This window comes from Gorilla gorilla, chromosome 18 (assembly GCF_029281585.2).
Source record: "Gorilla gorilla gorilla isolate KB3781 chromosome 18, NHGRI_mGorGor1-v2.1_pri, whole genome shotgun sequence".
NCBI lineage: Eukaryota > Metazoa > Chordata > Mammalia > Primates > Hominidae > Gorilla > Gorilla gorilla.
In genome coordinates this window covers 118470346-118757233 of record NC_073242.2, presented here as the reverse complement: position 1 = coordinate 118757233, position 286888 = coordinate 118470346, and the positions used below count along the sequence as shown (strand labels likewise).

At 51.9% G+C, this 286888-nt stretch overlaps 3 protein-coding genes and 1 pseudogene across 21 annotated transcripts; 3 read left to right on the top strand and 1 right to left on the bottom strand.

Moving 5' to 3' along the window:
• Positions 1 to 75514: 75514 nt before the first annotated feature.
• On the top strand, positions 75515 to 80277 carry LOC109023602 (uncharacterized). Its single transcript, XM_063700386.1, has 2 exons — positions 75515 to 77226; positions 78669 to 80277. The coding sequence occupies exon 2, from the start codon at positions 79315 to 79317 to the stop codon at positions 79981 to 79983; it is 669 nt and encodes a 222-aa protein (XP_063556456.1). The 5' UTR covers positions 75515 to 77226; positions 78669 to 79314; the 3' UTR covers positions 79984 to 80277.
• Positions 80278 to 92937: 12660 nt separating this feature from the next.
• On the bottom strand, positions 92938 to 216384 carry BANP (BTG3 associated nuclear protein). 18 transcript variants are annotated; one of them, XM_055364478.2, is made up of 14 exons: positions 216266 to 216384; positions 192470 to 192626; positions 186534 to 186625; positions 183426 to 183625; positions 166290 to 166406; positions 164437 to 164612; positions 152090 to 152329; positions 142935 to 143102; positions 137295 to 137431; positions 135144 to 135215; positions 132536 to 132574; positions 105970 to 106035; positions 98602 to 98745; positions 92938 to 93622 (listed from the first exon to the last, which is right to left on the bottom strand). In XM_055364478.2, exons 2-14 carry the CDS (start codon positions 192555 to 192557, stop codon positions 93551 to 93553), a joined length of 1611 nt encoding a protein of 536 aa, XP_055220453.1. In that variant the 5' UTR covers positions 192558 to 192626; positions 216266 to 216384; the 3' UTR covers positions 92938 to 93550. The 18 variants fall into 18 exon arrangements, with proteins under 18 accessions (XP_055220453.1, XP_055220454.1, XP_055220456.1 ...); XM_055364479.2 differs by having other exon boundaries at positions 135144 to 135206; XM_055364481.2 differs by having other exon boundaries at positions 192488 to 192626.
• Positions 216385 to 222220: 5836 nt separating this feature from the next.
• LOC134757467 (small EDRK-rich factor 1-like) lies at positions 222221 to 222710 on the top strand (annotated as a pseudogene).
• A 9075-nt stretch (positions 222711 to 231785) lies between these two features.
• On the top strand, positions 231786 to 286622 carry CA5A (carbonic anhydrase 5A). Of its 2 annotated transcripts, none has more exons than XM_031003044.3 (7): positions 231786 to 232022; positions 241749 to 241946; positions 262571 to 262689; positions 264966 to 265061; positions 265511 to 265573; positions 275947 to 276102; positions 286216 to 286622. In XM_031003044.3, the coding sequence occupies exons 1-7, from the start codon at positions 231884 to 231886 to the stop codon at positions 286486 to 286488; spliced, it is 1044 nt and encodes a 347-aa protein (XP_030858904.1). In that variant the 5' UTR covers positions 231786 to 231883; the 3' UTR covers positions 286489 to 286622. The 2 variants fall into 2 exon arrangements, with proteins under 2 accessions (XP_030858904.1, XP_030858903.1); XM_031003043.3 differs by lacking the exon at positions 286216 to 286622 and adding an exon at positions 279905 to 280461.
• The last annotated feature ends 266 nt before the right edge of the window (positions 286623 to 286888 follow it).

The window sequence follows — 286888 nt, the reverse complement described above, 5'->3', positions numbered from 1 at the left end:
AGATAAAGGTGGAAAAGAAACACAGTGATAGGAAGTGAGGCTGAGAGAGGTTAAGTGACTCACCCACAGTCACACAGTAAGTCAGCAGCCACAAGCAGGACTCGGGTGCTCTGTCCTCCTCAAGCCTGTGCTCCTGCACCATGCCCCCCATAAATGCATCCTAAAAACAGCAGCTGAAGTCCATGTAAGGCACACAACATCACTAGTCACTAGGGAAATGCATCTCAAAACCCCAGCCAGGTGCCACTGCACCCCACTGGCAGGGCCGACCCCAGAGAGACTGGTGGGCCCACGTGCCAGAGGCGGAGGATCCACAGGAACCCTCATGCGCCGCTGGTGGGAATGTGGCATGGCCGCTCTGGAGAAGGGTTTGTTCAACATGCACACGCCAAAGCCCTTACAAACATTCCTGGAGCACTGGCTGGGTGCTGGGACGGAGGGGCAGACGGCCAATGTAAGCATGCAGGCCGACCTGGGCACAAAGGCTCACAGCAGCTCTGTGTCCAGTTGGCAGACCCGGAATCGGCCCAAACGTCCTTCGGCAGGTGGATGGACCACCACAGCTGGTGCCTCTAAACCCCAGACTCAGCTTAGGACTAAGAAGGATGGAGACAGGCTGCAACCTGGATCGCCAAACGCACTCTGGTAGGTGAAAGGTTGTGTTCTGGAGAACTCCACCTCGATGACGTCCTGGAACAGGCCAAATCATCTCCAGGACAGCAATCAGAGGGGGCTGCCAGGGGCTGGCGCAGGGGAGGGGCTGACTCCCAGGGCACAAGGGAGTCTGGGGGAGTGACAGAGCATCCTGCACCTCCGTTTCCATGTTGGTCACACAACTGTACACATTCGCCGAAACTCAGAGAGCAGGAATTGAAAGTGTGGATTTTACTGACATAGATTACATCCCAGCAAACCTGACTTCAGCAACAACAGGTACATCCTCCTGTACCAACATCACCTCATCCCTCTGCCTCATGGCAGTCATGCATGAGCTGGGCCCTGTCCTCAACCCCACCCTCTTCACAGCCGACCCTCCCACCCACAGCTGCACACACTTCCGGACTGTCCCCTGGTGTCCCAGGGACCCTAACACTCTGTCTCCCAACCTGAACGTTCGTCCTGTCCTCCTCCCCACATCCTTCCAGATGGCGTCCTCCCTACCACACATGAGGAGGCCCCCCTCCTGCCCTTTCAGATTCTAATTCTTATTTTTTGTAGAGGGGGGGTCTCACGATGTTGTCCAGGCTGGTCTCAAACTCCTAGGCTCAAGCCATCCTAACACCTTGGCTTCCCAAAGCTCTGGGATTACAGGCACAGCCACCACAAAGCCCAGCCTCAGAGTCTTATTTTTCTACTTAGCTGTCAGCTCCCAGTTTGCTCTGCAGAAGGCCTCCCACGGTGCCGTTTGCTAATCCTCAAAGCCCAGCCCTCGTCCCAGTGCTTGCCAAACGGCAGGTGTGCAATACAAATGATTAAAGAAGCCGGTGGATGAATGGACAGATAAACAAACTGTTCTGGAGAGGAGATGGGGACAAAATGACTTATCTAAGCCCCATTCTTTGGCAAGAGAAAAGGGACTATTAAAAAGAAAGAAGTTACCTGGACCCCTCTTGAACCTGCACAAGGTCACAATCACACACGAGCAACCCCACACAAGGTCACAATCACACATGAGCGACCCCACACAAGGTCACAATCACTCATGAGCCAGCCCAGGCCCACAGCGGGCAGGTGACAGGGAGGCCACGGAATTCCCAGCTCAAGGTCGTTGTCAGCCTAGAAAATATGTGGGGAAAAAAACCAGTTCACTTTGCCTGGATTCCAGCATCTTTCCCAACAGCCTGGCTCTGCTCAGCCTAAAATCAGTAGAAAATGTTCGGCCAAGTTCAGTACCCCTCAGACACCCACACTCTGAGTTTCAGACCAAACTTCAGTCTTTTGAAGTTGAGGTTCTGTTAACACTTGGCTGAAAACCAGAGAGATGGTAAGAGGCTTATAAAAAAGATTTGAAAGGCTACCCCGGTGCCAATTAGCTCTTACAAAACTGTGTTTTGATGAAAGAAGTGTAAATGAATAAGGGACACATGGCTCACGTCTCCCTGGAAACGCACATGGGGTTCATCGCGAACCGCCCGCCAAACTGCATGACAGGTCGTGCCAGATTCCAAATGTCTGGGGGGGGGCAGTGTTCAAGACGCCTGGCTGACATCAAAACACTGCTGGATTCTTCCGTCCTCGAAGCCAGCATTATTCTCATTAAAACCTAATCAGATCATCCGCTGTAAGGAGCGGTCCGTCCTGGGGAGCGGTGCAGAGAATCCCTCTGTTACACAACAGCTGCTCTTCCGGGAACCAGGGGAGGGGGCTTGGTGGCCACACCCACCCCCCATTTGCAGCTCTGCCCGGGATGGGTGCCCCCATGACTGGAGAGATGAGGAAACGCAGCGGAGTGGCTCCTGAGATGGAATCAGGACTTCCCCCGGGGCTGGGTCTCTGGGTCCTGCCCCCCACCTTGGAAACCTCCCTACCACATTCCTAACCAGGGCCAGGGCAGGAGGTGGCAACTTGCAGGCGTCCAGTGCAGGAGGGAAATCTAATGTGTCGCTTAGCGGGCTGGGGGCAGTGGCGGTCAAGCAGCAGCCTGGACACTGCAGTGCAGGTGCCAGGTGGACGTGGTCGGTGTCAGCAACCAGCTGCCGGAGTCAAGGAGATTCTTCTTGCAATGCAGGGACCCGTCTGGTCAATGGCAGGCCTGAAGAACAAATCTGCGAGCCGGGCATGGTGGCTCATGCCTGTAATCCCAGCAATTTGAGAGGCCGAGGCGGGCGGATCACCTGAGGTCAGGAGTTCAAGACCATTCTGGCCAACATGGTGAAACCCCATCTCTACTAAAAATACAAAAATTAGCCGGGCATGGTGGCGGGTACTTGTAATCCCAGCTACTTGGGAGGCTGAGGCAGGAGAATCGCTTGAACCCGGGAGGCGGAGGTTACAGTGAGCCAAGATCACACCACTGCACTCCAGCCTGGAGGACAGATGGGATTTCCCTCTCAAAAAAAAAAAAAAAAAAAAAAAAAAGAATAAGCCTGCAGTTTTCCAGAAAAGAGGGAATTGCACCTGAAGACCACAGCATGGATTCCGCCCAAGAATTCTGCCTGCCGGCACCTGCACACCATGAGCTCGCCAGCCCCTACAGTTGCAAGAGAAAACTCCTAAAAATCACACATATAGAAATGATTTTACAGATATAATGCTATCTGTTATCAATGTGGTGGGTTTAGATATAACATTTTTATATATTTACATATTTTATATACATTTATATGTATTTTGTGTGTGTGTGTGTGTGTGTGCGTTTATGATTCTGATTCTCTGGAGCGCCATGATCCACGGAGGAGGAAAGGCATATCGGTTCTGAAACCCAGCCCTTGAAAAACGCCTCACCCAGTGGCGCTATCGATGGGTGGTTTCCAATGCTGACTCTGGCTTATATGAAGTTCTGGGACTAAAAAAAACTATTTTTGATGAAACAGTCAGGACAATGGTTGCCTCAAGGGGTGGAGGAGGGACACGGATGGCTGGGAAGAGCGGGGAGGGAACTTCCTGGGGTTCCATGTCTTGATCAGGGAGGGTGCCGAGGGGCGCTCACATTTGCCAAAAGAGCGAACCATACATCTAAGACTTGTGCATTTCACCGCATGGAAATTTCACTTAAAACGTAAACAACGATTGCACTCTAGCTAATGAAATTGAGCTAAAACCATTTAGAGTGAATCATGCTTGCGTCCACAGTTGTTTTCTGAAATGGATCCAAAAATAAGATGGATGGAGGGAGGGAAAGAGGGAGGGAGGGAGGAATGGAGATTTGATCAAAGTGAGTGTAGTTCACTGTTAATGGAATTTAGGTGGTGGATGTGTGGGTGTTGACTGCAAAATTATTTCAACTTTACTGTATGTTTGAACTTCTTCACAAGAAAATGCTGGAAAAGAGAATGAACGCAGGCTCTGGGCCAGCCTGTCTGTCATGAATCTCACTCCACACGCAGTGACCGTGGGACAAGGGTCGGCCTCCTCACTGGCGTGGTCCTCAGTGGCCCCTGGGTGCGTGACAATAGTGCCCGCTTCTGGGGTTGTGCAAGGTTTTAAAAGTTTAAAAACACCACTCAGCCTTAAAAGGGAAGGAGATTCTGACACACCCCATGTGGATGAGTCTCGGGGGCTTTGTGCTGACTGAAATAAGCCAGGCACCAAAAGACAAATGCCGCAGGATCCCACTTACGCGAGGTTCCTGGAGGCATCAGACTCAGAGACGGAAAGGAGGCGGCAGGGCCGGGCTCGGGCAGGGAAAGTGGGGAGTCGGGGTGTAGTGGGGACACAGTTTCAGTTTGGAATCAAATAAGTTCTGGAGATGGATGCTGGTGAGGGTTGCACAGCATAAAGAAAGTACTGAGTCCCAGAGCACTGTACCTTAAAAGTGGTTAAGATAGTACGTCTTATGTTATGTTACCACAATTTAAAAATTGGAAAAAAATTAGCGTGCTGAAGCCCTGGCCCGCAGAGAGGCTCGAGCAGTCCCCAGAGATTCTCGCCAGCTGCTTCACGTCCGAGAATCCAGGAGCCCAGAGGCTGAGCAAGGCCTCAGACAGCAGAGCCCTGCATTCCCAGTTTCTGGAAGTTGAGCCCGAGTGAGCCCTCCTGAAATGGTGCCTAGCAGAGAGCAGCAGACCCCGCAGCAATGTCCTCCCTCAATGGCCTTTCACAGCCATCGGGGACACCAGGTTGAAGGCACAGGGACTGGGAGGCACCAGAGAAGCCTCAGCTACCCGGGGTGGCGTGAGCTGGGCATTGGGAGCCAGGGCAGGCAGCACGTGCTTCTCCATGGGGAGGTGACAGGCAGCCTTTTGGGGAGATGACTCCAGTGAAATGCACATGATGCCAGACAGGCCTGGCTGGGTGCCCTGAGCCCACTCACAGGAGCCCTGCTGCCTCTACCTTCAGGCTGAGGCCACTGTGGTTTGAGCACAACTGAAAGCCACGAAGGGGATGAAAGGCACACTCGCCCACAATGGCCCTCCCCTCCCTCAGGATCATCGGCATGGCGGGGCACACCACCTGCAGCGGGATAAAAGACACACGAGCCCACGATGGCCCTGCCTTCCCTCGGCACCGTAGCATGGTGGGGCACACCACCTGCCGCCTGGCCCTGAGCCGATCTGGAAAGCACGCTCAGTGTAGACTGTGATCCAACCCCACGGGAAGTGTCCCGTGCTGGTCCTGCCTCCAATGGACTCATGCACTGTTCAGTCACAGGGGATACTGCAGACCCACCACCCAGAAACCCAAGGCCCAGCTGCTTCCCTGTGAAGATTTAAGGGCTTTATTCTGACCTCATCCTGCTTTCTCACCCACTGCCCTGATGGCCAGGCCCTGTGATCCCCACTGGCAGAGCCATAAAGCACTGTGAAATCATCTGGCCAGTGAAGGCATTGTGCTGTCATGAACCAGAATCCACGCCAAACATAGAAAGGGAAAAATCTCAGAGTATCAACAGTGCCCTCATCAACAACGAGGTTCAGGCCACATACCCACCCCGTCTGTCCATCTACCCACACATTCATCTGCCCATCCAAACATCCATCTACTCATTCATGCATCTGGCCACCCATCTATCCATCCATCCGTGCATCCATTCATCCACTTACCTACCTATCCATCCACCCATCCATCTGTACATCTACCGTTCCTGCATCCGTCCACCCATCCATTCATCCACTTACCCACTTATACATCCACCCATCCATCTGTACATCTATCATCCCTGCATCCATCCACCCATCCATTCATCCATCTACCCATCCACATATCTGCCCACCCATCTACCCAACTATTCATCCACTTATCCCACCCATCCACTCACCCACCCATCCATTCATCCATCCACCCACTCATCCATCCATCCATCCATTCATCTATGTACACATCCATTCATCCATCTACCCATCCATCTACCCAACTGTTCACCCACTTACCCTGTTCATCCACCCACCCACCAACCCATCTATTCATCCATCCACCCACTTATCCATTCATCCATCTACCCATCCACATATCCACCCACCCATCTACCCAACCATTCATCCACTTACCCCGTTCATCCAGCCACCCACCCAGCCATTCATCCATCCACCCACTCATACATCCATCCATCCATGCATTCATCTACCCATCCATTCATCCACTTACCTACCTATCCATCCACCCATCCATCTGTACATCTACCATTCCTGCATCCGTCCACCCATCCATTCATCCACTTACCCACTTATACATCCACCCATCCATCTGTACATCTATCATCCCTGCATCCATCCACCCATCCATTCATCCATCTACCCATCCACATATCTGCCCACCCATCTACCCAACTATTCATCCACTTATCCCACCCATCCACTCACCCACCCATCCATTCATCCATCCACCCACTCATCCATCCATCCATCCATTCATCTATGTACACATCCATTCATCCATCTACCCATCCATCTACCCAACTGTTCACCCACTTACCCTGTTCATCCACCCACCCACCAACCCATCTATTCATCCATCCACCCACTTATCCATTCATCCATCTACCCATCCACATATCCACCCACCCATCTACCCAACCATTCATCCACTTACCCCGTTCATCCAGCCACCCACCCAGCCATTCATCCATCCACCCACTCATACATCCATCCATCCATGCATTCATCTACCCATCCATTCATCCACTTACCTACCTATCCATCCACTCATCTGTCTGTACATCTACCATCCCTGCATCCAGCCACCCATCCACTCATCAACTTACCCACCCTTTCATGCATCTATCCACCCATCCATTCATCCACTTACCCATCCTCTCATGCATCTATCCACCCATCCATTCACTCACCCATCCATCATACATCCACCCACCCATTCATCCATCTACCCACCCATGTATCTGCCCACCCATCTACCCAACTATTCATCCATCCATCCACCCATCCATCCATCCATCCATCCATCCATCCATCTACCAATCCACATATTTGCCCATCCATCTACCCTACTATTCATCCACTTACCCACTCATCTGCCCACTTACCAATCCATCCATCCATCCATCCATCCATCCATCCATCCATCCATCTCTGTCCATCCTTCTATCTATCCATCCATCCATCCATCCACCCATCCACACAACTGCCCACCTATCTACCCATCTATTCATCCACTTATGCCACTCATACATCCACCCACCCACCCAGTCATGCATCCATCAACCCATCCATCCTTCTATCTATCCATCCATCCATCTATCCATCTACCCATCCACACAACTGCCCACCTATCTACCCATCTATTCATCCACTTATGCCACTCATACATCCACCCACCCACCCAGTCATGCATTCATCAACCCATCCATCCATCCATCTACCCACCCACACATCCATTCATCCAGCCACCCATCAACCCACACATCCATCTACCCATTCATCCACCCACCCATCCATCCAACACCTACTCCCTCCCCCACCATCCATCCATCCAACTTTAAAGGGCCTTGTGTTGCTGTACTCTTGCCACATGCTGAGTTTACAAAGTTCTAACACCCAGCTTGGAGTAGGCACTAAGTATTTTCTGGACAGCTGAATTGAGTGAATCATTAACACAAAAATAATTAAGATATCACTTGTACCTTTATATAAAGGGCAAGAAAAGTGAACAAAATAATCATTCCACAAATGTGATGTATGACACACTGCCAGGGTGGCAAGAGAACCTGCCAAGCAAACCAAGACACGGAGAATAAAAGGGGGGGGGCACTAAAAAGAATTGTTAAGATAAATGCTTTTTTGAAATGCCTATTTATTTCCTGACATTTGTGTGTATTTATTTTTATTGGCAGACTTATAAAACAGTTCTATCTAAAATCTATTATCAAAAATAAATTATTTCAATAGATCTGTATATTAAAGCAAAATGTTTTTTATAAAATCCTTTGTATTGATTACACTTAAAAAACAAGCAGAATAATTATTCTTGGTACATACTTACAAACTTCATTTCAGTCTTCAAGCATTTCTGGCTCTAACACTATGTCATTGATGTGGTTTTTTTTTGAAGAATGTCTTTTTTCATTATTTGTAACTTTTATTTTTCATAAAATATCCTCCAATTTTTTTCAGTGTTGAATTTTGTGATGGATAAATTAAAAATTGTTGACAGCTTTGACTCTACTCTGTAGTATGAAATATTTTATTGAAAAAATACCCTTCCTACGAGTCTAAGAGACCCAGGAAGCTCAGGGCAAGTTGGCTAAATGGAGGATTTTCTCAACTCTCATGTTTCCATGTGAAGATGTGTGGCTCTTTCAGCCTGGCTATTTGTGTACGTACCATATTTTTGTCTCCATTCAGAGAACTTTTCATAAACAAAAAAATTGGACAAATCTTCATGCAAAACTCTTCCAAAAAGTTGTCTCTATTTGTGATTCTTTCCAATGTTTCACTAAATTTAAATGCTCTAAAATCATAGGCTGTCTCAACGGCATTCCATTTGGGTCCAGAATATAAATATATCCAACTTAAAAATGTGGACTCCATCAGAAGACTCTTGCCCAAGTGCAGGACATTCCACAGTAAAACTGTAACACTGCACGCCAAGTCCACGAGCCACGCAAGCTCACGTCATCTGGCTTCCTCGGCTGTCCCTCGGTTTTTCAGGGAAACATTTATTTCAGCTTCTTTTCTTTCCTTGAGCTAGCTTTTTTTTTCCCCCTTACAAAACTGATGTTTTCTGGCGCAACATTCATTGAATAACTGGAAGTTTCTAGTGAAGTCTGAATAAAATGCAACCAAAATTTATAGAGCACTCACATACGAAAAGTTTCGATACCCCCGTGAGCCACTTTGATTTACAGAGGCAAGGACGTTTTCTCTAAACACTGAGTGGTGACAGGCAACAAACAGAAAGCACTGACTGAGATGAAGTTTGTTTTGTGTTTTCATTCAGTGTCGGTTTTCTCACACACGTGCTGTGGTCTAGTCACTCTGCACCTCCTGAAACCTCCGCTTCTACTGTGTTGGGAATAGATTCTGACGAGCACACACCCGCAGGCAGTACCGTCAGTTCCAAGCATATTTCCGCCCCGTAGATAGTCGTCGTTTAGGGAGAACGTTGTTTTAACCATGCTATTATGCTCCACCAGAATTGGCATTTGTAAAGATAAATCAGTGTACCTTTAAGGCTGGATTTTCAGTGGAATTAATAAAACCCTTTTTTTTTTTTTTTGAGATGGAGTCTTGCTCCGTCACCCAGGCTGGAGTGCGATGGCACGATCTCGGCTCACTGCAAGCTCTGCCCCCTGGGTTCAAGCGATTCTCCTGCCTCAGCCTCCTGAGTAGCTGGGATTACAGGTACCTGCCACTAAATTTTATATTTTTAGCACCCAGCTAATTTTGGTATTTTTAATATAGAGACAGTGTTTTGCCATGTTGGCCAGGCTGGTCTTGAACTCCTGATGTCAAATGATCCGCCCACCTCGGCCTCCCAAAGTGCTGGGATTACAGGTGTGAGCCATCGCACCTGGCCTTTAAAATCCTTTTGATTTCCTGTGCTGCTCACTGTTCCTGCCTGCTGGCGGCTGGGTGGCTCAGTGTATCTCGCAGGCTGCTGGGTGGGAAAAGGTGCAATGTCAGAGCCGGGCAGCAGGTGCCACGCCTCTCCCACCACCAACGGGAGGCACAGCGGTGCCTCAACCCTACCAGCAGCGGGAGGCACAGTGGTGCCCCAACCCCTTGTTCTGGACCCACCTGATCCCCAGAGGGAAGATTTTAGCTAAGTTGTTGTGAAAAGAGTTGAGAAAAGCAAAAGGGCTGGTGGCTCCTCTCAGGCCTCGCCAGGCCTCTGCCCACGGCCCACATGCCTCCCGCACCCGCAGAAAAGACCGCAATGGAGCCAGGAGCACGAGGTCAGAGTGCAAAGTGCGCAGGCAGCACCCCTTGCTCCCCAAGCACGTTCCAGTGCAGTGATCAACAGCAACACCTCGTTAAAAATGCCGGTCTCGGACAGATGCCGGCCCTAACAAGGAAACTGGCATCTCTTGCTGCCAATGGGAGGTCACCTCAAAAATAAAATCGTTTAAAAATCTGTTACATTCTAGAGAGGTAATCTTGCCCACCAAAGTCTCCAGGCCTGATATTTGCTGTCTCTTTGCTCCAAAGGGAGATTGGCAAGCGACAGCCGTGGCTCCTTAGTCCCAGACCGAGTCTCCTTCCTTGTGGCAATCACGGGATTTGGAAAAAAGGCACAGGGGTCAGCACCCTTCCGTGGGTTCTGTGTGAATGATGAAAGCTGCGTAGGTAGGATCATCCATATGGGATAGGAGAAAAGCCCGCAGAACTCACACTTCAGGAAACTGAGTCAGAAAGGGGGAAAACAAGCTACCTGAGGTGATCCAGGCAGCCTTGGGCCCAAATACCTGCTGCCTCCCTCTGCCATCAGACAGGCTGCCAGTTCAGACGGGGGAGGCAGCTCTTCTGCAGGATCCTCCCCTGAGCCTGTGCTGACTCCTCACAAACCTCACTCTCTTATCCCTCAGGGACCATCCTTGCTTTGTGGGATGACAGCCTCACCGCCCACCGCTGGTGACAAGGGACAGAGATGGCTGCCCATGTGTCTGTGAAGACAAGAAAGCCGTTGCACAACGGGAGGTGAGAAACAGCCCCGAGAATGCGGCAAATAATTTTAAATTATAGGAAAAGTGTTAATATACACTTAGAGGCTTTGATGAAAGGCAGCTCTGTTTCAAAGTCAGAAAAGGAGGCTCAGCTGTTGTTTTTGCTTCAAGAAGCTGATTTAGAGACGAGAACGCGGGGAAGGGCTGCTCCTTCCCACCCCTCTCCATACGCCACGCTCCGCACTCATCCATCCGGCCTTCCCTTCCCAGATGCCTGAAGCGCTTCCATGCACCACATGGACACGAGATCCACAGAGCCATGGCCTGTCCCCCAGGACTCTGAGAAGATGGGATCAGATGGACCCGTGAGCCATGGCACGGTACAGACGGCTCCTCGGGGGTGCTGCACGCTGCATGGGACACACACAGGCACAATCGCTCCTGATCTTTTCCACAATCTGCAGTGCCCTGAGACCATATGGGCAATCTTGAGGAAACCAAGGGTGCAGGGGAAAGAGCTCACACAGACAGACGCTGCCCAGCAGGACGGTGAGAGTGGTCCGCACGGCCCTGTGAGCATCCGTGACCAGGACGGTGAGAGGGGTCCACACAGCCATATGAGCATCCGTGACCAGGACGGTGAGAGTGGTCCGCACGGCCCTGTGAGCATCCGTGACCAGGACGGTGAGAGGGGTCCACACAGCCATATGAGCATCCGTGACCAGGACGGTGAGAGTGGTCCGCACGGCCCTGTGAGCATCCGTGACCAGGACGGTGAGTGGTCCACACAGCCATATGAGCATCCGTGACCAGGACGATGAGAATGGTCTGCACAGCCCTGTGAGCATCGGTGACCAGGACGGTGAGAGTGGTCCACACAGCCATATGAGCATCCGTGACCAGGACGGTGAGAATGGTCCACACAGCCATATGAGCATCCGTGACCAGGATGGTGAGAATGGTCTGCACAGCCCTGTGAACATCCGTGACCAGGACGGTGAGAGTGGTCCACACAGCCATATGAGCATCCGTGACCAGGACGGTGAGAATGGTCCACACAGCCATATGAGCATCCGTGACCAGGACGGTGAGAGTGGTCCACACAGCCATATGAGCATCCGTGACCGGTGCACTGATAAGACATCACCTCGTAGGCCACAAGTTCTGTACAAACTGACCCACCCCATGGGAAGCCCCACTGGACCAGCACGTGCGCACCTGGGGAGCTGAGGTCCCTGCCCCAGCGAGGTCTGGGGAAGGAGGATGGCGGAAGGCCCCAGTAGGTTCGGAACCACAACTTGATTCTGGGCCCCAGGAGCTGGAAAGGAGTCTTCCTGCAGAGCTCTGCCCCCCTGCACTGCCCGGTGCTCCCAGACCCCAGTCCTGTCTGCACTCTGACTCGGCCTGGCTTCCTGCCAGGGAGGGCAGGAGCTGCTGTCCACAGGCCACAGATCCACTTTAGAAGAGAGTAGCAGAGCTCCCCAGCAGAGGGGCAGCGGTGGCCACGTTCTCCCATCTCTTCCCCTCTGTTTTCCAGGCTCATGGTCCTCTCCTGCTGACAGTGGGCTTCAGCCAGGTTGTCCAGCCCTGAGTCCTGACCAAGAGGCTGCCGGGGACAGCAGAGATGAGGCCAGGCTTCTGCACAGAGGCAGGCATGTGCCCAAGTTCAAGGTGTGGCAGGTGGTGCTTCCACTGTCGGAGTCCGAGGCCCCCAGCCTGAGCTCTCCCACCCTCCCCATGGGGTCCACAGCACCCCCAGATGGCAGGATGTGGCGTTGCAGCTCGGGGTGGGTGGGGCTGCAACCCAGACACCCTTGCCTGCCCCGGGGGCTTCCCGTGCCCCCACCCCACTCTGTAGCAGCGAGAGCACCGAGCCTCGGCTTTGTTACAGCTGCCCCCACTCCCTGGCCTCCCAGCCCCCACCTCCCATCTCCCACCTCCCTGCTGTGTGGTCCAGAGGCTGCCTCTAACAGGGGTTCTCAAGGTGGGGCCCCAGCAGCAGCACCCCCAGGGGACTTGCCAGAAATGCACATTCTCAGGTCCCACCCTGGACCCTGAGTCTATAGGGCTCAGGCAAGCAATAAGGCATCCCCTGGGGGTGGCAGACACCCCAAGAGCAGACCCCCAGAGCATCCCCGCAGCAGGACCTGACCACGTTGCCAGCCCAGGTGGCCTTGGCCTTGAGCAAAGCACTCAGAGCCTCGTGTGTCATCCAGGTCTTAGAGCTGCCTCTCCGGGACAGGAGAGGATGAGGGGCCCGTGAACCCCAACGCAGGATCCCTGGTCATTCAGCAGAGACCCAGGCATCCTCACCAGGTGCCAGCACTTTGTATGGGCATGGCACCCAGCAGTGGCGAGGATGGCACGGTCATATAACAATGACACACAGGCAGCCCCCACCTGGAGCCCTGGACCCAGACTCGGGATGGGGGCTGAGGGAAGGCATCTGGGGCCCAGGAGGCCACCAGGAGCGGGGAGCTGGGCATTTCTTCACCAGCCCCACATCCAACCAAATAAACTTTCCTGAGAGAGTCCATCCGCTATGGCACTTCCAGCCCCTGAGAGGGTCTGTCATGGTGCTGTGGAGAAGAGCAGGTTTGGGGGCCTTGGGAGGGGGTGGCGGAGGGTGGAGGAGAGATGGGTGCTGTCCCACCCTCACCATGGCTGGCAGACAAGGCTTGCTGCCCTCTGAGCCACAGTGACACAGAGGAGAGCCCTCACCAGGACATGGCTCGAACTGTCCACATGCAATTTTGCACAGGAGGTGGAATTGGTGCAAATGGATTCCTGGAGTAGGAGACAGGCTCAGAGCCCAGGCCTCCCTGTGGTGCAACATCTTGTGTGGAAGAAAGTGGGTCCCACGCCTGAGGCACCAAGTGTTCAGGGAGAAAGAGCACTGAGACAGCAGGCCTTCCTGAGAGAGCCTGTGAGGTGGGGGTGTCGGCTTCAGCCCCGAGAGAGCAACAAGCGCATGTCCCTCGGTGGCACCGGCTGCCTGTGTGCCCTGGTGCTCATGAGTGATGGTTGCAGAGCCTCCGGGACACAGGAGCCCTGCAGAGGGGAGGGGCATCCCTGCATCGGCTGCATGGGCCGTGGAGGCCCAGCAAGGAAACCCAGGCACCGAGGCCCATCTAGAGATGACTGTTGGGGCTGTGTTTTCTTCGAGGCTTTGTTACCAAGGACATTTTGCGCCAAATCCCTGCCCCTCACCTGAGATCATCGTCCATCTCTGTGAAAAGACAGAGTAATTATTTCCATCCCTGCTGGCCAGGTTGGGTGTTCGTGGGCCAGGCTGTTGTTGGCATGGCAACAAGACAGGGCTGGGAGTGGTGAAGCCTCTGCCTGCACAGCCAGCTGGGTCATGCTGCTTGCTTCCCACCAGCCAGCCCCCAGCAGCACCTCAAGTCCCTCCAGGAGAGAACATCCCTGTCCTTCCTCCTCACTTTGTCATCACCTGGTGCTCCAGGGGTCTGTAGGATGCCAGGGCATGGATAAGACATCCCTCCTGTGAATTATTTCATTCAACCCTTGCAATAGCAATATGATGCAGGTATTAATTTTTATCCTGATTGCAAAGATATAAATCTAACGCTTCAACTTCTCACATGTAGGTTCAATTGATTTTCAACAAAGGCATCAAAACTATTTGATGCAGAAAGAATAGTCTTCAACAAACAGTGCCGGGACACCTGGATATCCATGTGCAATAGGATGGAGCTGAACCCCTACCTCACACCATACACAGAAAGGGACTCACAAGGGTAAATGTAAGAGGTAAGACTATAAAAGCCTTAGAAGAAAGCAAAGGTATTAATCTTTATCACCCTGGGTCAGGCAATGGTTTCTTATATATGACACCAAAAGCACCATAAGAAAAGAACAAATAAATAAATTGCATCAAGATGAAAACTTCTGTGCAAAAGATATCATCAAGAAAGTGAAAAGACACACAATGGGAGAAACTACTTGCAAATCACACATCTGATAAGGAACATGTATCTGGACTATATAAAGCACCTCTACAACTCAATAATAAAAAGACAGATAACCTGATTAATATATGGGCAAAAGAACTAAATAGGCATTTTTCCAAAGCAGATACACAATGGCCAGCAAGCACATGGAAAGGTGCTCAGTGTCATCAGCCACCAGGGAAGTACAAGTCACAATCATGCAAGAGGCACCTCACACCTATAAGCACGGCTGTAAGAAGAAGGCAGACAGCAGTGAGTGCTGATGAGAACGTGGCGATGACGAGGCCCTCATTTGGTGCTGGCTGCACACCTCTATGTCTATAACCGGTCATCACTGACTTGTACACTTTAAAAAGCTGAATTGTATGGTAGGAAAATTATGCCTCAATAAAGCCATCATTCAAAACAGTGGAGGCTCAGCAGGGTCAGCAGGGGGCTGCACACACACCAATGGCAGAAGCAGGACTTGAACTCAGCCCTGTGGGCCGGCACTTGCAGCTGCGCTCCATGGCCCACTCTGGACTTGGAGGCTCTGTGTCTGTGTCCTCATCTGTGCTAGCCTAGCCCTGTACCCCATGGAATGTGGTCTGTGAACCAGCAGCATTGTGGTGCCCGGGTCTGCTGGTGATGCAGAATCTCCAGCCCCACCTGGACCTGCAGACGGGATCTGCATTTTGTCTGCCGTACAGGTGGCTCATGTCCACATTAAAGCACGGGTTGAACCCTGCCACCCACACCCCACTGCCCAGAAGCGCTTGCCAGCTGTTCCTAGATGTAGATGAGTCACATCAGAAGCCAGGTTAGTGAGGAAAAAAGCCCACGATCTGGAGCGAGAAGACCCAGGCTTAAATCCCGTCCGTGCCACTCCTGTGCACATCCCTGCCTGCCTTCACCATCCCCTCGATGGCACGGGCAGCTGCCTGTGATGTGGCAGATGCTGCTCTAGGGACACAGACAGTGATAGACAAATGAGCAGAATCCTCCCCATGCAGCTCACAAAATAGCGAGTCTAAGCAGCCCTTACAAACAGGAAAGTGAGCAGCCAGCCCTTCTCTCTGAGCCTCAGCTCCTCCTCAGCAAATGGTGATGGGGATATGCTGGCCTTGGAGGCCAGCAAGGCTTCAATCAGGAAACACAGTGGCCTGGAAATGGCAGAGCTTTCTACGATGGTACCGTGGTTCTTCCCAAAGTGTTTTTTGACAGAAGCAATGGGGCAGACTGGGTGCGGTGGCTCACACCTGTAATCCCAGCACTTTGGGAGGCCAAAGTGGGTGGATCTCTTGAGGTCAGGAGTTTGAGACCAGCCTGGCCAACATGGCGAAACCCCATCTCTACATCTCTACTAAAAATACAAAAATTAGCTGGGCGTGGTGGCGCATGCCTGTAATTCCAGCTACTTGGGAGGCTGAGGCGGGAGAATCACTTGAACCCGGGAGGCAGAAGTTGCAGTGAGCCGAGATCACGCCACTGCACTCCAGCCTGGGCGACAGAGCTAGAATCCATCTCAAAAAACAAAACAAAAACAAACCAACAAACAAAAAAGACGCTTAGAAAAGCATGAAGGCTGGGCAAGGTGCCATTACGCACCGTGATGGAGACTGACCAGATAATTCACACCTCCTGTGGATTGAGCTGTGTCCCCAAATTCATACCTTGAGGCCTTAATTAGGCCCCAGTGTGGCTGTATTTGAAGATGGGGCCTTTAAGGAGGGGGCTTAGGGTAAATAAGGCTTTGAGAGTGGGGCCCTGATCCACTGGGGCCGGTGCCCCCTAGGGAGAGGAGGAGACACCAGGGATTTCTGTCTCCCCTTCTCTTTCTCACTCTCATTCTCCCCCGATGTATGTACAGAGGAAAGGCCCTGTGAGGACATGGGGGAGGAGATGCCATCCGCAGGCCATGGAGAAAGGCCTCGGGGAAGCCAACTCTGTAGGGCCCTTGACCTTGGACTTGCAGCCTCCAGAACTCTCAGCAGCAAGCGCCTGCCTCAGGCACCCAGGGCTGTGTGCCTTGCAGGCGGCCTGGGCTAACACGAGGCCTCCCGCAGTCCACAGTCAGCGACCCTGCTGAGGGCTGCTATGACCTTCTCGCCTGCACGTGCCATTTGTGTCCCCATAAGCAAAGGTCAACCTCACCCTGTGACGGGCAGGTGCACCCCTTCTACCCACTCGGGAAAAATCCTCAGGGCAATGGGTAAATTCTACCTTATTTTCCCAGCCACTGTTTTGCTTCCAAAACACCAGGTAGCATCACCGACGCCAAGGTGTTAGCATCGGAAGACACAACGGAGACTCTTCTAGACCGGCCCATTGCTTTACATGTGAAGGGATACAGGGAATAGCTGGGGTTAGGGTGCTCAGTGTGGAGCCTGGCACCACCGCAGGCCCCCCATGAAGGTGAGGGGACACCCCAGAACACCCTGGTTGGAGGCTCCGCTGTGGTGCAGCCACTCGGCCCCTTCGCCTGGGTTCCAGGAGTGCAGAGAGAACGAGATTGGGCTGGAAATGGGATACCCTGTCCAGCCTGTGCTGGGCACTGTCCACACCCCCGGCCCCACCAACCTGCCCAGGGCAGCAGGAGTTCAGAAAGAAATATCCTGTCGTGGGAGGGAACCCTCACGCCATCCCCCCATACAGCGCAGAACGTCACCACAGCAGCAGACGCCAGCCGGAGCCAGGGTGCTGGGGGCGTGCCCCGCCAGAGCCCTTCACGGCCAGTGAGGTGGAGGAGACGGCATTTGGAGCTGATCCCCTTGACAGCAACTTGCCCCGGCTCCAAAACCATTAATGAAAACGCAAATGGTTTAAGTCTGGGAAATCATTAGACGGCGGCTTGTGTCAGAAACACAAAGCAAACCCCCCCGGCTGCGGCCTCCCTGGCAACTCTGCAGTCCTTCCGACCCTCGCCTTCCCAGAAAGGGACAGTTTCTCTGGAAATGAAGAGAGGGAAGTGATTTACCAACTGCTAAGTAATTCTTACATTTAAAAAAAAATCCATCCAGAGGCCCAGGTAGGGACAAATGGTTTTTTCCAATTAGCACAGAGGTAGCTACAAAGCACCACAGAGCCCGCCTGTGGATGCCGGGACTCCGTCAGGGCTGGCACAGGGGGGCTCAACAGAAGACCCAGCCAGGGACAGATTCCACAGAGAGGCATCCAGCAGGCCAAGCAGACATCAGCAGCACAGATCTGGGATCGCGGGGGCAGCCAAAATCCACAGCTGCCGAGGCCCCGGCCCCAGCCTCGGCCAGCACCATAGACGGAAAAGCAGCTGCGCTCCCCCAGCCCCAGAAGAAACCCTGCAGAGGAGTGTTGGAGAGCTATGGAAACCAGAGCGTGTCTGTAGGCTGCTCATGGCTGCCCACTACTTTTCCAACGCCAAAGCCCATCTCAGAGGGCTACGCGTTAGGGCCAGAGCAAGGTGGGGCCTGGTGCAGAATCTTAGCCAAATGGTGATTTTTTCAACACATTTAAAATGAAATCTTCCTTTCGCTACAGTTCTCAGAATTGTTTTTGCATCCACAGCCTGAGACGCCTGCCCTCCTCCGCCCATGGCCTCACCTCCAGGCCATCGTCTCCAAAGCCAGCTCTCTCTGTGGGGCTTTCCCCACACCCTGCCCCCAAGAGCTGAGATGCAGGCGTTTCCATCTCTTCTGTTTAAGAAGGGAGTATCTACTGCTGGTGTGGGAACATCAGCTCCTCGGCAGAAACATCTTTTACACAAGTATTTATTTATCAGAAAAGGGTTTTCTGAGTTTCTGGGTTCCCATGACTTTGTTGCTTAGAGCAATTCTGCACTTTTGCTGTGATGAATGTGGGGACGTCTTTACTAAGGTGCCTTAAAAATTGATGGAGGCTTCCTGCCAAAGCCTGGGCTCAGGTTCTTAGGAGCTGTAGCTTGCGATTCAGAAGTGGCTGAACGAGGATCCTTCTCGACCAGCAGGTTGGGTTGTGGGGAACATTTACAGCAGCAGCCAACTGAGGGCACACGCAAGTATTGTTTGGTTTTAAAAGAATGATTACGATACTAATGGTGCCTACCAATCCACACGGAAGACACTAGAAGCAGTGGTGTGAGGCACACAATTATATTCACAGCAAAGGACTGCAGCAGACGCCACCCTGGCAGAGGTCTCACCCAGAGCCCTGCGCATCTGTGGACTTTTGGACAGTCGCTTACAGGTGAGCACCGCAAAGCGAAATTGGTTGGAAGCAGGGAGAGTCTGCGGCCATTTCTGTCCTGCCGTTCCATCGGGAAACACTCATTCTCTGACACGCAGCCGCCCAGCACTCCCCGGCTTCCGTGTTTTAAGCTTTGGCTGAGTCACCGAACACATCAGGCTGGCTGACCACGTGGACGCTCCCGGCTGACCACGGCCCGCGCCCGTGTGATCTGGGGTCGTCCCAGCTGACAGTCGAGGCCTGGATGAAGCCCGTCTGCTGGGTTTGACAGTCGGCACCAGTCCCCAGGCAGCCCCTGAGGGTTCCTGTTTCAAAGGAATAAGACTTTGTTTGCAGAGGGGCTGCCTTTGGGCTGAGTCGGCGGAGGAGCTCGCTGAGGTCCCAGAAAACTGCCACCTGTGGGGCTTCACCTGCACGGGTGCTGGCTCTGGAGTCACGTGTCACTTCTGTGCCACTTTCATTAGTGAGTCGTAAATTACACGTAAGCACTTTCTTCCTGGACTTCTTTGGAAGATACTTTCAAACTCCATGGCTCCAAACCCCTTCCCGGGGCCTGAGGAATTCAAACCCCTGCCTCTACCCTCAGTTTCCCCACCGTGGCGAGAGATGAATGACGTGGCGCAGAATTCCGCAGCCTGCCTACCGGAACCCCACGGCGCTTCTACGGCCGGGCCAGTTTCATGTTCTTCCTTAGAGGCTGCTTCCTCAAAATTAGCGCCCTCCCACCCCCCGTCCTGAGTGTCGCCTCCCAAAGTCCGGAAACTCGAACCTGGAAAGCTCAAAGCTCCCGAATCGGCCCCACCCAGTCCTGGTGCTTCCTGTTCACGGCACTTTTCCCAGGCTGGCAGGATTTTCACCATGGGGTCCAAAGACTACCTGCAGCCAGTCGCCTGAAGGGCTGATTCACAATGCAGCTTCCTGGGCACTGTTCCAGGCACTGAGAGTCCACCCACAAAGGGGGGGCAGCTATTTGCTGTCAGCAACCCCTCCGGATGACCCTAACACCCACCTGAACGTGGAGGCAGCTCAGAGGGCAAGTCTAGATTTTACCCAGATGCTACGGCTTGCCCTTTGAAATATTTATACAAAAACCAAAAAACAGCTGTAACTGAATCCAGAGAGCAAAATGGCTCTAAATTGATTTTTGCAGCACATTTTTTAGTTTATTTGTTTGGTTTTTTTGTTTGTGTTTTGAGATGGAGTCTCGCCCTGTCACCCAGGCTGGAGTGCAGTGGTGTGATCTCGGTTCACTGCAACCTCCGCCTCTCAGGTTCAAGCGGTTCTTCTGCCTCAGCTTCCCAAGTAGCTGGGATTACAGACATTTACCACTACACCCAACTAATTTTTGTATTTTTTAAGTAGAGACGGGGTTTCACCATGTTGGCCAGGCTGGTCACGAACTCCTGACCTCAGGTGATCCACCCGCCTCGGCCTCCCAAAGTGCTGGGATTATAGGCATGAACCACTGCTCCTAACCAACAAATGTTTTTTGAACCCAGTGATGTGCTGGGGGGCTGTGCCCCTGCCTGACAGAGGTAGGCAACACCTGGAAAGTTCTATGGGGAGCACAGCAAAGCCGGAGGATGGCAATGCCTGTCCACCTGGAGAGGAGGGGCATGTGAGCAGGGCTTTGAAGGATAAGTAGGAGTTCACTGGGGGCAAAGGAGTTTATAGACCAGTTCCTCAGCCTGTTTTCTGAGGAGAAACCTGAGACTGAAAGAGGGAAAGAGAGCCTGCCCAGCACGTGTCAGGGGTAAAGCTGCAGCCAGGAGCTGAGGCCCAATGCCCCGGCATCATCCATGTCTCCAGGAGCTGCTAGGGGTGCGGGGGGTTCTTCAGTGGTGAGACCATGGTACAAATCAGTCCCCTTGCTACTTTTGGACTGAGTGCAAGACTCGCCCACTGCTTGCTAAACTCCACTCCCCAAGCCGCAGCCCTGCAAAGGGTGTCAGGAGAAGCAGAAAGGATTATTCAGGGATGCGCCCATCTCTGCACTCAGGCTGCGGGTGCACGGAGACAGGGCGGGAGAGGCGGGGGCCAACAAATGGCCTCTGTCAGGACACAGACACCGGCCCGACAGATAAGGGGCGGCTGGACGGCTTTGGTCTTTTCCATGAAAATGAATCCCTGGAAATCTCTCCCACCCAGCACTCACCAGGGGAATTATCTCTGGCTGAGTGAAGGCCAGAGAGCCCACGGAGGTCTCCCATGTGGCCTGTGCACATCTCTTTCCAGGAATAGCACAAAGAAGCGGGTCTGGCTGCTGTCCCTCAAGGAGAATGTTCCACAATATCAGCTGATGTGGTACCAGGAGACCTTGTGTGACCTTGGAGGAAAGACTGTGAGCTCAGCTTCTGACTCTGAACAATGACAAATGAACCAGGCCCAGCCCCTCCTGACCCCAGGGAACACAGGTGGCTTTGATTTAATAAATGGAGCAGGCACAAACACAGCCAGAAGGGCCTGACCTCACCCTTGAGGACGTGCTACGGTGGCCCGCAGCGAGGGTCCCTGCCGCCAGCCACGGCCAGAGCACCTGCCATGTGCCAGGCACTGTCTGAGTCCTGAGGACCCTGCAGCGTGTCCCACACATGAACCCCCCTGGCACAAGAGGTCATGGCCACACAAGGGGATACTCAGCTCCACGCCGGACTCAGGCCAACGGCCCAGTGAGAACAGAGTTGGCCCCAGCACGACGCCTCCCACCAGCCCAGCCCCAGAATGATGACAGTCTCACCGCCACCAAGGCAGGGTGGTGGCAGACGCCCGAGACAGGGTTGCCAAGCCCAGAGGGAGGAGCCCATCCAAGGCCCAGATCCGCTGACAGCTTCTGGAAGGGTGTTTGCCTCAAGGACACCAGTGACCTGGGAGCTCAGGGACCCTGGAGAAAGGGTCCCATGAGCTCAAAGGAGCTGCAATTCACAGAGACATTGGTGCCGCAGCCAGGCTTCCACATTGCTCCTCTGGCCAGGTGTGCCCCACAGGAGACCTCCTCCCTTAGGATGCATGATTAAAGAAAGACCTCGCAGAGTGGGACGCTGGTGGGAGGCACAGCGCCGGGGCCAACTCTGCTCTCCTTGGGCCATTGGTGTGTGTCCGGCATGGAGCAGGGCATCCTCTTGTGTGGCTGGACCTCCTGTGCTGGGGCATTCATGTGCAGAACATGCTGCAGGCCCCATGGGGGTGGTGGAGCTGGGAACGAGGCCCCGAGGGAGTCTCTGAAGGAGCAAAACACCACCCGCCTCTGCCTCTCAGAGGGGCAAGTTGGTGAGTGAACACACATTGATGCATGGGAGGAACTGGGGGAAAGCCTCATTGCAGGCTACAGAGCAGGGTGCAAAGACAGGTGACCACTGGCGTACACATGACGACGAAGGAAGCTGCAATTGCTGCCCCCTGGAGGCTGCAGAGTAGGGTGCAAAGACAGGTGACCGCCGGCGTACACACGACAAAGGAAGCCACAATCGCTGCCGCCTGTGATTTCTCTTCGACACTCAGGGGTCCCTTCCATAGGCTGTGGTTTCTCTTCGACACTCAGATTGCCTCCACATGGGATATTCTCTGAGCTCAGCCGTCTGGTCAGCTGCACGTGGGCTGTGGAGGGCAGGAAGCCCCTGTGATGACCGGGAGGCCAGTGTGCATCCAACATACTCACAGTCTAAGGGGTATGTTGGAATGGCCCAGGGTTGAGCAAGCAGCTGCCCGGGGACTCCCTAGCTGGCAGGGGGCACAGCATCCCATGAGCACACCGCACCCAGCAGGTGCTCTGCGCACTGGCCTGGAGGTCCCCACCTCCTCCAACTCCCAGGCCCCTCCCTGAGAGTGAAAGCAGCCTGGCCTCTCCTCCCAGCACCGACCAGAACCTCTCCTGGCTCCCACCCACACCTCTGGGGGCTGGGATTCCATTGGCCTGAATTCGCAGCCCTGGACCCCAGTAGGTGCTCCCCACCCGAGAGCTTCCTGTGTCTCCCACTGCTGCCAGAATAATGGCCACAGTCTCTGTGGCTAAAACAACATGGACCGACTTTGGCTCTGAAGGTCAGAGGTCGACGTGGGACTCCAGTCTCCCTGGGCTACGGTGAGGGCATGGGCAGGCTGGCTGCTCCCGGAGGCTCCAGGGGAGAATCTTCCCCACCTTTCCAGCTTCCCAGGCCCCTGCATCCCTTGGCTCGTGGCCCCTCCTCCGCCATCAGAGCCAGCTGCGTGGCAGCTCCAGTCTCTCCGTGGCCTCGTCCTTCTGCCTTCCTCTTCCAAGGACTTGAGATGACAGGGAATCCAGGGTCCTCTCCCTGGAAAGGGAACCTCAGTCACATCTGCAAAGTCCCTTTTGCCACGTGAGGGCACATGTTTGCAGGATCCAGGGATCAGGACATGGATGCCTCTGGGGCTGTTATTCAGCAGACCCCTCCTGACGTGTGGACAGTTTCTCTGAGCTTGAGACACCCCCAGAAGGCCACCCACGCTGTACCATGCTGGAAGCCCCACTGCCCTCTCTTCCAGCGTGCTCTTCCGGCCCCTTCAGCCTTAGTCCACTCGTTGGTCACGTTCAGCCCCAGGGGTCCCTTCCATCCTGGCAGCCCCGTGAGTGCCCTGGAGTCCCTCCCACAGGCCCTTCAGACAGCAGCCCCTTCTCTCAGGTGCAAATGGATCTCATGGGCTGGAAACCACCCTTGTGCTGTGTGGAGGGCCAGGGAGAGGTGTAAGGAATGCCCCCCACAAATGCACAGCACACGGGAGCAGCCGTCCCCAGGGCAGAGACTGGAGACGGTGGGAGAGAAGAGCTGTCCCCATCCCTGGGGCTTCTGCTTCGGGCCCTGGCCACCAGATTCTTTCCCAGGAGCCCAGAAAACCCCATGGGGGCTGAGACTGGGGGGAGGGTGCCGCTCTCCCCGGGCCTCACCTTAGCTCTGTGCTGCACCTGGGGGCGTGAGACCCGGGTCCACAGGGAAGAAGATTCCAGCCACGGCTGCCACTGCAGGTGGCATGGCTCCTTCTGACCCCAGGGAACACAGGTGGCTTTGATTTAATAAATGGAGCTGGCACAAAGACAGCCAGAAGGGCCTGATGTCACCCTTGAGGACGTGCTACGGTGGCCCGCAGCGAGGGTCCCTGCCACCCAGCCACGGCCAGAGCACCTGCCACGTGCCAGGCACTGTCTGAGTCCTGAGTCAAGTCACCCGGGCCCAGGTGGGTCGTGGTGCCGCTGGTGCATGGATGCCTGAGCAGCCTGGACTGTGCCCAAGGAGCTGGTGGTTCCAGGATTACAGGCAGCAAGGAGGGGTGCACAGCCAGGGCGAGCAGGCAGGCCCTGCACCGGGCACCGTGTGGAGGGAGGCGGTGCTGGATGAAGCTGCTGTTCCTGTTCTCAAGCCCAGAAAACACAAAGTGGCCCAGTCTCCCAACATGGGACTGCGAGGCCGGCTGGGAAAATTCCAGCTTCTTGGCCGCCTCCCAGAGGCCAGACCGCTGGGCCCTGGTCTGAAGGCCCCATCAGGACACTCACCACTCATCACCCCATATCTGCCACCCACTGCCCTCATGGCCTCGGGCCACAGGAGGCTCCGGCGGCAGGGGGAGCCCGTCCATCTCCCAAGCATCCTTCTGCAGAGCAGTTGCCCGGCACTGGGGGCTGGGGCAGCACCCTAAGCCTGCAGCGAGGGGGCAAGAGGCCCCCTGGGATCGGGAATAAGGAGGACGTGAAAGCCCAGCCAGGACACAACATCCAGCTCTGGTCTTCACTGGGCCCCTAGGGGAGCCATAGAGGGGAGCTCTTGCCAGAAGCAATTAGAAGCCATTTGGAAGACCAGACCTGGCAGCAGAACCGCCGCCCTGGGCCCATCGCAGGCGCCTCTGCACCAACAGCGGCAAACCCAAGAGGGCAGCTCAGCCCGGTGAACAGTGGCCAAGCACGAGGCTTGCAGGGGCTGGATGGCAAAGCTAGTGCTGTGGGATTCCAATGCGTGAGTTTGAGAAAGGCATCTGGGATTTGCCACCAATAGCCCAACAGGAGGGGAGGTGGGGGGAGCAGAGATAGCACGAGGGGCCGTGGTGTTGTGGCCCAGCCCCAGGTGGCGTGCATTCATTATGTGTGTGTGTTTGAAATGCTCCAAAATAATTGCTTTTAAAATGCTAGTCGGTTGACTGCAAAGCTGTTTCCCTGAACATGACGCATCACCCTTCCCTGGGACTTAAGGTCACTTAAGTTTAAAGATTTTTTTTTTTTTTTTTTGTAATCGTTAAATAGGCAACAATGGGCCGGGTGCAGTGGCTCATGCCTGTTTGGGAAGCTGAGGTGGGCGGATCCCTTGAGGTCAGGAGTTCGAGACCAGCCTGGCCAACATGGTGAAACCCTGTCTCTACTAAAAATATAAGAATTAGCTGGGCGTCATGGTGGGAGCCTGTAATCCCAGCTACTCAGGAGGCTGAGGCTTGAGAATTGCATGGGCCTGGGAGGCGGAGGTTGCAGTGAGCCGAGATCACACCATTGCACTCCAGCCTGGGCTACAGAGGGAGACCCCGCCTCAAAAAAAGAAAAAAAAAAAAAAAAGGCAAAAACAGAGCATGTAACTTCCCAAGATAAGAGACTCTAGAATATGGACACGTCTAGAAAACAAGGAGAAAACAGCTACAAAGCCCAACAAGTTGAACTTCTCACTTCACTGTCTGAGGCTGAAAAGCAAGGATAGAGCTTTGCCTTCTCCTTAGTGTTCAGGATTTCGCTGGGCCACATGGGTGATGACAGAGAGAACATATGTCTTAAAGCGGCTTTGGAATCAAAGGCCAAAAATTAGCCTAAAACATTTCAAATGCAGCACACACTGCGTCTGTGACCTCATCTGTCCTTGAAAATAGAAAAATGTGCCTCAAAGAGCAAGAAAAATCTTTAAATGTCACGTGTCACAGGCTGGGGTGGCTGGAGGGACGTGATGTCCTCCGTCCTCTCCACCAGGGCAGAGGTAGCTGGCGTTAATCACACCAGCCCCTTATCTCTGCCCTACCTCCTGACAGGACATGAGACAGCTACGTTGACGCCAGGCAGAGTCCTGTTTTATTCTGGTTATGGCATCTCGTGGCCAACACTGTGCATGGTTCTCGAAGTTAAACGTGACCCAATCAACAAACAGACGTAGTAGGGACTGGCAGCTCCGCTGGGACCAGAGAGATGCCCCCCGCCCTCCCTACCACGCCTTTGGCCTTGCTGTGGCCTCTGTCCCACCGGCTGCTCACTGCTACAGGCTGGACCAAGCCTCTGCCCTGCTCTGGGACGGCCCCGGGCGTACCTCCTCCATCCCCTCCTCTGGGGTGTGAGGCCACTCCCCACTCCTGTCTCCCCAGCAGGCGGGTTCTGCCTCTGACCCTGCGCCATTTCCCCTGCGCCTGGCACGTGGCAGACCCTCGTAAATGCTGACGATGGGCAGGAGGAAGGGCAGATGGGAGGTCCAGAGCCAGGGGCTCTCGGTGTCCTTGCGAAGAGGAAGGCAGCGAACACAGGGAAATAGCGGCGGGTCCTTGGTCTGGTGCCGCTGGCCGCCAGCCAGGCAGACAAGTGAAGATGCAGGAGACACAGAGCCAGTGCATGGCCTGGGAGGCCACAGGGAGGACACAGGCAGGGGCCGCTCAGAGGACACATCCAGCTGGGACAGCTCCCCCCCAAGGCTGCGACTTGTTCACAACGTTCCCTTAATTAGAGCAAACGTGTGTGATGTTTCTGACAAGCTGTCATCGTTTAACAGCAAGAGACAGACGTCAGACACAAAGGCAGCATTTTCACCCGTGTCTGACACATGTCAGCCCTGGGCCTGGGCTACCTCCTGGCTTTCTTCTCCCGCTGCAGGGAGACGCATGGCCATGGGCCACGCGTGGGGGGAGCAGAGGCCCGAAGGTGGGGGTGATCCCAACTTCCAGTTCCAGGCTGGTGGTTGCGTCTCAGGGGGAAGGAGTGGGGGGGCATCTGTATCCCCCCAGCAACAAGGAACACAGCCTCGGTGCCCCACCCTGCTCAGCGCCCCAGCCCGCTCTGCACCCCACCCCGCTAGGCGCCCCAGCCTGCTCTGCACCCCACCCTGCTCAGCGCCCCAGCCCGCTCTGCACCCCACCCTGCTCGGCGCCCCAGCCCGCTCTGCACCCCACCCTGCTCGGCGCCCCAGCCCGCTCTGCACCCCACCCCGCTAGGCGCACCAGCCCGCTCTGCACCCCACCCTGCTAGGCGCTCCACCCCGCTCTGGGCGGTGTCTCCTTAAGGCTGGAGATGGCCCTGAGTGCGTTAAGCACGCTAACCTACTCCATCTTCATGGTGTTGAACAGGTTGGAACTGCTGAAATCTCCACTGACACAGGGGGAAACTGAGGCACAAAACGATCAAGCACTTGCCCCTGATGCCATGACTGAAGAAACCCCAGGTGGGCATTCCGTGGGCAGGGCCGCTGAGCCCCCCACCCCCCCAGGGCTTCTCCAGGTGAGGATTCGGTGAGCGCTCACTGGGTGTCGGTGAAGTGCCTGGGGCCCCATCTCAGCCTGTCTCCTCCCATCCTAATCACAGGCCGGTGAGGTGGGGATTGCCACCCCCAGTTTTCAGGCAAAGAAACTGAGACCTCTGCTTGTCTTTATTCCTGAGACTCTGATTCTGCCGCAGGGGCTCTCCCTGTGGGGCCCTGTGCTCTCAGGCCCCTGTGCGTGGAGGGTGACGATGCCATCCGTCCCACCCTTGTGGGCCATGCTGGTCCCAGGCTGCACGTCCAGGTGGGGCTGGGGATTAAAGCCAGCACACAGGTGTGACCCACATCAGGGACCCTCGGGTGGGATCCACAGCGACGCAGCTGCTGCTGGATGACTCCCCGCAGGGTGAGCTGATGAGCCTCCCCAAGCCTCAGTTTCCTCCTCTGTAAAACGGGGTGGTGACAACATGTGCTTTATAGACCAGGCAATAGAGTTCGAGCCCCAGGGCCACACCTGGCACATCACGCGTGCTCAGTAAACAGAAGCAGTTCTTCAAGCTCCTGAGACTTGAGGCTCACGCTGAGGTCTGTGCTGTTGATAAGGACCTTCTCAGTCCTGAGGCTGGAGTTCAGTGCTTGAGGCTCACACTGGGCTGTTGATAAGGACCCGCTTAGGCATCACTCTGAGCTTTTCAAGGTCCCTCCCATCTATTTCCACCTTCGAGCCTCAGGATAACCCTCGCAGGATTCTGGCCCACCAACATCATCTGCCCAGCCTGGATGGCAGGGCCAGGGCCAGGAGGCGAAGGTCAGGTGCCTTCGCCTGACCTAGCAAAGTAGGGCAGGGCTGTGGCTGAGAGCCCAGGGAACCTGCTCACCCTCCCAGGGCAGCCTTTCCCAGACCCCCTGCCCAGCCGGGTCTCGTAGGAAGGACAGCTGATTTATTCTCACCTTTCCCTGCTTCCTTGTGCTGAACGTGGCCCTGCAGTTTCACCCTGGACGCACCCTTGGACATCGCTGTGTTGTTCCCCTGGAAGCCTGTTGAGATCCTGGCCGCTGTGGACTATTTCCTATCGTCTGCATCAGGCATCTCGAGCTCAGCTCAGATTTGCACACATGAGCCTGTCTGCGTAGCCTCCTGCGGCTGCAGTCACAAATGGCCCACAGACTTATGGCTGAAACAACACGAATGCATTCTCCCACAGCTCTGGCGGTCAGAAGCCCAAACGGCTCTCACGGAGCTGAAATCAAGGTGTCGGCAGGGCTGGTCCCTTCTGGAGGCGCAGGGAAGAACCCATTTCCCGCCTTTTCTGGCTTCCAGAGGCTTCTGTGTTCCTGGGCTCATGGTGCCTCTGACGTCACCACGACCTCTGCTTCCGTTGCCACTGCCTGCTGCTGACCCTCCTGCCCCTGACCTCCCGCCTCCCTCCTACAAGGATGCCCGTGATGACCTTGGGCCACCCAGATGACCAGGATGGTCCCCACCTGGAGGCCCCTCGCTCAGTCCCATCTGCACAGGCCCTACTGCCATGGGAGAGGCACATAGCAGGCTCCGGGGACCAGGACGGGGGTGCCTCCCAGGACCTCTTTCCCAGGCCGAGCGTTTCATAGCAGGCTCCGGGGACCAGGACGGGGGTACCTCCCAGGGCCTCTTTCCCGGGCTGCATGTTTCTTTCCTAGTCCGACTCTTGTCTTCTAACACTGGTTTTGGTGTCTTTTGTTACACAACTGCTTTAACTTCTTATGTAACTGAAAATGTCCATCTTGTCCTTTTTGGGATTAGAATTTGGGGTAGAAAGTCTTTTCCTCCACCAGAATTATACAACTATTCTATTTTTCTTCTAATACTTTTATACTTTTTTTGCAATTTAGCGGATTTATCTGCACAGAATTTATTGTGTCCATAAGGTGGGGTTCTAACTTTGTTTTTCCAGATGGTGGATTCATTGGCCCAACGATGCCTTTGAATGATTCTTTCCTCTCTTTCAAACGTGACCAATTTCCTACATTAAATTCTCTTGTAAAGGGCCATACATTAGACTTGATTTTTTTGTTTGTTTGTTTGTTTGTTTGTTTTTTTGAGACAGAGTCTCCCTCTGTCACCCAGGCTGCAGTGCAATGGCGTGATCTCAGCTCACTGCAACCTCCACCTCCTGGGTTCAAGCGACTCTCCTGCCTCAGCCTCCCAGGTAGCAGGGATTATAGGCGCCCGCCACCACGCCCGGCTAACTTTTGTATTTTTTAGTAGAGGTGGGGTTTCGCCATGTTGGCCAGGCTGGTCTCGAACTCCTGACCTCAAATGATCCACCCACCTCGGCTTCCCAAAGTGCTGGGATTACAGGCCTGAGCCACTGCGCCTGGCCTCAATTTAAAATCCACTTCTCTGTTTCTATACTGAAATTCCTCCTGGATTAACACAGTTTTAGAGTATATTTTGGTAACTAGAAGGGCAAGGCCCCCGGCTTTTCTGCAGGATCTTTGAACATCGCGTCTCTCACGTTCTGCCTGCTCATTTGTAAATCAGTGTTGTCACTGACTTTCCATACACGGCTCCGTCCTCCTTTCCTCCGTGCTACCCCCCGATTTCTACACAGCTCCGTCCTCCTTTCCTCCGTGCTACCCTCCGATTTCTACGTGGCTCCATCCTCCTTTCCTCCGTGCTACCCCCCGATTTCTACACGGCTCCATCCTCCTTTCCTCCGTGCTACCCCCCGATTTCTACACGACTCTGTCCTCCTTTCCTCCGTGCTACCCCCCGATTTCTACACGGCTCCGTCCTCCTTTCCTCCGTGCTACCCCTAGATTTCTATGTGGCTCCGTACTCCTTTCCTCCGTGCTACCCTCCGATTTCTAAATGGCTCTGTCTTCCTTTCCAAATATTAATTCCTCCGTATTGTATTTCCCCGGCCACTTTTCTTACCAGCTCTCTTACAGCTTCCATTTAATATAGCCAAAGTTTTTTTTTTATGACTATATTTTTCATTTAAATCGGTTCTGCCACTTCAATGCCAAATGCATTTCTCTTGCTCTGGCCTTTCATTATGACTCCCTCTTTTGTATTAAATAATTTTAGATAAACACATGTATTTCCTGCTGTTCAATTATTCCCTGTCTGCACAGTGCTGATTCTGTGTTCACTGCACTTGATCCTGACAGTTCGTTTCTTCCTGTGGCTGTTTATTTGAGCTCAAACTCGGTAGGAGTTGTTTTGTGTATCTTTTGTTGTTGATGCTGTTGTTTGGAGACTGTCTCATGAATGCTGGGCTGGGGAAATGTCCTCATTTACCAGATCCTCTGGCCTGGGGTTCTGTGAATTTCTGTCTTAGGGATTCTGTGCTGTGCCAACCATGCAGTCACCAGACTCAGGTGTCGAGAAGGTCTGGAGATTCTATTTCTTACGGGAAACTTCTTTCCTCTACTCAAAGCCTGGACAGACAGCAACTTTCCTCATCATGTCCCCAGGCCAGGGGACAAAAAGGTTTCAGATCCACTTTTCACAGCAATTTTCTTCATCATGTCCCCAGGCCAGGGGGCAAAAAGGTTTTGGATCCACTTTTCACAGCAATTTTCCTCATCACATCCCCAGGCCAGGGAACAAAAAGGTTTTGGATCCACTTTTCACAGCAATTTTCCTCATCACATCCCCAGGCCAGGGGGCAAAAAGGTTTCGGGTCCACTTTTCACAGCAATTTTCCTCATCACATCCCCAGGCCAGGGGACAAAAAGGTTTCGGATCCACTTTTCACAGCAATTTTCCTCATCACATCCCCAGGCCAAGGGGCAAAAAGGTTTCAGATCCATTTTTCACAGCATGCGCAGTTCCTTGGGGCTCTGAGCCTCCTGGCTGGGCTCATCCCAGCTTCCAGCATGTGGGATGCAGAGCAGTCTCCGCTCTGATGCTCGTCACAATTCTCAGGGTCTCCGAAACACCCTCTCATTTCACTCTTCATTTCTAGTCCTGAAAGCTTTCCCGGTCTTTCTTTCAAGCTTGTCTATGGACTTAAAATGTTGCAGGTTACATTTCACCCAGAATGTCTGTGTGTTTACAATGGGACAGGGTCCCCCCTGTCAGCACAGCCTAGCATTTCACCAGAGGCCTCCCTCTAGCATTTTCCAGGCAGCCGAATGGTGAATAGCCGAATAGCTGTGCTTACGCTGCTTATTTCTTTTTCTTGTCTTATTCCTTTGGCGATGACCTCAGATACAACATAGAAAAGTAGCAGCAAGGCCAACACCCTTGTTTTGCTACTGACTTTAGTGGAAATGCTTTAAATGTGTTTCCGTTAGGAATAATATCCTATGCAAGTTTATGAAGTTAAGAAGGCTGCTTTTTATGTCTAGTTTACTGAAATCAGGAAGAGGTGAATTTGGTCACATGGCATTTTGAATGGATTTAGAGGTTAATCTGGTGATGGCTTGTTATGTTCCTTTGCAGAACCAACCTTGCATGACTCTAAATGTCCCTTTTATTCAGACACTGCCGCATAAAGTTTACTAATATTGTGTCTAGGGGCAGATTCCTTTTAAAAAGATGACTTTTCTACTATTCAATCAGGCTTATGTAGAATGAAGATGAAAATTAGGAGGTTTATGTGTTATGTTATTCCAAGAAGTAAGGAAGCTGGGGCTAGGACTCTGTGTAATCATCCCTTGACAACCCGCTGGGCGCTCCCAGGCAGGCACATCCCCTGCCAAGACTTTGGTGTGGCATTTGGGAAAGTGGGGTGAGGGCAGGGGAGGGGCCGATCCCAGCACTAGGACATGGTTTAAACAGGATTGTGATTAGAAGACAAACAACAGTGAACTCTTGCCAGTGAGTAATGATTCACCAAGTACTACAAAATTATGGCTGAGTTTGGAATAGTAAAGTCCCTGCTCTTGGATGCCAAAAGAGTCCATGGAACGTTCTAGAATGTGATAGTTTCAACACACCTTGATAGTTTGTGTGTCTGATTCCACAGTTCTGCTGTCCAGTGTCACAGACACTGAGTGAGATGGGCACTCCCTTGGACCGGGAGTGGTGGAATGCTCCGTGATGGGGTGAAGGCCACACCAGCAACTCTCCAGGCTCTGTTGTTGCTTTAACCCTGCTCTATCGTCTTGGGCAAGACAGCACCCCTAGAGCTTTCCAATCCCATCTTCCTCTTCCCACCCTCTGTCTCCCTGGGCTAGCCATGGTCTCCCAGCCAAATCTGCAAACCCAGGGCTCTGCACCTCACATTGCTCCCTGAGCCTTGACCATGCCTCGTATCAAACATCTTTCTCCTCCTCAGTTGTAAAGAAGCTCTTCCTCTAAAGACTACAATAACCCCTTGGCTGTCTTTCCCTTCCCTCTTGCAATGAGTTACCATGGCTCATAGCATAGTTATACACACACAGTTACATGCACACATGGTGGTATGCGTACATAGCTGTGCACACACCGTGGTGGTATGCACGCATAGCTGTATTCATGCACAGTTGTATGCATGTATAGCTGTATACATGCATGGCGGTATGCACATATAGCTGACACATGTGGTTGCATGCATGTGTGGAGTATGCACACATGGTCATATGTGCACATAATTGTATACATGCATGATTGCATGCATGCATAGCTGCACACACACGGTTGCATGCACATATAGCTGTCACACACTTGGTTGTATGTACACAACCGCACACATGGTGGTATGCACATACGACTGTTTACAGTTACACACGGCTGCATGCATGCATAGCTGTACACAGGCTTGGTGGTATGTACGCACAGCTGTATGCACACATGGTCATACACACACATGGTTTTACACATACATGGCTCTATGCATGTGTGGTGGTATACACGCATAGCTGTATGCATATGTAGTTGTATGCTCACATAGCTGTATGCACACATGGTTGTATGCACACATGGTTATTGCATGCATGGTTGTATGTGCACATGGCTGTATGCACACGTGACTTGCACACGCATGGTTGCACATGCATGGTGCTTGTGTGGTGGTATGCTCACATAGCCATATGCACACACGGTTGTATGCACACATGGCTATATGCACACACAGCTGTACATGCACATGGCTGTATGCATCCATAGTTACATACATGCATGTCTGTCCAAGGATGCTGAGATCTTTGAGTGTGGAGGACAGAACTTATCTTTGCATCCTCCCCTCCCAGTGGCCAGGCTCAGGATAAAGCCCTCCACAGTCATCACTCAGGTACAAACTGCACTGACCTGAGCACTCACCCAGGCCCTGCCCTGTACTGGGCACGCTCGGTACATGAGAATCGTCTAATCTTCTCCACAAAGAAGGCAGAGCTGGCAGGATGGCAGCTGGGGACAGACTCGTAACAGGCACGAGGCAATCTCTGGATGAGATGAGCCATCAGACGTCCATCGTTCAGGCTCCAGGCCTCCTCTTTGAGTAATTAGCAAAATGTCAACGGGCCCCCACGAGCAGGGCCCACGCTACATCCGCTAGCTAGGTTTATTTGTGAAGGGCACACGATACAGCAAGTGCTGCTGACCAGGAGCGCACAACTCATTCATCTAAATGTTCAACCTGGCCTGGGGTTACGAAGAGCCAGAAATAGAGCCTGCTGCCGCCATCTGGACCCAGCCTCCTGGCCAAGCCGGAGATGGCTGCAACACGCCATCCTCAAAGCTCGAGACAGCTGCATGCCTTGAACATGTCTCTGCTTTATCCCAGCAATCTGAGTTAACAAAATGAAAATCAGAGTTGTGAGAAGGACATCTGTACCTGTAGGGCGGGCCAGATGGGATGAGGAGGAGGAGGGCAGGGGTCAGGCTGGAAGACAACGCTGGAGGTGGCTCTATCCTCGCAGCCTCCCCCACGCAGAGGAACCTGACTCAACAGCAGTGGCTTGAATTTCACAACGCCTCTGGCACTGCTGTCCAGCTGCACGTTCATAGGTCCAGGGACTCGGACGTGGACAACTGGGGGACCTTTGTCCAGCTGAACACATAGAATAAAACATGGCTGGCTGGGCGCGGCAGCTCATGTCTGTAATCCCAGCACTTTGGGAGGCCAAGGTGGGTGGATCACGAGGTCAGGAGATCAAGACCATCCTGGCTAACACGGTGAAACCCCGTCTCTACTAAAATACAAAAAATTAGCCGGGCGTGGTGGCGGGCGCCTGTAGTCCCAGCTACTTGGGAGGCTGAGGCAGGAGAATGGCGTGAACCCGGGAGGCGGAGCTTGCAGTGAGCTGAGATCAAACCACTGCACTCCAGCCTGGGCGACAGAGCGAGACTCCATCTCAAAAAAAAAAAAAAAAAAAAAAGAATAAAACATGGCCAGCTTCACAGTGAGATCCCTGAAGACAGATCTGTGCCTGTGGATCACGGGTCCCAGCACCAAGCCAGTGTTGCTGAGGAACTGAATGCCCAGGAAAGAGGGGCCCCGGGTGTGGGTGCTCCTCCAGGTGTGAGTGCTCCCCTGGGTGTGGGTGCTTCTCACCAACAGCTAACGTGTGGGGCCTTCCTGTCCCTCAGCCAAGGTGACACGAACACCCCAAGTTTTCACCCCTCAGGCACCCATGAGATGGCCCCTGCCCGGGAAGCAGCCACGGGCTGGCACTGTTGGCCCAGATCGACCCTGGCCAACCCCGTCCATCTGGAGTCAGCCCCATCTGGCGGTGTCACTGACAACAGAGTCAACAAGCCCCAAATTCTCCCCAACAGATGACTTCTCAGTGAGCCTGGAATTCCAAACATTGAGCAGCAGAACAAAGCAGATGACAAATGATGTGTGCCAGAGAGGATTCCTCGGGGGAGACTGGGCTCGGCCAAGAGGCCTTGTGAGATAAAGGAGGGGAGAAATGAGGACACTGAAGATTTACAGAGACGATTCCCTTATAACCCTGCCCCACGGAATGCTCAGGTCCCCAGGCCAATAGGCTTCTGTTCCAGACACCAGCAGGGAGTGCCGATTCTTCCCAGGTGGTCAGGAGACCCTGCTGCCCGGGGCCTCGCCCTGGCTTCATCGGTGAGGCAGGCACATGGGGGGTACTGACCCCTGTCCAGGAGCTGCCTGCAGGGAGGAGCGGCCTGGGGACTTTCTTTTGAAACAAGATGAAAACTCTGATGAAATGAATCAGTTAACAGAGAGAAAAATGGCAATGGGTATATGGCAAGGAGTAAATATCCTCCATATAGAAAGAGCTCTTATAAATCAATGAGGAAAAGACAAATCCATTTAAAATTTTAAAACAATATACACTGGCAATCAGCCAAAGAAAAAATGCAAACAGCTGTCCATCCTAACTCACAATCAATGACACCAGCTTGCTCGAGGCACAGGCCACCTGCCAGGCGGTAGGGATTTACAAGCGTGGCAACACCCTGCTGTCAGGGTGAGGAGGCGGGCACACCCACACGGGGTCGGCAGATGAAAATGGATGCAGCTTTTTAGGAGCTACTTGGACATCTGCCTGGCTTTTAAATGTGCTTATTCTTGATTCTGTAATTCCACTTCCAGGAACTTATTCTAAATAACTAATAGATACATATGCAAAGAGGGATAAGTGAAGACGTGCATTGCAACATGGCTCATTGCAGAAAGTAACCACACGGAATGATCTAGACCCATCCATAAGGGGTTTGTGAAATGGATGGTGGTGCATCCACGCAGACCTCTCTGTCCTCCTCACTGTGTCCCCAGCTCCCAGCACATGGTTCCAGCACACAGCACGTGGTTCGCAAACGTTTGCCCAAAGACTGAGTACAAGAGCGCACCGTGCAGCCATGAAAAGGAACAAAGCAGTGTGTCCCGATGCAGAAGGATGGCCACAAAATACCACCGGGTGGAAAAAGTGGTCATAAAGCTAAATGCCAAGGGCAGCCCATTTCGATGACAATACATTCAGAAAGATGATACTCTAAACCTAAGTACTGGGATCACTGTGATGATTCCATTCATTCATTCATTCATTCATTGAGACAGAGCCTCGCTCTGTCGCCCAGGCTGGAGTGCAATGGCGCGATCTCAGCTCGCAGCAACCTCCACCTCCGGGGGGGTTCCAGTGATTGTCCTGCCTCAGCCTCTCGAGTAGCTGGAATGACAGGCGCCCACCACCACGCTCAACTAATTTTTTGTATTTTTAGCAGAGACGGGGTTTCACCATGTTGGCCAGGCTGGTCTCGAACTCCTGACCTCAGGTGATCCACCCGCCTCGGCCTCCCACAGTGCTGGGATTACAGACGTGAGCCACTGTGTCCGGCTGATGTTTCCGTTTTTATGCATAATGTACAATCAGAAAGCCAGGTCGAGGTATTTCCAATATTCAAAACACAAGAATTTTATAACTTTAATATCCTATGAATGTTAAGTTAGTTAATTAATTTAATAACTATTTAATTTTATTTATATTTATTATGTTCTTTATAATTTATTATTTTATTAATTTATTGATTTATTAAAAATTATTGAATGATTTGATTTATTGCTTGAATGATTGAACTTATTGGTTAAATCTGTTGGTTTTATTTATTTTTAATAATAAATTTAATACATACATTATTAAATTAAATCTTCCTGTGAGAATCCACGTCCGGCCTGGACTCAGAGCCCCAGGCGGCGTCTGCCATTCCCACCATCTGTGTGAGCTGCGGTTTCCTCAGCCCTTCCCTGACAGGCCCCAGGGGCTGCTTGACAAGGAGGGTTGCAGAGCAAAGATGCAATCCTGTGTGCAAAAGACGTTCTCGAGCTGCCAAGCGCTGGGAACGTGCGGGATCGCCAGCAGTAATAATTTGACCACAGGAATCATCAGAAGTAACCCTTTATTCTTAGGCCGTCAGAAACAATACCAAGGACAAGGGCGGAAGGAGCCCTGGCAGGGCCCTGTCTCAGTGCCCGCCTTCCCGAGTGAGCTGCTGTGGCTGGTACGCTGCGGCACAGCTGGTGGGTGATGTTGATCGCAGGCAGTGCTCTCCCGCAAAGCTAAGGTGCACAAGAAGGGCAGCCCCCTGGCCCCCACCCCGTGTGTGGTGACCCTCCCATGGGAGCTGCCCACGGGTCTCCTGGCATCTCTCCCAGCGTGCCCACCACACCTGTGCCTATCTGGAGTGGCATGCCTTGGCTCTGTGAGCCCTTCACCTGTGGCAGTCAGCTCGGGGGTCCACAGTGCTGCCCAAGGCAGCTGCTCTGTGCAGGGCCCTCAGCTGACCTGTTTATGTCCAAATTCGCTTCACCCTCCTGTAACTGATGCTGCGCGGAGGCCTCCACCTCTGACTTCACTAAAGAGGAAGCGTGGGCTGACATGGCAGACGCCACTGCCCCAGGACACTCAGCCAGGTGCACAGCCACCAGGCCCAGGAGAGCCGCACTTATGTCTCCGTTTAGTTTGAAAACTTGAATCTGCTCTCGTAAGATGAAAGTTTGTCACCACCGAGAGCACAGGAAAAAATGTGATATGGATTCTTTAGACAATTCTGAAAATGTTTTGCTGACGGTAGCAGAGCTGGGGCCAGCGTGTGTATCCAAGACCCCGGGTTGTGTGAATTCAGATGAGTTTGTGACACTGGACGGCCACGTGTTGTTGGGAAAGGCTCAGTCTCTCGAGCCCCATGGTGCTGGAGAGATGGGGCCAGTCACAGATCCAGCCCCACCGGCTACGCGGCGCGCCCTGGGTGGGATGAGCACCCAGGAGGGAGCGATGGGGACGATGGAGCTGCAGCCTCTCTTCTGGGCAGCCAGTCACCGCAGGGAGCCAAAGGCCAGGGCATGGGGAGGACAGAGAGAGCGTCCGTCCCCGAGCACCGAGTGACTGGGATCACTTCCTGGGTGCAGGAAGGCAGGGGTCGGAGGCCGAAAGCAACCTCCCCGTCCTGGGCAGGGGCGGGGGCCTGGCGCTGTGGCATGACCCCAAGTGCAGCCTGAGGCAGCTGAAGCCATCAGTATAGCTGGGGCCACAGACGGCGATGCCAACACATGGAGAGGAGAGTGGCCACGAAGCATCGGAACTCCAGGCCGCGATTCAAAGCCGATGGAGAGGCTGGGAGTGCCGTCCCGCCGCTGCCCAGATTCCCACGGGCGGAGCATCGCTGCCCTGTCTTCAGCAGCCCCGGAGATGCGCGGGCCGGGCAGGAGCCATTAGAGGCTGGCAAGGCAGCATCCCACCCAGAGCGGGCAGGTGGGCACCCCAAGCCACCCACCAGGAAGGGAATTCCCCACCAGGAGGTCACAGAGCTGACCCCAAAGCACAGCTGTGTCCCAGGGCAGCATCTAGGCAACAGCCAAACCCGTCCCTGACCCCATCCCTGGACAGAGTGTCCACCAAAGGCATGCAGTGGATGCCGTGTGGCCAGGTCAGCCCCTGCCTTCTGTGAGCGGCCCCTCCCTGCACTGGCACATGGGGTCCAGGAGCGCCCCAGCCTGCCTCGCCTCACAGGACGCCCAAGCCCAAGGGGCATTCGGTGTTGTTTTCAGAAATGGGAAAACATAAGACCTTCTCTGCCTGACTATGAGAAACCCGGTGAAGGGGTGGTTTAGGAGAAGGCCTGGGCCCCTGGGAAGGCAGCGCCGAGAGGTTCTAACAACAGGCCCCGGGAAGGCAGCGCCGAGAGGTTCTAACAACAGGCCCCGGGAAGGGAAAGCCGAGAGGTTCTAACAGGCCGGCCTCTCTGCATCCATGCCTGAGAGGTTCTAACAACAGGCCCCGGGAAGGCAGCGCCGAGAGGTTCTAACAGGCCGTCCCATCTGCATCCAGACAGGGGTCACAAGGGCTTAGGCGACACGCCAGCCTTGGTATTGTTTTGACTTCTTTTGTTTTGTTTTTCATTTTTTTCAACAGTCCCTGGCTGAGAAAAGCAGTCACTTTTGAAATTTATTCAATGGGGTGTGATTCTGCGCCTTACTCAACACGGAATGGCCCAGACAGCCGGTTCTGCCGCAGTTTGTTTTGAAAATGCCAACTGGTTCCAAAGCAATTGATTTGTAGGAGACGATCTGAACACGATGCAAATTTGTGCTTGCCTTTGTGCAATTTCACCCGCCAGAAATGCCAGGCGAACGCTGTGCTGCCCGCCGTGGAACCGAGCCATGCAGGAACAGGAGAAGCACACGCCCCTCGCACCCCCGTCCCCGGCTGCCCGGGCACCTCGTCCTCACCGGGACGCCACTTCCGCCTGTCTCTGCCGACACCCCACGGCCACTTCACACCCGCCCTCTGCGGGGCCTTCCCACGCGCCCGCCATCCCAGGCAGCGTCGTTTCCCAGCACCGGTGCTGCGTTGAGACCAGCCTAGGTAACATCTGTATTGCTGTCTTCATGTGTCTGAACCACTGAGTGTGTGGGAGGCTGTGCTGCCATTTTTATTAGACGCCTCTCCTTTTTTTTTTTTTTTTTTTTTGACACAGAGTTTCACTCTTGTGGCCCAAGCTGCAGTGCAATGGTGCAATCTCGGCTCACTGCAACCTCTGCCTCCCGGGTTCAAGTGATTCTCCTACCTCAGCCTCCCGAGTAGCTGGGAATACAGGCACCTGCCACCACGCCCAGCTAATTTTTGTATTGTTAGTAGAGACGGGGTTTCACCATATTGGCCAGGCTGGTCTCGAACTCCTGACCTCAGGTGATCCGCCCGCCTCGGCCTCCACTCCCTTTGTAACCTGGTGCCGGTGAAGTCCTTGAGTGCTGCACCCGTGGCTTCCTTTCCCCACACGCCCTGTGGTTTTTAACTGCGCCATTCTGCCTGCGTGGTGGTTTCTAGGGACGCCGATATCACGTTTTGGCAGAACTGACTATACCGGCTGTGTGCGGCGTGCGGTTTGTCCAGAGCATACAGCGAGACCTCTCTGAAGACCCCCAAATAGCCTCGACCCCGGCTTTTGAGGGAGGGCTGGACAGCTCGGCCTCCCGTTTCCTGTGCACGCACCCCGATCCTGCAAGCTACCATCTGGGAGGCTTGGCATTCGGGTGAGAGACAAACAGCGCCCGACGGTAATGGTCCTCGAGCCTAACTCTGCCGACCCACGCATTCGGTTTAGTCCTCTTAATGCAGATCTAGAAATGGTTTTTCACTGAAGAGAAAACTACAGAAACTTCTGCCACCACAGGACCAGGACTTGATCACACGCAAGAAAAGCTGAGTCTGAAACTGGTAACTTTTCCAAACCAAAGACCAAAGCACGCCAGGACTCCCTCGGAGGGGCTTCGGTGGCTGGTGTGGCAATAGCCTTCTTTTTCTTTTTTTCTCTTTTAGACAGAGTCTCGCTCTGTGGCCCAGGCTGCTGAAGTGCAATGGCACAATCTTGGCTCATTACAGCCTTGATCTGGACTCAAGTGATCCTCCCAACTCAGCCCTCCTGAGTAGCTGAGACTGCAGGCGTGCGCCAGCACATCTGGCTTTTTGTATTTTTTTGTATTCTTAGTAGGGATGGGGTCTCCCATGTTGCCTAGGCTGGTCTCAAAATCTTGGGCTCAAGTAATCCTCCTGCCTCAGCCTCCCAAAGTGCTGGGATTATAGGCATGAACCACCACTCCCAGGCAGCTTCAATTTAACAAAAATATATTTATCACCTATTGAATTCCAAGCACTGTGTTGAAAGAGGGTAGGACCCCAGATTAAGAAACAGATATTTGCATAAATCAATGCAATGCAATATAGAACTTGTAGCAAAAAAAACTGTATATGCAAAGTACAGAAGCAGAAGACAATGAGTTCTGTCTTCTCGGCTCCACAGATTCCAAGGAAGAACAGAGGCAGTGGCAAGACTCACCGAGGACCTCCTGCCCGCCAGACCCCGCTGAGAGGCTGCCGTGATGGCTCACCAGAGGCTGAAACGACCCTAAGGCTAACCCCACTTTAAGATGAGGAGCCTGAGGCTCGTGTTAGTTTGGTTCCTGGCATGACGCTGTGGCAGGGCTGGGGCGCTCATCTCTCTGACCCAGAGCTCACGGGGATGAGCTCCAGTTGGAATGAATGAGCCAGGTACTTTTTGATAGTTGGAGTTTAACGCTTTATCACTGCATTACCGATTGTTTCTCTTAACTCATTTTACGTATTCTTCTCCACTTAATGCTGTATCTGTAAGCACAGCGCCATCATTCAACGCAAACACGCGTATTTCACACATTCCCAGTGTGCTGCATTTTCCAGTCATCGAAGGTTCTCTCCATTCTTGGTCATTCCTGTGAGCCAGGAGCTTTCTCAGCAGCGGCAGATGCTGGCGAGGGGAGTTCCTGCCCTGCACTCTGCTCTGCCCACCTGCCTGCCTGTCAGATCCTCCCGGCCCAGGTGAGCAGAGCCCCCAGGATGCTCTGTCTGGACTATCCCAGGAAGCTTAGCAGAGGCCTGGAGGGGCTGGGAGGGCCCCAGCTCTTGCCCAGGCAGCTTGGGGAACCCACAGCCTAGAGGGGTTTACGTGACCAACGCGTCATGGGGAGCAGGCTCAGGGGCAAAGGGAGACCTGGGTCGGGGGAGAGAAGCCCCTGCCTCTGCTGGAGGGGTCTCTTGTCTGGGCTGTGGGCTTTCACACCCACAAAGGGAGTGCCCACACCTTTGCTTAGGAGCTCAGGCCCTTCCAGGTGGAGCACCCTCTAAGCAAAGTGTAAAGTGTTCTGAACCACAATGGTGCCACTTCATGGAGGATCGATTGTATTTGAGGGTTGGAGGGCGAGAACAGCAAAAAATAATAATTCAACCAGTTGGTTATTATGAACATCATTTTCATATTTTTAAAAATATGCTATATCATGGAATTCAATGTAAAACCTCAAGAGACGCCATCCTTGGAGAGGGCTGCACCAGCCTGTGCCCCAAGTTACCCAGGATCACCCCCTACTTCTCCTGACAGCCCCCCGAGAAAGGCCTGCATTCTGGGTGACGTGGCCTTCAGGGGCTCAACCCTTGGCCTCGAGAGGGGCCACCCATCCTCAGCGGCTCAGGCATCTGTGCTGGTGCGTCTCGCCATCTGGGTCACCCAACAGCTGCCATCCTCTCTGCCCTTCTCCCAGGGCCCAGGGAGTAATTCCCACAGAATTCACACAGACTAGAGGCCGGTGGGCTGAGACCTAAACGGGGGCACAGCCCCTCCTGTGCAGAACCCTTGGCCTACACTCACTGCTGTGGCCGCCGGCACAGGCAAGCCTCGTGCCTGTGTGTCCTGGAGCTTGGTTCTGGGGAGGCGTTTTGGGAATAAACTCTTTGATCTTCAGTGTTGGGCTGGTCCTTCACAGTCTCCCTCATTTAACTGAGGTGAGGAGACAGCAAAACCTTCTGGAAATTTGGAGTAGGTGTTGCTTCAAGAAACGGAGTTTTCCTTCTAAACACAGTTCCTGTTGTCACCAAATCCAACCTTCTTCATCTCAAATACAGAATTCACATGGAAAGGAGGCCACCCCACCCTCAGCCCAGTGCTCAACTCACACAGCGGCTCCCAAGGTAGAGGTGAGACAGGGCAGCCCCAGGCCCTCCCTGCCGCCTCCAGCACTGACGGCGCTCATCACACCAGCCTTTCCACTCTCAACAAACGGTTTCGCTGTATCTGAATACCGCCCTTCTCCTCCCGCCCAGGAATGCTGTTCCCTTATCTTTCTTTAAACAAATTTTCTCATAAGCTGCAATGCAAGTATTGAGAAATCAAACGATATTACTACTGTAAAGGAAAAATCAGAGTCGACGGACCAAATAGAAAGTCGCCATAAAAATGAAAGCAGTGAAATCAAGGCGATAATATTCTATTCTAGCGAGATCCTGGAAGCCAGGGATTCGTTGCTGAATTCTATAAGACATTTAAGGAAGAGAATGACATCAAACTCATACAAACTTCTTCAGAAAGTGAAGGAGGAGGGACTGTTTTCCCATCTGTGTTATGAGGCCTGCGACGCGGACAATGCTGGAAAGAAGCTGCAGGCAACAGCAGAGCAAGGCCCTCGTGAGCACGGCAACATTCCTCGACAAAAATGAGCAAATCCATCCCAGAAAACATGAAACTGGGCCAGGCGTGGTGGCTCACACCTGTAATCCCAGCACTGTGGGAGGCCAAGGTGGGCTGATCACCTGAGGTCAGGAGTTTGAGACCAGCCTGGCCAACATGGTGAATGAAACCTCATCTCTACTAAAAATACAAAAATAGCCGGGCATGGTGGCATGTGACTGTAATCCCAGCTACTCGGGAGGCTGAGGCAGGAGAATCACTTGAACCCCGGGGACAGAGGTTGCAGTAAGCCGAGATCGCCCCACTGCACTCCAGCCTGGCCAATATGGCAAAACCCCATCTCTACTAAAAAGACAAAAATTAGCTGGGTATGGTGGTGCGTGCCTATAATCCGAGCTACTCAGGAGGCTGAGGCAAGAGAATTGCTTGAACCCGGGGGGCAGAGGTTGCAGTGAGCTGAGATAGTGCCACTGCACTCCAGCCTGGGTGACAGAGCAAGACTTTGTCTCAAAAAAAACAAAAAACATATTATCACCAAGTGAGATTCATCCCAAAAATGCAGAGTTGGCATTCAAAAATCAATCAACACAATTCATTATATAAGCAGAATAAGGAGAAAAACAATAAGATCATTGTGGAAGATGCAATAAAGGCTTTGGCAAAACTCAACATCCAGTTATGATTAAAATCTCCAAGCACAACTGGGATAGGAAATAACTTCCTCAACTGATAAAGAACATCTCTGTAAAGTCTAGAGCTAACATCATCCTTAATGGTGAAATACGAGACGTTCCCCCCAAGGCCAGGATGTCTCCACACATCACTTCTACCTCACATTGCACTAGGTTCCAGCCAGTACAGTAAAGACAGAACAAACAATAAAAAGCATGCAGGAGAGGAAGAAGTAAAACTGTATTATCTACAGACAATGCAAACATCTACTTGGATAATCCCAAAGAATTTTTTTTTTTTTTTTTTTTTTGGTGATGGAGTCTCACTCTGTCACCCAGGCTGGAGTGCAACAGTGCGATCTCGGCTCACTGTAACCTCTGCCTCCCAGGTTCAAGCAATTCTCCTGTCTCAGCCTCTTGAGTAGCTGGGATTACAGGCACCCACCACCACTCCCAGCTAATTTTTTATATTTTAGTAAAGACGGGGTTTCACCATGTTGCCCAGGCTTGTCTCAAACTCCTGAGCTCAGGCAATCCACCCGCATTGGCCTCCCAAAGTGCTAGGATTACAGGCGTGAGCCACTGCGCCCAACCGGAACTTTTAAAAAAGTTACTAGAACTAGAACTAAGCAGGGTCTGAGGATAAAGGCCAGTATGCAAATATTAACCGTATTTCTGTCTATAAGCACAAGCAATTGGAAATTTAAATTTTTAAAAAATACCATTTGCAAAAAAATAAAATACCATTGGCAAGTGAATCATAAAATTCTTAGGGATAAATTTAACAAAATATGAGCTACTATACTCTGATTTCTCTTCAGATCATATAAATCCTTCACCTTTTACGAAGTATGAGCTAGACCTGACAGTGAAAACTATAAAATGCTACTGAGAGAAGTTAAAGGAGATGTAAGTAAAAAGAGAGGCAAACTGTGTTCATGGATGGATTACTCGGTAGAGTTAAGATGGCAACCCTTCCCAGATTGGCCAATAGATTTAACTCATTCCAGTCCAAGCCATGCAGGCTATTTTTGTAGAAACCGACATGCTGATTCTAAAAGTTATATGGCTTCATAGAATGACTTAGGGAGGATTCCCTCTTTCTCCGTCTTTTGGAATAGTTTCAATAGGATTGGTACCAATTCTTCTTTGAATTTCTGAAATGCGAAGGATCTATAATAGCTAAAATAATTTTGAAAAGAACAAATTTAGAAGACATACTATCTTAAGATATAGTATAAAACCACAAGACAGCATGCCAGTGTAAAGATAGATGTGTAGATCAATGAAAGAAGTCCAGAAATAGACCCACACACAAATGGTCAATTTTCAACAAAGTGCTAAAGCAATTCTGTGAGGAAAGAACATTCTTCTCAACAAATGGTGCTGGCACAACTGCAAATCCATATGGAAAAATACGAACCCCACCTCACAGCACACACAAAGTATCTTGAAGTGGAGCATAGATCTAATTATAAAAGCTTAATCTAGAAAACTTCTGGAAGAAAACATAGGAAAAATTATTCATGACCCTGGGATAGACAATTTTTTTTGCATAGGACACAAAAAGTATTTTAAAAAGATTGATAAATTAAACATGGAAAACTTCTATTCTTGGCCGGGCGCAGTGGCTCATGCCTGTAATCCCAGCACTTTGGAACACTGAGACGGGTGGATCACCTGAGGTCGGGAGATCAAGACCAACCTGGCCAATATGGAGAAACCCCGTCTCTACTAAAAATACAAAATTAGCCAGGTGTGGTGGTGCATGCCTGTAATCCCGCCTACTCGGGAGGCTGAGGCAGGAGAATCGCTTGAACCCGGGAGGCAGAGGTTGCAGTGAGCCTAGATCACGCCATTGCACTCCAGCCTGGGTAACAAGAGCAAAACTCCATCTCAAAAAACAAACAAACAAACAAACAAACAAAAAACACTTCTATTATTCCAAACACATGATTAAGAAATTAAAAAGCAAATCAGCCTGGGCACGGTGGCTCATTCCTGTGATCCCAGCACTTTGGGAAGCTGAGGCTGGTGGATTGCTTGAGCCCAGTTCAAAACCAGCATGGGCAACATGGTGAGGCCCTGTCTCCACAAAAAATACAAAAATTAGCAGGGTGTGATGGCATGTGCCTGAAGTCCCAGCTACTCAGGAGGCTGAGGTGGGAGGAGCCCAGAAGGTGGAGGCTGCAGTGAGCCATGATTGCACCACTGCACTCCAGCCTGGGTGACAGAGTGAGACCTTGTCTCAAAAAAATAAATAAAATAAAAAAAAAATAGAAAACAAGTCACAGACTGGGAGAAAATTCTGGCCAAACAGATACCTGATAAAGGACTTGCATCCAGACCACAATCAAAAGCTTTTGAAACTCAACACAAACATCCCCATAAAAATGAGTGAAACTGGCTGGGTGCGTTGGCTCACGCCTGTGATCCCAGCACTTTGGGAGGCCGAGGCAGGTGGTTCACCTGAGGTCAGGAGTTCGAGACCAGCCTGACCAAGATGGAGAAACCCCGTCTCTACTAAAAATATAAAATTAGCTGGGCGTGGTGTCACATGCCTGTAATCCCAGCTACTTGGGAGGCTGAGACAGGAGAATCGCTTGAACCTGGGAGGCAGAGGTTGCAGTGAGCCGAGAGTGCGCCATTGCACTCCAGCCTGGGCAACAAGAGTGAAACTCCATCTCGAAATGTAAAAAAGAGTCAAATATCTGAATAGACACTTCATCAAACATTGCAAAGAGCTATAGGGAAAGATTCTCAAAATCATTAGTCACTAGAAAATGAAAAAACTAAAAACTAAAAAATAAAATTATAATATGCAACCCACCCCTACATCTATCGGGGGGAAGGACCCCTGTGGCAAGGGTTTGGCGCTGCTGATAAAGTCACACATATACTCACCACGTGGCCCCGCAATTCCCCTCCTAGGCCCTCACCCAAGAGAAATGCAAACCCAGGCACACACCAAGACGTGCTGTTAATACCCACGGCAGTTCACTCCTAACAACAGCCCAAAATGGAAAACAGCCCAAATCTTCATCGACAGGTGCACATGCAAACAAACCGTAGAACATCCAAAAATGAAGCACTACTCAACAATGAAAGGAATGACCTTCTGAGAGGCAACACGGCATGGATAAACCTCGATACTCCGCTGGGTGAAAGAACAGACACACAGCCAGTGCGTGCTGCCCGACTCCATGGACACGAAACCCTGGAAAACCCTGTCTCATCCAACCAAGGGAAAGCAGACGGGTTGGGGCATACAAGGGGTGGAGCAGGGCCTTTCCAGGTGATGGGTAGTCTCGGGGTGTGCTGGCTATGTGGGTGCAAAAATGTGTCCATACTCGCCAGCATATGCCATTCAAACCACTAAAATCATTTAGCAAAAAGAAATAAATAAAAGTGATAGCCAACAAAGAGGCAATTTGAGCATCAAAAATATAACAATTGCAGCTGGACCCAATGGCGGGCACCTGTAGTCCCAGCTATTCGGGAGGCTGAGGCAGGAGGATCACTTGAACCCAGGAGGACAAGGCTGCAGTAAGCTATGATTGCACCACTGCACTCTAGCCTGGGGGACAGAGTGAGATGCCATCTCTAAAATATATATTTATATACACACACACATATATACACAGAGTTAAGCATATATACACATATATACACAGAGTTAAGCATATATACACATATATACACACATATATATACACACAGAGCTAAGAATATATACCTAAAGTTTATTTATGTACACACACATAAAACTGTGGCAGACTAAACCATACAAATATGTGTACAAATCCTCCAGCTCCTGACCAAACTGACTGTGTTTGCCTTTTGGAGGTTGCCGGCTCACACAGGGTAAATGTTTGACCTTCTTATTTTATTGACGAAGTATCCAAGTGGCTGCCGTGGTCGTAGTGAGTGACAGAGTGCCATCTGAGTGGCTGCCGTGGCCATAGCAAGTGATGGAGTGTGATCTGAGTGGCTGCCGTGGCCATAGCGAGTGACGAGAATGCAATCAGAGTGGCTGCCATGGCTGTAGTGATTGACGGGATGTGATCCGAGTGACTGCTGTGGCCGTAGTGGGTGATGGAGTGTGATCCGAGTGGCCGCCGTGGCCACAGTGAGTGACAGAGTGTGATCCAAGGGGCCATCGTGGCCGTAGCAAGTGATGGGGTGTGATCAGAGTGGCTGCCGTTGCTGTAGCGAGTGACAGGTTGCGATCAGAGTGGCTGCTGTGGCCCTATTGAGTGATGGGATGCAATCCGAGTGGTCGCCGTGGCCATACCGAGTGACAGGGTGTGATCTGAGTGGCCACTGTGGCCACAGCGAGTGACGGAGTGTGATCCGAGGGGCCGCTGAGGCCGCAGCAAGTGACAGGGTGCAATCAGAGTGGCCGCCATGGCCATAGCGAGTGACGGAGTGTGATCCAAGTGGCTGCCGTGGCCATAGCGAGTGACGGAGTGCGATCAGAGTGGCCGCCATGGCCGTAGCGAGTGACGGAGTGTGATCCGAGTGGCCACCATGGCCGTAGCGAGTGACGGAGTGTCTACACTGTTTATTTGGCTTCTGTGGAAGTTTGGCAAAAGGGAGAGGAATCACTTTGATGAGAGGACAGGGATGCACCATCTCTGTACGCGTTACCACGAGCCTCTGTTCTAGTGGCCAGTGAGTAAAAAAGAAGCATATTTTGACAAATAAATTCCTAATCATAAACAGTAAACTTCAGCAAACCCAGGACCTAGTGGGCGAGTATTTGCACAGTTACATCAGAACTCTGCAGTGCGGCCTGCAACCGCCTGGCCAATTTAGGATTAGGAAGGCAGGGCTTAAAAGTTACTGAACAACAGACAAAATGCTATATGATTCCTTAGGTCATTGGAATAAATTATAGATAAGCTTAAATATGTATGGAATTTTGCCTACTCAACTCTCACAGCGGCCCAGGGCCGGATTTCAGCCTGTGAGCCGGGGTTGTGACGTGACAGCCAGACTTCAAGGGCCCATCTGGCCAAGGCTGAGCTCTCTTCAAGGTCAATTTTGTTTCTTTGTGAACAATTCATTCTGGAAGTTCACTGAGCCAGCCCCTCCGATGGCCAGAATCGATACTGAAATGTTCGGCTCATGACACGGCGCTGGCGACAGCGGCTTAGTTTCTCTCTCTTTAACTCTGTGAGTATGTTTTTATGTTTGGTTGGTTTTTGTTTCGAGTTTTAATAATAGGGTGAACTCCTCGGAGGGTTTGGACAAGGACCAAAGTCAGTGTAAGGAGAGCACCAAGTACAGCGCCCCCACCCCCCCAACCTCCCCCGCCTCACCGTGCATGGTACACAGCGGGTGCCAAGTGCAGCGCCCCCCCAACCCCCACCCCACCATCCATGGTACATAGCAGGTGCCTCATGCAGCGCCCCCCTCCCGACCCCCCCATCCCACCATGCATGGTACACAACGGGTGCCTCATGCAGCGCCCTCCACCCCCCCACCCCACTGTGCACGGTACATAGCGGGTGCCTCGTGCCACCCCAGTGAAGGAGAGGGTGCAAAACACCCCACACCTATGGTGAGGCCTTTCTAGAACCTCACCCAACGCCTGCAGCCAAGAAAGGCCGCATGGCTGAGGACCAAGAAACCACACGGCCTCCCACCCTCGGGTGAGGTCAGGCGGCTCCAGTGGACGCAGCCAGCCAGGGTTCACGCCTGGATTCTAACTGCCCTCGACACGGGCGTCTCCTCCGGGATTCATACGAGACGCCGTCGACAAGCTCTGTCCTCCGAGTTCCCAGCCAGTGTTCCCAGGGCTCAGGCCCTCCACCGCGCTGGGAGCTGCCACGTGTCCTGACGTGTCCCAGCGTGGTGAGGCCCGCCCGGGAGCCGCGGTGACCCAGGCGTTCTGGTGGGTCTGGAGGCTCCGTGGACAGGGCGGCTCCGTCCCTGGTTGAGGGCTCTCGCCTCCCTGCTGCAGCCGTGGAGCTCACGCTGCGGGTCCAGCATCCGGCCGCCTGCAACCGCCCAGTCCAGGTGACTGTCACAGTAACACCGCCCACGTCCTCCAGCTGCCTGTGTTCTCCGAGGTGGGGCGCGCCATCTCCGCTGTTTCCCAGCCCTCTGGCTAATGCGTCCCGCCGGCCCGATGACATCACTCCGGGAAATGAGCACCAAGCTCCAATGGAGGAATTAGTTTATCATCTGCCATTTCTGTAACACACACATGCAGCAGAAGGCGGGGACCTGGGCCTCCTGCACGGACCCCAGAGAAAGCAAGTGTCGCGAGGCTCTGCTGAGGCAGGCAGTGGCTCCCCTGGGCCCAGGGCTGCCCCTGAAGATTGCTCTCCTCCTCGGCAACCACGGGGCAGTTCTGCGCTCCCTGGAAGCAGGGAAGCTGGAGAATGGCTCAGGGGCGATGCCTCCCCCTCCACGGGACACGTGCACCCACCCTGGCCCCAGCACACTCTCCCCGGTGCAGCCTCCACCCTCCCAGGCGGACTTGGGGGCCTCTTGGTTGTGTATGGTCCCCCATCCCATTCTCCTCAGAAGAGAGTGCTCTCCTCACAGCGCGCACGGCGGCGGCAGACAGACCCAACACCAGGACCCCACGGGCCAGGACTCCACAGACGGCTCTCGCTTTGCAAATGTGGTCTGACTGAACCATCCTGTCCAAAACAGTGAGCAGGACAAAAACCAGATGTCCCCATCTCTTCCCTAACCCCACTCCCTACAACACGCTCCCAGTTAACCAAGACCAGGCTTCAGGGAGCTGGGCAAAACCTTATCAGTCAGCCATTGACTTCCCAGCGGAGAACCAGGAGAGGCAGCCACCTGGGAACAGCCCAGTCCCACACATCCAGAGCTGGGCCGGCCAGCATCCACCCAAACGGCTGGACCCGGTGGGGGACAGTTTCCGTCACCTGTATCTCCACCCCACCCTCTGTGTAAAACACATCCAGGCTGCCGGCCCCGTGACCCAGGAGCAGGTGTTGTTCATCAGTGCACGTGGAGCGAGGCATTCTGATGAAAACTTTGGTATTTGGTTGCTTTGAGCAATTGGCTTGGAAAGAAAATTGGTGACCAAGAAGAATGCTGAGTTGCTCCCAGCCGTGCAAGGTTATTCTCATCAGGGTCACTTAATAATGACAAACACCCGGCACAGATGGGCCCCGAAGGTGCACCACAGGCTGCGGACGGCCAGGCTTCTGCACTGAGGGATGTGGCTTTAAGGAAGACTGTGAGGATGAAGCGAGGGAGGAAGATAAACCTGTAGGAGATCACGAAATAGTGAATTTCAGACCCGCTTCCCAGGGTGCCCAGAGCTAACCGTGAGACTGCCTCGGCTGATACAAAGAAGCCTCTAGAAGACATTTCTTCACTTACTATCTTTCTTTTCAAGCTCACAACTCCTCAAGGACTGGACAAACTTTATTTTCATTCCACAGATGGCAAAACAAGCCCAAGAGTTACGAGTTGTCAGGGAAAATTGCAAAAGACTTTGAAACGAGCAAAAACAAACAGTGACTCAGTTCCTGCCTAGCGCCCTGCCTCTCATTGTCTTGGGGCTATTTTACAACTTTGTAAATCCTAGAAAAGTGAGAGCAGTGGAAACACAAGTGAACTGCATCTCCGTGGAACACAGCCGATGACCACCTGGGGATAAAGCAGCTCCACATCTATTTGTAAACTCATCTCAGCATTCCCTGTTGCTTATCCGTGTGCTTCTGTGAATTCTCTCCCAAATGCCGGAAACATCTTACTGGTGCCTGCATTAGTTAATGAGTTAAATAAAGTCTTTGACATGTATGTATTCTGTATTTGTGAGTCAGAATTGTATCTTCTTTTAAAAGCAGTCCTTTGACACCAGGGCCCCTCTGCTAAGGAAGCCGTAGAGTTGGGAATATGAGCCTGGATCAGCGCACTCTGAAGGGAAGAAAAGAGGAAGATGAGACTCCAGGAGCGCCCGGGGCGTGCCTGACCCCTGCGCACCATCACCCTCCTTCTGCAGAGGCGGAGGTGACAGGTGAGCTGACACAGAAAGCAGAGAGTCAGCCCAAATGGTAGACGTTGCTCCCGCGGTTCTCTGGGCCCACGGCGGGCAGGACCAGGTCGAGCGGCTGAGACTCTTGTGCCTCCTTTGCTGACACCGGCCCCATCCAAAGGGCTCCCGTCCTCAGTGTGGGGCTGTGGAGAGCCCGTGAAGACACTCAAAAGGCTCCACCAAAACACTGCTAAGAATTCTAAAAAGAACTTAGAAGAAATGTACAGTCTTTAAAAGCTGCGAGGCAAGATTTCAATGAAAAGATAGGAGCCGGGTGCGGTGGTTCACACCTGGGTAATCCCAGCACTTTGGGAGGCTGAGACGGGCAGATCACCTGAGGTCAGGAGTTTGAGAGCAGCCTGGCCAACATGGCAAAACCCCGTCTCTACTAAAAATACAAAAATTAGCCGGGTGTGGTGGCGGGAGCCTGTAGTCCCAGCTACTGGGGAGGCTGAGTCAGGGGAATGGTGTGAATCCGGGAGGCGGAGGTTGCGGTGAGCTGAGATCGCGCCACTGCACTCCAGCCTGGGCGACAGAGCGAGACTCCGTCTCAAAAAAACAAAGAAATAAAATCACAGTATGGTGCCTCCCCTCGTGCTCCTCCTCCTGCTCTGCTGACGGGCGCTGTGTGCAGAGCCTCCCTTTGCCATAGCTGCCTCTGACGACACGGCGGCCTCCCACCTTCACACAGCTTCCCTCACAGTCACTCCGACAGGTCCACCTCCCAGTCCGTCCACTCACACACGACCGGGGTCCAAGAAGCTGGGTCCCAGCAACAGTGCAGCAGCATCAAGCCCTTCCCCAGGAAAAGCCCCTCTTCCACGGTCCCTGAAGACATGTGGCACTTCCACAGTCCGTGAAGACACGTGGCACCTCCACGGTCCCCGAAGACACGTGGCACCTCCACGGTCCTTGAAGACATGTGGCACCTCCACAAGTATGAACTGGCCTGAGCCTCAGAGGCCCAGCCCTCCCCAGGGCCTTCTGGGCAGTCAGTGGCTGAGTATCCAGAGACCTGAATCGTCTCTCCAAGTAAAAAAAGATCAAAGGGACAAAACAGGAATTTGCGGTGATTTTTTCTTCATTTTTTTCTTTTTGTAAAAAAACTTTTATTTTTGAAATAATTATAGATGCACAGGAAATTGCAGAGAAAGGCAGAGAGAGCCGCACGCATCTGTCCTGGCTCTCACGCATCCCCAGCCCTCACATGCCCCCAGCTCTCACACGTCCCCAGCTCTCACACGACCCCAGCTCTCATGCGTCCCTGGCTCTCACATGTCCCCGGCTCTCACACGTCCCCGGCTCTCACACACCCCCAGCTCTCACACATCCCTGGCCCTCACATGCCCCCAGTTCTCACACGTCCCCAGCTCTCACATATCCCCGGCCCTCACGCATCCCTGACTCTCACTCCCACCCAGCCACACCCTTCAGAGCATCAGGCGTGCCAACACAGCAGCACACCAAGCCATCAGCCTGGCATGACCCACAGGGCCCGTTCAGATTCTCGTAGCTCTGCATGCCCTGGTGTGTGTGTGTGTGTGTGTGTGCGCACGCACTTCAGGCAAGGCCATTTTATCACACGTGCAGATTCGTGTAACTGCTACCATCACCAAAGCACTAACTGTTCCCCTCATCACAGGCTGCCTCCAGCTGCCCCCCTGCGGCCCCTACTCCCCCCACCCACCGTCCTCAGCCCTGGCAAACCACCAACCTGTTCTCGGTCTCTGGTTTGATGATGCCAGTTCCATAAACAGCGACATGGCATGTACAGGCTTTTTGAGGTCGGCTTTTCCCACTTGGCAGAATTCTCTGGAGATGGTCCAAGTTGCTGTGTGCAGCTGGTCTGTTTGTTTTCACGGCTGAGTAGCATTCCGCGGTGCGGCCGTTCGTGTGTCCACTGAAGGACGCTCGGGTTGTCTCCACGTTCTGCCTGTTACAAATGCAGCTGCACAGTTTTTGGCATGAAGATACGTCTTCATTTCTTTGGAATAAACACCCCAAGAGTGTCATTGTGGGGTTGTACGTTAGTCGGGTGTTTAGTTTTGTGTGAAACTGTCAAGCTGGTGTTTAGAGTGGCCATGCCATTTGCATTCCTGCCAGCAATGGAGGTCCAGGCCCTGTGTCTACACCACGACATCGCTGGTTCTGGAGGTCCAGGCCGTGTCTACACCACGACATCGCCGGTTCTGGAGTTCCAGGCCCTGTGTCTACACCACGACATCGCCGGTTCTGTGCTGGCCGTCCTGATGGGGGTGTGGCGATCCCTGCCTGTGGTCTCAGTGCGTTTCCCGACGGCTGCTGGCAAGGAGCACCTGCCACGCCCTGACTGGCCGTCTGCATCCTCTTCAGGGAAGAGCCCCCCCACGTCTTGCCCATTCTCACATCGGCTTGTTTTTTCACGGTTGAGTTTTGAGAGTTCTCTATACAGTCTGGACCCCAGGGCTCTAGTCGGGCGTGTGTGTTTGTGAATATTTTCCCCGCTCTGCAGTTTCTCTTTCCATCCTCATCAAAGAGCCTTTCCCAGAGCGCACGCTTTTCATCTGAGATGGGGAGGCCACCCTGGATGACCAGGTATCCTTACACGAGGGAGTTGGGGGGGCGGGGTTTGCCCCCAAAGATGAAGAGGCCACGTGAGGATAAAGGCAGAGATGGGAGCAATGTGGCCATAAGCCCAGGAATACCTGGAGTGCCCAGGAGCTGGGAGAGGCTGGAAGGGCCCAGAGCCTCTGGAAGGAGTACGGCTAGAAGGACCCAGAGCCTCCGCAGGGAGTACGGCTGGAAGGACCCAGAGCCCCCAGGAGGAGTACGGCTGGAAGGACCCAGAGCCCCCAGAAGGAGTACGGCTGGAAGGACCCAGAGCCCCCAGGGGGAGTACGGCTGGAAGGACCCAGAGCCCCTGGAGGGAGTATGGCTGGAAGGGCCCAGAGCCTCTGGAGGGAGTACGGCTGGAAGGGCCCAGAGCCTCTGGAGGGAGTACGGCTCGGTGGGCCTCTTGATTTCCCTTCTGGTCTCCAGAACTAGAGTTAGGAAGTCCAGGAACACACAGGGCCCTGGCACCTTTCTCTTTCCACACCACCGTCCTGGACGGTGCATATTTTTAGTGGAGCCCGTGGCCATTCCAGATAAACCAGGGTCAACTCAGGAGGGAAAGCGGGAGGGGACGGGGTCGTGTGCACCGTACAAGGCTGACATGAGCTGGAGGGGTGCACAGCGGTGACCCCCGAGCTTCTCCAGAGGAGCAACCTTGGCTGATCAACTGGGATATATGAGCATCACACATGTACTTGTCTTCCTAAAGCTTTTTATAATGTATTTTTCTGATTATGAAAATAACATATATCTATTGTAGATCAGAAATGGCAGCAATGGATAAAATAATCCAGCCCCTTGAAAATAAACACAGTGGCTGTTTTTGGTGTGCTTCCTGCCACGTTTCCCCTTTGTGCACTAAGGTTTAGTTTAAGTATTAATTAAATGGAATCACACCCTGAACGCGCAGAGCCCGGCACAGAAGACCAGGCGGCATGGTCAAGACAGGCTGGGCAGGGGCAGAACCAGCTGCGTTTCCCTGCGGAGCCACCGTTCACTGCCCTGCGACCTGGAGGGTTGGTGGTTGTTTTTTAAGTCACCTCTGGGTTCTGCTTCCCCGGCCCCAGAAGCATCATTTCCATGAGAGGCCATGGCAAGAGAAAGGCGGCTGAAATTTTTTACAGACTGATAAGACATTTTCCCCCTGGCCTGTTTCCAGTACCCACTTCCTCCCAAAGCAATGGCGTCCAAGAATTCCCAGTGCGGCAGCCACAAGGAACCAGGTTTGCTGGGCTTGTAGGCGGAGAAGGGGAGGCACCTCTTCCCCAACAGCCCCTCTGAGCTCCCTGCCCCTCTGTGGGCCCAGCAAGCCGACTCACCGCACATACAGCTGCATCTGGGGGCCAGGCCCACCTTCACCAGGCTGCAGAGAGGCTCAGACAGGGTCCCGGATGCCCAGGGCAACACTTGCAGAAGCTGGAGGCACGGAGGAGAATGCAGTACCAGAACCACGGCTCCATCTTCCCCAGCTCATGGGCTGGGAAGTCAGCTGGGCACCGCGCATTCCCTGATCCAATCTCACCTCAGACTCCGCAGTGAGTGTGGTCCCTGTCATTCCCCACCCCGGAGACCCCTGCAGTCAGTGAGTGTGGCCCTTATCATTCTCCCCATTCACAGGTGGGCAGACTTGGGCACAGAGAGGTGGAGGGACTTGCAAAGGCCATGAAGCTGGGGGTGGGGGACAGGACTGGCTGTGGGGTGGGGGAGACCCTTCCTTAGCCACCCATGGTGCTCACCGGACATCATGGGACCACAGGACCTCCCATCGCACGGCCCACAGCCCTGCCCAGTGCGGCCCTGGCAGGAGCCAGGTGTCCAGTCCCACAGCACTCTCAGTGCGGCAAGAACTTTCCTCACACCCGGGAGCTTCTCCACGCACTAGACCACAGGGTGAGCTTTCCAAAGCGAGAGGCTGCACGTGTATCTGATCTCCCTGCAGTCTGCAATGGGGGGGTGTCAAACCAGCCGTGTCGGTGAAATTAAGTAGAAGGGACGCACGCCTCACAGCTGGGGCCCTGCACCGCCTGTCCCAGAGGGGCCACTTGTTACCCGTTTAAGACAGGCCAGACTTGACCTATGATAGGCCCTTCAGCTGCGAGAGCCTTTGTGCCTTCACCACAGTCTGCAGAGGTAACTGAGACCCAAAAAGCATGGCCTTGCCCAGGGCTGCAGGTAAACTGTTCCTCCCCGAGCAGGGCTTCAGCCACAGATCCTCACGTCCTGTGTCCACAGGGCTGGATCCCTGCTCACCAGGCTCTCCTGTCACCAGGTGTCAAAGCGCCAGAAGCCATGGAAACTCACCGGCTGGAAGAGCCACCCATTACCCACGCACCTACAGTGAACTCAATTTCAACAAAGGTGGCAAGAACGTACACTGGGGAAAGGACAGTCTGTTCCATAAACGGTGCTGGGAAAACTGGCTACACATCCGCAGAAGAGTGAAACGAGACCCCTAGCTCTCGCCACATACAAACATCAAGCCAAAATGGATTAAAATCTGGAATCCAAGACCTCCAATGATGAAACTACTACAAGAAAACACTGGGGACAATCTCCAGGACATTGACCTGGGCAAACATTTCTCAAGCAATGCCCCCACGCACAGGCAACCGAGGCAAACACAGGCAAATGGGGCCACCTCGAGCTAAAAAGCTTTTGCACAGCAGGCCGGGTGCGGTGGCTCATGCCTGTAATCCCAGCACTTTGGGAGGCCGAGGCGGGTGGATCACGAGGTCAGGAGATCGAGACCATCCTGGCTAACACGGTGAAACCCCGTCTCTACTAAAAATACAAAAAAATTAGCCAGGTGTGGTGGCGGGCACCTGTAGTCCCAGCTACTGGGGAGGCCGAGGCAGGAGAATAGCGTGAACCCGGGAGGCGGAGCTTGCAGTGAGCTGAGATCGTGGCACTGCACTCCAGCCTGGGCAACAGAGCAAGACTCCATCTCAAAAAAAAAAAAAAAAAAAAAAGCTTCTGCACAGCAAAGAGAGCAATCCAGAGTGAAGAGACACCCCACAGAATGGGAGGAAATATTTTCAGACTACTCATCTGACAAGGGATTCATAACCAGAGCATATAATGAGCTCAGACAACTCTATAGGAAAGAATCTAATCATCTGATTAAAAATGGGCAAAACATCTGAATAGACGTTTCTCAAAGGAGACACACAAATGGCCAACAGGCATCTGAAGAGGAGCCCAACATCATTGATCGTCAGAGAAATGCAACTCAAAGCTACCATGAGACATCACCTCACCCCGGTTAAAATGGCCTTTATCCAAAAGACAGACAATCACAAATGCTCGCGAGGATGTGGGAAAAGGGAACCCTCGTACCCCGTTGGTGGGAATGTAAATTAATACAGCCGTTATGGAGAACAGTTTGGCGGTTCCTCAAAAAGCTACAAATTGAGCTACCATAGGATCCAGCAATCCCACTGCTTGGTATAGACCCAAAAGAAAGGAATCCATCTATCAAAGAGATGTCTGCAGTCCTGTGTTTACTGGAACTCCTGACCTCAAGGGATCCGCCCACCTCAGCCTCCCAAAGTGCTGGGATTCAGGCGTCAGCCAACGCGCCTGGCCGGCACGCCTGTGTTTACTGCAGCACTGTTCACAGTAGCAAGATTTGGAAGCAACCTAAGTGCCTATCAATAGACAAACAGATAAAGAAAATGTGGCACGTACACAACGTAGTACTATTCAGCCACAAAAAAGAATGAGATCGTGTCATTGGAACAACGCGGATGGAACCGGAGGTCATGATGTTAAGTGAAATAATCAAGGGATGGAAAGAAAAACAACACGTTTTCAGCCGGGCGCGGTGGCTCACGCCTGTAATCCCAGCACTTTGGGAGGCCAAGGCAGGCGGATCACAAGGTCAGTAGATCGAGACCAGCCTGGCCAACATGGTGAAACCCCATCTCTACTAAAAATACAGAAATTAGCTGGGTGTGGTGGTGGGCGCCTGTAGTCTCAGCTACACAAGAGGCTGAAGCAGGAGGATCGCTTGAACCCGGGAATCGGAGGTTGCAGTGAGCTGAGATGGCACCACTGCACTCCACCCTGGTGACAGAGTGAGACTCCGTCTCAACAAACAAACAAACGAACAAAACAAACAAACAAAAACAAGTCTTCACTTATTCGTGGGAGCTAAAAATCAAAACGATTGAACTCATGGACATAGAGAGTAGAAGGAGGGTTACCAGAGGCTGGGAAGGGAAGTGGGGGATGGTTAATGGGTACAAAAAAATAAAAGAAATAAATAAGACCTATTATTTGATAGTACAACGGGGTGAGCATAGTCAACAATAATTTGATTGTACATCTTAAAATAACTAAAATAAAATCACTGGCTTGTTTGTAACAGAAAGGATAAATGCTTGAGGGGATGGAGACCCCATTCTCTCTGATGAGATTGTTATGCCTTGCATGCTTGTGTCAAAACATCTCATGTACCCCATGAATATATACATCTACGACGTACCCACAAAAAAAAGTCTTTAGAAAAACAGCCCATTGCAGACTGGCCACCGCAGGGAGTGGTTTTAGTTCAAAAGCCCTTCCTCACGCTGGCCTCTTCGGCAGTGGTGTCACAGCCCCATCGCTGCAGGAAATGGTTTGACATGGGGCGGTGCGGGAGGGGCCCTGACAGTGGGGTTTGGGAAGCCGCACCCGGCCCAGGTGCCTGGGGGCTGAAGAAAAGCAAGGGGCCTTCGACACTGACTGCAAGTGCCACGAGTGCCCGTCTGGGCCGCAGCGTCTTCATCTGTGAAGGGGGCCTGAGCTTCCCTGCCACGGACACTGTGCCATTGCTGGCCCGGGTCTGCAGTTTCTAAGGCTTCCCAGTGCCTGTCCCGAGGCCCCACAGAGCCCGGCTACAGACGCATGTCTCCAGCGAGGCTACACCCAGCCAAGCTGCACCTGCTGCCCTGGGCCCCTCGTGGAAATCCATTTGTTAGAGCCCACAAGCACCTGCCCAACCCGCACAGCACTCCCTGGGTTGGAGGCCATTTTTCTCCCCTCCCCACCTTCGATGGAAAAGGCATTTTTTGTCTAGAGAAGGCACTTTAAGACGAGTGGTTCTGAATGACCACGTTATGATTCTCACCTGCAGGACGGCAGCCTACGCTGGGAGGACATCTCTCCGATACAGTTCACACCAAGGCAGAGACGGGCCTGAAGTCAGGAGGCTGCACCAGGGCTGGGGAAGCTGCTCACGCCACGTGGGTGTGGAGGAGCAGGAGGGGAGCCTTGGGTATTACTCACAGACACTGTAAGCAAACTGAATTGGAACAACCAGGCACTCAGCGACACCTGGGAGAGCCAGCCCCTGCCAGAGAAGACGGACGGAGACCGTGGTAGGCTGGGCAGCAGCCAGTTCAGTCCGGCGTGAGCCGGAGCAGAGTTCTCCAAGTGGGCTGGCAGCGGACCACCTGCAACTTGTCAGCAATGTGGAGCCTCAGGGCCCACCCCAGCCTCCTGAATCAGAAGCCCAGGAGGCGGCCCCCCGGGGGTCTGAACTCACCCTCCAGGGGGTTCTGATGGGTACTGGGGTGGGGCGGCCTCGGCCTGGGTGATTTGGGGAGGGGCAGTTGGACGTGTGTGTGACTCTGAAGAAGTGTTAATGATTTCATGCCTTTGTCTTCCTCATAGTATTTGCATTCTATATGTGAGGAGGGAGGGAAGAAGGAGTCACCAATGGTGAGGCCCAGGCATTCTGGTGCTAGGTTCCGGGAGGCTGTTTGCAGGAAGAGTTTTCTTGAATCGCCCACACAGATGGCCACCTAGCCTGACTCCTCCCATGCCACCCACTCACATTTACTCAACCAACATTTGGTAAGAGTCCATCATGTGCCCAGGGGCCAAAGGTGAGCAAGCTGGCAAAGCCCCTGATCCCAGGGAGGAGACAGCGTAGATATAGATGCCCAGCATTGCCTGATCCCAGGGAGGAGACAGCGTGGACACAGACGCTCAGCACCTCCTGATCCTGGAGAGAAGACAGCGTGGACACAGACGCTCAGCACCTCCTGATCCTGGAGAGGAGACAGCATGGACACAGATGCCCAGCATTGCCTGATCCCGGAGAGGAGACAGCGTGGACACAGATGCTCAGCACCTCCTGATCCTGGAGAGGAGACAGCGTGGACACAGATGCCCAGCATTGCCTGATCCCAGGGAGGAGATAGCGTGGACACAGACGCTCAGCACCTCCTGATCCTGGAGAGGAGACAGCGTGGACACAGACGCCCAGCATTGCCTGATCCACGTGACATCGGAGGCTGCCGAGGAGAAGCCTCATGCCTGGGTCCCAGGAAACAGATCTGAGTCTGGGAGGAGGTCCAGAGGCTCCTTGGAGCAACACCTGCAGGGGTGTGGGAAGCGGGCCTGGGCAGGGGGAGCCACTGGGCTGCAATGTGGTTGCAGTAGAGGCCTCGGCTGAGTCTCACTGTTGAGGTCTCACTGTTGAGGCCTCACCCACAAAGAAGAGAGACCCTCTGTGGGTGTCCTGAATGGAAACATGAGGACCAGTCCTTCCATGCAGCTGCTCCCAGGAGAAGGCATTACGTGGGGTGACACGGCAGCCATTTCCAGAGGGACCCAGCTATGAGCCGTCGACAACCCTGGCAGCTGGCACATTTGTTCTCTGCTTTCACCTCTGAACTTGGTGGCTAAAAAGGACAACAGTCATTGATTATGTTGGTTTCTCTGGGTCATGAACGTGGTGTGACTTGGCTGGGCAGCTGTGGCACAGGCTCACTCATGAGGCTGCCGTCGAGATGTCCTTGCTGGAGTCATCTGAAGTCCCGACCGGGGCAGGTGGCTCGAGGCCTCAGCACTCCCCTGTTGAGCCTCCCCACAGAGCTGCTGGCACATGGCACTGGCCTCCCCTGGAGCAGGTGGTCTTGGGGAGTGAGGGTAAGAAGCTATGGTGCCCATGATGACCTAGCCTCAGCAAACACATGCGTGGCCCCCCCATACAGTGGGCAAGGCCCTGAAAGAGGGTGAGGCCAGGAAAGGAGGCCAACACCCCACAGTGTCACCACCACCTGCTTTCAGGGAAGTCAGGCTGAAGTGGGGACCCTTGAGCCGAGAGTTCTCTGGGGAAACAAAGGTGGGGAGAAGATCCTAGGACATCAGCAACTCAACCCCCAAAGATCCTCACCCCCAGAAGTCCCCTTCACCACAGTTTTGTGCAACTTGACAGCCTGTTTCTTCAGGGTGGAAAGAGCAATTGAATTCTGGGCAGCAACCCCAGAGCCCTGTCTTCTGCCTGCACCCAGGAGACGTCGGGTGTGACCATTGAATCTCAGTCCAGAATTGAGATGGGCTGCACCAGCAGCCAGACCCAGAAGCGCTGGCCCACAGGGATAGCCAGGGCCACAGTGTGACGGTGCAGGGCTCACTGGAAGGCGTCCTCTGTGCACCTCCATCCCCGCATCCCCACAGACGTGGACCCCCGTCCCCACATCCCCACAGACGTGCAAATGGCCTTATTTCTTCAAAGAGAAGGGGACAAAAATCTTCAAGAAAGTCTTCTCTTCTCTACCCTGCATCCACCTCCAAATGACATACAGATCGCACGGAGGAGTTGACTCTGGGGTCAGCGAGACTTGTGTGCAGGGCATGGGAGCGCAGCTCAGACCTCAGCCATTACCAGGCGCCTGGGCTGCCATGACGTCACAAACCGAGGGCCTTAAAATGTGGTGTGGAGGCCAGAGCCCAACATGGGCCCTGTGGGGACAAAGCCAAGGGCTGCCGTGCTGTGCTCTCCTGAGGGTCCTTCCTGCCTCTGCAGCATCTGCAAGCCAGGCGTGCCCTGACTTGTGGCCGCTTCGCTGTAATCTCTGCCTCCGCGTCTGTGTCCCAGGGCCATTGCCTCTGTGTGGGCCGAATCTTCCTCTGCCTCTTCCTTAAAAGGACCCTGCCATTATGTTGGGCCCAGCCGGATCACCTGGGAAGACCTTGCCTCGTGACCCTCAGCCACCGGCAGTGCTGTGCACGGCAGTGGCAGGGTCAGTTTCTGTGTCTCCACCCAGATCTCACCTCGAATTTAATCCCCTGATCCTCACGCGTGGAGGGAGAGCCCAGGGGGCGGTGACTGAATCACGGGGCGGTTCCTCCATGCTGTTCTCATGATAGTGAGTGAGTTCTTGCGAGAGCTGATGGTTTTATAAGAGGCTCTTCCCACCTTTGCTCTGCATTTCTCCTTCCTGCTGCCTTGTGAAGAAGGTTCTTGCTTCTTCTTCGCCTTCCGCCATGATTGTCAGTTTCCTGAGGCCTCCCCAGCCATGCTGAACTGTGAGTCAATTAAACCTCTTTCCTTTATAAATTACCCGGTCTTGGGAAGTTCTTTATAGCAGTGTGAAAATGGGCTAATCCAGGCATCAAGCACAGGTTCTGGGGATCAGGGCATTTGGGGGCACCTTTTCCAGCTGGCCACAGTCAGCTTGTCTGAAGCCTGGGACAGTCACGGCACCTCCCGCGCGGGCCTGAGAGAGCCGAGGCACACAGACCCCCGCCCGCCTGCCAGCACGCCCCAAAGGCAGAACTCGTGACCCTCGCTGCTGTTACTTGGATATTACAATGGCTCTTCACCCCATGAGGCTGAGCTGGCCATGGTGAGGGCCCAGTTTCTGGGATCTAGAGGGGTCTGTTTCTACCGAAAATCACCCTGGAGAGGCTGGCGTTGCTGCCACCCCTCCTGAAGGCAGACAGTGGGATACCCGCCTGGGGGCGATGGCTTCAGCTAAATTCACCTCCTGGCCTGTGCGGCAATGGCAGTGGCTGAGCTGAGCTCCGTCCCACGGCATCCCAGGCTGGTGGCCAGCAGGCATCCACGCCCACCCCAGCCTGCACCTGAATGTCCGTTGCTGGGACCAAGAGCAGCCACAGCCCACCCAACCTGCCTTGGCTCACGTGGTGCAGAATGAACAAGGGAGTGTCTGCCAAGGCCACAGACAGTGGGGGCTGCTCCGGGTGCAGCATTGCAGAAATTCGCTGGTTGGCCTAGACACGTGGGCACAGGCAGCCTACTCCTTTCTCTGTTCACATTTGCTCTCTGAATCGGTTTTTAAAGTGAAAAAACATTTCAAAAGAAAATTAGGCAGGAGGTTGCAAAAATAAATAAGGTGACGCCAAAAGAAAGCTCTAGAACACAAGAGTACACAGGGCTCTCCTCTGCTAGACAGCCAGTCTCATCTGTGGGAGTTTATCGTACTGCCTCTCGGATGGAGAAAAATCCCTTCAGGAATCCCTGTGCTGAGCCCCGTAGGTGAATCACGAGCAGGGAGAGGCGGGCACAGGAGCCGCATGGAGGAAGAGGAGGGGCCGTCACAGCTCTGCAGTGCGCTGACTCCAGGGTGTAGGGGCGCAGGTGGAGGCTGGAGCACGGCCTGCTGGCGCCCGCCACACTGTCTCCCTCTGCAGGGACCCGGCTACCCAAGAAGGACACACACTGTGCTGGGCCAGATGTTGCAGGTGTGGCAGGGCAATGGGGTCTGGTTTTTAAATCCTCTGCTACTCAGAGGTGGCTGACCCGAGAGGCAGCTCCTCACAGACTCCCTGAAAGCAGCTTACTGGGCCCGTGCCAAGACCCAGTTGGCCTGCAGCTTGCAACCGTGATGGAGCCTCCTAGGCCAGGCCAGCCAGGCCCTGCTGTCCACACACGAGGTGGTGTGAGTGCTTGCTTCCTGGGTGTGCCCACTCTGACTTCTGGGATCCAGGGACTTCTCCCACCCAACTAAATCTGCACCAGATGCCACCACATAGCACACATGCCGTTAACCCCCTACCCAGTCATGGCAGACATCATCAATCAACTACCGAGCTCCCACCAGGGCTTCCAAATCTTTACAACTTAGCACTCAGGCTTTCAGCTCTTCATCCGTTCCCAGTTATGCTTATTTGCTAATCCTGCCTGGGGTTGCTGGGTTCACTGTGTCCCCCTGGGCCCTTTGAAAATGCTGTATGTAGTCAAGCATGGTGGCTCACGCCATAATCCCAGCACTTTGGGAGGCCGAGGCAGGTGGATTGCCTGAGGTCAGGAGTTCAAGACCAGCCTGGCCAACACAGTGAAACTCCATCTCTACTAAAAATACGAAAATTAGCTGGGCGTGGTCACAGGTGCCTGTAGTCCCAGCTACCTGGGAGACTGAGACAGGAGAATCCCTTGAACCTGGGAGGCAGAGGTTGCAGTGAGCCAAGATTGCCCCGTTACACTCCAGCCTGGGCAACAAGAGCGAAACTCTGTCTCAAAAAAAAAAAAAAAAAAAAAAAAAAGAAAGAAAGAAAGAAAAAAGAAAATGCTGTATGTGTTATAGAGGCCTTTATAGTGTTGAGGATCAAAACTCCTCTTTCCTTTTTTGTGACAGGGTCTCACTGTGTTGCGCCGGCTGGAGTGCAGTGGCACCATCCTAGCTCTCACTGCAGCCTTGACCTTCCCAGCTCAACTGTTCCTCCCGTCTCAGCTTCCTAACTGGCTGGGACTATACACATGCACCACCACCCCTGGCTAATTTTTTTAAATTGTTTCTTGTAGAGATAGGGTCTCACTGTATTGCCCAAGCTGGTCTCAAACTCCTGGACTCAAGTGGTCCTCCTGCCTCAGCCTCTCAAAGTGCTGGGATTACAGACATGAGCCACTGCTGCACCCGGCCAAAATTCCCCTTAATACCCAAGTAGTGAGCTCTCCAGGAAAAAAATAACCAGAGGTCCACACACTGATAGTGAAACGCAGGCCTGAAGGAAGTCTAGCTGGAGGCCTCCAGGTGTAGGAGAAAGGGAGGGGTGGGGAGCACGTTTTGTCAGGCTGTGGGGACAGGCAGAAAACAGGATCACAGAAGGACAGGAGTGTCCACACTGGCTGGAGCCAATGAAGCTGAAGTTTCTAACCTTTCTTTAGGAATCTTTGTAGGCTCAGACAAGAACATCTGGGGTGGTGCTGGCTGTGTGGACAGGCCCCCGGAATGTGACGCTGAGCGAGGGAGACACTCCCAAAGGGCCACACGTTGTGTGACCCGTGCATGGGATAGGACCAGAGCTGACGACTCCTGGACTGAAGCAGAGTGTGGCTGGCGGGGTCAGCGAGAGGCTGGGGACTTAACGTCCGGGGTAATGAAAGGGGCCGGCAAGAGGCTGGGGGGCTTCAGTCCAGGGTAATGAAAGGGGCCGGCGAGAGGCTGGGGGCTTCTGTCTGCGGTAATGAAAATTTCCAAGTTGATAGTGGTTGTGTGTGCACATCTCTCTGCAGTCTAAACAGAATTGCACTTTGATGGGTGAACTCTATGGTATGTGAAGTGTATCTCAATAAATCCCTTGTCTTTTTTTTTTTTTTTTTTAAGATACCGTCTGGGAGGCAGATGACGTCCCCATCGGACAGTCCTGGGGCAGGCAAGGCCCGGAAGCTTCCCTGCCAGGTGGCCCTGGCCAGTGTCTTAACCTCTCTGATGTCCCAATTTTTCAGCCATGAAAAGAGTTGAACACTGTTTGCCTTGCGGGGCTGTGTGGGCTTTGGCGAGGAGTAAAAACCACCCTACGAACCACCTGGGGCAGAGCAGATGCAGGCAACCCCGGTTCCTCAAACAGCAGCCCTGGTGACTGTCGCACGCACTGCAGCTAAGAGTGACGAATGAGGTGACTGTCCTCGTGCCACGGAGGATTATTCCACCGCCCCCTCGTGCCACGGAGGATTATTCCACCGCCCCCTCATGCCACGGAGGATTATCCCCCCCCCGTGCCATGGAGGATTATTCCACCGCTTCCTCGTGCCACGGAGGATTATCCCACCGCCCCCACCCAGCCTCGGCGTCCCAGGGCTCCCGTGGGGTGAGAAGATGATCTGATTCATGCAGGAGAAATGAAACTAGGAACCCCCACTCTCCCGATCCCCCCCAAGGGATTAGGGAGGGGAGATTCGGGGGGGGACAAGGAGGGCAGGCCCCCAAACTCAGGCAGTGACAGCCCCACCCAGGAGCCCCAGCACCGGGTCTTCACGCCGGTCCCGAGGGCGGGTGGCTGGAAGCATTTCTGAGTTTCTGAGCTGGGTCTCTGGCAAGGGGCACTGGGCAGCCCCAGCAGGTGGAGAGCTCAGACCAGCTTGGTGTGAAGGATAGAGAGCAAAGCGTCCAGTGCCCAGCCTTTGAGATCTCACGGCCTGTGGACTGCTGTGGGGACAAACAGGACCAGAGCCGAAGGGCGGCCAGGAAGCTTTGCGTCCCTAAGAGCCACCACACTGGGCGAGAGGCCCTGCCAGTGTTTTTAACCAAAAAGCCACCGACACCATCTGTCCTGTTCCTGCTCTACCCAGGGGAGGGGGGAGGGGCCGGAAGGGACGTCCACCAGAAACCGGCCACTGCAGTGGACACATGAGAACAGCTTTAGCGACTGATGACGGTCCCATTCTTGGTGTTAAAGAATCGCATCACCATCAGGCACCACGTAAAACACGAGAACAAAACTATCCACGTCTGAAGAGTTGGAGGAGAGCGATTCCTGTCCTTGAAGAGTCTTTGAACACCCTCATCTTGGGACACCCTTTCCAGAGAAACCAAAGCCATGAGCACATGCATTCTGCCACGTGTCACCACAGAGGCTGCACAGACACGAGGCCAAGGGGCCAGGTCCCGGCGGATGGAGGCGGGGAGGCGGCGATCAGGGGCCCCACGGCGGACGCCTTGGTAGCAAGCGACCCACCACCCCCACCTACGCCAGGGAGGGTTTCTCCTCTTTCACAGCCCAATCCAAGTACTGGGTCTGCAAAGAAACGCTCCTTGAAGTCTGGGAGGACGATGAGGGCTGTCGGTACCTTGTGATTTAGCCCCTGGAACTGCTGTGAGGACGGATGGGACCAGAGCCGAAGGGTGGCCAGGAAGCTCTGCATCCCTAAGCCATCACACTGGGCAAGAAGCCCTGCCCGTGTTCTTTTGTTTGTTTGTTTGTTTTTGTTTTGTTTTGTTTTTTGAGACGAAGTCTCACTCTTGTCCCCCAGGCTGGAGTGCGATGGCGCGATCTCGGCTCACTGCAACCTCCACCTCCCAGGTTCAGTCTCCTGAGTAGCTGGGATTACAGGTGCCTGCTACCACATCCAGCTAATTTTTGTATTTTTTTAGTAGAGATGGGGTTTCACCATGTTGGCCAGGCTGCTCTACGAACTTCTGACCTCAGGTGATCCACCCGCCTTGGCCTCCCAAAATGCTGGGATTACAGGCGTGAGCTACCAAGCCTGGCCTGGCATGGCCCTGCCTGTTTTTAACCAAAAAGCCACCAACGCCCTCTGTCCTGTTCCTGCTCAGGACACTGGAAGGTGTGATAAATCACCAGCACATGGGAATTCTGCACCAATATCTTAGATCACGCCAGATTTCTGCACAAAGCGTAAGGACACTGGGCGGGGGGCGGGGGGGGGGGGTGGGAAATGTCACTTCTGAGGCTGGCCTGTCGCTAGGCTCAGCCACTTTTCTTCCCTGTTCCGTTGCTTAAGTCCCCTCCTGGAGTTTACAATCCTGACCTGCCACCCTCACCAGGATCATGACGGAGCCAAGACGCACCTGCGGCCGACCTCCCAGCGTGACGGCTTTCTGCTTATGTCTACACGTCATGGAGGAACCTTCTAAAGGAGTTTCAGGAAGTTTATGTTTGGAAGCTGCGATTGTCACTTTCGTTCATGGCCCAGCTTTATAATGGGAAACAGACACCTCACCGAAGTGCCAGGAAGGGGTCTGCTTTGAAACGTGTTCAAATAAAAGGATTGAGGAGAGCCTAGTTCTTATAAACATCGTAAAGTCACTTTGTTATTGACGGCGCCTGCCTCAGATTCGCTGTGGACTTGCAAGCCCCAAACTCGTCCTGCCCCTGGGTGGCCGGGGAACCCGGGCCTTCTGCCTCCACACTTTGTTTTTCTTTTTCTTAAAAAAAAAAAAAAAAAGCATAATGAGCTGCACGTTTAACAACATGTTTAGCTAATTGAGTCTGTCCACGGCATATCCCAACCCGGGCGCTGTGAGATAAGACGATCACCTGGAGCGTGCCACAAAAAGGAGAGAAGACAAAGCCAGCAGCTAATAGAAATCATTAATTGGGGAGGATGCCCCTAACCACATCAGATCAAAGATGCAGGCGGACTCTTCCCACCAAACGAATTCACCTTTGAGCTCTTGGCATTGGGTTCAGCACTCCCTATTATCAACTGGAAAGCAAAATGCTTTGTTTTGCCTGAAAGACGCTCCCGGATGGCACGTTCCCCTGCGTGCACCCCCTCGGCTGCGAGCCTGAAGGCATCGCGATCGTCACCATCGTCAGTCCGGATGGCCCAATCGCATCGAATCCAGCCTGCGTGAAAACACTTCACTTCTGACCTCCTTAACACCAGAGCCACCCCAGACGCCACATGCTGCACTTACCCTGGAGCGAGCAGGCGTGTCTGCCGGCGCCCATCCCCTGTGGCGTGTGGCTGCAGAGGGACAGCTGCCCCGTGCCCCGGCTCCACGCCCCAGGTGTCCGCAGCAGCAGCAGCGCGTTGGGGCTGCGTCTCCACGCACTGGCTGGCTCTGGGCTGGGAAGTTTCAAGTTCCAGGCGGTCTGCATTCCCTTCTCCCCCTTCACACACTTAACCCTACCTTGTCTGGTCAAGAGAGATCCAGACAAAATCAACCTTCTGCGTCAAGAGCTGCGTCCGGCTGCCTCAGAGGCACAGAGTCTGTTCCTGGATCCATCTGGTTTTTGCCATAAACTAGAACGAGCGGCCAAGACCCTGGATGCTTCTGCGGCTTTGTAAGGGTGAGCGGGTGTTTCCTAACCCACTGGGCTTTCTTCCTCCTAGGCAGCAGAGGGGTGCACCTGCTCCAAGGAATTCGGGATGTCCAGCCATCCGGCCTCTGCGGGGGTCACCCTTGGTGGGGGTTCCCCTGGAGAGTTTAACACTCAGACCCCACTCCAGGCTCAGCAAGGGGCACTGGTTGGGGGGGAATTCCAGCCCACTCCTCAATTCCCTGTGGGGACCCTTAGCCAGCCTTGGTGCTTTCAGAGCCCTGGTTTCCTCGTTCGTAGGAGATAAACAGCACCCAAAACTGAGCTGCTGCCACTGAGGCAGGCTACTGCCAGGAGGAGTGCTGGTGCATCAGTGATTCTGCCTGCCTTCCCCTGAGCCCCGAGTCGCCATTCCATCCACTTAAGGCGTCCTGGGCTCTTATGAGCTTCCAGGGAAGCCAAGTCACAGGAATTTAATCATGGCCAAAATTTAGCCCATAAATAGCTACTGAGAGGCTTCATGCCGGATGGGGAGATGTGAGGGTGGGCGCAGGAGGAGGCGTGGGCCCAGGAGGAAACATCGGCACATGCCCTGAGGGCGGCAACACGCCATGCCTTCTCAGTTAGGTCTGGACGGCAGATTCGCAGCACCTTTTCCCACTTTCTACTTTCCTGTATTTTTGAAGTTTGCTACAATGAGCATACATTGCCTTTATAATCAGAAAACAGACATTTAAAAACTGTTTCAGAAGCCCTTCCTGACTGCCCCCTCATTTTCCCCACACCCCCCTTCCATTGCTTCCACACACACTGCTGTTTTCACACTCGCCTTCTGACGGGCACCTCCCACAGCCCGAGCACCCCAGCAGCCCCCTTTGCTCCCCTGAAGCAGGTGCGGCCAGTGAGTCTCCGAGAGGGAGATGTGCCCGTCCTTACGGGGCCTCCGGCCTGCGTTCCCCACGCCTACACAAAAACTGGCTCTCGCTTCCAGGAAGCTTCTAGAAAGGGCCCCAGCACTGTGGTTGGAACACAGAGACCCAGCCTGCCAGTTGGTGCACCCTCGGCCACCCCTAAGTGAGGGGTCTGACCTCGAGAACATGTGGGTGGGTCAGGGTCCACCTGGGCGACGCCCTCCCCCCTCGAAGCCCCAGGCTGTCGGGACACCATCCCATTCTTTTGGGGGCTTTGTACAGGTCGTCAACCCCAGAAGGGCAGGAACGGCACCCGGCTGGGAGTCTGCAAGTGTGTGTGGAGTGTGACATTCATCTCACATGCACAGAGCACACAGGGAGTAAACAATTCTCATCCTCTGGTACTTCTCTTCCTGTTTTTTAAATTGAGGTGAAACTCACTGCACATAAAATTAATGTTTTAAAGTATGACACTGTAGGTGGCATGAGGCGCATGCTGTACTATGCCCTCTGTTTACTTCCAAAGCGTTTTCATCATCCCCAAAGGCCACCCAATGACTGCCCATCCCCTCCAGCCCCGGACAACCACCCATGGGCCCCCGTCTCCGCAGACCCACCTGCTCTGCCATGTCACAGGGATGCAGCTGGCCATGTGTGGTCCTCCCATCTGGCTCCTTCCGCTTCCATGACGTTCTCCAGGCTGGCCCACACCGCAGCATGGGTGAGGCCCTCATTCCTCTATGGCTGAGTCGTACTCCTCGGTGGGGAGAGACCCCATGTTGGGTAAGCAGGCATCAGTCCACCCAAGGACATCTGGGTTGAGTCCACCTTTTGGCCACTGGGGGAACTCTAGAGATAGAAGTGCCATTTTCACTCCGACCCGCGGTGCGCCCCCTGAAGTTTGAGCTGGAACCACCCACCTCTCGACGTGTCCAGACGGCCCTATTCCTCCAGCATTTCCGAGAACGCGCCTGGCGCACATCGTCACCTGGTCTCGATCCCATGGAGGGACCCTGGGGTTGCTTCTAATCATTGTTCAATGTCTACCCTCTCTGTGCATGGCTCAGGAAGACGGTGGGGTGGGGAAGAGAGATCTCTGGGTGATCAGGTTGTCTCGGGGCTCAGGACGCTGCTCCCAGTGTTGGTCAACATTGGTAGATTCCAATTTCTAGAGCCTCTGGCGGCTCAGATGAAATATCGAAAGTTGGCACAAATGCAGCCGTCCTCGGGCAGGGCCCCATCACCCTCAGGAAAGCCAGGGCATCTAGCGGGGAGCTGGGCAGCTCCATCACCCTCAGGAAAGCTGGGGGGGTCTTTGGGCAGCAGGGAGCTGGGCAGCTCCATCACCCTCAGGAAAGCTGGAGGGTCTAGGCAGTGGAGAGCTGGGTGGGTCCATCACCCTCAGGAAAGCCAGGATGTCTTTGGGCAGCAGGGAGAGTCCCCTGTCATCCTTTGGACATCCTGTGGACATCTGTCATTTGTGCAGAAGTGTCTACATAAGATAGAAGCAACGTTTCCTGGAAGTTTCTTACAAACTTACGCCAAGGACAGAGGGTCCTAGAGGAATTGAGGGGCTTGCTGTCCACTTTAAGTGGAGGGAATTCTTTTTCTTTCCTTTATTGTCACTAAAGGTTGGATTTCAGAGCAAGCACTCAAGCGATGGAGGAAGATGAGGGAGGGAAGGTGGGAGGAGAGTGAGGAAATGTGGGCATCCGGTTCCCTGGCTGTGCTCTCAGGGGACCCCGGGGGACCACCTGCTTAACAGGCAGATGCCTCTATGTGTCACCATCAAAGTGAGGACATGGCTGAGCCCAGTTAACACTCAGGGCGCCCATGCGCAGCTGGAGCCTGTGCAGTCTCTTGGTGACAGCAGTGACCACATGGCGTCCTCCTGTAGGGACCACGTGGCTGGCTTTTATTCTCTCTGTCCTTGGGCAGAAAGAGGAGGCAGAAGTGATGAGTCCTGCCCTTCTACCTTCGAGTAGGTCAGAAATGTTTTCATAAGATAAAAGTTACAACTGAAAGAAACAGCAGGTCTGGGCATAAAAATCCTGCGTTTTCAGCCTCGAGTGTGTGTGGGAGAGTGGGAGCTCAGGGTGTCTCTCCTGGGGGCCATGAAGCAGGAACAAAGGGCTGTGGGGCTGATGCCGGCCTCACTTTACATCCGTGTGCTGGGGCTGCTGCAGCAAAGTGCCACAAACCGGGGGCTCCATGTGACAGAGATTCACCCTCTCCCTCGCTGGAGGCCGAGTCTGAGAGCCAGTTGTTCCAGGGCTGTGCACCCTCTGAGGGCCCCGGGGAGGCCCCTTCCCGCCTCCTCCGGCTCCCAGCGGCTCCCGGGGTGGGGTGGGGTGGACAGCTGCATGTTCAGAGCTCCCAGGTGTCTCCAGGGCTCAGCCAAGGCTGACTCCCTGGTTTGGCGCTCAGACTCTGATTAGGCATTTTGAACGAAGCATTTCCTCCACGGGGCAGACACGGAGCACACCCCTGGGTAACGGCATGTCCAACTTTTTAGAAGAGTCACTGGTCAAACACTGGCCACCCAAGTGAGAATCAGTGAGATTGCAAAGTGGTTGTCATTAGTGAGGGTGTCAGATGGCCTGGCACGTTTAAGTAACCAAAAGCAAGTCCTTCTCATACCTCGCATGTTGGAGGGGACATGCCAGTGCTGGTTAGAATTAAAACCCAAAGCAAGTCATTGATTCTGATAGGAGTGCCCTGACTCCAGGATCATTAAGAAGGGTTTCAGGGAGGAAAAACAGATGATATTGTCTGTCCCTGGTCCAAATCCATGGTGCATCCCCACTTCCATAGGAATTCTATGCAGGTCTTTTATATGCTGCTATATTTTATATCTGTTGCTCTGTTGCTACACAACCAAAACTTAATGGCTTAAAGAGCAAAAATCACTTTTTATCTCTCACAGACTGTTAGCCAGGAAAGTGGGAAGTGCTCAGCAGGGTGGTTTTCCTCAGGGTCTCTCATGTGGTCTTATGTCAGCTTGGGGTGCATCACCTGAAGGTTAGACTGGGGCTGGTGGCTCCCTCACGAGGCGGGTGGGCTGGTGCTGGCTATTGGCTGAGGGCCCCAGTTACTCTCCAGGGCCTGCCTGATGTCCTCACAGCATGGTGGCCAGCTTCTTCTAGAGTGAGTGAGCCAACAGGCCAAGTGGAGGCTGCCATGCCATTATAATCCAGCCTCAAGGGGAAGTCACATGTTGCCCACCACCGTACTCTATGCTGACCACACAGACCAGCCCTGCTGTGTGGGAGGGGAGCACACACAGACAAATACAGGAGTTGGGGGGGTCACTGGAGCCATCTGGGAGGCTTGCCACCATCACCTGTCCTGTTCCCTAAATGACCTGCATCCCTGGGTTTCCTATTCTCAGCATTGTGTGCCACCTTGAGGGGCCGGGAATGAGAAAAAGTATTGTTTTCAGACAGAAAGCATCTCTTCTATATTTAGCAGCCCTTCCTTTAGTTTATCTCTTCCCTCTCTTATTTTATTTAAAAGTAGCAAGAGGCCAGGTGTAGTGGCTTATGCCTGTAATCCCAACACTTTGGGAGGCTGAGGCAGGTGGATTGCTTGAACCTAGAAGTTTGAGACCAGCCTGGGCAACATGGCAAAACCCCATCTCTATTTTATAATATTACTATTTAAAATAAATAAATAAAATAAAGTACAAGATATGCCACCCTCAGTGCCCTCCTTACAAAGCTTGCTAGCTTGATCATTCAGCTCATTGGGCCACTTTCCACATTACTGCAGGCCATGGTCTTGCTGATAGAATAAAAGCCCCTATTTCTGGAGGGGTTTGACTAAGCATTCTTGCCTGAAAGTCTCCTGAAGCTGTAGTCTTGCATCAGCTGGAGTTGCAGTCTCATTTGAAGGCCTGACTGGGGCTGGCCTTCCCAGGTCACTCCTAGGTCACTCCATCACACACTGGCCAGTGGTGCTGCTGGCCAGAACTCAGTTCTCTCCAAATGGACCCTGCCATGAGGCCACTTGAATATCACAGCATGGGGGCTGGCTTCCCTCAGAGTGGATGGCCTGAGAGACCAAGACAGAAGCTGTGGTGCCTTGTACAGCTCAGTCATGGAAGTTACACACTGTCAGCTCTGCCGTGTTCCACGGGCCACACGCATCAGCCCTGAGTCAATGTAGGAAGATGATAAACCCCAGGAGGCGTGGGTCAGTGGGTTCATCTTGGAGGCCACAGAGCTGTCTCAGCATTGTCCCACAGGGGGATTCGGTGACAGGGCCAAAGGGATTCCAATGATTCAACCCAAGAATGACCAGTTTAGACAGGACTGATCAGGCTAAGATGACGAAAGGCCAGCTGACATGAAAACATGGGGCAGGCCCTGGGCAGAGTCCCTGGATTGAAGTCTCCACCCCAGCACTTCCCACCTGGGGTTTGGGCTTCATCCATTGGCAAGGCAGAGATGATAGTGAAACCCAGCCTTCTCCCACCCGTATGCTGGATGATCAAAGGAGCAAACAGAAAAAAAAAAAAAAAACAGGAAAGTGCCAAAGAGTCACACTATTATAATTTATTTTTGTTATTAGAATGATAAATCCCTTTAGAAATAAACAGCTTTCTTGGGTATAATTAACATACTATACATTTCACCTATGTGAAGTGCACAATTCACTAGTCTTTAGTCTATTCAGAATTGTGTGACCATCATCATTATAGAATAAGGTCTTATTGATGCTTGAGAGATGATGATGATGATGGTGATGATGGAGACAGAGTCTGCTCTGTCCACCAGGCTGGAGTGCAATGTTGCTATCGTAGCTTACTGCAGTGTCCACTCCCTGAGCTCAAGTGATCCTCCTGCCTTAGCTTTCTGAGGACTCCAGGCGTGAGCCACCACACACAGCTGAATTTTTTTTTTTTTTTTTTTTTTTTTTTTTAGTAGAGGTGAGGTTTTGCTACGTGGCCGGGCTGGACTCGAACTTCTGACCTCAAGCGATCCTCCTGCCTTGGCCTCCCAAAGTGCTGGGATTATTTTTAGACCACAATGAAAAGTTCCAGTTGATGTTACAGGAAGCGAGCCAGGGAACACTTGACCCCCAGCCTCTAGGAACCATCAAGATCAGGCTAGAAAAGGGCATCAGCAAGAAGGGGTGTCTGGAGGCATCAGGGCTGCGCTGTCTGTGTGGACAGAGTTCCGTCGTGAGGAGCAGCTACGCTCCCTTAGGGGTGGCTGGGTATGAGGGCTACAGCCTGTCCTCGAGGGTCCCACCTCTTCCCCAACTCCCAAGATTCAGGGGGTGGGACTTCCCCTGGAACCCTGGAAAGCAGGGAGCACCGACCGCCCTGGATGCCAGGAAGGAGGGAGTGTTGCTGCCTTTGGACCCTGAGAAGGAAGGAGCATTGCTGCCTGTGGACGCCGGGAAGGAAAAAGCACCAGCCGCCCGTGGACCCTGGGAAGGAGGGAGCATTGCCGCCCGTGGACGCGGGGAAGGAGGGAGCATTGCGGCCCGTTCCCTGGCTGCGTGCCCTCCCCTTGTCTCCTCCACCCAAGAGCGAAGTCGAAGCTCTTTTTCCAAAGCTCTGTCTCCCCCACCTCCTCCAGCTTCCCTCTAAGAGTTCCTGTTGATGTCCTCCGCCCCCAGTCCACAGTCCAGGAGCCAAGAATTCATGGCAGACCCCGAGCCACAGCTCGCCAGATCACTCGCTCATTGTTACTCATCCGGGGTTTTCGACTTTCTGTTTTCATGAAGGACACGGTAAGTGCCCCTGGGCAGCGGCTCCTCTGGAGCTCCAGTCCGAGAACCTCGGGGGTGAAATTCTTCTCTCAGCTCCGCCCCCGCCCAGGCCGCTCTACCATCCCATGAGAGGCTGGAGTTGGAAGCCCCTTGACATCCCGGCCTCCATGGGCATGAGCAACCCGAGCACCCAGACCTCGGCTTCTCAGTACCGTGTTCCATTCAAAGTGGCCACGACTCCTGGGAGAATTGGCCAGCTCCAGCCTGGGCAGGGTAAACACCAGAGGCTTGTAAGAGATCGCGACCCTCCAGGGCTACGAGGCCGTGCCCCAGCACTCAGGAGCCTGCTTGATGGTGGGGCGGGGGGGGCGGGTGGGAGCTGACAGTGCCAAGAGATGGCCTGGGGCACAAGCGGCCCCACAGCTCAGGCTCAGACAAGCAGCTGGAAGCCTGGTGCGCGTGGATGTCCCCATGGCTTTAAAGGACGCCCCACAGAACACGGATTAATCATAATAGAGAGAAAGGACAGCGTTGCAGGGGAGGCTGCAGATACGGCATCAATTAAACCGTCAGCGTTCACGTCACCAGAGACCGCCCAGGGTGAGATTTTACACCCGCCGCCAGGACACCTGCAAGAAGCGCAGCCTCACCCCCTGTTGTCCCCGCCCACCCAGGATCTCATCACCAGGAATCCAGAGGCAAAGCAGTCCGAGTGCCCACAGCACGGAGGGGCCAGGAGCCTGCACAGGCTGACAGAGATGGAGGAGAGATGGCGGCTTGGGGAAGGGCGTGACACCATCAGACTCCGCTCTCAGAACCTCGTGGGGACAGTGGTCAGGCTGCAGTGGGACCTTGCAGGGACCTGTCCATTCTGACGATGCTGCTGGCTTGTGAATGTCCTTGTGTGCAGGAAACACACCAAAGAGCCTGGCTGTGTGGACCACGGTGCAGCCCAGCTGCGCATACTGCGTTTCCTGTACCATACTCGGCACTCCGGCCTTGCCTGCGCACTGCCTGAGTCTGCATTATCTCTGTGTGTAACTCGGCCCCACCCTGGGATCCGGGGAGGCTGATCCCCCACGGGCCTCCCCCAACCTGAGCAGCACCCTCCTGGCCACTGTCCACTGCTGCCTGAGGCCCTGCCCCAGCAGAAGGCACAGGCTGGGGCAGGCCTGCAAGAATGGCCAGGAGGGGGCTCCCAGGGTCGAGGCATCTGAGCAGCACCCTGCAGGACGGGCAGGCCCCTCATGCCCCGGGCACCCGCACAGGGCCTGCGATCTCATGCATTCGAATGGTGCCGAATGGGCCAGGGTGTCCTGGGGGATCCTGTCGGGCACCCTCCTCAGCTCTTCCACCTTCCACAGTAAGTACTTTGAAAGTACGGCACATGGTCACCTCAAGTCCCCGAGAAGGAAAGAGAGTGACGCCATGGAGATGGGAGGTCGGCCCTGCAAAGGGCACCATAGTCCTGGGCACTACCTCTCCTGGGGAATGGGGGCTTGGGCACCTTCTTCTCCTCCTTCCTCCCTCCCTCCCTCCTCCCTCTCTCCCTTCTTTCTCCCTCCCTCCCTCCTCCCTCTGACTTACACCCCCTAATTTCCAGTATCGCCCCCTCCCCAGCTGCAACAACCCCAAACATTCAGATATTGATTTGTGTTTCCTGCTTGGGGGCAGAATCACTCCTGTTCCAGCACCGCTGGGCCCCCACATTCCCCCAGGGGCAGGGACCCACCTCACTCCTCCCACGCCCATGAGCCCACAAGGCTCTGCCCCCCACCCCCATGGCTGCTTGGTGAAATGACAGCCCTGCTCTGCTGGGAGCCAGGGAAGAGGAAGGGGCTGGGGCAGGGAGTCCAGCTTGGGAGCCCTGTGAGCCCCTCTAGGAGCCTGGCCCTGGCTGGAGAGAGCAGCACTGGGATGAAACCCACTTAATTCATGGCGGCACAGCATTGCCATCTGCAGCGCTCGTGCTAAACTCCAGCAAAAAGCAGACGCAGGCTTTCCTTCCTGGCTCAGCAGCCCGGGGCCTGGAATCAGCTACGCCCACTGTACCGAGATCAGCTTTGAAAAGTCCCCATTGCAGACGTGCGGCAAAGGCTGGGGGAAGCTGGAAGCTTTGCTAAGGCCGCTCTGCTGTGATCAGCCTGGCCTGGGGCGCCCTGAGGGATTCCTGAGCCGCCTCCTGCACCCCTCCCCATCCTCCAGGATGAGGCCCTCACTCAGGCACGCCTGGCCCCTGGAGGCGGAGAGCCTGGGACTCCACGGAGAAGCCGTGCCCTGCGCCCACTCGGCCTGGATGGGAGCCCGGGCCCTGTGTGGTCACACCCGGAGGTCCTCGCCGGCAGCGGCGGGGGCAGACTCTGTGGGGGCACCCCCTCCTCCAGCAGGGCTGGCCCCAGTGGGGTGGGAGGATGTGGTGGAGTGCGTGACCTCTGGAGAAGCTTGGCCGGAGCAGCCCTGGGGGACAGCCAACTGCTGGGCAGGGGCTCCGGTGGCCCATTTCCCATGACAGGCGGCCTGGCCGGGAGGCAAGCACAGTTCCCACCACCTGGTCCCAGCTCCCCAGCTCCGGGCATTCAGATGGGCTCGTGGCCACCAGGCCGTTGGGTCCAAGGCGAGTTCCGGGCATTCAGATGGGCTCGTGGCCACCAGGCTGTTGGGTCCAAGGCGCCCTGTTGCTTATTCCAAGGGTTGGCAGCCAGCAGGGTCTGAGGCCACCAAATGGGAAACGTGCCCCAACTCAGACCCCTGGCCATGGGCAGGTGGCCTCGGCTCACTCCTCTCCTCTGGGTCCTTCACCCGCAGTGAGGACTCGGCGCCCAGCACCTTCCTGTGCAAGAAGTCAGGGAGTTCGAGACGAGATCAAGGCTGATCCAGGCCTTGCGCGGCTCCTGCTCACAGGATCCTGGGGACCGTTTCAAGAAGAGCCTCAGGACACGGAGAATGCTCACTTTCCCGGCTGTCCCCGCCAGGCAAGAGGGCCCGGGGGTGGAGGGAATCCAGGGGACACGGTCCTCACCCCACTGTCAGCGCCGGCAGACCCCAACACTCATCCCCCAGCCCCAGGAACACAACCCGCCCTGCCGCCCCTCGCCAGGCCCTGCTGGGTGTCCACCCTCTGCAGCAGCAGTTGGGGGAGGAGACGTGCTGGGGAGGGGCCCAGGCCTGGGAGGGCGCTGCCCTTCCTTTCACTCCCCTGCCAGGCAGTGCCTGCGCCCACCCTCATCCCCACCCCCGCTGACCCCCCGCGGGCTGGGAGGAAATGTAATGAGCGCAGGGCAGTGTCTTTGGTGCTGCTGGGGTGGAGTCAGGGGCCAGATCCCATCGTGAATTTGACAGAAAAGGAAATGGGCTCCGAGCGCAGGTGAGGCTCAGCCAGGGCTCCGCGGCTCTCACCCAAGAGCTGAGCTCCAACCTTCCTGGCCCGGCTCCGTTTCCCGAGCTGTGGAAAATGCCTGTCCACCCGGCATGGCTAGGTAGTGCCTGCCTCCCCCACGCCAGCCACGGGCCGGCTCCCCAGTCCTCTGTGGGAGGGTTGCTGGTCTCTGTTAAAAGCCCCCCGGGTGACGTGCATGCCGCCAGGGCCTGTGCCCCCGGGAGACACTCTGGGGAGGGGCCACCACAAGGAAACCTCAGTCCAAGCTGTCCAGCGGAGGCTGGGCATGGCTGTGCCAGCACAGAAAGGCAGGTAGGGGTCTCCGGGGCAGGCAGCTCTCCCCCTGGCCCAGCCCCCTGTGTGAAGTGCTCAGCCTGGGTAGGAACGTGCTTCCCACTCAGCCTCCTCCAAGCCGCTGGAGGTCCCACTGGTTCCCCAAATGGCTTCTGTCCTGAGCCGTGGGCTCCTGACCACGCACCTACCTTGCACGGTCTGAACAAGAGTCTGCGCCAGGGACCCCGCTCAGGAGGGGCACAGAGGAAGCCAAGGGCCCACACAGGTGAGGGGGTCTCGGGTCTGAACCTCACCCAGCCCAGGCTCAGCAGCAGCCTCAGAATTTCCTGGCATCTACTTGCCTGTGTTGCAACCCAAGTGGGGTGTGCACGCCGCCTGAGAGAGAAAACACTCGGGGAGGATTATGTAAGCGCTTTCCTCCCCAGCACAGGGCCGTCTTGGGCGCATTGAGACCAGACCATGTGCAAAAGCACTCGGGAGAGTGGCAGGAGCTGAGCCACCAGAGGGGGATTAACCCCTTCCGGGATGCTGGCGGCTTGTCCTGGGGAACGTGGGGCTGGTCAGGACTGCAGGACACGGAGGGGCGGAGTGTGAATGTGGAGGCACCTGTGCTGCGTGATTTTCCACAAGTTGTCTAACCTCTCTGTGCCTTCATTGCCTGACTCGGCTGTTTCCAATGCAGCTGATTTTAACAGCACCTGTTTCATGAGGCCACAGCCAGGATTCTGGGAGGCAAAGCACAGAAAGCCCTTAATGCGGTTTGAGGCTCCAGGCCAGGCTCAGCTGACAGTAGCTGAAAACAGCAATTTCAGCCGCAGAGTTGCCCGCCCTGTGCACCACAGAACGAACAAGGGTTTCCAGCTTTGCTCAGATTTGTGGGGACCACTGGGTTTGGACTTTAGGAAAAGCTCATTTGCCTTTGGGCAGAAGTGACCGGAGCTGGGGTCACCTGAGGTCTGGGCAGGAACTTCTCGCCGGCTGACGCAGGACCTGGGGAGGGGCCATCTGTGTGGGGCAGCTCTGGACTCAGACCCGTGGATACCTGTGAAACCTGTCAGGCTGAGCCACCGTCCAGCAAGTGAAGAGACTGCAACTGGGCCACTGTGGAGTCACTTGGCCACCACCCCCGGGTCCTCATAGCCCTCATGTGTGTCCCAACCGCGAGCAGGCGGCCGACAGTGCACCCTGACAAGGCACGCATGTACCATCGGGGACACCTGCTTCTTTAAAGTGACCGGATGGTGCCCAGGACCATAAGAACCAGCCTCGTGGCAGGGTGCCCAGCCTCCTTCCCCCTCCACTGTTAACTTTTTTTGCCAAGATTCCAAAAACGAAGCTGCAGCTGAAAATAATTTCTTTTTCTTCTATAGCCCAAATGACCGATGGTGTAGAGATTTTCCCATCATAGAACTGCAGTCTCCATCTGTAGTAGGCCCAGGCGGTGACATGTCTGAGGTTGGGGTGCCTTGGGGCCAGAGCCCAGAGGAGAACCCACATTGGCATCCTAGTAATGTGAACCCTCATAACAGCTTCAGGACAGCAGAGGCAGTGGAGATGCCAGCGGGCAGGGAGAGCCGGCCCGGCCAGCCCCTCAGGAATGAGCTTCAGTCCTATTCTAGCTCAAAATGATAAACCTCATCTCAGGCGGCTGCTTGTGACTCCAAGAGACCACCAGGCCCCGGTGATAGCCAGCACAGTACCTGGCACATAAATCCCGTCCACCTGCCTGGCATGGCTGGGAGACCCGCCCGGGTGCTCTCTGTCTCTCCCTCTCTCTTTCACTGCTCCGTGAAGGCAGCATCTAAAGAGGCTGAGGCTGTCCTGTCGCTGCCCCGACCTCTGGAGAGAAGCCCGCGGCTGTCCTGTCGCTGCCCCGACCTCTGCGGAGAAGCCCGCAGTTCTGATCACGGACCTCAGACGGGGAAGCGCACAGGAGGCCTCGGGTGGCCGGGCTGTGCTGCTTCTCCCTGGACGGGCAGAGCTGGCACATAGGAGGTGCTTCACAGGTGACTAAGGAGGCAAAGACCTGAGGCCTGGGAGACTGCAGTGTCCGGTGGATCCCAGCTGTGGCCATCAGGCCCATGGGTGGGAGAGCCAAAGGAGGGGCTCAGCTGGGCAATAGGATGCGAGTGGGCAGGGAACACTGCTGGGAACTCCCTTCACTGCATGGCCAAGAATGTGCGTAAGCGAACAGGGCGGGAGAGCTGCGTGTGGCCTCGGGCAGTCACTCGGCCTCTCCGCCCGTTTTCCTGGTCTGTAAAATGGGCCGAAACGCCCGCCCTGCGCTGCTCTTTGGGCAGTTTCTATAAATGCTTGGCCCAGCCTCCCCGGCACACGGTTGCTACCTGGGTCACTGTTCTGTTATTTTCATCCTGCCCCTGCTCTTTGCTTCGACTGACTTCCCCTGACTCCGGTGAAATCAGCCTCCACAGGCATTTCGTCAGCCCTTGTTGGTCCACAACACGACTAGGCAGGTGTGCTCAGGGGGTCTGAGGCTTTCACGGACGTTAAATGTATGTCCCTGCAGGAAACAGGTTTCTGTACAGCCCCAGAGACCAGCAAGGTTACGGGCTGGAGAGGCAAAGATCCCAAGGATGCTGGTGCCAGGGATGGGGCTGTAGTCACAGGGGTGTAGGGGAAGCGGGGAAGGAGCACCCGCCCTGCCAGGACCTCCCACAGCCGAGTCCACTGGGAAGCCAGCCTGCAGGGCCTGGGATGGGGGCACAGGGAGCCCACCCAGCAACACGGGGACGACCCAGAAGTGGACAGAGAACCCCAGAGGCTCTATCACAAGGCCACACACATGACACGCATCTCTCGGGACTGGGACTTCGGCTCTTGGAGGGCCACTTATAGAAAAGAGTCCTCTCCTCACACAGAGTTCACTACCCTCGGTTTCACGGCTGTGCCAAAGTTTAAAATCAGGACGGATTTCCTTCCCCCGCTGTGTAGAAACGCCTGGTGTTCTTTAAATGTGAGATGTCGTTTCCCCACTAGGTGACTGGCCTCGGTTCATCCATCACACTCACGGCTGCTGGATCCTGATGGTCTCAGATCCGACCCCCCGGGGAAGATGGGCCGGGCAATCCATCATCCATCCGAGCCTTCGAGCCGGATGCGGCGAAGGTCTAGTCTGACTCCAGGGACCAGAGATGGAGGGGAGCTTGCCACAGCCCCAATGCCATTCTGCTGAGGGCCACCCCTGCCCGGTGCCAGGCTGACGTCCACACCATCCTGCTGTTCCCACCAGCTGAGCTGACCGCCTGCCGCCAAGCACTCAGAGAGCTGACTCTCACCCATCTTCCCGCAGCCCGGCTGCTCGGGGAGCCAGGCAGGCACCCGCCTATGTGGGGGAGCAGAGGCAGGTGAGTGCGGGGTGGGTGGGGCCTGGCTGCTGGGGGAGCCAGGCGGGCACCCGCCCATGTGGGGGAGCAGAGGGAGGCGAGCGTGGGGCGGGTGGGGCCCAGCTGCTGGGGGAGCCAGGCGGGCACCCGCCCATGTCGGGGAGCAGAGGGAGGCGAGCGCGGGGCGGGTGGGTGAGTGGGTGTGGCTGGGGTGCCTGTGGGGTTTCTTTTGATTGCTTTGGCTGATGAACAGGGAGGCATCCCCAGTAGTGGAGTGGAGGTGGGGAGGAGGTGTGCAGGTTCAAGGCAAAGGGAAGGGACGTGGGGCTGCCGGGCGGTATGAAGAGGCTGCCTGGAGGCCTGTGGTTTCACAGCAAAAATGCAACCAGGAGTGCGCTGCTTCTCCCGCTCTCAGGTACAGGGCAGGCGAAGGTTCATATATCTCAGCCTGGGGCTTTGTCTAGGTGAGTCCTACGAGGTGAGTCCTCGGAGGTGTGAAGGGGTTGAGGGTGTGTCCACGCAGAGGGGAGCGCGGGTCTGGGCTCCTGGCCCGGCTGAAGAAGGGGCCAGGGCAGCCAGCCACAGGGGAGACGGCAGAACAGGGGTCGGCACAATGTGCTCTGCAATCCACGGATGCGGGACGGGGCTCCCTTAATTTAGGTCTTCTTTAACCTCTTTCGGGAAAGTTTTATGATTTTTTTCCCATAAACATCTTTTGCATCTTTAATTGGAGTTATTTCTTGACATTTCTATATCTTAAAGCTTTTTGAACGGTGGCTTTTTAAAGTTTCCTTTTCGCATGACTGCTGATGACAGAAACGCAATGACACCTTGTATACTGACTTTGATCGCCAAAAACGTGCTGACATCTCTTAATATTTCTGATATTTATCCCTGGGAAATATTTTAGGTTATCTTTGGCAATTGTTTGGAGTTTTCCAGAACACAGTGACATCACCTGCGAATAGTGGGTTTTGTTTTGTCTCTTCGTTTCCACAGTGTACCTCTGGCTTGTTTTCTTTCTCTGCTCCCAAGACCTCCACACGGCTGGACAGAAGCTGTGAGAATGGCACCCAGTCCTGCTCCTGACCATGGGGACGCATGCTGTGGCTGCAAGGCTTCTGTGGAAACTCTTGACCAAGTCAAGGGAATTCCTTTTATTTTCTAGAATGCTTTTTTTTTATTTTTTAAGAGTTGGCCAGGCGCAGTGGCTCACGCCTGTAATCCCAGCACTTTGGGAGGCCGAGGTGGGCAGATCACGAGGTCAAGAGATTGAGATCATCTTGGCTAACACGGTCAAACCCCGTCTCTACTAAAAATACAAAAAAACAGCCTTGCGTGGTGGTGGGCGCCTGTAATTCCAGCTACTGGGGAGGCTGAGGCAGGAGAATCACTTGAACCTGGGAGGTAGAGGTTGCAGTGAGCCGAGATAGCGCCACTGCAGTCCAGCCTGGCCGAAAGAGCGAGACTCTATCTCAAAAAAAAAAAAAAAAAAAAAAAAAGAGAGACAGAGTCTCGCCCTGTCACCCAGGCTGGAGTGCAATGGCGCGATCTCAGCTCACCACAACCTCTACCTCCCGGGTTCAAGCGATTCTCCTGCCTCAGCCTCCCCAGTAGCTGGAATTACAGGTGCCCACCACCACGCAAGGCTGTTTTTTTATATCTTTAGTAGAGACGGGGTTTCACCGTGTTGGCCAGGCTGGTCTTGAACTCCTGACTTTCAAAGTGCTGGGATGACAGGCGTGAGCCACCATGCCTGGCCTTTTTTTTTTTTTTTAAGCATTTTTCTTGGATGCTGAATTTTCTCAAAAGCTGTGTCTGCCTTGGCCGTGAGGATCACATGAATTTCTCCTCCTTTAATCTGTCAGTGTGTCGAGTCACACTGAGTGATATTCTAAGGTCAAGCCAAGCTGCAGTCACAGTCCAAACATGTGTCATGTTGAAAATCTAAAGGACTGAGATTGTTATATTATTGGAAACTGTTATGATTAATTAGAGAGCTTAACAAGGGTACAGAATACAAGATATGACACCTGATTGAATCCAGCCACAGTTAGTTACCAAATGAGATTGTTCACTGCTACATTTGGTTTGCTAAAATTTTGCTTAGAATTTATCTGAGTAGGAGGCTGAGGCAGGAGAATCGCTTGAGCCTGGGAGGCAGAGGTTGCAGTGAGCTGAGATTGCACCACTGCACTCCAGCTTGGGCAACAGAGCAAGACTCCGTCTCAAAAAAAAAAAAAAAAGAAAGAATGTGAATGTGTAAGCATAAGATTGGGCTGTAATTTTTTTCTCTCTGCTGTTGTCTTCAGATTTTGATGCCAAAGAAATGCTAGCCTCAAAACATGAGTTGGGGGATGTCCACCTCTTTCTGCTTCCTGGAAGAGCTTGTGAAGGAATGGAGTCCTTTCCTCCTTCGGTGTCTGGTGCAACACACATCATTTGGGATCTCTTCCTCCCTGTTTTCCAGTTCACCTCCTCCCTCCTCAGATGTGTCTCATCTGCTATTATACCTACATACTGAATTCTTAATTTTGATAATTCTATTTTCTAGTGGTAGAGCTACTGTTTGGTACTTTTTTTTTTTTTTTTTTTTTTTTGAGACGGAGTCTCCCTCTGTCGCCCAGGCTGGAGTACGGTGGTGCCATCTTGGCTCACTGCAACCTCTGCCTCCCGGGTTCACGCCATTCTCCTGCCTCAGCCTCCAGAGTAGCTGGGACTACAGGCACCCGCCACCACACCCGGCTAATTTTTTTGTATTTTTTAGTAGAGATGGGGTTTCCCTGTGTTAGCCAGGATGGTCTTGATCTCCAGACGTCGTGATCCGCCCGCCTCAGCCTCCCAAAGTGCTGGGATTACAGGCGTGAGCCACCGCGCCCGGCCAGTTTGGTACTTTTTAAAAGTGTCCAGTTCATCGCTGTGGGTCTGTTTCTATTCTCTGTTATTTCCATAGGTTTTTATTTACATTGTTTTCTCTCCTTTGCCTGATTGTTTCTGTGTGCTGGATACCGTATTTGCAAAACTGCTCACAGACATAATTTAGCATTATCTTCCTCCCAGAAGGATTAGTGTTTGCTTCTGCCTGGCAGCTGGGGACACCAGCCGTGCAAGACCACGTCAGTCCAGGGTCATGACTGGGATGATGTGAGGCTGAGTGGCAGCCCCGGGAGACTCAGGGTGCAGCCCTCCCAGGATTCGGCCCAATGGGAAGGGGTACACTGGGGCCCTCGTCCTTGGCAGCCCCAGGTCCCAGTGCCCATCCCTCCGGCTGCGAGGCTAGCCAAGGCCCCACACACCCACCCAGGCAGCACTTGCCAGGGCAGCCACCAGCCCAGCAGAAAAGTGACTCTGGGGCTGCCCCGATGCCCAGGCACTCTCCTTGCCCAGACCCTTGACTAGGAGGGCTGCACTCCCCTGAGACTCTCAGCACATTTGTACATTTCAGTCAGCTTTCCTGTTGACCCCGAGGAGGGCCAGCAGCACTGCCAAGTGGACACCCCCCAGGCCAGGCCCCCGTCCTTTCCTGCCTTCTTTTGGACAGACCATGTATTTTTCTATTTGTAGCTTTCACCTCTACTAGCATGGAAGTTACATATTCTGGATGTAGCCTTTAATGGATAAGGGATCCTGAAGTTTCTTTTACATATGCTAATTCTTATCTTTTTCTCTTTTTAAGCCCAAGACCTCTTCTTTTATAAATCCAGTTTTTGGCCTGCCCACATATTTACCATTCTCTCTGCTCTTCCTCCCTTCCCCATCTCAGATCTTCCGTCTGGAACCGCGGTCTTCCCGCTTCGTGTAGTCTTACAGCATCTCATAGTGCTGGTCTACCCGTGGCCAGCTCTGGCCCTTTGTGTTTTAATTTTTTTTTTTTAATTGAAGAATGACATTGTGAAGTGTGCAGATCATAGCACACCATCTCACAAAGTGAATACACGCAGACTGGGAAACGATGCCAGCCTCCTGGAAGCCCCCTGCCTCGCTCCTTCATCCCTGCCTCCTCTCCCTCTGCAGAGAATGCCTCACCCACTGATGATTTCTTTGGTTTCTGAAAGGGGCAGACAGGATCACGCTGCATGTCTGTGTCCCACGTCACGCACACGTGCAACTCGCTGGTGTGACTGTGGGAGCCGCGAGCCCCTCCTTTATGTTGCCACAAAGTCTTCCATGGGACGAGCAGCAACTCTGCGTTGGTGATGGGTGTCTGAGGCTCTCCGGGATCGGGCTGACCATGGCTGCCAAGGCCATCCTGGCGGTGTCTCCTGAAGCCCACTTGCTGTTTCTGATGGGCACACCCAATATGGGCTGCTGCAGCCTCGGTGGCCTCAGCTGACTTGGCAGAAGGCACCACACCGTCTTCCACCCCACCAGGGTGCGGGGAGGCCCAATTGCTCACACCATCCACGGTGCTGGCCTTTTACACCTTAGGGATTCTGGCGGTTTTCATTTGACCAATGAAGCTGAGCACTTTTTCACATTTACTGGCCATTTGGAGGCCTTCTCTTAGGTGACTCTTCATGTCTTTGGCCTTTTTTCTTTTTTTGGTAGAGGGGAAAATTCACTGTCAGATAACCCAGCAGCAATGAAGGCAGGCAGGCTTCCGAGGAGGATGAGGAAACCCTGGTGTCTGCTCCTGGCAGAACAGAGTCCATAAATTGACCAATTTATTTATTTATTTTTTATTTTTATTTTTTGAGACAGAGTCTCACTCTGTCACCCAGGCTGGAGTGCAGTGGCGTGATCTTGGCTGATTGCAACCTCCACCTCCCAGGTTCAAGTGATTCTCCTGCCTCAGCCTTCCAAGTGGCTGCGATTACAGGCACGCACCACCATGCTTGGCTAATTTTTATATTTTTAGTAGAGATGGTGTTTTGCCATATTGGCTAGGATGGTCTCGAACTCCTGACCTCAAGCGATCCGCCCACCTCGGCCACATTTTCTTTATCCAGTCTATCACTGATGGGCATTTGGGTTGATTCCATGTCTTTGCTATTGTGAACAGTGCTGCAATGGACATATGCGTGCATGCAAATTAGTTCAGCCATCGTGGAAGACACATGTGGCAGTTCCTCAAAGACCCAGAGCCAGAAATACCATTCGACCCACCAATCCCATTACTGGGTATATACCCAAAGGAATATAAATCATTCTACTATAAACATGGCAATTTCCACAAAAATCTCTGCTTGGATTTTCACTGAAATTGCACTGAATGTACCATTTAGAGAAAATCATCATCTTTACGATACTGAGGCTTCCATTCACCAACAGGCTACATCCCTCCTTTTCTTTTTTTTTTTTTTTAGGTTTTCTTCACTTTCCTAATATTTTATAGCTTTCTGTCCCAGACATCTTTTGTTAGATTTGTTTCTACATAGTTTACATTTCTTAGTGTCTATAATAACATTTGTGATTATTACTGTTCGTTTCTGGAATTTAGAAATATAATCAGTTTTTTGTATGTTGGCCTTGTGGGCAGGAATCTTGTAAATTCACTTATTAACAGTTTGCTTGTGAGTTCCTTTGGATTTTCTTCACATATAACCATATCCACCTGTAAATACTGACAGCTTCATTTCTGGTTTTAAAGCCTTTTAAGCTTTTTTTTTTTTTTTTTTTTTTTAACAGTTTCACTCTTGTAGCCCAGGCTGGAGTGCAATGGCATGATCTCAGTCAGCTCACTACAACCTCCGCCTCCCGGGTTCAAGCGATTCTCCTGCTTCAGCCTCCCGAGTAGCTGGGATTACAGGCATGCCCAGCTAATTTTGCATTTTTAGCAGAGATGGGGTTTCTCCATATTGTTCAGGCTGGTCTTGAACTCCCAACCTCAGGTGATCCACCTGCCTCAGCCTCCCAAAGTGCCGGGATTACAGGCGTGAGCCACCACACCCGGCCCTTTTAAGCCTCTTTTCTTGCCTTGGTGTGCTAGTGCATCGCAGTGAGGGGCAGCCATCTCAGGGAATGGGAGAGGGGGGTGGGGGCGGCTCTCCATTTTCCACCCTTGAGTGGGCTGCTTGTTGTAGATTTCTTATAGATACCTTTGATCAAATTAAGGAAGGTCCTTTCTATTCCTGGTTTGCTAAAGGTTCTCTTAACCCATTTATGCCTGAAGTCACCTACTGCTTGGCAATAAGCTCGAGCAGTAGGATATAAAGAACTCCCACATGCTTGGCATTCCAATAATGGAACACTAGGCATAGTTCATCATGAATGGGTGTTGAAGTTTACAAATTACTTTCCTGCATTTATTAAGATAACCATACAGTTTACCTCTTTTGTTAGTGTGATGGATTACATTGACTTTTAAAATATTATACCAACCTTGCATTCCTGAGCCCAACTTGATCATGACATATCATCCCTCAATGTCACTGGATCAGGGTTATTCATATTTTGTTTAGGGTTGCTTAGGATGTTCAAGAGAGACACTGGCCTTGATTTTCTGTTTTTTTTTTGAAACATCCTTGTCAGGGTTATGCTGCCTCATAAAACAAGATGGGAAATGAGAGTCTCGTGTTTGTTTTTGTTTTTTTTTTGGTTGTTTTTTTTGGTTCTGTGGAAGACTTTTAAAAGACCGTTATTCTTTCTTAAACATTTGGAAACACATAACATTGAAATGCTGAGCCTGGAGTTTTTCTTTGTGACAAGATATAGGTAAGATTTCTGAAAGACAGGAGCTAGTAAGATGTTCTATTTCTTCTGATAGCAGTTTTTTCCTAGTAATTTGTCAATTGCATTTAACGTTTCCCACTGACTTCTGAGACAGCCTCAAGTTTTTATGTCTGAAGGGTTTGTAGATTCTGACATTGTAATTTGTCCCTGCTCTCTTTTCTCTGACTAGTGTACCAGGGCTTTCTCAAGTGTACTAATCTTCTCAAAGAATCCAATTTGGTTTTGTTGGTTGTATGTACTCTACGTTTTGTGCCTCATTTCCTTAATTTTTCCTTGTCTTTAAGCTTTTCTCTAATACAACTGTCGATGTATTCCCCGAGTTTTGATCAATTTGCATTTGTCATTCAATTACAAATACCTTCACATGTCCAGTTTTCTTTCTTATCTGACCTAGGGGTTATTTAAATGTTTGTTATTTAACTCCCAATCATTCAGGGATTTTTCTACTTTTCTTCTCATTAATTTTTGCCTTAATTCCATTTGGTCGCAAAACACATTCTGCAAGCCCCCATCCTGTGGCATTGAGGTGGCTTCACAGTCTAATGGGTGGCAATTTGGAGAAGAGCGCGTTCCCTGAGGTTGCTGGGCATGACATTCCTCACACGTGACTTGGGTCAAGGTGCTCGTCACCTTGCTGCAGTACCTTGCATCTCTACCAACGTTTTCTATGCCTTGTTTCTGAAGTGTTTGTCATAGTGAATTCCAGGACTTAAAATTGCACGACCCTTGGCCGGGCATAGTGGCACATGCCTATAATCCCAGCTACTCGGGAGGCTGAGGCGGGAGAATCACTTGAACCCAGGAGGCAGAGGTTGCAGTGAGCCGAGATCATGCCACTGCACTCCAGCCTGGGTAACAAAAGCGAAATTCCATCTCAAAAAAAAAAAAAAAAAAAACCAAGGCTGGGCGCGGTGGCTCACACCTGTTATCCCAGCACTTTGGGAGGCCGAGGCAGGCGGATCACAAGGTCAAGAGATTGAGACCATCCTGGCCAACATGGTGAAACCCCATCTCTACTAAAAATACAAAAATTAGCTGGGTGTGGTGGTGTGTGCCTGTAATCCCAGCTACTCGGGAGGCTGAGGTAGGAGAATCACTTGAACCCGGGAGGCAGAGGTTCCAGTGAGCCAAGATCACACCACTGCATTCCAGCCTGGGCGACAAGAGTGAAACTCCATCTCAAAAAAAAAAAAAAAAAAAAATTGCATGGCCCTTCCAGCCTTTTTCTGCAGGGCAATACAGGGGCTTTAAAACAATTCACCTCCCTTCATCCATGGCCCAAGTTACACAGTAATGTTTTCCAGTATTTTGTTTTTAAAGTTCCAATGAAATGATTTATGTATGTTTATTATTCTCTTTGTCCATCGCTCCATCTTACTCTAGGCACCTCCCCTGGATTCATACTCCTGCTCTTCAAGAAAAATTCCTAACAATTACCTGTAAAGGAGGTGTCATCAGAAATGACAGCTTTTTTTTTTTTTTGTGAGACAGGGTCTTGCCCTGTCACCCAGGCTGGAGGACAGTGGTATAATCATAGCTCACTTCAGCTCAACCTCTTGGGCTCAAGTGATACTCTCACTTCAGGAACTCAAGTAGCTGGGACCACAGGTGCGTGCCACCACACCCAGCTCATTGTTTTGTATTTTTTTGTAGAGATGGGGTCTCACTATATTGCCCAGTCTGGTCTCTAACTCCTGGGCTCAAGCAATCCTCCCACCTCAGCCTCCCAAAGCGCTGGGAATTATAGGCGTGAGCCACCGCACCCGGCCTCAATTTTTGTTTATGCATTTTTTTAAGTATCACCTAATTCTTTATTTTTGTAATTTTGAGATAATTTATATGCCAACAAATTCGCCCTTTTAAGTGAAGGATTCAGCGACTTTCAATTCCACAACATTCTAATCACCCAAAAAGAAACCCCATGCCCATTTGCAGTCACTCCCAATCCTGCCTCACTCCAGTCCTTGGCAACCACGAACCGGTCTCTCTGCAGTTGTCTTTTCTGGACATTTCGTATCAATGGAATCAAACATAAATGGTCCTCTGCACGTGGCTTCACTTGGCACAGCTCCTCTGAGTGCTGGCCGGACTGCAGCATGCAGCCATGTTCTGTTCCTTCACGTGGCTGGATGACGTCCCATTCTTTGGACAGTCAGCTTTGTTTCTCCCTTCATCTGCTGATGGAAACCCAGGTTGCATCTACCCTGTGGCTGGTATGAGCCGTGCTGCTGGGCACAGCCAAGCACAAGTGCATGTGTGAGCAGCTGTCTTCAGAGCTCCGGGGTGGATCCCCACAAGTGAAACTGCTGGGTCAATTGGTGGCGTGTCACCAGCATCCTGAACAACAGGTTCACTGAAGACCCAGCCCCACACCGAGAGCTCCCTCCTCTGCACCAGTGGCTCCCCCTCCACCCAGCGGCCAGTGGGTGCCCACGCCTGCTGCCTTGCTTTCATCCCATCGCAGGCATCTGTCCTTTCTCTCTGGCTGCTGTCAAAATTATCTCTGCCTGTGATACTTGCGTGTGTCGAGGCAGAGACTGATGTTCGTTTCTCCTTGGGGTTCTGTTCTACTTCCTGAATCCTTGAAATGCATCTTCCTTCTGTTCTCTCCATTCTCTCCTGGGATTCCAGTCATACACGTGTGGATTTGACTTTCTACACCCTGCCTCCCAGCTGGTCCTTTCTGTCTCCTGGAGAGTGGCCAAGCTCCGGTGACCTCCTGGGAGGCCTCTTCAGAGGCGGCCCCACCACGATAGAGACGCAGAACCCATGAGCGCCATCCCCCTTTCGAGAGCAGCTCATCCCAGACCCTCACCCCCAAGGGGACCCAGCCCAGGATCCTGACGGGGTGGAGCAGGCTGGAGCTACGACCGTCTGGATGGCAACGCGGATCTCCTCCCAGAGAAAGCCCAGAGAGGCCCCGCTCTAAGTCAGCAAACACAACTCCACGTACGCCCTTCCCAAGCCCCTAACGCAACTGCCACAACGGTGTGGGTGAGGCAGGCCAGGCCCGGCTGGTCACCAGGGATTCAAACTGCCTCTGGTACTTCTATTTGCAGATATTATCTCTGCCTTAAAAAAATCTGTAAATAGTAGGGCCTGCCCCTGTGGCTGCAACTTTCTCTAAGGACCCCAGGACTGTGCCTTCTGGAGCTGGCAGAACTCTGTGGTTTATGAGAACAAGAAGTTCCACAGCTGTGTCCTAAACCAGGTTTCCCCTCGGCAGTGCCTACGACACGGAAACAGAACTGACTGTCCCGGGGTGCCCACACCTACTGTCTGCACAGTGGAGAGGGCAGCAGCGTGGCCTGAAGGCCAGCGAGCCCAACCCCCCAGGGACAGGCACTCTCTGGCAAACCGTCTCGCAGGAGGAAAAGCGTAAGGCTGCTGTGGTCATAAATACATTTTATTTCATTAGAAATGCATAATTACAGTGTTTAAGAGCATTTCCCCTAGAAAAGTAGGTCAGCAATACCCCATCGGAACCGAGAGCTGGCTTTGCAAACACCTGCCTCATGACACTGGACAGAGCACACAGCAAAGGCCTCCCGTCTCATGACACTGGATAGAGCACATAGCAAAGGGCTCCCGTCTCATGACACTGGACAGAGCACACAGCAAAGGGCTCCTGCTACTCCCCTGGGATTTTTTTTTTCAAATTTTCTTTTTTGTTATAAACACCATAGCAAATTAAAAAAAGCTGTTTAAACAGAAAAATATCATAGTTCTTGATTTCCCGCGCATATGCGACGCTCTCCACACTGTGCCTCCCCTTGTCCTCCGACACCAACAGCACGACTCAAACGAAAGGGGTCTCCGGCTGGGGGCGGCGGCTGCTCTTTCAGTTGATAGGATGCTCTTCCCCGCGAGGCAGCGGCCTTCAGACGCACTTCAGCGGAACACGTGCAGCCGCTGCCTGTGCCGAGGCCGTGAGAGCAGGGCGCGTGGGGGCCGGGCCGTAGGCGGAGCCGGAGAGGGGCTCCTGGTGCCATGGGCACCGCTCACTGGATCTGGATGGCCCCGTGCTCGAGCTGCATCTCCGGCTGTAGCGTGGGCTGCAGGGCTTCGGCCGTCTGCAAAAGGGAGAAAGGAGGGACTTTCTAGAAAAATACCCAGCACCACATGGCCAGGGGGTGTCATGAACAGCCAGTGACTTTAAGGCAGAATGAGAAACACGCACACAGGAGCACGAAGGAGCCCTGACGGCCCCAAGGCTCACCCGACTTGGTACACAACGCCTGGCTCCCAGCGGAATGATGCGCCCATGACCCTGGCGCCCAGGGCGGCTCCGGCACACCCAGGCCCCGGCCCGCCCCCGACATGGACTCGGTCACCCGGGCCGGCGTGGCAGCTGCTCCTGCCTCTCCACCCCCAACCCGCTGCCTCACTGGGAAGTAACCTGGAAGTGGAGAACATCCTGGCCCTCCCGAAGATATTTCCCTGAAGCTTCAGGTACCATTTTGCCTTCCTATAAACACTGTCCCAATGTTTCAACAAAGGATTTTCGGGGCAGCTATGTTTCTTCCCTCAAAGATACAAGTTCTGGTCAACGAGTTCCAGATATTAAAAGGACTTCAAGTACGAAATCACAGCTTTATCTTAAAATGAGTTAAAGGAGGTTGGGCGCAGTGGCTCGTGCCTATAATCCCAGGGCTTTGGGAGGCTGAGGCGGGTGAATCACTTGAGGTCAGGAGTTCAAGCCTAGGCTGGCCAAAATGGTGAAACCTCGTCTCTACAATAAATACAAAAATTAGCCGGGTGTGGTGGTGCACACCTGTAGTCCCAGCTGCTAGGGAAGCTGAGGTAGGAGAATCGCTTGAACCCAAGAGGCAGAGGTTGCAGTGAGTCGAGATTGCACCACTGCACTCCAGCCTGGGCAACAGAGCCAGACTCCATCTCAAAAAAAAAAAAAAAAAAAAAAAAGTAAAGGAAAAACATACAGTCTTGGAATAAGTCACTCATCCTCCAGCTCAGCCACACGGAACATGCCCCAGGTGGAGGAGCCCACTCTAGGGCTGCCGTGCACCCTCCCAGAAGCTTCAGCTGGAGGGCACAGGAAGCACAAAGGAAGAGCCAGAAGCCACGAGCCCACGGCCGAGCCCACAGGAGGAAAAGGCCTGGCAATTTCTACTATAGTTAAGGTCCTGCTTCATTTTATTTTTTTAGAGATAGGGTCTTGCTCTGTTGCCCAGGTTGGAGTGCAGTAGTGCAAGCACACCTCACAGCTGCCTCGACCTCATGGGCCCAAATGATCCTCCCACCTCAGCCTCCCAAGTAGCTGGGACCACCAGTGCACACCACCACGCCCGGCTAAATTTTTTTGAGATGGAGTCTCGCTCTGTCACCCAGGCTGGAGCACAGTGGTGCAATCTCGGCTCATTGCAACCTCCGCCTCCCGGGTTCAAGCAATTCTCCTGCCTCAGCCTCCCGAGCAGCTGGGATTACAGGCACCTGCCACCATGCCTGGCTAATTTTTGTATTTTTAGTAGAGATGGGGTTTCACCAGGTTGAGCAGGCTGGTCTCGAACTCCTGACCTCAGGTGATTGGCCTGCCTCAGCCTCCCAAAATGCTGGGATTACAGGCATGAGCCACCGTGCCCGGCCCCAGCTAATTTTTTTACGTTTTGTAGAGATGGGGGTCTCGCTACGTTGCCCAGGCTGGTCTTGAAGTCCTGGGCTCAAGCAACGCCCCTGCCTCGGCCTCACAAAGCACTGGGATTACAGGCATGAAACACTGCACCTGGTCCAGGTTGTGCTTTTTCAAGAAAAATGTCAAATGACACTCAATATACTGTTCCCTGGATGGAGGAGGGGCCTTCCAGGGTAGGATGAGGGGTCAGTATGGGGACTGTCTCCTGAGAGCCCGGCCACAGCTGGGAAGGCCTAACGGGAAGGGGTGAACCTCAGCTGGAATGGAGGAGCCACACCAGGGCCCTGGGGTGGGTGGCTGCAGGCCATGGGAGGTTGGGTAGGAGGGCCACTGCCTGGGATACAAAGCCCCTTCCCCCAGACAGCTGGAAAGGCAGCTGGGGACTTGGGTGGGTGGGGACAGTGGGGCACAGGTCTGGGCTGGCTGGGACTCACTTGCCCTCCAAGGACAGTGGCCAGACCTGTGTTCTGGGCAGAGGCTGGTGGAGGTGCTGCCTCTGCTACAGATGGTTCAGGGAGCCTATGACACCCACAGGCCACCCCGCATTAAGACAAGTGTCTTCCCCTGCAAATGGCACCCCCCTACCCTCCCAACCCACTGCTCCAGGGAACAGGCCCCACTCTCCACTTTGAGGATTGGCCACCCCCCCAGGCCAGCCACCTGCCTTCCCTCCTAAGGGAACCGATCTTCTCAGAGCCAGGCCCTCACAGCCGAGCCACAGGTTTTCCTAGAACGAGCTCAAGCGCGTGACCCTGCTCTGACCCATGCAAGATGCAAGACCATTCCCAAGCATGACTGGGGTGGGGGCTTCATGTGGACAAGGAGGCTCAACCAGAAACCCATCTCTATTGGGTGCAGTCACACCTGCAGAGTCACCATGAAGGCCTTCGGTCACTTCCCAGTGGGGCAGAGCTAGCCTGAGGACAAGCTGAGATGGTAAGGCAGAGAGCTGGGCCCTTGGTGACAAGCTAACGCACCCTGCAGTTGTCTGGCCTCAGATGGGCAAACCCGCTCACCACCAAGTCCAACCACGCTGGGGTTTTCTGCAGGGAAAGCGGCCCGTTAAGCACGCCGTCTTCCTTGGCTGTTACGATGGATCCTAATTAAATCGTTCACCTGGGGCCTGCCAGGGAGGGCATGGTAATAGAGAAAGCTTACGGGAAGCTAGGGGTGTAAACACCAGCCATGGGACACAGGTTTCTTCAATTCTGAAATCTGAAAATGACCAGAAACTTATAATGCAGCAGGACGCCCTCAGGCATGGCCCCCACATCTAGTTTCCTGGGCGCAGACCTCACTGCCCTCCTGCAGCGCTCCTATCTGAAACGGCACGAGGGGCTGCCACGCGTCCTTGGCAGGGGCTGAGGCAGCCACGCCTGACTGTTCTTCACGGACAGGCCAAGGTTCACACCACATAAAATAAGCGCTGCGGAACGAGTTTGCCTTCACCATCCCACCCACCCCCTCCTCACTGCCTGTGCGTTCTGCGCCCATGGCCCTCACGTGCTTCCAGCGCATCTCCAGTGATGTCGGCGACAATGTGGAACCAAACACCACGCAGAGTACAGGGCGCGCCTCCGCGGGGGCCACCGCGCCCGTGGGCACGAGTACAGGGCACGCCTCCGCGGGGGCCACCGCGCCCGTGGGCACAGAGGACAGGGCGCGCCTCCGCGGGGGCCACCGCGCCCGTGGGCACAGAGGACAGGGCGCGCCTCCGCGGGGGCCACCGCGCCCGTGGGCACAGAGGACAGGGCGCGCCTCCGCGGGGGCCACCGCGCCCGTGGGCACAGAGGACAGGGCGCGCCTCCGCGGGGGCCACCGAGCCCGTGGGCACAGAGGACAGGGCGCGCCTCCGCGGGGGCCACCGCGCCCGTGGGCACAGAGGACAGGGCGCGCCTCCGCGGGGGCCACCGCGCCCGTGGGCACAGAGGACAGGGCGCGCCTCCGCGGGGGCCACCGCGCCCGTGGGCACAGAGGACAGGGCGCGCCTCCGCGGGGGCCACCGCGCCCGTGGGCACAGAGGACAGGGCGCGCCTCCGCGGGGGCCACCGCGCCCGTGGGCACAGAGGACAGGGCGCGCCTCCGCGGGGGCCACCGCGCCCGTGGGCACAGAGTACAGGGCGTGCCTCCGCGGGGGCCACCGCGCCCGTGGGCACAGAGTACAGGGCGTGCCTCCGCGGGGGCCACCGCGTCCATGAGCACAGAGTACAGGGCGTGCCTCTGCGGGGGCCACCGTGCCCATGGGCACAGCAGGAATGCTCAGGCCAGAGGAGGGGCCAGGCCTTCTGCAGGACACGGGTCCTTAAACTCTGGGCCCGCAGCTGCCCCGCTGTGAAGACGTGAGCGTCAGTTGGGCACTGACATCATCACACAGCTGTCGCGGCTGAGGGACTGCAGAATCGCCCAGCCTGGCGACCTGCACACCCTGGTGAGCGTGAGCTCTACTGAGCCCACTTCTTCAGCAAGCGCCTCCTGAGGAGGACCCCTCTCTTCCCGAGGGCTGAGGGGCACACCTGCCCTCAGCAGTGCCCAGGGAGCAGGGAAAGGCTGCTCAGACATCTAGGATTTTAATTCTAAGCATTGAAGGTGGATGACATCAAGACACAGGCGGATCACCAGCGCTGGGTCCACAGAAAGGAGCGGAACAGACCCAAAGACAGCAGCCAGAATGTTCCAGAAGGGCTGGGCAGCAGCCAACCACCAGGCTAGAGGTAGAACAAGGACAAGGTCCCCGCTGGGAACGTTCCCAAAGCAGGTGGCTCGGAGGCTGCGGGGCCAAGACTGCTCCCAGATGCAGGGCCACCTTCTGCCTCCAGTGTTCAGAGCAAACAGCCCACGGCATCACGGGGCTCTTGTCTGGGCCTCGGCCACGCTGGAGATTTCAGCACAGCCTCACCCTCAGGGGCTTCCGCCTGTGAGGTATGGAGATGCTGGCCATGAGCCCATCGGGCCATCCACAGAGCACAGCAGCCCTGCGCTTTGTTTTGGTGGACGCTAGGGTCACAACAGCCCAAGGTACTGGCTCTGCCCCAAGCTGAGACCTTCAACAAGGGGCAGGGAGCTGTCGGGCTAAAGGGGCCCCCATGCTCCCCAGCCCACAGGAAAGGGCTATGTGGAGGGAGGACAGGGCAGAGCTTCACTTCTGCCCCTGAATTTACAAACATTTCCACAAGACAGTCTCAACAATCAGTTGGAATTTGGAACTGGGGCAGGATCTACCTTCTCACCTTCACGTTCACGGTGAGTGTGAGACGTAGAACCCTCAGATGGGCATCTGTGTCCAATCACGTGCCCTCCGCACAGGAAGAGTCACGAGAAAGCCCCAGGGCCACGTGTGCCCGGTGGCAGCAGCAGGCGGCCATGCCATCATTTCAGTGTCCCGGCGCGGGGCCCCAGACTCACCTGTGCCCCGGCCGTGTGGTCACTCACTGGCGCCAGCTGCACATACTGAACCTGGATGTCACTGCCCTGGAGTGGCGACCCATCCACGCCCGCTGCCGCGGGGTCCGAGGAGGCCACGGCGATCAGCTGTGCACCCTGCAGCACCTGGAGGGAGACACACGGGGGCCCGTCAGCGGCGTGGCCCACAACCCACAACCCACATGGCTCCACAGACCGCAGACCCCAGCCCACAGGTGCTGTCCCCTGAGCGGCAGGGACACGGCCTCAGGGCCACACCCAGGACTCTGCGGCACATCCTTTCTCCCCATCACTCTCGAGTCACGTCAGATCCAGTGAGAGAGTGCCATCGAGTCTCTGCTGGATCTGCAACTCCCCGCTCAAGTACCTACAGAGCGGACAAAAGGGGAAAAAAAAAAAGCAAGGCAGAGCTTCCACAGAGAGAGAGAGCAACAGCAAATGCCACAGAGCCTCCTGGAAAATACCAGTGGCAACCATGAAGAGCACAAGCGCTCCCAGAGTGCCACTGAGGGCTAAAATCCAAGCCAGGACCATGAGCGTGCGGCTGAGACCCAAACCCTCCCCATTCCCAAGGCAGAGTGACCTCAAGGGCTCAGGGAGAGCAAAAGAGCTGCTGGTGGGCACTGAGAACCCAGCAGAAGCTCGCAGGAAAGTGAGGCCCAGTTCCAAGAGGGGCGGAAGTGAGTCCTGGTGGCAGAGAGCCCCGCTGGCCCTCCCGACCTTGTACCGCCTCCCAGAGTATGGAATGAGAATGGGGGACAGGCGAGGCCCCTGGGTGGGCTCTGGTGACCCCATCGCCTGTAAGCACCCAGGCCCACTTCCCACTCAATCCACTGGGCGCTCCAACATCCAGGCAGGCAGCTCTGGTGTCAAGACGGCCCAGGCAGGTGGGTGGGCAGCCCCAGCCCTGAGGGCACTTGACACGAGCCATGGGGTCTTCACTTGGGGTTGCATCTCACTACGGGAGGGCCAGGAGATGCATCCCACACCTCCACACAGAACCGCACTCTGTGCACTGAGAGTCTCACCGGTGGCCCTGGGAAGAGGAGCAGCCCGTCGCAGGGTGCCCCACCCCACGGGGCCTGGCCGCAGCGTCCCCTCCGTGGGACCTGCCCTGGACAACAGCAGCACTGCACAGAGCAAACTTGGCCCCCGCAAACACACTGCAGAGACAGCGCCGGACCAGGGCTTTCACCTGCAAGTGCTTTTAAGGACTAGACTTCACCTACAAGCGCTTTTAAAAATAGTTCTGTTTCTAAGCAAAGTTCACCTGCAATGCTAGAAGACAAGCCTTTTAAAGACACGAAGTATAATTCACTCTACATTGAGGTTAGCAAAGTACGGCGCCCAGAGCAAACCTGCTGGCTGCTTTTGTACAGCTGTGAACTGAGAATGGCTTTTAAATGATTTTTAATGACAGAAAAAAATGCAAAAAAGTATTTTGTGCCACATGACAATTCTAGGAACCTCCATCTTCAGTGAGCATCTACAGGCCTGCAGGCCCCCCACGTGCTGGCCTGTCATGACCCAAGGGCCGTGGTGAGCAGCTGTGATGAGACCAGGTGTGCCCCCCAAAGCTGAAAACCCATCCCCCCTGGCCCTTTACAGACAAGCCTGGCAACCCTGCCAGCCACCACTTGCGAGCACACCAGCCTCGGGGGAATAGCTGAGCCATCAGAATGAACCTAAGGAGCGGTCGACCTTCTGCCTCGAGATTTTGTTGTCTCAAACAGATGCTATACAAAAAGGAATATGGCCAGAGTCAGATGTTCTGCTGAACTCTGGGGTTTCTTTACCCGACAGCCCCCACTGCAGAGGCCCTCTGAGTCCAGGTGTCAGATGCCAACCCGACATGGTCCCAGGGATTAATTCATTGTGCAGCTGGCCCTTGAACACCACAAGGGTTAGAGGCACTGAACCCTTGTGCAGCTGAAGTCATGTACAGCCTTTGACTCCCCAAAACTTTACCAATAGCCTGTTTACCAATGGCCCTACTGATAGCGGTCAATGAGCAGGTATTTTGTGTGCTGTGTGTACCATCACCTGTATTCCTCTAATAGAGTGAGTGAGGGAAAATGTGGTATTCAGAAAGGCACAGGTGAGAGGAAATATGGCTGCTATTCATGAAGCGGAAGTGGATCTTTATTAAGCGGAAGTGGATCGTCATCCAGGCCTTCGTCCTCACCGTCCGCATGCTGACTGGGGCTGGGGGGAAGAGGAGGAACAGGAGAGGCTGGCCTTGCTGTCTCAGGGCAGCAGAGGCAGAAGAGACAGAGGAGGTGGAAGAGGAGGCAGGCACACTCAGTATAATTTTTACCGAAAAAAAAATCCATGTATAAGTGGATCCTCATAGTTCAAACCTGTGTTGTTCAAGGGTCAACTGTAGTCTTCTTTCAAGGAACAAACGTTCGTTTTTTGGTGATGGACAGAAAGAGCAGAGCGTTGTGAAGTGCGTGCATTGACATCAGAGTGCTGACAAAGGGGCTGCTGGCCCTGGGGTCCAGGTGCCATTTACAGATGAGGAAGTGAGACCTGGGCGGGGTTAGGAGCAGTTTAGGGGCTGGGCTTCCATCACACAGCAGGTGGGGGCAGCGTCCATACAGGAAGCACCTGGGTCCCCGAGGCACTCTCCTGGGCCACCACCGTCCATAGCGGAGCAGCACGATTACCCTCCGGCTCCCTCCAGCCTGCGGTTCTTCGAGAGGGAGCGGAGAGAGAAGGCAGGGACTCTGTGAGGGGAGGGCTCGGGCATGGGTCTCTCAAGGTCCTTAGAAAATACAGCCTGTGGTTTTAAAACAGCATTCTAGTTTTTGATGAGCAAATGCCTTATATTTTTTTAACAATGAATTTGTCAGTGGAAAAGTAAAAAGAAAAAGGCAGGTCAATGAGCTGAATGTCTGGCTGGCAAGAATTCCATCTTTCTGCTGACATGAAATAAACTCGGAGAATAGCTGCTGCACCGAGGAGGAGAAGCCGCCGGCACAGCTGCCCCTTCCCATGATCTTTACAAGCCCGGAGGTCCCGCAGCAACAGCACGCCATTCAGAACCCAGCCTGACGATGAGAACACTGAGGTTTCTGGACTCAGCTCCATCTGGGCCTGGGGCTGGAGCTGGGCTGGGTGCAGGGACAGGGGGCTGGGCTGGGCTGGGTGCAGGGGCAGGGGTCTGGGCTGGGTGCAGGGACAGCGGGCTGGGCTGGGTGCAGGGACAGGGGGCTGGGCTGGGCTGGGTGCAGGGACAGGGGGCTGGGCTGGGCTGGGTGCAGGGACAGGGGGCTGGGCTGGGCTGGGTGCAGGGACAGGGGGCTGGGCTGGGTGCAGGGACAGGGGGCTGGGCTGGGTGCAGGGACGGGGCTTGGCTGGGTGCAGGGACAGGGGGCTGGGCTGGGTGCAGGGACAGGGGGCTGGGCTGGGCTGGGTGCAGGGACAGGGGGCTGGGCTGGGTGCAGGGGCAGGGGGCTGGGCTGGGTGCAGGGACAGGGGGCTGGGCTGGGTGCAGGGACAGGGGGCTGGGCTGGGTGCAGGGACAGGGGGCTGGGCTGGGCTGGGTGCAGGGACAGGGGGCTGGGCTGGGTGCAGGGACAGGGGGCTGGGCTGGGCTGGGTGCAGGGACAGGGGGCTGGGCTGGGTGCAGGGACAGGGGGCTGGGCTGGGCTGGGTGCAGGGACAGGGGGCTGGGCTGGGTGCAGGGACAGGGGGCTAGGCTGGGTGCAGGGACAGGGGCAGGAAAGAGAGAGCAAGTCCCTGTCAGCCGCAGAGACTCTGGCTCAGACCACAAGGCTGGGGACGAGAGCGCCCAGGGAGGTGGAGCCCCTGGAGAGAGAACCTTCTTCCCGAGGAAGGAAGAGAGAGCAGACATTCCTGCCGATGTGCAAACCCACCAGTAACTTTTCAGTGATGCCTGGGAACAGACCGGGCAAGGCTGCACTTGGAAAGGGGGCTGGGGAGGAGTTCCGCACTCAGTTCCACCACGTGCCCAGGCAGTCACTCTGTCCTGGGTGGATCCACAGCCACCCACGTTCCTGCCACAGACCCCGAGCTGGCGCCCACTGGAGGAGGCAGCCAGCACCCGCACCGGTGGGCTCTTCTGTGAGGCCCTGCACAAACTGCGTTTCCCACTCATCACAGCACAGGCACACTCCTGGCCCCGAGAAAGTTCCGGGAAAAATATCCTCAGGGGCTGTCCCAGAGGTGTCTCAGGGCTGTGAATAAAGCAAGCTGCCTGAACCAGCGTTTCTCAACTATTCCCACCAGGCCAAGGCCTTGAAAACTCCTGACCACCAGGAAATGGTCTGCGCGGCGCAGGGACTTGACTGGTAACTCCCAAGCGCCTGCCCACCTGCCTGCACTCCACGACAGCACGGGGACCCTGGCGCACGCCCAAGGTTCACGCCAACCAGGTGACCGCCAGGAAACCCAAGCCTGGGGCGAGCAGCAGGGGAGCACACGGCAAGCCCGCACCTTCTCCATCCCCAGCTCTCAGGAGCCTGTGCCACACAGCCGGAGCTCTGCAGGGGCCACAGGTGGGACGAGTGCACGACGCTTTCCACCTCGGGCACCTCTGTCGGACACCCAGCTCTAAACTACGTGTGAAAATGGAAACGAAGTGCGTGGCCACACGCAGAGCAGTGCCACTCCAAGCACCTCCTCATCACACACGTGGCGTGTCACGGACTGACGACACAAGGAGGCAGACAGTGGGGGGAGGGCGGGTCTGTTGGGGACGGAGGGGGCATTGACACAGTGGATGCTACGGGGAGGCCCCATGCAACGTGTAACTGCGGGAAGGCAAGGCTCAGCCGGGAGCATTGTCAGGGTTCCCTCATCTCAGGGTGTAACCATGCATGAACAATGGAGTGGGGAGATTGACAGGTTGGGTGGAGACCTGGGGTTTACCCTGGGGTGGAGCAGGGCGAGGTCAGTGAAAGGGTGGAGGACCACGACTGGGGCAGCCGGCCGTCCAGGGCAGGGGTGGCCAGAGCATGGCAGGGTGAGCGCCGTGGGGTGCAGGGGGGGCCGGACACTGGGGAGTGGCTCTGAATGGGAGTGGCAGCAGCTGACCCCCTTAGATTTGGAAATAGTGCCAAGGAGAAAAAAGGACTCTGAAACTCTGGCATAAAATACCCACAAAGTATCTCAAATCAGGTTTGAGCGGTAGCAGTGCAGCAGGTGAGGTGGGGCCTGCCTAGAGCCCCTCAGGACACAGCCCCTGGGTCCCGTCTGGGGTGGGGGGGGCACGCAGCAGGGTGCAGGGTCACAGCCTGGTTCCAGCTTGAGTCTCCTCCCTGAGGGAGGCCCCGGCGCAGATGTGGTGTAGGTGGGAACCATGCAGCATGGGGCATGGGGCAAGACACCTGGGTGACACTGGCTGGGGGCCGAGAGGCCAAACAACTGTGGCGCTCCACACCCAGACCAGCGGCTCTGACCCCCTCGGCCCCATGAGACCAGCCACACAAGCCAGTCGGCCACTCCACTGGCACCAAAGCAAAGAACACACTGAGTGGCAGGCGGCACAGAGCTGCAAAGAGTCAAAGGTCAGCGGCTTCACCTTCCCCCACACACCTGGGCCCTAGGACCCCGCCACGTGCTGTGTGTCCAACACCAATTAATAAAAAAGAGAGCGAGTGTGCATTCCTATAAGTGGGTTTCTAGGTGAGTTCAAAACTCAGTAAAATAATTTGCCTGGTACCTCCATTCAAAAATATCTAGGCCGCTGTGGCAATGTGCCCCGGCCGATGGCTCTGACCTCTGCCTAGCAGAGTCACCCAGCCTCGCACAGCCACTGACAGCGCCACTGCCTCCCCTCCGCCCTGTGAGACCCTCAAGTCTCCCAAGGGAGCATGAGAGGGAGCGCCCGCACCGCTGGGAGCGGCGTTTTGAAGGCTGATGGCAAAGACACACACAGGCAGTGTAGGCAAGGTTTGGCACCTTTCTGGGGGAAAAAAAAAAAACTGAACAAAATGATTCAATGTTTTGAGTTTTTCAAGAATCTATCAACAGAAACTTCTAGTTTCCTCCTTGATTTATGGGTTAGGATTTTCTCATTTCTGCCTCAAAACTACATTTTTCCAGGCAATGTGGTTTTACTTTTTGTGAACAACACAGCTCAGCTGAAAATAAACAGAATTTTAGGCAAAAGGAGCAGGAGGCACTTGTTTTTGGGAACAGAGGGCACAGTGTCAGACACCGAGTCGAAGCTGGGTTCCTTCGAGCTCCTTCTGGCTGTGGGCAAGGCCGAGGCCCTTCACCAGGTGGCCAGGCCCACAGTACCCAGCAATCCATAAGGCAGCAGCAGCGCCACAGAGAGAAACGACACCAAACTCCCAAGTTCCACTCAAAGTAAAATTACTGCCTGCTGGTAATGTCAGCCTCAGGGGTGAGGAATTTTCCCTGGACATTCACTTCCCGTTAATACATTTATTGGGCAGTTCAGTTCCACGTTGGTGAACCTCATCTCAGAGTCTTAAAAGTTGTGTACCTGAGGGATCCCCTGGCAGGGGACCCCTTCATGAGGAAAGGCTCTTTCGAGCCCTCGGTGCTCTAAGGAACGTGTCTGGGAGAAGCCCCGTCTGCCCTGAGGCCGCCTCACATGGTCACAGCTCGCCCTGCACCTGCCGCAGTAGTGGGACGGCAGAGGCTGCTCGGACGCTATCCCAGGCTCGTAAAAGCCACAGGCGCAGGTGCACACCCTCTCCCGCACTCCCATCCCCACCAATAATCCTAAGCTGGGCAGTGGGCCCAGGAGGGACAGGAAGGAGGTGGAAGGCAAGCATGGCTGGGGTCCTCCCAGAGGGGAGCTGCTCTGCTGGGGACACTGTGGGGCTGGGATCCTGTGGGCCTCCCGGGATCAGGGTGCCCTTCCATACTCGCTTTCTTTGTGCTCTACCTGAGCAAGCATGCAACCTGGTCCTGCCACCAGCCCAGTTCCCCTGAATAAAAACAAAAGCAGAGCCGGTCCCTGCTCTCCTCCCTCCTAGGTTGACCAGTTCAGGCTGAGGGAACCATCACCACTTGTGCCATCAGTTTTCTGAATAAAAGATGGCGAGAAATTCTTCCCCCGTTCCTGTTGTGTCTTCAGAAAGCACCTGCAAGCGCGTCTCACCCCAGCTCGCTGTGCTGGGCAGAGCTACCCACCCCACAAAGACACCCAGGTCCCAATCCCTGGGCCCTGTTTAGGTGTTACTTCACACAGGCAAAGGGATCTCACAGATGTGGCTCGACTGATCACCCTCACGTGGTGAGATGACCCTGGATGGCCAGGTGGGCCCAGTGTCATCGCGGGGGTCTTTAAAAGCACAGACTCCTCCCAGCCACAGAGGGTGGGAGAGATGGGATGTACAAAGGACTCACCTGGCCACTGCTGGCTTTGAAGACGGATGGGGCCAGGAGGCAGGGGATGCGGGTGGCCTCTAGAAGCTGGAAAAGGCAAGAAAACGAATTTTCCCCTGGAGCCTCCAGAAGGACCAACCCTGCCTTGCTTTCAGCCCACTGAGACCCAGGATGGGCTTCTGCCCTCCGGTAAAGCCACGGGGTCTGTGGTCGTTTGTTATGGCAGCCACAGGAGCCTCCAGCCAGGTCCCCAAAGGGCTCTTTATTAAAACATCAAATTCCCAAACAGCAAAAACAACAGAAACAAAAGGCCTGGCAGTCTGTGCCTTCAGGGCGGGCTGGCAGCTGCAGGGAGAGCAACCGCTTTTTTCCATTAGAAAGAGTTTGCACTGTAGGAGTTTTTAAAAGCCAAAACAAAATTGGAGGAGAAAAAAAATGAAATGTCCTCTATGACTCGTGTTCCCCTGGTGGCCACTGGGCTCTAGCCACCTCCCAGGGCCTCCTGACAGCCTGAAGGCCACGGCCCTCAGAAGCTGAGGGGTCCTGGCTGTCTCCTATCCCAGCCGGAGGAGTGCCCTGCCGGCAAGAGAGGCAGCAACCCCAACCGCATGAAGGCACCAGGCTCCCATCTGGCACTGCCAGCCATGAGAGCTCCACAGGAGCCTCTTGTGTCTGGCAAAAGCGTTGTTGTTTTTTAAGGGAGGAAGGCATGTCCAGGAGGGGTCCCCCCAGGCCTCCTCGGTGAGTGCCACGTGGTGCCACACAGGCGCCCAGCCTGGCGATGCCCTCTCCTCGGCAAACCCTCGGCCAACCCGATTCTGGCCTGGACGCCTGGCCGCATCCTGGGAGCATCTGTCCGTGGGAGGCAGGTGGGTTGTTTTGCTCATTCAAGGCCCACTTGTTTCTTGGACCCTAAGTGAATGCGCACATCTGTCCTCCAAATAAAAGCCACTCTCCCAGCTCCATGATGCCACCACTGCTTCCAAGGGTGCTAAGGGAGATGAACCCACTGTCCCTGACCACAGGGCAAGGGTGCAAGGGACGCACAGGGTGCTGGGAGCGCTGCCACGGAGGCAGGCCCCGCCGTGGACGCACAACTGCCTCACCATCCACCGCCTCGCTGTCCACCCCCCTCCACTCTCCCCCTGCTCCCCTGCGCCTCTCAAGCCCCTGACACCTCCTGCCCCAGCCTCGTGCTCTGCCGTCTCTGAAGAGAGCCCCCTGACCCTGGTCCCCCAGCGCCGGTGCCTGCTTGTGGTTGGCCCCCACACCTTGTTCCAAGGCAGCAACAAGGTCTGTGCCTTTGTTCCCCACAAAAGCCCTGGTACCTCTTTCTTCGAATCTTAAGTGTACCTTAAGTGTTTCGCTCATTTCTAAAAAACTTATCAAAACAAAATCAATGTAGAAACATGTGAGAGTCATGACTTTTCAAATGCATTCCCAGTTGAGTACATTTTCTACTTTTATTTTCATTCACCACTTGGGTATGCCTACCTTCATGGTTATTGTAAAGCTGCAAAGTTAGATTCTGAGGTTTCTGACACTGTAATTCTTCCAGTGTAATGAGCTGCACAGATCATGCGAGAAGTCTTGTCACTGGCAATGCCGGCAGGAACAACATCACGGTCGCGATGCCATGACGTGCCTTCCACAGCCAGAGGAGGGCAGAACCCTCTTGGAAATCAGCGACACGGCTTCCCAAGTCTCATTAAGAACAGCTGTGATCGGATCTGAAACTCGTCTATCAAGGGATCTTTTAAAATGTGAAGTGGTTACAAAATCATCACAGGAGCTTGTGCACAGAAGGCGAGATCAGAAATGACCAGCGGTCACCCCACAGACGGGCTGAGAGTCCAGGCTGGGAGGGGACTCACTTTCTCTATGGACCTGGTGGATTGGTTCGTATGTTTGCCATATGTGGATTTCATAATGAAACACTGAATTCCTATTAACTAAGCAAGGGCGCTGAGCCGGGCCACGTGGAAGGGCAGGGAGGACCACAACGACAACACAGCTCCTCCTTCTGGGACCAGCTCCCAGGCCAGGGCAGAAAGCATCCACACCGGGGAGAGGAGGGCCGAGAGGCGAAAGCCGAGGCACTGGGCCTAGAAATAAGGGAACCGGGGTCAGCAGATACCACAAGGGCAACGCCGTGAAACACGCAAAAATGAAGGCACAGCGTGCTCTGAGAACAGTCACACAGAAGGCCACGGTGCGCCCTCCGCTTGGCTGCGCTGCTGCAGGCTGAGGGCACCTCCATGCACTGCGCAGCCTCTTAAAACACGGGAGGCTGAGATATAGTTTGTGGATTTGGGCTTGATTTGAAATTGGTGATGAGTACAACTCAGCGGTCAGATCTTAAACGTAAAGCAGCAAAAATGAGGTCATGCCAGGGTCCCTACAGAGCGCTGCATGCCCCAAGATGAGCGCCCTGGGATCTGCGCAGTTGATGCTGCTGCCGGTAGGATGGGGCCCTGTGATGAAAGGAACCCCAAGTCTGATGCAGGCCTTCAGGGGTAGAGCAGGCTGGGCCGAATTCCGACTTAGTGCCCAACAATGAATGTTCAATCCCTTCTTTCCTCTCCCTGCCGGCTTTATGTCTGGAGCAGGGCCCCAGTCTGAGGCATTTCCAAACCAGCTCTGGAATGCAGAAGCCGCTCACTGGAACGGACGGTGTCCTGGCTTCCAGGCTCCAGGGACGCTGGCCTGCGGCTGAACTTGAAGCAGACTTCCCAAAGGGCAGCACCTCATCATCTCAAGAGAGGCTTGGTTGGGGACAGGGCTGGAGACACGTGCTACTTTCCCAGCTCTATTCAGAGGGTTTTCCCCTGAACATTTTTGAAACAGAGCCAGTTGTTTTCAGATAAAAGAAAGCGGCAGAAGGTAGAAATGGGAGCAGCCTACTGAGGGAACCCCGGCCTAAAGGCACTGCATTTTGAGCACACACATCTGGTTTCCTCTATCTACTGAGAATGCAGAAATTCTGTGTAATGTCCAACTGAGATCATGCTAAACTGCTGTAAATCTAAGGTCAATGCAAGAAGCCCAAGGACTTCTCAGTACTATTTAGATACAAAATCCTGAATCTAACCAAGAATCCACTCAGGTGCAACGCAAAACCAAACAAAAGAACCCCACCCCCCCATGCCTTTAAAAGATACACTCTGAACACTGCTGAAGTGTGTGGACAGAAACGAGGATGAAACCACTAATCCACAGGTGTGCTGGAAAAGCCAAGAAGTCCTTTGTTTTTGTCATTCAGCTTTGAATCCAACTTGTTAAGGTATGAGGGCTGAGACTGTAACCAAGGTGCCTTTTTCAAATCTAGATGTTCACTTCAAAGAAGCTTCCTCATACTAGAAAAATGAGGTGCTCAGGCTGGGCGTGGTGGCTCATGCCTGTAATCCTAGCACTTTGGGAGGCCGAGGCGGGCTGGTCACCTGAGGTTGGGAGACCAGCCTGACCAACATGAAGAAATCCCGTCTCCACTAAAAATACAAAATTAGCCGGGCGTGGTGGCGCATGCCTGTAATCCTAGCTACTCAGGAGGCTGAGGCAGGAGAATTGCTTGAACCCGGGAGGCAGAGGTTGCGGTGAGCCGAGATCGTGCCATTGCACTCCAGCCTGGGCAACAAGAGCAAAAACTCCGTCTCAAAAAAAAAAAAAAGAAAGAAAAATGAGGTGCTCAGAGAAAGAGGCTCATCCCAGTGATGCCCCCAACTGGCCTAAAATCTTTCTCCTACGTTCCTACAAGAAATGCCAAAAGGCCACATCATCATTCTTAAGCCTTTAAACCCACTGATGGGAATACTAATACGTGTCCTTAAATTCCATCTCTAATGCTTTTCACAAACCAAATCACCCATTAGTGGATGGTCAGAAACAGAGCACACACAGCAGGCCAGCGCAGGCAAATGCAGAAACCTGCTTCTCCTGGAGAAAAAGAAACAGCACACAGAAGCTTCTTGCAGACATCAGGGTTTAAGTCAACTGATCCAACGTTTTAGAAAATCGTCCTTCAGGCCAAAAAAGGCTAAGTTGCAAAGCTAACAGGCTAAGAGCTATAAGGCAGATTTATAGCCCAGAGCGATGGCAAGATGCCCCAGGAGACCCCACATTCACACAAAGGTGCCTTGTGGCAAGCGGTAGGCACAGCAGTCTCCACAGTGCTCTGCAGCTGGCTCCAGCGTTTCAGCATGAACTTCAATCAAGCACAGCCTTGGGAGAAGGCAAAACAAAGGCTAAAAACTCGAAGGAAGGGAAGTGGAGGCCTGCGGGGGCTTGCCGCCCACCCCACCCTTCCAGCAGGGCGGCGCTCCTGGGAGTGACCTTAACCATGTGTGTGCCTTGGGGTCTTCTGACTGACTGGGGCAGGGTGGGGGACGTTTAAGAACACAATCAAAGTCACCCCGAGGCCTGTGGCGCTCCCCCATGGACCACGGGCCTCTGGCTTCTGGATGGTGAGAGGGAGGGTGGGCGGGCAGGGGACGAGGAAGAGTGGGAAGAAAATAAGGATGTATCTGCATGACGCGTGCACAAGCCTGCCATCACCGTGGCGCTGCTCAGGTGTCCCCAGGAAAGGGAGAAGGGCAGGTCGGGGAGCCCGGCCGGGCTTCCATCCAATTTCACACCTCGAGGGGCTGAGATGCCAGCCCAGAGCTGACGGTGAGAAGAGCCTCTCGCTCCCCACAGAAAGATGCCACCTCCACGTGCCTCCACGCACCCTCCAGATGGCACCGTTCTCGTGGCTCTGGTCATTTCTTCAACTTGGAAAACTTACTGTATGGCACAAAAATAAGTTTGAGCCCCCTGTGACAGGGCAAAAGAACGAACTTCTAAAAGCATGTGATCCAACGTTCCCACTAAGCTCACTTCAGTCGGAAGCCTCCGCACAGGATCACTGGCGTGTCCAATGTCAGCTGATCTCCCTCCTAATCGTGATGCGAAAACGTGGCTTTTAAACAGAGGGTGGGCCAGCCTTCCCAATCTCAGCCACACACTGACCATCCGAGTGGAGGAGTGACCAGCAGGCCAGGCCAGGCTGGGGAGACCCAGAGAGACCCCTCGTCAGGTGGGCTCTGCCCGGAGGGCAACGCACGGCGGTCTCTGCACACACTTCAAACTATGTTATGCTTAGAAACATACGGCCTTGCCACTCGTGCCGACAGGTGTTGCTATCTGCTGGTGGCTAAGAGCACCTTTGCACACTTCTCACACAAGCCGCTCACACTTCGGCACCTTCGGCCACAGCAGAGCACCCCCAACGTGGGTAAGTCAGAGCACCTGCCATCTTCAGAGGAAGGCCCAGAGATGGACAGCTGTGCCAAGCCAGTCTCACCACACACTACACGGAGAACCCCACCATGTGCCAACCTCAGCCCTCCTGGGGTGTGTGTGTGCAGGTCTGGGGCCTGAATGTGACCCTTCCCCACCAGGCTGTGGCTCCAGGTGACTCCACCCCAATGCCGGGTCTCAAGTGCATCTGACCTAGGCGCACTCAGCGGGATGTCCATGACCATGCGGTCTCACACAGGGAGCAGAGGAGGGGGCCTGGCATGCGTCATATCCGACAGTGCAGCTGGTAGGGCCCTGACAGGACGCCAGGAGTAGCACACGTCTCTGTCGGGAAGCCCCAAAGCACCCAGAACCCCACCAAACTCACATCTTCCTGCAAAAAGCTTCATCTGTGGTGTTGAGCCAGGGCTCAGCACATGCCTGCAGGAACGTGGGGCCGAGGCGAGGTGGTGGCCATCATTCTGCCGAAGATGGTATGGGGATGGGGAGGGTCCTGTGGCCTGAACCGTGTCCCTTAAAAAGCAACTCTCAATAACCTCTGGTACCTGTGAACTTGGGCTTAATTGAAAACAGGGTCTTTGCAAATTTAAGTTAAAGTGAGGCCACACTGGGCTCAGGTGGGCCCTAACCCAGTGACAGGGGCCTTAGGAAAAGAAGCAGATTTGAACACAGAGAAGCAGAGGAGAGGCAGAGATTGGAACAGTGTGGCATCAAGCCCAGGAACAGCAAGCACTACCGAGAGGGAAGGCAGTGCCCCCTCTCCACACCTTCACACACTTCCGCCCGCCCCACCCCACCCCCCACCTGCCCTTACAGCAAAGCCTCCAGGAGCATCCCTACTCTCCTCAAGGTCATGCCCCGCCACCAGCAGGAGCACGGACCTCAGCACACCAGCAGGAGCACGGACCTCAGCACACCAGCAGGAGCACGGACCTCAGCACACCAGCAGGAGCACGGACCTCAGCACACCAGCAGGAGCACGGACCTCAGCACACCAGCAGGAGCACGGACCACAGCACACCAGCAGGAGCACGGACCTCAGCACACCAGCAGGAGCATGGTCCTCAGCACTGCAGTATAGGGGTTCCGACCAGGCAACATCCCTGATACACACCGGGCGTGAGGGACACCAATGGAGGAGCAGCTGCTGAAAGCAGGAGCAGCGGCTCAGGGGCCCACCAGGAGGCAGAAGGAAAAGCCGGCAGGGGCCACTTCATGGGCTTTTCGTTGATCTCACTTTGGGAGTCAACGTAAACAATGCCCTGAACATTATAAATAAGAGATTGTCTACACATGAAAATAATTCTAGGTTACTTTTCTACCCTTGATGCATATTTTATGTCCAGAGCCAATTACACAATGCAGCCAAGAGCAGCCATGGGTCCGAGTTGCTTCTTAATTACAACCTCCCAGTCCCATGGTCTCAGATACCACAGGCTTCCTACAAACCCCGGGGCAAGACACACACGTTTCATCTGGGGCTGCGACTCCTTAGAGAAAATGGAAAGAACAATGGTGGTGGGTTTTATTAAACCTTGGCCACGTTCCCCTGTACTGCCTGTGTGAGAGGAAACAGCCTGTCCGGTGGTCAGAGTGAAGAGGAATCCCCCGAAGCTCTGGTCTGTGGATCAGAAATGGCCCCTGTGCTTGAGTCACTTAGGAAGCCACAGCACTGCCGTGGAGCTGGGCCCTGCTGCGGACCAAGCCCCATTTTTACACCTAAGGCCTTACAGGGCCCAGGAAGGAGCTCAGTCGACGAAGGCGCCTGACATCAGCACGTCCCGGCCCTGCCCGCCGTCCTCCTCGGGCCCATCTGCGTGAAACCCCACAAATCCCAAGCTCCCATTTGAGGAAGAAAGGGATCTTTGTTCGCACTGTCCTTCAGTTTCCCAAAGGCCAGTGAGTCAAAAAACATAAGCTTCTCTTTCAGGCACCTCAGCACACTTTAGCACCAGCTTCAACGTTTTAACCAGGCACTGGCACAGTCCTGCATCTACAGTCTCTAGATGAAAGATTCCTCGTAAATACACAATGAATTTAACAGCCACTCAGCGGTTCACTCTCAGAGCGAAAAAAAGGTAGGAAATTATATTACGCTTGAACCCTTTCTTCCCGTGTAACTCTGCCGTTTCACAGTTTAAGGGGGCAGGAGTGTGACTTCAATCTGGCCCACACCGAGCCTCGGCGCCTGGCTTGTCGGAACACAGGCGGCCACTCGTTGCCCCGCACCGCACTGTCCGGAAAGTGCTCGCTGCGAGCCCCGCACCTCCTCACTGTGGGCATCCGGCCAGCACCACTTGCCCTGGAGTCCAGGGTGCGGGGACAGGGCCAGCGCAAGTCACTGCACGCCCCCCCCTCCCCACCCAGATGGCCCCGCCATCTCTCTTACTTGTCAGAAGTCAGACTGTCTCGCACAGTGCCGCAACTTCCCTTCTGGGATGTAAGAACCAGGACCCAAACACTGCCAACATGAAGGGTGTGAAGAACATTCTTCCAATTTTACACAACGTGGGCCAGTCAGAGTGCCTGCATTTTGCATGAGGGAAAGCCGGGGCCTAAACAGAATCAGCATGAAGCGACCTGAGGGGTGTTTTTCACTCCTCGTTTCTTGACTCTGACGAGGTGAACACGTGGAGGGGACCGCAAGAGTCTCCAGGGCATCCCCCTGGAGAAGGCTCACCTTCAGCTACCATCCTTCCTCTGGAGGCCAGGAATCCTGGTGCAGCAGTAACGCCCAGGTTTCCTTTCGCAGGCAGCTCCTCTGGTAGCCTTCCAGAAGATAATTCTTGGGGCAAAAGAGTCTACACATCCATTAGCTGCTCCGCACAGAGGCACCCAAAGCAACAGGCGCGCTGGGTGAGCTCCTGGCGGCTGGCCTGTACCCCACTTCGAAGCATCCCATGCCAGCCGTGTGAAGTCGCTCCCCCCAACAACGCGGCAGGCCCGCCCACCAGAAAAGGCAGACACAGCTCAACAACGGCAACAGAAAAGTCTCAGAACACCCAAAGAATCACCAAAACTCCCTTATTCAGAAAAAGTTCTCACATTTGGATCCTACCGAAAGGATATGTAAAGTTATTCAGAAGTCACACTTTTTCTGCTTACTGAGTTACAGAGTTTTAAATCAGTACTGTTCTATATGTTTTCATGATTAAAGATCTGGTGAACATAAGCCGTAGTTTTAAATGGCTCAAACAAGAGTATTTCCAAATGTTTTCAATGTGTGCATCACATAACTAACTGCTAACTTGCAACAGTTGCCATTGTATTCATTCACTCAATGATCACTCAGTGTTGCTAAGTATACTACACTGGGTATGACAGGTAATAGAAATGAATAACCTTTTAAATATATATTTGAAAATGGTAAAATTGATCAAAAACAATCTTTGAATCATCAGGCCTGCCACCACTGTCTGACATCACAGAGTCTGACGCAGGGCTAAACAAAAGGGCCAGGAGTGCAGGGGCCAGCGTGAAGCGTGACCAGAGCAGTGGGAGCATCTCAGGGGTTGTGATAAAGACACTTCAGCTTCAGCTAACAGCGAGCCCTTCGAAGGCACCATTGTTTCAACTGAGTAAAACACTGAAAGTGTACATTTCAGTCATCATTTCATCTAAGTTCTCTCTCTAAAAAAAAAAAAAAAGAGAGAGAGAGAGAGAATACGCTTCCCAGCCAAACACTTTGTCCAGCCTGTCCTGGGCCCTTGCCTGACTTAAAAGATTCTTCTATGCTGCAACCACAGACAGTGTCCCAAGAAATTCAACAGGACAAAAATGAACAGTCCTCAAAGTAGTACACCTATTTTACTGACTAGTCATCACTCAAGCCTGAAACTACCTTCCTTGCTGCTTGCCAAAACAGACCAACAAGCAAAGAAGCAGAGAGTCCTTGGAGTTCCACAGCCACTCCACACTCTCAGAACACTCTGCTGCATACGGCAAGCCTGTTAGGGGCCACAAAGACCCCTCCAGTGTCAGAGCCACAGGCAGGAGACACCATGGCCTCCCTTTGTAAGTCAGGGCCCCACCTCCCCAGACAGGGCAAGGAAGCTGAAGAGCCAGCTGTCCAGATGGGCCTGAGCCCCCCAACAAGACAGCAGGAGGCATGCGGGCAGCTCCACACCTTTCCCAGGGGGTTTCTTGGGACTAGTCAACACCAAACTCACTCCACTTCTGACCTTTTATGGTTTAAATTACATTTTCCACCATTTCTGGTAGAGAAGGCTTTTCCATAAGAGATTAATTCCCTGAACCACTGAGAGTCTCCAAGATTTCTGCTTGTGTTTTGGCATGTAATGCAGGAATATATTTTCCTGATGGGAGCATTTTTATTAAAAGTGACACAGGGTGTGTGTCTAGGAAGGCGAGATGATCCTCCCTCTGTGACAAACCATTTAGAGTGGCCTAAAGCCTCCTGGAAATACAAGAGGCCATTTTTCAGCTATAGATAAAGACACCCTGCACACACACACTCCTTCTCCTCGCTCTCTCCAAAAAAATCCTACACGTAAAATGTTGGACATTTCCCATGTCTTCTAATCTTTTTCCCAGCTGGGTCTAGAAGGCCTTATTTCATGGAAAAAGATTCTGAAGCCTTCTGAAACTTACTCTTAAGCAAAGTATCAGGAGGAATACAAATGCCAAAGATGGGAGAGAAGCTGAAAAGCTTCAAGGTCACCAAGCCTGCCGTCAGCTGAACCCTGGTCAAGTCATTGCGCAGGTGCACAGTGGGAAAGCCCTGGATCCGTCACTGCTTTGCTTAACTTTACTAAATGTACACGTGTCATGTGTATGTACACATATTCAATCATTCAGGGGTGTGTGTGGGGAGGGGGTGGGTGGGTGTATGGATTACAGATGGGTTTACCAGAACATACAGAAAATACCTCCTAGCTTTTCCAGTGATTTCACATTGTTTAGCCTATAAACGTATATAAGCTTTGTTCGTGCACATCTTAGGTAACATTAGCTACATCTGTTAAAAAAAAAAAGGGACAAAAAAAGTATTAAAATACACACGTACTAGAAACAGTACTAAATAATTTCATGATTCATGATCTAAGCAGCATGATTAATACTCAAGCCTTGAAAAGTTTCCCATGTGACTGAAAATCTTCCAAATATAGTGAAAGAACTGACCCAGATTTGAACATCTCAATAGATATAATATCCCCTAGGAACAGAGTTTGGTACTAACTGTTCAAAATATACTGCACATTGGATTCAATCTGCAGAATCCAAATTCAACACTGTGAAGGCTTTATCCTGAAGCAACACTGAGGACCTCCCATTTCTATCACACCTAAGCTACTACTCAAGGCCTACATAGTAAGGACAGAAGCCATGCCCACTGACCCTCCATAAACATTCCTATGAGCTGGGCAAAGGAACCACTGTCATTTCAGTCTCGACAGGAAGAGGGTGAGAGGCCAATAAGTAGATAGACTAGGAAACAACTCAGGATAATCAGGAAATTCACTTGACCCCTTAACGGTGCTGGTGCTGTTGATGGCTGTGATAGCACTGGGAGTGGTGGTGGTGGCAGAGGTAAGGGCAACGGAGAGGGTGACAGGGACAATGGTGGTAGAGGTCATGCTGTGATAGATGTGTTGTTGGTAGTGGTGGTGAGGATGAGGGACATAATAGTGGTGGAGGTGGTGGTGGTAGTGTTTATTAAGGTGGTTGTGTTGGTGATGATGGAGATAGTAGAGGTGGTGGTGGTAGTGGTTGTTAGGGTGGCTGTGTTGGTGATGATGATGATGACGGAGATGGTGGTGGTGGTAGTGTTTAAGGTGGTTGTGGTTGGGCTGGTGATGATGATGGAGATGACAGTAGAGGTGGTGAAGGTGGTTGTGTTGGTGATGATGATGATGGAGATGACAGTGGTAGAGGTGGTGGTGGTGGTAAAGGTGGTTGTGTTGGTGATGGTGATGATAGTGAAGGAGGTGGGAGTGGCTGTTAGGGTGGTTGTGTTGGTGATGGTGATGATAGTGAAGGAGGTGGGAGTGGCTGTTAGGGTGGTCGTGTTGGTGATGATAATGATGGAGATGATAGTGGTAGAGGCGGTGGTGGTAGTGTTTGTTAAGGTGGTTGTGGTTGTGCTGGTCATGATGATGATGGAGATGATAGTGGTGGAGGTGGGGGTGGTAGTGGTTGTTAGGGTGGTTGGGTTGGTGATAATGATGGAGATGACAGTGGTGATGGTGATGGTAGTGTTTGTTAGGGTGACTGTTGGTGATAATGATGGAGATGGTAGTGGTAGAAGTGGTTGTGGTGGTATGATGATGGAGATGACAGTGGTGAAGGTGGTGATGGTAGTGGTTAAGGTGATTGTGTTGGTGATGATGATGGAGATGATAGTGAAGAAGGTGGTGGTGGTAGTGATTGTTAGGGTGGTTGTGTTGGTGATAATGATAGAGATGACAGTGGTGAAGGCGGTAGTGGTAGTGGTTGTTAAGGTGGTTATGTTAGTGATGATGATGGAGATGATAATGGTAAAGGTGGTGGTGGTAGTGGTTAGGGTGGTTGGGTTGGTGATGATGATGGAGATGATAGTGGTCGAGGTGGTGGTGATAGCAGTTGTTAGGGTGGTTGTGATGATGGTGGCAATTATGATAATGGTGAGGATGATGGAGATGACAGTGGCGGAGGTGGTAGAGGTGGTTGTGTTGGCAGTGGTAGTAGGTGGAGGTGATGATGATGGTGGAGCTCTGGGGGATCTGCAGGCAATGTTCAGGAATCATGAGAGTTGAGTTCTGGATGTATCCCTGACTTTAACTCCTTGAACCGTCCTAGAAAAGCTCCTGTCTACTGTCTTCATCTCCAAAATGAGAACAGCACTCAACCTAGTCACCAAACTTAATCTCATTTCTCTTCAGAAATGCAAGACAAGTGAAGACATAGGAGAAAGCAAGTCTCTAACTTCAGAGAGGGGCCCCTGAGTTAATGCAGGCAGAGGGCTAGCTTGCCACAATGCTTTAGAAGGTGTATTTCAGCTTTCTAAGGATGACTTGGATATGCCAGGGAATGTCCATATGCTACATTTGAGCTGAAGTGACCTCTTATGTATCTTTCTTGTGTTTTGTTTTGATTTTCTTTAGTAACAATTTAGTAGTAATTAGAACAACAAATACAACAGCATCTGTCCAGGAATGGGTGCCTGTCCTTGGCTGTTAAGAGTGCCCAATGAGAGAAACTCCAGATACAGTGCTCCAAGAGGTATCTGAGGGCAGCTAGTAGCAGCTACCAATTCCAGAAACATACTGATTTGGAGTACTATTTCTTGGTCATGTGAGGAAATGTTTAGGTCTTCACTTTATTTTCTTAAACTCCTCAAACAAATGAGATGAATGGAATGCAAACGATACCACAGAAATTGCATAAATCTGGATTTTTTAAATCTAGATTTTTTAATATAGGAAAGAAAACTCTAAGTCTATTTAATAATTACTATTGAATGATGCATAATTATAAAAATGTACTTATCATCAGCCGAGCTGCCCCCAACAAAGCACACAGTTAATAAATCAAGAGAAATCCTGAATTTCTCTATGTGGATTTTTATGTCAGGTGGGTGGGCTGCTATCTTCCTGAGATCACAACACTGAAGGTGACAGACCAGCCCCACAACCTGCAACTGTGGCAGGGAAAGGCACCCCTGAGAGAGGGAAGCGTGGCTCACCAAATCCGTGTCTACGTGGGAACACATCGCGCTCAGCACTGCAGCGGTGCCTGGGAATGGCCGCACTTCCCATGTGCCTACTGTGCGTGAGGCACCGAGGCTGAGCCCGAAGGAGGCATGGGCTCCTGCAAACCCCATGCTTTCTACAAGCTCAATGTGTGCTGGGCACGGGTCCTGCCCTTAAGGGGCTCCACATCTACACATGCAGGGCAGCGACAGGCCCTGAAAGGTGCCGTACCCCACCCACACCCTGCAGGCCGCCCCACACCTCAATCTTTCCAAATTCAAGATTCTGGCATGGACATTTTGCCCCATCCCTCAAGGGAAGCACAGTTTCCACAGAGGTTCGAGGGGGTCTCCGGCCTCAGCCCTAAACCACTGGGGAGCCCCCATCCTGGAGCCTTGATCTCATGCTGCGAGGCCCGCCACTACACAGGAGGGACCCGGGTGCTGCGGTCAACAGCTTGGCTGTGGCAGCAAGAGATCACGGGAGAAGAGTGACTGCTCAGCTGGCTATGCAGGTTAGCGTTCTACAGAGTTCTGGGATCTCTGCAACCTACCAGCAAGCAGATGAGAAACAAGCAGGCTGGGTGTGGTGGCTCACATCCATAATCCTAGCACTTTGGGAGGCTGAGGCAGGCGGATCGCTTGAGCGCAGGAGTTTGAGACCAGTCTGTGCAACAGGGCAAAACCCCGTCTCTATAAAAATCAAAAAATTAACAGGTCGTGGTGGTGCGCACCTGTAGTCCCAGCTACTCGGGAGGCTGAGGTGGGAGGATCGCTTGAACCTGGAGGCAGAGGTTGCAGTGAGCCGTGATTGCGCCACTGCACTCCAGCCTCGACAACAGAGTGAGACTGTCTCTAAAAACAAAAAATTAAAATGAAAAACCAGCAAATACACACCCCTCACACTTATCCAAATGATGGGTTTCTGAGTGCAGATGGTCTTACACAATCACAGCTCACTCGTGCCTGGTCCTAATTCTGCCAGGTCTGGACGAGACTCTTGTGGGCTACAACGCCACTTAGGCCGCTGGCAGTTCAAGATGCTCAACACAACCATTAACAAGTGCGTGTCTTAAAGAGGCACAGCTATTAGTTTAAAACCATCTTGTTGGCTGGGCATGGTGGCTCATGCCTGTAACCCGAGCACCCTGGGAGGCCGAGGCAGGTGGACTCCTTAAGCCATGGAGTTCAAGACCAGCCTGGCAACATGGCAAAATCCTGTCTCTACAAAAAAATACAAAAATCACCTGGGTGTGGTAGCCCGAGCTGTGGTCCCAGCCACTGGGGAGGCTGAGGTGGGAGGATTGCCTGAGCCCGGGAGGCAGAGGCTGCAGTAAGCCAAGATCACACCACTGCACTCCAGCCCGAGCAACAGGGCGAGGCTGTGTCTCATCGATTAGCTAGCTAGCTAGCTAGATAGCATCTTGGCTATGTTTAGCTGGATCTGTCCCTGTTAATCTTCACTGACACATCAGGAATAAGACCGGAGGACAAGGATTCCCATCCCTGTGAACATGACTGAGAAGCTCACCAGCCGGCCACGCCCACACACCAGCTCTTTCCTGAAGAGGGTTCTTAATTGAAAGAATATCATATTATACTCCAATTAGAACAACACATTTCCTATGCTGTATGTAATCTAAATCCCCAAGAAAACAATTGTCTGTAAAGAAATCAGAGGGAGGAGGAAACATGTTTTCCTTCTGGCACACTGAAACGCATTAGAGATGTCTGGTGTTCATCGGATGCCGTGTGGCTGGGGCGTCGTGTCACTGAGCGTGTGGCCACAGCACTCTCCATTCCTGCAGTGCCTGAGTCCAGCCATCTCCCCCGTGACTCCACCTGAAAAACCCTCTGAAGAGCTGTGGTGTTTACGAGAGATACTGGTTTTGTCCCTGGTTCCTGGCCCCTAACTCCCACAGCCCTGGTTCGTCTCTTGTTATGATGCCAGGTGTGTGGGCCTCAGGGGCGGGCTCTCACCCTCCTTTCACTCTAATGATCCCCCCGCTTGCTGACTGTGGGTCTTAAGACCCTCCCATGAGAGGGTCCTGCCCTAGACCCTGGGGAAGGAATGCTGATGTCACGAAGTTTCCATAAAAACCCAAGAGGGCAGGTTCGGTGAGCTTCCAGGCAGCTGGTCCAGCAGGTCCTGGAGGATGGTGCCCAGGGAAGGCCTGGAAGCTCTGTGCCCCTTCCCCCGTACCTCGCCGGGATGTGTCTCCACACCTGTAGCCTATGTAGTATTCTTTATGATAATAAACACAGTAAACAAAAGTACTTCCCTGAGCTCTGCAAGCCACTCCAGCAAATTAATCAAACCCAAAGACGGGTCGTGAGAAGCCCAACCTGAAGCCGGTTGGCCAGAAGTTCTGAGGCCCGAACTTGCGACTGGTGTGGTTGAGGGGCAGTCCCCGAGCCCTCAACCCATGGGATCCGACGCTGTCTCCGTGTCAGAACTGAATTAGAGGACACCCAGCTGGTGTCCACTGCTTGCTGTGTCCAGAAAAAAACCCACGTTTGGTCCCAGCAGTCTTTTTGTGTGTTGATGATGGTCACGATGTGAGAGCAGAGGAAACATGTGGTCTGCAGAGCTTTGCCAACACGAGAGTCCAGTGCACCGTGCAGTCTCAAAGACCCCGCACCCCACACCTGACGAAGACACTGACTTCAGCACCTTCAACTTTGAGGTCAGAATCTGTGGTGAGCGCCAATTCGATACCGAGAACACTGTTAGAATCGATGTCCTTTCTTTAATCTGTGGTGAGCTCCTATTCGATACCAAGAACACTGTTAGAATCCACCTCCTTTCTTTAATCCGTGGTGAGTGCCGACTCGATACCGAGAACACTGTTAGAATCAATGCCCTTTCTTTAATCTGTGGTGAGTGCCGATTCGATACCGAGAACACTGTTAGAATTGATGTCCTTTCTTTAATCCGTGGTGAGTGCCGACTCGATACCGAGAACACTGTTAGAATCGATGTCCTTTCTTTAATCCGTGGTGAGTGCCGACTCGATACCGAGAATACTGTTAGAATCGATGTCCTTTCTTTAATCTGTGGTGAGCGCCGATTCAATACCGAGAACACTGTTAGAATGGACGTCCTTTCTTCTGGCCCCTTCTTTCTCCTCCATTACTGAAATCCAACCTCCCATATTGTGTCTGCGCTTTATTTAGTTCTACAGTTGTGCTGCAATCTCCTCAATGAGGCAGATTAGTTATTTCTCCAAATGATTAGATACTTCCGGAAAATTATTTTTAGTTGGCTAAGTCTTCAATCACATCAAATTAATCAGAACCATAGCAAATGTACCTCTTGCTATTTTAAACTCTGATAACTGACTATCCCCTATATGATATACCAAAATTCTACTCATATTTCACTGTCCAAATTGAAAAACTGGTATGACAAAGTCATGGCCAGCTGCTGAAGCCACACAAGTCAGAGGACCCAGCAGGCCTTGGTGGTCTTTGAGCAGGCCCTGCACGTCCCATCACCCATCAGCTTTCCTGCCCTCCCCAGGGGACAGCCCCCTAAGTCCCAATGTTTGCTTCGGCCAAGCCCTTGCGGACCCTGCTAATCGGGGTTAAATTTAGATAGAATCTTCAAAATGTTTAAATGACAGGACATAGTCATAGCAGTGTAAAAAGAAAGCACAGTCAAACCCAACATTTGGGTGCATTATTGCCAAGTACACCAAACACAGGAAGGAGTTCACTATGTACCACATTCCTAGCTCACTGGTATTTTAAATCCTCTGAGGACCTGAACGTGGTCTGCAGGAGTGCTCTGCGCCCTGTGGGGAGAACAGCTGTTCTGGGTGACTATTAGGAGTACACTAGGGCTGTTCCCACTAAGAACATCAGACTCCAGTGAGGCCCGGCACCCTGAATTACTGCCCTTCTGGACATGTTCAGGAAGAGTCTGGATTTGAATAAGGATGCCACCTACAGCCTTCCCAGCTCACACCCATGGGCACTGATCTTTGAGCTCCAATGAGGGCTGAAAGAACAAACATGCACCATGTTCCATTCTACCAAGCCTGACTGATGCACACCCAAGTAGGGGGCCAAACTCAGCTTCCTGGTTTGGGGGAAGGAACAAGGCCCATTCACTGACGTGCATGAAAACACTGCCTTGACTAACACTCTCACTACCTAACGGAGATGTGGGGAGAAACTGGCAGTTTTCGCCAAGGAACTGGGGCAAGCATTCTTGGCCCTTCCCCACCCTGGTGGTACCTTACTTTGGGCCCTTCCCCACCCTGGTGTCCTGCGTTATGTGACCCGCATCAAGCCCAAACTCCTGGCAGCCCCGGGAGCTCTGGCTTGGGATTTTAAACAACGCAAACAATGCCACCTCCCACACAGGACCGCACGAGTTCATGTCTCCCTAAGATCACCAAAACACGTTCACATGATAAGGATTTTTTTTTTGTTTTGTTTTTTGAGACGAAGTCTCGCTCTGTCGCCCAGGCTGGAATGCAGTGGCGCAATCTCAGCTCACTGCAAGCTCCACCTCCCGGGTCCACACCATTCTCTTGCCTCAGCCTCCCGAGTAGCTGGGACTACAGGCGCCCACCCCCATGTCCAGCTAATTTTTTGTATTTTTAGTAGAGACAGGGTTTCACTGTGTTAGCCAGGACGGTCTCGATCTCCTGACTTCGTGATCCGCCCGCCTCGGCCTCCTAAAGTGCTGGGATTACAGGTGTGAGCCACCGCGCCCGGCCAACATGATATGGATTTTGAAGAACACAAACACAACATGGTGAAACCCCGTGTCTACTAAAAATACAAAAATTAGCCGGGTGCGGTGGCAGGTGCCTATATAATCCCAGCGACTCAGGAGGCTGAGGCAGGAGAATCGCCTGAACCTGGGAGACAGAGGTTGCAGTGAGCCAAGATGGCATCACTGCACTCCAGCCTGGGCAACAGAGCAAGACTCTGTCTCAAAAAAAATAAAAATTAAAAACATTTTTAAAAAATTAAAAAAAGAACATAAACAATGCCAACTCCCACCCAAGACTGCACGAGCTCACAGCTCCTTAAGATCACTAGAGCACGTCCACGTTACGCTGAGTATTTCTTTACCAAACCGTTTAATTCATGTGAAAGAATGAACTTTGTAGTCAGATTGCTTTACAGCGATGAGGCTCAGATGACCTGCTTTAAAAGGTTCCGTCCTGGTCATCATTTTCACAAGAGGACACTTCCTAGTTAATTAACTAACGCTTTGAGTATGCAGTTTTAAAACAGTATCTCTAAAATCACACACACACACACACACACACACACACACACATTCACACATGCAAAAGGCAGAAGTGAAAGGCCCACCTCCACATCAGGAGGCTCTAAGGGCCGCAGTCCAGGGACGTCACTCAAATGAGCAGCCGTTACTCCTCGTACGTGCACAGGGTAAAGCTTCTGCCTGCAGACCACAGCCCGCCTACTCACCACCTGGGCGCCAGTGCCTGTGTGGTCAGTTTTGGAGGATTTGCACCGCCCCTCCCTGAGTGCTGGAGTGTGGATGGCACCTGCCAAGGGCAGCCCAGAGGCTGGTGAGTGCCAGGTGGGCCGTGTGCGCCTAGCGAAGCCCACCAACTTCCTGAGCAGGTGCTGCTGCCACCCCACTGCAGTGAAGAGGGCACGGAAGCACGAGGAAGCGACACTGCCGCATCCCAAGACGACAGACACTGAGGGAGCAGCCGCCCTGAGACTGGGACACATGGCAACTCTCCCACCCCCCACCCATCCAGTTCTCTCCCAAGAGATCTGCCAACCACAGCCGGGCCCTCATCTGTGGCCAAGAAGAGTATTTGAGGAGGTGGCCTCAGGGAGAAGAAAGGTGCTGTGGTCAGGGGGGCACCACAACTCCAATTCTCCACTTTACTTACAGGCTCCCCCACCTCTGGCTGGTCTGAGTGCCCGGCATAGCAAGGCTCTGTGGGGAGTGAGGGGAGCGCTTCTCTGCTGGGAATGAACGAGGGAGTCCAGCATGTTATGTTCGACAGGTGCTGCACAGGGAAGAAAGGTCCTTCCTGTTGCTGGAAGAGCCTGGGCTCTGGCCCCCAAGGGCTGCTCCTGCTGAGGCCCCTTAGCACAGCCCAGCTGCAACTGAAGCGTTCCTTTGGCCCCGGCCTCTCCGGCAAGAAACGCTCAAGTGCATGCACGGACAACTCGGTCAGACGCTTGTGGATGGCGTAGAGGGGCACGGACAGCCGCGGCAAATATCGAGCCATCTTCCGTCCCATGCCCACCATATGGCCAACAGAAGGCCAGCCATTCCAAAAACCTGACTGCAGTTCTCAGGAAAACTTCATTCTAATGCCCAAGTGACACGGATAATCCTAATTTTCCTGATCTAGATGAAAAGCAGGGAAACTTCATTCTAATGCCCAAGTGACACGGATAATCCTAATTTTCCTGATCTAGATGAAAAGCCCTGAGAAGAAGGCTAAACATTTTTTTAACTAGCACATTTATAATCATTTTTCTTAGATTGAATGTGATTTTTTAAAAAGCTTCCCAATTCAAGAACAATTATCTTTTGATTTATCAAAATATGAGGAAGAATATTAATATTTGCAGTGTAAACTTTATATAATTGTAAATTTTTTTTTTTTTTCGAGATGGAGTCTCGCTCTGTTGCCCAGGCTGGAGTGCAGTGCCGCAATCTCGGCTCACTGCAAGCTCCGCCTCCCGGGTTCAAGCCATTCTCCTGCCTCAGCCTCCCGAGTAGCTGGGACTACAGGCGCCTGCCACCGCACCGGCTAATTTTTTGCATTTTTAGTAGAGAAGGGGTTTCACCGTGTTAGCCAGCATGGTCTCAATCTCCTGACCTCGTGATCCACCCACCTCAGCCTCCCAAAGTGCTCGGATTACAAGCGTGAGCCACCGTGCCCGGCCTATATAGTTGTAAATTTTTAAAAATTACTTAATTACACAGATGCAGTGGTGCACACCTATAGTCCCAGCTACTCAATTACAACTTTTAGAACTACAAACTCTTAAGAAAGAGACATTAGCAATCATCTATTCCAGTATTTTTCAAAGTGTGGGTTGCAAAATCAATGCAATGTGTCACAGCCAGTTTTCAAAGAGACAAAAAGGAAGAGAAACAGAAAAGCAGAACAGAAAACAGAATAAAAAATATTAGTGCAATCAGCACACAGTAATACCATTCTGTGGACCTGTTCGGACCGTGTAAGTGCACACACGTGAGCGAGGGAGGAGGGCTCTGGAACCACAATGGAAAGCTGCCTTCTCGCTGTGGCCTGTTGTCCTGTGGACCTGTTCCGACAGTGTGTGTGCACGCGCATGAGTGAGAGAGGAGGGTTCTAGAACCGCGATGGAAAGCTGCTTCCTGCTGTGGCTTGCGCAGATGCTGGTAGAGTCCAGCCATGCAGCTCGCGTGCACTCATCACTCCAGAGGCAGCATCGCCGCAGAATGCGAGTTCGCCTTTATAGGGAGTCTGCCCAGGTCACGCAGCACTGGCTCAGGGTACCCACGGCAGCAAAGCAGCTGCACCAAGATGCAGGTATGACCAACCAGCGGTTCCCCTGCCAGCCCCCTGAAGTGGCCAACTGGTCTATCCACCTTATGCAAAAGTTCCCATGACCTCATAAAAAACCCATCAATTTTCATTTAAAATGCACTCAAAAATAAAGTCATCCACCTCCCTGCAAATTTCAATCCTTACAACTCTTAATTTTTAAGGGTTTTTTTTGTTTTTCAGAATCTTCTGAAAATCTGCACCAAATTAAAGATTCTATTATCCTTACCACTAACTGAAAATTGAAATTCCTTAGACAATAAATTATTTTACACTCCTGGCACCATCTGTTTGAACGTACTCTCTCGCTCTGTGAATCGCTGGCACACCAGACTGCCTCTCCCTGCTCCAGGGAATTTCAGGGAATTCCAGATGCCCCTGATTCTGGTCTAATTTACCACACAAGGCCTGTCCTCTACTCAAACCAATTCTGCAATCCCTTAAGTTAACCATATGGGCAATACAATAACACCTCTACTTAAATCATTCCGAATTTCTGCTATGATATCATTTGATCTTCATGCCCAGGGCAGCAAATAATTAATTTCAAATACTCACTGAGCAACAAAGCCAACACTACGGGGATTGTCCAGTAAAGGAAAATGCTGCCCGGATGCCTCACACCCCCAGTGAGGCAGGGACAAAAGAAATCAGCACAGTGTAGTCAGCTGATGAAGGAGCCATTTCTCCACAACTCCACTCTCAACGAAGAAGCACCCAGAACACAGCCACAAATGCATCTAAACAGCCAAAGACCCAGGCTCAGCTCTACACAGCTCACCCGAAGGAGCTACCCATGCCTGGAGCCATGACCAGAACCAGCCACTGCATTTTAATTTCAACTCCAACAGCAGTGGCTGTTTGGCTTCCCTGGAAGGCAGCAGATTAGGTGCATGATGAGGACGTGGCGGAGGGCAGGAGGCGAGGAGGGCAGTACACGTCCACACACACAGGGGCTCTGCTCTACAAAGCCCGAGACTGAGACTCTCGCTTAGGCAGCTCCCACAGCGACCTGAATGCTCGTTCTTATTCAGGAGGAAAGATAATACACAACCTTTGAAACCAGCCAAAGTGGTTCCAAATAATTTTTTAAGTATTTTAATTTTTTGAAAAACCATTGAATTGTACACTTCATTTATTTTGAGACAGGGTCTTGCTCTGTTGCCCAGGCTGGAATGTAGTGGCACAATCACGGCTCACTGCAGCCTGGGCCTCCTGGGCTCAAGCAATCCTCCTGCCTCAGCCTCATGAGTAGCTTGGGACTACAGGCACATACCACCAGACGTGGCTAATTATTTTTTTCTGTAGAGACAGGGTCTCACTATGTTGCCCAGGCTGGCATCAAACTCCTGGGCTCAAGCGATCCTCCCACCTCAGCCTCCCCAAAGTACTGGGATTACAGGTGTGAGCCAGCACAAAACATTTTTTTTAAAGATTCAGCTGCAATTTCAATGTCAGTGTTCTAAGGAAGCCCTTCACCTCCTCTTCCCTCTCCCAGCCAGCGATGCTGGAACACTGGGGCATGACAGCATGTGCACCTAGAGGTCAAAAAGAACAATAAAGACAGAGATAGCACTGGAGTGGAAACCAGTCATCACGGCTGGGCAGCTGGCAAAGCAGAGGCCACAGGGCCCAGAGCTGAGAGGAAGTGAGCGCTCCTGGAGGGGAGGCTGAGACACAGTGCTGGAGGGCACGGCTCGGGGAGGAGGAAGCGGGTACCATGCAGCCAGTGTGTCCCCACACCTGCACACCCGCCACCATCCCCTGAACCTCATCTTCCCAAATGACTCTTTATGAAGCCTCTGGTGCTCTGCCAATCTTTCCAAACTTCTTGCCCACATTTGGGATGCACCATCCGCTACTGCTACCCCCCAACACTGGTCACATGAGGCTGAGCACCGGGGGCTCCGTCCGACCTCACTGGACCCAGGTGCCCATGGCCTCCGGCCTTGCACAGGCAGTCACCCTCCCCATGGCTGTGCCATTCGCTGTCCTGAGGCCTTGGTGCAGGTGGCTCTTCCGACCCCTCCTACTGTGTCTCTCACCCTCCTACTGCATCTCCCACCCTCCTACTGCATCTCCCATGCTCCTACTGCATCTCCCACCCTCCTACTGTGTCTCTCAGGCTCTGTGGTTCTTGCGCACTACCAGTGTGCCCAACAGGGCCTGAAATAGACTCTAATCAGCATTCCTTGGTGCAGGCTCACACTCACCTGCAGAGCACCTATCAGCAGACAGCCTCAGCCAGGGGAGCCCTCCCAGAGTCAACGAACAGCTGTGAGTCCCATCCTGCCTGCAACCCAGCACCAGATGTAAGCGCACACCACGACTGTTGGCAAAGAAGCCAGAGGATGCAGGTGTCATGCGCTACAGGGAAAGGAGGTCGAGGCAGCCCTCCTGGAACCTCAGTATCAGAGCGGACAGAGATGTAATGGCAGAAAGAGTGTGAGACGGGGCATTCCATCTCTCAGCAAGGAAGAAAAGCAAGGCTGCTATGGACATGAAACTGACCACATAGCTTCAAATCAAGCGATTCTTCATATTTTCTACTCAGACAGCAAATGGCAACTGTGGGATGTCACTAGAATCTCTCAATATTTAATTTGAAGAAAACGTGACTCAAAAAGAATGGTCCCCTGGCAGCAGGTGCCACAGGGTCACACCAATGCAGCACAATGGCGCTTCCCAGCACCGCAGCCACCAAGGCCCTCCTGGAAATGACGCTGCTGCTGGCTGCAGACGTGGCCTCAAACCCGTCGCCCCAGCAGCAATCCACAAGCACAGCGCACATCCCTCCCTCCGTGGAACTAAGAATGGAGGCTATTTTCAGAGAAGCTGTCCACTGATTCTGAAAATAATCAATTAACTACAAGAAGTAATAGCAACAATCATCTCAGAAGTGGAATAGGAGAAGAACGGCAACAAATGTGAGCCCAGCACAAGGAAAGGGGGTGGGGTGCAGGATGTGGGGCACAGGGCGCAGGGCACAGGCCCCAGCCCCAGGACGGAAAACGGATGGCTGGAAGAGGGAAGGCCTGGCCACCCTCCCAAGAGGATTTCTAGCTGCTCTGTCAGATTCTGAGTCTATTGTCACATAACCATTCCTAAGTGACAGCTGGAACTAGGGAATCAGAAGGGAATACTAAGCCAATCCTCGGTGATCTAGGAACTTAAAGCAGCCGCGTCCATTTCTTTGTGTTCTCTTACTCCGGTTGGGGTGCTGTTCCTCGCCTTCCCCCAACCACCTGGAACAAGCGTGGGCTGCAGGGTCTCCCATCAATCAAGCCAGTGCTCACACCAGGGCAGGCCAAGGGCCTCCGGGACAGGACGGGGAGCTGAGCCATCTGCAGTGTCACATGAAGGATGCTTCTGAGATCAAGTCTGGCTGGAGAAGAGAGAGCCCTAGACCTGCATGCACTATCCTCCTGTAGGCATGGGGACGGGGAGGAGAGTGAATGGGCCGTGTGACCCCCGCACTGCTCGGGGCTTCTGTAGGCATGAGGACGGGGAGGAGAGCGAATGGGCCGCGTGACCCCCCACATGGCTCGGGGCTTCTGTAGGCTCAGGGATGGGTAGGAGAGCGAATGGGCCGTGTGATACCCCCCCCCCCCACCCCACGGCTCGGGGCTTCTGTAGGCACGGGGACGGGGAGGAGAGCAAATGGGCTGTGTGACCCCCACCACGACTTGGGGCTTCTTAGCCCAGTCGACAACATCGAGGCGAGTGGGCTTCTCTGTGCTTTCCGAAACATCCTTCTGTCTCCCAAACGTGTGGCCAGCCCGGAGAACGAAGCCTGCATGAGCAGGGTGTAGCTCAGCAGGAATGAGAACTGGCCAAATGATGGAAAAAAAAAAAAGAATTTCCACAAATGGAAAACGAGGGGGTTCGCTACACAGATTTACCAGAAAAAGCAGCTTCAGATGAACACAGCGGTTTCTTTAAATCACACAGCAGTTTCCTTCCTAAGAGAAGCAGGGGCCATGTACCAAGATTCCGCCCGCTACCCTGAGTGGCAGCACCTGCCTCTCCTGAAGCCGTCTTTGATTTGAGGTCCCAGAAGTGTGACCGATAATAGGAATCAGGAGCGTATGAGAGTTCACAAGGGGAAAAAAAACCAGGTGATTTATAAATTATTATTTGTTTCACATAAAAAGTGGTAATACGGCAGCTTTATTCATTCTGCGGTGAGGCCACTTAGAGAGAGTGGGGACTCGGAGGGGCCACGGAAGACGCGGGAATGAGCAGCAGTTGCGACCCTGCTTGCAGTGCAAAGGCACGTGGGGCAGCAGCAGTGACGGAGGAACCAGAGACACCAGAACAGAGTCTTGTTCGGAGAAATCCAGACAGCAACTCCTCTGACGTCAGCCCCGAGTCCTTCCTGAACTCAGATCTGTGCTGGAGCCAACGGGCCTCCATGCCTGCTGAGAAAAGCTGGAATCTCTGTCCCCACAACAGAGTTGGGAGAATTCTGTCTACCATCATCAACAGAAGCACTGCAGTAATACAGTGTAAAAGCCTGGTTCTATCTTTAAAATTCCAAGTGGATTTTGTTCAGGGGTAGAGACAGGAACAAGGGAATATCGAAGGTGACGTGCCTTACTTTTCCTAGGAATTAAAAGTCCAGCAGCGTTTCAACTATGATACAGTTCCACTATCAGCAGAACCATAAACCACTATGTTGCAGAAAACTAAGACGGACCGCCAGCTATGAGTCCTCTGCTGCCCCAGTGACCGTGAGAACCACGGGACAAAGGCGCGGGCGCAGAGAACTGACCTGCACTGCGCCGACCGCAGCCTCATTACCCCAGTGGAGTGAGCACAAAGCCACAACTGTGGATTTAAAAACTGCGCATTCCTTTGGCTCTTTTCCAGAGCAGCAATTTCATACTTACAGACGAGCGATGCTGCAGGACTACCTGAGAAAACCTCGTGCTGATCTTTAAGATGAAACTTTCCAACTAAGAAACTCTGACATAAACCAGTTCTGGAGGGTCTGCAGCCCTTCTCCCAAGGTGCCTCTGAGGGCTCAACGGAAAGCCCACGGGAGCACATGCCCTTCTGTCCCCCTCTGTGTAAAGCACCTCGTTCTGGGGGTGCCCCAGGCTCAGTCGGGTTGGAGATCCGCAGGGCCTGGCCTTGACAAAGGGAACGCACGCAGGTTTCTCGAAGGACAGCGCACTGTGGTTTTGAAAAATTAGTATTATCTTTCTACGCAGTGAGCTCTGTTTATGGTTCTCACTGTCAACTTCCCAGCTTCTGTTTTATGAAATGGGAAGATCACCCAGATTCTTCAATGATCCAGAGGTGACAGCCGTCTCCTGAACAGAAAGGGTCTTCACCAGGACCTAGGAACACACAGCCTCAAAACCACCAGCGAGTGGACTCTGTCCTGCACAGCAACACCCTCCCCAGGACCCGCACCGTCGGAGCACGTCATTTTGTAAAGACCGTTCGTACTGGGGTGTTCAACCAATGGTCACTCTTTTTGTCAAGGATTAGAAAGCAGGCAAGTTTGTGAGTTTGACGGCAATACACAGGAGCGAAACCACCTTTTTCTAACAGAGTTATCTGTGCAAACATGACCACCATCAACGTACGCATGCGTGTGCAGAAAATAACCCTCTGAAGGGGGTGGGGTGGCGGGGGTGGGAGGGCACGTTTCCGCCATAGCGCAAAAGCTGCTGAAATCCTGCGGAGCAGCAAATGTAACCCCCAAGCCCTGCCCTCCCCCTTCCAGGCCTGTGCATTGCCATGGTGAAGAAAGCCAGTCCTGCTCTGGGGCTCACACTGAGAGGCCTTTGCACCCCCGCTCCCTCCCGCGAGAGCCCCCATTCCTTGGCAGAACAATGGCCTGTATGTGAGAGGGGGACTGTGGCACTCACCTGACCATCCGCCCCCTTCCCATGAGAGCCCCACCCCTCGGCAGCGCAATGCCCACATGTACATGGGGACCAGGGCACTCACCTGACCGTCCCACCCCCTCCCCTGAGAACCCCACCCCTCGGCAGCGCAACGCCCGCATGTGCATGGGGACTGGGACACTCACCTGACCGTCCTGCCCCACGTGATGGATCTGGAGGTTGCCCTACAAAGAACGAGAGGAGGAGACGGTCATGAGTAGAAACACACCAAGACACCCTCAGACACGGCAAACACGCCAAGACACATCACAGGCCACTTGAGAATAACAAGAAAACACTAGTTCTGCAAAAATTCAACCTCCAGTAGCAACAAAAGCCCCAAAACAAAATATTTAGATTTCTAGGTACTATTTATTATTTTAAAGATGAACAAACAACTCAAAAAGCATTGTACCCATTCCCCCACCCTGACCCCAAATGAAAATGTCATTTTTACTTCATTTTTTATTTTGAAAGAATCTGACTCACAAAAAGTACAGAAAGTAGCAGAGAGAAGTCCTATGTGCGTGTCGCCCAGCTTCCCCGAAGGGGGACGCCTTGCTGAGCTGTGCGGCATCACCACGCCAGGACACGGGCTGCACGCAAGGAACCAACTCACTCAACCACAGAGCTACTAAGAGCTCTCCAGTTAGAAATTCATTTTCATTTGTTGTAAAAAGGAACTGTTTTGTCTGTTAGACCCTGCTAAATGTTTATTTGCAGATACCCTGTTTTAACAAAATAACTTTAAATGAACACGGTATGAATGTATGGTGAGGAGACTGCATACTGTCACTCATCACAAAGCCATCGTTAGTATTATTAGCAATTTCTAACTTACTGCATTCAATTCCTATTGAAAACGAAAGACAATCACCTATACAAGATGGATTCAGTTTTGAAAACTGAAGAGGATAAAACTAATAATAAAAAATTGAAATTCGAGTAGTCAAGATTTTTTAGCATAAAAAAGCAAATGTGTGTTGATTTTTTTCTTTTGCTGCTGTTTCAATTTTCCTGCATTTTCAATGACTCTAAGGAAATTAAGCATTCTGACGAACTTCATAGGCTTCCAGGTATTCAAGAACTCTGGCTGAGCTCTTTGGCAGTGAGCTTAGCCTCCCAGCCCCCATCTGTCTGTGCCTTGAGAAGCAAACCTTCCCCTGCCCCTCAAAGGCAGCTCCTGCACTGGAAGGTGCTGCTGGGATCCTGCACCTCGCAGCCACTCAGGCCCCCAACTCCTGCACCTGACCTCGCTGAGCTGACAGGCGCATCTCCCGACATCTCCACGGAGATGGTCCCTGGCCCACCCACAGACACAGAACCAGGCCCTGCTCCTTCCTGGACACTCTGGCCTCCTGGGACCGTCCCCTACCTGCTCTCCGCCCTGCTGCTTCCTTCCATCCACCCATCTGACCACATTTCTTAGTGACCTGGTCATGTCTCTGTGTGGATGAGCCCACTCATTCCCAGTCACTCACGGCCGCCACATGAATTCGTTCCTCCCCTTTCACCTCATCCTCATTCCGCCCTCGGAAACCTTACGCATGTGCTCCCCTCTCAGGATAACCCACTGGGAACTGCTGGTGTCCAAATTAAAGCCACTGCCAGCAGACACGCCCGAGTCCCTGGTGCTCCACGTGCCACGGCATGCATGTGTCCACAGTCTTGCTCACGGGCACTTGGGCAGGAGGCTCTGCGCCCGCTGTGAGTCCCCGATGGCAGGGCTTCTCTCTCCTCTGCTCCCCCACAGCACCTGCACCCAGCATGAGCTCCCAGGAGGCCTCGCACGCCAACATCTCCATGAGTCCCCTTGACCTCAGCACCCGGGCTTCCTAGTCTCTGCTGCTGGTGTGTGTGGGGAAGCCTGAGATCTTTGTAGCGACACACTACTATGCACCAAACACAAAGCTGGTGCCATTGTCACGACCTAGAAACAGCCATGTTCCTCATCCCCCAGAGCACACCACGGTCACTCAGTACAACACGTGTGCGCTGCTTAGTGCCCTGTGCCTGCTGCTGCCTGTGCTGCAGGCAACAGCCCAGAGTCGAAGGACGGTCACCCGGGAGACAGTCCTGCTCTGGCACGCAAACATGGAGCATCGCAACCGGCTGGCCTCGGCTTTCCAAGAACTCAGACTGTCACTCCCGCCTTCACATTCCAGACCCCAACAGCAGCTGAGCCCACACTTCTGAGTGCGTGGCCGGGTAGAGCTCCAGAAACTGAGACAATCACAGACCCGGCAGGTGCGTCAAGGGCTATGACCAGCTCTCAGGACTGGCAGCATCACCTTGTGGGATTCCCCACCATCCCATGAAATCGGCACTAATCCCGTAGAGGCCACTAGGAAGCTGGGGCCACATGGCAGGTGAGGGGGTATGTCAGGTCACCTATGCAGGGGCAGACCCCATCTCGGCCACACTGGGGGCCTCCCCTGGCAGGAAGGGCAGGGCCAGACAGGGAGAGAAGGGTACTCAGAGGGCACTTCCAGCCAGGAGCAGAAACATCTACCCAGGAGATCTTTACCAAGACAGACCAGAAGCTGTGGAGACCAACGGACAGGAGGGGGAGGCAGTGAGGCCACAGAGACTGCAGGCCTGCTATGTGCACCCTGGAAGCGGAGTCCTGCAGCCCTCGCCCACGTTCCCTGTCCTGGGGGCTCCCTGCTGCCCTCGCACTGTGACACCGATGAAGGTCGGGAGCATGCGGGCACGGTGCCTGCAGGGACAGTGCTGCAGCGAGAGCTGACTCACCTCGCTGTCCTGCGTGATCTGGACTTGCTCCCCCTGCGGCACCTGGGCGATGTGGAGGTGTCCCTGTGGGATCCGCAGCAAGAAAAGACACCAAGAAGCATCAGAAGAAAATCAAAAGCAAAGGAAACAAGAAACATCTTCCGGAATGTTTGTTCTTGATTATCTGTTTACAATTCAAAAAGATAACTAAATCCGGAATAGTGCAATATAGTCTGTGGTCACTTCTTTAAATTAAGCTTTTGGTTCACAGTAGTCCCCCTCATCCATGAGGGTTTCAAGAAGCACCCCCTGCCCCCACCACGTGGACACCAGAAACTGTGGATGGTGCTGAACCCTGTATATGCTATGCTTTTTCCTGCCCATATGTGCCATACAGCTTGGACATGCTGGACAAAGGAACGACTCACGTCCCGGGCTGGACAGAGCAGGACGACCAGACTTCATCATGCTACTACTCAGAAGAGTATGTAATCTGAAACTTACAAATTGTTTATTTCTGGAATTTCTCATCTAATATTTTCAGATCACAGTTGACTATGGGTAATTAAAGCCTGGGAAAGTGGAAGCATGGGTAAGGGGGGGCTACTGTGTAACACAGAACATTTTCCAGTACTTCACAAAGGAGCAATAGGTCCCAGAGAAGATATTTACATCTTTAAATGTTACTAAACAAGTAAATTTTAAAATGTGCATGACACACAGAAAAGAGAGGAAATAGAAAATCACAATGTCACCTCTTTTCAAATGATACGTTCAGCTCTCTGGGGATGCTGGGAGGCTACGCAAGCAGTGTGTGGCTGAAGCAGGGGAGCTGCTGGCGTGCCTACACTCACAACAGGGCAGGCAACGTTTTTCAAATCAAAGAAACACTCATATGACTATTTAAACAGTTTGAGTAAACACTAATAAATGTGATTCAAAAAAAATCAAAGAATCCACTGTTTATACATACGGGCAGACAAATAATTCCTATAAACCTGTAAATGAAACGAATACTCCTTATCTTATTTGAAATTCTCTCTTAGTCGAAATGGATCTTAAAATAAACTCCTGTAGAATGTTCTATGTAAGCCTTATGACAAAGTTATCTACTCTGGCACGCTTTCAAAGAACTTCTTACTAACAAGATGAGAAGAACTGCCATTGTGAATGTCAAACAAATTAATAAGCTTATTAAATAAGATTCACTATTCATAACTGTCTCATCTCCTTTGGAAGAGGAAGGGTAACGCCCCCTCTAAAAGCCCCAGAATTTTCTGGAAGCCTTCCCTCTTCCAGACAGCATGCTGAAGCCACACTGAGATGAGAGCCACGCCCCACTCTCAATAGTGGAGGACCTTGTTTCCAGGAGAAAGCCCTGGTGACACGGAGGCACATGATGACCTGTCTTCAGAGGTCCCAAGGTGGCTGGTGCCACTAAAAACATAGGCTATCTCTAGTGGTACATGTAAAATTTCTAGTCATTCAGCAAAGCTTCCAGAAAAGTCTGCCTTCCTTCTCAGCCACCCCCTACTCTCGTGCCACAGAATCCAGGAGGTGTTTGTAGAGGGACTTCACCCGGGAGCAAGCCCCTAGGCGCATCAGGCTGACCACAGCTTGGGTCACAAAACCCCAACAGAGAACTCCGCACGGGCAAGGCAGGACATTGACTTGCTGCTGGGACAGTGCCCGCCCAACCTGGGTGTGCTGAGTAACTCCAAGGGAAAAGCTGCATGGGAACAATGACCTCAAGCTTTTGCCACTGATCCTAAAAGGAAATTACTCTTTCCTTCAGTAAGAGCGCCTGCACTTCTGAACTGAGAAATATTTCCGATGCTTCCCAGGAGCACGAGCTGGGGCAGGGACCACCGCACGGCCTGACCCTTGGAGCTGACTGCCCGCCTGCCTGCTGGCAGGACTGAGGTGAGCTGACTGAATGCCCCACCCCACCATGTGCTTCAATCCCTAGGCTCTGCAGCAGCCGCCCCCACCTGTGAAATGTTAAGAGCTCATGGCCACGATGACCTCTACTTTAAATGGGGACCTTGTGCCTCCTCCCAAGCTATCACTGTGCTCCCAAAACACAGCGGAACCGGTGGAAGCCGCCATGGCCCTGCCGTGGCCCACCCCGCAGCCCCCCTTCCCAAGGTGCGAGGTGGAGAGGGTACGTACTACTTGCACCTGTCCGTCTTCTCCGATCTGGTGGATCTGCACCTGCTGTGCGTTGGCCAGCGCGTAGTGCAGGGCCTGCGGCTGCGGCTGTGGCTGCGGGAGCTCGCTGGCAGGAGGTGGGGTGCTCATCATCGGCTCTGTGGGGGCAACAGGTGTGAACGGGGTGAACGAGAAGTTTCTTAGGCATTGCCTTGTGCGGCATGTGTGCACCCCCGTCCCTCACTCTCAACTCCCACAGCAGAGAAGAGGAAATGCTTCATTTTTCCTTGACTCACTGCATCTCCACTCTTCTGCAGAGATCACTACCAATGAGTCTTAGGAACTGAGGCTTCCGACATGGAATGCAGAAGGGCCTGAGAGTGGCGTGATGCTGCTATGACAAAACCCCTTCTAGTCCCCAACTTATTTAAATGAATGAAGTTCTTAAAGTGGACATTAAAAGCTGTTTCAGGCTGGCAATATTTGTCCACGGGTAATTAAACTAATAGAGCAAAAGTCTCATCCGCGCACTTAAAGATACATTTCCAACAAATTTTACTTGCTGTGTTTAATCAAAATGAGATACATTTGCTTTGATGTACTGTGTATTAATTTTCACTGTAATGATGTCTCAATCATAATTTTCTTAAACTCTTAGAATATTAAGAGTGCAGAAAAACTTTTTAATTTTCAATGTATACACGTAGTTTTGTTGCAGAGAACTATAATGACTAATTTTAAAAAGCTTTTAAGCATAAAAATGTAGTCCGGGCACGGTGGCTCTCACCTGTAATCCCAGCACTTTGTGAGGCCAAGGCAGGCAGATCACCTGAGGTCATGAGTTCAAGACCAGCCTGGCCAACATGGTGAAACCCCATCTCTACTAAAAATACAAAAATTAGACAGGCGTGGTGGTGGGGGTCTGTAATCCCAGGCACTCAGGAGGCTGAGGCAGGAGAATCACTTGAACCTGGGAGGCGGAGGTTGTAATGAGTCGAAACGGCACCACTACACTCCAGCCTGGGCAACACAGCCACTCCATCTCGGGGGGACAGGGGAGGGAAGCAGTAAGATGAAATTCTGTGAGAGAAGTAGAATGTCGATATGAATGAAAGGAGAAAAATGAAAGACATAAAATTATTGATTATTAAAGAGAAGTGGGCCAGGCACAGTGGCTCACGCCTGTAATCCCAGCACTTTAGGAGGCCAAGTCGGGCAAGATCACTTCAGGTCAGGAGTTCGAGACCAGCCTGACCAACATGGTGAACCCCATCTCTACTAAAAATACAAAAATTAGCCAGGTGTGGTGGCACGCGTCTGTAGTCCCAACTACTTGGGAGGCTGAAGTAGGAGAATCACTTGAACCTGGGAGTAGGTGGTTACACAGTGAGCTGAGATGGCACCATGGCACTCAGCTCCAGGCAACAGAGTGAGCGGGGGAAGGGATGGGGAGGGGCAAGAGAGGGGAGGGCAAGAGGGGGAGGGGGAGGGGAGGAGGAGGGGCGGAGAGGGGAAGGGGAGAGAAAAGCTTTCCATGTATTTTTCACCAATAGCTAATGGTAGGTATTAAATTGCCATAGTACATAGATTCCACTGAATACATTTTTTAAAGTAACAATAAAATGTTGGGTTTTTTTTGTTTTGTTTTGTTTTGTTTTTTTTGAGGGAGAGTCTTGCTCTGTCACCCAGGCTGGAGTGTAGTGGTATGACCTTGGCTCACTGCAAGTTCTGCCTCCCAAGTTCAAGCGATTCTCCTGCCTCAGCCTTCCAAGTAGCTGGGATTACAGGCAGCCACCATCATGCTGGGCTAATTTTTTTTTGTATTTTTTTGTAGAGAAGGGATTTCAACCAGGTTGGCCAGGCTGGTTTTGAACTCCTGACCTCAAATGATCTGCCTGCCTCAGCCTCCCAAAATGCTGGGATTATAGGTGTAAGCCACTGTGCCCAGCCACATTAATAGAATGTTGATACTTGCAATATGCTAGAAATTGCCTAGCTACACTAAATCAGAATCTGAAATTCATGAGATTCAAAGGAGATTCAACATGCCCACCTGCATGCTGCACGTGGAGAGCTCGGCTCCAGCCAAAGACCCTGACTCCACCTGAGCACCTCCAGTGATGGGTCATGTCCCAAAGCAACCACCGCCAGGCAGCGCTGCGTGCTCCACGGCGGCTTCCTGTCTGCCTGAGCAGTTAGGGAGCACTCACCACCACAGGTCCTCGAGCAAGCCTTGTGCACCCCAGGAAGAAAATGACAAAATCCCAGATGGGCTGCAGCCCACCTCCGCGGAGCTGCTGTTCCTCCACTGACACTCTTAGCACCTGCAAAACCAGCCTAATTCTTCACTTATGTGCTGCTTCTCCAGGCATCTAACCATTATCAAACCTTGTGAAATCTCCATTTCCAACCGTTTCCCCAAAGACAACTGTTTCCAGCCCACTGCCACCATGACAGTCTGTCCCTGGACAGCTTCTCCCAGCAGCTCCAAAACACTCCACTGGGGCCACAGGGCAGACAAGCTAAGAATGGGTGTGCTCCAGAGTGCACGTTGCAACCACAAGGGCTCCGAGGAAGCTCCTGCACACCAGCGCAGCCAGCAAAACACTCGGCTTCACACGCTGTTGCACCACCGTCTACCCCTGTGCAAATGCTCTGAGTCTACATTTCCAGCTATGACATTTCAGCTCATTAAATGTACCCTTTCAAGATTCTGGTATCCTAATGACGCAGGCCAACATATCTGGCAGTCGTCAGGTTATATAACAGCAGTTTCTTGCTCACTAAGGTCCTGGCAAGTCATTTAACTTGGGTTTTGATTCCCCATTGGATGAAGCAGACCGCTAACCTTACCAAATGCACGTACCCGAAACACATGGAAGGCAAGCCTGGCAACAACTCTCCTCGCTCTTCGAGTCTAGGAGTTCCATACGGTTCTTTTTTATGTCTTCTGTTTCTCTCCTTGCTATGTTCCTTTTTTCCTTTAAATTCTTGAATGTAATTTGAATAGATTTCAATGTCCTGGTCAGTTAATTCCAGACAGGGTCCCTTCCTATTTGCTGATTTTCTGATCATAGGTCACAATCTCCTGCTTCCTGCTACTCTGGACTAGATACTGGAGATTGTGAATTTTACTTTGTTGGGTGTCTAGGTTTTGTTGTCTTTCTTTTAAAAGTGTTGTTACTTGTGGTTCAATGTGATCTTTCTCAGGCTGACTTAAGCTCTGCCTTTATTCTAGGGATAGTTTAGCCTGCCAGTAGGCATGGCCTGCTAGTGCAGTGACTGATCACTGAGGACTCCGGCCAGTGGGAATCCAACCACCACCCAGCCTGGGGTGAGCTTAGGAGCCATTGAGCTCATGCCTGCCTTGGAATCCCCCAAACACCCAAGAAGGCCCCCGTGTAATCCTCTGCTCTTAAGAATTTGATTCCACAACTTTCTGCTGCCGCAGCCTCTCTCAACTCCAACCCATCTCCTCCATGCAGTGATGCAGCTGTCTCTGCCTGGCATCTCCCTGTCCCCTCCTCTCGTGTTCCTTCTCTCAGGATCACGGTCCTGTGCTGTTGCTTGTCTAATGTCTTAGGACAGCCCATTCACAGATTTTTGTCCAGATTTCAACGGCAAGAGAATTCAATCTGGTTCCTGCTACTGTGCCTGACACAAATCTCCTCTCCTTGACTTTTTTTTTTTTTTTTTTTTTTGAGACGGAGTCTTGCTCTGTAGCCCAGGCTGGAGTGCAGTGGTGTGATCTCGGCTCACTGCAAGCTCCGCCTCCCAGGTTCACGCCATTCTCCTGCCTCAGCCTCCCGAGTAGCTGGGACTACAGGCGCCCGCCATCACACCCGGCTAATTTTTTTGACATTTTTAGTAGAGACGGGATTTTACCGTGTTAGCCAGGATGGTCTCGATCTCCTGACCTCATGATCTGCCCACCTCGGCCTCCCAAAGTGCTGGGATTACATGCGTGAGCCACAGCACCCGGCTTTTTTTTTTTTTTTTTTTGAGATACAGTCTCGCTCTATCACCCAGGCTACAGTGCGGTGGCATAATCTCAGCTCACTGCAACCTCTGCCTCCTGGATTCAAGCAATTCTCCTGCCTCAGCCTCCCAAGTAGCTGGGATTAAAGGCATGCGCCACCACACCTGGCTAATTTTTGTATTTTTAGTAGAGACGGGGTTTCACCATGTTGTCCAGGCTGGTCTCAAACTGCTGACCTCAGGTGATCAGTTTGCCTCAGCCTCCCAAAGTGCTGGGATTACAGGCATGAGCCACCACGCCTGGGCTCCCTGACTTTTAAACAACATTTTTTACAATTATAAAACTAATGCAGTGCTTGTTGGAAATAACTGAGAAACTACAATGAAAGACAAAGGGAAAAATAAAAATTATCCTACTACCTAGAGACGGGCACTGTAAAAATGATCACACATAAATTTTTAATCAACTTCCACATATACCTATATATCTGCAATAAAAATGGTATCATGCCATAAGTATAGTCCTCACATCGCTCTCTGCTGCCTAGCTATGAATATTCAAGAGCAGAATTCAAGTCATGAGCAATATTCCTACAGCCGCATTTCAATAGCCACAGGTTACGCTGCTACATGGTATTTCAGTGAATGCCCTTAACCCACACCCCAGGACTGCTACCTCTCTCAAGTCCCAAGGCAGAATTCCTCATTGCAGTAGAAAGGCCTAGAATAGAAGAGCTTCCTCAACACAGGTCACTCAATAAAGCGCTGCTTTAGGGACACAACTTGTGTGGCCCACTACAGGCAGCCACCTCCCATCCTCAAGCCCCTGGGCAGCAGCTGAGGCCGAGTATCTGATAACTACCAAAACAGCCCGGGAAAACCACTTCCTGAAGTCCGGTTCAGAAAGAATCAGGCCCCGGGAGAACTCCAGGTGATCTGGTCTGTAACTCCCAGGACTTCCAGAATAAAGGGTTCCGGCCGACAAAGACTCCACTGAATAGGAGAGCTGGCCCTGCCCACGGCTGCCCTCACATCCTGACCCCAGCCCCAGTCAGAGCTCAAGTTCCAAGAGTCGCTGCCAATGCAGCTACTGTGGGGAGCTTTAAGAGAATAGTTTTCATTCAAATACTTATTAAAATATTTTGAGATGTCTTGGGTGAAAGGCAGTATCAAGTCACATTGTCATTCCTAGTGAAAATTCTCCAAGGAGAACAATCCCCCCAGCGATGACTGAGAGGCAACTCAAAGAGAACTGTTTCCATTATCTTGTGGATAAATCCAACTAAGGCCATGAACTCAAAGTAAAAATAAAGCACAATTCAGAATCCACCCCACTTCCTCACCCGGGGTCACCCGGCAAATCGTGAGAATACAACGGCCGGCAGCCCCACGCAAAGGCCTCGGCCTCCTTGCCCCCATCCAGAAGACTTCCAGGAGGCCCAACAGGCCCTCTGTCCCTCACGGAGGAGCCTGGAGCAGGCCCGAGGCTGTCCGTGTGAAGGGCGCACAGGGCCAGGCACAGCTCCTGCGGCTCCACTGCTCCGTGCGCACCGCGCAAGCCTCTGGCCTCGGCTCCCGGCGATTGGTGGAGCCGCCGGCCACGCACTGGCTGCCCCTGAGGGTGCCACCAGGCCAGCTGCCCCGAGCGGGGGAGGGCGGCCTCTCCTGCAGCACGAGGCCTACCTGAGGGGCAGTAGGAGGACGAGTTGGGCGTTCTCCGCGAGAAGCTCTTGACGGCCAGGCTCTGGCCCCGCTGCTTGCGCCGCCATGCCGTGCGGCACTTGGAGTCGATGCTCTGCTTGATTCGGTACCAGTCGGATTCTGTGATGCCAAATTTATAGAAAAGGTGACCTGGAAGGACACATCCAAGGAGAAGCGGTGAGGCCTGTTTGGGACAGCCACCAGGAGCCGCCTGGCTGCAGGGCCGGGGCCCGCTGAAGAGGCCTCACCCAGGCACCCCAGCCCGCCAGGCCAGCCCCGTCTTCCTGCAAGGGTCTGGAAAGGCCCACTGCACAGAAGGTGCTTAGCTGGCCCACAGGCGGGGCTCCCCACGAGATATAAATGCGCACTAAGGTGTCATGACACACTCTTTCCATTTACTTAACTTCTCGATCCCTCTGACTTGGTCTGCCCACACCAGGTGCACACTTGGGGCTCTCACAAGATTCCCAGACCTTCCACGTCCCAACTTCCCTCTGCCCTGAGCTCACAGCAGCACCCAAAGTCCTGAATGCCCAGAGGGTGAGATCAGGGACCTCAACAATTGGATCAGAACTCGCTGGTCCTCTGCCTACTCGGGCCTGCTCGGCCACCGCCTTCCCTTCCTTCATGTCCTGGCTTCACCATCCCCCTGGATAACCACCTGGCCCTCCCGCCCTCCTGGGCTCCCACCCTCCTCCCACTTGTTTTGTCAGAGCACTGACCACCTTCCGGCATTTGGAGAATTCATGTGTGTATTGTTACTCTGTCCCCCTCACAAACACAGTTTCGAGAATTCAGGTGTGTATTGTTACTGTTCCCCTCGCAAACACAGTTTGGAGAATTCATGTGTGTATTGTTATTCTGTTCCCCTCGCAAACACAGTTTGGAGAATTCATGTGTGTATTGTTATTCTGTTCCCCTCGCAAACACAGTTTGGAGAATTCAAGTTATGTATTGTTACTCTGTCCCCCCCACAAACACAGTTTGGAGAATTCATGTATGTATTGTTACTCTGTTCCCCTGGTAAACACAGTTTGGAGAATTCACATATATATTGTTATTCTGCTCCCCTCGCAAACACAGTTTGGAGAATTCAAGTATGTATTATTACTCTCTCCCCCTCATAAACACAGTTTGGAGAATTCACGCATGTATTGTTATTCTGTCCCCCTCGCAAACACAGTTTGGAGAATTCATGTATGCACTGTTACTCTGTCCCCCTCATAAACACAGGGGCCTTTGTTGTGTCCACCCATGGGGGTCAGGCACCCAGAACATTCTGGCACACAGTGGCTGCTCCTGTGTAAATAGTGATGACAACGGACTGCAAGACACCCTCCCATCGCTGCTCAGGTCCGGGGCTTGCTTATGTCATTCCCGACGCCTCTCTATCGTGCCTTCTCAACTAGAGTACAAACTCCTTACGGGCAGGGCCTGTGTCCTCATCCCTGGAGTCCTTATACCACAAGCCGAGTGGGCACAACCTACTCTCACTGTGGGGCCAAAGCTAGGTGCATCGTCTTCCTGGGGCTCACCGTGCACACGCAGAGAACTGTCCTGGGACCCCCAGTTCTCTACCACCTGCGCTACGGAGAGCTCTCAGCACGCCCTGAGCAGCATCCAGAGATGCCCTGTATTCAACGAGAAGAAAACTGAGGATCCGAAGGCCATGGCGGAGCAGGTGACAGGATGGAGCCAGCGGCCCACTGCACGCCCGGCCACTTCCCACTAGGCCACAGGACCCCATCCCTGTAGCGATGACGAATGTGGGCATGATGGGAAGGGCTCTTCAATGCAGTGGGCTCTCTAGCTGGCTCATGCAACTTCACTAATTTACAGGAAAATACATGGATGGAATCCAGAATTGTAGTAATAAAAAGATTAAGCTGAAAAGTGTCCCGTTTCAACTACCAAGAGCCTCAAGTTCGGACTCTACTGCCCAAACCCTAAAAATCTGTTCCCACCTAAAATGGTGGAAATAATTAAAACACAGGAAGAAGTGTTTGGGTTTTTTTAAGTACTCTATTAGGTATCAAAAGTCCCTTGGGTTTTGGAGACATGCCTCTTGACTTTTTTATCAGTAGAGACTTGAGACACGTTTTGACTCTCTGTATAATCACAACCAACCTGTCTGTGCTGCAGACAAAAAGAAACCAGCCAGGATGGTGGGATTTGTAGGATGAGAGGGAAGAACACCCTAAAGTGGTTTCGGCAGCACATTTTCACCCTCATGCATAAAGAAGCCATACAGGAAGCAGCCGCCCTTTGGCTTCCAATTTTCGGGTCATCTCTAAAATACTCCAAGTCACCCTCGAATCTTGGCTGGGTGACTGGGGCGCCTCAGGAAGCCCCACGCTGAGCAACTTTAGTGACTCACAGAGGAACCCAGCCGCTGGCTGTGGTCATGGGGGAACCCAACCATTAAAATCACTAGGAAATCCTTACAGGAGAGCCCAGCTGCTGCCAGAGGTTGCACCACAGTTACCGGAAAACCCAGCTTTCAAACTGCACTTCAGTAGTTTCATGAGAGCCCAGCTACTGATTTTAGACACAAAGCAGCCCAGCTTCTGCCACCGGGAGGCAAGAAAGAAACAGCCATCCCACCAGCAGGAAAACGTCTTTGGAGCACGAGTCGATAAAAAGAAACATCCTCAGAACCGCCCTCCTGTGACCCTCCCACCTTCACACTCCAGGAGAAAAATTCCATAGACTTTGAAGGATGAATGAGTCCATACAAAATTTAAAAACGGGTTAGTAACAGGAAAGAAGATAAATCTAAAACACCCAGGTGTATAGGTAAGAGAAATGAGTGAAAACATTCACATTTAAATTCAACTTTGTAAAAATCAAGTTGCCAGTTCAAACCCTGACTCATACTTATTAAATAAAAAATATATATTCATCTGGTTACCTGCCACCAAGTTTCCATTGTCCTCAGACATCAAATTATCTAATTCCTTCCATCTGCGCTCCAGGCCCCAGCCTGGGCGAATGCCCCCTGCCGGCCACCAAGGAGATCCAGAGAACGGACCAGCCGCCCAAGTGCTGCCCACAGAGTGCGGTGGGTGAGGAGGGCGAGGATCTGAATGTGCACTTACGGGTGCAGGCGACGCCCGCAGATGCTACTGGACAGCAGCTGGGGCAAGCGCCCACGTCTGGGCAGCCCTCGGGGTCTGGATTCCTTTACCTTTTCTGACAGCACTGAGCAGCCGCACTTAACAGGGAGCAGGAAAAATCCTATCATGATGGGATCAAAAGATCACCTTGAATTTAACTGCCATTTTCCACTTTAAGCATGTGATCTCATGTTATTTGACGGACATTTTTTTTAAAAGCCTCATGAAGTAGGAATGTCACTACTCTCATCACTTTGGTTTTGAGGCAAAAGCCAGAAAAAGGAGAAGTGATGTGTCCAAGTCCAATTACTAGTTAGGAGTGAGCACCGGCCTTAAAGCGCAAGCTTCCTGGGCCCATCAGGTGGAGAAGCAGCGGCCCTCACTGGATCCTGAGAACCCATGAGAGGTGCTCGGGGAGACGGGAAGAACACGCACAGCCCCGCACACGTGCCTCTGCTGTCCTGAGCTCCCTCAGCCCAAGGCACCCGCAGCCCCTGCTCTGGGAGGCCTAGTCGGACTTCAATCGAGGCAGAAGTCTCCCCTGCAGCAGTGCCCAGGACACAAGGAGAACAGAAGTGCTCGGCATCTGGCTGCTGAGGCTCACGGGATCCCCACAGCGTGGCGTCACCTGGGAGCAGAACACCCTGTCTGGCCTCAGTCCCTGCTTTCCCCAGCCATATCCCTACACTACACCCACCGAGGCCCCTCAAGGCCGGGACGGGCTTGCCTTCCAGGCTCAGCCAGGCAGCATCCCTGCCACTGTGCACGCCTCTATTTTCCTGGCGAGCTGTCCTGCAGTCCCCAAAGAGCTAAAGAGTCTCCATTACACCGTTAGCTGCCTTCGCTGCCTTCCCACTTTCCAGAACCCCCGTTACCGACTCTGGTGGTTCAAATCATAAGCCGATTCCCAGCTCTCCACCTGTGGGGCCATGAGAGGCACTGTGGGAAGCGAGACGAGAGACCCAGGAGGGCTTGTCACCTTGTGCCTTGGTGGGTGGCATGGGGCTTTATCAGTCACAAAGGAATGAAGAGCCCCACCTGCTAGCGCACTCTCATGTGCAAGGGAAGGCAGCACAAAACCGAGTGCCAACAACTGATTTCTTCAAATTACAGACTCGACGTGACAGCGCTGCCTAGAAAAACAAAAGGCATCTCGAAGCCTCTGCCCGATGGAAGCCAGCTGACATGCTCCCTCCCGGGGGAAGCATACACAGCCCACGCCCCGTGCACCTCAAACGTCCAGCCTCCAGGCCAAGCCGGCTGCCTTCTTCAAGCCTGCTGACTCACTCCTTTATGAGAAAAAATGGAGAGACACCTGTCCTCAGTCTGTTAGCAAGAGAGCCCCTCACAGCCACCTGCAGGACCACCTCCAGGTCACAGCATCTGGGTGACCTGCTGAGAAGGAGGCTCTGCTCACTTTTCTGCCTGAAGCCCACACTGACCACACCTTCCTCCCAGCTCTCAGTCACCGTGAGGCGCTCAATGTCCCAAGACACACAGACAAACACCCACCCCTGCATGGAGTCCACATTCTGCCTTAAGGACACATATAGGGCAGCCTTACCCTTCACCTCACAGAGAACCTGGAGAAGAGACAGCACTTGACCACCCGTGTCCTGTGTCCTGGGCTGAACAGTGTCCCCACAAAACTCACGTCCTGGCCCAGGACCCCAGAATGTGACCTGACTGGGAACTAGGGTCTCTGCAGATGTGATTCGTTAGGTTGTAATGAGGTCATCCTGCAGGAGACGGAGCTCCAAATCCAGTGACTGTCCTCATAAGGAGAGGGACACAGAGGGAGACACGGGGGGAAGACAGCCGTGGGGGAGGCGGCCAGAGACTGGAGGGATGCGGCCACCACCAGAAGCTGGGAGAGGGAAAGGGTCTTCTCAGGCAGCGTGGCCCTGCCCACACCTTCATCCCAGGCATGTGGCCTCCAAACCTGCACGAGAACACAAGCCTGTGTTCTAAGCCAGCCAGGCTGTGAGCTTTGTCCCAGCAGCCCCAGGAACCTGAGGCACCCTGCAAGACACAACGGGGCCAGGTCGCACACCTGCACTCACAGGGACAGGTGTGGGTGAAGCGGCCCCCGCTGCTTCCCACTAGGAAACACCACCTGGCTTGGAGTGAATGATTTGAAAAGAACTACAATCATCTGACAGGTCAACCCTGAAAGCATAACTTTTTACTTTGTGCAAATGAATCCAGTCTTTCCATAACTGCTAGGAGGTCTCATGGGGATCGGCCATCCACAGCAGCATTCTTTAGATCAGACGAGATCAGGTGTGTTCAGGGTGGCATGGCCTTAGACAGCATTCTTTAGAAAAGCCCTCAGATCCAGGGTCACCGGCTTGGATGCAGAGTCCAAGCAGAGGCGTGAGCGAGCTGCAGATAGAAATCCTAAGAACTAAACCAATTTCTCTTCATGGAGAAAACAGGCGAATGCTGCTGTCCTGAGAGCACATTCCTTAGGAAAATGCTCCAAGGTTTTCCAAGTTGCAATAATATGCTACTTTTGCATAAAACACACAAATTTGGTTAGCTGCCCAAATTCGGGGGGTCCACCAATCCTTGGGAACCCTAAGAAAGCCAACACCCCAAAAAGCAAATTTCTCTCTCTCCCTCTTTCAATAACCTCATTTCCTCATTTTGAGAAGGTGGTACTTAGAGACTTTACCTACTGTGTGTTTCAAAATGTAGACTTTTTTCTCCAGAAAAAGAAAGAAAATCTTTCTGCTGACAAATAAGGAGAAACTTAAATCAAAATCTTCTCCCCCGTGAGCTGCCTGGGTTGAGTGAGGACAGCCGCAGGCCTCTGATTGCTGAGGCTACAGGCGTCACTGCGGGCTCTGAAGCAACAGCAGAGAGTAAGGTGGGGCGATGCAGCCAATTCCACTCCTGCCGCTGTTCAAGCTGGGGCCTGGGAGGTTTGGTCCATGCATTTATTTCATTTGTTTTGGTTTTTTCGGCAACAATCAGCAATAAGAATGAAACTGGGCCACAGGAAGAAAAGGTAAAGCCATGCTTTTCACGTTTCAACTATTCCGTCTAAGCACGAGCCACGCAGGCACGCCTGGCCTGAGGCGGGGGGAGAAGGCACAGCCCTGGTCCATACGTAGCAGTTGCTCCAGGCCCCTCCACACGGCCCTGTGGACAGGCCAGCCTTCCTCATGCAGTCACCCTGAAGGTCAGCCACACCATGACCTTCCCAAAGCTCGGCTCTAGAGACCAGAATTCACTGGGCATCTCTAAGGGGCCGGGCACTGTGAGCAAGCCCAGGAGCCCCACCCCGGAGGGACTTCCAGCAGAATGACGGTGCTAGCGGACGCCCCTGCCAGGGGACCGTGCTCCGGAGCCCAGCTCAGAGCCTGGGGAGGCCAGGGCAGTGGGCCCCAAGCCATGAGGTCCAGTAGCCTGGTGAACACAGCCAATGACCTCAGCTGTCTGGAGGATGGCCCCGAAGCCAGCGGGCCCAGGGGAGAGGGTGGTGGCCCATGCCAGGTTCCCACTCCCCTCTCCGGCCTCCAGACCCCCATCGAGGTTGGCAGCACTTCCCAAGCAAGGAGAAGCTCAGCAGAGAAGGTCAACTCATAGCCACAACACGCAGGGAATCGCAGCCTGCCCCATTCTGCCCCACGCAGTGCCTTCCACCGCCCCACACGGACTCCCTGAATACAGACACAGCCACCCCACCGCCATGGGCTCTGCTGTGAGTATCGCCCTGCCATGCCCCTGTCACCTCACTGGAACATTCCCTGTGCTTGATTAATAAAAAGACCAATTGCACCCAATGCCCTGAAAGCCCGAATCCTTAGCCTGACATTCCAAGGCACTGTCTCCAAGGCAGAGCCAGCTGGCCTCCAGCTTCACATCCAAGGCCCCTGTCATCTCCCCGGTGGAGCAGGGACTCCTCACCTAGGAACAGGGCCCAGCCCCGAATGCCACTGCCCCACACAGCACAGCATGCTCATCCCACACGCCACCATCCTCTCCAAAGAGCACCCGCTCCTCTCTGTCCAGGCTGCGCCTCCAACCTGTAGCCCAGCCTGACACTCCTGCGACACCCCACAATGCCACCTCTCAGGTTACAGATGCTTCTATCTACCTGACCGCACGCTCTGCCATCAGGGCCATTTCTCGTTCGTCTATATATCTCAACGCACTCCACACTGTGATCCACACAGCAAGCACCAGCACGAAGCAACCCCCGGGTTTCAAGCTGGAAGCACATCACGTGGTCAGGTGCGCAGATGTGTGCTCTTGGCCACGCCATGCCCTAAAGCAGAGGATGGAGGGGGTGGTGGGTCTGCTGCCCGCCTCTGAAGGCAGTGTCCTGTTGGAGCACAGCCACGACCATGCGCTGACACCTTGTCTGTGGCTGCTTTCAGAGGTGAGCAGTTGAACAGAGACCCCAGGGCCTGCAAAGCCTGAAATATCTGCCGTGTGGCCCTTCAGAAGAAGGCTGAGGGTGATCCCTGCCCCATGACCCTCTGATCCTCCTGACCTGCTTTACTCCACCGCTGAGAAGCTGTGAGGAGGCCCCACGTGTGGTCTCCCAGGCAGTTATCTGAGACTACCCTCAGGGTCCAGGATGGGCGCCCGCCGGTGTCTGACACCTGGGGCACACGCCTGGGACAAGACATGGCACATGGGAAGATGCCATGACCTGCTCACACGCATGTGGGTGGGACTTGGAACCACCTCTCAGCAGCTTCCAGAAAAACCTGCAGTCAACACGACACCCCAGTCTTACTCAGACCCCATTTTCACAGCAGCTACAGAACAGCCGAGCCCTTCCACTCCCCCACTGCTCCTGACACAGGCTCACGGGCCACACTGTGCTTCCCAGAGGAGCAAGGCTCTTTCCTGCTGGAACAGCGGGCCCCGCACGCTGAGATCCCGGACGCCCCCCGCACGCTGCGATCCCGGACGCCCCGCCCCCCGCACGCTGAGATCCCGCACGCCCCGCCCCCCGCACACTGAGATCCCGGACGCCCCGCCCCCGGCACGCTGAGATCCCGGACGCCCCGCCCCCCGCACGCTGAGATCCCGGACGCCCCGCCCCCCGCACGCTGAGATCCCGGACGCCCCCCGCACGCTAAGATCCCGGACGCCCCGCCCCCGGCACGCTGAGATCCCGGATGCCTGCCGCATGCTAAGATCCTGGACGCTGAATGCTCTGCCTCGCTCGCCCTGTTTCGAGATCAGATTTACATTTCACGCTCCCCTGGGGTAACTCGCCAGAGCCCAGATTGCCGGAGGCCACTGCACCCTCCCACACCCTCCCGCCAGGGGCCTCGTGTCTCTTGCGTTTGCTGCTGCTTCACTTTACATCTTCGTTAGAAGCCAGGAGAACGGCTTCTGAAGCAGACGGGCTCTGTGGAGCAAATGGACCATGGACGCTGGCAAGGAGGACCTGAGCGCCCATCAAACGCCATTGAAGGGCAGTACCGCAATCGCCACCTGGAGCAAATCCCGCTCTTCAGAGGGGACGGAAACGTCACAGGCCGGGCTGGGCACGAAAATCAGGCTTTGGAGCTCTCCTGGCTCCCATCACAGCCAGGTCAGCGCTGAGGCCCTGGCACGGCTGCTGAGGCCCAGCCCTCTCAGAAGGAAGGAGGCAGGCGGCACTCCACCCGCTTAGGAGAGGCTCAGGGGGGCCTAGGTCACCGTGGCCAGGACAGCAGGGAAGGCCCCGGCTCTCCTCCTCCTCTCTCTTCCTCAAGAGTGGCCTACAGACAGGAGGCGAGGAGTTTTTCACCTTCTAAGGGTACACAGTAGGTATATATATGATGGGGTATATGAGGTATTTTGGTGCGGGCATGCCGTGCGTAATAAGCACATCAGGGTCAACTGCGCATCCATCCCCTCGAGCACTGATCCTCGGGCTGAGATTTCAAACCGCCTGGAGAAACGCAGCCCCGTGCCAGTGCTACTGATGCCAGCGTCCTCAGCATTGAAATGTAGGTCCTGACCCAGCTCCCCGCACACCCCAGTCCCCCAAGGCGGGGCCCGACTTACACCGGATGCCGTAGATGGTGAGCGGGTCCAGCTGCTTCTTCCCGTGCTTGCCCTGCCCCGAGAGGTTGGACACGGCCTGCACCTCACGGTGGAAGAGGTAGTCCAGCAGCGTGAGCGCCATCTTCTCGGCCGTGCGGCAGTTGGTGCTGATGTGCAGCATGTCAGAGGGGATGATGGCGCAGCGCACCCGCATCTCTGGGTTGTTCTCGTCGCCCAGCCAGGTGCCATTGGGGTAGTCCTCTGAAAAACAGAAGACAGGTCCTCAGATGGCCGAGGCTCAAATAAGCTCACGTTCAGGACAGCAGAGCGCTCTGCTCAGACACACTCGGGAAAGATGCTCCACGCCGGGCTGGGCAAATCCCTCCTAACTTGTGATGCAGTCACCAAGAGCGCTGGAGCCTCCGACTGCTGCCCAAGAAAGAACTGACGTGGAACAGACACGATCCCACCACCCCCAGAAGCGGCCAGGTGCCTGTGGGGCTGCAGGGCCTCAGGATCTGAGCGCCAACACGGTCACACACTCTGCTCATCCTGGACCTGGGACCCCAGCAATACCGATATCCTTGCACAAAGTTGGTACCTGCCCCAGCCACCTGCAGAGCGGAACCCTCCCCGGGGCCCCTCACACCTCACTGCCAGCCATGCTCTCCCACTGGCCAGCCACTCCCACCAAGAAAGACGCAGAGGTGAGGGGCTCTAGCATCAGCAGCTGGCTTAGGGTCGCCCCTGTGCACACAATGCCAGTCCTTGCCTCTGCACAGTGTAAGTCACAGCATGCCCTTGACGCCAGCATTCTCAGGGCAGTTACAATGCAGCCGCCCAGACCACCACATTCAGGTGTGGGAATGCGCCATGTTCCCCACTGTCAGTGAGGCCACAGCAAGGACCCGTGGACAGGCCCACGCTCCACACGGAGGAGACAGGGTGGCCAGGCACCTGGAGTGGCCTGAGGTTGCCTGCAAAGCACACTCCTGTGACGATGGAGTGGGACTTCCCACCTGCCTGCCCAGGCAGTGACACCCGCCAGCCCCTCCACACCTCTCTGCCTCCCTCCCTCCCAAGCATGGGCTCTCAGCTTCCTAGCTGACCCTTCACAAGTCACTAGTCTTCTCTGAACCACGGATTCCTTCTCTGTGTAACGGCATCTCCGGGTTGTCCTCAGGTTGACCAAGTACAGTATGTGAAAGGCTGCCTTTTCAAAGCCTCCCCGTGTGACGGAAGAAAGCTCCACAGATGATCATAAACGGGAAAACTCACACTCCTGCTTGGAAGCTCAGCAGCTGCCCAAACAATCTCTTCTGATCCTGAAGTTGAACCAAAGTGAGGCTGCAAGAGTCTCCCCTCCCCCAGCACGTCCTCCCCCTGTGGAAGGGTAGAAACCTGAATACCTCCCACGAGGGGCCGGGACCTAGGAGGGACGCCATGCTCTGCCAGAGTCTCTGAGGCCCAGGGCTGGCTACAGTCATGCCACCCTGGACATCGCTGCCTCAGAACGTCTGTGAGCTTTATTCTGAAATGTCCCAATATTGACTTTCCGGCTCCTACAAGGGCAGCCAGCCCTGCCTGCCGGGCCAGGAAGCCTGGAGCACAGCCGAGAAGCCTGTGGCTGCCGTGTGCTCCTAGCATGCACAGCTCCCTCCACAAGCAGCCTCTCCCATTCCCTGAAATATAAGATTTCCATGAAATATCAGGGCAGGGCTGGTCACCCTGTCTTCAAACAGACATTGTCACAGGGGCAGGGCAGTGTGGCTGGGCTCTTGGCTGTAGCTAAGGATAGAAAACAGCTCTAATTTTTGAAATTCAGGACAGAGATGAGTAAGGAGCATCGATGCTCAGAGGTGGTTCAGAAGTACAGGGATGCTGCTAGGAACATATGCTCAGACGTGCATTTTTTCAGAACATCCGTCAGTCAGCCACTATTACATTCCACCTGTATATGAGGAGCAAAAGGGAAACGTGACCTCAAGACTAATGGATGGAGTCTCATGGCAAGGGCTGTCTAAAGGCCACAGCTGCAAAGCTGAGAGACTCCAACTTCCGGGGATTTTATGAATGTATCTACGAATCCTTACGGGACACCCAAGGGCCTGGCGCTGGGTCTAAAGCTCCACATCTAAGCTCTTGCTCAGAGTCACGGGTCAATGTCATCGAACACAGCGGCGCAGGCCCTGGCCAGCAGCAGTCCAGTAAGGAAGCCATGGGGAGGGGAAGGGGAAACAGAGGGGACATGTGAGCCAAGGCAGGCGTGGTCCAGTCTCCAAGATCTGAAGCCACATGCTGGTCACACCATGGCTAGAGATGGTCATGGACTCCACGGGACCAAAGATCTAACTGGGAATCTGCAGGGGAAACCCCAGATGTGGGAGGACAGTGGCCGAGGCGGCTCTGGAGCATTGGCACCTGCACCACACATTTCCCAGCGCCACATGCTTCTCCTGCATGGACGGGAGGCCCCAGACACAGCTCCCCGCTTGTGCTGACCTGAAACCATGCCACAGATTTCCTGGTCAGATTAAACCTAAGGGGCTGAATCCTTCCCTGTGTCTGTCCTTGTGCCTGGTAGCTCCTGGAGCGCGAGACCTCGGCCCCGCTCCTCCTGACTCCCAAGTGCCAGGGACAGAGGCCTGCAAGCGAACAGGGAGACAAGCAGGGGTAGAGCTGACCTCAGACAAGAACGGGTGACCCCAAGCAAGGAAGCGGGAAGCAGCCACCCAGGGGAAGAACTCCAGAGAACATTCCAGAGTGGGGAGCAGCACCGGCCTGGGCCAGGAGGGGCCACGTGCTCCAGGAAGGTAAGGGAACCAGCGTGGCCAGAGCAGGGAACATAGGGCAGACGAGGGACAGGAGAGGGTGGAGAACCGAGCAGGGCCCAGTCACCTGGGCAGAAAGCAGGCGCCCACGCCCAGCGTGGTCCGAGCTGAACTGGCACAGGCAGAGGGACGGGCAGAGGGCACGAGCTGAGGGGGCACGGGCAGAGGGCACAGGCAGAGGGCATGGGCAGAGGGATGGACAGAGGAGATGGGCAGAGGGCACAAGATGAGGGGGCATAGGCAGAGGGCATGGGCAGAGGGATGGACAGAGGAGACGAGCTGAAGGGGCACAGGCAGAGGGCACAAGCAGAGGGATGGGCAGAAGGAGCACGGGCAGAGGGCACAGGCAGAGGGGACGGGCAGAGGGCACGAGCTAAGGGAGCACGGGCAGAGGGACGGGCAGAGGGGACAGGCAGAGGAGATGAGCAGAGGGCATGAGCTGAGGGGGCACGGGCAGAGGGGACGGGCAGAGGGCACAAGCTGAGGGGGCACAGGCAGAGGGATGGGCAGAGGGGGCGAGCAGCTGATTACAGAGCTGCTCAGTAATCCAGGAATAGCCGAGGGCCTGGTGTCAGTAGGGCTCACAATGAGACCCACTGTCTTTAAACTTCCCAGGGTTCCCAGCACTGAGGCTCATTTAATGGGAACTCTGGGTACATGAGGGTGGTCTCCAGCGACACCAAGCATCTCTGGACTTAGGACCTGGAGATCACAAACAGAGGACCTGAGGCAGGCAGCAGGAAGGGCAGCAGCATCCTGAGCCACTGGCCTCCCCGACCATCACCCACCCACACCGGGATGTGGGTGATGCAGGACCAGTGCGAGGATGGTGTGGGGACGGTGGGCAGGGGCTCTCAGCTGTAGCCACCAAGCTGCTAAAGATCCCTGCAGCCTCTCTCAGGAATTAACAGTGCTGAAACACACTTAGCTGAGCTCTCTGTGGTGAGATAATATTTTTAAAGTAAACACTGGACAAGAGTTCAGAGTTGTTTTTCAAACAGTGAGTCAAAATCATGTCAAAGTGTCACTGAGACCCTCCAGGAGGGATGACGTGGGCTCTCCATGCCCACATTGAGAACCTCCCTGACTTAGGATGACAGCCAGCTCCTGGGGGGGCTGCCACCCACCACCTCCGTCCTCCCCAGGCTCCACCTCAAGGCAATGAAGGGGCAGCCGCTAAGCTCATCCTCTGGCAGGCTCAGGACTCACTGAGGGCCAGTGTGCAAATGTCCAGACCCAGTGCACCCAAGGCTGGCCGTGCCCTCCACCCCACACGGAGCTGCCCCAGCTCTGGGTGACTCCTCCTGCACCGCAGGTCACAACAAGCCCTCCCTCCACAACCAGTGGCCTCATCCAGGCCTCAACACTTCTTCCTGGCCTTTTTTCAGCACCGCAGGAGACTCTGACTCTAAACTCTGCCCCACCAGAGTTACCCAAAGGCCACCTGGCCTGTCCTCCCAGGAATCTCCCGCCTGGAGTGTCCAGCAGGACCCAGTTTGTGCCGGCCTGTGTTTGCGGCTTACAGCTCCACGCCCTGCGCTTCCTGCTCAGCACAGCCACATTATGAGTGCTGACCCACCCCAGTCTACTGGTTCCCATCCACACCTGTGTCCACGGATTTCCTGTTGACAATATCACTCCCACCTCACCCCTCTAAGTGCTAGAGATTTTCAGGCACGTTCTCAGACCAGCAGCATCAGCAGTGGCAGGGAACTTGCTGAAAATGCTCATTCTCAGGCCTAACCAATCAGAGGCTGTGGAGTGGGCCCTGCTTAGCAAGGAGGTTCTGAGGCAAGGGGGTTCTGACCTGTGCAAGGAGGGCCTCGTGTGTAGAGACCATAAAGGATACCACTCCTGGAGCCTCCTGCACCAGGAAAGCACAAAGGCCTGCTGAGCTCTGACGGGTGCGGGCAGCAGTCTAAGGACTAGGCATGAGGCAGGCCCACGTCACACCACACTGAGAGAGAGCCCGTCCCATCAGGCAGGCTGAGCTCTGATGGGTGCAGGCAGCGGTCTAGGGACTAGGCATGGGGCGGGCCCACGTCACACTGCACTGAGGGAGGGCCTGTCCTGTCAGGCAGGCTCCTGAATCCACACCTCCACCACTTCAGAGGCCTCATTTCCTCAGTCCTCACAGTAACCCCAGCAGCTGAGCCAGCCCATGATCCATCTCACAGGAGAGGCGCTCAGACGTCTGCAGAAGTGAATGACCCTGATCGAGGTCACAGGCCAAGTGAGAGGCAGACTGGGAATGGAGGCAAACGCTCTAGGCCATGAGAGTCCCTGCCTATTAACAATCAGTGATTCACACATTTCTAGTGTCTCTTCCTAGAAAGCTGCCGATCCTCAAAGACTCTGAGTTTAAATGATGCCTTTTCTACACTGAAATGGAAGGCACTGTCTCATATCTGCTTCCTGATATAATTTGCTGTATTACTCAACTGTTTATATATTCAGAATTCCCTACTGGCGGGAAAAAGGGAAACAAAATGATGATTTAAAAATCCCAGCCTGGAATTTGTACTGTCAGACCACAGTGAATAGTTATTAATTTATCCTTTTTTCTTAGGCCGTCTATAGAAAGGAATTAACCAATAATTGAAACACAATCTTTTTAAGATCCCTCTCTCTCCTACTTTCATTTGAATGCTGACTTTCCAAGAACAGATGAAACAATAATTCCAATAAATGTTATCTGTGTGTTGTCCAAGACCGAAGCCCTAACTTCCATGAACGTCCTGGGAAGCGTAGCTCCACGGTCACTTTTCAGGCGATGGCTCAGAGTGTTCCTGTCCCTGGGATTCCACACGTTAGTCCCCTGCAGTCACAGAGGTGATGAATGCCGGATTTCCGTCTCCAGCAGGATAGAGAACAAATCAGAAGGCCATCCTTTGCGAGTCACTGGGCTGCACGGTTGTTCAAAGCCTTAGAGCGTGGTGTTACTTTCCACAACACGACCAACTCCATGTCAATTCAGTTCAAGGTCAGCCTCACCATCTCCAGGTAAGTCTTCAGAGAACAGATTCACGTTAGATATGCCATCCACGCCAAAAATTAATTTTCATCTGGCTTTTGCAAAGGCTTACTCAAGCTGTTTATGAATTTCAAAAGCAACTCTGCATAAAATGAAATACATGGTTCCAACAATGGATAACACAGAGCAAACCCACACAGAATTCAAACCTAAAGGCAGCACCGGGCTGCGTCGTTACACACATCACGGCTCAAAATGCTTCCAGTGCCAGGACGTGATGAACCATAACTGTCAATAACTCATCTCTCCTATTCAAGGTAGAGAATAAGAATTCTATGTGGAACGCATGAGACATTTTATCTGTTGGGCTCCTCATAATTATTTGCCCCACAAGAAAATATAATGTGTTGGGGTATGCCAGGATCCTGGGGACTAGGGACACCCCATAAAGGTAAGGCTACATTTGTCCCAGACACGCCAACTCTGGCCATCTACTGGCTAGATGTCTACGATATCACATACGGATGCTTCAAAAGAACCTCCATTCCCATCAGGTACTAGTGGATGCTTAATGAATATTTGGGATGGGAAAAGGGGAGCAGAAAGATTAAAAGGGGAGGTGAGAGGAAGAGGGGGGGGTACCCTGAACAGCAAAAAGTGCACACTCCTGGAGGACAACTTTGAAAACCAGGTGGGCTCCTGATAGGGTGGCCTCGCTCTAAAATCAGGGACTTTATGATTATGTGACATCGTATTTGAGAATTTTAGACACCGGTAACACTGACATTCTGCAAGCTACACATTACAGAGACCTCAGATTAGAAATTAAACACTACCATTTTCTTTCAGAATGCTTTTTTGGTGTGGGCTACTTTTATTTTGTTTGTCTTTTTGAGTGGGCTGTTTTCCATCAACAATTCTATTGTAAAGGTTTTGCCTGTAATGCTTAAGCATTTCTTAAAGTGAAAAATAATTTAACCCTGAGTTAAAGGGATCCTGCGCCTCCGGGTCACGCAGAGAACCTGAGTCCAACACCAGTCGGCGGCCGAGCTCTGGAGAGCTCAGCGCCTCTAGCACCTGAGAAGTTTGCTCTCCAAGCGTCTGGTCTCACAGGGCAGGGATGGAAAGGGCGTCTTTCAGGGTGGGGGAGGTGGTGGGGAGGAGCCTGGGTGAACTCCTGACTGCTCAGCACCAACACTGCCATGGATCAAGACTGCTCCCGACACCTCCATCCTGGGGCACAGGCTGTGTATCCGGAAACTCAACCCAAGCCGCTGAGACACCATCACTCCCACTCACTCCCCCAGACAGCCCTTCCGGCCGCTCTGTGGCACTCAGAGCCACGACCGTTCTCACGCTGCTGTCTCCCGCTTCCCTTGGTTTTATTGTGGTCACTCATCTCTCTGCAATCCTACTCTTATTAGTGATCAACTCAGGACTGCCATGAAAAAATGTTTCCCTGTTACCTCACACATACAGCACTTATGTTAAAAACACATAAGATGAATTCTGCAAATAAACGTTCGAGGCATGTTTGTAGCTAAATGCTCTTCTTTCCATGTGCACGAATGGCATTCCGTGGACTGCGAGGTGTGTGACTCGGCACAGCACAGCGTGGCTACATGTTCTCCTTTCCACATGCATGGCTGACGTCCGTGGACTGCGAGGTGTGTGACTCGGCACAGCACAGCGTGGCTACATGTTTTTATTTCCATGTGCACGGCTAACATTGTGTGGACTGTGAGGTCTGTAAATCCGCACAGCAGTGTGGCTACATGCTCTTATTTCCATGTGCATGGCTGACGTTCTGTGGACAATGAGGTCTGGGACAACGAGGTCAGCACGGCGTGCCAGTAGCAGCTGCAGAATGGCCACAGCTGACAGCTCTCACAGCTGCCCAACTCTCCCAGCTGTGCCTCACCAGCCTTCACCGGCATCACCAAGAGCTACCACGTAAGTCATTCTACTGCATGGGAAGTCCATGGGACCAATTCCTGGCAATAATTCAATTAGAATTCAACGACAATCCTTCCCCCACTGAAATGAAGTACCTAACATTTTATGTTAGGATCAGTCACGTTTTGTAAGAATTATCAAATGCATACACAGCAGAAATTTAAACTCTTGATTAAGAACCTAACTAAATCCCTTAATGGACAAACAGATCCCATGCTAGGTCCATTTTAGCTCAACTTGTTTCTCTAACTCAGCTGGCAACTTAGTCATTGAATGATGAGGCCCCACACACTTTCAAGTACAAAACAAAGCTATGAGCACACCAAGACCAAAACTACTGACAAAAGGCAAGCACAAGAATGAAGACACAGTCTACTGTTCCCTGCTTTCAACAGTCAGGAGCTACCATCCTTATTCCAATGAGACACAGTCTACTGTTCCCTGCTTTCAACAGTCAGGAGCTACCGTCCTTCTTATTCCAATGAGACACAGTCTACTGTTCCCTGCTTTCAATAGCTGGGAGTTACCATCTTTCTTATTCCAATGAGACACAGTCTACTGTTCCCTGCTTTCAATAGCCAGGAGTTACCATCCTTCTTATTCCAATGAGACACAGTCTACTGTTCCCTGCTTTCAACAGTCAGGAGCTACCGTCCTTCTTATTCCAATGAGACACAGTCTACTGTTCCCTGCTTTCAATAGCCAGGAGTTACCATCCTTCTTATTCCAATGAGACACAGTCTACTGTTCCCTGCTTTCAACAGTCAGGAGCTACCGTCCTTCTTATTCCAATGAGACACAGTCTACTGTTCCCTGCTTTCAATAACTGGGAGTTACCATCCTTCTTATTCCAATGAGACACAGTCTACTGTTCCCTGCTTTCAACAGTCAGGAGCTACCGTCCTTCTTATTCCAATGAGACACAGTCTACTGTTCCCTGCTTTCAATAACTGGGAGTTACCGTCCTTCTTATTCCAATGAGACACAGTCTACTGTTCCCTGCTTTCAATAGCTGGGAGTTACCATCTTTCTTATTCCAATGAGACACAGTCTACTGTTCCCTGCTTTCAATAGCTGGGAGTTACCGTCCTTCTTATTCCAATGAGACACAGTCTACTGTTCCCTGCTTTCAACAGTCAGGAGCTACCGTCCTTCTTATTCCAATGAGACACAGTCTACTGTTCCCTGCTTTCAATAGCTGGGAGTTACCATCCTTCTTATTCTAATGAGACACAGTCTACTGTTCCCCGCTTTCAATAGCTGAGAGTTACCATCCTTCTTATTCCAGAGGAGCGTGTGTAATGACAAACGGAATTACCTAAGTGAAAAAAACTAGAATAAAATGATATGGTATCTTTGCAGTACAATAAACTGACTCCAAATTTGATGCAAAACAGCATGTCAATTCACACAAGCCATTTGGAATTCTTAAGAAATAACCGTTTTGAAATCTGTGGTTCTCTAAGACTTAAGGCACTTAAATACTTAAATAAGAAGCTAAGAACAATCTGTCTCCTGCGGCTCCTATTTCTTATCAGGGCCTGAAACAACTAAATAGAAAGACAAGCACACCCCCTTTAGCACTTCCCATATTCCTAATGCTTTCCCTCGTAGAAACTCGCTGATTCACCACCTGCCGAGGTGCTCTGGGACAGAGGGCCACAGGCAGGAAGATGCTGGCCCCATTCTTGGCACATTCGCACCCCCCATGGAAGTGCTGAAGAGAGGACGCCACTACGGGTTGAGAGTAAATCTGACATAAGAGACATTAATGGATTGGCTATTTTCCCAACATTTACATACACAGCAATCATTTAAAGGTGACTTCCTCATTTTCACCAAGCCACTATGCCAAATAAGGCAGCTCAAGCAGATATTTTCATAACACCGACCCCACTGGGATATACATTCCCAAGGACAGAGTCAGTGAAACAGATTTATTACAAAAAATGTTTCCTCCTAATGGGATGAGAAAACAGAATGGCTCTGGATGATGACCTCTCCTTCAAAATAAAGTCAAATTTAAGATGAGAAAAAGTTCTGCAATTCATCCCAATCCTAACAACCTGTGTTGTACAGCAAAATTATGTTTGATGAGAACAATCAGTGGCAAACATGGCTATAAAACTCTGCTCAAAGCCTAGCTAAAGAAAAATGTCTTACACAAAACATCAAAAGAACTTAAACTCAGACACAAAGAAAATTTGTATTTTTCCTTATAGATACAGATCAATACTAAGTAAGCTCCAAATTTGATATTGTCTCATAAGTTCATTTAGATTTTTTTGTTTTTATGACCCTGGACTCCCCAGAATTACCAAGTTTTTTTGCCTTAGCTAACACAGTTTAAATCAAACAAACATCAGGCCTGAAGGGGGTGGCCAGATCTATGTGGGGATTTACACAAAATCCACATCCAAAAATAATTACAACAATTAGTCTGTCGTTACTGCAATGTGATTTTCAATTTCCATGAAAATGAAATCACGAGCATCCCTCCTTTCCTCAAATTTAATGTGTGAAAAACTCCATTGCCCTGATCCTGCAATTCATACATACACAAAAACCTGCACCTCAACGTTCACAGCAGCATTCCTGACAACAGCCAAAAAGTGCAAACCACTCAGATGCCCAACAACTGATGATGGATCAACAGAATGTGGGCCAACCGTACCTCGGCACATCACGCAGCCATGAAAAGGAACAAAGTACTGGGCAAAAGCTACAATGTGGGTGATGCCACAGGATTCCATTTAGAGTCAAGGTCCACAACAGGCACATCCACGAGGACGGAGATGAGCTGGGTGCCGGGGCTGGAGGCTGGGAGAATGGAAAGTGACTGTTGATGGACACAGGGCTTCTTCTGGGGGTAATAAAAAATATTCTAGAATTAGTCCGAAGTGATGACTGTACAACCTTGAGAATATACTAAAAACCACTGAGATGTATGCTTTAAAACAGTCAATTTTATGGTATATAAATTAGATCTCAACTTGAAAAAAAAAAAAAGATCAACTCAACCTCTCTTTCTCTCTTCCCGCCATTCTGCCATCTGAATCCTAGCAATTTGTATTAGAGGTAAAAGCAATTTTTGTGCAAAATATTGTTTTCAATGTTTCAGATATGGTAATGAGTCTTCCTAACAGGAAAACCTTTGTTCAGTAGACAAAGCAACATCGAGTTGCTAGGAAAAATCAACAACTCAGACGTAGAGGCAGAAAAACTGAGTTCTTCCTAGTAAGTAAGGAAAACACATGCTTTACAACTCCACGCACAAAGCTAAGTCTGTTTGGTTCTTTCTTTTCTCCACGCTGTAGTAACTGACAGTCATCTGGTCACTTACGGTGACAGGATGAAGGGCACACAGAGGATCTCAGGGGAAGAGGGCTCTGAAAGGCACACTGGGCAGGCCAAGGGCCAGGCGGGAGGGCACCTCAGAGCCCTGCAGGAGAGAGGCCCCCGCTAGAAGTCCAAGTAGGACAAACAGCTTCACATCCTTCCAGATCTCGGGGGAAATGGGCAATGCATCTTGTGCCATGGAACCCGTGGAAGCTGCGTCCTCTAGCCCAGCAACCTGTCTCTGAGAGCCCATGTCCAGACACTGATACAAGAGACATGAAAACACAGCAGGCCAATGCTAGTTTCAATAATGAAAGGTTACAGGGGGCCATCCCTGGAAAGCATCCAGATGCGATGAAATAAGCAAAACTGGCTAAAAATGACTCTGTCCATCTGCACTAACGTGGAAAGATTTCTACTGTGTAGGGGAAAGAAGTGAGTTATAAAATCATGAAATGTGCACCAAAAAACCCCGAAAGGTTTAGAGATCTCAGAATGGTGGGATCACAGTTACTTTCCCTTTATTCTTCATTTTTATACTGTATCACTATCTTTTTTTTTTTTTTTTTTTTTGAGACAGAGTCTCTGTCACCCAGGCTGGAGTACAGTGGTAAGATCTCAGCTCAATGCAACCTCTGCCACCGAGGTTCAAGCAATTCTCCCGCCTCAGCCTCCCAAGTAGCTGGGATTACAGGCACCTGTCACCGTGCCCGTCTAATTTTTGTAGTTTTAGTAGAGATGGGGTTTCACCATTTTGGCCAGGCTGGTCTTGAACTCCTGACCTCATGATCCACCCGCCTCAGCCTCCCAAAGTGCTGGAATTACAGGTGTGAGCCACTGAGCCTGTCCTATACTGTATCACTTTTTTTTTTTTTTTTTTTTTTTGAGATAGAGTTTCCTCTGTTGCCCAGGCTGGATGCAATGGCATGATCTCGGTTCACCGCAACCTCCACCTCCCAGGCTCAAGCGATTCTCCTGCCTCAGCCTCCGGAGTAGCTGGGATTACAGGCACCTGCCACCACACTTGGCTAATTTTGTATTTTCAGTAGAGACAGGGTTTCTCAACGTTGGCCAGGCTGGTCTCAAACTCCCGACTTCAGGTGATCCGCCCGCCTCAGCCTCCCAAAGTGCTGGGATTACAGGTGTGAGCCTACGCACCTGGCCACTGTATCACTTTTCTAAAAAAACAACACAATTTCTAAAAAGCAAAACCAACAAACAAACAATCCTACGGGCGCTCTGGCCGAGGAAAGCCGCCCGGGACGCACCTTCCGAGTTCAGGGTGATGAGGGTGACGTTGCTCCCGATGCTCTGACTGCCCGCCTGCCCACAGCTGGACACAGAGTCGCTGGCCTCCGAGCCGCTCTCCCCGTCCTCGTGGTGGCTGTCTTCTTGGCCCGGCACCTTCACCACAATGGTGTTCTGCCGACGCCCAGGCACAGCGCTAAACGGGAAAAAAAACACACCAGCCCGATGTGGTAAGAGCCGCAAGCAGCACGCGAAGGTCAGCGCTTTCCTTATCGCAAAACCTAACTCTGCATGGACCAGTGGATCACACAGCCTTCCCATACCGCGCTCTCTACCAAGATTAATAGCAACTCCATGGGAGAAAATGGCCTGGGGCTGAAAGAAACTGTATAAAATAAAACTTAACCATTTAAAGAAAATGTTTCTATCACAAAAGGAGTAAAATCGTAACTCACTGGGACTCAGGCCTAGCATGCTGCCTTCTGAGTTCAGCAGTCATCCCATAAAATGCTGGTAAGAGTCTTTTTTCAGGCGAGGTTAAAAGAAAGACTAAATGAGGAAAACTGTGCCCAGAGGCCTGGGTCAATTCGATCCATGCTGCTGGGCTCGCTGGAGATGGCTCCACCTCGCAATGCGAGCAGCACTCCCAAGTACGCCCACGGGCAAAAAACCCTGAAGGGGCTTAAAACACCCACTAAGATCCCATCGGAGCTGCCATCATCCCAAGGGCTGCTGATGTGGAAGGACAGAACACTGCTAGCAAAGCAGGGCAAGGCCACCTCCACAAGTGTTCAAAAAAAGGATGATTTAGAGACTTACTACTTCCCTTTTTTAATGACCCTTTCAACATCCCCTACTGTGGACTGCTACGCACCAGGAGGAGAAAGGAGCACAATTTCTCTGTTTGCAAAGTCAAAAAAAGGGTGTTGAAAACACTGGCCGCACCTAGAGGAGGGCGCTGCACTCTGCACTTTCTGGCCTGGATTCTCTAGAGCACTGTCCACGCTGAACCTGATCTCAACACTGGCCATCTGCCTGGCTGACCTCAGCGCAAAGCCCCTGAGGCACAGCTGACCCTGGCACCTCCTCACCACCCATCACCAACTCCTCTCCCTTCACCCCACGTATCAGACCCTTGCGACCACAGCTGCGGCCCTGGAGAACTGAGCTAAGACAATACAGAGAGGGGACGAAGCTGGAGGAGCAGCAATCCACAAAGGAGACTGAGAGAATAAGCAAATAGAACTTTGTGAAGACACAGATGGGAAAGAAAAAGCAACAGCATCCTCAGGGGTTCACGCAGCCCCATGGGCACTCCTGGGGACAGCAGGGCCTGGATGCCAGCCAGAGGCCACTGCACGGCCTTCCCCTCACACAGAGCGGGGACGGTGTCTTCTGTCCACTCCCACCTCTGACCAAAGTTCCATTCAAAATGTCTCAAGAGAAAAAGGTATAAGAAAAAAGTCATAAACTCAACATGCCTGCACCACTTAGCAACCGTGGGAGAGGGCGTCTGTTTGCCTGACACGCTCTGCACAGACAGACGTGAGGACCACTGAGCTAGGTGGGAGGATGAACGCTTTCACAGACTGCTGTGAGGAGACAGAGCCAGCCCCCTCCACAACCCCGGCCAGCACGAGACACAGAAGTCCCTGGCGGCAGCTGCCCCTGGTATGGCTGGACTCAGCATTCAGCATCGCCCAGCCTGCCCTCCCCGACCTCAGAGAGCTGGGGCGGTGCCTGCCAGGCTCAACCCTGTGACCACAGAGATGAAGCGTGTGCTGGACTGTGCCCTGGCGTGGGGACATTGACTTATTCTCACGGGACTCCGCACAGTGGCAGGGAAAGGTGGGGTTGGTGCCGTGCTACTGACTTGCTAATGACATTTTCCAGGGAATCCGGTGCCCTGTTGCTCAAGGGGTCTTCCATCTTGGCTACAATGGCGTTCTGCCGATCATTGTTGAGTATTACTGTAGTCTGGGGGACGACGCTAGGGAACAAAAGAATCACAAAGAAAAAGAAGGCCTTAAAACAACAACATTCATGGTAAGAGCACATAAGAGTCATTCAACACAGTCCACTCCCAGGGACCCGCACTGAGGGGGAGGCCTAAGAGTCATTCAACATAGTCCGCTCCCAGGGACCCGTCCTGAGGGGGAAGGAGCCCCAAATGCTAAGGAAGAATAAACTGGAGATGGGGTTTTTAGCAGAATGTAACTTTTCCTAATTGTTGGTGTTCTGTCTGCACAACTGGATAGCACAGGACAGCTGGGCTGAGGATGCTGAACTTGTGACACAGAATAGACTGCAACCGCACCAGCTGTTATCACACCCAGTTAATAAAGCTTCTAGGGTGGCACACTTGCATGAAAACCGGCTTGACATTTTCAGTCACTCCATCCCAACTCATTCCTATGGGACAGATCTAACGTTCGTAACCATGTAAGTGTTGGTATCATTCCAAAACGGTAGCGCCCTGGAAAGAAAGGGGCAAACATCACGTTGGACTTGGGATGGAAGGACACACATGCTGCCTCCAGGTCCTGCAGGAACATGTGTGAGCTACAACCAAAGGGCTCAGGGTTCTGCTTTGAAGGAAAAGATTCTACAAAAGAACAGACCATGGCCCAGAAACCACCGAGCCTGGCGCCACCCTGGAGGAAGCATGAGTGTGTTCAGACAGGCGGCAGCTAACACAGCTTCATCTCAAAGTACAGACTCACCCACAGTTTTCAATCATGCGTTTTTAAGCCTTAGCACTTTCTGGTCACAAGGGATATCTAAGGTCCGCTTTGTTGTGGAAGGCTGGGGAGAGAAAGAACTAGCACTAGAAACACAACGTGATTATCACCTGACAATAAAACTCCATTCTTGGATTTTACTCTCCAAAAACCAACCTGGGAAGCCTGCCTTTCTGTGATCTGCACATAGGAAATTCCAGGCTAGTATCACTGTAACTGTCCCCACATTGAGTGCCAGCACAGCACCACGCCATGCTCAAGTAAATCACGGGACCACCAGGTTTTCTCCTAAAATAAAGGCATAATCAACTCCATTTCATTCAAAAATATTATTTTTTAAATTCCTCTACTTGTTATTGGTGACACCTAACGTTAACACAGCAAAACCTGACAAATGACCTATAGGTCAGGTATGGAAAGTAACCCAGGTGGCTTTTGGCTTGGTCACCACAGTCACCTACAGGCTGTGACAGTCCTATGCTCCTCAGAGATGTAGAACTGGAGAGGCTCCCTGGCTTACACGAGCTTGGTATGTTCCCCAAGTGGAGGCTATGGAACACTGGTGGCCCCGGGATCCTAGGCTCACAGCATGTCCGCACACGCATTCATTCTCTCTCCCCATGAGCAACTGAAGAAGGACGGTGCTGCTGAGTAGCCAACAGTCCCCTAATGACTATTCACAGTGGCCATGGCACACTGACAGTCTGAAAAGAAATTTTAATAGCGTAAAATGTATTCAGGCCACCATTTGGCAAGGTCATTGGAGCAAATATACCTTTTTTTTCCTTGAAGATCCTTATTAAGGTGAAGGAAATCATATTCTAAGACAACCAGCTCCCAACTGGAATAATGTGCCCCTCGGGTGCCCCACAGCTTTCTGGGGGGCTCATGGATGCAAACAGCTCTCAGCAACGCAGTCTCCAGATCTCCACCTTCCAGAATGTCCTGTTTCCTAAAGATGACTCTCCTTGAGCGAGTATCTCAATGTGTGTGTTCCCTTCCACAAAGCCCTTTTCCCATCTGAAAAACCACCTCTGCTCTGAGCACACTGGACACACCATCCACCTAGGGCACACACCCCAAGAGCCAGCGCAGGGCCACCTGAACACCAGCACGGCGTGACAAAACCAGCACCTCACCGGCTGACTAGAAAGCCCTTGGTAAGGCAGCTGGGTTGCAATCCTTTGCTTTCAACAAAATAGACAGAGATCATCAAAAACAGTTTCTGAGGACAGACCACTGAGACCCCTGGCACACAACTCAAAGAAGCCAAAGACTCCTTCCTCTCCCACATATTACTGATGGGACCCAAGTTTCCCAGCACCCAGAGCTATAAAAACCAAACACAGCAGGACCAACATGGAATCCTGTCTCATCTAAGCAGTCAAACATAATCATCCATTGATTCAATAATTAACCAAAAAGCCCTATCCAGCTCTTCAAAAATACATTCCTAGTATTTTATTATCAAGAATTAGTTCTAAGTGGGTGACATATTCACGTTCTTCTGTTCAACCACTGTAGTTGAACAAATCTGGATTGAACCTTCAATCCAGAAGGTTTGCTTTTTTTTTTTTTTTTTTAGCACTTAGGGCCTTATGGTTAGGAACATAAATTTTTTCAGCTTCGATTTACATCCCTATTTCTGTTGCAAAGGCATACGACAGCCAGGCTAACAGGATAAAATTTTGTGAGGGAAATGAAATGGAAACGAAAGTTCAAAGAACAGAAAAGTGACATAACATTCGACTGCCAAAAGCTCAGTGGTGAGACGTTCAAAATCCATCATGATATTTAGATTATAATGGAAAAATTAAAAAAATAAATAAACCAGTTTTGTTTTTAAAGATCAATATTATAATATGCTGTAAATTATTTTAATGTTTAAAAAAATGCCAGAAAATACACGCTTTCAACTAACGCAATTTAAATCAACCTCAAATTGCACAAAAGAATACTTTTTTTTAAATTATGGAACATCTTTATCACATTAAGGAGGATGCAGTCCCTATCTAAGGACTGATGTGGAAAAAGTGCCACAACAATACTAAGCGACAAAAAACACAGGTAAGTCCAGCCGTGCATGTATGTGCATGGAGATGTGTCTGGAAGGACAGGTAAATCCAGCCACGCATGTGCATGTGTGGAGACGTGTCTGGAAGGCCTGGTAAGTACAGCCGCGCACGTGCGTGCATGGAGACGTGTCTGGAAGGAAGGGTGACTCCAGCTGCGCACGTGCGAGCATGGAGACGTGTCTGGAAGGACAGCAAGAAACTGAGAAGCAGGTCATCGAGCCTCAGGAGCCGGGTCTGCAGCACCTTCACGGCACAGATAGCAGCCCATGCAGAGAAGCTATTAACCTATTCAAGGCCACACAGCCAGTGAATGGCAAAATTAGGTCTGAGGCCAAAGTCCCCCTGTGACAGACAGCTGACATTCCTAACCAAAACCACTCACTGTCCCCACAACCCTCAGCACTTTTTCATCTATTTTGCCATGTCCTTACTATGCTTTAGTTTTCCGTGTGGCCTTCCCCTGTACAGGGGTCCTTCTGCTTGTCCAATGATGTCTCCCAAAGTCCCTAGAAGAATGCACAGGACATGGCTGAAGACTGTTTGGGACATGGAGGAATTCAAGAGTGAGCTTCCCATTTTGGAGGGAAATGCCTCTCGATCCGCTGGTTCACATGCTGCTGCTCTGCATGCCGAAAGCAAAGACTGAGAATCCCGACCCAGAGCAGAAGCCACCGAGCAGGATGCCAAAAGACAGCCTAGAATGTTCTCATCCACTGTGCGGGGTCAGTTCTGAATTCCACCAGGAAGTGCTAAACTAAAGGTGACTTAAAGTCTGAGGGCTGACTGGTGGGAGCCGGCAGCCACCATGAGACCCAGCCAAGAGTGGGCACTCAGGGACTCACCAGGAAGTAACAGTCCTGATTCTGCTGAGCTCAAGGAGTACTGAGTGCTTCGTGTGCAGGGTCTCACTCCCGGCCATCCTGGCTACTTCACCCACTTTACCACGAAGACACTGATGCTCAGAAAGATCAGGATCTGTCCCACCATTTATTGGTGACAGAACCTGTGTTCAAAACTAAGTATTTCTCATGCTTTTAGTCACTTGCTGGACAAGAACAGCAATGATCCTATTTCAACTACTGCTACAACTCACCCTTTCAGTGTTTGAGTTTTTTAACTGTTTTACTTTGATGGATTTAAAACAAAACCTCTTCAGCCAGGTGTGGTGGCTCACACCTGTAATCCCAACACTTTGGGAGGCTGAGGCAGGCAGATGGCTTGAGCCCAGGAGTTCAAGACCAGCCTGGGCAACACAGTGAGACCCCATTTCTACAAAACATCTTCCACTTTGAAAGCTGTCATGGCAAACATTTTCTACGCTGAGCTTATAAAGTGGCCTTCCATTTCTCTTCTGCTTCAGGGAACCACCTCATCACAGAGCCCTAAGCACCTGCCCTGTGCTCTGGGCAACTGGCATGGCGGCCCCTGTTGCTCGTGGACCACACAAAATGGAGCACATGTGAACAGACATCAACAGGCTTTGTCCAAGTACATGCAAAACCAGCCACCAAGATACGACATAAAATTAAAAATCTTGAGAAATGAAGTATTTAAACTGTTTTCACAGATTTGTGTTTGCCATGTTTTATTACAAAAGGAAATGAAAACTAAGTTATTCTGAAGCAGAGCCTTGAAAACCTATGCAATGGTTCAGTGCAGACAACGACACAGGAGGGAAGGACGGGAGGGCAACGCTGAGGACCAGAGCCCAGCCGGCACCCAGGACGAGGGCCCTGCAACACTCAGAACCAGAGCCCAGCCGGCACTTCAGAGCAGCAGAACATCCGACTCATGCAGCCAGTGAGCAGAACCCGAGAACCCTCGCAGCAGAGGTTAGCATCAGAAGCCATCTCCAACTAAGTGGCACAGGCAGCTGAGACGCCGGGTGGGTCCCGGTCTCAGGCAGTGACTAGGCTCCATGAAAGCTGTCAAATGTGGAAATGACGGGGCGAGAGAGCCACCTGATCTACAGTGGTGACTCCAGACACCGCCGTGGGTGCCTGCTGGACACACACCTCTGCCTGGGCACAAATGATCACAGGACAGAGAACAGACATGACTGTTCTCCGCCTAACCCTCAACTCACATGGAGATGCTGAGAGGACAATGTGAGAAAGCAAGCACCAGCCCTCCAAAGATGAGTTTAAACAACTTTCAAATGCCCCAGGGCCAAACCCGCTAAATGTGCGTCTAACACGTCTGCACTGAACGCTCAGCAAGTGAGAAGCGCACCCTGGGCACCGCAGGAACCCCAGCCTCCAGGGGCTCCCGCTCCAGCTCACGGCATGAACAAGGCCGGGCGCGCTGCTTCCCCTTGGCGCCCCGCCGAGCCCACGATCTTGACCCAGAGCTTGTTCCCTGTGCAGTCAATCACCGACCACTCCCATTCGTGCCGCAGTATCTGGCTGTTTTCTACAGCAGGGAGAGGAGGAACTCCATCAGGATATCTGATGTATATTTGAACAAGTACAAGTTTTTGTCCCCTTCCCACCCAGAGTGCAGCCTCACCACGTGACACTCTGCTGCCAGGTAGGCATCCTTTTTATAATTAAAGTAATTATCATCAAGTGCAGGTTAGAAAAGCTGATACTACTTTTCTAATTTTTATGAATTCTCTCAAGGAAAAGTACTTCAACAGCAGCCAGGTAAAAAGAATTAAGTAATTTTTTCTTTCTGCTTATTAGGAAAAAATGGACAGATTTCTTTTAAACTCCAGTACCTGTTCCCTAAGAACATTTTCTCCCGTGGACATTTGTGCTCCTACATAACACACAAGGACCGGGGCCAAATAAAAGAAGAAACTGGTTTGACGTAACGTACTTACAAAAAGAGGAGCTGCTCAGAGCTTCAGCAGGAGGAAAAGCAGGCCCCCCAAAAACCCCCAGGCCAGGGCAGCCCACAGCCTACTTCCCTGGCCATCAGGGGCTGTCCCGGGAGCCCCCGCACATCCAGACTGCATTTCCCAAGCCCCTTCTGTGCACACACGGCCCTGTGGCCAGACTCCATTGATGGACTCTAACAGGTGAGACGTGTGTCACTTCCAGGACACAGGTTTTAAAAACAGGATGCACCTTTTCACGCCTCTCCCCTTCCCAGACTGAGGACCCCAAGGCCATAGGGTGAGCACATGATAGAAGGCTCAGGCATCAGAGGCACCCAGGGCAGTTGTGGGAGGACCAGAATCGCCCACACTGCACCCTGCACATAAGCAAGATGCACCCTCCCACCATGCTAATCACAAGTCCAGGGGACCCTCTACTGCCATGGCTCATGTCACCTAATCAATACAATCAGCACTCAGACTAATCAAACATTTACTAAAGGTATATTTCTACTGCTTGCAGGTTCAAGGGGCTTTTTATTTTATTTTTATACACGGGGTCTCACTATGCTGCCCAGACTGGTCTCAAATTCCTGGTCTCAGATGATCCTCCCACCTCAGTCTCCCAAGTTGCTGGGATTACAGGCCTAAGCCACTGTACCACGCTAAAGATTAAAAAGTCATAAAAACATGATCTAACAAAAAATACCCAGGGGTAAAAATAAATCGGCATTAAAATTTTCTTCCTAATATCTAATGAAATAAGCAAAACAGAATATAAAACCAACCCTCCAAATAACCACTGCACCAGAGAAACATGACTAACCTAATGTAACAAACTTTAAAACCTCGTTGCTAAAGAAAGAAAGAAGCTTCTAGCTTCTGGCAATTGGCTTTGAGAGGCTCCAGATCTAACTCCTCATGCTGCTCTCCCCGAGGAGCCATGCTTGTGCTCCGACAGAGATCTGTGACTTCCACCCAACAGTCCCAAATCAGAGGGCGAGCAGGTCAAGGACGGGTATGTTTTCTTCCTCTTTCCTAGAAGCTACACAAATGACTACTAGTGAGAGAGGGAAGCAGCGTCAGGACTGACTCCACAGAAGTCAGCACTCTGCAACGGCACAGGATGCGGGGCTCCTAGGCAACATGTTTGGGTGAAAAGCCGCCCAGGGCCCTTCACATGCTCAGAGGACGCAGCGCACCGCCGCGCTCCGCATCCTGGTCTCTAACGCCAGGGCCCTCCAAACACCGCATCCTGGTCTCTAACGCCAGGGCCCTCCAAACACCGCATCCTGGTCTCTAACGCCAGGGCCTTCCAAACACCGCATCCTGGTCTCTAACGCCAGGGCCCTCCAAACACCGCATCCTGGTCTCTAACGTCATCTTTCAATTCACGGAGAAACGGCTCATTCTAGGCTGGGACAAGCACTCACAATGAGCCCGGAGAAGCATTTGGTAGTGCTGTGCAAGTAAAACGTGCTCAGGCCGGGCATGGTGGTTCACATCTGTAATCCCAGCACTTTGGGAGGCCAAGGCAGGCGGATCACCTGAGGTCAGGAGTTCGAGACCAGCCTGGTCAACATGGTGAAACCCCATCTCTAATATAAATACAAAAAATTAGCAGGCGGGTGTGGTGGCACGGCCTGTAATCCCAGCTACTTGGGAGGTTGAGGCAGAAGAATTGCTTGAACCCAGGAGGCGGAGGTTACAGTAAGAGATCGCCCCACTGCACTCCAGCCTGGGCAACAAGAGCAAAACTCTGTCTCAAAAGAAAAAAAGGGGAAAAAAAACCCACTAATGATGAAACACCTACAATGAAGAGGGAATGGAGGGAATGTCAAGGGGCACGGGAGCCAACTGACGAGCTGCCAATGGCCAAAGCTGGAAGGATGTGAGCACCAGAATGAAGCAGAACTAGATTCTAACCCAGAGTGTAAAATACATCTCCATGAGCACACACTGATGGAAACGGATGAGTGAATAAGTGAATAAATGGGAAAGAAGAGACAAGGCTCCCGGGTAGACTGACAACAGTATCTGTGACGCTCCACCCTCGAGGAGGCGGCACACAACTCCCCACTCCTTAACTAGGTGATGGGCATAGCAGCTTCCTTCCCAAGTGCAGGATGAAAGCTGAAAGAGTCACTTGACTGTGGAAAATGCTGAAGAGCCACCTCAGCCAGGTGACCCGCATCAGCATTAAGCACTGAGTCCTGCTGACAGTGCTGGCCTGGACAGGATGCGATGAGAAGGACTTCACCTACGTGTCCTCCCTCCCCAAAACCCGTGACCCCCGTCTAGTCAGGAGACAAATTCCAACAGAGGCACATCCTACAAAACAACCGACCCAATGCTCCTCAAAAAGTCGCCAAAAACAAGGAAGTGTGAGAAACGGTCACGGATCAGAGGAGCCCAGGGAGGCTTGGCAGCGGAGCAACCTGTGGACCCACAGACATGGAAACATACAGTGGGTACCATGAGGAGCAGTGTGCGGACACACTCTAGAATTTAGGGGAAAAGAAAATAATCTTCAGAGACACTAACAACACTAACTCAAGAAATTCTACATTTATTGAAGTTTTTTTTTTTTTTTTTTTTGAGGAGTCTCACTCTGTCTCCCAGGCTGGAATGCAGTGGCGCAATCTCGGCTCACTGCAACCTCCGCCTCCTGGGTTCAAGTGATTCTCCTGCCCCAACCTCCTGAGTAGCTGAGACTACAGGCGCCCGCTACCACACCTGGCTAATTTTTGTATTTTTAGTAGAGACGGGGTTTCGCCTCGTTAGCCAGGCTGGTCTCGAACTCCTGACTTCAGGTGATCCACCGTCCTCAGCCTCCCAAAGTGCTGGGATTATAGGCATGAGCCACCATGCCTGGCAGTTCTATATTTATTAAAATAATTGAATTTATTATTAAAAACCTAGGCTTCACTGGCAAATTCTATCAAATTTTTTAAAAGAAATAAAACTAATCTAACAGAAACATTTTCAGAAAATAGACAATGAGGGGCAGCTTCCCAGCTCCGTTGCTGAGGTCAGCATTATCCTGATAACAAAAAGACATGGCAAAAAAAAGAAAACTGCAGACTAACATGTTGCACAAACACAGACGCAAAAACTCTTCATTAAATATTAGAAAACTGATCAGTATAGCAAAAGCACAATACATGTAGATGAAGTCAGGTTTATGATAATAGAAATGCAAGGTTCGGTTAGCATTCGAAATCGACGTAATTCACTTTAACAAAAGAATCAAGAAGGATCACCATACCATCATCTCGGAAGATACAGAAAAGGCATGTGAAAATCCAATGTCCATTCGTTCATGAGAAAAAACTCCCATGAAACAAAGAATAGAAGGAAACTTCTTCAACCTGATTAAGAGCATCTGGGAAAAATGTACTGGTAACATCAGACTTAATGGTGAAATGCTGGATGCTTTCACTCAAAGATCAGGAATAAGGCAAAAATATTTTTATAAAGAAAATACACTGAAATAAAGATCATGGCCAGCACATTAAAGTAAGAGAAGGTATAGAAATTCCATAGGAAGAAGCAAAATTCTATTTAAAGGTAACATAATTATGCATATTTTAAAAAAATCCTACAGAAAATCTAAAACAAGTTCATTTAGAAATGACACAGGATAAAGGTCAGTAAAGAAAAATCTATTGTACTGCTACATCCTTCCAATGAACAACTGGATACTGAAATTTAAAATACAATACCATTTATGATAGCATCTGTAAGTATGAATATGATAGCATCTGTAAGTATGATGTACTCAGAGATAAATGTAACAAAATATGCACAGAAGCTGAACACTGAAAACTGTATAACATTGCTAAGAGAAATTAAAGACCTCCATAAATGGAGAGACATACCATGTTCATGAATCAGAATACTCAATACTGTTAAGTTGGCACTTCCCCCAAATTGATCTACAGATTCAATACAATGCCAATCAATGAGTTCTGAGTTATTCTAAAACTAGAGAAGTGCTCCAAATTATTAGAATGTGCATAATCATTACAACACTTAAATTTATGTTTCTCATTAGTTTGGTTATTAGATTGTATCTCTAAAGCATATGATTATGTTAATAATTCCCGAAGTTGTATGTATGTAAACTGTATCATACAATTATGTGAATAATTCCCGAAGTTGCAGGTATGTAAACTGTATGTTTTCTTTGGCTAGTACTGAGCCCTAGCATGTAGAGGGTGTCACTATTAGGTCACTTAATGTATGCAGCTGGCTGGGCGCAGTGGCTCACGCCTGTAATCCCAATACTTTGGGAGGCCGAGGCAGGCAGATCATGAGGTCAGGAGATCGAGACCATCCTGGCTAACACGGTGAAACCCCGTATCTACTAAAAATACAAAAAATTAGCCGGGCATGGTGGCGGGCGCCTGTAGTCCCAGCTAGTCGGGAGGCTGAAGCAGGAGAATGGCGTGAACCTGGGAGGCGGAGGTTGCAGTGAGCCGAGATCGCGCCACTGCACTCCAGCCTGGGCGACAGAGCGAGACTCCGTCTCAAAAAACAAAACAAAACAAAAGTATGCAGCTGTGCAAGGTAGTATAGACCACTCAGGAAATCACATGTACACAAAATTAAACGAAAGCAACCAAAATTCAATATTAAATAAGAAAAGAATTAAACAAAACCATCTTAGCTGAGACCAAACCATTTCTTCACAATTCACGCAGCTCTCCCTTGAGTTTGTCAGATTCTAAAGCCTATGAAATGCTATAATTTTGACTGAGAATGTCAATGACCCAAAACTGAAAAAACTGGTTCACCCTGGCCAAGACCTCTTGTGCTCCCGTGCCAGAACAGAGATGCTCAGAACGAGGCCTAGCTCTACATAACACCACAACAAATATTCAATTATCCACGGGTCAACAGTCAGTTCTGAGGAAAAGAAAAATTTCTCCTTCATTGAGTCTTACATGACACATCTCTGGAAGACACACTGTAAAAGAAATCACACTTTTAAAAATTTCCAGAACTAGTCTTATACAGAAGCCTATGGTTTATAATTGTTGTAAAATTGTAGAAACATGCTAGTTCTTTAATTGTTTAATGTTCTTAAAGATAAACATCTATGACTTTAAAAAGCAGATTTTAAAATCTATTTTTAAATTAAAATAAACTAAAATAAAATTAGCTTTTTATTTTTAAAAATAATTTTTCGAGTCAGTCAGTATGTTCAGTTAATGAAAACAAAGCAGAAAATCCGGGGCTGTGAGCTGCTGTCTGAGCTGCCCAGTAGCCAACTCCACAGGTGTGCTGGGCACACAGAGCCCTGTCACCTGCCCTGTGTCCTGGATGTGTGCAGCCACGCGGGCCTGCATCCCCCGTCACCCGCCCTGTGTCCTGTGTCCTGGATGCGCGCAGCCACGCGGGCCTGCATCCCCCGTCACCCACCCTGTGTCCTGGATGCACGCAGCCACGCGGGCCTGCATCCCCCGTCGCCCGCCCTGTGTCCTGTGTCCTGGATATGCGCAGCCACGCGGGCCTGCATCCCCCGTCGCCCGCCCTGTGTCCTGTGTCCTGGATGTGCGCAGCCACGCGGGCCTGCATCCCCCGTCGCCCGCCCTGTGTCCTGTGTCCTGGATGTGCGCAGCCACGCGGGCCTGCATCCCCCGTCGCCCGCCCTGTGTCCTGTGTCCTGGATGCGCGCAGCCACGCGGGCCTGCATCCCCCGTCGCCCGCCCTGTGTCCTGTGTCCTGGATGCGCGCAGCCACGCGGGCCTGCATCCCCCGTCGCCCGCCCTGTGTCGTGTCCTGGATGCGCGCGGCCACGCGGGCCTGCATCCCCCGTCGCCCGCCCTGTGTCGTGTCCTGGATGCGCGCGGCCACGCGGGCCTGCATCCCCCGTCGCCCGCCCTGTGTCGTGTCCTGGATGCGCGCGGCCACGCGGGCCTGCATCCCCCGTCGCCCGCCCTGTGTCGTGTCCTGGATGCGCGCGGCCATGCGGGCCTGCATCCCCCGTCGCCCGCCCTGTGTCGTGTCCTGGATGCGCGCGGCCACGCGGGCCTGCATCCCCCGTCACCCGCCCTGTGCCCTGTGTCCTGGATGTGCACAGCCACGCGGGCCTGCATCCCCTGATGGGCAACACTCCATGCTCTGCTGCATCCTGTTTACACCACTATCTCTGTCCAGCTTCGAAGTACAGACAAAGGATGTTAACATTTACCTATATAAACGTGAGCATGTGCGTGCCCTGGATCCCTGCAGGCCATGTGACATAACGAATGCCCCAACCGAACTGTCCACACTAGCATTCAAAGGACAGGCCCAAACACCTTTAAAGTTAAAACCTCGGGTCACTACACCAAAATTACAATGAAGCAAAATCCAAACTGATGGCGCACCTGCAGGAAGAAAATAAGCCCCTACCTACAAAACTTAAAAGACCCTTTTTCTTGTCCCCAAGTCGATGACGACTGTTGGATGAGGCCCATCCAGGTGACTCGCATTTTTATTACAATGATTCAACTTTAGCTTCAAATAAGAGGGGCTTTCTTTTTCTTTTCTTTGTTCTCGAAGTTATTTAAAGAATCTCATTCAGGTGTAGAACCCAAAAATCTGGATCCAAAATGCCAAGCGAGGCAAGCAGTACTCCACTGCCTTCTTGTGTTCCAGAGAGTGAAAGGAAAGAATAATCAGCTCTCAGCACTGATAGTACAGACCAGTCAGTTTTAATGAGAAAGAACCAACAGGTGGGGTGGATTTCAACACACAGAGAGGGGGCCTTAGTGACGCCCCTGCTGCTGCAAGGCTGTGCCCGCCCTTGAGGGTTGGGCTGGCTCTGAGCAGATGCAGCCGCTCTAAACAGAAGGGCAAGTGATACCGCAGGGGGCAGCTTCTCGCACTCTCTCCGGGGGCCTCGTCACAACTCAGAGCCCCTTAAGGTGTCTGCATCTGTGCTGTAAGATTACACTCGGACTTCCCAGCTAATCCCTCACAGCAAGGAGTGAGCCCTGGGAACCCCGGGCTATTTTAACAGCATATGATTTGGATGTAATACTATCTGTGACTTACATACTTCTAACCTTCATTTAAAATATTTGAGTCCCGGCCGGGGGCGGTGGCTCACACCTGTAATCCCAGCACTTTGGGAGGCCGAGGCGGGTGGATCATGAGGTCAGGAGTTTGAGATCAGACTGACCAACATGGTGAAACCCCATCTCTAATTTAAAAAAAAAAAAAAAAATGAGCCAGGCGTGGTGGCCTGCACCCATAATCCCAGCTACTGAGGAGGCTGAGGAAGGAGAATCACTTGAACCTGGGAGGCAGACGTTGCAGTGAGCCAAGATCATGCCATTGCACTCCAGCCTGGGCAACAGAGCAAGACTCCATCTCAAAATATCTGAGTCCCAAAATAAATAATCCATAGAAGCACCTTATTATTCGGAATGCTAATCAATTTTTAACTTTGGAGACTTTTCCTTTTCAATGTTCCACTGCCCAATTTTAGACAGACAATTCTCATTCATTCATATGTGTTCACAAATTAGTAACTTTCTAATTTAAACATACTTTTTTTCATTGACATACTGGGATTATGTTCTTATCTGTTATTTCTCCCCTACAATTTTCTGTCAACAGCTTTCAACTGTTGGCAATTTTTATTTCTAATTTTCAGGACTTATATGGAAAGATACCAGCCTGTCCAACATGGCAAAACCTCATCTCTATCAAAAACAAAAATTAGCCAAGCATAGTAGCGTGCACCTACAGTTCCAGCTACTTGGGAGGCTGAGGTGGGAGAATCGCTTGAATCCAGGAGGCAGAGGTTGCAGTGAGCCGAGATTGCACCACTGTACTCCAGCCTGCATCACAGAGTGACACTGCCTTTTAAAAAGAACTTACATGGAAAGAAATGTCAGACATAATAACATCCTTTTTTTTTTTTTTTTTTTTTTCTGAGTTAGGGTCTCGCTCAGCCTGGAGTGCAGTGGCAAAGTCACAGCTCACCATAGTCTCACCCTCCCAGGCTCAAGCAATCCTCCCACCTCAGCCTCCTAAGAGATTACAGGCGGGTGCCACTGTGCCCAGCTAATTTTTTTTATTTTTTTGTACAGATGGGGGTCTCACTATGTTGCCCACGCTGGTCTGGAACTCTTGGGTTCATGTGATCCTTCCATCTTGGCCTTCCAAAGTGCTGGAATTGTAGGTGTGAGCCATCGCACCCAGCCTCCTTCTTTAAAAGTCATTCAAATATACCACATTTAAAATTTTACTATGAAAGGAAATCACTCCACTAGGCGTGGTGGCTCACGCCTGTAATCCCAGCACTTTGGGAGGCCGAGGAAGGCAGATCACCTAAGGTTAAGAGTTCAAGACTAGCCTAGCTAATGTGGCAAAACCCTGTCTCTTCTAAAATTACAAAAATTAGCCAGACGGCGTGGTGCATGCCTGTAATCCCAGCTACTTGGGAGAATGAGGCAGGAGAATTGCTTAAGCCTGGGAGGCAGAGGTTGCAGTGAGCCAAGATTGTGCCACTGCAATCCAGCCTGGGTGGCCGAGTGGAGTCTCAAAAAAAAGGAAACCATTCTTACATTTGCTTGTAATTCTGAATAGGATATATTTTAAATAGAATATATTTTTATCCTATTTAAAACTATGAGAAAATATAAGAACGATTCTTCTATTAATCTTAATTTTTACTAATAATGGTTTTATTAGCAATATTAATAATCCCCATGCTGATATACAATAAATATATTCTACAATAGGTTGATTTTGCCTTGCCAATACGGCTCTTTCAAACCGGAAGATCTCACACATCTGGGTTAAATGGATTGTGCATGTGAGTCAGTATTAGGCAACTTTACTCTTATTTCACTGCTTGTTGACAAACAGACACACAACCACCGCAGGTCTGTGAATGATACCATCTGCCCCCAGCAGAGGGAAGCATGGGGGATTTCTGCCACGGCAGGTCTGTGACTAACATCACATGTTTTCATGAGCACAGACACTGTTACCCTCAGAAAACAGGAGGACCCTGGGCCAAAGCAGCCCCAGAGGGGCTCCAGGTCCTCTTCTTCTTATCTTAAACTAGAAGCTCAGATGGGAATGAATGCGTGACTTGGCCAAGGTCACCTCAGTGTCTGTCAGGGCAACTGTGACAGTCAGAGGCCCAAGCTCCGCCCTGTGCAGATGGAATCCAAGCAAGGCACCCTCAAGGCCAACCCACGACAGAAACCACACTCAGCCTTTGGAGTTCTTCACAGAGGAACTTCTCCCCCCATCACACATTGTCAGCGGTGGAATCTAACGACCAATTTTGTCAATGCTTTTCCCAAGTGGTGACAATGACCTGCCCAGCACTGGCACAACGTGACAAGTGACAAGTGACACGTGATGGGCAGCCATCCGCCAGCACGCAAGGCTCCGGGGACAGGAGAGGTTCGTTCATCCTTGTGTTTATTCCTTAGAACAGTGGTTCTCAATGCAGGTGCCCAGGGGTGCTTTGAGATCCCGTGGGACATCTTTGGCGGTCAAGATTCAGAGAGCACTGGAATTTGGCAGGCAGAGGTAAGGGAGGTTGAGACGTCCTTCAATGAGCGAGACAGTCTCACCCAACAAAAACTCTCCACACACAAAACTTACAATGAACCAGAACTTCATGAGTGGAAAACATGCTTCTAACTCTCTGAGCTCAGAATCTCACTCTATTCAACATTTACACACAAAACATTTTTGCACGGTCTTACTATGACTTGAATTTTCCATGAATTCAACTATTACAAGTCTAGAAAAAATTATACTTTGCTTTATGTGAAAGTTCATTAGGAACTGCTCACCATTCTGTAATATTCCATCACCAGCTGGGGGCTGAACTCCCAGTGTCACACCTGGGTCCATCTGCAAGGACCGCCCCCCAGTCACCAGGACACAACACACCAGGTGGGACGTCCGGCTTTTTCACGGCCAACCATCATCATGTTGAAATGTGTTGTCTTATTACACAATACTATCACATTCATTCTCTATAGCTAGGGCAGTCTAATAACTATAAGATATAAATTACATTTTCTTTTTTTTTTTTTGAAACATAAATTATATTTTCTAAGAACTGCATTTTAGGGTAAGAGGACATTACCCCAAAAAACTATCCTTAAAAAAAAGGCATTGGGTCCAACAGCTTTGCACACCTGACCTGGGAGCCCAACAGTGTCCCTGCACAGAGGACACGGTAAACAAACTCCTGCTGGGGGGAAACACGTGACAGCATTTGTGCAGGGCGAAGGCCCCATCTCAGAGTAACACGTGAACGATCCCCAGCTCCCACCTGCGAACTGAGATGCCAACTCCACCACCAGCAGCGGAGCTCGGAAGACGGCCAGGTAGCATTTCCAAAACCCCCGGCACGCCCGAGAGTTCAAAGAGGCACCAATGCTTCGGCCAGCACAGCAGCCATCATGCGGAGCTGCCGCCAGACTTCCCACACTCCCTGGCGAGGTCCACAAAGCACCTAACCCAGCGCCAGCCACCAGCACACACGGGCAGCAAGGTCACAACAGTCCTTCCAGGCTTGTTGCGGCTCCCATTCCTCGGCGTCCACATGTCCTCCCCGGCCCCCCCGCTGCCGTCCCACCATTCTCTCTCCTCCCAGACACACCGGGCAGAAGGCTACAGCCAGGCCAGGGAAGCTGAAGTGAGTAGCGCTCAGTCAAAAGGCCCGTCGTCAAGCACAAAGCCGTGCCGTGTCGACTGCCTCAAGCACGACTTCTTTCTGGCCAGGTGTAGGGAAGGCTACCGACACCAGAGCCTGCGCTTCAGCACGAGCTGTCAGCTGGAATATCTGACAGGAAGCCTCGGATGAGAGGACACCAAGCAGGTCCGAGACTTTCTAAGACATCATAAAGGTTCTACTCAAACAGTTCGCAAACTACCACACAGCTTTCTAAGATTAGACTCATTAGACTCTACTTTTTAAAAATAAGCAAAATAAAAACTGCAGATCTGAATGAAAAGTTTGATATATTCATGTGAAATGTATAAACACCACATACGAAGAAAAACATATGTAAAGACTAGCCAGGTAGAGTAGGAAAAAGGAAAGAAGCACATGTACATCTTCTAAGATCTGGTGAGTTAGTTCCAAAGAAAAGGTGCATGGGTCGGCTTTATGTGGAAAGGAAACGTGAGGATGACTTCAGGTCATCCTGGCAGGATGCCATGTGTTCGGTTTCGGTCTAACTAAAAGTCAGCTTTAGTTAGAAACTACTGAGACTGCTGAGGCAGACACCGCGCATCTCCAGCAAACTGAGCCACTAAGCTGCAGGCCTGGGCGAGGAGGTGACGCGCTTCTCCCCAAGTGACCTGAAGGCCCCGGCACCCTGGTCTGTTCTTACCATCGCACTTTGTTGCACGTCTGGGTTGCCCCGAGAGGGGAGCCGGCCACCATGGGAACCTGGATGGGGCTGTGCTGCTTGTTCGTGACCAGATCCAGCTTTTCTTCTAAGGATTTACAAGTAGCCTCCAGGGCTTGCAATTTGGCTTCAATGCTATCCAACCGCAAGCAGATTGTCTGGTTGATGGAATACAGGAATGACTGGAAGTGAAAAAAGACCGGCTTTAGGAAGGGTCTCCTGAACTGTAAGAAGACAACCCCAAGAAACACCAAACAGCTATTTCCTGATCTCAACTCTATCTATTCAGACAGAACAATCCCCACACTGGAACTAGCTCGTAAGCTATGAGCCAGAAACATGTGAGTAACAAGTCCACATTTTACACACGAGTCACATGTCCTGTTTCAAATGTGATGATTTAGTCATGGTTTCACTTCTACGTGCAGTTGCAATTCTTGGTTAAGCCCATTTAATTTTAAAAATGTACTTTAATATGTTATTATTAATCAGTAAATTTACACATAAAACTAGTCAAATCTTCTCAACAATAAAAACAGATTACACCTAACATCAAAACAGCATAAAAGCCACAGGCCATGCACATTCACCTCACACCCTGCTGCCTAGTCGGAAAAGGTGATTGGATCCCCTGTGGCCCTGACTTGGGATTTGGTCCTGAGGCTCCCGTGGGGCTCTTGAGTGGCAAGCTTGCCACCTAGTGGTTGGCAAAGCCGGGCTCCACGTCTGACCTTTCCGGCTGAGTCTCCTCCGGATTCCTAACTCCAAGTAACCACAGTGAGCAGTGACGTGCCGGACTCCAAACCCAAGAAACAGAGAAACACACAAACCAGAAAGGGAAGAACTTCATCTCCCCAGCTGCCGTCCCAGCCAGGAGCCACCATGAGCACACGTGGAAACGTGTTAATCACACAGGAATTGCACTGTGCAAAAGAGACACCCTCCACCAGGTCTCACCAGCAGACAGAAGGACACTCCTTCAGGTCTAGGGAGGGACAGGTTGGGGGAGCGCCCAGCAGCCCTGCTTAGTACTCAGGAAGGCTGGCACCTGCCTTAAGAATCAACAGCTGAAAACAGCACAGAATTTGTGCTTCGTCTTTTCTCTCTCCTTTCCTGCCCATGACCTAAAGAGTGTGGGGTCCAAAGTGCACACATCAGAAGGAAGGGAGGTGGGCTCGGGACAACAGGGCGGCACTGACGCAGCCACTGAGAGCTGGCCGTGGAGCTCGCGGCACAGGGGAGCGGGAGGCCGGCCCACATCGCAGCTGGAACGGCTTTCCCACTAACTGCAGCTGACCTACAACACTGCTTATGCCCACTCTCCTTTCTGATCTCAGGGGAATCTGCAGAATATCAAAACTGCAGTGATATCACACATCATGTAGCTGGCATGGAAACCTGGTGTACACAGTGGCAGGGACAGCGCTGCAGGAGGGAAAACCCACATATTGCCCAACAACTCGCCTTTTCTCAGGTCACCACCTCTCCTGGCAAGATTCACCACTGGGCGCTGATATAGACAGGAGCTAAAGAAACCAACTGAAACTCACCCTCCCTGACTGACTACTCTCTGTTGAAGGCGCGTGTGAGAGAGGGAAGGAGCCACGGCGTCAGGTGGACTCAAGCCCACGTGATGACACTCAATCAGCTTACCTACAAAGGAGGCACGGTCCCTGGAATGACAAACATGCATCGTCTTGAAAAGCAACAATAGGTGGCTGAACCCCTGAATGGCCACTGATAACCCCGCTATTTTCAACAACCGGAAAACATCAAATGTTTGGCTCTCAAATTCTTTAAACAGTACACCCATGTTATTTTAATTCTGAATTACAAATGATTCTGCCTGGGGTTTTGGGAAAAATCACTCTTATATACCAATAAAACAACCTAGAGCCACGCACACGACTCTACGCAAGTCACATTCAACCGGGGGCCCACCCTCTTCTCAACAGTGGGACAAGGACAAAGGCAGGGCCACTCCCATGCCCACTTTATACATTTCTGTGCTATGTGCAACAGAAGTGTGTTCTGTGATAAAATCACAGCTGCGTTTTATTTAGGGAATGATAACGCAGCGTTTACTAACAGAGCCACATCCTATCCATTGGTTGGAAACAGGCATTTTACAGTCAATTTATTTGTAAGTTTTTCATACACATTTACACTGCTTCTCCTTGTTAACAAAACAAATTAAATATTACCAAATAGACACCCTGTGTAAGTAGAGGAATTATATGAAAAGTGACTTTGGTTTTGTGCTGCTCTCATAACCTTCTCACATGTGCCGATATTTACCTCGGTGACTCTGCACACACTGGAACCAACCAAGCAAATTCAAAGATCCAAAAATAATTAACTGAATGAGCAATTCCCAAGAACCCCATCTAGTAAACTTTAGAATCTAAGTGACTTAAATGGCAGACACAGAAGCCATTCATCACTGGTAGAAAGTTCATTTTCCTTCCATCCAAAATGGGCCTGCAGGTGTGTGGGAAGATGCCTCCTTCAGCAGCATCTCAAGGTAAACAATTCTTACGCTTTGTGCTTGCTCTTCAAGAGAAAAAATGGCTCACACTCTTCTGTAGCGGGCTGCCTGGTGATATAGCCACACCCTAAAGTGATATATCCACATCCTAACCGCCAGAACCTACCCATGTGGTCTCTTTGGAAACTGTGCAGATGTAATTTAGAAACTCTTGGGGTCTGTGTAGATGTAATTTAGTCAATGAGATCAACCTGGATTAGGGTGGGCCTTAAATCCAATGACAAGTCCTTACTAGAGGAGAGAAGGGGAAACAGTCACAGACACACAGAGGCGGCAGCAACATGAAGAGGAAGGCAGAGCTGGAAGGAGCCCCACAAGCTGAGGCAGGGCCGGAGGCACTAGAAGCTGGAAGAGGCAGGAAGGATCCACCTTCTAGAACCTTTGGAGGGCGCGAGACCCTGCCTGCATCTTGGTTTTGGATCTCTGGCCTCCACAGCTGAGAGGCTACATTTTGAAGCCATCCCATTGATGGTGATTTGTTATAGCAGCCCTTGAAATCTGCAATGCAGTACACATCACAGAACACTGAGTCAGATTTTTACCTTTATAGATGGATCCTGGCAATTGATTTCTAGTCGCTGGCGTTTCAAAGCAGGTTCGTCTTCATCTGTCACTACATGATTCTCCAAAACAACTGAAATCAGTGACAGAGAAAAAAAATGTTTAACATGAAAAGTTTTACAGAATTATTTTAACATTAAGATAGTAAACAGTGCTGACACCTTAAGGCTGAATGAGAAACAGCAGAACCTATTTCATATTTGACCTTTTTAAACTTACTCTCAGTCAGGCAGAAAAATAGGATAACTCCTTAATCCCAAGAAAAGCCCAGACACTGGGTAATTAATGTGCCACTGAGTCAATCCTAACTCCAAACCTGCAAGCTTCTGACTTCTGACTCAATGCTCTGTGGGGCTGCCCTGTTTGGTTTGAGAAAACCCATGATAAAACCCAATCAATAATAATGATTTCTTCCCAACTTTAAAATAAAGTTTTATCTGTTGGTCACCTCATTCCAAAATCAAAGCCACTCTATCTGCAGGTCCAGAACTAAAAGGGGAAAAACTACACTGAGTATCACATTGTCATAGGTGCTGACAATCAAAACAGTGTCAACCTTAACACACTAAGTGACAGTACCCCGACCCTCCCAGGCACAGCTGAGACCAGCTGCCCCCAGCACACAGCAAGCGTCAGGTGATCATCACGGCTTCCCACAGGATAAGCGACTCAGCCCCAGCTCAGGGCGGCCACAGTGTGGTCCCAACCTCCTTCCTTTTGTCTAAAACTGACTACAAAAACAATGTCAAAGATAACCTCAAAATCAAAGACCAAAATCGGCCACAATTGCCTCATCTCTGCAAATCACATTTCTATCTGTCTGTGACCCTTCTAGTCCTTTTCCTTAGACCTAGTCAATTTTTAAAAATTTACACATTTGCAGTTATAGATAGAAGTTCAAGGTCAACAGTTCTTGTTAAAGATTGTACATTGTGCCATGAGTGTTTTTTCTTCTCATTTCCTTGCCTGAAATGACAGTGTGAACTGTCTAGTGCACTCCTACCACGCTCTACTCTACATGCTCACACACTGAGATAAACAAGCGGCGTACATGTGGGAGGTGCGAGACCATCTGCCTCATCAACAGGTTTGTCTGCAGCCTTCCTCTTCACTGAGCACCAAATATGGACTCTGGGTTAATATTAATCATTTTGTTTGGTTTTTGTTTTTGTTTTTTAAGAGATGAGGTCTTGCTATGTCACCCAGGCTGGACTCAAACTCCTGTACTCAAGGGACCCCCCACCTCAGCCCAAGTAGCTGGGACTATCCAGGTTAATAGCTTTAAGTTTTTAACAGTAATACCAGTGTGTGACTATTTACAAAAATGAATGCCAGTATATAAGAATAGATATTATATACATGCATACATATGAGCATGCTTACTGTAACACTTCTGATAGAAAAAAAAAATCAGAAATCTGAATGCTGGCCACTGGGAATGCCCTTCAGCACATGCACACCTTGGCACACCATCTGCTTTCAAGGGCACCAACACCACAGCCAAGCAGGATGACCTCACTGTGGCCAGATGACACCTGCCCCGCTCTGCTGGTGCTGTGCCCCAGCCCTTCCCATACTGCCAACCCTCCAGCCACCTCCACCAGGGAAATCTAACCACCTTCTGTCCAGCCCCACTCAAATGCCACCTAGTTCGGGAAGCCGTTCCTGGAAGGGCCTCAGCTCACACCTGTTTATACTGTGACACCAACAAGGTCACAGCACCCACCCCACAGCACACCACCCTCCCAGCACATTACACACAAGGCTGCCCACCGATGTGGGTGAAGCACTCCTGGCTGGCACTCAGATTCTCCAGGTGCTAGAGGAAAGCCAAGTGCACAGGCCTCTCTGGTCCCTGCCTCCACCTCCACCAAAGCAACTCCCCTCAGACGTGTTACATAGCTTGACATTGCGAAGAAGATCTTCACAGGAAAACAGAGTGTCCACGCCTTTAAGCCTGTACACACTAGATGATTCCTCTCAAAACTCTGAAACTTAAAGATGCTGAATCGTCCTGCAGCTCTAACAGGAACGTCTCACAGGTCCTAGGCAAAAGCAGTCAAATCCCATGTACCTGGTGGGAAATCATCCAAAGCCAAGGACCACTGTCGGCCGATTTTGGTCTTTGATTTTGAGGTTATCTTTGACATTGTTTTTGTAGTCAGTTTTAGACAAAAGGAAGGAGGTTGGGACCACACTGTGGCCGCCCTGAGCTGGGGCCGAGTCGCTTATCCTGTGGGAAGCCGTGACGATCTCCTGACGCTTGCTGTGTGCTGGGGGCAGCTGGTCTCAGCTGTGCCTGGGAGGGTCGGGGTTCTGTCACTTAGTGTGTTAAGGGTGAGACTGTTTTGATTGTCAGCACCTATGACACACTGGTCACACACTGGTATTACTGTTAAAAACTTTAAGCTATTAGCCTCGATAGTCCCAGCTACTCAGGGGCTGAGGTGCGGGTGTCCCGTGAGTACAGCACACGGCTCTGCCTTCGGCCTCATGACTCCTCACGGGCAGGGAGCGCATCAACCATCTCCACCTAAGCCTTTGCAGATGAATTCTCACTTAATGAAACTTTTAAAACTCCATGCCTACAAGTGCCTGTGGTTAGTCAAAGGTTCTCAGGACCTCAGTCAAAGGCTCTTTACTCTCACTGGAAACTGGTCATCACACAAGGCCTGGAAGAACAGAGACAGACCCTCATACTCATTACTCTAACCTTTTAGTTTGCTGAGAAGAAAACAAGTCCAGGAAGGTTACAGGACTTCTCTGGGGTCACAGAGCTAGTTTCGTCATAACGGCAGAAGAGAGGCGTGCAGTAACTCCAGTAATGACTCCACAGGTAGTGGGACAGCAAGTGACATTTATTTCCTTCTTTGTAATTTGCTGCTTTTTGTATGTGTTGCTTTTTATAATTCTGTATGCATTACTTTTAGAATTAGACAAAAGAACTCCTTCTTCATTTTAAAGATATCACAATCAGGCTGGGTGCAGTGGCTCACGCCTATAATCCCAGCACTTTGGGAGGCCGAGGTGAGTGGATCACCTGAGGTCAGGAGTTTGAGACCAGCCTGGCCAACATGGTGAAACCCCCGTCTCTAATGAAAATACAAAAATTAGCCGGGCGTGGTGGCGGGCACATGTAATCCCAGCTACTTGGGAGGCTGAGGCAGGAGAATCGCTTGAATCCAGGAGACAAAGGTTGCAGTGAGCCGAGATCACGCCACTGCACTCCAGCCTGGCAACAGAGCAAACCTCTGTCTTAAATAAATAAATAAAGATATCACAATCAATCAACTGCAGTGACAGGCCTGATGCAAGTCACAATTTTTGCACTCAGACAGGTAGAGTAAGCGCAAGCCGTAGTCAGTACACGCCAAGTCAGATGATCCTAGAAGTCTTTCTTTTAAATAAAAATAAGGAAAAATGGGAAAGACATACACGTCAACAATTTAAAAGCTGCTACAACCAGTAGAAATATGGGAAATTTTTATTTCTTCTACTTTCCTGACTATCCTGTTAAACTTTATTAGATGCATACCTTCGAGACAAGGAAAGTACTTTAAACCCACTATGAATGCAAATGTGTTTGACACATCAAGGTACCTGCAGCTGCGCACACCTTCTCCTGGGTCAGAGACTGCAGGCTTTGTACTGGGGCAGGCCTCGGAGCTCTGTGCACAGTAGGTTTTTTTTTTTTTTTTTGAGACAAAGTCTCGCTCTGTCGCCCAGGCTGGAGTGCAGTGGCGCGATCTCAGCTCACTGCAAGCTCCGCCTCCCGGGTTCACGCCATTCTCCTGCCTCAGCCTCCTGAGCAGCTGGGACTACAGGTGCCCGCCACCATGCCCAGCTAATTTTTTGTATTTTTTTGTATTTTTAGTAGAGACTTCACCGTGTTTTCCAGGATGGTCTCGATCTCCTGACATCGTGATCCACCCGCCTCAGCATCCCAAGGTGCTGGGATTACAGGCATGAGCCATCATGCCTGGCTGACACAGTAGGCTTTTAACAAATACTCAAGAAATCGCAGTTCTTAGGCATTTAAGGAACAGAGTTGGAACAAAATCAAGATTCAAAATTATTTCTCTAAGCCTTCTTTGGGCCACAGTCTACAAAGAGAGATTTACTGGGGAAGTAGGCTGTCAGAACTTTAATGGTTATGAAATCACCGAAAATGATGTAACTGGAACACTTTCATTTTACAAGATTACAGTGTTATGTTTTCTAAAGAAACTGTCATTTGCCTTCTGAACTAGAAACAGGGATTTGTAAAATAATGTGCAGTGATGGTGTGGAAAACTAACCAGCAGCACTCCTGAAACGCTGCCTTCGTGTTCCCCTGGGACTGCTCACCTCACCCCAAAACTATTTCTACTGCCTTCCCCCCCCTTCCATGCTACAACTAGTCTCCAAAGGTAGTTTTATCTACTAACAAAGCAAACAGATCATATGAACGGACATCAGACTTTCTTAGGAGATTTCTGAAAATTCTCTCTTCTGGGGGAATAAATTGTGAGCATTTCAATTCAAACATTCCTGAAAGAATAACCAGGCAACTGAAACACTCAGTGACTTAACTGTGGTGGGCTGGTCACTTCAAACTTAACAGAACAATAAAACATATACTACTTTATGGCCAAAAAAAAAAACCTTTTTAAAACAATAAGTGTGGACAAAGTGTTATCACAGATGAAGAGATGAAGTTCCTGAAATTTAGGGTTTCATTTCTCAAGGGTCTCCTTTAAACAAACAAACAGTTATGATTTCAAAGTAGACATGTGCGTTTAACACCATTTTTAAAAGATACCAGCCTTAGCAAAGGTGTAGAAAAAACTTGATCTCAAGCACTGTCCATGGAAGAATTAGTAAAACATTTCTAGAAAACCTGTCACCGTCTTAAAAAAATTTAAACACATGTAGCAATTCTACTTCTAGGAACTTATCTATTTGCCAAGATATATATGCAAGGATCTTCCCTATAGGGTTGTGTATAAAGGAAAAATCAGACAGACTATGCCAGGAGCCCTCTGAAAGAGAAGAGTCAACTGTGGAGGGGGCACCTGTGAATGAATCCTGCAGAGCTGCTAACAGAGCAGACTTACACATACAAGATGGTAAGATTCCATGACACCACACACAGGGGATCACACACACAACATGGTAAGGTTCCATGACACCACACACAGGGGATTACACACACAACATGGTAAGGTTCCAGGACGCCGCACACAGGGGATTATACACACCACATGGTAAGGTTCCATGACGCCACGCACAGGGGATTATACACACCACATGGTAAGGTTCCATGACGCCACGCACAGGGGATTATACACACCACATGGTAAGGTTCCATGACGCCGCACACAGGGGATTACACACACAACATGGTAAGGATCCTGGACGCCGCACACAGGGGATTACACACACAACATGGTAAGGTTCCATGACGCCGCACACAGGGGATTACACACACAACATGGTAAGGATCCTGGACGCTGCACACAGGGGATTACACACACAACATGGCAAGGTTCCATGACGCCGCACACAGGGGATTACACACACAACATGGTAAGGTTCCATGACGCCGCACACAGGGGATTACACACACAACATGGTAAAGATCCACGACGCCGCACACAGGGACGCGGCAGGGGAGAGAGTGTAGAACACACGCACACCCCCAAGGAGTGGGAGCAGGGATGGCCCTCGAGACAAAGTGTCACAGGGGCCCCCTCCAGAAGGGACGTGGGGCTGAGGCTGCAGGGGCGAGGGAAGGGAGGGGCCAACAGTGTTCACATCTCTAGGATTCAAACTTTTCATAAGCAGCATGCATTACTTTTTCTTCTACTTAAAGGAAAGAAAATAACTGGAGCAGCTTTCGGTTTTTAAAGAATAAAGAGAATAATATTTCACCTACTGTCCCACAGCTCTGTACCTGGGTGGTCAGGGCTCAGGTCTTCCACTGCAATCTGAACCACATCCGCCAGGTCGTGTTCCGACATCATCCAGAGCACAGGAGAGTGGCCGGTCAACACGAAAGAGTTCAACTCACAGTGGGGCTGGCTTTTGGTCACCTACCAAACAGAAGCAAAGGAGGAGAAGAGGACATTAACCATCGCTACACGTGAAATTATGAAAACCACGAGCCGAGCACGTGTATGCAAGAGGCCGCGAACGTCTGTGGAGTTTTACATGCAGGGTTCTTCCTGCCTCAAACCCCCAAAAGGTTAGTTTCTTTGAAAATAAACAAATAGTTGAAAACGCCACCCGCTGCCTCTTTCCTTAACCACTGGATGAGCCACCCAGGGCCTCTCCGTTTCCACTGCCTTCCTCATGCCCTTCCAAAGCCACCTTCCCAACACTGGCTTGGAAACGTCCTCTCCCTCAGCCCAAGTCTCCAGTGGGGCCTGACTGCCTACAGCAAACGCCCTGTCGCTTCCTGCTCCCGAGGGGCCTCAGCCCTGCTACACTCACCACACCCCAGAAAGAAGCATCCCTTCCCACCCATACCACTGGTCTCCGTGGTGATACGCCATCTCTCCTCCCAAGTCTCTCCCAGCTGCACGCTTCCATCTAGACTACAACCCATACTCCGTTTCTGCTACCCCACAGGCCCGGCGGAGTGGCAGCACCTCTGTTCTGCTTTCTTTCTGCTCTCAGGTTCTGTCCTGAGCCCGAGCGGCATCCTGCCACCATGATCAAGGAGGAACCATCTGTCCTGTCCACAACTGTGCTGTCCAGGGCGGGGCTGTCCCCGAGCCTCGCACAGTGTCTGAAACACAGTCAGGAGCTTTCCTCCAGCTCCTGTGACACTCTGATTGGGCTTCAAGAGAACTTATTTTCCAAAGTAAAAATAAGGCTGCATCATTCAAACTATGGTCTATGGACACACAGATCCAAATATAGTACTGCAAAATAGGATGCCGTAGAAATGAGGAATGAATGTGACCATCATGTTTTTATCAGATTATACTTTATATTTTAATTATTGACACATAAATGGTATAAAGTAAACTGTCTTCCCTGAACTACACTACACACTTCCTGAGGGCAGAAGCCCTGTGCCCAGCTCTGTACAGCACAGCTCCTTTCATCAGGAAGAGTCCGCTCACTGTCCCTAACCACAACCCCCATCGCAGAAGGAAAAGTAAGGTTTTCAGCTCACATGGTTTCAACTCTTGAGTCTATTCACAACTTCTGTTCGTGGATAAGTCCCAACAGGAATGAAATTACATAAGCAGGCCTCACCCGTGTCCTTCAATCCAATAAATAATGCAGTTCCTCCTCTCCTTTGTCTAGATTTAAATTTTACATAGCTTAAATGGTAACTCTAAAATTTTTTTCTTTTTTCTTTTTTTTTTTTTTTTTTGAGATGGAGTTTTGCTCTTGTTGCCCAGGCTGGAATGCAATGGTGCAATCTCGGCTTACCTCAACCTCCACCTCCTGGGTTCAAGCAATTTTCCTGCCTCAGCTTCCTGAGTAGCTGGGATTACAGGCATGCGCCACCACACCCAGCTAATTTTCTATTTTCAGTAGAGACGCGGTTTCTCCATGTTGGTCAGGTTGGTCTTGAACTCCCGACCTCAGGTGATCTGCCTGCCTCGGCCTCCCAAGGTGCTGGGATTACAGGCATGAGCCACCGCGCCCGGCCTCAGCTCTAGAATTTCTTGGGGATAACAATTTGTGGAAGAAGGAGCCAAGTGCTTTCTTAAATCTTCCTTTATAGAGTAAAGGCAATATTTTTCATAAATGTGATCAAATATACGATCAATAAAATAGCAAAGGTGTTTTTATTCTCACATTATAACTTTACACAAGATTAGATGAACTGAGGAAACATCAATTAACTGTCCTTAACAAAAAAAAAGAGCTGATGACAAGTAACTGGAGGGGGAGACACAAAGCCTCAGAGGCACGAGCGCTGAACCTCTAAAAAGTCCAGCTGGGAAAGACAGAATGAGACAGATGTTTAATCTCCCTAAATCCTCCCATACATACACACAAAGCTCCAAGGATAGCAAAACCAAAATCCAAGTCAACACCGACAACAGAACGAGGTGACAGCATATTCCTCAAGAACCCCAAACACAAGCAAATGGGGACACTGGAAGCCACAAAGTCAGCATGGCACACGGGCATAGGATGGAGGAAGCAAAGGGAAGCAGGAGCCGGGCCGAGAGCAGCAGCTGCCGGATCCACCAGGAGAACCACACAGGGGCCTGCGGGGCTGACCCAGAGGCCAGAGTGTTCTGGACCCCAAGCCCTCTCAAAACGCATTATCCAAAGCTCCCTTTTAGGCCAAATACATTGAAAAGAAACTGCTTGGAATTGAACACAAAATGTGCAGGGCATGGAAACTAGAGACAAAGGAACATGAAAGCTAATTAAACGTGGGAGGGGAGAACAGAGCCTAGAGAGCTGAGAAAAGAAGCTGCTGCATTTTTAAAACTTCCTATAAACAACACAGGAAAGAACCCAAAACACTGAAATTAGAGAAATGATTCTAAACCAAGCCTCCCTTCTGAGCATTCAGAAAAGCAAAAGTCATATAAAAATGAGCAACAGAAACTACTGAGGCCAAATATCATGCAAAAATAATGTATTTCTTAAAAGAATAAGAAGCAAAATAACATCACTGCAGACAATGAAAACATTCTAGAAACATATGTCCCCCAAAAAGACGAAAACTAAAAAGAAAAAAAAAACTATATCCTGATAATGCAAAACAAACTGAAATACATTAAACACATAACACACCATTAACCAGAAACCAGCATTAGAAAAACTCAGAAACAAGGTGCTAGAACTCAGAATATATTAGAAACAAAAGAAAAAATAACTTCAGAAGTGAAGACTAAACTAGAAGAACCTTAGAACAAATAAACACAATGGTGCCTTAAGAAAAACAAAATGACAAAATTTTCAAGAATGAAAAAGAAATGAAAGAGATGAAAAAAGCTCAAGAAAAAGTAGCACATAAGACAGGAAAAGAAGACCCAACATATGTATAATAGGAGATGCTAAAGATGAAAACTGGCCAGGCACAGTGGCTCATGCCTGTAATCCCAATACTTTGGGAGGCTAAGGCAGGAGGATCATTTGAGGTTGGTAGCTCAAGAGCAGCCTGAGCATGTACTGAGACCCTGACTCCATAAAATATTTTTTAAATTAACTGGGTACAGTGGCACCTGCCTGTGGTCCCTGCTACTCAGAAGGCTGAGGTGGGAAAATCACTTGAGTCTGGGAGGGCAAGGCTGTGGCAAGCTGTGATCGCACCACTACACTCCACCCTGGACAATAGAACGAGACACTGTCTCGAAAAAAGGAAAACTAAAGCAATGAAATGGAATACTAAAAACTGTAATTCAAGAAAGCTCTCCAGAAAACAGGACGGAGGGTGCTTGAAACTACTCGTTAAAATAATACACTACAACCTAGGGGAAAAAAACAAAAACAAAACCACCAACACCAAGACACAACACCAAGATACAACACCAAGACACAACACCAAGATACAGCCCAATAAAAACACTATTTAAAGAAAAATTTTTTTAGCCATCCAAGCAAAAGACTAGGTGACTTATAACGGAAAGAAAATTAGATTATCAAACTCCAACAGAAAAAAAAAAAGGATTAACGTATTTAAGACACACAAGGAAAGAAATGTGAGCCAAGAATTTTATATCCAGACAAAATTACTTTCAAGTATAAAGGCAACATCCAGTCCTCAGAGAACAGTATTCCCAAAAATTCCCTCCTGAAGGCACTGGCAACAAACAAGCTTCGGAAAACCAAACCACTGGAGAGGCATTGGGAAGAGCGGCTAGCGGAGCACCCTATCTCCACGCAGGACTGAGACAGAGGAGATGCAGGAACAGCATGCAAGGCTATGTGCTAAAGGCAGACACAATGTAACTGCTTGAAACTGGGAGGAATTGGGAGTACATATAAAAAACAAATGTAACAACTTTCAAAAACAAAAACCAATGTTACAATGTTCACAATGTTCAGTGGCCATAAGGAGTGGTAGAGTTCTTTCTGAGCAATTTTCAAAAACTAACAAAAACAAATGTTACAATGTTCATTCAGTGGCCGTAAGAAGTGGTAGAGCTTTTTTTTTTTTTTTTTTCTTGAGATGCTGTCTCACTCTGTTGCCCAGGCTGGAGTGCAGTGGCAGGATCTCGGCTCACTGAAACCTCCGCCTCCCGGGTTCAAGAGATTCTCCAGCCTCAGCCTCCCGAGTAGCTGTGATTATAGTTATAGGTGCCCACCAGCACACCTGGCTACTTTTTGTATTTTAGTAGAGATGGGGTTTCACTCTGTGGCCAGGCTGGTCTCAAACTCTCGACCTCAGGTGATTCGCCCACCTCAGCCTCCCAAAGTGCTGGGATGACAGGCCGAGCCACCGCGCCCGGCCGGTAGAGTTCTGTCTGAGGACGCCTTGCCTTGTGTGCAATTCTGTCATCCCTGATGCCCTTGTGAACAAGAAAAGCAGACTATCAACAACGGTAACAACTTCACTGGGTTGAAAGGGAAATATTTTTAAATTCATGAGTTCATAATATTATTAAGCCTTTAATTTGTTTAATGGTAATAAAAAGAAAAAAAGCAAGCATTTATTCTGCCTTTCTATACAAATCACATCACTGAAAAACCAAATCATAAGCAATAGAATGTTTCTCTGTATAAAAGCATTCTAACAAAAGAACAGTCATCGTTTTGCAATCCCTGATGAATTAAGAATCTAGGTAACAGAGTCACCATCAGAAAAAGAAAAACACACACTATCTGCCTCATTAATGAAGAATTCAACACCGTCTATGTGGGAGGCTCCCCTAAGGAACAAACAAAAATGCTGAATCTAATTAAGCTTCTAGAATCCTAACATTTCCTAAGTGACAGGATATACAGAGGCCAGAAGAACATGCTAAACTATACCACAGAAATGCAAATAGGAAAATCAAAATCAAGACTAGGAAACTCACATCTGTCATCCCAGCACTTTGGAAGGCCAAGGCGGGTGGATCACCTGTCAGCCTGGCCAACGTGGCGAAACCCCATCTCTACTAAAAATACAAAAATTAGCAGAGTATGGTGGCACATGCCTGTAATCCCAGCTACTAAGGAGGCTGAGAAAGGAGAATCGCTTAAACCCGGGAGGCGGAGGTTGCAGTGAGCTGAGACTGTGCCACTGCACTCCAGCCTGAGTGACAGAGCAAGACTCTGTCAAAAAAAAAAAAAAAGACCAATCAACCTCATCAAAAATGAGCATAAGGAAATGAAAATGAATTCACAGAAAAACAAGTTATGTAAAGATAGTCAGTCCAGGCGTGGTGGCTCATGCCTGTAATCCAGCACTTTGGGAGGCTAAGGTGGGTGGATCAAGAGGTCAGGTGTTCGAGACCAGCCTAGCCAACATGGTGAAAGCCCGTCTCTACTAAAGATACAAAAAATTAGACGGGGATGGCGGCGCGTGCCTGTAATCCCAGCTACTGAGGAGGCTGAGGCAGGAGAATCGCTTGAACTGGGGAGGCAGAGGTTGCAGTGAGCCGAGATCACGCCATTGCACTCCACACTGGGTGACAGGGTGAGACTCTGTCTCAAAAAAAAAAAAAAAAAAAAAAAAGTCAATCTCGATGTGTAATCTTTTTAAAACAATTTAAACAAGACACCATTTTTCACCAATCAGATTGGCAAAAATCACAAAATATGACACACTTCGCCAGAAGATATCAGAAAACATGGCTGTTGCACTTTTGCTGGGGGTGTAAATGGGTACAACCTCTTTGAAGGGCAATAGCTATCAAAATGCTAAATGGCCACAGCCCTTAACCTGGCCATGCCCCACACAGCATTCAGCCAGCACAGACATTCATATATGTGTGCAAAGACCTACATACACAAAAAAAACAAAAACAAAAACAAAAAAAACAAAAAAAAACATAAGGCATTGTTTTTAGCAGCAAAAGAATGGATGTCGGATGTCAGCATTGCATAGCTAAGAATGGAATATACCACGCAGCTTCAGGAGTCAACAAGAGCCCCTGAAAAGCGGCTCCCAAGGTGCAGGATCCCGTGAATATCAACTGGGCAGGGCAGTGTGGACGAGGGCAGTGCAGACGACATGCTTTATTTTTAAGAAGTATGTCAGATATGCACAGAATATTTCCAGGTTAAGATATAGAAGACCTACAACAGCCTGGGGCATGGGTGAAAAGGAAATTATTTTTCACTTTTCATCCTCTAATAATATTTCCATTTTTATCCTGTGCATTTATCACTTTTTCAAAAAGAAAAAGAAGTATACTTTTAAAAAATGATCGGACAGGAAAATATGCAGATCTAAGCTGTGGGGGGAGGGTCCATTCCAACTCCACCTACGCACGCTCATGTTCTTCAAACACTGGTGCTAGGATCAACACTGGGAACTTGCTCAGCCTTCGGAGCTGCTCCAGGGAAGCAGAAGCCACGTGGCCTGACTGAGGGGCCCTGTCAGGCGCAACTAGCATGAAACTTATGTGGTGACGCTAAACCTGCGTCCTCTGAAGAGGATCTTTCAGCTCAGAGTCGTCAGTAGTCAGCTTGAAGATCAAAGCTACATGTCATCAATACAGCCTTCTTTTTTCCAGAGTAAGAACCAGAAGCAAAGATTATTAAAGGGATAAACTAACCTTTTTTTTTTTTTTTTTTTTTTTTTTTGAGACAGAGTTTCACTCTTGTTGCCCAGACTGGAGTGCAACGGCATGATCTCAGCTCACCGCAACCTCTGCCTCCTGGGTTCAAATGATTCTCCTGCCTCAGTCTCCTGAGTAGCTGAGACTACAGGTGCACGCCACCATGCCTGGCTAATTTTGTATTTTTAGTAGAGATGGGATTTCACCATGTTGGGTCAGGCTGGTCTCGAACTCCCAGCCTCAGGTGATCCACCCACCTTGGTCTCCCAAAGTGCTGGGATTATAGGGGTGAGCCACTGCACCCAGCCAACTAAATTTCCTAATGAAACCAGTAGTCTTCAGTCAAAAGCCACCCAGCCAACCTTGGCATTGGTGCATTTAAAACATTTTGGGGTCACAGATTGCTTTCAGAACCTTTAAAAAAAAAAAAAGGCAAAAAAACCTGTAGAATCTTTTCTGGCCAGGCGTGGTGGCTCACGCCTGTAATCTCAGCACTTTGGGAGGCCAAGGCGGGTGGATCACCTGAGGTCAGGAGTTCGAGACCAGCCTGACCAACACGGTGAACCTGTCTTACCAAAAATACCAAAAAAAGGCCAGGCACGGTGGCTCACACCTGTAATCCCAGCACTTTGGGGGGCCAAGGCGGGCAGATCATGAGGTCAAGAGTTCGAGACCAGCCTAACCAACATGGTGAAACGCCGTCTCTACTAAAAACACAAAAATTAGCAGGGCGTGGTGGCACACGCCCTGTATTCCCAGCTACTCGGGAGGCTGAGGCAGCAGAATCACTTGAACCCAGGAGGCGGAGGCTGCAGTGAGCCAAGATTGCGCCACTGCACTCCAGCCTGGGCGACAGAGTGAGACTCCATCTCAAAAAAAAAAAAAAAAAATTAACTGGGTGTGGTGGGGCATGCCTGTAATCCCAGCTACTTGGGAGGCCAAGGCAGCAGAATCACTTGCACCCAGGAGGCAGAGTTTGCGGTGAGCCGAGATAGTGCCACTACACTCCAGCCTCAGTGACAGAGCAAGATCCGTCTCAAAAAAAAAATCAAAAACCAAAAAACAATAAAATAAAATAAAATGTACAATTAAATTATTATTGACGGCCAGGTGTGGTGGCTCACATCTGTAATCCCAACACTTTGGGAGGAGGAGGTGGATGGATCACCTGAGGTCAGAGTTGGAGAGCAGCCTGCCTAACAGGGTGAAACCCCGTCTCTACTAAAAATACAAAAAAAAAAAAGAACCTTTTCCAGGAAAAAGTACAGACAGACAACTTTGCAAAGTTTCTGAGGCTCCCCTAATCCCAGAGAGTCCTAGCTGCCGGTGCCAGTACCTGCTCTCCCCAGAGCTCACGGAAGAGCCCACGACAGCTAGGGGTGCGGGGCATCAGACACGGACTTCCTTTCCCAGCCTGTCCCACAGCAGCCCCCTGGGAAACCTCCTTCAGGGGCCCTGGCCTCTGGCCTTGTCCCTTCTTCCGTGCTCCTCCTCCCGCTGGTGCCAGGCGTGGAAGGAGGCAGAAGGAGCTGGCGCGGAGGAGCAAAGCCCTGGAAGGAAGGAGCCTAGGCCCCTCCCGTCCAGGGAGCTGCCACACCGGCCCAGGCTGCCTGCCTCAGACTTCCTCAAAGCAAAGGAAAATAAGCAACTACCTGGTTCAAAACAGGGTATTCTGGAGCCCACCACGTGCAGCCAGACTAAACCCAAGGACATGCCCTGAGGCCCTTCCACAAACAGCCCCGGGTCCAGAGAGTCCAGGTTAAACTCCTGCCTCTCTTAAGGGGCCAGTGGAAATAGTTTTAAATGCCCAATTCAAGCTTTTTGCTAGTTTCTAAAAGCTCTGCAAGTGGCTTCAGAAAATGCTCTGAACGCACCATAAAATCCTGAATCCGAACCTCTTCCAAATGAGGACACCACACATCATTCGAGTTGTTTACTCAAAACGCCTCTGTTGCCAGGATCAAGAGTCATTTAAAATTCTGCTAACAGTAAAGATTTCAATAGAAAAAACTAGGGCAATAAGCCCAAGAAAACTGGAACACAGCAATGCCTGTGGTTGCTATTTTGGCAAATTAAATTTGCCATTTCTCAGAAGTCCTGGGGATAGTCCAGTCTTAATACAATAAAACAGCTGGACTGAGACTAATGCTCAAGCAAGCCTCTTACTCTGACGACTATTCAGAACCCTACCAAGTCCACCAAGAGATGCAGGGCTCAGGGCGCATATGGGAAAGCAGGGCCTACAGCCCGGAGTAACACCCTGAATGTACAGTAGAACAGGAGTGGTGAAGAATCCACGCCCATCCAGATTGCCAGACACCACCAAGTCATTCACATGGATGAGACTCATTTAATTACATGAACCAAAATGGAAAGATCTCCAGAATATGATAGCAAAAGGAAGGCATACAAATGGAAAGTTGCACAGCGGTGCGGATGATATGATCCCAATTCTGCTTCCTAAACATGGTGTCCACGTGTGGTCATCTGTCCACGTGTGCCAACACATCCAAGACAGTTGGGGATGACAAACAGCAAACCTCAGGCTACCCAGAGCAGGGACGCTCCAACTGCACAAGCCCCACTCTCCTGTCCACTCCGCCCTCCTGGACTGCTGAGCTTTCCATAGGCCTTATTCCGTAGGCCTTACTTATTTATTACCTGTGCAACTGTTTCTACAACAAAGTGATGTGTCTACAGGCAAGGCCAGCTACATCAAATCTTGATGAACTTTACAGAACCATCTTTAAGCCGGCCTTAAATCCACTTCTCAGCCACCAAGGCATGGGGACCCACACATCCGGGCAGGGATGGGGAGAGAATCCACATCCAATCAACCTCAGGTGCGCCTGATGCCGCAGGCCCCGCCCAGCCCCGCCCCGCCCAGCCCCGCCCAGCCCCGCCCAGCCATGCGAACGCTCCCCTACTCCTGGACCCTCTGCGCCTCGGGCTTAGTGGGTGATCCTGCTCTCCTCCCTCTCACTTCCCAAGAATGCCCACTCCTGCCTCCTCGGGCATGTGCCCCACACCCAGTCAGCACCCCTCCCTGGTCCCTCAGCATCACCCTCGCACACCCTTCCCCCACGGTGCTGCCCTCCCTCCTGCCCCTCCAGCCCCAGCCCCATTTCTCTGTTCCCTTTCAGATAAAATTCCTCAGAAGCCCCGCCTGTACTTGCGGTCTCCATTTTCAGTGCTCACATCCCCTCCAGATCCCACCCATCGGGCTGTCACTCAGTTACTCCCCCAAAACTGCTCCAGCCCAGATGCTGCCCCCATTCTCCCCACCACAGGGCCTGACGGGGCTCATTCCGGCTCCTCCCCACGCTGTCCTCCCTGCCTGGCCCCCAATCCTCTGTCTCTCTGCTGGTCCCACATCCACTTCCTGACTTTAGGATGCATGCCCAGGGCATGGCCCTGGAACCTTTGCTCAGTCAGCACTGACCCAGCGGCTCATCAGTCTGTGGCTTCAGATACATCTCCACGCCAATGGCGCCTATCACCCTGCCAGCTCAGACCTCGCACATGAACTCTAGGCCTCACACCACACCACCTACTAGGCGTCTCCCCTAAGGGGTCATCTCAATTCTAACACGTCCAAACTGAGCTCCTGGCACCCACCCCAAACCAACCTGCTTCTTCCACACTTTCCACCTCAATTTAAGGCAACACCTACTTCCCAGATGCTCAGGCCAAAACCTCAGTCCTCCTGGGTTCTCCTCTCCTTCGCCCTGATCCGGCCTCATCTTCCCAGCCTGTCACTCCCAACCTGGACCCAGGCCGCCCCTCAGACCTGGCTCACATACGGCCGTCTCACTGTCACCTGCACCTCTGCTGTGATCACGATAAACAGCGCTCAAGGTGTCACATAAAAACACGTGCCAGGCTATGCCCCTCATCTGCTCTAAGCCCTCTGAGGGCTTCCCATCTCACGGGCCCTCTGCAGCCCCTGGGGCTCTGCTCCCCGCCACGCTCACTCGGCCCCTGCATTTGGGCCTCCCCATGCTCCTCACAGATACACCCAGCTCGGGGTCCTACCACGGAGCTGGCCACCCCTGCACGCCTCCTGCACGCCTCCTGGACGCCTCAGCAACGGTGACCTGCACAGCAGCCTTTCCTGCTCTACTGTCTGACTTACTACACATCTGAAAGGTTTCTCTTGCTTAGTGTCTCCTGCTAGAAGGTGAGCTTCACAAGGGCAGGAATTGGCATGGCTGTGTTCTCAGCCGGGCACCGGGCCTGGCCCGCACCGCATCCAGTGAATACGTCTGTGATGAGTCCAGTGAGAACACACCACTGACGTCATTCCCCAATGCACAATGATGAATGTCAGAAATGCTATTTAAAACCATGGATTAAGGTTTTCAAAGTGTGTTGTGCCCATGTCCTGATTTCAATAAGGACTGTGCTATAATTAAGTTACTAATCTAACTACTCAGTTCATGAATGTGGAATCAAGGTGATTGACACATCTGATGAACAGTGCCCATCCACTGTCAGCAAAGGCTAACGGCAGCTGGTCATCAGGTGAAACGGACAGCTGCAAAGGTATTTAATTTTGTTATTACTATTTCAAAAATATTGGACACCCATAAAACAAAACCACAAAGTCATTAAAAGAGGACTAAAAGGAAACCCACTGTAACTGGGCAGAAAACTTGGCTTTAACAGTCAAAGTTAAAAAACAAACTGCTATAGATTATCAGTATCACATGAAAAACAGCAGCAAGAAAAGTCAAGCAACAAAAGTCCTGTGTTTAACACTAGGGCTTCCTTCAACACAGGATCTTCTCTGTCGCTACCTAAGCCGCATCACATGCATCATTGGGGTGTCACAACGTAACGGGCTTTTTCCCGTCAGTATTTTTAGGGCAGACATTCTTCATAGAGCTGTTTCTTCCATCAACCCTTAAGAAAAGTCCTAAGGCTGCATCTGATTTGGACGCAGTCATTTCCACAGGAAGTGGAACAATATAGCCCAGATGTGTCACCTCCCAGAGCGGGGCTCTGACATGGTGTGAATCACAGCACCTACCCGTGATCAGATCCACGCAGAGTGGCCAGTCTAAAAAGATGCATTCCACAGCCATAGATACTCCTTACATGTCTTGAAGGGGCCTACCTCACTTTACAGATGGCAAAAATATGAACTGAGTATATTCCCTGCTGTAAAAAGTTAGCACAGGGCCTGGCCTGCACTGCACTTGGGAACTGAGGGTGGGGAACGCCCAGAACAATAAGCTCACAGTGCGTGCGACCAGGGAGAGAAGACGCTTGAGACAGTGAAGTGACAAGAAAGGACCACGGCCACCAAGCTCCCAGCCCGTCCCCAGATCGTCCTGGTGCCCTTCTCCTCAGATGGCTTCCGTGTGGAGACTCCCAGGCCACCCGAGTTGGAATGGCAAGTCCAAAGAGCCATAAAAATTAGGACAGGAACTCCCACTTAAAGACGAGACTAAGTGGTACCTGGTAAAAAGCTAAATCTCCCGAAACGAGGAAACTGCTAAGAAATTAATCATTCCGTTTAGTCAAATCCTCTCGGGATGTATGTCTAGAAAGGAAGAAATAATGAGAAAGGCAGGATGAACTGACATGAAGAAGTCAATTTTTATTAAACTAAGACATGTGAAAAAGTCTCAGCTTACTTCTTTTGCCCGAAATCAGTCTGAAGTGGAACGTACAAGAATGAGATGGGAAATAACCGGAAAGAAAACTATAAATGACTGATCGGATGCTAGACAGGCGGGAAATCAGAAGGAAGCAAGAACACTTCTCCCGACGGCTCCCACTTACTCTTGGGGTCATTCAGGCAACACTGCTTTTTCTTTAAGATGGCCCCCCAAATGTGTGCTTGCAGGGGAAAGGGAGGAAAAATTCAAATTTGTAAGTAAGTGGTCAAATTCCAAACCTGAATATATTAGCATGCATAATTTCACCTGAGCATGCATAATTTCCAGGGACACATCTTAAGAAGTGTCTAGGCTCTAAGGCAGTAATTCTGACTTTCTGGCCTCAGGGTCCTCTTCACCATTCTAAAGCTACTGAGGGTCCTGAAGAGCTTGCACTTGTATAGATTCTACCTATCAATATTTACCATATTTGAAATTAGAACAAAAAATGTTTGAATATTTGTTAATTCATGTAAACATCATACAAATTAACACATTACATATTAACGCTGTCTTACTCCGTTTTCTGTTGCTATAACTGAATATCTGAGACTGGTAATTTATTACATAAAGGAAAGAAAAGTGCTTTTTTTTTTTTTTTTTAGACCAAGTCTCGCTCTGTAGCCCAGACTGGAGTGCAGTGGCATGATCTCGGCTCACCGCAACCTCCACCGCCCGGGTTCAAGTGATTCTCCTGCCTCAGCCTCCAGAGTAGCTGGGATTACAGGCGCACGCCACTGCACCAGGCTAATTTTTTGTATTTTTAGTAGAGACAGCGTTTCACCATGTTGGCAGGCTGGTCTTGAACTCCAGATCTCAGGTAATCCACCCGCCTCATCCTCCCAAAGTGCTGGGATTACAGGCATGAGCCACTGTGCCCAGCCTAAGAAATGTATTTCTTATAGTTCAGGAGGCTGAGAAGTCCAAGGTCCAGGGGCCCCATATGAGGAGTGCCTTCCTGCTGGTGGGGATATGAGAGACACCCAAACTGGCTTTTATAACAGACCCCCTGTCATGATCACTAACCCACCACAAGGAGAGCCCATTAGTCTATAAATGCACTAAACGCATTCCTGAGGGCTGAGCCCTCATGATCCAATCACCTCTTAATACTGTGACACTGGGGATCAACTTTCAAATGAGTTTCAAAGGGGACAAACATTCATAGTATATACAAAACATGTTTTATGAAAAATAACTATAGCTTCCAAAGAACAACAAAACCTTAGTGACAAGAGGGATAACATTGTTTTACATTTTTACAAATCTCTAATGCCCGGCTTAATTGAAAACAACTAGTTTCCTATCTGCTTCCACCTGTGGTCTGCTCCGACACTGTTTTCGTCGATGCATATGACAAAAACGCAGCCTCACCAGGGGAAGTGGCTCACGCCTGTAATCCCAGCACTTTGGGAGGCCCGGGGGCGGGGGCAGATTCTGTGAGTCCAGGAGTTCCAGACCAACCCGGGCAACATGGCAAAACCCTGCCTCTACAAAAAGTACGAAAAAATAAAATAAAATGCAGCCTTACAAGCAGATGCAGTTAGACAAGGGAAAAGTATTTTAATAGGCTCTTCAGATAATTATGGAGATTCTTCTTTAACACCACACCAAAACGCAACAAGTGTGTTTTATTTTTCCTTAAAGGCTGTTTGCAATATGGAATCTGAGCTGTCTCCATGAGCTTCTGCACTTGATGGCTTTAAAACCCACTGGCTTGACTTGTACTCTAAATGGATCTTTTACCCAGGCGTGATCCCGCATCGACCATCTGGAAAATGTTGCTTCACCGAGTTAGGCAGCTCTTGCAAATGTTGTTCAGTCTATAATACCAAAAGCAGACGGTTCATCAGCATTAGCACTGGCATCTTATTTATTGGGAGCTCTCGGGCTCACGGTGGCAGAGACAAACTTTCCAAAACTCCAACTTCACTTGACAGCCCAAATCTTATCACTGGCAACAAACACTGTTAGTTGACTTCTTTGAGGTGACAGGCTAATTTCACTCGTTTAGTAAGAGATGTCAATAACTTGTAAATTATTTTTTATAGTGTTCCATGAAAAGAGCAGCTAGTTCAACTACGACTCAAATAATACCTCAACAACCACCCAAATTCAAAATAGAACGAAAGTGCCTTCCGTGGACTTGCCATTTTATCAGAGCAGAATCACTGATTTCATGAAACAGCTCATCTGCTGAGTTGGCCGGGGCACACCCAACACTGTGCCATGAACTGCTGTCATGCGTCTTGTTAGCAACAGGAGAAACTGGGTACCAGGCACAAGGGCACTCCCTATGCTATCTCTGCCACATATGTATACATCTCAAAATGTTCCAAAATAGAAGGTTTGCAAATAAGTATGTCTTTAGGATAAAAATAACAAAACCCTGCCAATACACGATGTGCCCCACCTGCTACCACCAAATCCTTGCCTGCCAAACTCTTTAAGCACGTTCCAAACCCTGACCCAAGCCCATCCTCAAGTGTGGCTCTTCCCAAGAGCTGCTGAATCCCAAGCAAGTCATCTAGGTCCAGATCCACCATCAGACTGAAATTCATCTCCCAGGTGTCAGACAAGAGCCCCACAAGCAAGCTCCTGACTGCGTGGGCACCTGCACTCAGCCAGTGTTTCGCATCTCCCCTCCCTGTGGCCATCCTCACGGTCCGCGGGGCCTCTGCTCTGCTCCAGAAGCCCCCAGAAGGTGGGCAGGGGGTTTGGCTGGTGTGCACGAGGGCCAGCCCCCAGTGAAGGTGCCCCTGGGGACCGTCTCCCAGAGTGGGGGTAGGAGGTGCCGGGGACACCTGTCACCCCCAGGTCTCCATCTCCTGCCTTGACCTCTCACCGGCACTTTCTTCAGTCCAGGGTTTAAACCCCGTCTAGGCCATGGTCACTCGGACCAGCCATCCCAGCACTTCCACAGCTGAACCCTCCTCACTTCCCTGTTATCTTTCTCCCCAAGAATACTACCAGGAGTCCCGGCCACCTCCCTGCGGCCCCACCCTCATCGCCCTGCTCTCGCCCTTCCGCATCCCGAGGCTCCTCCCTCTCTGACTCCCCCTCGGCCCACCCCCTCACCCGGGACCTGGGCTCTCACCGAGTACCCTGGCACCCATCGCTCTGAAGGGTGGCATCGCCCCTCTGCCACACACACTCCGATCTGGCCGTCTCTTTGTCCCCCAATGCTCCATGCGTCCCTCCCAAAACCACACGGGCTGCAGCAGGAAGACCATGGCCGCTAAGCCCTTCTGTGGCTGAGGCCAGCGCTGTTCCTCCAGGGGGTCTCCTCCCCGGAGAGCCTGCTAGTACCAAGCCTGGTCAGCCGCCTCCCTTGCAAGCAGCCTCACACCTCAGCTCCTCTGTGCAGGGCCCAGGCCTCTCCCCATCCAGCCACTGCCTCTCTACACAACCTCGTCTTATTCCTTCCCAGGGCAAACACACTCTAGGTCAGGGGGTGGCACGTGAGGGCCCACAACCCAGCCCAGCTCTCCACCTGCTTCTATGCAGCCTGTGAGCCAGGAATGGGTTTTACATTTTAAAACAGAAAAATAACAAAAGAACAATATTTCATGATGAGAAAATTACATAAAACTCAAATGTCAGCGTCCACAAACAAGGTGCCTGCTTCTCAAACCAACAGCAGAGTCGAGCGGCTTCACAGTGGCACGAGACATCCCACGCCCCACGCGGCCAGAAACACTTACACTCTGACCCTCACAGAAAAGCGTGCCATCCCGTCCTGGGCCTCTGGGATCCATCAGTGAACTCCACAAAGATCTCCACCCCGTGGGCATGCACAGTGTCATCACCCAGTCCCCAGTGTACGTGCCAACATCAGGCTGAGGTTGCTCCCCTCACTCCCAAGGCGCCGCAAGGTTCTCCCTCCCCCATGAGAATTCTCTATGTCTGCAAAGGATGGATCCCGAAGCCTCCACGCATTCTGGGCCTTCCCCTCTGCAAACACCGCTGGGCTGTGAGTTTGTGCCGCTGAGCTCACTGGTGGGTTTTCTACTGTGAGGTTATTAGTCTGATCTCCATAGAGATTAAAATCAACTTGGATGAGAGGCCACATGTTCAATTACAGTCACCCCTAAGCAAGTGGCTTAACGGGAATAGTTTTTGTTTGTTTTTTCTTGAGACAGGGTCTCACTCTGCTGCCCAGGCTGGAGTGCAGTGGTGCAATCATGGCTCACTGCAGCCCTGCAGCCTCCAATTCCCGGGCTCAAGTGATCCTCCAGCTTCCGCTTCCCAAAGCGCTGGGAGCTTTGAGCCACCATGCCTGGCCCAGTGGATGGCCTTTTAAAAAGTACTTTATACACTACATCCAGAGTTACCCAAATTCAGTCAAATGCTGTGCATAACCATCCGCTAGTAGACACACATCACAGAAGAGTGGTTTCCACGCTCTCGACTGGGGCCTACGATGGTAAGTTCATACACGCATCACTGCAAGTTTCCCAAGTCGATACCTACCCGTTAGCCACTCCGAGTCACGCTCCTTTTATCCAAGGCATGCTCCATTTTCTCCAGTATTCTTAACACTGGCCATGGCCCACTCAACTGATTTGGGTTCAGACCCAAAGTTTGAAAAATAATGCACTCAAAATAAGACCAATGTCAGTTTCTAGGGACTCAGAGTTCAAGAACATGAGGGAACGTGGCACAAACGACCAAGGACCACCACCTAACATGACTTACACCACAAAGAGGAGAGCCAGAAATTATAAGACAACAGGCCAATTATTGCAAACTGTGTTTGCCCACTGACAGTCACAACTGTTGGCTGGGAAACAGGGCACCCAGCCTTCTAAACACACTTGCGGTGTGAACTTCCTCCATCTCAGGGATGCATTTCGGCACAAAACGCAGACTGGCAGCGGCAGCACTCTGCTCAGGGACCCACCCCCAGCTCCCACCGACACAAGAGCTGCAGCTCCCACCGACACAAGAGCTGAGCTCACTTGAGGATATGTGGCGGCAGGGGTTGTCCGCATCCTGGCCACCACCGCCCACAGAGCTTGCACCATGCCATGATGACAGCAGGGACCGTGGCCCAATTCCCCCCGCGTCATCTGGTGAAAGGTGAAGGCGTTCTGCCATATTTATGGGAAGCGCATTCACACCGGCAAGGAAATGCCAAGCGCGCACCCAGTTCTCCCTCCCGGCTCCATCCAAACGCGTTTCTACTTTCAGAAAGATTAAGCTTTGCTTCCAGATATTTGAAGACTTTTCATCTCAAGGGAAAAGGAAAATCACTACAGGCCACAACGGCCTTCTCTCAGACACAGAAGGTAACTGGTCATTAGCGAAAGGTTTGTCAGTGCAGGGCCCTGCGGCAGGCCTCCGTGGGCTTGCCTCAAAACTGCCCCAGGTCTCCTGACAGGACTCCACACCAGCCCACCCGGTCCACAGAGGATCTGGTCTCAACCACGACAGAATGTGGACACAGACGAGCAGAGGGGAGGTGACTGCAGCCAATACACACCCCCGCTCCATTCTGCCCAGCCTTCCTCAGGTGTTTCACTGCAGCCTCCTCTCAGCCTTTCACCTCCTCGGCCGCCTCTGCTCCATGTGTCCTTCCACAGCTCCCACGCTGTAAGCTGGCAACCTGTGGGTTCCGACTGGAGCACCGCGCCATCCTCCACCACCACTGACCCCTTCCCCAGAGAGACACCTCCCATGGGAGCAGCGAGTCGTGGAGTCTGCTCCACTGTGGACGCTGACGATCCAGAATGTTTAATCAAATTGGACGGTTCTTGACGAAGTGTAGACGCGAAGGATGCAGAGTGGTTCTTTCCAACAGGAATCAAGTTCATGTGACTTCACAGTATCTCGGCACACCATCTGCTGGCAGCTTAGGAGTTAACACTTCCTGCACATTTTAACCAAAGACACTCACAGGATTCTGCCACGGAGGCCCCGGGGTGCTCCTCTCTCTGAGACTTACGGCACCCCTGAGAGGGGGCTTCTGGGACAGCACTTCATCCTCTGCACGGGGGTCAGGATGGAGGGTGGGGGAGAGTGTTTCTCTACTTCCTGAGGATGGAGACATCCTCTCTTCCAAAGGGGCGGGCAGAGTGGAGTCTTGTACAACAGACAAAGGGGAGTCCCAGGCGAGCCCACCCGGACGTGCAGAGGCGGAAACCTGAGCCTGCCTACGATTACAACCAAAGCAGGCTGAGCTTGCCTATGATTACAACCAAAGCAGGTGGCTCTGCAGGCTGGGAAGGCCACGTACCAATCACTCGCCCCATTCTTCTCCTGCAGGGGCTTAAGGGCCCCAGGTGCAGCTGAGAACAAAACAAGTGTAGCTTTTTCAGAGCAAATTGCAACTGTGTGATTCCACCCAATACTGTTTTCAACTTCCTGAAACTCCTCCCCACGGCCCCCAGGCCCCCAAGTTCCGGATGGTTCAGAGCACTTCCGCTGACCAAGTCTAATGATGTCATGCTTTCACCACCATCACCCGTGTGAAGAGAAAATACAGATGTTTATCTACGTCAGGCACAGGGAGGGCCTCCTAAAGCTTTCATCTCAGACATTCTCATTCAAACCCTCAGATTGACTTTCCCCAAGAAGTCTTTCCTTCAAAATGAGGAAATGTTTAGTTTCTCTAGATTGCAGTGGCTAAACTGGTGCTGTGAGTTACAGTCATTTTCAAGTCAGCCTTGCGACGCCATGTCATGTCAATCACTTAATCGTGTAACTGGAGTTTTTGGGATTTGTACAGTATCACTGCAGACAAGGAACCCAAAGGCTAACAAACCTGACGGGGGAGCTGCAAGACCACTGAGGCCCACTGCCCAGCACCTGTGCCTGGAGCCCCCAACCCCCTACTCCCTCACCTCCCTCAAGGTTGTGGGAAGGCCTTCCGTGTGGACCAGGGTGCACACACATCACCTGGCCACCTGCCTGCAGGAAATTCTGAGCCTCCCTGTCTTTCAAGACCTGGACACTTGAGAGGCACTGGCCAGGACTGTGGTGAGCATCCCTCAGTTTGTGTGCAGCATTTTCTCATGATGAGACTGCATTTCTGGCAACACTGCCAGAAAAGTGATGTGTCTCACTGGGTCCTTGGTGTCAACGTCTTATGACTGATGGTGTTACCCCGATCACTTGCTTCACACGGTATCTGCTGGGTTTTTCCACCGAGAGGCTACAGTTTTATTTTTCCCTTTGTGACGTGTATCTTGGGGGAGATACTTTGTGACTATGTAAATATCACAGACAGAAGGACATTAAGGAGACATGGCGGCCACACACACCAGTGTGGGGTCCTGGAGGGGATCCCGAAACAGCAAGGACACTGGTGCAAAACCGAAGTTCAAATAAGGTCTGTCATTTACGCAATAATGCTGTGAACTTTCTGGCGTTTATATGGATGCCTGGTTACATAAGACGTCAACATTAGGGGAAGCAGATGAAGACAACAGGGAAGGTCAGTGAAATATTTTTTGCATCTTTTCTGTAAAGTCAAAAACTACCTGAAAATTAAAAGCTGACCAAGCTGCAGTCTGATTCTGCACGAGAACCTGGGTGGGGCCTGAAAGTGTGCGTTTCTCACCAATACCCAAGTGACGCTGATGGACGCAGCCGGCCCCTGGACGCTCGGCTGGCAAGGCTCTGGCAGACAGAGCCCACCGCACTACACGCAACTTCCCAGTGACAGTCAGCCACCATGCAGCAAGATCATGCTCCCAGTACGCTCACCACTGCTTCACTGCAGGCCCTCCTGGACCCCAGCAGGGCAGACGGCCCGCTGGGCACACTGACCCAGCGAGGAGCCAAAGTCAGGGTCTTTGCTACCACACGGGTCTGCCGGGCCTTGCCCAGGTACGCCGGCAGCCCTCCAAGGCCACAGGGCCAGAGCCACCAGCCCACGCTGCAATTCAGAGGCGGCTGTGGAACAGTGGCTTGGCACCTCACCCCACTGACTGTGGGCAATTACCAAGGCCACAAGGAAGCAGGAAGGTGGAGTGAATAGAACAGGCTTGCAAATTCCTGCTCAAGGGGAGTGACTGGCCACACGGGTGACCTCTTCTCACTCCATTATCCTCTTTAATAGAGTGTTATAAATCCACAAGAAAGAACACACTCCTGACAGATGCAGAGGACCCGATCGGGGCAGAGGGAAAGCACCGGGGGCACAGGCGTGGGGCTCCAAGCCTCGCAGAGCCCTGCGGGCAGGCCAAACCCGCACCTGCCAAGTCGGTCCCGCACAGGAGAGCTAACTCCCCCACGGCCAGCAAAGGGGCCTTCCTAGAGAAGCGGAACAGCCCAGAGAAAATATCTGCAAGTTGGTGCTCCAGGTCCCACGGTGACAGGCTCCCAATCACCCGAGGGTAAACTGGACTCTTTCAAAAGCACCCCACAGACCCGGGGCTCTCCGCCAGCTTCCTCCTGCCTCAGACAACAGTAAACATCAGTATTTGAGGAGGACTTGCCATACAGAGGAAGAAGCCAACACTTTTTTTTAAGTGACATTAGTGGAAACAAGAAATCAGAACAAAGGAGAGCTGGGAAGAATCCTTATTAGTTTCCTTAGAGTCATGGAGATGAGGCACTTGTGTAACAATAAGCTACTACGAAAAAGAAACAAGACAAATACACGCTTGGACATTAAAAATTTGATTGTGAAGACATATTAAAGCCCTCTCCCAGAATGAGAATAAACAAGACACAGAAGGAAGGATAAAGATGCAACTCCAGGGCTCCACCTAGAACGTCCATCACAAACAGGAACTCCTAAGACAGAAGAGCAGAGCTGGAGAGGAAGAACTTCTCAGACAGAACAAGGGAACTTCCCAGAGCTGAAGGACAAAGCACCAGAGTCAGAGTCCCCGGCGTAGGAATCCACACACCTCAGCACACACAAGGGTAAAACATCATTAACACCAAAGAGAAGATCCAAGAGTGTTCAGGGAGGGAGAGGGGTCTCCACAAGGAGGAAGAGCACTTGCCAGAGGTTCCTGTGGAAACGAACAGAGCCAAGATGAAAACATTCCTGAACACACCCAGCCACAGAAGAAAGGAAAATATCAGGCTGGCTCGTGTGCAAGCTAACCCATCCAGATGAGAAGGACAGGGGCTGAAGGAGGAAGGGGACCTGACACTATCCTTGAGAATTTAAAACAATGTAAGGAGTCGATGGGAACAGAAAGTGCCAAAAGAAAAGCCATGACTAACAGAAAAATCCACGCTGTACAGGAAGTGAAACACTCAATTTGTCCGTGAAGACAACAGTATTTGCATAGGCCTAACACAGACAGTCCAGGGGATAGAAGAGGTGGGATATGACAGAAGGGCCCCATCACCCCATCGTAATAGAAAGACAAGGCTGTGTAATACAAAATATCAGCTTAGAGCTAGGTGCAGTCACTCACACCTGTATTAACGGCTACTAAGGAGGCTGAGGATCACTTGAGCTCAGGAGTTCGAGTACGGCCTGGGCAACATCGGGGGATCCTATCTCAAGAAGAAAATAAAAAGGATCAGCTTACTCAGAGCTGTGGAGAATGACCTAAAGAAACCACTCAAGATGTAAACCTCTTTGAAGAATGGGGCTGAGAGGTGGGGCAGGGGATCATTGCTTTTCATTGTAAGTCTTTCATTGACGTTCCTATTGTATACATTATATTGATTAAAATACTAAATATATGGGCTTTTTTTTTTTTAAGAACATAGGCTTCAGGCAGACTGAATTCGAACCCTGGCTCTGCAAATCTGAGCAAGTCCCTTAGTGTCTGCGGGCCTAGTCACCTCATCTATAAAGTGGAGGCAGCCTCTGCCTCCCGGGTCATGATGAAGCACCCGAGATGTTGAGCTGCCCCCACGCAGCGTGGAATCACAAATGGAAGCTCTTTTTTAAAAAGATTAAAGCCCCAGGCTGGACAACAAGGCGAAACCCCCTCTCTACGAAAAATTCAAAAATTAGCCAGGGGTGGTGGCGTCTGTGGTCCGAGCTACTCAGGAGGCTGCGATGGGAGGATCACTTGAGCCAGGGAGGCCGAGGCTGCAGTGAGCCAAGATCACGATACTGCATTCCAGTCTCGGGGACAGAGTGAAACCCTATCTCCAAAAAAATAAAAATATTAACGCCAATGACGACAGAATCCAACATCGCAAGAATATATTCTTATTTTAATCGCCAGACACGGGAAGTGGACCCACATACAGAATTTTACCGAGTTTTGGTGTTTTCTTCTAGCACTGGATATCTGCGAGCTGCGTGTTAAATGACCAGATCCAGTTTTTATTTGACGTTTCCTGAGCTTACTCAGAACCACTCACTACTCCAAGTTATTTTTCTGTCCCCTAAGAACTTCCAGCTAAAAGTGGACCCTACAACTGCCTCCTCTTATCAATTATTTACTGTAGTGCGAGTTCCAGCATCGCCATCAGGCCCTGGAGTACATTCCTGGGCAGAACAGGCAACTCCAAACAGGGCAATTACCTGTTCCACATCAACAACTGTGTGACCCGGGCCCTCCCCGGTCAGGGTGCAAGCTCGCTACCCTTCAAAGCCCACACTCGGTTCCACTTGCTCACAGTTCTTCAGGGATGATGTATTTCTCCAATAGCAAGACAACCCCTACCATCTCATCAGTGAAAAACATCAGTCCTCTATCAAGGCAATCTCTCCAATTTGCTCACACAGTGTGGATGGAATGTCATCTACTTTCTGCATCCTAGGGGGGAAAAAAACGGCCACCTTCCTTAAGGACTAGATCACAGAAATCGCACAAACGTGCTGGGGAGGGGGCACCCCTAAGTCCTCGTTCATCGGGGCCCCTCGGGGGACGGGCTGGGGTCCTCGCCGAGGTCTGCGGTCGCCCCGAGAGCGCCCCTTCCGCTGCCTCGCCAGAGACTTGCGTGTGCAAATCCTGGGCTATGGGGCTCCGGTCCACAGCCAAGGAAGAGGCACAAAAACGATGCCTGTCGCTCCTGCCTGGCTGGCAGGAGCGACCCCCCTGGGAGACTTCGGTCCCCAGAAGAGCCCGGGCGCGGTTCTAGGCCTTTCCAGTCTCCCCGCCGTGGCTCCGGGTCCTTCCCGCGGGGCGAGGCCCAGAACAGAGATCGGGAGCGCGAGGCCCCCGGGCCGGGCTGCGGCAGCCGCGGCTCAACGGACGCCGGGCGCGGCGGGGCCGGGGGTGCGGAAGCGAGGAAGCGGGAGCCCCTCTTCCGGGGCGCGGCCGGGGACGGGGAGCGGGGCCCGGGGGGCGATCGCCCGGCCCGGGCGGTTGGCGGCGGCGGGGCTGCGGCGCGGGCGGCCCGCCGGGCGGGAGGAGGAGGGAGGAGGGAGATCTCGCTCTCGCTCTCGCCCCGCGGGAAGGGGGAGGCGGAGGCGCGACCGGCTGCGGGAGCTGCAATTACCGTGTGGGCTGCGGAATTCTCGTGGTGTTTGTCGGGGAGATGCGATAATGGCGTCCGTCCTCGCGAGAGAAGCCGCCGCTCTGCGCAGGCGCCGCGAGCCCCTCCCCGCGACGCTCGGCCCCCGCCCTCCGCGCAGGCTCACTGGGCGCGCGGGCCCGGGGGCGGGGCACCCCTGCGGCAGTGAGGCCAGCTGCGCGCGCTTTTCCCGCTCGGCCTCCTGGTGAGCATGCGCAGGCGGCCTTCTTCCGCGACGGTACCGGCTTCCCAGGGCTTTTTTCCCCCCGTTTTTCGCCCACGCCCATGGCCTGCGTGAGAAAAATCACCTCAGTGGACGGTCTGAGGAATTCGCATCTTCTTTGAGACGGAATGAATACGCATTAGCTCCCGCAACTACTACACCTCCCAGGGTGCCCTGCGCAAGCTGGGAGCCATGCATTCGGGGACTCGTAGTCCCTGCGTCTGGGCCATGCCTGCCGGGACTTGTAGTCTCTCCGGACTCCGGTGGCCCGTCCTGTCCCCGCACCAAGGGTTGCTGGGACTTGTAGTTACGATGTCTCAGGTGGGCTGTGCGCCCCCAGCGGGTCCTACCTGCTGCTGCGGCGGGTCCTGCCCTGAGGTTCCGGAGCGCTTGGTGGCGTTTTCCCAGACATAAGTGGTCAGGGGTCCCCAGTGTCTATCCAGAGGGGCCTGAGTGCACGCGCGCGGGAGTTAGCACACGCGGCAGTGATTATGGTCTTAGATAAGTCCTACAGGTAACACATAATATAAATAACTGATGGCGACCGGGCACGGTGGATCACGCCTGTAATCTCAGCCCTTTGGGAGGCCAAGGCGGGCGGAACACCTGAGGTAAAGGGTTCGCGACCAGCCTGGCCAACATGGCGAAACCCTGTCTCTACTAAAAATACAAAATTATGCCGGGCGTGGTGGCGGGCGCCTTGTAATCCCAACTACTCGGGAGGCTGAGGCAGGAGAATCGCTTGAACCCGCGAGTCGGAGGTTGCAGTGAGTCGAGATCGCGCCACTGCACTCCAGCCTGGCGACAGAGCGAGACTCTGTCTCAAAAAAAAAAAGTGATGACGTGAATGTGCACACGTTATATCTTATGTAGAATAAATGTGCAAATGTGCGTTTGTGGGTAATCACAGGAAAAAATTCCCAAACTATAGGGCAGTTCCCAGAAATGTCATTCCTGGTTATCTCCCTCTGCTTATCTAGGATTACCTTGCCTTTCATTTTCTTCTTTATACTCGCCTCTGTTTCCTGAATTATTTGCAATGAGCAAGAATGCCTTTGATCTCCCAAATACAGGGCGAGGCAGCTATTTTCACTGGGAAAAAGAAAATGCTGGCCGGGCGCGGTGGCTCACGCCTGTACTCCCAGCACTTTGGGAGGCCGAGGCGGGCGGATCACGAGGTCAGGAGATCGAGACCATCCTGGCTAACACGGTGAAACCCCGTCTCTAATAAAAATACAAAAAATTAGCCGGGCGTGGTGGCGGGCGCCTGTAGTCCCAGCTACTCGGGAGGCTGAGGCAGGAGAATGGCGTGAACCCGGGAGGCGGAGCTTGCAGTGAGCCGAGATGGTGCCACTGCACTCCAGCCTGGACAGCAGAACGAGACTCCGTCTCCAGAAAGAAAAAAAAGAAAGAAAGAAAGAAAAAGAAAATGCTTTACCTTGAATTTCCTGCCCAACTCCCTTTTGCCAATAATAAAAACAGGATTCAGCGCAGTCATGGGCTATGCGACCTTGGGCAACCTTACCGAGTTAAAGTCTCCTCCAGAATTAGGGTTGGAGGTTCCACTGAGGCTGGTGGCTGGGTTACTTCGTGGCAAAAGTGCCTTACAAACACTCCAAGGAGGAACCTTGGCAGAATGGCAGCGCTGGGACAGGTGTTGATCTGAAGATGGGACTTGTCCTTTTTCAACATGAAGATCAGCTCCAAAGAGATTAGAAAAATTGCCCAGCGAGGCCGCAGCGCTGGAGAGAGCCACAAGCTGAGTTTGCAGTCCAGAACGCCTTGCTTAGAGTGTGGAGTCCACTCACATGGAGGGAAAGGGTGCGTGCGGTAGCTGCCACAGAATATTCCCTCCGGCAGTGGGGACAAAACATGTTCTAGGGAGGCACACCTTTTGTCTCCACCTCCACCGCAATCACGGCTGCATTCAAATATTAATACTTGCCCATGTAAGAATTCTTAGCATCCACGCCGGAATATCTGGCTTGAAAACAGACAAACCTAGGGTGATGTCGTTCCTGTTGTTTCAAAACATTCCCAAGTCCGTGTCTGGAGCTGCCTTTCCCCTATCCCCAGGCCTTGTGCAATGCTGGGCTCCGCGTCATGAACAGGTGTGAGTGGATGAGAGGAGGAACTTGTGGGCAAAGGTGAATCCATCTGTGACCATCCAACAAGCTACAGTGAGGTTTGTTGAAGGCCACTGCTGACTAGGCATGATCAGAAATTAAGCCAATCAAAACTATGATTGTGCTGCAGTTAGTGATTGTTTTGTTTTGTTTTGTTTTGTTTGCATCAGGGTCTTGCTCTGTCATCCAGGCTGGAGTGCGATGGTACAATCAGAGCTCACTGCAGCCTCTACCTCTCGGGCTTAAGTGATCTTCTCGCCTGAGCCTCCAGAGTAGCTGGGACTGCAGGCATGCACCACCACCATTGCCTGATTTTTTTTATTTTTTGTAGAGTCAGAGGTCTCAATATGTTGTCCAAGCTAGTCTTGAACTCCTGGACTCAAGCGATCCTCCCGTCTTAGCCTCCCAAAGTGTTAGGGTTACAGGCATGAGCTACTACACTTTTTTATTTTTGATGGTTTTGATTTAGTTTTTATTTTGCTGCTCAGGAAGCTAAAAAAGGAAGGCATTGTTCAATATTGGCATATAGTTGATTCACCGTAATTTTAAAAATGAAGTAGCTAGTCATCAGCAAAGACAGCTGTCTATAGTGAAGGTTCGCTTACTAACCAGTCCGTACAAGGATCCAATCTGGCCCGGAGTTAATGAAGTTACAGTCACATTAGTGAGGGCATTATAAGAGGAGCGGGAAGTGCACTCTGGCCTGTGTGGCACCAGATATGGGGGCCACTTACAAGTGTGTGCACTAGGCCATAAGTAAAGGTCACAGAGGTCCTTTTGTCAACACCTCGAAATGCCCACATCAAGAAAACCCTGGAACCTTCCGACGGTTCCTCTTTCTGAGAATGTCACTAGGTGGAGAAAGAGAAAGTAAACACGATGCACTTGGTGGCCCAGGAAAAGCCCAGGAGGCCGAGTGGAATGCTGGAACGCTGAGCCTGGTTGTTCTTAAGTGCGAGGACTTGGAGTTTGCCCGGCCAGGGCTAGAGTCTGAGCCTTCCCTGGGCAAGTTGCTGAGGCTCTCAGGCCTCGCTTCCCACTCTGGGAACTGGTGTTTAGATCTCACAGCTCACAGGGATATTGCGAGGGGTCCATGGCATGGAGGTGATGAAGCGTTTAGTAGAGAGTCTGATTCCGGATGTGCTCATGTTACCATGGGCTGAGTGCCCATGAGCTGGGCACATTTCACTGTAATCCCTATTCTTTGTGAAGAACAGGAAGATAAGAGAGGTTGAGCAATACACCTGGGGTCACACAGCCACAGTGGGGGTAGAGACGAGAGGAGGCAGGTGGTGAGATGTGGCAACAAAGGTAGTGAAGGCGCAACTGCGTCCTTGTCAGCGAGGAAGGGGTGTCGTCTTGCTCCTGAGGCAATGGGGAAGACTTTACAAAGTTTGAGGCCAGAGTGGGTAGGATCAGATTTGTGTTTTGAGAAGTCCATCTGGCGGCCTGGCGCAGTGGCTCACACCTGTAATCCCAGCACTTTGGGAGGTCAAGGCAGGCAGCTCACCTGAGGTCGGGAGTTCGCAACCAGCCCAACCAACATGGTGATACCCCATCTCTACTAAAAGTACAAAATTAGCCGGGTGTGGTGGCGCATGGCTGTGATCCCAGCTACTCAGGAGGCTGAGGCAGGAGAATCGCTTGAACCCAGGAGGTGGAGGTTGCGGTGAGCCAAGATCACGCCATTGCACTCCAGCCTCGGCAAAAAGAGCGAGACTCTGTCTCAAAAAAAAAGAAAAGTCCATCTGGCTGGAGTGCTGGAAAAGGAATGGGAGGAGGAAATACATTATCCTGCATGAATTTGGGGAGAGCAGTGGAGAAGGCTGTGACAGGCTCCAAGTGAGAGACGGAGGCTTGCTGCAGGGGGTTGCAGTGCAGACAGGATGAAAAGAAATGGACAGATTGGAGAGGTTTCACAGAGTGAAATCCACAGGACTTGCCCATGAGCCCGATGCTGGGGACTGCTAAGGGAGAGGGGGTGTCCAGGTGCTGTACTGGATGGTGGACGCACAGCTCCAGGAGGTGGGAGACCGGACATCATGGCCACCGCCCATGATCGTGAGGACTGTCCCTGAAAACACATCTTTGCAATTATTCCCCCGGGGGGCTCCTTCTGTAATTCATCCTCCACTCTCCACCCCTCCCCCGACTTTGCCACTTCATGCAAGGGCACTGTAAGGGTTTGAAGGTCTCACTGGAAGAGGTCAGCTTTGGGGTGAACTAGAGCCCTGAAAGGAGACCCCACTGGAAAACAAGATGATGATCCAGGGGTGACGGGAGGTGGTGGCAGTCAGCACCACTCAGCCCCACCTGGCATGGATCCCACCCTCTCCGGGGACAGGCCACACACTCTGGGCTGTCGAGAGAGACCAGGACCTACCCAGTCACTGCTGTGTGGATACGGTGCCCTCTGAAACTGGAGAAACAACCTACGCTTCCTGTACCTTACCTTCCTCACTTGTAAAGTGGATCAGCAAGGCCTCAAATATGGGGGCCGCTTACACGTATGTGCACTAGGCCATTTGTAAAGGTCACAGAGACCCTTACTATCTGCGTAGCAACATGCATTTGAAAGAGAGAGGAGAGAGAGAGAGTGGCATTGCTTCAGCCCAGCAATTTGGCTGATTTCTCCTTTGTCTTGGCCAAACATATGGCCAAGCAGCCTTCATGGTCAGTTCTCAATCTGGGCTGATATGAGACCCTCTGAAAACACCAAAGCCTGCACCTCCAGCAGTGGGGCCAGGTTCAGTGGCTCCAGAAACCCCCGGGAGTCCACTGCACAGACTCTCTCATCTCTATCTCTGACTCTGTCTCTCTCTCTCTCTCTCCACCCCGCCCTTCCCATCTGTGGGCTTGGTTTTTCCCCATTTTTTTTTTTTTAGGCGGAGTCTCGCTATATCACCGAGGCTGAAGTGCAATGGCGCGATCTTGGCTCACTGCACCCTCCGCCTCCCAGGTTCAAGTGATTCTCCTTCCTCAGCCTCCCGAGTAGCTGGGATTACAGGCGCCTGCCACCAAGCCTCGCTATAATTTTTGTATTTTTTTGGTAGAGACGGAGTTTCACCATATTGGCCAGGCTGGTCTCGAACTCCTGGGCTCAAGTGATTCTCCCACCTACGGCATCTGAAAGTGCTGGGATTACAGGCATGAACCACCTCACCTGGCTGGTTTTTCCCCATTCCTGAGCAGGATCTCATGAAGGGGTCCCCGCAACTACCAACAGGTTTTTCCAGTTCAACCATTCCCTGGGAGAGAGAGGGCCTCTTTCCTTATCATTCCAGCAAGGCTCCCAGGGGCGATGCTTACTGGCCAGACTGTGTACCCGGCAATGACCCCCGCTCCGAGTGGCCAGTCCTGAGACATGTCTGGGGGAGGGGTCAGCCTGGCCCAGCCTCGTGGAGGGCGGGTGGGGAGGGCTGGTCTCCCAGAGCAAACCCAGCAGCTGCCAGGGAGAAGAGCTGGGTGTGCACAGGCAGAAACAGCACCAGTCCCCAGCGGGGTCCCTCAGGGCTCTCCTCCTGCACACGTGAACGCTGACGTCAGCACTGACGTTCTGTCCGGCTGGCAGCTCTGTCCTCCTGTCTGAGAATGGGAGCAGCCGTTGATGCGAACTCCTCAGGAGAGGCTGCGTACGGTGCAATTAATCCAGGCCACCCAAGCCAGACAGCTGATTAGCATCTCAAAAGGGGCTACTGGGCGTTTGAGTCCTTATTAATGAGAAGTTGCCGCTATGAAGCAGGTGGGGGAAACAGGTGTACAAACCCACGCAATCAGTAAAAAACGCCTGCGGGAAATGGACCCATAAAAAATCCAGCAGCAGTGACGGTAACCCAGCGTGCCAGGGAACCGTTGCTTTTCTGACTTGCTCTCTTCCTGGCTCTGTCGGTGGTCGGCATGGCCCGTGGAAATCAACGAGAACTTGCCCGCCAGAAAACACAAAGAAAACCCAGGAAATTAGCAAGGGAAGAAGAAAAGAGGATAGCTTGACCACCTCTCAGGGAAAGCAGGGGGACTCTGAGATCATGCAACAAAACAGGAGGCAGCTAATGAGAAATCTATGCAGACAAGAGGAAAATGATAACTGGCTATTTGGAAAACCTGGATGCTACTGCCAACTGGGTGCATCGTAAGCCCTAAAATTAAGATTTTGTAGAGTGAACAGTCATTACATATAACTTATCCTTTAAAAAGATTTTAAACTTTACCTTTCAGATTGATTTAGTGCGATGTTTTAGAAGCATTCTTCAAAGAATAAAACACTAGGCCGGGCGCGGTGTATCATGCCTATAATCCCAGCACTTTGGGAGGCCAAGACGGGCGGATCACCTGAGGTTGGGAGTTCGAGACCAGCCTGACCAACATGGAGAAACCCCATCTCTACTAAAAAAAAATACAAAATTAGCCAGGCGTGGTAGCACATGCCTGTAATCCCAGCTACTAGGGAGGCTGAGGCAGGAGAATCGCTTGAACCCAGAAGGCAGAGGTTGTGATGAGCCGAGATCACGCCATTGCACTCCAGCCTGGGCAACAAGAGCAAAACTCCATCTCAAAAAATAAATAAATAAATAAATAAATAAATAAATAAATAAATAAATAAATAAAAATAAAACACTAACCATGGAAAAAAAAAAGTCCAGTGGCTCAGCAAAAGAAATTACTGTGAACAAAACTCGTGCAGAAACTTTTGTGTGTTTTGAAGGATTTTGTCCAATGCAAATTTTCCCTATTTGATTTTTTCACCTAAAATAGCATTTCTTCATGGACAGTGTAACATTTTGAGCTCACGGAGTACTATGGAGCGTAGTCAGTGCATTTAGAAATGACTTTCAACTTCTGGCCGAGCACGGTGGCTCACGCCTGTAATCCCAGCACTTTGGGAGGCCGAGGCGGGCAGATCACCTGAGATCAGGAGTTCGCAACATGCGTTACATCGTTTCTTACTTTTCAAGGAAAAACATGTTTTGCAACTTGAGCAACATGGAGAAACCTCGTCTCTACTGAAAATACAAAATTAGCCAGGCGTGGTGGCTCATGCCTGTAATCCCAGCTACTCAGGAGGCCGAGGCAGGAGAATCGCTTGAACCCGGGAGAAGGAGGTTGCGGTGAGCCGAGATTGCACCACTGCACTCCATCTTGGGCAACAAGAGTGAAATTCTGTCTCAAAAAAAATAAAAAAGAAATGACTTTAAATTTCTATCACATGAGAATAGAGCCCTATTTCAAAAAGTGACGCAGAGAAATTTGAGGGTTCTCAGAGAATGGTGGGCTCTAGGCCTCTCTCACTCACTCACACACACTTGCCATGAACATGCATACATGTAAATTTACATCTGTGTGTTAGGTACTAACGTAGTGTGTGCTCTACGGAACATATGAAAAATAGAAAATCTTAACAGGCGAGAAAAAAATAAGAATAGAAATTTCTATCTTCTGCACGTGGAAGGGTTATCTGGGTACACGTGGTCCATTTTAGAAAAAATCAGTTAAAGAAGATTTGACTTAAACATTTTGGGTTCAAATATGAAGAATGTTTGTAAACAGGCAGAGAGGAGCAGTTTCTTGATCTCCTACCTTCTAATTTAAGAAATGAAGGCCGGGTGCAGTGGCTTATGCTTGTAATCCCAGCCCTTTGGGAGACCAAGGCGGGCGGGTCACAAGGTCAGGAGTTCAAGACCAGCCTGGCCAACATGGTGAAACCCCGTCTCTACTAAAAATACAAAAATTAGCTGGGCATGGTGGCGGGTGCCTGTAATCCCAGCTACTCGGGAGACTGAGGCAGGAGAATTGCTTGAACCGGAACCCGGGAGGCAGAGGTTGCAGTGAGCCGAGATCATGCCACTGTACTCCAGCCTGGGCTGCAGGGCGAGATTCCATCTCAAAACGAAAAGAAAAAACAAAGAATGAAAAAATCTCCTTTAGTTATGGATTTTTATTAACTCCTGTAAGGTTCTCCACAGAAACAGACCAACAGGATGTGTGTGTGTGTGTGTGTGTACTGTGTGTGTGTGTAAGTAAACCTACACCTAGCTACCTATCTATCTATACATGGGGAGAGAGAGGGAGATTTGTCAGATTTATCTTGAGGAATTGCCCTATGCAACTGGGGAGGCTTGACAAGCCCCAAATCTGACGAGAGAGTCGCAGTTCAAGTCCAAAGGGCACCTGCTGGCAGAATTCCTTCTCAATGAGGGGCGGGAGAGGCGGTTTGGGGGAATAGGGAGGGAGGTCAGTCTTTGTTCTATTAAGGCCTTCAACTGATTAGGTGAGAGCCACCCACATTGTGGAGGGCAATCTGCTTTATTCAACGTTCACTGAGGTATAAATGTTAATCACATTCAAAAAACACATTGATGGAAACATCTAGAATAATGGTCCACCAAATATCTGGGCACCATGGCCCAGCCAGGTTGACAAAAGTAACCATCATGACTCTGCATGAGAAATTTTCAACTCTGGCAGAAAATTACAGACTATATGGTGTTTTCTGTGGGAGGTAGAAACTAAGAAATTAGGAAGTGTTGGGTTGGATACATATAAGACATTTTGGCCCAGAATACAAGGTGAGCAGGTGAGAGCACAATCCCTTGCCTGAGTAACTTGGCACATCTATCAGCAGTTCAATGAATTTACCCTTTAACCTATGTATGTCAAACCTAGGAATTCTATTCAAGGATATTCAGTGCAGTGTTAATTTTTTTGTTTGTTTCATTTTTGTTTTTCGGGTTTTTTGGTTTTTTTTTTTGAGACGGAGTCTCGCTCTGTTGCCCAGGCTAGAGTGCAATGGTGCAATCTCGGCTCACTGCAACCTCCGCCTCCCTGGTTCAAGCTATTCTCATGTCTCAGCCTCCTGAGTAGCTGAGATTACAGGTGCCCACCACCGCGCCTGGCTAATTTTTGTATTTTTAGTAGAGACGGGTTTTTGCCATGTTGGTCAGGTTGATCTCAAACTCCCAAACTCAGGTGATCCGCCTGCCTCGGCCTCCCAAAGGGCTGGGATTACAGGCGTGAGCCACTGCACCTGGCCAAGTGCAGTGTTAATTATAAGACCAAAAAAAAAAAAAAAACCATAAAAACTAGAAAAACAGCTTGACACAATGGCTCACACCTGCAATCCCAGCACTTTGGGAGGCCGAGGCAGGCAGATCACTTGAGGCCAGGGGTTCGAGACCAGCCTGGGCAACATGGTGAAACCCCATCTCTACTAAAAATACAAAAATGAGCCAGGTATGGTGGGCAATGCCTGTAATCCCAGCTACTTGGGAGACTGAGGCAGGAGAATCACTTGAGCCTGGGAGGCCGAGGTTGCAGTGAGCCTAGATCGCACCACTGCCCTCCAGCCTGGGCGACAGAACAAGACTGTCTCAAAAAAAAAAAAAAAAAAAAAGGAAAAACACTGTAAGATAATTAATTTAATAAATTATGAGATATATATATTTCTTTTTCTTTTTATTTTTTTGAGACAGAGTCTTGCTCTGTCACCCCGGCTGGAGTGCAGTGGCACGATCTCAGTTCACTGCAACCTCTGCCTCCCAGGCTCAAGTGATTCTCCTGCCTCAGCCTTCCAAGTAGCTGGGATTACAGGCGTGCGCCACCACACCCGGCTCATTCTTCTATTTTCAGTAGAGACGGGGGTTTCACCATGTTGGCCAGGCTGGTCTTGAACACCTGACCTCAAGTGATCCACCCGTCTTGGCCTCCCAAAGTGCTGAGATTACAAGCGTGAGCCACCACACCCAGCTAGTACTTATTTTAGTGGAACATTCTGTAGTTATTTCTTTAAAAGAAGAGCTATGTACACCATCTATAAGAGAAGTCATTTAATAAATTATGGTAATATGTCAGTGGAATATTTTGTAGTTATTTCTTTAAAAGAAGGGAAGAGCTATATACACTGATATAAAAATTATTCCGGATAAATTAATAGGTGGCATATATATGTGTAGCTATAGGTACATGTCCTCTATACATAATTATTTCCTGTATTTAAAAAGAGAATACATATGTAAGAGATTTCTGATATGCAAATTCCCAAAAAGAGCCATAAGAAACTGGTAACCGGCCGGGCGCGGTGGCTCACGCCTGTAATCCCAGCACTTTGGGAGGCTGAGGCGGGTGGATCACGAGGTCAGATGGAGACCATCCTGGCCAACACGGTGAAACCCCGTCTCTACTAAAAATACAAAAAATTAGCCGGGCATGGTGGCGGGCACCTGTAGTCCCAGCTACTCGGGAGGCTGAGGCAGGAGACTGGCGTGAACCCGGAAGGCGGAGCTTGCAGTGAGCCGAGATCGCACCACTGCACTCCAGCCTGGGCGACAGAGCGAGAGTCCATCTCAAAAAGAAAAAAAAGAAAGAAAGAAAGAAACTGCTAACCACACTTCACTCTGGAAAAGACAGATTGTTACTTTTCCCTTCTGGGCTGCTTGAAATTCTTTCCAGAAATGTGCGTGTGCGTGGCCTCCTTGCCTCTAGTAATGGCGGGAGTTTCCATTTCTACCGTAATAGAACGGAAACGGCGCCACGAGTCCACTGTGAGGAGGGTGCGGGACAAGCTGGGTGTGACGGCTCAGGTAGGGGTCAATTGGACTGGCTGCAGGACACCCGGACACCTGGCGGAGCTTGATTTTGGGGTGTCAGGAAGGTGTTTCCAGCAGAGACTGGCGTCTGAGCCTCAGCAGACCCGGTGGTGAAGAGCTCCCTCTGTTGCAGGATTGATAAGGAATCAGAGAGACTGAAAGGTTGAGGAGGATATTTATTACTTAGGTGCACCGGCCCAGTCGGATTAACATCCAAAGGACTGAGCCCTGAACAAAGAGTTAAGTTACCTTTTAAGCATTTCGTGGGGTGGAGGGAGATCTGTGCAGGGGGAAGCATGTTGCAGAAGCGAGAAACAAAGACAGTTATTCAATTAATTGAGACATGCATTACATCATTTCTTACTTTTCAAGGAAAAACATGTGTTGCGACTTGAGTTTATCTGTTTATGACCTTGCAGCTGCAAGGCTAGAGAATCAGGGTCTCCGCAATGCCTGGGAAAGGGAGACGTAAGGCTCACTAGCCACAGAAAAACAGGCAGTTAATTTTAAAGGACTTCAGCACTTTCTCTTTCTCAGGGGAAATTGGGTTTTCTTACATACAACTGAGTTTCTGCTTACATATTCTTTAATTTCTTTTAATTCCTCTTCCACCTCGATGTGGGTGGCACCATCCAATCTGCTGGGACCCAGAGAGAACAAAAACAGAGAAAAGGTGAATGTGTCTGTCCATCTGCCGGACTGGGGCGTGCTCTTCCTCTCCTTCCCTTGGACAACCCCCAGCTCCCCGGCCATGGGACTCCAGGATTTACACCAATGCCACCTTCTGCCCCAGGGTTCTCAGGCCTTTGGCCTTGGACTGAGAGTTACATCCTCAGCTTCCCTGGTTCTGAGGCCTTCGGACTTGGACTGAGCCATGCTACCAGCACCCCAGGGTCTCCAGCTTGCAGTGGCCTGTCCTGGAACTTCTCAGCCTCCATAGTCATATGGGCCAATTCCCCTAATTAATTTCCTCTCATCTATCTATCTATCTATCTATCTATCTATCTATCTATCTATCTATCAGCTATCATCGATCTACCTATCATTTATCTCTTTATTTCTATCTATCCCCTCCCTGAGGCGGGAGAATAGGGAATGAGGGTAACCCAGGGTTAAGGCAGAAGCGAAAGAGCAGCAGGAGCAGCCGGTTCCAGGCAAGATTGGGCGGCACACGGGCCACAGTCTCACTCCTGCGGTAACAGAACAGAAGCCTCCACTTCCGCCTCTGATTGGTCAGGGGCCAATCCTTCATAGGATGTAACCAATTGGAGCCCTCTAAAGGGCACCTGGGGGTGTTACCAAATTCTTTTAGCTTAATAAAAACCCTGAAGAACATGGTATTCAGGGTTCTTGAGTCACTTGCTTGTTCTTTTCTTGCTTTGTTTGTGTGTTTTGCTCAATTATTTAACACGCCAAGAACCTGGACAACTTGAAGTTAAAACTTTCCATCTGGTAACATGTCTACCTGTCATCTATCATCTGTCTATCAGCTATCATCTAGCTCTCATCTACCCACCATCTATCTACCTACCAATCATCTTTCTTCATCTATCCATTATCTACCATCTATCTACCTATCTGTCTATTGTCTGTCATCTGTCTACCTATCTAGCTATCATCTCTCTCTAATCTATCATCTATCTATCTATCTATCTATCTATCTATCTATCTATCTATCATCTCTTTCTCTCTCTCTTTCTCTAATCTATCTATCTGTCTGTCTATCCCATTTGTTCTGTCTCTCTGGAGAACCCTGATTAATACACTGGGGCTGGTGATATTTTGTAAGTAAAGCAGAGTCCTGCCATGGGGCAGCAGGGAGATGCGGAAGACAGGGAGACCCCCAGCCCACAGGTACTGCTGCAACGCAGTCAACCTAAACTGGGCAGGCTGAAGAGGGCAGGATGGCTGAGGATGGCAAAGGACATGCCCCAGGAGCCTGTGGGGCATCATCGGCTGCCCAGGTGAGCGTTCTCAAGAGATGCCCCTGCTCACATGGGGCTGGCAATGCCTGGGGTGGGAGCTTGGCCTGCAGCAATGGAAGTGCTGCTCTAAGGACTTCACGTGGGTCAACAACAGCTCGACAGAGTGTTATCATGTATGATGGAATCCTAGAATCTTCCCTACTTTACAGATGAGGAAATGGAGGCAAAAGCCAATGAATGAATGAGTGAATGAATGAATGAATGAGTGAATGAATGAATGAATGAGGGAATGAATGATTGAGTGAATGAATGAGTGAGTGAGTGAATGAGTGACTGAATGAATGAATGAGTGAATGAGCGAATGAGTGAGTGAGTGAATGAGTGAATGAGTGAATGAATGAATGAGTGAATGAGTGAGTGAATGAATGAATGAGTGAATGAATGAGTGACTGAGTGAGAGAATGAATGAGTGAGTGAATGAATGAGTGAGTGAGTGAGTGAATGAGTGAGTGAGTCAATGAGTGAGTGAGTGAGTCAATGAGTGAGTGAGTGAGTCAATGAATGAGTGAGTGAGTCAATGAATGAATGACTGAATGAATCAGACTTCCCAAGAGTGGATGCATTTCCACCATGACTGTGTGGGAAGGAGAGAACATATCATCCAGACTTGGTTTTTGTTGCTCAAAACAAATGCAAGCAAACTCTTGGGCCCACCAGAGCAGTGGCCGAAAGCCGCAGACCCTATCCATTGTGTGCGGGATTTCAGTGGGATTCTTGGGCTTTCAGGAGCCTACAAGTGGACTCGCATTTCAACACCTGTGTTCTGTAGGGTTTTCTAGATCTAAGATTCTAGGATTCTATGAAAAGTTATGATAGCCCTGCCCCCTAAAAGATTGTAAGTTTAAACAACAACAAGAAGTCACAAACTGGTGCATCCCAATCCCATGGGTTCCATTTCACAGGTAAAAGGTGTCTGGGTGAATAAACTGCTGTGCCGCTCAAAGGACCCAAAGGAGGGTTCTTTGTGGGTTGGCGTCTGCAAATATCACCAGCTGCCTGGCTAGGGTGACCAGCTAACATACCCATGTGGACCCTGGGCATGAAGGGAGGTACCAGGCCAGGGGCAGTGGCTCATGCCTGTAATCCGAGCACTTTGGGAGGCCACTCTGGGAGGACTGCTTGAGCCCAGGAGTTCAAGACCAGCCTGGGCAACATGGCGAGAACATGCCTCTACAAATAATTTTTAAAATTAGCTGGACATAATGGCATGCACCTATAGTCCCAGCTACTTGGGAGGCTGAGGAGGGAGGATCACTTGAGCCTGGGTGATTGAGACTGCAGTGAGCCATGATGGCACCACCACACTCCACCTTGGGTGACAGAGCAAGACCTCACCTCAAAAAAAAAAAAAAAGAAAGAAAGAAAGAAAAGAAAACAGGCTGGACGCAGTGGCTCACGCCTGTAATCCCAGCACTTTAGGAGGCCGAGGTGGGTGGATTGCCCGAGCTCAGGAGTTCGAGACCAGCCTAGGGAACACAGTGAAACCCCATCTCTACTAAAAATACAAAAAATTGGCCATTGTGGTGGTGTGTGCCTATAATCCCAGCTACTCAGGAGGCTGAGACGGGAGAATGGCTTAAACCTGGGAGGCAAAGGTTGCAGTGAGGCAGGATCACGCCATTGCACTCCAGCCTGGGCAACAGAGCGAGACTCCATCTCAAAAACAGAAAGAAAGAAAAGAAAAGAAATGAAGAAAAGAGGCTGGGCGTGGCAGCTCATGCCTGTAATCCCAGCACTTTGGGAGGCCGAGGCAGGCAGATCACCTGAGGTCAGGAGTTCAACACCAGCCTGGCCAACATGGTGAAACCCCATCTCTACTAAAAATACAAAAAATTAGCTGGGCGTGGTGGTGGGTGCCTGTAATCCCAGCTACTCAGGAGGCTGAGGCAGGAGAATTGCTTGAACCTGGGAGGCGGAGGTTGTAGTGAGCCGAGATCACGCCATTGCACTGTAGCCCGGGCAACAGAAGTGAAACTCTGTCTAAAAAAAAAAAGAAAAGAAAAGAAAGAAAGAAAGGTGGCCCTGTTAATGTTTATGCCAAGGCAGCAGGCATGACCTGGAAGTGTCCCAAGCCACAGGGCATCTTGCTTCCGGGGAGGATGAATGAATCAAGTCACACCTATTTTGAGGCAAGCGAGGACTCTATGACTTCAGGAGCCCTGGTGGGTGGACAGAAGCTCCCTGCTCCCCTGGCCTGTCTACGCAGCAGCGCTTTGGCCAGTCCCATTCCTGTACTTCTGAGCCTGCCTGGCAGTCCCTCCTCACATGCACACCATGGCTTTGTGCCTGGTATTGAGTGTCCCGGAGTCCCAAACCACAGAGTCAACCCCATGAAAGAAACAGGGACTCTGCTCTCATCCACTCGCCCCCGCCTCCCGCGTCATCCCCTGGTGCTCACGCAGCCCCACCGTAAAGTTTTTCTAGCTCCCTGGCAGACTTGTGCTCCTGTTTGCCAGATCAAAGCCCAGTGACCTGAGTGGACTGTCCCCAGCAGAGGCCACTAGTCCCTGTGGACCCACCCCATTGGGAAAGGCATGGGTTGAACTTTAACCATTAGGCTCAGGGGTTGGGATGAGTTTCTACAAACAGAGGTGGGTACACGCCAGTCCACAGTGGTCCTGATTAAAGTGAGAACAGACAGCAGGGAACATCACCCTCTTCAGACTGGAGTCAGTGGGAACAGACCCAAGATGTTGGGGAGGAACACTTGGAAGACCTCAGCTTTCTCCTTGGTTGAGCAGATGTGGGCCCCTCTCTGGAGTCGTTCGATGAGGCCAGGGAGATGGTGTTCTCAGCGTTCCTGTGCATGGCAAACCAGCAATAACACTTGTAAGTAGAGCCTCAGATTTCCTAAGATGCGACTGGATCCTTGTCTTAGCTGATGGGGTCTTTCGAGAGGAGAGAGGAGAGACCGTCCCGAGCCAGATGGGTTCAGATTTCCACTCCGTTTTTTTTTTTTTTTTTAAGATGGAGTCTCGCTCTGTGGCCCAGGCTGGAGTACAGTGGCGTGATCTTGGCTCACCACAACCTCCACCTCCCGGGTTCAAGCGATTCTCCTGCCTCAGCTTCCTGAGTAGCTGGGACTATAGGCGCATGCCACCACTCCTGGCTAATTTTTCGTATTTTTAGTAGAGACAGGGTTTCACCGTGTTAGACAGGTTGGTCTCGAACTCCTGACCTCGTGATCCGCCTGTCTCAGCCTCCCAAAGTGCTGGGATTACAGGCGTCAGCCACGGCGCCCGGCCCTCTTTTTTCTTTTTTTGATGAAGTTTTGCTCTTTTGCCCAGGCTGGAGTGCAATGGCATGATCTCGGCTCACTGCAACCTCTGCCCTCCAGGTTCAAGTGATTCTCCTGCCTCAGCCTCCAAAGTAACTGGGACTACAGGCACCTGCCACCGCACCCAGCTAATTTTTTGTATTTTGGTAGAGATGGGGTTTCACCATGTTGGCCAGGCTGGTCTCGAACTCCTGACCTCAGGTGATCCACCCACCTCGGCCTCCCAAAGTGCTAGGATTACAGGCGTGAGCCACTGTGCCTGGCCACACTCCGTTTCTCTTATATTTGGTGACCTTGGGTGAATCATTTAGCCTCCGTTTCAGGGGTCCTGGGGAGAGCAAGATGCTGGGAGCAGGCGGGTAGCCCGTGTTCGCACAGGACACACTGGCATGACTCACCATCCAGACCCGGCGGAATGGGCTGCACTAACCAGTCACGATCGCTCCTAAACTCTTCGGCAAAGAACGCTTCCAAGCAAACCTGTAACAAATAAACCACTCAGCCAGCTCTGCCAAGAAACTGCCCCATGCCAGCCCCTCCCGGCTTCATGGTCAGTGCCTTGTGACCTTGGACGAGGCGCTTCCTCTTTCTGGGTCTCAGGTGCTTCCTCCATAGAATGAGAGCCTGCTTTGGCAGCTGCCAAGTTCTCTTCTAACTCAAATCTTCCACGCGTTCCATGTTTGGGCCATTGAAAGAGCATGGGCTTAGGAGCCAGACCCCAGGCATGCGGTGCTACTGACGCTTGCTGAGGTGGAGCCTCGGCAGGTCTTCACCCCCAAACCTCTGTGTCCTCATCTTGAGATGGGGGTGGCCAGACTTTCTCTCCAGGGCCATGGAAGGATGACACGATGTGTGTAGAAAGCCTGGCCCACCCCAGACTCTCAGTGAGCTCCACTCATTCCTTCTGCTGGGGTCCACACCTGTGGACTGGAGTGCAGTGGTGTGATCTCGGCTCACTGCAGCCTCTGCCTCCTGGGTTCAAGCGATCCTCTTGACTCAGCCTCCCAAGTAGCTGGGACTACAGGCGTGTGCCACCACGCCCAACTAATTTCTGTATTTTTAGTAGAGATGGGATTTCGCCATGTTGGCCAGGCTGGTCTCAAACTCCCGACCTCAAGTGGTCTACTTGCCTCGGCCTCCTAAAGTGCTGGGATTACAGGCGTGAGCCACCGCACCCACCTCCCTTTTTTATTCTTAGTACGACCGTCAAGAGCGCTAGCCTGCCTAGATTGGAATCTTGGCCCCACTGCTCTATGGCTGTTGCCCCTCTGTGACTTTCCTTTATTTTTTGAGACTAATTTCTGTCTTGTTGCCCAGGCTGGAGCGCAGTGGTGCGATCTCCAGCTCACCGCAACCTCCACCTCCCAGGTTCAAGCAATTCTCCTGCCTCAGCCTCCCGAGTAGCTGGAATTACAGGCATGCGCCACCACATCCGGCTAATTTTGTATTTTTAGTAGATACAGGGATTCTCCATGTTGCTCAGGGTGGTCTTGAACTCCCAGCCTCAGGTGATCCGCCCACCTCAGCCTCCCAAAGTGCTGGGATTGCAGGCGTGAGCCACCGCGCCCGGCTGTCCCCTCTGTGACTTTCTTAACTTCCCCCAGCCTTGGTTTTGTCGTCTGTAACAGGGGGTTGATAATGGTGCTTACGGCACAGTGTCGTTGGGAGAAGGGTCCGAGGTGGGGCCTGCAAAGGCTGGGGACAGCACATGGCTCCAGGAAGCCCTTGCTAGACGCCAGCTGCTGCTGTTGCTAACACAGGCAGCGGTGGGTGCCCTGTGTCTATTTAAGCATTTCCCTGTCAGTGGGCAGCAGGTAGCATTCCATTTCTTACTGTGGCAACATGTCCTCTTACATCGTGTGCTAGAGAGAGTCATATTCTGTATCGGCACCTAAATCCATTTACACCATGGTCCTCGATCTGTTCCCAGTGAACAGAGGGCTCTGCCAAATCATTTCAGAGCTCTACAAAGCGCAGAATATTCTGCCAAGCAGAGAAGATTGGAACATCGTAAGGAATTCATCCTTCTATGTCGGTGTTTTATTTATGGGCATTCTGAAGATTATTTCATTTGGAAAAAGAATATTGTTACTAAAAATTATTGAAAAATCACTGGTGGTTTGGCGTTGAGAGAAAAGTCAAAGAGTTACAAAATGCTCACTGATAATTTTAGAACCAGGCATGGGGGCTCACACCTGTAATCCCAGCACTATTTTGGGAGGCTGATGTGGTAGGACAGCTCAAGCACAGGAGTTCAAGATCAGCCTGGGCAACATAGCAAGAACCCATCTCTAAAAAAAAAAAAAAAATTAAAAAATTAACAGGACATGGTGGCACACACCTATCATCCCAGCTACTTGGGAGGCTGAGGCAGGAGGATCACTGACTCCAGGAATTTCAGGCTGCAGTGAGCCCTGATCAGGCCACTACACTCCAGCCTGGGCTATACAGCAAGACCCTGTCTAAGAAAAAAAAAATTTTAGGGATCATTTAATGTTTTCTAGTCATGTTTCAGGGTGTGCACTGGCAGTGCCCATCTGTTCCTAAGTGTGTGATCAGCAACATTACATTGGTAACTTAAAATTGGCCATGGTGAAAGTATTTACACCACAGTCATTGGCAAACCCTAGAAATCAAAGATTCTAAATTCCTGGGAGAACAGCTTATTAAACCTCAACCAGCACACTGCTGCACATTTTTGGACATTTTACTGGGTATTTCCTGCTCAGGTGTGTGTGAGTCTTCTTGCGTTTGGCTCCCCCTGGGCTGAGCATGGCTGGGCTGGGTTCCCCACTCTGGGTGGGTCCAGGCCTGCTCACTGCATCTCTCATCCTCCCTCCACAGCCACCTGAGGCCTGTTCTTCTCACGGCGGAGGGCGGGCACTCACAGGGCGAGGCCAGCGGTGCCCATGTATTCCAAGCTACTGCTCACGTCATGTCTGCTAATGTCCCAGTGGTCAAAGCAGGTCACCAGGTGGCCAAGCCTAGTGACAATGGGGGAGGGGATAGCTCCTCCCATGGAGGTCAAGGGGGAAGGAATTTGAGATTTGCTGAACCACCATCAAACCTGGAGACTGAGAATGCATCGGGGAGATGGGTTCTCCTTCCAGACTGCGCCCGTGTGAATTAGGGGCAAATACTGGCCTCCTGGGGCAGGGGACTTGGCGTCTTTGATTCCATGTCCCCTGCACCTGGGCCAGGGCTTGACCCACAGGAGCAGCTCTGTAAATATTTGTTGACTGATTGAAAAAGAAGATAACATTTGTATTGCCTCCCATCGGAGCCCTACTGGAATTAGCACAGAACCTACGTTGCTGGGCACCAGGGTTGGCTGTGTGGAGATTGGAAGCCTATTCAGCATCCAGGTGGCGTCGCCTCCATGCAGGTGGCAATGAGCCCATCCTTTTGTTGGGTGACACACGCTGAGTTCAACGTGGGTGTTTCATTGTTGGTGGGCCCGTTGGTGCAGCTCAGCAAACAGAACCTAAAATTACCCGCTCTTCCCACAACCTGTGTCTCTGTGAGCCAGGGAAGCCTGCGTCTCTGGTCTAGATGAGCGCCTCCTCTGTGGCATCAGTGGCTTTGGGGTTCTGTCTACATTCAGGTCTGTGTAGCCATGTTAAATGCCCCTTGCCCGGCAGGGAGGACTGGAGGCAGCGGCCGTGGGAGGGGGGTAGAGTGCACTCAATCCTGCTTCCCGTTGGATGCAAGGGAGATTTGTGAGGCCTCAGAGGGGCTTTTTTTTTTTTCTTAGACGGAGTCTGCCTCTTGTTGCTCAGGCTGGCGTGCAATAGCGCAATCTCAGCTCACTGCAACCTCCACCTCCTGAGTTCAAGTGATTCTCCTGCCTCAGCCTCCGAAGTAGTTGAGTAGCTGGGATTACAGGCAGGCAGGACCACGCCCAGCCTCAGAGAGGCTCTTTGGAGAGAACAGTCAATGGAAGTTCAGGGCTGCTGGTGTCGTTCTGAATTAAAGCAGACGCTGGGACAAAGGACACACAGACAGAGGCCCCTGTTGTGGCCGCCAGCTCCCGCGTCCATAGTTGTCCATCACGTGAGAGAGAACAGAACGCATCTGCAGGACGCCGCAGGGCCCACCGTTTCCCAGCGCCGGCTTAGTCACTGCTTTTGGCACTTAGCGAGTTCTGTGTGTGACCGCAGGGTTGTGCTGGGCTGTAAGGCAGGGGCAGGGAAATGCATCCTCCCCGTCTATCACGCGTGGGAAGGCAGTCCAGGCCTTCGCCAGCGCCAGCGAGCTTATCTTCTCAGCAAAGCTGCTGTGATTCTACTCCCTTATTCTCCTTCCCGCAGATAAAGAAACTGAGACTGGGAGAAGGTGGTAAATAATATGCCAGGTAACTCGGAGAGTGAGTGGGGAGAGCCGCCAGGGTTTTGGCCCACAGATGTGTCTTCCCCACTGCACAATGTGTAAAACTTAAAAAATTACTTGGCAAGGTCAGGCACAGTGGTTTATGCCCGTAATCCCAGCACTTTGGGAGGCCGAGGCAGGTGGATCACCTGAAGTCAGGAGTTCGAGAACAGCCTGGCCAACATGGTGAAACCCTGTCTCTACTAAAAATACAAAAATTAGCCAGGCGTGGTGGTGGGCACCTGTAATCCCAGCTGCTTGGGAAACTGAGGCAGGAGAATCACTTGAACCCGGGAGGCAGAGGTTGCAGTGAACTGAGATTATGCCAGTGCACTCCAGCCCTGGCAACAGAGTGAGACTCAATCTCAAAAAAAAAAAAAAAAATTACTTGATAACACCTGAACGTTGGGACACCCTACCTGAACATCTGTATTTCTATATTCTCTTTAAAAATCCAGGCCAGGTGCAGTGGCTCACGCCTATAATCCCAGCACTTTGGGAGGCCGAGGCGGGCGGATCACAAGGTCAGGAGAGTGAGACCATCCTAGCCAACACGGTGAAATCCCGTCTCTACTAAAAATACAAAAATTAGCCGGGCATGGTGGTAGGCACCTGTAATCCCAGCTACTCGGGAGACTGAGGCAGGAGAATCACTTGAACCCGGGAGGTGGAGGTTGCAGTGAACTGAGATTACGCCACTGCACTCCAGCCCTGGAAACAGACTGAGACTCAATCTCAAAAAAAAAAAAAAAAAAAAAAAAAATTACTTGACAACACCTGAACGTTGGGACACCCTACCTGAACATCTGTATTTCTATATTCTCTTTAAAAATCCAGGCTGGGCGCAGTGGCTCACGCCTATAATCCCAGCACTTTGGGAGGCCGAGGCAGGCGGATCACAAGGTCAGGAGATTGAGACCATCCTAGCCAACACGGTGAAACCCCGTCTCTACTAAAAATACAAAAATTCCCCAGGCGTGGTGGCACATGCCTGTAACTACAGCTACTTGGGAGGCTGAGGCAGGAGAATCGCCTGAACCAGGGAGTTGGAGCTTGCAGTGAGCCGAGATCGCGTCACTGCACTCCAGCCTGGGCCACAGAAGGAGACTCTGTCTCAAAAAAAAAAAAAAAAAAATAGATCCAAAGATCTGGCAGCAGAGGGCTCCCTCTCCCGCCCAGTGGGGTAGCAGCAGCCCCTCCCAGAACCACCCTGTGCTGTCCACACGCCACATTCCCCACGGCTCTCTCCTCCCCACCCAGCCTGCCAGGGAGGGCCCGTTGCCCACAGCAGCTTTACTCGTCATTTACTCATCAGCATCCTCTGCCCTCACAACACCTCCACTTTAATAGGGAAGCCAGGCACTTGGGTCTGATGTTGACGGGATTCAGGCCTCAGGTTCCACTGGGGAATGGCCCGGGGGTGGGGGGGTCCTTGCCGCTGGTCTACAAAGAACAGAGGAACACTCTGGAGACCTGGACACCAGCCTGGAGCAGCCAGAAGCTCTAGCAGAGACTCCCAGAGGCCAGGATCTCAGTTCAGACTGCAGCGAGCTTGCTGGATGTCTTGGAAAAGTGACTCCAGCCCCTGGCCCTCTGCTTTCCCATCTGTAAGGGGCAGGGGCAGTTAATCCACACTAGGGATTATTCATTCAACAAACATTCATAGTGCCAGATGCCATCGGAGCACGGGAATGCACGGGCCAGAAAAATGACCAAGCCCCTGCTGAGATTCTGGTTATGAGACAGACAGCAGACCCCTAGCAGATGTTACCACGCACGTTGATGGGGGAGAGAAAAACCAAGAGAGAAAATTAAAATAAACAGGCACACAACCAACCTACTATCATCACCATTATCTCCCATAGGGCTTTTAACACTGACGAGTAAAAAAGATGCGATTTTAGAACAAACATTCTGCGATTTTGCAATCTTTAACTTAAAAATGTATTGTACATTCTAGTGACTTCTGATGGTTTACTTATTTATTTATTTTTTTTTTTTTGAGACGGAGTCTCGCTCTATCGCCCAGGCTGGAGTGCAGTGGCGCTCTCTCGGCTCACTGCAAGCTCCGCCTCCCGGGCTCACGCCATTCTCCTGCCTCAGCCTCCTGAGTAGCTGGGACTACAGGCGCCTGCCACCACGCCCGGCTAATTTTTTGTATTTTTAGTAGAGACCGGGTTTCACAGTGTTAGCCAGGATGGTCTTGATCTCCTGACTTTGTGATCCACCCACCTCGGCCTCCCAAAGTGCTGGGATTATAGGCGTGAGCCCCTGCACCTGGCCTGATGGTTTACTTATTAAATAACAGCTAAAAATTTTTTCAAGTTCATTAAAGAACAAAACACAGCAATGCGCTAACCATTCGACTTAGGTGGAGACGCATTTCTGACAGAGCTATACATCTTTTTTTTTTTTTTTGAGACCGAATTTGCTCTTGTCATCTAGGCTGGAATGCAATGGTGCCATCTCTGCTCACTGCAATCTCCGCCTCCCAGGTTCAAGCCATTCTTCTGCCTCAGCCTCCTGTGTAGCTGGGATTACAGGCATGAGCCACCACGCCTGGCTAATTTTTGCATTATTAGTAGAGACAGGGTTTTACCATGTTGGCCAGGCTGGTCTCAAACTCCTGACCTCAGGTGATCCACCCACCTTGGCCTCCCAAACTACTGGGATTATAGGCGTGAGCCACCGCGCCCAGCCAGGGCTATACATCTTTATCCTTGTTTTCTAGACTTCTGCTGGACACACCCTTTGACCCAGCGATTCTGTGGTTTGGAATTTGTGAGAAGAAAATAATCCAAGGCCAGGCGCGGTGGCTCACGCCTGTAATCCCAGCACTTTGGGAGGCCAAGGCGGGTGGATCACGAGGTCAGGAGATGGAGACCATCCGGGTTAACAAGGTGAAACCGCGTTTCTATGAAAAAAATACAAAAAAGTAGCCAGGTGTGGCGGCGCACGCCTGCAATAGAGCTACTCAGGAGGCTGAGGCAGTAGAATCACTTGAACCCGGGAGGCAGAGGTTGCAGTGAGCCGAGCACCACTGCACTGCAGCCTGGGCGACCGAGTGAGACTCCGTCTCAAAAAAAAAAAAAGAAAAAGAAAATAATCCAGATGAGAATACAGAGAAAGAACAGCAACTTCATCACAGCTTTGTTTAATTGCAAGAAGTTGGAAATAACCTAAATATCATCACCAAATAATGGATTTTAAAAATTGTGTCGTAACTGTACAATGGAAATGTACCACCATTAAAAAGAATTGTATATATATATATTTTTTCACAAAATGAGTTCACAATGTTAAATGAAAAAAGGCAACTTACAAGATAATATACACAGTAAAATCCTTGTTCATTAAAATAAAAAATCCTGGCCGGGTGTGGTGGTACACATCTCTAATCTCAGCACTTTGGGAGACGCCTGCCTCACTTTGGGACAGGCAGGAGAATCGCTTGAGGCCAGGAGTTTGAGACCAGCCTGGGAAACATAGTGAGACCTCGTCTCTACAAAAAATGAAAAAGTTAGCCAGGCATGGTGGTGTTTACCTGTAGTCCCAGCTGCTCAGGAGGCTGAGGTGGGAGGATCGCTTCAGCCTAGGGGTTCAAGGCTGCAGTGATTGACACCACTGCACTCCAGCCTGGGTGGCACAGTGAGACCTGATCTCAAAAAAGCACTATTCCATTTAATCTCTTTTAAGAACTGGTTTAGCTCAGGCCTGTGAAGGTGAGGACAGGAGCCACAGGGCACGTCAGGCCTCTGGGGTGACATCCCCAAGCAAGGGGACTCTGTATGTGGAAGCTGCTCTAAGGTTTCCAGAGCAGGATATCCCGAGGATCCTGTCTCTTAAGGAAAAATAAAAATAAAAGATCCAGCTTTCTCTTCTCATGAGGTAATTGCACAGAGAACAGGTGGGGCAGACATACACCAGGGGGTGCAATCATGGGACAGCTCCTTCTTCACTCATAAGCTCTTCTACATCTTTTTTTTTTTTTTTTTTTTTTGAGGCAGAGTCTCTGTCACCCAGGCTGGAATACAGTGGCGCGATCTCGGCTCACTACCACCTCTGCCTGCTGGGTTCAAGCCATTCTCCTGCCTCAGCCTCCCGAGTACCTGGGATTACAGGCGCCTGCCACCACACCCAGCTGATTTTTACATTTTCAGTAAAGATGGGGTTTTGCCATGTTGGTCAGGCTGGTCTCAAACTCCTGACCTCAGGTGATCTGCCCACCTTACTTCCGAAAATGCTGGGATTACAGGCGTGAGCCACTGTTCCTGACCTCTGAACTGTTTTTGATTAATGGCTCTTACTTTAAAAATGACAATCAAAGCAGTTTGAAATGAGCCTCGAGGAAGTGGGTAGAGGGGCTGCCACTCTGCTTAATTTTCTCCACACTGGGGTCTCACTTCCTCCTTGCCAGAGGGCTTGGAGAGTGAGACTTCCAAAGCAGCTCCAGTTTCCACAGGACCACTAGGTGGGGTACCTGGGAGTGGGAAGGGAGGTTTCAACCCCTTCCTGAGAGACAACAGTCCCACTGCACTCAGCGTGCCTTCCCCACAGCGCCCTCCTCCACCCACCTGCCCTCCCCAAGGTCTCTCCAGACTTCCTGTGGCCACTCTGTGACAGGGCAACACAAAAGTCAAAAACCCATCAACACAGGCGGCACGGGCCGAGAGGGAGTTGCTTCCAGGTGGGAAAGAAAGTCCCCGAGTGGTGCAGAAAGGAGAGGAGCAGGCGAGTACCCTGTGGGCGCGCGTCGCTGCGCAGGGGCCCCCACGCACCCGTTTCCCGTGGGTCAGTTTCCCGTGAGCCAGGACCTGAGGGGTCTCGTGCGGCCGGGTTTCTGCCCTGTCCGTCCAAGACACAGGATGAAGCTCATGCCTCACTCAGGGTCTCCGTCTCTCTCCCTGCAGTACACCCACTCTGGACGGTCCCGGTCTCCGTGCCAGGGGGCACCCGGCAGTCTCCTATTAACATCCAGTGGAGGGACAGCGTCTATGACCCCCAGCTGAAGCCACTCAGGGTCTCCTATGATGCAGCATCCTGCCTGTACGTCTGGAACACTGGCTACCTCTTCCAGGTGGAATTTGACGATGCCACCGAGGCATCAGGTGAGTGCCAGCTGGGGCTCGAGGGCTTTCTCCTCTCCCGTTGTTCTGGGAGCAGGGTCAAGAGCTTCGAGGAGAAGGGGGAGGAGAGCAGGAAGGTGCTGCTTTTCTTGTGCTGCTGGGGCAGGGACAGAGACTCGCTTGAGGGAGGACACACCCGGGGGATGGTGTGAAGGTTCTCGAGGGGACAGGAGCCTGGTGCTCACTTTACAGATGAGAATACCGCCGGCACCTGCATGCACACAGGTGCACCTAGCAAAGAAAAACCCCTTCCCGTGGGGCTCGCCTTGCAGCGAGTGGGAGGAAGAGACAAGCTCATTGAAATGCGAACACTTTGCGAGTCGGAAGAGGAACTCAGAACGCAGCGGTGGCTGCGACGCCCACGCTGGCCTTGATCATCTAGGCAGAGGCATGCAAGGAAGTTGGGTCCACAGCAGAGCAGGGGCATTGGGAGCCTGGAAATGAGACCACTGCAGGCTTGAGCAGGCAGTGACCTGGCCGACATTTTATTTTATTTTATTTTATATTGAGACAGAGTCTTGCTCTGTCATTCAGGATGGAGTGCCGTGGCGCAATCTCAGCTCACTGCAACCTCTGTCTCCTGGTTCAAGTGATTCTCCTGCCTCAGCCTGAGTAACTGGGATTACAGGTGTCTGCCACCATGCCCGGCTAATTTTTGTATTTTTAGCAGAAATGGGATTTCGCCATGTTGGCCAGGCTGCTCTTGAACTCCTGACCTCAGGTGATCTGCCCACCTTGGCCTCCCAAAGTGCTGGGGTTACAGGCGTGAGCCACCGCGCCCGGCCCTGGCTGACCTTTTAAATGGACCCCCCAGCTGCTGTGAGGACAGACTGAGCAGGCGCCTGGAGGGGAGCAGGGGTTAAATAGGAGGCAGTCCGGGGAGATGCAGGTGGGAGACGGTGCTGGAGGGACGGGGTGGGCTGGGAGGTGACTTGAGAGGTCCTGAAAGCCACCAAGCCCTTACTGGGTTCCAGCGCTTGGCCAAGGGCTTCTGCGGATCATCTCATCAAACCTTCACCATGATTCTCGGAAGTTCCAGGCAGATGCTCTGAGGTTTGGGAAGGTTCTCTCTATGCCTATTATGTTTTCATTTTAATCAGGACTGGCTGCCAGGTCCTACCTGGTGTTTTCCCAGCACCAGCTGGTGTCACTGTAAGCTGCCTTCATGCAGAACGCCTGCTCTCCCTCCTGCTACGAGTCTGGAATTGGGCCACGTGCTGGGTATCAGGTGCCTATGTGAACAGCTCCCAATAAACCCTTGGGCACTGAGTTGCTAGTGAGCTGCTCTGGTACAGAACACGTCACACTGGTTTAGTGTTGCAGCTGGTTTAGGGGAGAATTAAGTCTGTCCTGTCCGTCTCCCCTGGTGAGGACTCCAGAAGCTCCTGCCTGGGGCCCTCCAGACAGCCCAGACACCTCTTCGCGTGGCTGATCTCGCTCTGCGTCCTTTTGCTGAATGTAGCTTAGCTCTGAGGGTGGCTCTGTGCTGGACCCAGTGACTCTTCCTGGGGAATAATCAAACCTGGGGGCCCCGACGCAGCCACAGCCGCAGCCCCACGTCGTCTCCGGCAGGCATCCCGTCTGCCTCCTCCCAGGTGCGTCCCACGTGCCTGGGGATCTTGCTCACTCACTGTTGCTCCCATGAGGATGTAACTCCGCTGGGGCAGGTCTTTGTCTTATTTGATATTTTATGTGCCAGGCATCCTAGGCACTCAGCAAATTGACGGATGAACAGAGTTGAAGGCATAAATGAGCCTCCCTTTCTTCCTCTGTGATTGGAGAGAAAAGGGATGGCCACTGCAAAGGCTGCAGGGAGAGAATCGAGGCCACCCCAGGCTGGCACTCAGCACCACATCTGCACAGAAACTCCCACATGGCTGCCAGCACGCCCGGACCTGCTTCCACACTTGTGCGTTATCCAAGCGGGACCAACAAGCGGGACGGTGCCCCCACGCTCGCCTTCATGCCCTCTTGCTGTGCATGCAGAGGCAGCATTCACCTTCCTTACACTAAACATGCTCACCGGGGCTTCCCCAGCTCCTGCTGTCACGGGGAGGTCTGCCCAGCTGCGTCCCAGCTTCGTCACGACATGGTGCTTGCATTTCAGCCACTTAAATCTGCATATGCCTAGAAATTCTCAACACAGGGGACCTCAGTGAGCAGGCATGGTGCCCACGGATGAGTGCGCTGAGCCGTATGTGCAGGCCTTCCTGGAGCCCGGGGAGAGGCACCCCATGGAGAGTAGAGGCCCAGCCTGAGCCTGCTCCTGCCTCTAATGCACCTGCTGTTGGGGACAGGACGTGAGAGCTTCTTCTCTGTGCCAGGCCCTACACGGTGCATCACAAACACCACGGCTTGGTCCTTCCAGTGTCTCTCTCTCCTTTCAAAGGTGAGAAGGAGCCACGCTGCCTATACACTCAGTGCCATTCACAGTTGCTTCATCAGGATCCACTGCAACCCCCGGGGATGCTTCCCGTGTGGGGCTTGCTGAGTGCCAGCAGCAGTAACCCCAACTCCAGCCAGTGTAAGCAAAGTGCAACTTCTTGGAAGGACAAGACCAGCTTGGAGAAGAAGAGGGAAAGTTGGACAACCAGATCTTGGGAGGCACAAACCAGGCCAGCTTTGGGGACCAGGGAGCAGGGATTTTTGCATTCATTTATTTAGTTGCCAATGGTTTTTCTCCCCTTGTTGGTCTGTTCCAAGTTCAAATGCCCAAGAAGCAACTCCGATTGGCTTTTCAGTTTTAATGTGGTTATATTATTTAAAAATTCTTCATGCAGCCACTTCAAAATATTGAACAACCAATAATAGTTCCTGAACTTTTAATTGTTTGGGTTAATATTTGTGTGACTGTATTAGTAATTTTGAGAACAATAGTTGTCATGGATACAGATGAGTTGCTATGGGATTCATATTCCTCCTGTATAATTTTTAGATGTGGCTGTGGGTCTCACTGATATTTTAATAACCGATTTGTTTCCTCTAAGTTGTAAAGTATAAACTTTGAAGGTTATTTTGGACTTTTGTTTGTTATTTTACAAAATAAATTCCCAAGGCAAAGGGTCTGGTGGCTGACCCTGAGCTGACACCCAGCCCTCAGCTGGTGGAGCATCAGGCACCCGGCTGATGTCCTCACCAAGACCTCATGCAGTGGGGAACAGGGGGCCCCGGGGGAATCCTGACACTACTCCTAGAAGGAGGAAGGTATGTGGACAGACCCCCTTTAAAAGCACTGCCAGGCTGGGCGAGCTGGCTCATGCTTATAATCCCAGCACTTTGGGAAGCCGAGGTGGGTGGATCACCTGAGGTCAGAAGTTCAAGATCAGCCTGGCCAACATGGTGAAACCCCATCTCTACTAAAAATACAAAAATTAGCCAGGTTGGTGGCACACACCTGTGGTTCCAGTTCCTCGGGGGACTGAGGCAGGAGAATCGCTTGAACTTGGGAGGTGGAGTTTGCAGTGAGCAGAGATCGAGCCACTGCACTCCAGCTTAGGTGACAGAGCGAGACTCCATCGCGGAAAAAAAAAAAGCGCTGCCATCTATGAATAGCAGCATGGCACAAAACAGAAGCCACTAGAGAGAGTATTGCGGGACCCTCATTTTACGTAAGAACAAATAAAGGCTCAGAGAAGGCGCGACTGCCAAGGGTGAGTGACCCAGTACAAGGAGCCGGCTTCCGTTCCGACTGCAGATTCTAGCCCTTCACCAACTCACTTCTCCTCACCATGGGCTTCACTTGCACCACTGCAGTCTTCCTTTCAACAGTCGTGGGAGATACAAACCAGTCCCCATTTTACAGATGCGAAAAAGGAGGCTTGGGGAACTCCTCGGCCAGAGGCCACAGAGGCCTCCCAATGGGACTCCGTGCTCTGCAAAGAAGAGAATCTGGGGAGCAGGCACCGTTTAGAGAAAGAATCTGCATCCAACATTCACAAAATCCAGCAGGAGGCCATCAGGAGCTGACCTCCATGCAGAGAGGAAGCACCAGCACCCTGGGTGAGTGAGGCCAAGGTCACAGTAGGTCCCCAGGAGAGCCGGCAGCCGGCCCAGGGCCCAGACGGGCCTCTGGCTCAAGCCCAGCGGAGGCTGTGTCCAGTGGGCCTTGAGGTCGGCACGGGAGGACCGTCCCTCACCCCTCAGGGCAAGAACAAGCCCACGACTTAACCCTGTTGGCGGTGGAGCAGGGACATCCCTGCAGTGCTTTAAGGGCACACTTGCTATTTTTTGTTCAGCTCGTGGCAGCATGCGTGCCTTGGAATCTAGATATTTCTGTATCCCCAAGGGAACCCAGGCTCAGGCTTTAGGCTAGAAAACAAGACAATTACAGATGGTAATTATCCCCCAGGATCACAAGTCAAAGCCTGCTTTTGGTCAAGAATCTTAACCTGTGTGCCTGTCTGTGTGGCACACCCTCCTCAGGAACAGCCTTGCAACTTTCCTTGGAACCTCCCCTTCCCCACCGCACCTGGTCCTAGCGAGGATAATGAGAGCCAAGGAGTTTTTTTCTAGGACGTATTTAAAGAGATTATTTCCATGGCTGTGCAAAGGCCAGCTGTGCCCCGCAGCAGGTGAGGGCCCTCCTGAAAAAGTGCCCAGACGGGAGGGCAAAGCCAAGAGGGGGAGAAATCAAGGCCCAAGCCAATTTCGGGGCCTCTGAATGTAGCTGTACCTGAAGCCAAGTCAACCCCTGTACTAATAAGCCTCTTTTTAAAATCAGTTTGATTTAAGTTCCTATCAGTTGCTTCCAAGAGTCCTGATACAAGCAGACAAATAAAAGTGGCCAGGTGCGGTGGTCATACCTGTAATCCCAACACTTTGGGAGGCTGAGGCAGGTGGATTGCTTGAGGTCAGGAGTTCGAGACCAGACTGGCCAATATAGTGAAAGCCCATCTCTACTAAAAAATACAAAAATTGGCGGGGTGCAGTGGCTCACGCCTGTAATCCCAACACTTTGGGAGGCCAAGGCAGGCGGATGACCTGAGGTCAGGAGTTCGAGACCAGCCTGACCAACATGGAGAAACCCCATCTCTACAAAAAATACAAAAGTAGCCAGGCGTGATGGTGCATGCCTGTAATCCCAACTACTTGGAAGGCTGAGGCAGGAAAATTGCTTGAACCTGGTAGGTGGAGGTTGCGGTCAGCCGAGATCGTGCCATTGCACTCCAGTCTGGGTGACAAGAGTGAAACCTGGTCTCAAAAAAAAAAAAGTAAAAATATAAAAATTAGCTGGGTGTGGTGGCACGCACCTGTAATCCCAGCTACTGGGGAGGCTGAGGCAGAAGAATTGCTTGAACCTGGGAGGCGGAAGTTGTGAGTCGAGATCACGCCACTGCACTCCAGCCTGGGCAACAAAGTGAGACTTAGTTTCAATAAAATAAATAAAATAAAATAAAATAAAATAGTAAAATAAAATAAAATAAAATAAAATAATTGACTAAATTGGCCAGGCGCAGTAGCTCATGCCTGTAATCCCAGTGCTTTGGGAGGCAGAGGCAGGTGGATCACCTGAGGTCAGGAGTTCCAGACCAGCCTGGCCAACATGGTGAAACCCCGTCTCTACTAAAAATACAAAAATTAGCCGAGTGTGGTGGTGCGTGCCTGCAGTCCCAGCTACTCAGGAGGCTGAGGCAGGAGAATTGCTTGAACCCAGGAGTCGGAGGTTGCAGTGAGCTGAGATTGCACCACTGCCCTCCAGCCTGGGTGACAGAGCAAGACATTGTCTCAAAAACAAACAAACAATCAAACAAACAAACAAAAAACAGTGACTAAACTGAGAGCAAAGAAATGGAAGGGAGGGAGCATGAGGATCATCAGTTTCCGTCCTTTTACTGTGTGCTCAAATGTAATTTGGCTGCAGGTGAGGTCTGTGCAGACCCCGGGTGAGGGGCGAGTTGGCTATGGCCTGTTTAACTCCACCTGTGCAGACTGCAGCTCAGCCTTGTCCATGCTTCGTGACTCAGCCTTGTCCTCAGGAAGGCTGGGGCTGGTGCAACTTTCAGAAGTGGTCCCAGGTAAGCCCGGCCCTCCTGAGTCCATGGATGGGGAATGCTGGTACAGGCCTAGCAGCTGGCTTTCCGGGGCTGGGTGGAGGGACGAGAGCGGTGATGTGTGGTGTTTGCCACTTTCCATGGTGCAAATACTCGTGCACGGCCGAGTTGAAGTTTTGAAGGTGCAGTCACCGATAGTGGAGTTGGGAAGAGATTTGCAAAGTCAGCTCCAGAGCCAGCATGAGCCATCTCCCACCCGCCGCTGCCCCCTGCCTTCCTCCCTCTTGTCCCTGCAGCCTGGGATCTCACTGCTGCTCTCCAAGTGAGGAATTCCAGTAAGCCTTCTTAAGACTTCTTTTTGGTTTACCTGGCAGAACCCCACCTCAAACTGGCTTAAGCAAAGAGGGAGATTTGCCGGCTCCAATCCTAAAGAGTCCAGGCTGCAACCGGGTGCAGGGGTCGTCGACTGCCAGGGCTCTGAGTGCTCCCCCAGGCTCTGCTTTCCTCTGAGTGCTCCCCCAGGCTCTGCTTTCCCCAGGGGACACTCACGGGGGTTCCCTGATGGGGCAAAGGTGGCCGCCCGAGGCTGTGGCTTGGCCTCCAGTGGAGCGATGTCGCCTCTTTCCCGGCAGTTCCAGCCACCATCCCAGGGCTGATTCTCAGCGGCCCGGCTTTGGCTGCTTGTCTGGCCAGCCCGAGGGTGACCCCGCCTGGAGCAAGGTGTGTTTGGAGAGTGGGAGGGAGCACTCCGGCAGGACAGCCGAGGACGCTGTTCCCAGAGTAAGGATGGGGTGCCCTCCTCACTGGACGTGCACCCTGGCCATGGACCCCGAGCTGACCTCGGCCCCTCCCTAACTCGGTTGCTCTCAGGTCCAAGGCCACTGCTGCTGTCTCTGTCTCCCAGCGTCAGCCTCTGACCTTGTCTGGACCCCACTTTTGGCTTTCCCACTGGCTTCACATCTGCTCAAAGGATCTAGGCCTTCCCTGCCACAGACCGAAAGAAGGATCTGGTGTCTCTCCCGGGCCATGGAAATGAGCTGGGTCATCCCTCCTTTGGCTCCCGTCCACGCGGGCCAATCTGGTTTCACTTTATTTGTCATTTTCTGCAAAACCCAGTTTCCTTTTTATTTCTCTCCCACTCAGCTTCACGTGCTCCCTGTCCCCTCCCCGTCTCTGCAGCCGATTTTTCTAGGTTCTCGGTCCTCTCCTTCACAGATTTTCTGTCCTCTTTGTTCAGCCGGATTGGGAATCGGGAGCCGCTGGGGATGGAGGGAATGAGAACCTCAGATGAAGGCCAGGTAGGGCTAGAGAAAGGTTTTCAGAGAGAAACAGAGAAGAATGAGATGAAAACACAGCAAACCCTGGATGGAAGGAGGGGCAGTGCCCATAAGAGAAAGGGAAGGGAGTGGACAGGGTGCAGAGAACTGCACACAGACAGGCTCCCGAGGCCTGGGCCATGCCGTGGCAGGGCCAGAAACAAAGCGAAACAAACGGACAGGCCAAGGAAATTTCCGTCGGTGCGGACACTGCCAGCAGTTTTCTTAGGAGCTGGGGGTGCCAGCACTTGGAGCAAGCATGGGCCAAGGACGATGAGTAACGGAGGTGGCAGCAAAGGCTATTTCCAGGGAGCGTGTATGGCCTTGAAGGCCAAGGAGGAAAAGCTGGGGGAGCAAAGCGGGTGGAGGAGGGAAGGGGGAGAGGAGAGGTGCCAGTCACAAAGGAAAACAGCAGCCAGATCCACACGCTGCCACACTGTGCCTGTCCCACCTTGAGTGCCCCCACAGACAGCTCAGCTCATTCCCTAAAGGTGCGGGAGGGCCCAGCTCATTGGGCAGGGCTGTGTGAAGCATTTGGCACCATTCTGGGAGAATTAAGCATTTAGTAGACAATAGCTTCCTTCAAAATAAATCCAAACGAGGCCTGAGAGCCCGGAGTTGGGGGGTGCCTGCCAGGCTGTCCGCATCAGAGGAGGAGGCTCTAGGGACCTCTTGGCTCCTCTAGTGGGGCACAAATCGGCAGCTCCAAGATGAGAGACAGGGGAAGAGTGAATTCCTTGGAGGGGAATCCTGGCAGTGTCGGGACTGGGACTGTGGCTGTGCGGTTCAAGGACGACCCCTGGACTGAGAGGAAAGGATGTGAGCATCACGCTTATATCCTGGGAAAGTGATTTATCATCGCAAGTTCATAAACTGGCAGTCTAGTTCCTAAAGCGACTACATGTGTGTGCACGTGTGTGTGCATGTGTGTTCGTGTGTGTGTTCTTGTGCATGTGTGCACATGTGCACTGTGTATACACGTGTGCATGTGTGCACATGTGCACTGTGTATACACGTGTGCATGTGTGTTCATGTGTGTGTGCACGTGTTCGTGTGTGTGTTCGTGTGCAGGTGTGCATGTGTGCACTGGGTGTGCATGTGTCTATATGTATGTGCACATGTGTTGTGTGTGCATGTGTGCACACATGTGTGTTTCCATCTCCATTCTGTATGTAGCTCCTGTTCCTTCCCTCAGGCCTGGGTGTGAATATTTTTGGGGAAGTTAGGCAGAAGTCAGTGTCCCCCCTCTCTCTCCAGATGTTTTCTCTGCTTTCTGGTCCTCAAGACTGAGAAATGAAAATGTACCAAACAGCTTCCAAAGTTTACCTGTTAGAGATTCAGCCACTGGGGAGCCACTGTTCCTGTTCTTGCTCACTTCCAATTCTAAATTCCCAGAGCAGTGACTCTGATTGGCCCAGCCCTGCACTAATTAGGAGCGGGACTGAGGAAGGGGCTCTGATTGGTCCAGCGTGGTTTGAGTGCCCATCCCTGTCCAATCAACTGTGACCAGGGGTGGGATCATGTTGGACAAAATGTCAGGCGGTGGAGCCACTGTTGTTATCATTTGGATCCAAAAGCCCATTTCTTTTTTCTTTTCTTTTCTTTTCTTTTCTTTTTTCTTTTTTTTTTTTTTTTGAGACAGAGTCTCACTCTGTCACCCAGGCTGGAGTGCAGTGGAGCTATCTTGGCTCACTGCAACCTCCGCCTCCCGGGTTCACACCACTCTCCTGCCTCAGCCTTCCGAGTAGCTGGGACTACAGGCACCTGCCACCACACCTGGCTAATTTTTTTTTTTTGTATTTTTAGTAAAGACGGGGTTTCACTGTGTTAGCCAGGATGGCCTCGATCTCCTGACCTCGTGATCCTCCTGCCTCGGCCTCCCAAAGTGCTGGGATTACAGGCGTGAGCCACCATGCCCAGCCCAAAAGCCCATTTCTGATCATCCAGCTTCCCAGATGCTTCCCAGGTGCACCGTGACCCCTGTGTGCTGTGTGGTCTTTTGTAGGGAGAAAGGATCAATCAAGACAGTGAAACCCCTGCTCCCATGGAGCTTGCCTTCTGGTGGGATAAGAAAATTAGTAAACATTAATTAATAAATAGGTACTTCTCTACACAAGTTTACAGAAAAATAAACAAATATGTACATAAGAAAGAAGATGGTTTTGGATAGTGATAAGTGCTGTGATGAAAATGAAACCAGGTGATAGGCCAGCGGTGACTCCACTGAGGGAGGTTGTGAGCGTTACACAACATGGTCAGAAAAGACCCCGCTGGACCCAAGTCCCAGCTGGTAAGAAAGTGCCAGCTTCATGACGGTGGGAAGAAGCATTCCAGCATCACCGTTTTAAAATACGAGCATCCTAAATATTACACAAACCATACTTATGCTAAATATTTGGGATCTACACTAAAAATGTAGTGTAGTGTAAAAATGGGGTTTCACCACGTGGGCCAGGCTGGTCTCGAACTCCCAACCTCAAGCTATCCACCCACCTCAGCCTCCCAAAGTGCTGGGATTACAGGCGTGAGCCACTGCACTCAGCCAATCTGATGGTTTTTGTTTTTTTTTTTGAGACAGAGTCTTGCTCTGTCACGCAGGCTGGAGTGCAGTGGCGTGATCTCTGCTCACTGCAAGCCCCACCTCCCGGGTTCACGCCATTCTCCTGCGGTAGGCTCCCGAGTAACCCCTTTTGCTTGGTTCTCATTCTTTCTCTTGGCTGCCACCATGCAAGACCTGCCTTTCGCCTTCTGCCATGATGGTGAGGCCTCCCCAGCCACGTGGAACTGTGAGTCCATTCAACCTCTTTTTCTTTGTAAATTACCCAGTCTCGGGTATGGCTTTATCAGCAGCATGAAAACAGACTAATACAGGGTTGTTTCTTATTAAATGTTATTGGCTTATTTTGAAAACAAAAGCTTACCAAATACATGTGGTTACGGGAAGGGGCCAGAAAGTTACACTGCAAGTAAAAATATCAGTAACTATGTTTACTGGGTGGCAATGGCATAAACAGTAGCTTTTCCTTTTTTTTTTTTTTTTTTTTGAGACAGGATCTTGCTCTGTCACCCAGGCTGCAGTGCAGTGGTGCCACTGCAGCCCACTGCAGCCTCGACCTCCCGAGCTCAATTGATCCTCCCAACTCAGCCTCCTGGGTAGCTGCATCTACAGGTGTGAGCCACAAAAAAAAAAAAAAAAAATATTTTTGACACAGGATCTGGCACTGTTACACAAGCTGAAGTGCATCTGGGCTCACTGCAAGCTTCTCCTGAGCTCAAACCACCCTCTCACCTTAGCCTCCCAAGTAGCTGGGACTACAGGCTCACTCCACCACGCCTGGCCTTGTTTTTCCTTTGTAAACATCATTCTACAATGCTGTGAGTACATCGCTTTTTCAATATGAAGTTTTCTTTGGAAGTTTATAAATCCAGTTTGGGCCTTGGAGGAAAGCAGTCAGTGATAGAAATTTCGTGACTCTGAGTGAGTTTGGTGGAGCTTCGAACTGTAGATCGTTTCCCAGGGACCGCTGCAGACACAAAGCCCTGACCTCTGGATCCCCAGTGATAAAAGCGATCAAAGGCGAGTGTGGTCGGACGTGCGCTGCAACGCGAGTCGAGGTTTCATCGAGCCTCATTCGGTGGCTCCTGGGGCAGTTGTGTGGATGAAGAGGGCCACGTCCGTGAAACGCTCAGGATGGAGCTGGTGGTGGGGCGGCCATGCTGGCCACATCGCTCACACCCCTCACCCGTCAACTCGGTGCCCGGCGTTTTCCTTAGCTCCTCTGTGGATTAATTCTCGTTCCGAAGACGGGAGGCCGAGGTTTCATCTCAGCTCTGTTCCTGGCTCATGGTTGCGCTTCTCTGTGCCCGTCCCCTCCCCTGACGAGGGGAATGAGAACCTTGCCTAGGGAAACACTTAGGGAAAGGTGGCCCGTGACTCCATGCCAGCCCCTCCCAAGCCCAGCCGCCAGCTGAGGTCCTGACCACCTTGTGGACCGCCCGGTGCTCCCGCCCTGCACCCACCCCCGCGTCCTCCCTCCTGCTCTCTGTGGTTCCCTCGTGTTGCTGTGCCGGTAGCTGAGCCCCCGTGCCCACCCACTGCAACTGCCCCTTCCCTCCCTGCTGGCTTCCCCACTGCGTTGCTCCCCTGCAGTGGCCAGTGAGTGGCTCTAGCTGTGTTCAGACGGCTCTGTGCCTCCTCCTCCTCCCACCCCAGTTCCTCAGCCTTGGAGACAGATGGGGGTGCAGCGGGGCTGAACGGCACTCCAAGCTCGTGGGGCTGGGGGTCCGCATCTGCACCCGCCGCGTGGCTAGCACCCCCTGAGTGTTTTGGTCAATTTGCCATCATCCCACCCCTCAGTGCTGCTGGCGGTTGCCTGATGAAAAGCTGCACTTAATAGAAATCACTGTGGATGCAGGAGATGGACGGTGATGAGCTCAGGACCAGCCAGCAACCCCATCAGGCGGTAATGCCTACCATGGTCACCCGTGACTTCCTCTCACCAGTGCTCGGAGCTCCTGCAAAGCCACAGGCAACAACACATTTCTGCTCCATACGAGAAGCTCCTATTGCAAATCGGTGACATGGCTGCAGTTTTCTCTCAGCAAATATTGAGCAAACACTGGCTGTGCCAGGTGATGTGCTGGGTCCCAAACCCTTCCCAGACCCAGCCCTGGCACTCACGGAGATCCAGCTAGGAATTCCGAGAAAAGGTCATCGGGGAAATAAACGAAGTCAAGCACAGTGGATGAACGCGCTGCCGCCGCTCCCCACGCCTCTTGTGGTGGACATCACTTACGCCTCCTCATGGTGGACGTCACTTAAGCTTCCTTATGCCCTCCCAGATGACCCCCCTTGGGCCACTACACACAGCTGCACCCGGCAAGAGCAGACAAGGATGGTCTACTCACCGAGCCTGCAAGGCTGGTGTGCACGACGGGCCAGCTACGCTCCCCAGGTGTGTGCAAGACCGGGGACGAGTCAGTCATTGGGAGGTGAGGTGCTTGGGCAGTGTGGGGTGGAGAAGGAGGGAAGCTGAGTGTGGGCTCTTCGTATTGGAGAGGAGGGGAGGGCCACGGCACAGAGACTCAGATGGGAAGGTGCGAGAAAGAGCAAAGGTTTCAAAGGAGCTACGGTGGAGGCCCACGGAAGAGGAATGCTGAGGCTTTTCCATCTGAAATGCTGAATAGACTCTAGCACACGCAAAACAGCCCACCACAGCGAGCTGCAGGATTCTTCCGGGCTTTTAACAGTGGTCTTGTAAAAAAAATGAGCCGGGCATGGTGGTCCCAGCTACTCAGGAGGCAGAGAGGGGAGGATGGCTTGCGCCCAGGAGGTTGAGGCTGCAGTGAGCCATGATCGCACCATTGCACTCCAGCCTGGGTGACAGAAGGAGACCCCTGACTCAAAAAGAAAAAAAAAACGACTGGAACATTCAAAACCTGTTGATGGGCCAGGTGTGGTGGCTCACGCCTGTAATCCCAGCACTTTGGGAGGCCAAGGCAGGTGGATCACCTGAGGTCAGGAGTTTGAGACCAGCCTGGCCAACATGGTGGAACCCTGTCTCTGGTAATAATACAAAAATTAGCCAGTTGTGGTGGTGGCATGCACCTGTAATCCCAGCTACAGGAAGCTGAGGCAGGAGAATTGCTTGAACCCAGGAGGCAGAGGCTGCAGTGAGCCAAGATTGTACCACTGCATCCAGCCTGGGTGACAGAGCGAGACTCTGTCTCAGAAAAAAAAAAACCATGTTGGGGTTTGTTGGCGAAGGCCCCCCCTTCCTTTCGCCACCACCGGCGCCGACCCTGTTGCCCCCCTAATCCCATCTCCTGCTGCCCCTAACAGTGCCTTTGCCAGCTGGTGCTTCCGCCTGTTCCGTCGTGGTGGCTGCTCTCACCAGGGTCCTTTCCGCTGGTCGTCCCTTTCTGCCTGGAGCCGCCATTATCTTCACCTGACAAATAGAAACCCATCTTCAGGGCTCCACTGAAATGCCGCTTCCACGGGGGCCCTCCTGGGCGTCCCAAGCAAGTTTAGGGCCCCAAAGCCCGCACCCTCACCTCTCAGACACACAGCTTTTTATCTCTACCACCGTCTGCCCCTCCTGGATTCCACGCTCTGCGAGGGCAAGTCTGAGCCCAGAGCCTCCTCCCTCTGTCCCCCGTACTGAGCGTGGTGCCTGGCACGCGGGAGAAATTCAGTGGGTGTTTTCGGATGAATGAGGGACTTTTCTTCTTTTATGCTTGCATGGCTGGCAAAGCCCTTTCTTATGGACGTGTTCTTAAGACATATTTATCTTTTGACGTCTTTACGTGCAGGTCTTACCTTGAGACTCGTGGTATCTGTTTCAGGGGACTGCGGATCTCTGCCATGGTGAGATGATGGTGATGGCAGTGATGATAGCAATTCTATTTTATTTTATTGTTTATTTATTTATTGAGATGGAGTCTCCCTCTGTCGCCCAGGCTGGAGTTCAGTGACACGACCTTGGCGCACTGCAACATCCACCTCCCAGGTTCAAGCGATTCTCTCACCTCCACCTCCCAAGTAGCTGGGACTACAGTCACGTGCCACCACGCCCAGCTAATTTTTGTATTTTTAGTAGAGACGGGGTTTCACCATGTTGCCCAGGCTGGTCTCAAACGTCTGACCTCAAGTGATCTGCCCGCCTCAGCCTCCCAAAGTGCTGGGATTACAGGTGTGAGCCACCATGTCTGGGCGATGACAGTAATTTTAATAATAACAGTAACACCAGTCATAATAATAGTAACTGGCTACCATTATTTGAGCTCTCACTGTGTGCCAGGGACTGTTAGGGAGGTACTTTGTAAGCATCACAGTACTCAATCCTTGCCATGGGCCCCTGAAGTAGACATCATTATCCTTTTACAAACGTCTAGTCTGGGCCACAGACCTATAAAACAACTTGCAAAGCCCCACTGTGTGAAGCCAGGATTGGAGCCCACATTTGCCTGGCTTTCAAACCAGTGCCAATATGTGATGGTCTCAGAGGCTAACTTCCAGGGAGCTGTCTAGGTTCCGTCGTCGCGGAGTTCTGTGGGCAGGGGCTTGCAGTGGCTGTGGCCCCTGCCTGCCTGGGGAGGTGGCACACAGAAGCCCTCAGCCATCACCCTTTACAGCTTGGGAACGTGCACTACCTCCCAGAGTGGCACCGGAAGCAGTCCGGTCCTTTGCAGCATCATGTTATTTGAAATTTCCAGTAATTAGAACATCTCAAACTTCTCGTGTACTAATTTTAAGCCTTCAAACAACCCGTGCCTGCCAAAAGCCTGCTCATCTTGGTAAAAGCCCCGAGCTACAAATAGATGGCTATTAACAGCATCTGTTGTAATAGCAGAGACAATATTCTCTGGGGCCAGCACGTCACAGCCTGGAGCCGGCCCCAGACGTCATCTGTTATTATGTTTGGATAGTCTGGCACGAGCTGAGGCAATCGTTCAATTATATCTCCATGAGCCAGTTCTGACGCACCTGCTTACACAGAACGCTGAGGCAACAGTGGCCAGTGCTGCCCGGTGGACCAGCCCTGCTGATAGCAGAGTCTGGGGGATGGGGGCTGGCAGCTTAAAGACCCCTTTTCGTGAACTGGGCTTGCCTTTTTTTTTTTTTTTTTTTTTTTTTTTGATTAAGGAGAATACCCTGACATTGTATTGTCATTATGAAAAGTCACTTTAGGCTGGGCACAGTGGCTCATGCTTGTAATCCCAGCACTTTGGGAGGCTGAGGCGGCAGATCACTTGAGGTCAAGAGTTCAAGACCAGCCTGGCCAACATGGTGAAACCCTGTCTCTACTAAAAATACAAAAATTAGCTGGGCATGCTGGTGGGTGCCTATAATCCCAGCTACTCGGGAAGCAGAGGTGAGAGAATCGCTTGAGCTCGGGAGGTGGAGTTTGCAGTGAGCCAAGATCTGGCCATTGCACTCCAGCCTAGGTGACAGCAAGGCTCCATCTCAAAGAAACAAAAACAAAAACAAAAATTAGTGGGGTGTGGTAACACATGTCTGTAGTCCCAGCAACTCAGGAGGCTGAGGCAGGAGAATCACTGGAACCTGGGAGGCAGAGGTTGAAGTGAGCCGAGAGCACCCCACCGCACTCCAGCCTGGGTAACAGAGTGAGACTCCACCTAAAAAAAAAAGAAGTCACTTTGAGATTATTTTATCCAGGTCTGCAGCCTTAAATTGGGTCCCTAACTTTACTGGCAAGGCAAGTAGCAGAGTTTGGCCTGAACCCTACTACAAAAGCTGAGGGCCTGGACCGTCAGACCTGGGTGAGTTTGCCGGCTAAACCGGGGCAGGTGACTGAACCTCTCTGCATCTCAATTTCCTCATCTCAAAGTTGGACTCACAGGACCTGCTCTGTAGGGCCATTGTGAGGAGTTCGTCCTGGGAGGAACATAAAGTTACCTCGCAATGCCCAGCAGGTAGCAGGTACCCAGTGAACGCCAGCTCCTCCGCCGCACTCTGGTACGCACCAAGCCTTCTCCGTCACGACAACGACGTGAGCTCATGGACAGGATGCGTGGTGCCCCGGACACGGCAGAACCTGGCCAGTGAGAGCCTTTGCCCCTTAATCAGCTGTTTCACCCCATGAAGGCTTCAGTGGCTTCCAGTTCGTTGTTGTTTGTTTGTTTGTTTTAGAGTGCTTCCTTTACGTCAAGCGTTGTGCTAAGGACTTCGTATTTCCCATGTGACTTAATCGTAACAGCAGTCCTATGGTGGGGGTTCAAGGATCATCCGCACTTTACAGATGGGGAAACTGAGGCTGGGGGGGTGCAAAAGCTGGACCTAGAGCACACAGTTTGGGAGTGGTGGCCCCAGCTTCTGAACGTGCGTCCGACTGCACACGGTTTGGGAGAAGTGACCCCAGCCTCTGAACGTGCGTCCGACTCCAGACCCCACTCCTGACCCCATGCTGTGTTGTCTACAGGAAGAGCAACGAAACCCGGCTTTCCAGTTTTTAAAGAAATACGCTTGGCATTTTGCTGGTGGGCGGTCTTGGCGGCGCAGGTCTAATTTCGGAATTTACAGTGGGATTTAAAATTTGCAGTGAGATTCTCTGTTTCACCTTGAAAGAGGCTCAAGGTGTCTGAATCCCACACTAGACTGATGCTGAAGAGGAGCCTGTGGAATCCACACCCGCCGGCATTTTCAGTAAAAAGGCCTCTGTGTCTTCCTGACATGCGTGCGCCCCGCGCGGGCCACGTTGCCAGGTTCCGGCTGCCTCTTCACCGAACTGCCACCAGAGGCCGCTCCAGCCCAGCCCGAGTGATCCATCGGCCCCTGCACCTGCTGTTCCCGAAAACGCAGCGGCCCAGACTTCCTTTGCAGTTACCCTCTTAGAAGAACGTAGGTTTCGCTTCCCTCCTCATTTGCGTATCATAGAACCAGTGAGACACAGTAGCCTTTTTGGGTTTTCCCCTGAGCGTGCTTGGTCCCTAGCCCAGGGTGGCCGCCGTTTCAAGCAAGCCCCTTGTTCAGGTACAGGCGTGCAGATGCCCCGCGCCAGCCTGAGGAGGGGCTGCATGTCCCGAGGGCCCCATGGTTCCCCTCAGGAGGCAGATTGGAAAGGGCTGACTTGTCTCTTACTCCAATGAGTAGAGAGGCGGGGGATCCAGCCCATCAGAGGCTGCTGCAGTAAAGAATTCTGTGACAGGCTGGGCCCAGTGGCTCACGTCTGTAATCCCAGCACTTTGGGAAGCCAAGGCGGGCGGATCATGAGGTCAGGAGATCGAGATCATCCTGGCCAACATGGTGAAACCCCGTCTCTACTAAAAATACAAAAAAAAAAAAAAATAGCCGGGTGTGGTGGTGTGCACCTGTAGTCCCAGCTACTTGGGAGGCTGAGGCAGGAGAATCTCTTGAACCCGGGAGGTGGAGGTTGCAGTGAGCTGAGATCACACCACCGCATTCCAGCCTGGGCGACAGAGTGAAACTCCATCTCAAAAAAAGAAGAAGAAGAAGAAGAAGAATTCTGGGACAGCTCGGGGTCGGGAAGGGTGAAGAGATGCCTGTGGGCTCCAGCCCTGCTGGAAACCCTTGGGAAAGTCTTCTAGCCCCAGAGTTAGTACAGCACCTTACCCTGCAGAGGCTCAGGGCTCACAAGTCCCTTCTGGTCCCAGCAGCTCCCGTTCCTGGCCCTTGTTGCTTGGCCACAGTCTGGAGGGTGACTTTTCTACTAGGTTTTGTGGGTGGGGATCCGGCAGGCATCGGCTGTCAGCGGACTTATGCCTCATGCAGTTGGCGTCACTCTCTTTGGAACCCTATTTATGTGCCTACGTAGAACCCTAGGGTGCTTGAGCTGGGACCAGGAGAAACGTTTAGTAACTCTCTTTACACAGACGAAGCTGCAGAGCCCCTGAAGGGTGTGCGATGCGCAATCACCACCACTGCCATCATCAGACAACACTTTACAAAATGCTTCCTGCCTTGTCTCCGTTTATCCTGCCCGCCCTTCTCATTTAACAGGTAGAGAGGCTCAGGCTCAGAGAGGCTAAGCTACTTGCCCAGGTCACACAGCAAGCTAGAAGCAGAGCTGAGTTGCAAATCCAGGTCTTTAACTATTTCTGTGTTGTGTGGACTTTCCTAGAAATCCCAGGCAGTTCCCCAACTGCTGTGGGAAAGGCTCGATTCCACTGTAACACACAGAGCTGCTAACCAACCGAGTGATTCGATGAATAAATCAGTGAACTGACTAATCCCATTCGTTCCTGTATTCATTCATCTCTTGAGGGTTTGTTGTGTGCCTTCGATGACCCCTTCCTGCACTAAGTCCTGTTGATACAGTGATGGTCCAGACGGAAACAGCCGTTTTTGTTTGTTTGTTTGTTTTTGTTTTGTTTTGTTTTTGAGACAGAGTTTCGCTCTTGTCGCCCAGGCTGGAGTGCAGTGGCACAATCTCGGCTCACTGCAACCTCCTCCTACCAAGTTCAAGCAATTCTCCCGCCTCAGCCTCCCAAGTAGCTGGGATTACAGGCACCTGCCACCACACCTGGCTAATTTTTTGTATTTTTACTAGAGGTGGGGTTTGACCATGTTGGTCAGGCTGGTCTTGAATTCCTGACCTTGGGTGATCCGCCTACCTTGGCCTCCCAAAGTGCTGGGATTACAGGCGTGAGCCACCACACCCAGCCTAGAAACAGCCTCTGTCCTAAGAGTGCAACTGGATGGGACTTAATCAGTCTTACAAATGGCATCTACCAGGCTGGGTCCAGTCTAATTTGTCCATGAAGCATCCATCATCCCTGCCTTCTAGGCATTTCTATTCTAGAAGAGATAATACAGACATGCATGAATTTCCACACAGTAAACTTACCATGAGTGAGCCCATCCCAAGAGTGAGAGGCAGACCCCCTGGCAGGCTCCACCCTCAGCCACCAATCAATGCACTTTGATGCTGCTGGGGCTTGTTGACTGCAAACCGCCTTTCCACCACGGACACAGGCTGAGGCAGAAGCGAGCACAGAGCTCACCGTGCTCCCATATTGTGGTTCTGTAAGTTCCTTAGATTGTGTTTTGGAGGCCAGGCACGGTGGCTCATGCCTGTGTTTTGTTTTTGAGACAGAGTCTCACTCTATCGCCCAGGATGAAGTGCATTGGCGCAATCTCGGCTCACTGCAACCTCCACCTCCCAGATTCAAGCGATTCTCCTCCCTCAGCCTCCCAAGTAGCTGGGATTACAGGCACCCGCCACCACACCCAGCTAATTTTTGTATTTTTAGTAGAGATGGGTTACACCACGTTGGCCAGGCTGGTCTCTAACTCCTGACCTCAAGTGATCCGCCCGCCTCGGTCTTCCAAAGCGCTAGGATTACAGGTGTGAGCCACCACGCCCAGCCCAAGTACTTTTGGTGTTGGGAAACCACCAGGAGTCAGCAGTGTCAAGCTCCCCAGGCATTCATCACGCGCTCAGTGCTTTCCTGGCTTTTGCCACAGCGGGAGGTGACATGAGCAAGGCGGGTGACACGAGGCTCCTCCACAGCTATGGGAGGCACTCGGGCCACCCCGAATTCGTGATCAGTGCTCCAGTTCTGCCGGCACCTTCCAGCCTTGCCCAGCCATCCCAGGGGCACGCTGTGCTCCTTTCAGTGAAAACGTGTGGAAGAGGTACCACTTTTGTAGCAGCTGCTGATGGAAATCTGTTAGTGACAAAGTGCTTAGACACAGGAGAAGCCACCCACATCCGAACCCCTGGGGAGCTCGTTAAAAGGCAGACTCCCAGCACTACCTGGACGTGGGAATGGCAGCCATGACTCTGGGGGCCGGAGCCAGAGGCCTCAGCGAGCGATGCTTATGGCTGAGCCCCACGTGTCAGGAGAAGCAAGCTCCTGGGAGGCTGCACCTGGCACTGTGCCATGGAGAGGGGCACCCCGAGGCCTGCAGGTGGAGAGCGCTGACTCCAAGGTGAGTGTTTAGGGTGACTTAGGAAGGAAGGAGTGTTCCAATAACAGCTGGCCCTGTGGTGGGCCTAGATTAAGCAGGGACTGCCAGAGATGAGGACTGATGCTATAACTCAGGGTCTGCTTATTTAAAAACCTTGCTCACCCAGGTGCAGTGGCTCACACCTGTCATCCCAGCACTTTGGGAGGTAGAGGCGAGTGGATCACCTGAGATCAGGAGTTTGAGACCAGCCTGGCCAACATGGTGAAACCCCATCTCTACTTAAAATACAAAAATTGGCTTGGCCTGGTGGCACATGCCTGTAATCCCAGCTCCTCAGGAGGCTAGGGCAGGAGAATCACTAGAACCCAGAGGTGGAGGTTGCAGTGAGCTGAGATCATGCCATTGTACTCCAGCCTGGGCAATAGAGTAAGATTCTGTCTTAAAACAAAACAGAACAAAAACTTTGCTCATTGTGTGTCATGTTATAATGTTATTTGGTGATAGGATTTAAGCTGCTTTTAAAAAATATTTGGAAGACACCTTTTTTTTTTTAATTAAAGTCTGGAAATCTTATAGGACAGGCAGGCATCACAGAAACGTTCTTTACCGATTTCTGCCTGCAGGGAGTTGAGGTCCTCACCACCACCCAGTGGCAGCACTGGGACCCTGCCTTCATTCCACATTTACTGTGAACCTCTGGGCAGGCGCTGGGCTGGTGGGGGGCAGAGTGAATGGGACAGACAGAGCCCACCTTTCACGGAGCCCACCTTTGGCTTGTCACTTCAACCATACAGCAACCCCTTGCGAGTGAACTCATATAACCCTAATGTAGACAATGCCTCAGGTAACACCACAGCTCAACAAACAGACAAAATGACACACACGTCTCACTGCCTTTATTTCCAGGAATTAGTGGTGGGCCCTTGGAAAACCACTACAGACTGAAGCAATTTCACTTCCACTGGGGAGCAGTGAACGAGGGGGGCTCAGAGCACACAGTGGACGGCCACGCGTACCCCGCAGAGGTTTGTAGACGTGGCCTAATAGCACATATCTGCACACTTTCTATGTCTCCGGCTCTATGGTAGGGGGTGAACAAGCCATGCCCGCCGCTCAGATGTGAAGGGTTTCCTGGGGCCTGGGACTGTCAGTGCTCAAACCAGAACAGTCGGCTGCCCCACCCGTTTAGTCACACCCCTCTCCTACGAAGAAGTCACTGTAAGTTCTCTCATTTAACGGAAGAAGAGACTGAGGTTCTGAATGGTTACGGAACTTGCCAAAGCCAGACAGCCGGGATTCAAAGTCAGAGCTTGAGCTCTTTGCCGCACTTCACTCAGCTGTGTGCTTGCAGCTGTAGGGACTAGCAAATCCACAAGGCCCTCTGCTGAGAAGCTGAACATCTTTGCAATAGAGATCATCTTCTTTTGTTTGTTTGTTTGTTTGTTTGTTTTTGGTTTTTGGGTTTTTTTTTGAAACAGGGTTCACTCTGTCACCCAGACTGGAGTGCATTGGTACAATCTTGGCTCACCACAACCTCCGTCTCCCAGGCTCAAGCGATTCTCCTGCCTCAGCCTCCCGAGTAGCTGGGATTACAGGTGCGTGCCACCAGGCCTTGCTAATTTTTGTATTTTTAGTAGAGATGGGGTTTCGCCATGTTGGCCAGGCTGGTCTCGAACTCCTGACCTCAAGTGATCCTCCCACCTCAGCCTCCCAAAGTGCTAGGATAACAGGTGTGAGCCACCGTACCCGGCCAAGATCATCTTCTTAAAGCAGTCTTATTTTCAACCTTCCAAAGTGGGAGTCAGTAGAGAAAATCAGTGCAGGTCAATGTTGGGAATTAGTTTTTGTAGTTTTTTTGGGTGATAAGTGATGCCTTATAGATTTCCCCAAATATTTTATTATGAAATTTTTGCAACATACGAAAAAATGAAATGAACGAGAAGAATCTACGAGTTTGACGTGTCAGTCCTGTGATGATCATTTTTGCCATATTCACGTTATCACACCTCTGCTCACCCACTCGCCTGACTTTCTGATGCTTTTTCGAGTTGAGGACTCTTTCTGTTTTTTGAACTTGTTGTTGTTATGAAAGTAATGCTGCAGTTAATGTGGAACTAGAGTCCACCCAAACCAAAAAATTAAAATTGCTTGTAATCTCACACCCAGAGGTGACCTCCGGACATTTTATAAATAGGGAGTGATATCTATTGTCATAATCATACACATATTTATAAATAGTTCCAAGAATGAGCACAACAATGGCTTCTGTGTGCTTCCTTTCATTTAACAACATGACTTTTATTTTAGTATCTCTATCTGCAACTTTGTTTTTGATGAACAGATATTTTATTTACTTATTTATTTGTTTTTGAGACTGAGTATCACTCTGTTGCCCAGGCTGGAGTGCAGTGGCGCGATCTCGCAATCTCGGCTCACTGCAACCTCTGCCGCCCAGGTTCAAGTGATTCTCCTGCCTCAGCCTCCTGAGTAGCTGGGATTACAGGCACCTGCCACCATGCCTGGCTAATTTTTGTAGTTTTAGTAGAGACGGGGTTTCACCATCTTGGCCAGGCTGGTCTTGAACTCCTGACCTCGTGATCCACCCACCTCGGCCTCCCAGAGTGCTGAGATTACAGGCGTGAGCCACCGCGCCCAGCCGAGGCCTGAGTTTTTTCTGGTAATTCTTGTCCAAGGATAACTAGGAAGTAGAAAATAATGAAACCACCCATTTCTATTGGATGAGGTTAACATGATCCTCTCCTTTTTCCCCCCACCAGGAAGACTGAGGCTCTTCCTTCCTGTGGCTTCGTCAAGTGCCTGGGAGCTCAGAGGTGCTGCTGGTGCTGGGATCTTACACATCTGGCTGCAACGACTTAGTTCTTTTTTTTTTTTTTCTTGAGATGGAGTCTCGCTCTGTCACCCAGGCTGGAGTGCAGTGGCACAATCTCAGCTCACTGCAAGCTCTACCTCATGGGTTCATGCCATTCTCCTGCCTCAGCCTCCTGAGTACCTGGGACTACAGGCGCCCGCCACCACGCCCAGCTATTTTTTTTTTTTTTTTTTTTTTTTTTGTATTTTTAGTAGAGACAGGATTTCACCATGTTAGCCAGCATGGTCTCGATCTCCTGACCTCGTGATCCACCCGCCTCCGCCTCCCAAAGTGCTGGGATTACAGGTGTGAGCCACGGCGCCTGGCCATTTCATTATGATTAAGTGGACACATAGGTCAGTCATTCAGAAGGGGAAGTGACTGTCTTATTTCTTGCTGATCAATTTAAGTTCTCTTTCCATTGTGTTTCAGCTGCATTTAGTTCACTGGAATTCTGTGAAATACCACAATTACAAGGAAGCTGTCGTGGGAGAGAATGGTTTGGCTGTGATAGGCGTGTTTTTAAAGGTAATCGCTTGCTCGGGAGTAGATCTAATGAAGAAAGTGGTGATCCATCATTAGGATTGCTTTCTTTTTTTGAGACAGGACTCGCTGTGTCACACAGGCTGGAGTGCAGTGGCACAGTCTTGGCTCATTGCAACCTCCACCTCCTGGGTTCAAGTGATTCTCCTGCCTCAGCCTCCCCAGTAGCTGGGACTATAGGAGTGTGCCACCACACCCAGCTAATTTTTGTATTTTTAGTAGAGACGGGGTTTCACCATATTGGCCAGGCTGGTTTCGAACTCCTGACCTTAGATGATCCGCCCGCCTCGGCCTCCCAAAGTGCTAGGATCACAGGCATGAGCCACCGCACCTGGCCTAGGATTGCTTTTAAAACGTGGTGTATTTACAGTGGAGTGAGCTTCCCCCCCCATCCACTGCCTTTTCAGCTAACCCCTCCTGTGTCTGCCACGCAGCTCGGGGCCCATCATCAGACGCTGCAGAGGCTGGTGGACATCTTGCCGGAAATAAAACATAAGGTAAGCTGCATATTTGAAATCAGCAGGCCGGGCGCGGAGGCTCACGCCTGTAATCCCAGCAATTTGGGAGGCTGAGGCAGGTGGATCACCTGAGGTTGGGAGTTCGAGACCAGCCTGACCAACATGGAGAAACCCCGTCTCCACTAAAAATACAAAACTAGCTGGGTGTGGTGGCACATGCCTGCAATCCCAGCTACTTGGGAGGCTGAGGCAGGAGAATCGTTTGAACCCAGAGGTGGAGGTTGCAGTGAGCTGAGATCGTGTCGTTGCACTCCAGCCTGGGTGACAAGAGTGAAATCCCATCTCAAAAAAAAAAAAAAGAAAAGAAAAGAAAGAAATCAGCATAATTTGACAAGCAAAATTGTTTAGTGCAGCGATTCATTTGCAAGGAAAAAGAAATGGCGTAGTGGAAAGGGCCCCGCCAAGGGGCTGTGGTTCCAGTTCTGGAAATGGGATTCCGCAGGGTTGATGCTCGTGTGTCCACAGCTAGCTCTCTCTGACTTCGAATGCATCACCACTGCTCTGGGACCCTGTTTCCTCCTCCATAAAATAAGGGTGTTGAGCTCAACAGAAGTTCCCAAAATTCAGCCATGCAGGCAAGATCCTGAAGACGTTTGACATATCTGCCTGCCAATGGGACAACTTTCTACTGAATATTTTTCTTTTCTTTTCTTTTTTATTTTTTCGAGGAGTCTCCCTCTGTCACTCAGGCTGGAATGCAGTGGCGCGATCTTGGCTCACTGCAACCTCCGCCTCCCGGGTTCAAGGAATTCTCTTGCCTCAGCCTCCCATGCAGCTGGGACAATAGGTGTGCGCCACCATACCCAGCTAATTTTTGTATTTTTAGTAGAGACGGGGTTTCACCATGTTGGCCAGGCTGGTCTCAAACTGCTGACTTCAGGTGATCTGCCCGCCTTGGCCTCCCAAGGTGCTGGGATTACAGGCGTGAATCACCGCGCCCAGCCTACTTAATGTTTTTCTTTAAATTGATTAGCTCGAAAAATTTTTAGCCTTGTCCTGGGTGATGGTATTCACTAATGATAAAGTTTGTTTTAAAACAGATTGAAACAAAAACCTCAAATCCCTAACTAATAACATTTAAGAATGTTGACTCATGTACCACCCAGCACTCTCCTTGAACAGTCCCTGTCCGACCCCAAGCTCAAGGGCGGAGAGAAACCTGCCCATACCGCAGCTCTCCACCCAGCAATCCATAGGCTTCCCTGTATCTAGCGCAGCTCGAAAAGATGGGGACAACAGTGTCGCCTTTCTCCAAGATCAGCTGAGAAAAGGCTTTGAGGGAGAAGGAGAAATTCCAAAGAAATGTAGTTTATTTATTCAGCAGCAGACAAAAGAATTCCAGGGCAGAAGGAGTCAACGCAAGCCTCACATGTGCGGACGGATGAGGCTTCAACCTGTGTTAACAATGGTGCGGGCTGGTCCAGATGGAGCTGGGACCAGCCCTTCCTCGCGGTTCAAGGAGCCGTTTGATCTGTACGTGGCCTTCGCCTTGATGCTGGCTTCGGGGCGGCCTCCTGGGACTGGGACCAGATCACCCCCTGCCGCCCCATCTGCCCGCTCAGGAACTTCACAAGGCCACGGTTCTGAGAGCTCTGACGCCCCATCCTCTTCCTCCACGCGGATCCACAGCCAGAGGAAACCTGGGGAGGGGTTGTTTTCCCAGCCAGCCTCCACCTCCCACACCAGGTGGTCCCACCTCTTGGTGGGAAAGAAAAGAGCTGGCTGTGAAGGACCCTTTACCCAAGGGCTGTTTTCCTCCCGGGGAAGGTTCTGGAGCATTTCTTCTCCATGGGGTAAGTCAGAATTTTCTAGGCAAAGCACAGGGGTGGAATGATGCCCGGGACAGGGGAGGAAGTGCCACGGAGGAATGAGCTCTGGTCCTGATGCTTATCTCTGGGCTCATCCCCTCAGCTGAAAATAAAGAGTTAGACTCTTTTTTTTTTTTTTTTTTTTTTTTTTTGAGATAAAATCTCGCTCTGTTGCCCAGGCTGGAGTGCAATGGCGCGACCTCGGCTCACTGCAACCTCCGCCTTCCAGGTTCAAGTGATTCTCCTGCCTCAACCTCCTGAGTAGCCGGAAGTACCGGCGCCCACCACCATGCCTGGCTAATTTTTGTATTTTTAGTAGAGACGGGGTTTCATCATGTTGGCCGGGCTGGTCTCAAACTCCTGACCTCAAGTGATCTGCCCACCTTGGCCTCCCAAATTGCTGGGATTACAGGCGTGAACCACCGCACCTGGCCGAGTTAGACCTTTGAGAAATTAAAAGACCTTAAGAGGCTGGGCGCGGTGGCTCACGCCTGTAATCCTAACACTTTGGGAGGCCAAAGCAGGCAGACGACCTTAGGTCAGGAGTTCAAGACCAGCCTGGCCAACATGGGGAAAGCCCATCTCTACTAAAACTACAAAAATTAGCCAGGCATGGTGGCGGGTGCCTGTAATCCCAGCTACTCAGGAGGCTGAGGCAGGAGAATTGCTTGAATCTGGGAGGTGGAGGTTGCAGTGAGCTGAGATTGTGCCACTACACTCCAGGCCGAGTGACACAGCGAGACTCATCTCAAAAAAAAAAAAAAAAGACCTTAGGAGGTAAAAGGCCCAGCCTTGGGGGCAAGAGTCTGTGCTTCATGGGCCAGGGAATCGGAAGAGACTTGAACAACCCTCTCGCCTAGAGGCTCCTAGCCTAGGACTTCTGGGAGCTTCTCCCATAGCACAGTGTATCAGAGAGCCCCAAAGTTGGACTCCTGGGTTCAGAGCCCAGATCCACCACTCCTGAGCTGCGCACCTCTGAGCCTCAGCTTCCATGCCTGTGAAATGGAGATATTAAACATCCACAGTAGCCCAGGTGTGGTGGCTCACACCTGTAATCCCAGCACTTAGGGAGACTGAGGTGAATAGATCACCTGAGGTCAGGAGTTCAAGACCAGCCTGGCCAACGTGGCAAAACCCCGTCTCTAGTAAAAATACAAAAATTAGCTGGGTATGGTGGCACACTCCTGTAATCCCAGCTACTCAGGAGGCTGAGGCAGGAGAATCGCTTGAACCCAGGAGACAGAGGTTGCAGTGAGCCGAGATCGTGCCACTGCACTCCAGTCTGGGTGACAGCTCAAGAATCCGTCTCCAAAAAAAAAAAAAATCCACACTAGAGCAGCATTCTCACCATGTAATGGAATAAGGAGCATGTCTGGTTCTTGGTGAAATGTGCAGTTGAGTTTAAGGCCCAGCTGTGGCCAGCACTCACACACACACGTCTGCTGTGGAACGCACAGGCTGCTGCTGTCCGTCACGAAACGAAAATCCACCAGCCCAATCACTAAGGTTAAAATCGCTTTTTGTTGCTGCGGGTGCTTTCTGTCAGGTGATTCCCAGAGAGAGCTATTACCTTTTGGGAGTCCATGAAACTTCAGAATGATGGCCTTGTGATGGAAAATGCTAGAAGTGTGGTTGAATCTAACTCCTGATTGGTGGGCAGTGCAGGGCAGGACAGGGCCGTGGTGGCCTCAGGCTCAAGGGCAGATGGCCTTGGCTTCAAATCCCAGCTCTGCCACTCCCCCGCGGACTCAGCGGTCCTCACCCAGGGACGGGATCACCTGCAGCTTCTGGGCTGCTTTCCTGGTTTCCTCCAGTTAAGGAACAAGTTGTCCTGAACTAGGGCAGGAAAGACCAGAGTCACATAGTCCCCATCATCTCTCCTGGTTCCAAGCTGGTCTGGGCCCTGCTGTGGGACTGACTCAGCAGAGACCCTCCAGGAACGCCTGCCACGGTCGCTCCCTGGGGACCCAGCTGGCTTCTATGCAGTGCTCAGGGCTCCAAGGGTGCATTTCCAGAAAGAGCCAGATGGACACGATGTCGTTTTCTGCCCTGGCTTCCAGAGTCACAAAGCACTGGTCCTGCGGCATCCTGTTTACCACTCCCGCCAGGAGCACCTGTCCAGGCTCAGGGCAAGGGGACATCACCCTACACCTCGGTGGAAGGGGTTCAAAGAAGCGACAGCCCTCCACATAAATTATCACACTGAATCTTCCAATCACTCCACGGGGCAGGGCCTGTGATTCATCTGTCTTGCACACACAGGAAAACCAAAGCTCAGAGAGGCAGAGAAGGCCTTGCCCGGGCACACAGCTGGCAGGTGAAGAGCCTGTTTTTAAACCCAGGAAGTGGGTCCACACAGCCTGAAGTCCCAGTCGTCCCAGCGCCCACCTCCCGCATGCAGTCAAAACCCAGGCTGAGCTCCAGCCCCTGCTGCACATTTCTGAGCTTTTCAGCAGCTTAGAGGGAAACACAGGCAGTGTCTGTAACCAAAACCACATCAGGCGCTGCCTGGAAGCCCGGACCCCCACCCCCACCCCCACCCCCATCCCATCTGCACAGGCCCCTACCAGTGCCGACCTGTCACTATGCACTCAGCTCCCAGCATGCAGGCACAGCCCCAGTGTGGCCCTGGTGACCCCGGGCAGACAATTCCAGAATGGAGACCTCAAGGCTTCGCCTTTGACCCTCTCACCATAGCCAGAAGTTTTGGCAAAAACTGCCCACAGAGGGTCCCCATCCTCCAAGCCTGGACAAGCTGCAAGCTCCTCAGGCTGCTGGGGCGCCCCCTCATCCCTGCCTTCGCAACAGTCAGGGCTACAGGGGAATTGGCTGCCTTGTGGAGTTGGAAACAGCCCACTAGGTCCAGGGGATCCAGGGAACGGCTCTATGCCCTGTGGGGGCTCTTCTAGCTTTGGCAGCAGCAGCGGCAGCACCTACTGTGCCCCACACTCAGGTGGCAGGCACTGATGGAAGCCCATTACAGCCACCACACTGCCTGTCGTACACCTGGGGAAACTGAGACTCTAAGAGGACAAAGCAAAGGCGGAGTTAGGCTGGGTGTGGCTTGACACTGATAAAATGTGGGGTCCTGTTTAAGAGAAAGAAAACAAAACCAGGAATAGAGCGGTGGCTCACGCCTTTAATCCCAGCACTTTGGGAGGCTGAGGCAGGCAGATTATCTGAGGTCAGGAGTTTGAGACGAGCCTGACCAACATAGAGAAACCCCATCTCTATTAAAAGTACAAAATTAGCCAGGTGTGATGGCACATGCGTGTAATCCCAGCTACTAGGGAGGCTAAGGCAGGAGAATCACTTGAACCCGGGAGGTGGAGATTGTGGTGAGCCGAGATCGTGCCATTGCACTCCAGCCTGAGCAACAAGAGTGAAACTCCATCTCAAAAAAAATAAATAAATAAAAGAAAAGTGGAACAAGTCGCCAACACACTTCCGCCAGCAAAAGCTTGTGGTGCTTTCCACAGGTAGCTGGGCCATCCGTGCTCAGATAATGAATGTGATGATCTTCAGCCTCATTGGTGTGCTCACCGGTGTCCCATTCTAGCTGCCTGGGGCTCACCACACGCATAAAGGAAGGGCCCTGACTTGCTCTGGGGGCCCTGAGGAGGAGCAGTTTTCTGTAACCACATGGCTGCTCCAGCCGTCATGCATCTTAGAAACAGGACAGGAACGCCTGGGGATGATGATGCAACACACAGGCATCCTCTTCTCAGCCCAAGGCTAGAAAGCTTAATTGGCAAGAAACCTGCATGCAGTGGAATGGCTGGAGCCTGCCACTCCCCCGATTGATTCCTGCAGCCTTGGGAAGGGAAGGAAGAGCCCACACCTCAGAACGGGCCAGGCCTCAGTGGCCCTGACTGGCAACGTGGCTTTGGGCAAGTTTTTTATATCTGTCTGTCTATCTTCATCAGTAAACTAGAAATACTTCTCGAAGGGTTGTTCTGAAGATTTGAAGTAGTTGCTCAGAAAGTGACTGGCACATCTGTGCCCTGGGGACGTGTGGCAGGCAGGAGGAGACGGATGTCTCACTGCACACCCACCTGTTACCCACGTGCACAGACCGACGCCTCACTGCACACCCACCTGTTACCCACGTGCACAGACTGATGCCTCACTGCACACCCACCTGTTACCCACGTGCACAGACTGACGCCTCACTGCACACCCACCTGTTACCCACGTGCATAGACCGACGCCTCACTGCACACCAGCCTGTTACCCACGTGCACAGACTGATGCCTCACTGCACACCCGCCTGTTACCCATGTGCACAGACTGCTGTCTCACTGCACACCCACCTGTTACCCACGTGCACAGACTGACGCCTCACTGCACACCCGCCTGTTACCGACGTGCACAGACTGACGCCTCACTGCACACCCGCCTGTTACCCACGTGCACCAGACTGATGTCTCACTGCACACCCACCTGTTACCCACGTGCACAGACTGAAGCCTCACTGCACACCCACCTGTTACCCACGTGCACAGACTGACGCCTCACTGTGCACCCACCTGTTACCCACGTGCACAGACTGACGCCTCACTGCACACCCGCCTGTTACCCACGTGCACAAGCAGCCTGCTCCTTCACAGCCCAGCTAGAGCGTGCAATGGGATGTCAACCCAGCTAGACCATGCAATGAGATATTACTTGGCAATCAGAAAGGACACAGCTCTAACTCATGCTGCAGTGTGGGTGAGCCTCAAAAGCACCGTGCTGAGTGAGAGACACAAGACACAAATGTTCCACATGTTACATGACTCAGTTCCTATGAAACCCACAGAGACAGAAGCAGCAGGGCGGGGGTGGGGACAAGAGCTAAAAAGTACCAAGCTTCCTCCTTGAGGTGGAAGTTCTAAAATTGACTTGGGATGGCTGCACAACTCTGAATATACCCAAAACCATAGAACTGTACACTTCAATTTTTATTTACTTTTTTTGTTTTTTGTTTTTTGTTTTCTTTTTGAGATGGAGTTTCATTCTTGTTGCCCAGGCTGGAGTGCAATGGCATGAGCTCAGCTCACTGCAACCTCTGCCTCCCGGGTTTAAGTGATTCTCCTGCCTCAGCCTCCCGAGTAGCTGGGATTACAGGCATGCGCCACCACGCCTGGCTAATTTTGTATTTTTAGTAGAGACGTGGTTTCGCCATGTTGGTCAGGCTGGTCTCGAACTCCTGACCTCAGGTGATCCACCTGCCTTGGCCTCCCAAAGTGCTGGGATTACAGGCATGAGCCACCGTGCCCGGCCTATTTACTTATTTTAAGAAAGGATCTCACTCCGTCACCCAGGCTAGAGTGCAATGGTATAATCACAGCTCACTGCAGCCTCAACCTCCGGGGCTCAAGCCATCCTCCCACCTCAGCCTCCCAACTACCTGGGACCACAGGCGTGCACCACTGCACCTGGCTAGTTTTTGTATTTTTTGTAGAGTCAGGGTCTCGTTATGTTGCTTAGGCTGGTCTCAAACTCCTGGCCTCAAGCAGCCCTCCCACATCGGCCTCCCAAAGTGCTGGGATTACAGGCATGATCCATCGCGCCCAACCAGGCTGTACACTTTAGATGGGACAGTTGCATGGTATGTGAATTCTATCACAATAATGCTGTGGGTTTTGCTGCTGCTGCTGTTGTTTGAGACAGAGTCTCTCTCTGTTGCCCAGGCTGGAGTGCGATGGTGCCATCTCGGCTCACTGCAACCTCTGCATCCTGTGCCAAAGCAATTCTTGTGTCTCAGTCTCCCAGCAGCTGCGATGACAGGCACCTGCCACCACGCCTGGCTAATTTTTGTATTTTTAGTAGAGATGGGGTTTCGCCATGTTGGTCAGGCTGGCCTTGAACTCCTGACTTCAGGTGATCTGCCTGCCTTGGCCTCCCAAAGTGCTGTGATTACAGGCATGAGCCACTGCGCCCAGCCTATAATGCTGTTTTTTTTTTTTAATTAACTGGATAATTATAAACGTGAACACGTGTGCATAGAACTGATGCATGTGTCTGCCAGCGTGGACATTCCCCGGCTTCCTTCTGGTAGCTCAGCCGCCTCTCTTGACCCTGACCCTCACTGCTTGATATTAGGAGACAAGCCCAAGGCATCTGGGTTGCCGGCTTCCACCTTGGAAGGCCAGGGCCCAGCAAAGTCAAGGTGATGTGATGTGGCTGAGCAGGGAGGCCATCTTCCTTGCAGACAGGGACTCTGTCACTTTGGACTGGACTCTTGTCCCACAGTGCTGGCCAGGGGCAGGTGCAGAGCTGTGCTTGGTTGGCATGGTACGCTGATGAGGGCTGTGTTGCGGCCAGGCCCAACCACCGTGAGCCGAGATCATGCCACGGCACTCCAGCTTGGAAGACAGAGTGAGACTCTGCCGCAAAAAAATAAAAAAAATAAAAAGTTATAAATAGAAATACCCTATGATTCAGCAATCACACACTTCTGGGTATATATCCAAAAGAGCTGGCTGGGCACAGTGGCTTATGCCTGTAATCCCAATATTTTGAGAAGCCAAGGCAGGAGGATCGCTTGAGCCCAGGAGTTGGAGAACAGCTTGGGCAAGATGGCAAGACCCCCTGGCTACAAACAATTAATTTTAAACCCTGGTGTGGTGTCCTAGCTACTTGGGAAACTGAGGCGGGGGGATCGCTTGAGCCCAGGAATTAGAGCCTGCAGTGAGCTATGGTGGCATCATTGCACTCCTGCCTGGGTGACAAAGTAAGACCCTGACTCTTTTTGTTTTTTGGCTGTGAGTATATTCAATGCAAAATAATCCTCTCTGATTTTACTGAGGTAGCTGGCCATGTCCACGACCAAATCTGCCTCTAAACTGGAATTCGGTTGCTGACCCAGCCCGAGCCTCGGCTTTCTTGTCGGCACCAGGGGCACAGCACTCCGTCTGTAGGTATGTCTGTCGGCTTCCCCTGTTGTGAGTCTTGCAGGTCGCTCACCCTCCAGACCTTTAGGCCGAGGCCTGCCAGTCCCTGGACGGCTGCAGCATAGGGTGGCAGGCACAATTTCCAGGGACAGATGAAGGTAATCACGGAGATACTGGATACCCTCATTGGTAAGGTAGCAGTAGAAATGTCTCCAGGCAAGCTGGGCACAGTGGCTCACGCCTGTAATCCCAACACTTTGGGAGGCCGAGGTGGGCAGATCACGAGGTCAGGAGATCGAGACCATCCTGACTAATATGGTGAAACCCCGTCTCTACTAAAAATATAAAAAATTAGCTGGTCGCAATGGCATGAAGATGTAGTCCCAGCTACTCGGGAGGCCGAGGCAGGAGAATCGCTGGAACCCAGGAAGCAGAGGCTGCAGTGAGCTGAGATCGCACCACTGCACTCCAGCCTGGGTGACAGAGCGAGACTCTGTCTCAAAAAAAAAAAAAAAAAAAGAAAGAAAAGAAAGGAAGAAAGAAAGAAATGTCTCTAGGCAAACTGTTCCTTCAGGCAGCCTCGGGGCTTGAGAGACTGCATGGCCTTCGTGACATGAAGGTTGGGCACATTCTTGTCTGCCAGCTCCAGGTGCTTAGGCATGTGGACATCCTTCTTAGCCACCATGACTCCCTCCTTAAAAAGGAGCCCATAGGCCGGGCACAGTGGCTCACCCCAGCACTTTGGGAGGCCGAGGTGGGTGGATCACCCGAGGTCAGGAGTTCAAGACCCGCCTGGCTAACATGGTGAGACCCTGTCTCTACTAAAAATACAAAAATTAGCTGGGCGTGGTGGCGGGCGCTGGAGGCTGAGGCAGGAGAATCGCTTGAACCTGGGAGGCGGAGGTTGCGGTGAGCCAAGATCGCACCATTGCACTCCAGCCTGGGCAACAAGAGCAAAACTCCGTCTCGAAAAAAAAAAAAAGGTTGAGATGGTAAATTTTATGTTATGTATATTTTATCACAATAAAAAATAATATTTTTTGCAGCCAAGGTATGCTAAAAGAAATGGCTTTATTTTTATTATTTATTATTTATTATTATTATTATTATTATTGACAGAGTCTCACTCTGTTGCCCAGGCTGGAGTGCAGTGGCATGATCTTGGCTCACTGCATCTCTGCCTCCTGGGCTCAAGCGATTCTCCTGCCTCAGCCTCCTGAGTAGCTGGGACTACAGGCGCCCACCACCACATCTGGATAATTTTTGTATTTTTAGTAGAGACAGGGTTTCACCACGTTGACCAGGCTGGTCTCGAACTCCTGACCTCAAGTGACGCACCCGCCTCGGCCTCCCAAAGTGCTGAGATTACAGGGGTGAGCTACTGCGCCCCAAGAAATGACTTCAAAAGGAAAAATGTAAGCACCAACGTAAGCTGGTGTAATGTAATGTAATTCCCACCAGTGTAAGTTGGCAGGAATCCTTGCTCTGTATAGAAGGGTCACATTTTCTCATCACTGCTTCCAAGTGTGACAGCAGTGGCCTCATGGCCTTATCTCGGGGAAAGCACTTCCTTCCAAGTACCATGAAGGCCTCACGTGCTGAGACAAGATGGAAGCTCCTAGTCTCCCCTGAGGACTGACACGGCCTGTGCTTCTCGGTCTCTCAGGACACGCGGGCGGCCATGCGCCCCTTCGACCCCTCCACTCTGCTGCCCACCTGCTGGGATTACTGGACCTACGCGGGTTCTCTCACCACCCCGCCGCTGACCGAGTCGGTCACCTGGATCATCCAGAAGGAGCCCGTTGAAGTGTCCCCAAGCCAGGTGAGCCGTGCCCGTAACTGGCATGATGGCGCTTCATGGAAGGCGTCTCTCTTGCTTGGCAGCGTCACTAAGATGCTGCATGAGAGCGTTGTGGAGTAATATATATTCTTTCATGCATTTGGGGCGTTCTTACACAAGAAGAAATTTCCAATTGAGGTAGGAGCTTGTTGAGATTGGACAGCAGTTCCAGTGATCACAGCGAGCATGTCCTGAGCAACGCCCTAATCTATCACACACAGACACACAAGGCATCCATGGGAATTGTCCCAGGGTCATGGGTCTGCATGGTTTTTGTTTTCTTCCTTTTTCTTTTCTTTCCTTTTTGAGACAGAGTCTTGCTCTATCGCCCAGGCTGGAGTGCAGTGGTGCGATCTCGGCTCACTACAACCTCCACCTCCTGGGTTCAAGTGATTCTCCTGCCTCAGCCTCCCGAATAGCTGGGATTACAGGCACCCATCACCACGCCTGGCTAATTTTTGTATTTTTAGTAGAGACGGAGTCTCACCGTGTTGGCCAGGCTGGTCTTGAACTCTTGACCTCAGGTGATCTGCCCACCTTGGCCTCCCAAAGTGCTGGGATTCCAGGCATAAGCCACCGAGCCCGGCCTCCTTTTTCTTATCTAAATAGTTTCATTGCTTTTTTTTTTTTTTGAAAATTAGTTAATAATATTTGTATACACTTTTTAAAGTTATACTCTTGGGCTGGGCGTTATGGCTCGTACCCATAATTTTAGCACTTAAAGAGGCCAAGGCAGGCAGATCACTTGAGGCCAGGAGTTCAAGACCAGCCTGACCAACATGGTGAAACCCCGTCTCTACTAAATCTACAAAATTAGCCAGGCGTGGTGGTGCATGCCTGTAATATCAGCTACTTGGGAGGCTGGGGCAAGAGAATAACTTGAAGCCGGGAGGCAGAGGCTGCAGTGAGCCGAGATCATGCCACTGCACTCCAGCCTGGACAACAAGAGCAAAACTCCATCTCAAATAAATAAATAAATAAAAATACAAAAATTAGCCGGGCATGGTGGCGTGTGCCTCTAGTCCCAGCTACTTGGGAGGCTGAGGTAGGAGAATCACTTGAACCTGGAAGGCAGAGGTTGCAGTGAGCTGAGATGGCACCACTGCACTCCAACCTGGGCGACAGAGTGAGACTCTGTCTCAAAAAAAATAATAATAAATAAATAAAAGTTATACTATCATTTTTTTCTGGAAATCTTAAGAATCTGTAGCAATTCTGTCTGTCCAAGGCAGTTTAGAACCGCAGGCGTGCTGCCTATGCCCCGCCCCCTCCCGGCAGACTTTTCTCAGCAGTCACAGCAGGACTTAGCATCTCTGGCTTATCTGTTTCTGAGGGCTCCAGGTGAGCTCTTACAGGGTCTTTCAGTCTCCTGGGCCTGTGAAAATATTCCCTTATATACAAACCATGGCATGATATCATTTGCACTTGGAGATGTGGGATGATCTGCTTGCCTCCAAACCAGAGCTGTTGGACATGGGGAAGGCTTTTGTCGAAGGTGGCCCCTTGTCAGCAAGGCCCTTATGCCACTCAACAAGCATATATGTGACAAGTGCCCGTTCTGGGTCTGTGCCACCAAGAGAGGGTGGGAGGGGGGCAGGTGTGGAGGGGCGGCACAGGAACAGGGCATTCGTCTCAGAACACTGCTGTCTGGCAGGAAAGTAGAAACAAAGCCAATAGTATTAAGCCAGGGTGGCCGGTGTCACATAAAAATGCAGGGCAGGAGCCCCTTATCCTGAGCAGGGGAGCCAGGGAGGCACATGTCCTGGAAGGCGGGGAGTTTTCCAGGGGAGGAGAAAGGCTGCCTTTCTGAGACAGTCAACAAATGTGCAGACCACAAATGTGGATAAGCACACCGTGGTCACGGCCCAGGAGGCCACGTGCACCATGTGCGCGCAACTCTAGGAGGTGCTGGATCATCACGCAGGGCTAACTGGACCAGTATGCTGTGAGCATGTAGACTTAATCTCACTTCTGAATTTAATTAAATGCGTGAGTTGCCTCACAGTGTTCATAAGTATATTCTGTGAACAAGTGAGATAATACATAAAAAGTCTTTTTTTATTTTTTATTTATTTATTTTTTTTGAGATGGAGTTTCCCTCTTGTTGCCCTGGCTGGAGTGCAATGGCGTGATCTCGCTCACCACAAGCTCCGCCTCCCAGGTTAAAGAGCTTCTCCTGCCTCACCCTCCCAAGTAGCTGGATTACAAGCATGAGCCACCACACCTGGCTAATTTTGTATTTTTAGTAGAGATGGGGTTTCTCCATGTTGGCCAGGCTGGTCTCAAACTCCTGACTTCAGGTGATTCACCCACCTCAGCCTCCCAAAATGCTGGGATTACAGGCGTGAGCCACCACACCTGGCCTCCCGAAGTGCTGGGATTACAGGCATGTGCCACCACACCTGGCTAATTTTGTATTTTTAGTAGAAACAGGGTTTCTCCATGTTGGCCAGGCTGGTCTCAAACTCCTGACCTCAGGTGATTCACCCACCTCGGCCTCCCAAAGTGCTGGGATTACAGGCGTGAGGCACCACATCCAGCCATAAAAAGTAGTCTTTTAGTTCCTTGAGTGAAAAGTAAATGCAAATGTTACTTTAGCATTTACATTATAGGTGTTAGTTATCTATTGCTGTGTAACAAATAGCTCCAAAGCATAGTGGCTTTAGAAAACAATCATTTGGGCCGGGTGCAGTAGCTCATGCCTGTAATCCCAGCACTTTGGGGGCCTAGGCGAGTGGATCGCCTGAGGTCAGGAGTTCAAGACCAGCCTGACCAACATGGTGAAACCCTGTTTCTACTAAAAATACAAAATTAGGCCGAGCACAGTGGCTAATGCCTATAATTCCAGTACTTTGGGAGGCCGAGGCAGGTGGATAACCTGAGGTCAGGAGTTTGAGAGCAGCCTGACCAACATGGAGAAAACCCATCTCTACTAAAAATACAAAATTAGCTGGGCGTGGTGGCGCATGCCTGTAAGCCCAGCTACTCCTGAGGCTGAGGCAGAAGAATCCCTTGAACCCAGGAGGCGGAGGTTGCGGTGAGCAAAGATCACACCATTGCACTCCAGTCTGGGCAACAGGAGCGAAAATCCATCTCAAAAAAAAAAAAAAGAAAGAAAGAAAAATTAGCCGGGCATAGTGGCTTGTGCCTGTAATCCCAACTACTCAGGAGGCCAAGGCAGGAGAATTGCTTGAACCCGGGAGGCGGAGGTTGCAGCGAGCTGAGATCTCGCCAATGACACTCCAGCCTGGGAAACAAGAGCAAAACACTGTCTCAAACAACAACAACAACAACAACAACAAAAACCAATCATTTATTATCTCCCATAGTTTCCTTGGGTTGTGAATTTGGGTGGCTCTGGCTTACCATCTTTCATGAATTGTAGCCCAGTGTCAGCTGGGACTGTAGCGATCTGAAAGCTCAACTAGGGCTAGAGGATTGATTCCAAGGTTGGCCCTCTCAAGTAGCTGGCAAGTTGGTGCTAGCAGTTGGCTGGGAGCCTCAGTTCCTCTCCCTATGGGCCTCTCCTCGGGGCTGCTTGAGTACCCTCCCAATATGGCGACCAGCTTCCCCCCCAGAGCAAGTGATCCTAAAGACCAAGGCGGAAGCGGCAATGCCTTTTATAACCTGGCCCTGCACACACCATCACTTCCACCATATTTACTGGTCATTTCGGGCCATCCTGATTCAGCATGGGAGGGGACCACACAAGGCCTGAGGGACACCCGGAGGCTGGCTCACCCTGCACTCATACCAAGCTCACCCTGGCTGCCCTCTATTCCAGCTCTCTGCATTTCGTACTCTCCTGTTTTCTGCACTTGGTGAAGAGGAGAAGATGATGGTGAACAACTTTCGCCCACTTCAACCCCTGATGAACCGGAAGGTCTGGGCGTCCTTCCAGGCCACTAATGAGGGCACAAGGTCCTAGAGACATTAGGTCCACATGAATAGCAGAACTGACTTTGAAGGAAGGAAGCATTGTTTCCCAAGTTTCACAATGTGATTGTACATGACTTCTGAAATTAAAAAGAGAGCATGAGGTTATTGTTTTAGTCAAAGTACTTTTCAGCTGCAAGTGAAAGAAAGATGTGTAAGTACCGTGGGGAACATAACGCTGGGATGGAGGGGTGTGCCATGGCACCCAACGCAAGCACAGGGAGCTTAGTTTCACTGTAACAAAGTACCACAAACTTGGTGGCTTAAAACAGTGGAGATTGATTCTCTTACGGTTCAGTGAGCCAGAAGCCCGACACCAAGGTGTCCGCACGGCTGCTTCCTTCTGAGGCTCTAGGGGAGGATCCTTTTCCTTGCCTTTCCAGCTTCTGCCTCCTCCTTGTAAGAAATGGCCGGGCGCATTGCCTCATGCCTTTAATCCCAGCGCTTTGGGAGGCCGAGGCGGGTGGATCACGAGGTCAGGAGATCGAGACCATCCTGGCCAACATGGTGAAACCCCGTCTCTATAAAAAACACAAAAATTAGCTGGGTGTGGTGCTGCATGTCTGTAATCCCAGCTACTTGGGAGGCTGAGGCAGAAGAATTGCTTGAACTCGGGAGGCGGAGGTTGCAGTGAGCCAAGATCGCACTATTGCACTCCAGCATGGGCAACAAGAGCAAAACTCCGTCTCAAAATAAAAAGGAATTCTTGTGAGGCCAGAAACTGTGGTTCACGCCTGTAATCCCAGCACTTTGGGAGGCCGAGGCAGGCAGATCACTTGAGGTCAGGAGTTTGAGACCAGCCTGGCCAACATGGTGAAACCCCGTGTCTACCAAAAATACAACCAAAAATAATCTGGCAGGATAAAACCAGAAAACATACACAATTTGATGTCAAGGCCTACTTCAAAAGCTGTAGTAGGTCAGGTGCAGTGGCTCATGCCTGTAATCCCAGCACTTTGGGAGGCTGAGGTGGGGAGATCACCTGAGGTGAGAAGTTCGACACCAGCCTGGCCAAAATTGCGAAACCACGTCTCTGCTAAAAATACAAAAATTAGCTAGGTGCGGTGGCTCATGCCTGTAATCCCAGCTACTCAGGAGACTGAGGCAGGAGAATCGCTTGAACCCGGGAGGCAGAGCTTGCAGTGAGCTGAGATCACACCACTGCACTCCAGCCAGGGCGACAGAGCGAGACTCCGTCTCAAAATAAATAAATAAATAAAAATAAAAAGCTATATTAATTAAGATAATGTGGTACCTGTCAGAGAAGGACAAATCAACCAATGAAAAAGAATAGCGTGTCTAGAAGGTTCCACACATTCGTGATCCCTGACTCATGCTGTAGGGAATGGACGGGCTTTTCTGTGAATAGTTTTGGATCATTTGGATATTTATCTATCTATTGATTGATCGATCAATTCATCAGTCGATCCACGGGGTCTCAGTATGTTGCCCAGGTTGGTCCTGAACTCCTGGGCTCCAATAGTTCTCCTGCCTTGACCTCCCAAAGTGCTGGGATTACAGGCATTAGCCACCCCACCGAGCCAACGGGATATCCAAATGGGGAACCATGAATCTTTTTTCTCACCATACCTCACACCCCTACCTCACAGCACACACAAAAATTAATTCCTAACAGACTATAGATCTAAACAGGAAAGGTAAAACAATAAAGCTCCTAAAAAATAACATAGGAGCTGGGCGCTGTGGCTCACGGCTGTAAACCCAGCACTTTGGGAGGCCAAGTTCCAGACTAGCCGACCAACATGGAGAAAACCTGTCTCTACTAAAAATACAGACTCAGCCGAGCTTGGTGGTGCATGCCTGTAATCCCAGCTACTTGGGAGGCTGAGGCAGGAGGATTGCTTGAACCCGCAAGGCGGAGGTTGTAGTGAGCCGAGATCGCGCCATTGCATTCCAGCCTGGGAAACAAGAGCGAAACTTCGTCTCAAAAAAAAAGAAAAAAAAAAAAGACTTGATCCAGAACTCAATGTTGGGTCTGAGTGTGGCTTTTCCGTCTCTCTTTCATGATGTTGTCTTTCTCTTGGCAAGCTCATTCTTTTGGTGGAAAGAGAGCTACTACTCGTGCCAGGATGGTTTCCATTAATTCATGTAACATTTATTGAGTGCCAATTACGTGGCAGGCTCTATTCTAGACTCTGGGGACGGAGCCTAGACTGTTTAAGGTCTGAAGAGCCTTTGCCTCAGAGCTCACATTCTGATGGAAGGAGGTAGACCATGATGCATCCACACAGAAAGTCTGGGGTGGTAAGTCACAGGGAGAGGACATGGCTGGGTGGGGAGGTCTCTTCTACAGGGGCCATTTGGGCAGAGACCAAGGGAGGAGTGAACCACGTGGCTACCCAAGGGCAGAGAATTCCAGGCAGAGGCTGGAGGCAGGAGCGCCCTTCTGGTGTTCAAGGTGCAGCCCGAGGGTGAGGGCAGCCAAGTGCAGGGGTGAGGAGAGAGGCATGGGAGGCAAGGGTGGGTACTGGGGCCCCACAGGCTAGGTGGAGACTTTGGAGCTGCTGCTGGGTTCTGAGCAAAGGGCATTTTCGAGTGGAGAGGCTCAGTTTGGCTGTGCTGCCAAAGAGTTTTCCAAAGTGGTCATTCCTGTCCTTGCCAGCAGGTCGTTGTGTGCTTTCTGGAGGGTGTGCCCAGGTGTCTCCTGTGGATTTAATTTGCACTTCCCTAATGATTAATGACGTGGAGCACTTTGTGCAGATTCATTGGCCAGCTGCATATCCTCTTTCACCAGATACCTGCTTGAGCCATTTGCCCATTTTTCTCTTGGGCTGTCTGTGGTTTTCTTATTGATTTTTAGGAGTTCTTTATATACTCCAATTATAAGGCCTTTGTCCATTTTACAAATCTCTTCTCCCACTCTGGGGCTGCCTTTCACCCTCTTTTTTTGTTGTTGTTGTTTTGTTTTGTTTTTGAGACGGAGTCTTGCTTTGTCACCCAGGCTGGAGTGCAGTGGTGCAATCTTGGCTCACTGCAACCTTCACCTCCCAGGTTCAGGTGATTCTCCTGCCTCAGCCTCACAAGTAGCTGGGATTACAGGCATACACCACCGTGCCTGGCTAATTTTGTATTTTTAGTAGAGACGGGATTTCTCCACGTTGGTCAGGCTGGTCTCAATCTCCCGACCTCAGGTGATCCGCCTGCCTCGTCCTCCCAAAGTGCTGAGATTACTGGCATGAGTCACTGCGTCGGGTCTGGATCACGTTTATAGCAATGGTTGCACCTGATCAGTTACACAAGCCAATAGGTGCCCTTTCATGTAAGCCAGTTTGGGTTTCTTTTTACCTATTACTTGCTTGGAAAAAATCCAAAATCAGTACAGTGTTTCTCTTTTCCTTTTTTTTAGATGGAGTGTCGCTCTGTCGCCCAGGCTGGAGTGCAATGTCACGATCTCAGCTCACTGCAACCTCTGCCTCCCGGGTTCAAACAGTTCTCCTGCCTCAGCCTCCCGAGTAGTTGGGATTACAGGCGCCCGCCACCACGCCCAGCGAATTTTTTTTTTTTTTTTTTTGAGACAGAGTTTTGCTCTTGTCGCCTAGGCTGGAGTGCATCGATGCGATCTTGGTTCACCACAACCTCTGCCTCCCAGGTTCAAGTGATTCTCCTGCCTCAGCCTCCCAATTAGCTGAGATTACAGGCATGGGCCACCACGCCTGGCTAATTTTGTATTTTTACGAGAGACGGGGTTTCTCCATGTTGGTCAGGCTGGTCTCAAACTCTCAACCTAAGGTGATCCGCCCGCCTCAGCCTCCCAAAGTGCTGGGATTACAGACGCGAGCCACTGCGCCCAGTATTTTTTTTTTTTTTTTTTTTTTTGCATTTTTAGTAGAGATTCGGTTTCACCATGTTGGTCAGGCTGGTCTCGAACTCCTGACCTCAGGTGATCTGCCTACCTTGGCCTCCCAAAGTGCTGGGGTTACAGGCATGAGCCACCGCGCCTGGCCCAGTATTTTTATTTTCATAGCATTAAAAAATATTCCCGCCAGAAGAGAGAAAGTTTTACAACAAACCTAATTACATTATCTTCCAACGTTACCTTACAGTCAGATGAGCACAGAAAAATAAGCAGATGCTCATCTGTTTCCCAAGGTGATAAAGGCCGTTTCATTCCGGGGAGATAAAGAATAAGTAGGTTAGGTCAGGCGCGGTGGCTCACGCCTGCAATCCCAGCACTTTGGGAGGCTGAGGTGGGCAGATCACCTGAGGTCAGGAGTTCGAGACCAGCCTGGGCAACACGGTGAAGCCCCGTCTCCACTAAAAAAAAATGCAAAACATTAGTCGGGCGTGGTTGCAGGCACCTGTAATCCCAGCTACTTGGGAGGCTGAGGCAGGAGAATTGCTTGAAGCCGGGATGCAGAGATTGCAATGAGCCAAGATTGTGCCACTGCACTCCAGTCTGGGCAACAGAGCGAGACTCCACCTCCAAAAAAAAAAAAATACAAAAACTAGGCCGGGTGCGGTGGCTCACGCCTGTAATCCCAGCACTTTGGAAGGCTGAGGCAGGTAGATCATGAGGTCAGGAGATCAAGACCATCCTGGCTAACACGGTGAAACCCCGTCTCTACTAAAAATACAAAAAACTAGCCGGGTGTGCTGGTATGTACCTGTAGTCCCAGCTACTCGGGAGACTGAGGCAGGGAGAATTGCTTGAACCCAGGAGGTGGAGGTTGCAGTGAGCCGAGATCGTGCCACTGTACTCCAGCCTGGGCAACAGAGTGAGACTCCATCTCAAAAAGAAAAAAAAAAAAAACTAAGGCTAGGCGCGGTGGCTCACGCCTGTAATCCCGGCACTTTGGAAGGCTGAGGTGGGCAGATGATGAGGTCAGGAGTTTGAGACGAGCCTGGGCAATATTGTGAAACCCTGTCTCTTCTAAAAATACAAAGAAAAATCAGCCGGGCGTGTTGGCACGCACCTATAATCCCAGCTACTGTGGAGGCTGAGGCAGGAGAATCGCTTGAACCTGGGAGGCAGAGCTTGCAGTGAGCCGAGATGGCGGCCACCGCACTCCAGCCTGGGCGACAGAGTGAGACTCCGTCTCAAAACAAAACAACAAAACGAAATCTAGCCAGAAATCGCTTGAACCCAGGAGGTGGAGGGCGCAATAAGCTGAGATTGTGCCACTGCCCTCTAGCCTGGGCAACAGAGTGAGACTCCACCCCTCCACGCCCCCCCAAAATAAAGTGTCTGGCTCTTTAAAGGAGATCACACTCGGTGGCGACGCGGGTGAAAGAGGATTGGGTTGAAGGAGTCGAAGTGGAAGTGGGAAAGCACCAAGCCAGGAAATGGGCACGTTTCTGTTCTGCTCTAAGCTGCTGCTGCTGACTCCGACTCCGTCGATCAAGAGGAGTTTGCTGAAGGACAGGGTGTACGGCTGCCTCGCCCGCTCCTGAACCAGGCCCGGGGTGAAGTGTGTTGTGCACATTCAGCAGCTCCAGCCCCGCTGTGGGTCGCACTGACATGCTGGGCCCAGCCCACGCCCCAGAAGCTCGCAGCGCCGTCGGTCTGGGGAATGGTGTTTTAGGAAAAACTCCCGAAGTGACAGGATGGTGTCGTTGGGCATAAGGGCCACGGCACTCCCACTGAGTTGCGACAAGTTCTACAAAATCGTCCTGGTTTTTAATAAGGAAACTGAGGCTCACTTGAGAAGTTGAGAAAGTTGTCGCTGACCCGCTAGGCCAAGGGATACGCAGCATTTCACTCTTGCCTTCTCTGATTTGTGCAATCAGTCAAGGAAAAAGCGCAGCAAAGAGAGAAAGTCCTGAACCTTAAAACCCAGGAGAAGACTTATCCTACAATACCGGGGAGTTCACGCTGATGGAAGCAGCAGCCAGAGGAAGGCACTTGGCTGGGCTTCCTGCAGCGCTCTGAGAACAGCCCGCTCCTCTGCTGGGGAAGGGGTGACACAGTCAATGGAGGGGGTGGTCTCTGAACCTGGAGCTTGGGATGGGGGCAAAGAGCAGCTATTCAGCCATTCTCCATGGGCTGCCCATTTCCACAGGGGCTTGGGGACAGAGAAAGGCCCAAGCGGCCAGAGGGGCCCTGGGCTCCAGTTCTACCGGCCCCATGTTGACATCGTGTCCAACAAGACACCAAGAGAAGCAGGGAGTGGCTGACCTTCATTTTCCGTATCAACACAGGGGGCCTTCTGCATGCACCAACATCTTTGTCTCCTGAAAAATGGCCTTTGTCAGTTATTTTTAAAAACTGGTGCTAATCCTGAGACACGGAGATACTCCCGGGAAGCCATCCGAGCCTGGACACACCGAGATGAAACCACAAACACGCCGAGAGGAAAAGACATTGATTCCAGCCCTCAAAGCAACGGGACAAAAAACAAACAGGAGGCTTCCCTCCCGCCCCAGGGGCAGCGGCCAGTGTCTGTGGCTCTGCGGGAAGGGCTCTCACTGTGACCAGATTGTGGCTTCTGATTGTATTGTAGAATTTCTGGCCCAGCTTTTAAGGTTCAAGGCTTCCTCCCTTTGCTTTTATGTTATTTTCTTGTTTAATAAAGATACGCCTGTGTGAGAAGCATTGCCTATTCCCAGCTGCCACCGCCTCCTCCTCCTCCGCATCCTCCCCATCCCCAGCACGTCCTTCCCATTGACCCTCCAGAGAACCAAGCTCAATTCAGAGCAGACCATGTGCCCAGCTACATCCCCTCAGCCTTGCCCCCCTGAGACAGAATCCACATTCCTGCCCCTCCGCCCCCACCCTCTCCTGGCAGCCCACTCTGTGCCGACCAGAATATCGGCCCCCTCCCACCCCAGGGCTCTTGTGGCTGTTCTGATGGACCTGAGGGCACCCTTCCCC

Bases quoted from the DNA above. Each gene is read 5' to 3' on its own strand.
- LOC109023602 (XM_063700386.1), top strand. From the start codon at position 79,315: ATGCCTGTCCACCCGGCATGGCTAGGTAGTGCCTGCCTCCCCCACGCC.
- BANP (XM_055364478.2), bottom strand. From the start codon at position 192,557: ATGATGTCGGAACACGACCTGGCGGATGTGGTTCAGATTGCAGTGGAA. The intron at 166,407-183,425 runs GTAAGAACAGAC...TTTGTTCCCTAG, and splicing joins ACGTGCAACAAAGTGCGATG to CGTCGTCCCCCAGACTACAG. The intron at 93,623-98,601 runs GTGAGTCTGGGG...TCCCTTTTGCAG, and splicing joins ACCACACGGCCGGGGCACAG to ACGGCCGAAGCCCTGCAGCC.
- CA5A (XM_031003044.3), top strand. From the start codon at position 231,884: ATGTTGGGGAGGAACACTTGGAAGACCTCAGCTTTCTCCTTGGTTGAG. The intron at 241,947-262,570 runs GTGAGTGCCAGC...CTTTATTTCCAG, and splicing joins CGATGCCACCGAGGCATCAG to GAATTAGTGGTGGGCCCTTG. The intron at 265,062-265,510 runs GTAATCGCTTGC...TCTGCCACGCAG, and splicing joins TGATAGGCGTGTTTTTAAAG to CTCGGGGCCCATCATCAGAC.